At 40.4% G+C, this 288,358-nt stretch overlaps 2 protein-coding genes across 3 annotated transcripts; one reads left to right on the top strand and one right to left on the bottom strand.

Annotated features, from left to right (window-relative positions):
• Positions 1–33,488: 33,488 nt before the first annotated feature.
• On the bottom strand, positions 33,489–114,841 carry LOC126251951 (TNF receptor-associated factor 6-B). Of its 2 annotated transcripts, none has more exons than XM_049952715.1 (8): positions 114,733–114,841; positions 105,660–105,701; positions 86,767–86,897; positions 76,941–77,067; positions 55,913–56,020; positions 55,365–55,493; positions 39,643–39,923; positions 33,489–37,906 (listed from the first exon to the last, which is right to left on the bottom strand). In XM_049952715.1, the coding sequence occupies exons 1-8, from the start codon at positions 114,733–114,735 to the stop codon at positions 37,579–37,581; spliced, it is 1,149 nt and encodes a 382-aa protein (XP_049808672.1). In that variant the 5' UTR covers positions 114,736–114,841; the 3' UTR covers positions 33,489–37,578. The 2 variants fall into 2 exon arrangements, with proteins under 2 accessions (XP_049808672.1, XP_049808673.1); XM_049952716.1 differs by having other exon boundaries at positions 114,743–114,819.
• Positions 114,842–114,886: 45 nt separating this feature from the next.
• On the top strand, positions 114,887–233,677 carry LOC126251952 (dolichyl-phosphate beta-glucosyltransferase). Its single transcript, XM_049952718.1, has 7 exons — positions 114,887–115,111; positions 124,103–124,274; positions 156,923–157,122; positions 185,832–185,940; positions 200,495–200,738; positions 215,640–215,725; positions 233,333–233,677. The coding sequence occupies exons 1-7, from the start codon at positions 115,040–115,042 to the stop codon at positions 233,440–233,442; spliced, it is 993 nt and encodes a 330-aa protein (XP_049808675.1). The 5' UTR covers positions 114,887–115,039; the 3' UTR covers positions 233,443–233,677.
• The last annotated feature ends 54,681 nt before the right edge of the window (positions 233,678–288,358 follow it).

A 288,358-nucleotide genomic window follows, 5' to 3' on the forward strand; every position in this document is an offset into this window, starting at 1 on the left:
ACATATTCATACAACATGGCAGAAAAATATATGTCAATTGTTGATACCAACAGCGGAAACGCCATCAGCCAAGATGGCGTAGCATTGTGCAATCGAACAATTGAAGTTAGGGCGCCATGCATGCCTACTGCTGAAGGTGTAAGTAAGTCAGAGATGAGTGTCGCAGGTGTGACAAATGATAGCGACGCTCCACAGCAGAATAGCCTTGATGACACAATGTTTACAATTGACGAGACAGTGTCACGCATCTCCCAGAATGCATCTCACGAATGAAACATTTATGAAATTTGACAACACGTTACAACACCATTTGTTCTCAACACAAGCACTAACTTGGAAAGTACAGCTGACAGCAGCTGCAGTAGCACAACTGATGCACTGCTATGGCAGTTATTGTGGTGTCACCGCCAGACACCACACTTGCTAGGTGGTAGCCTTTAAATCGGCCGCGGTCCGCTAGTACACGGCGGACCCGCGTGTCGCCACTATCAGTGATTGCAAACCGAGCGCCGCCACACGGCAGGTCTAGAGAGACTTCCTAGCACTCGCCCCAGTTGTAAAGCCGACTTTGCTAGCGATTGTTCACTGACAAATTACGCTCTCAATTGCCGAGACGATAGTTAGCATAGCCTTCAGCTACGTCATTTGCTACGACCTAGCAAGGCGCCATTACCAGTCAATATTGATTCTGTAAAACATGTACCGTCAAGAGCGATGTTCACCAATTCTGGATTAAAGTTAAGTATTCCAGAAGCTACGTACCTTTTTTGCTAGTCTCAAGACCTTGTCCTGTTCCAGACCTCACGCCAGCCTGCGTGACCTTAAATGCGTGCCTTTCGGCTTCCCACCATAGTGGATTGGCTGTCTTGCCAGTCCACAACAGTTATCTAACATAAACACGAAATTAGATAGTATCAACACCAATTTCAGTGATATATACAAGATATAAACATGGTGACACAATACCTAAATACAATGAAACAAAAACAAAAACAAGTATTCAAGGATCTGCAAGACATGGTCTCACAGAAATTCGATGACTTAGACAAAAATTTTCGCATTGAAATCGACGAAAAATTGAATTATATGAAAGAACAAGTAAAGGATGAAGTACTTTCTGAAGTTAACGGTAACATTACGGAATTAAGACAGAAGGTAGATTCTTTTATGGCCATCATGATCTACTAAAGCAACAGATAAAGAAAATCACAGGCGCAAACACAAATATTAAAGCCACACATAATCAGTTGTGTTCGACAGTACAAAAGGTAACCACTGTCGTTAACAAACTAAATAAAGACTATGAAGGTGTACCTCTAACTGTAGAAGAGCTTATTTTAAGGGTAGCGACATTAGAAGTTGACTGAGCATGTGCTAAGAAGGAGAGAGAGAAGATCAATGAAAATCTGAATGATATCATTAGTCAAACTGAAGCAGGTACGTTAGATAAGGTAATACCATTGCAGAAAAGTTATTAACAGATTGTAGGTTATGCACAGATGTAGTACAAAAGGCTATTCAGAAAAAAGAAAATGAAATAGTGAACAAGGTAAACATTAACATACATAGGCTACAGTGAACAAACCACAACCATTTGGTATTTATCCACAAACTGTTACGAGCCCCATACCAGGTACCAGTGACAATTGTAGAGTGCAAAATGTAAACATACCCACAACTCCAATACCTGAGCAATTACCAACCGGAATTACAGGTAACAACAATAGCCATATAAATACGACCGAAAATGCCACGTGTCTATCAATCATTTTTGCAGACGAAGGTTTGCTGAGACATCGACAGTTGCCTACATTCACTGCGGAAGGTAAAGGAATGAATCCATTAGTATTTATCAGTGTTTTTCGTCATGTATTTCCACGCAAGTGGACAGAAGCACAGAAAATCAGATCTCTCGTGGGATGTACGCAAGGTGACGTTCTTTTATGGGTAACTGATGTGGCCGATCGTTTCAGCACTTACATCCAATCTGAACGAGCTTTCAACGACAAATACTGGTCAGAGGCAGCGCAGGAAAGACCCAACGTGAGGTTTTCAACCCCGCACCATTCAATGGCAAATTCGGTAGTCTACGTTGACACTTTGAAAAATACCTGAACAAGACACGCTACTGGACGAACCCAATATCACAGAGACGCGTTAAAAATTTTGAAAAATCGTTTTCCATCGCACATTAGAGAAAAATTAGTCACAACGCCAGAGCAAGACACTGAGTACTTTCTGTCAGTGCTTTATTCTATCGACTTAATCTATGAGGAAAGACCTGTACCCAATAGAGCAACAGAGAATCAGGCAATGATGGTACACACAATAGCAAAATCACATACCCGGAGGTAACGAGTACGGTAACGGGAAAGGAAAAAACAAACGATTTAAAAGAAATTTTCAAAACAACAGGTGTAATATGGTCATTTAAAAAGTTTGGATTTTTTTGTGGGGCAAGAATACGAAAGTTTACTGTGACCATCAGTCACTGTCATTTCTTTTAACATGTAAACTATTGCACCGTAGATTAGCTAGATGGTGTCTATATTTACAAGAATTCAGTTTCGAGATCATTTATATTAAAGGAAGTCAGAAAGTTATTGCAGATGCCTTGTCTAGGTTACCACAAGTTTTAGACGAATTTAGTGAATTAGCAGAGCAAGATGCAGTAGTCAAAACGTTATTAAAGCAAGGCACAACACAAAAGTCTGATTACCATAAGTTTTGTTAGCAAATGACAATTAGGCTCGATGCACACGGGCGAGAAACAGCCGCGCATGCTCGCAGCGAGGTAGCGGCGTCAGAACTATTCCAGTGCACACACGGCGGCATCGCAGCGATAATCGCGCAACGGGGAGTGAAATTTCAAGTCATCCGATTTGCGTTAAAAAAATTGTTTTATGTAGATGATGCAAAACTACATCCATATCTGTACTTAGTTTCTCAATAAAACTTTGACTTTTCTCCTAAAAAACACTGTTTTAGAATGACGTACGTTCTCTGATATACAGTCTTTCTCACTCGATTTTGAGAAAACTATTAGGTAAAACGAAATGATTTTTTCGTATGTTATAGCCAGAAATCTCAGCTTGACAATTAACTGGTTTTCTTTTCATTATTTCTCGTAGTTATTGTCATACTTCAAAGCAAAGTACAACCCGCGCATATTTTGAAAAGTTTGCAGTGAAAAATGTAGTCTGGTTGGTTGTTTTTGGGGAAGGAGACCAGACAGCGTAGTCATCGGTCTCATCGGATTAGGGAAGGATGGGGAAGAAAGTCGCCCGTGCCCTTTCAGAGGAACCATCCCCGCATTTGCCTGGAGTGATTTACGGAAATCACGGAAAACCTAAATCAGGACGGCCAGACGCGGGATTGAACCGTCGTCCTCCCGAATGCGAGTCCAGTGTCTAACCACTGCGCCACCTCGCTCGGTAAAAATGTAGTCTCTGGCCAGTTGGCGTTTGGTGCATTTTACAGCATATAATGCATATAACGCTGCAAGGAATGCCGTAACTGTTTCCAGTCTCGAGTCTTGTGGCCGTGACGAAATACGACGCGCCATACTCGAAGCTATGGCTGCGCGCTACACTATTCCGAAGCAGTACTAGATTGGGAGCCAACTAGTATGGTCGTATACAGAAGAAAGCAGGATTGTTTGTTTATTTCGTTTACAAATACATCAAGCAACGCAACAGGAGATTTTGCGTTCACCCGCTCGTTAGTTCACGACTGCTGAAAGGAGCTTTCGTGACTCTGTTTACAGATTTACGAGAAGATGAAAGTAAATTCTTTAGTTATTTTCGAATGACTGTACACTCGTTTGATGAATTAACAGTGAAACTGAAGTCATTCATCAGAAGCATAGACTCTCAGATGAGGCTTTCAGTTTCACCTCAAGAAATGTTGGCTGTGACTGTGAAGTAAGCAGAGAGTATTTAAATATTCACACCATGTTAATTATTTTCATCAAAAGCTAAAATATAGTGAACTGGATTATAACTGTAAATGGTATTCACATATCAACGATATTCTGTTATCGTATTACTGAATATGGGATTTTACTAATGTATTTTGATGTAAAGCATCATAACTGACATCAGTAGATTAGGAGCAGTCGAAATATTTTGCATATAGAGCTGTAAAGTAATTAAACAACGTTGTGCAGAAACTTCAATGCAGTACAAGAATATGTAAAGGGCAGTCGAACAACAGACACACATCTCAAAACAAAATATTTATTAGAAAAGTAATTACAAACACACTTAGAAATACCGTTCTTTTCTATACTTGTTGAGTACGGGTATCAAAAATGTCCACAGAATCCTCACTTTCTGTTGTCACACATGTACTGCTGTAGGACGAAGGGCTAGCCGTGGTGTAGTGGTGTTGCAGGGAACTGGCAAGTGCGTTGCGTGAGTCTGAGTAGGAGAATCACGAGACAACACACTCTCTTGATTGTTGCAGTGTGCAGAACGATCAATAGATTGCCTTCATTGAGGACATTGCGGAGCACTAAGATGGAAGCCTCATTCATGTTTCAGAACTTTTGCAATAATTTCATCACTTCGCATCTAAACTCCAATTTAACGTCCAAAGGCAACGTTTCAACTGCATGAACCAGTGACTCAAAAAATAATTTGTCATCATACGGTGCTTCGGGTGAAGCTGACGGTACTGGAGTATTCGTGAATCTTAATTAAAAAAATCTTCAATTATCCTGCGTCGTTTGGCAGCAGGTGCATTTTCCAAATTTTTCAAAGGCTGACTCTGGGCAGTTGATGATGTTTCTGCTGTCAATTCATCCACAGTTTCATCACCAGCCACTCCATCATCATCGACACTAGTTTGCGTGGGACCTGGATCTATTGGGTTTGCACGGAACGACAGTTCTCTACGAAATCGCTCCTTGCCCTGCTTTTGTGCGTTTCCTTTCACATTTAATGAAGGAATCTTTAATAACCTTCCGTCTTTTCATGAATTTTGAACCTGTATCAAAACACAAACTTCAGTGTACCGGGGTACTACTAAAGACACAGTATTATTATTATTATTAAGTTAATATTGATCTTTTGCAGATACCTGGGTAGTGACTGCAATCTAATTGACCAACATTATCAATACAGAATTGGTCACACAACACTGTGTAAAATAGTGAGGAAAGTTTGCAAAGCTCAGTGGGAAGTCTTGCGTGAAGAGTGTATACCAAAATTTACAGAAGAAAGGTGGCTGAAAAATGCCAAGAGATTTGAAAAGCATGCAGACTTCCTGAACTGCTTAGGTGTCTTAGATGGTAAGCACGTGAGAATAGTTAAACCATATTTAAGTGGTTCTCAGTTCTACAACTATAATAAATTCCATTCTGTAGTTCTGTTCGTAGTTGCAGATGCAAACTATTTCTTCAGCTATGTTGAAGTTGGATCTCGTGGTAGAGAATCGGACAGCACTATCTTCGAAAACTCTAAGCTGTATAAACTACTAGAAAGTGGCCAAGCAAGCCTACCAGGACAACCTCTACGTTATTGGGGGATGAAGCGTTTTCTCTGTTTAATTTCGTCATGAGACCGTACGCCGGAACTTTCCTCTCCTACAAGAAACGCATCTTTAACTGCCGTTTAAGTCGTGCTCGGAGATATGTGGAGTGCGCATTTGGTATTCTGAGGAATGAATGGCGAATATTTCACAGACCTATCAATGTTAAGCTGAACTTCACTGTTAGCATCATCAAATGTTGCTGTGTCCTTCACAACTATTGTCGTTCCAGAGATAGCTTTAACTTTGTAGACACTTTAAGTATACAGGGCCTATGTGATCTGGGCAATGAAGTTCCAACAACCCAAGGAAGAAGTTTACTTAATTCTAGAAGAAATGTTCTCGCGGATTACTTCATAAACGATGCTGGGAAAGTACCATGGTAAGACAAATGAATCGCTGATTGCAGAAACAACACTTGTCCAATGTAAGCGTAGGCTTCCGTGGCCGTTGTCTTCTTCAATAAAATTCTTCAGGGTATCAGACCGCATCGTCATAATTTTAAAATGCGCCAACGTTTCGGCCAGCGTTGCAGCTAGCCTTCATCAGGGCCTTACGTTAACGTAGCCTTCATCAGGGCCTTACGTTAACGTAAGGCCCTGATGAAGGCTAGCTGCAACGCTGTCCGAAACGTTGGCGCATTTTAAAATTATGACGATGCGGTCTGATACCCTGAAGAATTTTATTGAAGAACACTTGTCCACTTTTTGGTTAAACTGAGTTAAGAGCTGATTTCCATGTTATGGCGCTCCCTCTATGGAATGAATGCAGAAACAACATTTGTCCATCATTCTTAATTGGGCAAACAAGATCCCGACGTTAAGAGTGAGAGGAGAAAGAACACTTGTCCAGGACTAGTGCTATTTCTGCAGCCAACGTTGGCTAGCCTGTTGTGCAATATTATCTCTGTGTTCGCACGGTTTTTCTTTGCGAAGCACAGCAATGTTGAACAGGGAAGATATGGATGTACATGATGGTGATGAAAGTAGAAAGAGGAAAAAAAGGCGTAAAGAATGTTGAGTATCAGCATGAAATCATAAAAAGGTCGCGAATTAGAGGTTTAGAGCACAAAAACTACAGTGGAAAGTTAGTTTCAAAGAAAAGCATTGGTGTGGACTGCAAGTAAGTAATGTTCTAATACGGGATGTTATACGTCAGTAAAATAGTAAAATAATGATTTATTGTGTGACTGAAATATCTGTGTAATCTTGTAGATGTTGTAGAAACTGCTGTGGAAGAATTCCTGAAGACGCAAGAAATGAAGTATTTTCACTTTTCTACAATATGACATCAAAGGACGCACAAGATTCTTATCTCCAAGAGCTGATTACTTTAGGTAATATTTCCAGAAGACGAAAAAGACTACCAGAAGGAGGCAACTGCAAACCAAGATGCAAAAATTTTCAGTATTTTATTAATTCCAGCACTGGACGATCAGAGGTATGCAAGAAAGCCTTCTTAAGTATCCATGGTGCCACAAACCAAAGGGTAAGGAGGATAAGCAATCTGCTTGCTTGTGGAAAGTCGCCTAGTGACTAGAAGGGTTAAAAGCATCGGGAAATCAAATCGATGGTGCAGAAATAAGTTTGATTATTGGTCACATAAATTCCTATCCCCAAATAATTACTCACTATGGCAGGAGAGAACGGCGTTATTTAAATAGGCAACTTAATGTCAAAATCATGCATGAGCAGTTCAGATTCTGACATCTCCAAGCAAGTAATATTAAGTACGAATTTTATTTAAAAATATTCAAAGAACGTTTTTCACTTACATTTGGTCAACCACAAGTCGACACATGTGGTTCTTGTGAAGCGCTTCAAAATAAATTACGAAACAAAACACTGAATGAAAAGGCTAATGGTTGACACATGTGGTTCTTGTGAAGCGCTTCAAAATAAATTACGAAACAAAACACTGAATGAAAAGGCTGATGGTTCATAAACACAGGGCTGCAAAGTTTTCTGCTTGTATTCGTGAAGTCCAAGTATTGCGTCAAAAAGACGAGGATGTTGCAGATATTGCCATAGATTTTATGCAAAATCTGTCCCTTCCTACCTTCAGCAACTCAATGTTAATGTATTCAATATCCTCAACCTGAAGACAGGATATGCAACATTCTACATTTATCACGACGGTGTAGCAAAGAAGGGTCCCGATGAAGTCTGCACGTTTCTGCTGGATTACATACGAAACAAGTTGTCACCAAATATAAAATACCTGCATATATTTTCAGATGGCTGCCCAGGGCAGAATAAGAATGGTCAGGTTCCTCATGGCAGTTGCAGCATCTCGGCATTTACTCAGAATTTATTATTATTTCCCGGTCAGAGGCCATTCATTCTTACCCTATGACAGGAACTTTGCAGTGATTAAGAGGAAAATTCGAGCTATCGATAGGATTTATAGCATCATGCAGTTTGTAGAACTTATTGTTGCTGCAAGCACCTTTAACAAATACCAGGTTAAAGTTGTTTCAACAGAGTTTGTACTGGCTTTCAAACAATGGTGTCCTAAATTTTACAAACGCAATGCCTTCTCTTTGGAAACAATGAACAGCAAAGTGCTCACAAGGAATGAGAAACAATCCTTCACCGTTTCAGAATTCATGGAATTTGAATACAACAGTGAGTGTAGTGGGAAAGTCATTGCAAAACCATACATTGGAAGCATGTGATGCACACTTTTCGTTTACTTCTTGATTTAAAAACAACAGTAACTCTACCGACTGCTGCAGCATACGAAAAATGTGTACCACTAAGTGAGAAGAAAATAGCTGACTTCAAGAAATTGGAGCCGTATATCCCTGAAGAGCACCTATCCTTTTACAGAGCTCTCTACAACTGACCTTCAGTAGGCAGCAGCAGGGTGCGATTTGTGCTTTTACCAGTGGGGGGGATGTCTTAGGGGGTTAGTAAAATTATATATGTTACTAGCTTGGACCGTGGCATTACGCATGATTAAACAGCTATTTATAAATAGATGTTAATGCCGCAACTCACTATTCACGGGTATGCACTATCAGAAAAGCCATCCCTTGTTATATCTTTAAAAGTACATTATAGGTAAAGATTATTTACAAAATCATCTACATACAGGTATACGAGAGGAATTCAAAAAGTAGAGGCACATTTGTGAAAATCTGTACTTACTCTGATGTTAGAAAACTGAAACATATTAATAGTATTAATAGTAAGACTTACTAAAAACTTTCAGTGTTCGGCTCCACAAATTTAAATTATATGTAAAGTTTTACTCCAGTGCGTGGGAAATAAACATCCCAGGTTGGGATGCATAAACTAAAACCAGAGGAGGGGATGGTCTGATGTAGAGGGGGGGAAATCCCCCCCATCCCCCCCTGCAAATCGCACACTGCAGCAGAGGGCCAGACAGTGAATAATAGACATGGGTACAAGCAATATTTCACTAAGCTTGCTATTTACCTGATTGTAACTTGTAGTTAGAAGTAGTTGTTCAGAATCTGTTATGTACACATAAAATAAGAATGTTGGTAATCAGAAAATATAGTTGATCTTCAGAAACTGTTATGTAGCCTAATAATAACAATTTTTGTATTGAACATAATAAATTTACAAATAAACTGCTGAATAACACAGACTTACATTTCTGGCAACCAACTGATTTCAGAAACAGCACATGTTCACGAACTTTGCGTATTTAAATCATTATATAATCTAATCATTACATCATTGAAAATAGTGTCTGGACATCACCAGAAACTGTGCCGTTCAAAGTAAAATAGAGCTGTCAAAGAAAATAGATTTTTCTCAAAATCAACATGCATGGACTAATGCTGTTTTTGCAATCAGTGATTCAGATTTATTTAAATCTGGTCAGTATCAATAATAGCGAACAGTGAAGCAATGTATTGTCGAATGTGAAAGATTATCTCATTTATGTCACTATTGAAATGTGTGTAATTATATAGTTTGTGGCTGCAATACAATAAAGCTGAAGTAACAAAATTTATTTTAAACTTTCATTATTAACTGGAGATTTGTTCATTGAGATGATGGGCTCTCGCCAGGGAGCACAAAGCATTTGTTGCTTAACGCTATTTCAAGTTTTGAATGCTCACATTCGAACAAAAGCGCCACTAGAACACAAACACAAAATAGTTTAACGATTATGCTTACCTATATCATTTTTCTCCTGATCCGGTTTCGCAGCAAAACCCTCACAAAACTCTTCAAACACTTGAAACCAAGCGGCTCTCTCCTTAAGTCGATCGTGATACTCCTTGCGAGAAGTATCCCATATTTCTCGGTATTTTTTCACCTCTTCAATAAACAGTTCGACGTCGAAACCGATTGCATCCATGGCAGGCTGACTGCAGCTGTTGGTGTGGTTGCGAACACGTGTGTGCTGCACCATTCACATGCAACGACTGCTGCTCCGCGGCGATCGGCAGAATCGCTCCGACGCAGCCAGTGGCTGGCAAGCGCAATTCGCTCGCAGCGATATCGCTGTAGTGTGCGGCGCTCCATTGTTTCACATGCACTGCTGAAACGCGCAAGAAACTGACGCTGCGATCGCGCGATAATAAATCGCTCGTATGCATCGAGCCTTATACAACAACAATATCGCAGATGGAGTAAAGTCATACAAAACCTTAAGCAAGATGAAGGCAGAAAGGTAAGTAAATGGTTTCAGGAGTACAGGGAAGTTTTGTTTCATAGAAAACACGAAAAATCTGATCAGTAGTGTGTGTGTATTCCTGAAGACTAATATCGGCGAATTTATAAGACACACACATGAAGTTGGGGACATTATATAGTAGGCAAATCTACTAAAAAGTTGCAACACATTGTTACTTTCCAAATTTGAGAAGGCGAGTCCTAAAGGTATTAAGAAAGTGTGCAATATGTCAAAAATCAAAACAGTCCATTGTGTCAAAATATACTGAGCTACACCCAATACTCACAAAAAAAAACCTTTAGATATAGTAGTATCCCTGGACGTAGCTGGTCCATATCAAAGAAGTAAAGGTGGAGAAGATACATAGTAGCACAACACGATATTTTCTCGAAACATATCAAAATGTTGACGAAGATGCATGTATTCTTTTTTTATGTATATTCTTTACTCAAGAACTTCTAGTGTTTTTTTTTGTCGTGTGTTGTGTTATTTCCATTGTGTGCTTTCCCCTCGCACGAGAATTTGACTCTAAGCCAAGATGGCGACTCTAGAAGAACTATAAGGAACTATAGAAGACTTGCTTGTGCGCAACCAGAGGCTCGAGGGTGAATTACAGGCGCGCTTTGCACTTACAGATTCTGTGCACCTGCAGACAGCTTAGGAAAATTTTGGCACACCAAACCCTGCAAAACCGCCCCCTCCTACTGGTCCTGGAACGGCGACAAACACTACACGGGTGTAGGTCAGGCTGCCTCATTTTTAGCGTCACGACCTGGTCATATGGTTCAGCCAAGTGGAGGTGGTCTTCATGAGTAACAACGTAACTTGCGAGCTCGCGAAATTCGGGCACGTAGCGAGCCAGCTCGACCAAAACTACACGACCGAAGTATGGGACATAATTGCCGCCCTGCCAACGCAGGGCACACTGTGGGAAGGACTGATCCGACGGATCTTGTTCTGTAACAAACATCTAGTGCACTAATTGCTGTGTCAAGAGGAATGCGGCGACCAGAGACTTTCTAAGTTCCTGTGCCACTTGCGGAGCCTCACGCAGTTCGACTTGGCACCAGACTCACTGTTACATTACACACTATCTGGGTGCGCAGCCTCCCTGCTCAGGTGCAGGCAGTAACAGCTGTCCAGAGACGCAGCTGGATGCCATTGCAAACATGGCCGACCACGTGCATGAGCTGCTGGTAACCGTGCCTAGCACTGCAGCTGCTGTGACTTATGACACTGTTCCCCCACCTCCATGGCAGCACTTACCTCCCATAGCCTCCGCCAAGGACACCAGCTAGTTCACGACCTGACCACAGCGGTGGCAGCTCTCAACATGCAGATTGACCAGTTGATGCGTTCATGGGCAGAGGTCAGCAGGCACTGTAGCGGCAGCTGAATGAGGCACTGCTGAACTAGCCCACACAACTGGCAGTGCAGCACCAGTCATTCTAACGGTACTCCACTCACAGAAGAGCAGCTGCTGAGTAACATGTGCTGTTACCACATGCACTTCAGCATTGATGTGACACAGTATCATCTTCCATGCACCCAAACTCCAGCTGCAACTGGGCCTAGACACAACCGGCTGCAGTTCAGCACCCAGGTGTCTCTTCATAGCAGAATAGGTGGGTGGCGTGAGGTACCTCATTGACACGGGTTTGGACCTCTCGATATTCCCCCGTTCCGTGCTGAGAGACCACAGACTGGCCAAGGCTCTCTCTCTCTCACTGCAGAGAACAATTTGGCCATTAAAAAGTATGGCACACACAACCACAATATAGATCTCAAACTATGCCACACATTCTGATGGACATTTACTTTGACTGACACCAATGAGTTGATCTTGGGGGTGGACTTCCTTGGCCAGATGCTAGCTGACAAAGCGAACAGCTAGCTGATTGATGTGACAACAAATTTAAAAATATCAGGATAGTCTTGGCAGGCTGTAGTCTACAGTGTAAAACGCGTGATGTGCCCTGGACCTTATGATGATGTTCTGGAAGAACTTCCTGAACTCACCTGCCCAGTTGACCCACTGAAGGACATCAGTCATTCAATGGTGCACCACAGTCAATGTTATTGTTTTTACACACGGCCTATTGTGTAATACTTATTTCAAAGATGCATTGTTGTTTATCTAACCAACACAGGTTCCTCATGCCACATCATGCCACCCCTGTCAACTCATGCCTCAGAGCCTGGTGGTAGCAAAAACCGAGTTTGAGGCAAGGTATCGTTCAGCCATCAAGCAGCCCATGGTCATCTGTGTTGCAATTAGTTCCAAAACAACACAATTAGCGGTGCCGGTGTGGAGATTATCATGCTCATAATTCACAAATAGTGCTAGATCGATATCTGGTACAGCACCTTCAAGATTTTAGTAACCCCTCGGCAGGCTGCATCATATTTAGCAAGAGCGATTGCGCAAAAGTGTACATACAGATTACAATGGCGCCGAAGACGGCTATTATCACACCCTTTGGGCTTATCGAAACTCTGTTTACCATGTTCGGTCTTTAGAATGCTGCCCAGGCCAGGCAGCGCTTCCTGGTAGCGTCTTGCATGGCTTTCCATTTTTTTTTGGATATCTCGACAAACTCCTGGTGTTCTTGAAGTTGGCCGAGCTCCACCAACCAATCTAACAACTGCCTTTCAGCGCCTGAGTGAAGCCGGATCGTTATCAATCCAATATAGTGCGCATCCAGTGTGAGGGTAATCGAGTTCCTTGACCATTCAATTACCCCCACTACATCGACACCACTACCGGAGAAAGTACAAGTGATTCTGAACACGCTTCATCCACAGACACACAAAGAATTACTCCATTAGCTCAGCATGTTGAACTTGTATCGCCCCCATCTGCCCAACAATGCCAATGTGCAAGAACCTATGACTACTGTGCTACTTGGTCCCAGCGCAAAAGGGAAGACTCCTGTGAATTGGATGGACGCTCTCGATCAGAGTTTCAGGGAGCCAAAAGGAATCTGACAGAAGCAATGCTGCTCATGCACCTGGTACAAGGCACAGGCGTAGCCGTATCGGTGGACATCAGCCAGGTTGCTATTGGCTTGGCGCTGCAACAGCATGTTGATGGGACCTGGTAGTTAGTAGGTTTCTTCTTGCAGAGGATATAGGAATTGCAATGTGCTTGGAGTTCTTATCACCAGGAGTTGCTTGCAGTATATGCAGCAGTGAAGTACTCCTGCCCATTGATAGAAGCCTGACTGTCATTTTCATTGTCTGTATACCAGTAAGTCAGGCATTTTGAAACAGCCACTCCAAGTGTTCACTATGTCAACTCCAGCAATTTGAATATGTGTCACAATTTACAACAGAGATTCGCCATATTTCTGGGATAGACATTACATATTCTCTGACCCACAAGCTACTATCCTGTGTAGAAGGGCATGGTTGAATGGCTCCAAAGGACTCTGAAAGCTACCCTCATGTGCCACAACACTACCTTGATGAAGGCACTTCCTCTGGTGCTGCTGGGCCTGCAAGTAACTCTGGAGGAGGAGATCGATGTGTCACCTGCCAACCTCATTTACGGACAGGCTCTCGCAATTCCAGGTGATTTTGTAGAAATGGTTCAAATGGCTCTAAGCACTATGGGATATGGGACTTAACATCTGAGGTCTATACTTAGAACTATTTAAACCTAACTAACCGAAGGACATCACACACATCCATACCCAAGGCACGATTCGAACCTGCAATTGTAGCAGCAGCACGGTTCCAGACTGAAGTGCCTAGAACCGCTCTGCCAAAGTGGCTGGCTGATTTTGTAGAGGAAGGACCAGTCCCACATGACGCCACAGCACCCACCTTGACAGAACGTCTGCGCACTCACAAGGTTGAGCTCCGAGCACATGCACCAATGCAGCTTGGTATGAGGAAAGTATTCATGCATGCTGTTCTGTAGTGGAGCAGGCACTTGATGTTGTGTACTGACATGGAACAGCCATCTCTCCGGCTACCCTACACTGGACTGCACCACACGATAGCCCATAGAGAAAAAATGCAGCACACTGAGTGCATCTAGAGTCTCAATTGACTGCATCAAGCCAGCTTATGTTTTGCCCACTCCAGCAGCCACCCACTTCTTCAACCCGACAGAAGATCTGACAACAGACGACACTCACTCCAACAGTGGTCAGACAGATGACAGCTGCAGCCAGCTGTCATTGTGCCACCACAAGCATCTCCCACCACCTCACCAAGGCAACAGTGCTGCCACTCAGACTGTGACCACCACAGGTGCACGGTCACCCTCACCACAGCCACCAGCAGACTACGTCATGCACACCAGATACTGTGTCTGCTTCAGATGCAGGTGTAGGTCATCAGAACGCCATGCTGTGCAATGCAGCAAGATTGTGCCCCAACCACTGTATGTCACTAGAATTTGACACCACCCTGCCACTGTCTGCTGCAGAGACACTGTCCCCAGCTGGCCATGCCTGCAGCCAGTGTCTTCAGCTCAGGATACCAACTCCCATATCAACAGCGGCTTGTCCGTTATAGCTCATGGACTTGCATTCACATCCGTGTGCCTTTGCCGTGTTGGGCGTTAGGCCGGATCGTCATCCATGCCAGTTTCCATACTCACATTCCCATTGAGATTCAGAATCACCCTCTGTGCCATTGAGCTCGTCCGTCACAGCTCTGGGACCCACATTCAAGTCATGGCGATACCGGTTGAAATGGCTCTTTGAGAGGAGTATATTTATTTATTTATTTATTTATATTCTTCTCATTAATTTGGTGTCTTTAAAAACACATGTGAGTGTAATTGTGTGGTCCAATATGCAAAAATTGTTAAAATGATTTTTACTTGAAATCTATCATTCAAAGAGATTTAAATATACTCTCTGATTTATGACTGTTGAGTTATTTATCTATTTTAGAAAATTATTTCAAAATTGGTTTTACTTTTATGTAACTCGCAATTGAGCAGTCAAATATTGAAATTATTGTGGACCCACACAACACTTGAAGAAAACTCCTCTTACCAACACATTCAGACTGTGGTTGTCGAATTCTCGATCTCAGCGTAATCTGATACGTGAAATCTTAAAACTAGTGTTGTTCTCTGCTGTGGCTCATTGCTGTGAAAAGAAGGCAATCTCTGCATTTCTACTATGATTTTGCTATATGGGTCAATGCATAATGGTGTCCATTGAAGCAGTGGCCACTAAAATTGTGGAAGTGTAAACGTCATAAGAAAAATTAATTCAATGCAAGGAACATGACAGAGGGCTCACTGTACATTAAAATAACTCACACTCGAACTTAAATGTACTATATAACAACCACTAACCTTCGTGGTAGAGTATGTCGGCTTCCTATTACTAGAAACAAGCGAAGTGAGAGGGAGATAAGAACAATCTAAGAGCGTTCTACTCCCTTATTAACTGCATATAAGTTATTACATTTAAGGAGTTTACTCCTTGATGCTAAGATTAAATTTACTATAAAACAGGAAAATTTTACGCCATCTATGTGGTCAGTGAAACACACAAGGTTTGTGTACATTTATTTTATCGCGAGATACCTTCTCGTTTCAAGTTTTTTTTTAATGTCTTTATGACACAATTGTCGCTGAGAGGGCACACATACTTGTGCAAGTTTATATTTAGTGTGCAATCTCCATACCTCCGCTATCTCATGAACTTTGGATTTGCCATTCTGAATAATTCAGATAGTGAACTTCATTCTATTGTAGTGTATTAACTGTAGCACTAGTGAATGCTATGTGTCATTATTAAGCTATCAGTGCATCAGCCTTTGAAACATCGTTCCAAATGACTCACAGCCACATGCCTACATTGCCCATTGCTATGGACAGTTTGTTGACAGCCCTGGCTGCTGCTGTTGCTGTCACTAGCCAACTGTGCAAGAACATGCCCACCACATGCTCATCAGCCCCGCATGCTGACATCATGAGTCACAGCCCTTCCACCACTGACCAACCAGCTGCCCTTAGATTCATACTGATGTCGCCATACAGCACATGAACTCTGAACACATGTACACCACAGATTGATTACCATGCTTTCTCGCAGCTATGGACCTCCACTCTCCAAGGAGGGATCAGTGTGGTGGCTGTACCACAGAAATATGACAATGATGGAATTGCGGTCACAGCCAACATAAGCAAACAGAGCCTGGTATTCACTGGCCTGCATGTGCAGATTTACTGTTACACCAAATTTTTGCAATGGCGTGGTGCACACCAGCCCGCACAAGATGTGGCAGTCAGTCAGTGTGAGTTGGGCAAATCAATACGACACATGCCTCCGATCTTTCTAGCCGCAGACCATGTGGTTTGAATGAAAGTGACTCCCCAGAAATGTGTACACAAAAGTTTAGTTCATTCGTTTGCTTCACGGTGTCTTTCATCCACCTGTGCAAGACAAGACGCTCAGCAGGTCGCACCAGTTTTTAGCATGGATAGGGACTGTGACTGCTGTGTTCAGATGCGGGCTGAGTTGGCATCCCTTCGCTCCCAGCTTCAGGCAGTGTTGGCTTTGGTCACACAGCTTGAAGCTGTTGCCAATGGGCATCACTGTGGGGGTCCGGATGGGGGTTTGTCGGGGACGGCCAGCTCGTACCACGCATCCACTGATCGGACTACGGCTGTGGCTGCCCGGGATACTGCTCGCATTGAGGCTGACCCTTCACCCGTGGTAGAGTGGGAGGTCATCTCGAGGTGTGGCAGGGGGCGAAAGACATTCCGGAGGGCTGAATGGAAGGCCACTCCAGTTTGTCTGACGAACCGGTTTCAGGCTCTGTCTCCGGCTGATACGGATCTTCGGCCAGACATAGCTGCTTGTCCTGTTCCAGAGGTTGTCCCTCAGTCTGCAAGATCCGGGCGGTCGCAGAGAGTGGACTTACTGATAGTTGGGGGCTCCAACGTCAGGCGCGTAATGGGGCCCCTTAGGGTTATGGCAGCAAGAGAGGGGAAGAAAACCAATGTGCACTCCGTGTGCATACCAGGGGGAGTCATTCCAGATGTGGAAAGGGCCCTTCCGGATGCCATGAAGGGTACAGGGTGCACCCATCTGCAGGTGGTCGCTCATGTCGGCACCAATGATGTGTGTCACTATGGATTGGAGGAAATCCTCTCTGGCTTCTGGCGGCTATCTGATTTGGTGAAGACTGCCAGTCTCGCTAGTGGGGTGAAAGCAGAGCTCACCATCTGCAGCATCGTCGACAGGACTGACTGCGGAGCCGAGTGGTACAGAGCTGAGTGGAGGGTCTGAATCAGAGGCTGAGATAGTTCTGCGACTGTGCGGGCTGCAGATTCCTCGACTTGCGCCATAGGGTGGTGGGGTTTCGGGTTCCGCTGGATAGGTCAGGAGTCCACTACACACAGCAGGTGGCTACACGGGTAGCAGGGGTTGTGTGGCGTGGACTGGGCAGTTTTTTAGGTTAGATGGCCTTGGGCAAGTACAGAAAGGGCAACAGCCTCAAAGGGTGCGGGACAAACTCAGGACATGCGGGGACCAAGCAGCAATCGGTATTGTAACTGTAAACGGTTGAAGCTACATTGGTAAAGTACTGGAACTTCAAGTGCTGATAGAAAGCACCAAAGCTGAAATCGTTATAGGTACTGAAAGCTGGCCGAAGCCAGAGATAAATTCTGCCGAAATTTTTACAAAGGCACAGACGGTGTTTAGAAAGGATAGATTGCATGCTACCTGTGGTGGCGTGTTTGTAGCCATTAGGAGTAGTTTATCCTGTATGAAATAGAAGTGGATAGTTGCTGTGAATTATTATGGGTTATATTCACATAAATTTTCTCAGCATGTTATAGTCTTAGGTGGAGATTTCAATTTACCAGATGTAGACTGGGACACACAGATATTTAGGACGGGTGGTAGGGACAGAGCTTCGAGTGACATTATTCTGAGTGCACTATCCGAAAATTACCTCGAGCAATTAAACAGAAAACCGACTCGTGGAGATAACATGTTGGACCTACTGATAACAAACAGACCCAAACTTTTCGACTCTGTAAGCGCAGAACAGGGAATCAGTGATCATAAGGCCGTTGCAGCATCCGTGAATATGGAAGTAAACAGGAATATAAGAAAAGGGACGAAGATTTATCTGTTTAGCAAGAGTAATAGAAGGCAAATTTCAGACTACCTAACAGATCAAAACGAAAATTTCTGTTCTGACACTGAAAATGTTGACTGTTTATGGAAAAAGTTCAAGGCAGTCGTAAAATGCGTTTTAGAGAGATACGTGCCGAGTAAAACTGTGAGGGTCGGGAAAAACCCACTGTGGTTCAACAACAAAGTTAGGAAACTACTGCAAAAGCAAAGAGAGCTTCATTGCAAGTTTAAATGTGGCCAAAACCTCTCAGACAAACAGAAGCTAAATGATGTCAAAGTTAGCGTAAGGAGGGCTACGCGTGAAGCGTTCAGTGAATTTGAAAGTAAAATTCTATGTACCGAGTTGACAGAAAATCCTAGGAAGTTCTGGTCTTATGTTAAATCAACAAGTGGCTTGAAACAGCATATCCAGACACTCCGGGATGACGATGGCATTGAAACAGAGGATGACACGTGTAAAGCTGAAATACTAAACACCTTTATTCAAAGCTGTTTCACAGAGGAAGACCGCACTGCAGTTCCTTCTCTAAATCCTTGCACAAACAAAAAAATGGCTGACATCAAAATAAGTGTCCAATGAATAGAAAAGCAACTGGAATCACTCAACAGAGAAAAGTCCACTGGACCTGACGGGATACCAATTCGATTCTACACAGAGTACATGAAAGAGCTTGCCCCCCTTCTAATAGCCATTTACCACAAGTCTCTAGAGGAACGGAAGGTTCCAAATGATTGGAAAAGAGCACAGGTAGTCCCAGTCTTCAAGAAGGGTCATCGAGCAGATGCGCAAAACTATAGACCTATATCTCTGACGTCGATCTGTTGTAGAATTTTAGAACATGTTTTTTGCTCGAGTATCATGCCGTTTCTGGAAACCCAGAATCTACTCTGTAGGAATCAACATGGATTCCGGAAACAGCGATCGTGTGAGACCCAACTCGCTTTATTTGTTCATGAGACCCAGAAAATATTAGATACAGGCTCCCAGGTGGATGCCGTTTTCCTTGACTTCCGGAAGGTGTTCGATACAGTTCCACACTGTCGCCTGATAAACAAAGTAAGAGCCTACAGAATATCAGACCAGCTGTGTGGCTGGATTGAAGAGTTTTTAGCAAACAGAACACAGCATGTTGTTCTCAATCGAGAGACATCTACAGACGTTAAAGTAACCTCTGGCATGCCACAGGGGAGTGTTATGGGACCATTGCTTTTCACAATATATATAAATGACCTAGTAGATAGTGTCAGAAGTTCCATGCGGCTTTTCGCTGATGATGCTGTAGTATACAGAGAAGTTGCAGCATTAGAAAACTGCAGTGAAATGCAGGAAGATCTGCAGCGGATAGGCACTTGGTGCAGGGAGTGGCAACTGACCCTTAACATAGACAAATGTAATGCATTGCGAATACATAGAAAGAAAGATCCTTTATTGTATGATTATATGATAGCAGAACAAACACTGGTAGCAATTACTTCTGCAAAATATCTGGGAGTATGCGTGTGGAACGATTTGAAGTGGAATGATCATATAAAATTAATTGTTGGTAAGGCAGGTACCAGGTTGAGATTCATTGGGAGAGTCCTTAGAAAATGTAGTCCATCAACAAAGGAGGTGGCTTACAAAACACTCGTTCGACCTATACTTGAGTATTGCTCATCAGTGTAGGATCCGTACCAGGTCGGGTTGACGGAGGAGATAGTGAAGATCCAAAGAAGAGTGGCGCGTTTCGTCACAGGGTTATTTGGTAAGCGTGATAGTGTTACGGAGATGTTTAGCAAACTCAAGTGGCAGACTCTGCAAGAAAGGCGCTCTGCATCACGGTGTAGCTTGCTGTCCAGGTTTCGAGAGGGTGCGTTTCTGGATGAGGTATTGAATATATTGCTTCCCCCTACTTATACCTCCCGAGATCACGAATGTAAAATTAGAGACATTCGAGTGCGCATGGAGGCTTTCTGGCAGTCGTTCTTCCCGCGAACCATACACGACTGGAACAGGAAAGGGAGGTAATGACAGTGGCATGTAAAGTGCCCTCCGCCAGACACTGTTGGGTGGCTTGTGGAGTATAAATGTAGATGTAGATGTTGGCTGTTCAGAGACACAACCTTTGTTTAATGTGGTTCACATGCCTGTACAACGTGCTTAACACAAAAAAAAAAAAAAAAAAAAAAAAAAAAAAAAAAAAAAAAAAAAAAAAAAAAAAACCTCATCACTTCCTGTCAAGTTCCCATCACCATGTTTCTTCCCTGGACATAGTGCATGGGTGGGGCAGTAAAGTCAGTTTACTGCACGTCAGGGACCATTAAGGGTGATGACATACGCCCACACTTCATTCTCCTTCTCAAATTTGCAACGTTGTTGCTGCTTTGTATTTTTTTGTAGCTCTTTATTTAGACACTTCCTTACATATAGTCACTTTTGTGTTTTCTTTTTCTGTCACCTTTTCATCACAATAAACACAGCATAAGATCCCAAGCAATGAAGGGGATCCATAGCAGACTGCTAGCACAATGAGGAAATGTGTGGACACGAGAACACCCATGCGCACATGCATTCTTTCCACAAATTTTGTGCATGGCTTTTTATTCCTGTGTGTATGTAATTGCACAAGAGGCATTAGGGGTGATGAGTCCTGCAAGTGTACACCTTGTTTACCTCATGTGTCAGTACTACAGTAGTTGCACAAATGTACTGCAGTGTTGTTACATGTGCAGTCAAAACACTTTGTGTCAGTTTAGTGAAAATGCAAAAGGTCTTCACACATGTGGAGAATGGTGACATGGTCTTTATCTAGGTGTTCTGCAATGGGAGTTCCAAAGCTGGTGTTCATGAGTATGAATGACTGTTTTCTAATCACAAAGTTCCATATAGCAGAGTATTCAGCATGCTGCTTGACAGATTACGTGAGTGTGGCATACAAGAATGGAAATAATATGGGGTTTAGCAATATCCCCATCATTCCATCTGAGCTCTAACCAATTGACCAATGAAAAACTAGAACTGGATGGCCTATCAAAAAATGCAATGTTTCGCCTCCATGAAGGTTTATGTTATTAACACTGTTGTTCGTACATTGAATATTTGTCATAAACATGTAACCCTTTGTATGATTTCTTATACACTGAAGTGCAAAGAAACTGGTATAGGCATGGGTATTCAAATACAGAGATCTGTAAACAGGCAGAATATGGTGCTTGGTCGCCAACCCCTATATAAGACAACAAGTGTCTGGCACAACTGTTAGACTAGTTACTGCTGCTACAATGTTAAGTTATCAAGATTTAAGTGAGTTTGAACGTGGTGTTATAGTCGGTGCACGAGCAATGGGACACAACATCTCCGAGGTACTGGTGAAGTGGAGATTTTTCCATATGACCATTTCTCGAGTGAACCGTGAATATCAGGAATCTGGTAAAACATCAGATCTCTAACATCGCTGTGGCCAGAAAAATATCCTGCAAGACTGGGCCAATGACAACCAAAGAGAATCGTTCAGCATGACAGATGTGCAACCCTTCCGCAAATTGCTGCAGATTTCAATGCTGGGCCATCAACAAGAGTCAGTGTGTGAATCTTTCAATGGAACATCATCAATATTGGTTTTTGGAGCCGCAGATGCATTTGTGTACCCTCGATGACTGCATAACACAAAGCTTTGTACCTTTCCTGGGTCTATCAACACTGACATTGGACTGTTGATAACTGGAAACCTGTAGCCTGGTCAAACGAGTCTCATTTCAAGACCCTGCATGTCAGCAGGGGACTGTTCAAGCTGGTAGAGGCTCTGTAATGGTGTGGGGCGAGTGCAGTTGGAGTGATATGGGACTCCTGATATATCTAGGTATGACTCTGACAGGTGACACATACGTAAGCATCCTGTCTGATCACCTGCATCCATTCATGTCCATTGTGCATTCCGACAGCTTAGGCAATTCCAGCAGGACATTGTGACAAACAACACTTCCCAAATTGCTACAGAGTGGCTCCAGGAACACTCTTCTGGGTTTAAAGACTTCCGCTGGCTGCCAAACTCCCCAGACATGAACATTATTGAGCATATCTGAATGCCTTGCAATGTGCTGTTCAGAAGAGATCTACACCCCTTCATACTCTTATGGATTTATGGACAGCCCTGCAGGATTCATGGTGTCAATTTCCTCCTGCACTACTTCAGACATTGGTCGAGTCAATGTCATGTCGTGTTGTGGCACTTCTGCATACTCGCGGCGATATTAAGCAGGTGTACCACTTTCTTTGGCTCAACAGTGTCATTTGCTTCTTGCTCTATAGACAGACAGACAGACAGACACACACACACACACACACACACACACACACACACACACAAATGCAACTAACAAACACATGACCACAGTCTCTGGCAGCTGAAGCCAGACTGAGCAGCAGCACATGATCAGACAGGCAACCGAGTGGTGGGGGTACAGAGAGGGCGGGTGCGGGGAGTGGGAGGGACAGCAGGGTAGGGGTTGGGTACAGTAAAGTGCTGCTTGTGGGAGCTTACATGGACTAGGTGGATATATGGTAGGGCACCTAGATGCATTTGGGAGGTTAGACAGTGGTTGGGGGGGGGGGGGGTATCAGAAAAGGAAAGAAGTAAAAAGACTGAAGTAAGACGGAGGGTGTGTTGGTGGAATAAAGGGCTTTGTACTGCTGGAATGGGAACAGGAAAGGGGCTAGATGGGTTAGGGCAATGATTAATGAAGGTTGAGGCCAGAGGGGGTCACAGGAATGTAGGATATTTTGCAGGGTGAGTTCCCACCTGAGCAATTGTCAAAAGCTGGTGTTGGTGGGAATGATCCAGATGGCACAGGCTGTGAAGCAGCTGCTGAAATGAAGAACGTCATGCTGGGTGGCATGCTCAGCTGTTTCTTGGCGACAGTTTGTTGGTCACCATACATGCGGACAGTCAACTTCTTTGTTGTCATGTCCACATAGAATGCAGCACAGTGGTTGCACCTTAGCTTGTAGATTACACGAATGGTTTCACAGGTAGCTCTGCGTTTGATGGGATACGTGATGTTTGTGACCGGACTGGAGTAGGTGGTGGTGGTGGTGGGGGGGGGGGGGGGAGGGGGGAGGATGTATAGGACAGGTTTGCATCTAGGTCTCTTAAAGGGATATGAACCATGAAGCAAGGGGTTGGGAGCAGGGATTGTGTAGGAATGGATGAGGATATTGTGTAAGTTTGGTAGGCATTGGATTACCACTGTGGGAGGGATGGGAAGGATAGTGCGTAGGACACTTCTCATTTCAGGGCATGATGATAGGTAGTCAAAACCATGGCAGGGAATGTAATTCAGTTGCTCCAGTCCTGGGTGGTACTGAGTAATGATGGGAATGCTTCTCTGTGGCCAGACATTGGGAGGTGGGGGGTGACTGGAAAGATAAGACATGGGAGATAAGGTTGGGAAGATAGTTATGGTCTGTGGAGGATTCAGGGAGGCCCTCAGTCTATTTCGAAAGGGACTGCTCATCACTACAAATAGGAAGGCCACAGATGGCTAAAATGTATGAAAAAGATCTTGCTATGGAATGGATGGCAGCTGTCAAAGTAGAGGTATTGCTGGCAGTTGGTAGGCTTGGTACGGAAAGAGGTACTGATGTAGCAATCTTTGAGATGGAGGTCAATATCAAGAAAGGTGACTTGTTGGGTTAAGTAGGACCAGGTGAACTGAATGGGGAATGTGTCGAGATTCTGGAGAAATGTGGACAGGGTGTCCTCACTCTTGATCCAGATGATGAAGATGTCATCAGTGAATCTGAATCAGGTGATGAATTTTGGATTCTGGGTGTTTAGAAGGGATTCCTCTAGATGATCCATGAACAGGTTGGCTTAGGATGATGCCATATGGGTGTCCATAGCCATACCCCAGATTTGTTTGTAGGTAACGCCTTCAAAGGAAAAGTAATTGTGGTTGAGTATATAGTTGGTCATGGTGACCAGGAAGGAGGCTGTTGGCTTGGAATCCGTTGGGTGTTGTGTTCGGTAATGGTAAGGCAATGGGCATTAGGAATGTTAGTGTAAAGGTAGGTGGCATCAGTAGTGACAAGCAGAGCATCATGTGGTAAATGAACAGGAACTGTGAAGAGTCACTGCAAGATATGGTTGGTATCTTTTATATAGGAGGGTAGAGTGCTGGTAATAATCTGAAGGTATTGGTCCACGAGAGCGGAAATTCTCTCAGTGGGGGCACAGTATCCGGCCACAACGGGGCATCCTGCTGGTTGGATTTATGGACTTAAGGAAGTATGTAGAAGATAGGAGTTATATTGGTTAGGGAAGAGATATATGTAGTAATTATCAGTAAGCTGCACCAAAATTTCTGCCCAGAAACAAGCGCAGGGATGAGATAAATGTTTATCTCACAGTTTTTGTGGGCAGCTTGGTAATTTACCTTTTCTCCCCAACAATGTACAACAATGCTGGCATAGCTGTGGCGGCAATTCTGTCTTCATAAATAACGTCTATGAATGTGTTCATTTAAAAATGCAAGTTCTCATCGCATCAGGAGAAGGAAAGGAGGACATAACTCGGTAGTAGAAAGAAAACTTGCGACTTCTGCATATTTCAACTTCTACTTAACAAAGCACTCAGACTCAATTACATGCGTCTTTCTCACACCAACTCAGGAGACTGACAGAGACCAAGACTGGTGAAACAAGACAAATGAAGTACATAAAATAATGGCTATTTTTGTTCTTCAATTTTCTGTCAGCATAGATATAATCATACATCTCCATAATAGCCTCGCCATACGGAGACAGCATGAATATTTATTTATATGTATATACCATTTAAGGAACCTATACTACACAGAGTGTGGGGAATGGTGGCATTGAGGGGAGAGATGGACTCTAGGGAGATATTTTGGGAATGGCCTAAGTTTTTGAGGAGAGACTGGAGATCCTGCTGGATTTCTGGAATGTGGCATGGTTTTGTAGGTGGATGAATCTGACAGCTGGAGGAGTTGTTCTGCCAGGTAATCCTTGTGACTCAAAACAACAGTTATGGAGCCTTTGTCACCAGGTAGGATTATAAGGTCGGGATCAGTTTTTAGGTGGTGGATTGTGGTTCTTTCTGCAGATTGGGATTCTTGAGGGATTTGGGGAATGATGGTGAGGCAAGGTTTGAGGTTAAGAAATTCTGGAAAGTTAACAGGGGGTGGTTTGGAGGCAGTGGGCGTGGATCACGTTTGGATGGACGAGTGAAATGAGTAAGGCAGGGTTCAACATTGGTCTTTGGTTAAGTCTGATTGGTGGGGTTGGTAGAAAAAAAGTGTTTCCAATGTAGGGAACAGGAGAAGGAGAGAAGGTATTTAACAAGTCCTGCATGACTGATTTGGGTGTTGGACAAAAGATGAGGCCTTTGGAAAGGACCGATACTTCTGTGGGGCTAAGGATTTTGGAGGAAATGTTCTAGACTGCGTTTCAGGTCTGTTTAAGTTCTGGATTCTGTGTGGTAGTGGGAGGCAGTTTTTGAGGGCGGGGTAAGATAAGATACTTTATTGTCACATAACATGTTTTTATACAATCATTTGATTGAGAACATTGGTGACTCGTCAGTCTTTAACTTAAGTTGTTACAGTATTTTATATACTACAGGAAATACGTCATACGAGGTGTGGCTAGAAAAAAACCGGACTAGTACTGGTGAAACAATAAAACGAATGCAATAAGGCTGAAAGTCGCGTGGCCTGTCACGTGACTCTCGCTCCACCTACTGCTCGAGTTTCATCTGCCTCCTGCACTCAGTCTGCCTGTGGCGTCTGTTTTAAGTAGTTGATGTTTTGTCTGTGCGTCGGAAAATGTTGAGTGTACAGAAAGAACAGCGTGTTAACATCAAATTTTGTTTCAAACTAGGAAAATCTGCAAGTGAAACGTTTGTAATGTTACAACAAGTGTACGGCGATGATTGTTTATCGCGAACACAAGTGTTTGAGTGGTTTAAACGATTTAAAGATGGCCGCGAAGACACCAGTGATGACACTCGCACTGGCAGACCATTGTCAGCAAAAACTGTAGCAAACATTGAAAAAATCGGTAAACTTGTTCGACAAGATCGCCGTTTAACAATCAGAGCAGTGTCTGAGTTAACAGGAGTTGACAAGGAAAGTGTCGAACAAGTTTACCGATTTTTTCAATGTTTGCATCAGTTTTTGCTGACAATGGTCTGCCAGTGCGAGTGTCATCACTGGTGTCTTCGCGGCCATCTTTAAATCGTTTAAACCACTCAAACACTTGTGTTCGTGATAAACAATCATCGCCGTACACTTGTTGTAACATTACAAACGTTTCACTTGCAGATTTTCCTAGTTTGAAACAAAATTTGATGTTAACACGCTGTTCTTTCTGTACACTCAACATTTTCCGATGCACGGACAAAACATCAACTACTTAAAACAGACGCCACGGGCAGACTGAGTGCAGGAGGCAGATGAAACTCGAGCAGTAGGCGGAGCGAGAGTCACGTGACAGGCCACGCGACTTTCAGCCTTATTGCATTCGTTTTATTGTTTCACCAGTACTAGTCCGGTTTTTTTCTAGCCACACCTCGTACATGCATTGCTTATTATAATAAAAATACAACATTATATTTTAAATCTTTTCATAACTCATCGAATTATTATTATAGCCTTCACACACCTATATGAAGTATGGATGTACTGAACGGGATACAAACCGCCATATAATTCTATATATAAACATGTAGACATATTTTTCCCATGTGGAATGTTTCCCTCTATTATATATATATAAACATGAATATACAGTGAACGTGTATACTTTGTATCTATATGGCTTCGAAAGTATACCATTTGTACTTGCATCTTTACTCCCTATTCCTATTTATAAATTCTTCTAAACTATAAAATTGTTTTTTATTCATTTAGAAATTCTTCTAGACTATAATAACATTTGCTTTTTAGGTATGTGCCAATGGTCTCCAATGTGGATTCCCCAAATATTGACCTTATCTTATTTCGGATCTTCAGATCCATGTAATACGGAGTATTTTCATATACTGTGAGTCGGTGACAAGGTAGCATGTATTTCAATTTATGTCTAGTTTCATAGGCATGTGTGAATGTATTTCCTTCAAACAGATGTGAGTTTTTCTGTTCAAAGATAAGTATTTCATATATGAAGATGGAAGGGATTGCCATGAAGTCCAGGCTTTTGAATAGTGGTTTGCATGAATGTCTACTATTGGTTCCTGTCATTGCTCTGATTATTATTTTTTTTGTAGTTTGAAGATTCGAAGGAGGTTTGTCTTTTCAGCACCCCAAAATATTATTCCATATCTTATAAGTGTTATGAAATACGCGTGGTATACAGTTTTCTTCACTGTTAAATCCGTTACTTTGTGTAGCACCCTCATTGCATAAACTAAACTATTTAATCTCTTCAGTAAACTGTCCACATGGTTGGTTCATTGCAAGTTGCCGGCCGGTGTGGCCTTGCGGTTCTAGGCACTTCAGTCTGGAACCGCGTGACCACTACGGTCGCAGGTTCGAATCCTGCCTCGGGCATGGATGTGGTTAGGTTAGTTAGGTTTAAGTAGTTCTAAGTTCTAGGGGACTGATGACCACAGATGCTAAGTCCCATAGTGCTCAGAGCCATTTGAACCATTGCAAGTTTTTATTTAAAGTTATCCCAAGAAATTTTACAGAATCAACTGTGGTCAGTTCTTTACCTGAATATTCTATTTGTGATATACATTCAGTAGTTTGTTTAGTCCTGAAGTGTATGATTTGGGTTTTTTCAAGATTTAATTTCATAGCATTATCTTTTATCCATTGTTCAAGTTCTTGTAGAGTTTGTTTCGTGGTCCTTACTAATTCGTCCGTGTTTTTGCAGCAGACTACAGCAGTTGAGTCATCTGCGTAAAGTATTGTATCTGTATTTACTTTGCTAGGCATGTCATTTATGTAATATAAGAACAGAAGTGGTCCTAATATCGAGCCCATCTTATAGATTTTCCATGGAAGCCATAGGTACCCAATTTTTGGAGCAGTAGCTTATGGTTTACTGTGTCAAACGCCTTTGAGAGGTCACAAAAAATACCAGATACACTTTGTTTGTTGTCAAGGCATTTACTTACTTTGGAGATTAGTTCATTTACAGCTTGTAAAGTGTTTTGTCCCTTCTTAAACCCATATTGGTTATTGAGAATAATATTACCTTCCTTATTGTACTTTTCTAATTGATTACATACTATTCGTTCAACTATTTTAGAGAAAACTGGGAGTATAGACACTGGGCGGAAATTTACTAAATCATCTTGTTTTCCCTTTTTGTAGACCGGACAGACTTCAGCATATTTCAGTCTGTCTGGAAAGCAGCCCTCATCAAATGATTGGTTTATTATTTTACAGAGTTGAAGTGCAATGCTGTCACTTCCTGCCTTTATGATATTTGTTGGAATTTCATCTCAGCCCACAGATTTAAGATTTTTTAGGGATTGTATGATGTTAGCAACTTCATGACATGATACTGCAGTAAATTTAAACTCTCTTGATTCCTGCAGTACTGCATCAGGTCTCATTTGTGGAAGTAAGAAGTTATGAATTTTGTTTGTGGTTATGAAGTACTTATTAAATTATTCACAGATGTGCCGAGTGTTAGTAACAGTATTCCCACCAATTTCTAGTTTGTAATTAAAATATTTTGTTTCTTCAGTACCTGTTCCTTTCTTGACAACCTGCCATACTGCTTTTGATTTATTTGAGGCATTAGCTATATATTTACTGTTTGCCAATTGTTTTGCTTGTTTAACTACCCGATCAAATATTTTTTTGTATTTGATTTTGTACCTAATAAATTCAGCATCACGGCTGGTTTTCACTTCCTTATGCATTTCCCTCTTTCTAATACTAGAGATCCTGATACCTTCCGTAATCCATGTCTTACTTTTATTGTATTTATCATTTGTTGATATGAGGGGAAAGCATTCATTGAAAATGTTCTTGAATTCAGATATGAAAGTGTTGTAATTATTGTTTACTGAACACTGGTTGCTGAAGGTCCAATGGGTTTCCTTTAATTTCAAGATAAATGTGTTTATATTTGGCTGGCTGAAATTTCTGACCAATTTCACTGTGGGCCTATATGTTTTGTCTATGTATGGCAATGACATAAAAAGTGCTGAGTGATCAGATGTTCCTAAGTCTAATACATGTTTTTGTGTATTCCCATAATTTTTGCTGCTCACTATATTATCAATGCTTGTGGCAGAAGTGGCTGTTACCCTGGTGTACTCAGTAAAATTTAGTGTTAAGCCGTTTGTAGCCAACAAATCCTTCAGGGTGGTAACAAATCTGTTTTCGTCTCTCATATCTATATTAAAATCAGAACAAATCACAATCTTTTTATATGGTTTCCCTACCTGCAACCTACTTAGCAGAGTTTCAAATTTCTCTAGAAATTCCCTAGTAGCCCAATATTCTGGGACATGATTTATGCTGATGATTAGTAAACCATATTCAGACAGCTTAATGCAACTGCTTTCGAATACTTGTTCCTCATTTAAACAATCGAATGTCGTTTTGGCTTCGAAGTTTTGTGTCTGTTCAACTAATATACATGATCCCCCATACCCCTTTTTTCTGCAAAAACTCGATGCTAACTTGTATCCCGAGAGTGAATTTAGTAGCTTGACATTGTCCCATTTAAGCCAATGTTCATTCAAACATATGACTTTTAGAGAGTTAATTTGCCCTAAGAGTATTTCTAAGTCATATAGTTTGTTCATCATTTCTCCTGACACACCACCTATGTTTAAGTGCATTATGAAGCTATTTTTTCTGACTAAAGAATTTACAGTATCTATTAAACTGTCGGCAAAGTTTACACCAATGTGAGTTTTTACTGCAAATTTACGGTCCCTCGCTTTGTTAGTTCTTTCGGACCTAATTCCATAGGAATTGGTCCGCCATATTAGTTTCCCTGTGTCTGGGAGACAGGGTTTGTCAGCTATGAGGGGATACAGAGGAGGTTTGGAGGTTGTTGGATTGTGGTAGTCCAAAGACAGGAGTAGGACGTGAACAGGGTGGAGAGTTTTTTGAACTGGCATTGTGCATGTTGCCCTAGTTCCTGGAGGACAAGAGTTTCAATGTGTGTTATGGGATCCAGGAATTTCAGATTACATAGCAGAAGAATTTTGCAGATGGAGAGGAGGCATTGCAAGGAGGTTTGGGCCAGATTGGTGTGGTTTTGCAGGGTTATGTTGGTGAGGGTTAAAGATTGGTGGAATCTGAAGAGGTGGGGGTCACCCACCACCTCCCAAAGTCCCACCATCTAGCCACAAAGGAGCATTCCCCTCATGGCTCAGTACCACCCAGGACTGGAGCAACTGAATTACATTCTCTGCCAGGGTTTTGACTATCTCTCGTCATGCACTGAAATGAGAAATGTCTATCCCAGTACCCTTCCCACCCCTCCCACAATGGTATTCCACCACCCACTGAACCTACACAATATTCTCATCCATCCCTACAGAACCCCTGCTCCCAACACCTTGCTCCATGGCTCATATCCCTGTATTACACCTAGCTGCAAGACCTGTCCCATACATCCTCCCAACACCAGCTACTCTAGTCTGGTCACAAACATCATCTATCCCATCAAAGGCAAAGCTACCTGTGAAACCATTTGTGTGATCTACAAGCTATTCTGCAACCACTGTGCTGCATTCTATATAAGCATGACAAGAAACAAGTTGTCTGTCTGCATGAATGGCCAGCATCAAACTGTGGCCAAGAAACAACTGGGCCATCCTGTTGCTGCCACCCAAACTTCCATATGTCTGACACTCAGATCGGTATCAAATGTTGTGTGTCGATAGAGTATCAGTCAAAACACTGATGCAATTCATGCTGTGTGCTGTCACCCAGTACAACGTGTAAATGGTAATTAAAGTAACACCAGAACTATGGAGTACAGGAAAAGTGCATCTGTGAAGTGCAAATGTCAATGTCTCTGGTAGGTCGGCTGGTAAAGCATCAGATCGTCATATTAAGGTTTGAAACCTACTGATGCCTTTTTAAGCTTACGCTTGAAATTGTTATATGAGAGAACATTTTTGTGACTTGTAAAAAGGACTTTTTGGAGTTTGTAGCAATGTTGTTTTGGCAGTCTGTTTTTGTTTCGTTAGTTGGAAGTTGCTAACCTATAAAGTACATTTGTATAGATAGGTGTGATGTTGCCGATACAAATGTACTCTATAGGGTGCTACTTTCAGCTAATGAAGTGAAAACAGACTGCCAAAAGAACATTGCTACAAACTCCAAAAAGTCCTTTTTACAAGTCACAAAAATGTTCTCTCATATAACAATTTCAAGCATAAGTTGTTAAAAAAAAATTATATATATATGTCTGCTTGTGTCTGTGTATATGCGGATGTATATGTGTGTGTGTGCGAGTGTATACCCGTCCTTTTTCCCCCCTAAGGTAAGTCTTTCCGCTCCCGGGATTGGAATGACTCCTTACCCTCTCCCTTAAAACCCACTTCCTTTCATCTTTCCCTCTCCTTCTCTCTTACCTGACGAAGCAACCGTTTGTTGCGAAAGCTAGAATTTTGTGTGTATGTTTGTGTTTGTTTGTGTGTCTATCGACCTGCCAGCGCTTTTGTTTGGTAAGTCTCATCACTAGGTTTTGAACTCTGGACCCTTAATATGACGATCTGATGCTCTACTAACTCACCTACCAGAGACATTGATGTTTGCTCCTCACAGATGCACTTTTCCTATATTCATAATTCTGGTGTTACTTTTAATTACCATTTACACATGTTCTACTGGACGACAGCGTACAGCACACACTAAATCAATGTTTTGGTTGATACTCTATCGACACACAACATTTGGTACCGATCTGAGTGTCAAACATCTGGAGGTTCGGGTGTTATCACGCAACCCAACATGACATTCTTCATTTCAATGAATGCATCACAGTCTGTGCCATTTGGATCCTTCCTATCAGCTTTTTGGAATTGCACACGTGGGAAAACTCCCTGCAATATATCCTACATTCTGTAACACACCTGGCCTCAACCTTCGTTAGTCATTGTCCTTACCCATCTAGCCCTTCCCCCTTTCCCATTTCAGCACTACACAGCCCTCTATTTCACGAACACACCGTAAGTCTTTTTACTTCTCTCCTTTTCCGCTATCTCGGCCTCCACCTTGGTGCTCTACCCTCTCTCCACCTCATCCCTGTACGCCACTACAAGCAGCACTTTGCTGTGCCCAGTCCCTACCCCGATATCCCTCCCACTCCCTGCCCCAGCCTCCTCCTTACTCCAATCACTTGGCTGCCTGTCCCATCAAGCTGTGCTGCTTGCAGTCTGGCTTCAGCTGCCAGAGACTGTAGTCATGGGTGTGTGAGTTAATAATTATTATTAATAATTGTGGCGTATTGTATCCACCCCAAAAAAAGTACATGAAATGGATAACATTAGAGCACTTGATGTCCTTTTCCCCACAGTCATTCCAGGAAAATTCAGAAAGGTTCCTAACAGGGCTATTATTCATTATCATCATCATCATCATCATCATCATCTTGTAGCTTCCCACAACTAGCAAGGTCTGCTTGGAACACATGCCTCTCCATCTTCTCTGGTCCACCCATCTGTCGCTACTCTGGTTCGCTCTTCTCATCTTTTGTGGACTTTTTAACCACTTGTCACTTGGCTTTTCCCTTGGTCTTCTGCCCTCAATCATCTTGTGTATGCATAGTTATTGCTATTGTTGTTTTCAGATTTATGCTTACATTTCACTGTTTCTAGTATTCTTAAAGTTTCTTTCGATAAATTTTGTGTGTGTTATGATGTATTCTATTGGCACTGCCACAGATGTGTAATTCAATAAATGAATACAAATATAGGTGTATAAAAAAAGGAATGGTGGTGAAGCACATGCATGAAACAACTGTGATATCTATTCACTGCATTCTAAACATGTTTGCAAGTTCAATTTGTGTGATAATTGCTCTTTGTTAAAACTGTAAGTATCTTGCTCAGAGTTCGTAACTATTTCTTTTCCCAAGAAATGAACATACATGTAAGCAAAACATGCAGGAATCAGGTAAATGTGACAGACTTATATATTAATAGAATAACCACAAAAAATTAAGGATTTGAAAGTGCTTTAATTGGATAAACAATATACATTCAATATCTGCTATAACCCAACCACTTTCGTAATAAACTGGACGGCATAATAGTGATTAATACTGGTTAAAATGATGACACCAGTAATACATATATTCTAAAAACAATGCAGTAAAATGTACATTACAAAAGGATGTTGTTATTGCACTCTGGAAAAGATCCCACCCCACAAAATATAATACTGACATTTTAAAGTGTATATAACATACCTCATAATGCAAAAATATAGAATCTAACAATGTTTTCCTACTGATAAAATAGTCTCTCATTGCTTCAAGAATTTAGTTAATGGTTTTCCACAGTATGGTAGTTATTTGCACTTTTGAGTAATACTTTAAGAAACTTATGTAATTAAAAAGATAAATGATACCAACAACAATGTTTGCTGTTCTTAAGGACACAGACTGAATCTTCACAGTGCCTGTTGAGTTTCGCAGCATGTGGGAACTAATACCCTGAAAGGGGGGGAGGTCATGGGGATGGAACAGGAGAGATCTGAGGCATCAGTCAAAATTGTTAGGTCCTGCACTTAGGAACATAAAAGTATATGCTACTGTAACACTGTATTGGCCATGTATGACACCATATGTAAACCACTATGGGTGGTGACATTATCCAAATCTAAAATACAGTCAAAGAAAAACATCCCAGCACACCATTATAGGTTCCTCAGTGACATGATAATCAGATTATTAACTAAGTGCAAAACTTTTCACCCTAGTAATTATACAACAGACCATGTTACAGAAATCAATGGAAATGATATCACAAAATGGAAACACATGCACTACATTCTGTGGTAATGCTCATGCAACAGACAAATATACTACTATTGTATTTAGATAATAACAAGTACAAAAATGTTGTAAACAAAACATTAACAGACAAAATATTCAAACTAGTCATAAGTACGGGTTTGCATTCCGTCAAAACATGGCAATACACCACAGAACAACAATACACAGGTTTTGACAAGTTTTAACACAATCACTCAGCTCAAGTGGCAGCGGATTAGAACTTATGAGTTTGTATGCTTTGTGGAAGGCAAAAATGGTTGAACTCTTGTGCTGCTCCCAAGAATGTTTTGAGCAATGTCAGAATGACTGCAGCTATATACAGATTACAAGGGGATCCATTTTAAAGCAAGTATAACTAACTGAACATACCTAGTAAGAATACAAATTTACAACGTAAGTCTCATCTTTTTTGGTGTGACACATTGTGTATGATCTCTTCCGGTGGAGACCATGAACAAGTCTGTAGTAAACTGCTAGTCCAATGCCACAGAGCCGATTGATTTTGATGAAATTTATCACAGTGTATGAACACATTTCAACGTCAAAAACAATTGTACACTAATATGCAATGAAAAACAGCAAATGACAATATTTCTTGCAGTTGTTTTGAATTGAGTCAACAGTGGTGTATTAAAAATGACAAAATATAAGTTATGTTTCTACACTAAGTCAAAGAAATAATATTATGGACAGTGGTATATTTATACATAAAGTATGTCAAAAATAAATCAAATGTGGTATGTAAATACTTTAGGAGTAAAGGAAGGAATTCGTCGAATAGTTTGCGTTGAGCTGCTAACAGGCACACAAAATAGAATAAAAACTTGTTAGCTTTCAGATGAACCCTTTTTAACACGTTCAAGTACACACACACATACACACACACAAGTGCATACCTGTGCAGCTACATTGTGCCAACTGAATACCTATGCCACAACTGCAGCTTGGCAGGAGTGAGTGGTTATATCAGGTGGGGTGGGGTTGGGTTGGGTAGAGGGACAAAGAGGCGAGAATTGGAATGAGGGGTTGTGGAGATGTAACTTGTGGCTTGGAGGGTGCTGCAGATGTGCGGGATAGAAATGCGGGATGGGGAGGTGGCATGTCCATGGGCTCGGAATGCGACAACGGAAGCCGAAGCTGGTGAGTTTGTATGGTGCATGACAATGTCAAAGTGGAGGCATAGAATGGGAGGGGGTAACAGGACTGAGGAAGAGGAAAGTTCTGGGTAGAGGGTGCGCATGAAGTGGTTTAATGGTGATTGAGGCCATGAAGGAAGGAAGATAGACAGATTTAGTTTAGCATCCCATCAACATCAAGATCATTAGAGATGGAGCACAAGCCCAGACTGATTCCAGGATGGGGAAGGAGTTTGACTATGCCCTTTTGGAGGAATAATCCTGCCATTTGTCTACAGTTATTTTACAGAAATAATGAAAAAACTTAAATCTGGATGGCCCTTTGTAGATTTGAATCATTGCCCTCCCAAATGTGAGTCTAGTATTTGAGGATCTGAGGGTAGAAGGATTACGGGAGTGAAGGAAGTGTTGAAATGAAATGTTGTGTGACGAGGGCCTCCCGTCGGGTAGACCGTTCGCCTGGTGCAAGTCTTTCGATTTGACGCCACTTCGGCGACTTGCGCGTCGATGGGGATGAAATGATGATGATTAGGACAACACAACACCCAGTCCCTGAGCGGAAAAAATCTCCGACCCAGCCGGGAATCGAACCCGGGCCCTTTGGATTGACAGTCTGTCACGCTGACCACTCAGCTACGGGGGCGGACAAAGGAAGTGTTTTACATTGTAAAAAAAGGAGGTGCTGAAGGAAAATATCCAGATGGCATGGTTTGTAAAATAACCCCTGAGCTCCAGCATGTTGTGCTAATCAGCATGTTCTGCCTCTGGGTGGTCAACTTTGTTCTTGTCCACAGTTTGTCGGTGGCCATTCATTCTGGTGAACATCTGGTTGGTGGTCATATCCACATAAAATGCTCTGTAGAAATTACAGTAGAGCTGATGGCTGATTTAATAGGTGCCCTTGCCTCACACGAGACAGGAGAAGCCTGTGACAGAAGTAGAGTAGGATGTGCTAGGTGGTACATCCTACACATGATCTTTCCCATCCATCCTGAAGTGGTATTCCTTCGTCCAACCAACCTACACAACATCCCTGTCCATCCACATGTTACTCCAACTTCCAGTTTCTTGGCACAGATGTCATATCCCTGTGGAAGACCCTGAGAGCAAGACCTGCCTGATTTAACTACTTATCGATTTCAACTCTAATCTTGTCACAGGCTTCTCCTAGCTCATCAGAGACAGGGACACCTGTGAAAGTAGTCATGTCATATACAGGCTGTGCTCTAATTTCTGCAGAGCATTGCCACTGCGAAACTGTGGCCAAAAACAGAGCTGACCATCCAGTGGTGGAACATGCTACTGAGCACAGCATACTCTTCCACAACCCCTGCCTTCCCTCCAGCTCCAGCTTCCCTGAACTAGGCAGATGGGAGTTGTCCTTGCACTCCCATAACTGTCTTGGCCTCAATCTCTATTAATTCAGTGCATGCACACCCTCTACTCAATGGCTTCCCCTTTCCTCTATCCCGTTAAAACTATCAGTCCATGCCTCCATGTCATTTTCACTGTGCATCGCACTAACTCACTGACTCCAATGCCTATGTGTCGCATTCCTAGCCAGTGCACCTGCTGTCTCCCCCTCCTGAATTTCTATCCTGCACACCTGCTGCTACCATCTGAGGCACCAGCTACCTCTCAACAACCCCTCATCCCACTCCCACCTCTTTCTCACTCTACCCACCGCACCTGACACAACCGCTCACTCCGGTCCATCTCCTGGTATTGTGTGTTCAGCCAGCACGATGTAGCTCTCTCTCTCTCTCTCTCTCTATCTCTCTCTCCCTCTCTCTCTCTCTCTCTCTCTCTCTGTGTGTGTGTGTGTGTGTGTGTGTGTGTGTGTGTACTCCAGCTCATAAAAGTATTCGTCTGAGTTCCAGCAAGTTTTCTTTTCATTCTTCTTGTGTGCCTGCCAACAACTCAGTGTTTCTACTATTTTGTGAATGGTCTCATTTATGCATGAAGTATATAGATGCATCAGACAAGTACTAGGTGAATGGCCATATTATTGTGTTCCATGAGTGCACCTGATGACGGTCAGTCAGTAAACTGATGAAATATTGCACATGCCTATCCGGCTTCTTGTCCAAGGTCTCCTTAATGATCTACTACATTGAGGAAACCTGAAGAATCACATTAATTACACACTTTGCACTTTTATTTTGATGGTAAGTGTATCATTATGTATGAATCCAGCAGACATAAGCTCTGGTATTGAAATAAATTCTGTGTATCCAAACCCTCTAGGGTTAATGTTTTTTGTTGGCTGTTGAAATGCATCAATTTCAGGCCTAGACATCATGGTTTCTTGAATGTGTAACTGTGAATCTTTCATATTGACCAAGCGAAAACTGATTCTTCCAGTGAACGGCCAATCTAAGCAAACATCATGATCAGTCTTCATAAGATGAATCAACAATGATAAGTAATTGTGATCTTTTGGTGATATATTGAGCCGAGCACAAAACCTGAAACAAATAATTCTGAATTATAAGCTAAAAATGAGATGACAATCATTATTTGGTTCTGACATTTATCTATATCAAATGGAAAATTCACATGAGAAAATTAAATAATGTAAATAATGTACGAGACAGAATTGCTGGTCACCACATGCCTTCAGGAGATGAATAATTTATTACTGCCAATAGACACACAAGGTGTATGAGAAAAATGAGACTGACAACACTGTGAGCAATCTGGCAATGCTGTTTTGTTCTACTTGTGTAGACTGGTGTGTTTATCCCTTCCAGAAGCTCAGTCTGAGTTTCAGCTCCGCACAGCTAACATGTGATTCTTGAGAGTGCCATTAGTGAAGTTGTGTTTTGTTGTGTGCTATGAAAATGGAACAGTGGAATTTAGAGCAACCTTAAGCAATCAAGTTTTGTGTTAAATCCGGGGAAACTGTGGGTGCGACCTTTGAAAAGTTGAAACAGGCTTATAGGGAATATTCCTTATCAACAGCACGTTTTTTGCTGGCACAAATCATTTCTGAAAGGCCAAGAACATATTGAAGATGAAGCTTGCTCAGGGAGACCTTCAACATCAAAAAACGATTAAAACGTTGAACGTGTGTCTGCTCTTATGAGATCAGACTGATGTTTAACAATAAGTATGATGAGTGATCTGTTAAACTTAAATACTTTCAATGTACATCAAATTCTGACCAAAGATTTGCACATGCAAAATGTTTGCGATAAACTGGTGCTGAAAAATCTCACAGCTGAGCATAGGACAACTGAAGAAATGTATGTGTTGATCTTCTTGAAAGTACTGCCAATGACCACGAATGATTCAGTCATGCGATCACAGGCAATGAAGCCTGGATTTTTGAGTATGATCCTGAGACAAAGCAGCATAGTGAGGGGTGGGACACTGAGACGTCTCCCCAGGCAAAAACAGCTCAATAGAGCAAATCTAAGATTAAAAGAGTGCCAATTTGCATTTTTACAGTAGATGTATATGGCATAAAAAATTTGTTCCTCCAGGACAAACTGTCAACAAAGTGACTTATAAAGCTGTCCTCGAAAGGCTCATGAAAAGAGTGAATCGAGAGAGATTGGACATTGCAGACAAGTGGATGCTGTATCATGACAAACTTCATGTCACATGGATACTTCCATCTCAGAATTATTTACCTAAAATTGTATTCCTGTTGTTCCATAGCCCCCTATTCACTTGATCTGAGTCTTTGTGACCTTCTTTTACCAAAATTGAAAAGTGTATTAAAAGGATGTCATTTTCAAAGAGAACTTCAAAAGAATGAGACCGACGAATTAAAGGTCTCATCAGGTGAAGCTTTCTGGCACTGCTAGACAGGAAACAACAACTCTAGCAGTGTATAACTGCCAAAGGAAACTACTTTAAATGGGGACCACAATGTTACTTGAAAAATAAAATAAAAACTTTGGTAGATACAAAATCAGTTTCTCTACTTTTCTCACACACCTCATATATGAAAGTTCATGTACTATTCTACCTTTCGGGACTTTCGGTTCCTTCATCTTTGAGAAGAGAGGGATAGGTTTAAGGGATAAAAAGGAAAAGCATGGCACTTGGACATCAGGATGACAGGGGCCCACCTGTTGTAAGGATTAAGGAGACAAAAATTTATTATGTCTTAAGTAAGGCTTAAAGTGCAAAACAATACAAAGGAATTTCAAAAGGAAAAAAAATGCAGTGGGTGAACATAGTAATTTGTTACCTGTATCCATTGGATGAAGTGTAAAAGCTGGGGCTGTAAAGGAAATAATGTGCAGGTTCTCTTTCCATTGTGTTCAGCTCTTTACGAAACTCAGGGATAGCCCACAACATGACACCACCACAGTGTTTACGACAGATTTCTTCGAGGACAGCACTTGAATTGCTGACATGTTGCTGCAGCTGCTGCTTGATGTTAGACAGCTGTATTTCATGTTCATTGTACTTCTGTTCCAGGACCACAATTCTACCAAATAAGTCACGTGCCAGTGCTTGCCAGGTTTCCTAAAAATCATAAGTGCACTGCAGTCGACTTACATACATTTGCACATGATCTCCTGTATATTTTAAAGTCAATATTAAATGTGAACTGTAGTAACATACATGACTGATATGATTGTGTGAAAGTCATGATCAAACACAGAATTAACCTTTTAATACTCTGTACAGATATCACATAATATCTTGTACCAGTAAGTTTGAAAGTTGCTCTATTGAGGGAGATTCACAGGACTACCACCATTTTTTAACTGAGAGATGCATTTTTCTTGAAATAATTGTAAGGAAACTTATGCACTATTAATCAGTTGCAAAACAGACCACAACATTTTTGAAGGCTTGAAAAACATAATGCTTTTACAGACGTGGTCCTACAGAAGTTGACAAGCTATCACATTCTTCGGACCTAAAACTGGTTCCACATCTAGTTAACACGAGCCAGTTTAAATGAAATGTACGAGGTATATTTGGAAAGTAAGGTCTGATTTGGAGTGAAATGGAAACCAATGTGAAAATCTGATGGAACTTTGCAAACAACGTAGAGAATTGGTGGAGAGCACAGGCCGCTGCTTTCTGTGATGAGGATACTGGAAAGTTTGTACAACACTGCAACAAATGTCTAAGTCAGAGAAGTGACTATTCAGAGAGGTAGTTGGAAGGTGGGGGCTAACTGTTGTGAATAAAAAATATTTGATTTTCACTGTGGTTTCCATTTTGTGGCCGATCGGACCTTACTTTCCGAACAGCCCTCGTAAGTCATGGCACAACCTAAATTCTGAAATTTAAATCAGTTTAGTCAATCACACGTTCACTACATCATAACCATAGTATGATTTGGAATTTGTTCACTGAGCAAAATTTATACACACTTGCCAAAACACACATTCACATCACTACACGGTAGTGGTTTCCAGATTTTTACTGACTACTTAGCAATGCTGAAATATTCTTTTAAGGTATAAAAAGAGCTGCTAATGAGAAAAACTTTAATCTACATTTGACAATGTTTCTGCTGTCTGATATAAATTTTATTTCTGAGGGCACACTGACAGTTCTATAGCTGGGTATTTCATTGAGTCCTGTGCCAAATTTAGATTAACAATAGGAAACTCTAGATAATCAATTCTTCTATTACTATAATTTTTTGTATGTGTGAATATACTGTATTTGTTGTTTTCAGACCCAAATAGTTTGTTGGAGTGAAAAGCTGTGGTTAATATTCCCACTTAAATTGACATTTATAAGATGTAAATGTATGAATCTGGCAACTAATTCTATTACTTTGTCTTGTAAAATAAGTACTTTTCACCTAAGTGACAAGTTATCCACAAGTGTGTTAAGTTATAGATTTTTCTGCCCCATAGTTGGCAGTACTCTGATGGCAAAAGCAGTTGGACCTAAATGCCCTAGCAGGGCTGTTATATACAGTCTTTCCAGTTTAAGTTTTCTCTGGTACTCACACCCAAGAACTTGAAAATTTCTACCATGTTATTATTTCTTACTTGGTACACTACTTAACCCTGGAAGTCCCACCAATAAGGGGAAAAAATAATTTTAAAATTTTTCACATAATTAACCTTTATTACCACAGTAAGCAATGAATACAAGAAGAAACTGGCAAAAAGTAAACAAAAATTGTTTTATTGGCGTGGTTCCACTTTGGAACCACAAGGACATACAGTTTTCAAGCACCCATCATTTTGGGTAATATGTTTGAAAGCAAATTCACATTTCTCCTTGACACAATCCCATGTCTCAAAACTTCTATGAACTCATAAAGTCTAAAACAAATTATAGTCCCAAATAATAAGCAAAAATGGGCCTAAAACTTAATAAGTTTTGTATCAAAACCATATACTGCCCCAGTGATTCCAGTAGTAGAGCTCAAACTTACATTACCCTAACCGATACCCTTGCTTTCACTGACAGTGATCTCCTCAACACAGCCATTAAAAATACTAAGTCTGAAGAGAGAACAGTGTTCCCTTGGCAACCTAATCATAAACATCTGAGTGTATTTTCCTAAGCAATTTCTCTTGATTTCAATACTTTCTCAAATTTTTCTCAGCAGTTTACTTCCAGACTGTGCAATGTGGGCATGCCTTTATATATAGCTCTACTGTAATAAGTCCATCCTTGGTGAAGTGCAAGTGTTTATTGCATTCCAAGTTGGGTATATACACAGCTGTAGCTTATATAACATGTTCACTTTCTTGTTAACATTTAAGTTCTTTTATACACTATATTCAGTGTGTCTGTTACACTAAATGTGAATTGCCACATGGTCTAACTGCTACTATGTTGAAGAAGGTGAACAATCTCCTGCAGCCAGATTAAGTAGCAGCAATTGGATTAGCAGCCATGGTCACCTCCACAGAAATCATCATCAATGATGGTAGCCAACCAGTATGGATACCACCGGAACCACCATTCAACAGTAACAGAAACAAACACCCATTCCTTCATTCATTGTGTTCTGCAGATCTCGTACAGAAGGAGAATCTTCAGGGATGTGGAGCAAGTCAAGGTACACATTAACATGAGACAAAGGCATCATAGAAACTTAATTTGTTTACTGTATTACCATCAAAACTATCACTACTCTGATTAATGCTATTCACACTAATGCCTTCTAAATTTGGTGTTTTTATCTGTTAGTAGTAGCTAAATATTTGCTTGACTACAATGGTATTTTTCAAAGAAAATATTATTACATCTATAAATACTGAGTCCCATTCATAGTAAATTACTTGTTGTACAGATACCACTGCCGACAGAAATTTTAAATCCCTGAACCTGGATATTCCAATAATTTGTAGAAAGAGTGGCTAATGAGATAAGCTTTCAGTTTTCTTTTGAAGTGGTAAGGATTCCAAGTTTCTATCTTTATGTTGGGCAGGATCTTGTCGAATATCTCACACTGGACAAGGAAGCTTAATTTGAATGAAAGTCATTTTTGTGTCTTGTATTGTGACTTTGTTTCAAAGTTCAGTCAAAACTGATTTTTATTATCAGCAACAAAAACCACTAAAAGGTAAATATATTGGAAAGTGAGTGTAAGAATTCCAAGATCATCAAAAAGGCTTTTGTAAGTTGTATGACTACATACTTTACACAATATTATTACTGCTCGGTTCTGAACAAACACATTTACTTGAAGTGCACTGCCCAAAAGAAATTCCATAAGGCAATGGGGAGTGAATATATGCAAGCCAACAGTTCTTGTCTTCAGCTCAATACAGTGGGAGATGTATTTGAGGGCATAACACGTTGAATTGAGCTTCTTGATTACTTTATCCATATACTGACTTCTCCTTAACTTGTTATCTAACCAAGGAGACTGTGCTTCATTCAGTGTGTGAAGATTAATGTCTACTTCTGGCGTTAAAAGGTAATTATTGTTTGTCTGAAACTGCATATTATGAGTCTTTGTGCGGCTAAGACTTAAAAACAAACTGTTTGCTGTGAACCACTTGTTGGACTGTTCAGTTATCATATGAGCAGTGTCTGCTAGGGTTGAATTAGGACCCCTGATTAGTATTGATTAAAACAACAGTCAAGATTGCAATAACATTTGTTTATTACTACTGGTTTCAGCTTATGTTAAAGCTATCCTCAAATTTTTTGCACCCTCTATGGCTGGTGCTGATGGCTCCTTGGCTCTTCAAGCGACACCACGATTGTACACACGCGTTTCTTGTGTCATCAGCAAACACTACAGTTTTTGAACTGCCCTTTAAAGTCACTGGAAGAACATACACATGCCAGTCACATTAATGTGACCTCCACTTATGTCTGATGTCAACGTGCAATAATCACTCACAGATGGCAGGTGCTATCACTAGCAGTGGAAGGTATATACAGCATCTCGGAGGACGTGGAAAACAGTGCATTCATAGTAGTAATACAGAAATGGCGCAATTTATCTAATGTCCAGAAGGCCCGAATCTTTGGCTTTTGGGCCATTTCCAAAATAGGTAAGTTTGTAAACTGTCTGCATGCATTTTAAAGTATACTGTACATGGTAAAATGAGGCTATACAATCTCAGAGCTGAAGCAATGTGGTACATCGTGGGCCACAGATGACAGGGGGGAAATGATGGCTGCAGAGATGTGTACGGGTGAACAGACGAGCAACTGTTGAGCATCTAACCACCGAGATGAACCAAGGGGCTACCAACAGTGTCTCCTCAACGATCGTTCAGCAAACGTTGCTGCGTATGGGTGTCTGCAGCAAGTGTCTGGTTCATGCATCCATGCTGATTGATGTTCATTGCTGATGAAGGCTGGAATTTACTACCAGTACCGCAACTGGACTTCTGCTGAGTGGTGACAGGTGGCCTTTTGAGTTGCATCAAATTTTAGAATTGAAAGCAAACACCCTGCAACAATTGTCAGGGTCCAGGCTGAAGGAAGGAGCGTTATGGTCGGTGGAACCTCCATCAGAATGTTTGTACCATGGATCCTCAACCATAAAGCCTATCACAGCTGGGCACAGCACTGGGATCAGCAAGGCTCTACATCCCTATCAGTACCTTCTAGAACCTCACTGACTCTCTTCCTATATGTCACGGAGTGATCCGCACTGCATTCATTTATTCATTTAAACTGACTGGACAGTGTGTGTGGGTTAGAAACAAGAATGAGCTCAGTACCAATTCCTGTGACACTCCACGTTATGTTTCCCCACATTGAAGTTATTTTCACGCCCGAGACTGTTAATGTGACTCTGCTATTTTTAAGCCACACATTCAAAGGCTTTGGCAAGGTCACACAATATACCAACATTTTCTTGATTAACTCTGTCAGCAGTTCATTTGTGAGATCTTTTATTCCTTTCTTTGTGGAAAATACTTTGTGAAATCCAAACTGAGAGGTGGTTGACAAGTACTGGTTAGTCAAATGAGTCAATATTCTATCATAGACCACTTCCTTGAATTCCTTTGAAGACTGCAAGAAATGATGCATGTCTGCAATTAGAGGTGGTTTGCAGATGGGCCTGTTACAGAATATTTAAGTCTGTCAGGGTTGATTGATTACAAAGGTAGCTTAGAGGTAATCTTATCAAGTCAAGACAGCACAAAATTTTAATGTTCTACTAGAAACATCATTACAGCCAGCAAAATTACTAATTTTTACTCACCTGATGAATTGTATACTTTTTTTTTAAAGCTAGTGTCTGTTGGTGGTGCACCAAGTGTCTGGACAAGTAAATCTAATGTGTCTATATTTGAGTGTTTATTGCTGTGTGTAGTGTTTGCAGTGACTGTGAGGAAGTAATGATTGAATCTGATGGCCAAGATTTGAACGTGCAACCATTTCTGCCAGAGGTATTTTCTGAGGGCCTAATTTAATTTGGATTACTAGTGTTGTTTGTTTCTTGTTTTAGTAACGTTCCAAATAGGTTTTTTCTTATTCCTGGAATATTTCATTTTTTTTTGAGTGTAGTACATGAACTATTCTTTTTTTAATGACAGAGTGGAATATTCAACACTACATCCTAACTGATGGTAATGGAGTTCCAGATCTGGACAACTGCTTATTCTCTGAATTACATAGAGCTCCCTCTTCCAAGCACATGGCATTTTAATCCCAAGGTTTATCTATTGTTTATCCTTTCTTTTGTTCAATTTTGGCCTAACTTTTTTTTAGGGAATATGGTTAAGAAAGAGTTAAAACTGCCTGTTTTACAAACATCCTCTGAGCACAACAAGAAGAAACTGGAGATTCAAGTAGGTCAGGCAAATTACAGCATGAATTTGAAGAATGTGTTGAAAACAACAGAAACTTCCATATCAAACAGCATCACATTATTAAGTAGGAAATACTAACTTCTGTTAACTGTATGTTTGTAGACAGTAAAAATAAAAATGTTGGAAGACTCTACCCAAAGTCATCTGTCGAGTAGTTAAGACAGGGCGCAAACATGATTACTATTCAAAACCCAAAAAAGCCTGAGAAAGGGATATCCATTGAGTTTACAGTGCTGTGCACGTTTAAAATATGACAAAAATGACAGCAGTGTGGGATATAGTCAGTGTGCCGGTTTGTACAGCAGAGTGCAGTGCCCCACACAACACTGTGTACCCATGACAAAAGTCATGGGGTACTTCCTGATATTGTGTCAGACCTCATTTTGCCTGACACAGTGCTGAAACTCGATGTAGTATGGACCTGACAAGTCGTTGGAAGTCTCCCGCAGAAATAGTGAGCCATGCTGCCTCTACAACAACCCATAATTGCGAAAGTGTTGCCAGTGCAGGATTTTGTGCATGAACTGACCTTTCAATTACATTCCATAAATGTTTGATGGGATTCATGTCGGGTGATTTGGGTGGTCAAACCGCTCAAAATGCCCAGAATGTTCTGGCATAGTACATTGTCATCCATAAAAATTCCATCAACGTTTGGGAACATGAAATCAGTCTCCAAGTAGCTGAACACAACAATTTCCAGACAATGATTGGTCCAGTTGGATCAGATGACCCAGTCCATTCTATGTAGATGCTGCCACCCCCAGCTTGCACAGTACCTTGTTGACAACTTGGGTCCATGGCTTTGTGGAGTCTGTGCTACACTCAAACCCTACCATCAGCTTTTACCAACTGAAATAGGACTCATTTAATCAGGCCACCAATTTCATCGTCTAGGGTCCAATCAACATGGTCATGAGCCCAGGAGAGGCATTGCACGCAATGACGTGCTGTTAGCAATGGCGCTCGCATCAGTCGTCTGTTGCCATAGCCCATTAACATGAAATTTTGCTGCACTGTCCTAACGGGTACACTTGTTGCACGCCCCACTCTGATTTCTGCTGTTATTTCATGCAATGTTTCTTGCTTGTTAGCACTGACAACTCTATGCAAACAAGACTCATCTCGGTTGTTATGCGAAGGCCATCAGCCACTGAGTTATCCATGGCAAGGAGGTAATGCCAAACATTTGGCATTCTCAGCACTCTCTTGACACTGTGGCTCTCAAATACTGAATTCCCTACTGATTCTTGAACCGAATGTCACATGTCTCTAGCTCCAACTACCATTCTGCATTCAAAGTCTTTTAATTCCCATTGTGCGAACATAATCACTTTAGAAATCTTCTCACATGAATCACTTGAGTACAAACGACAGTTCCACCAATGCACTGCCTTTTTATACCTCGTGAACGCAATGCTACTGCCATTTGTATATGTGCATATCACTATCCCACGACTTTAGTCAACTCAATGTGTACTGACTTCACTATTCAGGTCATTATGAAGCTACCGACAGGTCATGTGGGGAATGTGCTCGACAAAAAGCTACTGACAGCACTAAGGCATAGTCCAACTTGAGTTATTGGAAAGCATCTGAAGCTTACTACAAAGCATGTGAAGCTTACCAGAAAGCATGTGAAGCTTACCAGAAAGCATGTGAAGCTTACCAGAAAGCATGTGAAGCTTACCAGAAAGCATGTGAAGCTTACCAGAAAGCATGTGAAGCTTCCAGAAGCTAAACATATGCAAATGATCTTGCTGTCTTATCATGCCCACATGAGGGAAGTTTTGTTTATCTTCAAGTATCTTTATTTATGCATCAACATAAACTATTTCCCCCTTCAAAGTAATCACCCTCAGATAACACACACTCCTGTCAGTACCTTCTCCAATCTTGGAAGGGCCGGCCATTGGTGGCTGAGCGGTTCTAGGTGCTTCAGTCTGGAACCGCGCGACCACTACGGTCGCAGGTTCGAATCCTGCCTCGGACATGGAAGTGTGTGATGTCCTTAGGTTAGTTAGGTTTAAGTAGTTCTAAGTTCTAGGGGACTGATGACCTCAGCAGTTAAGCCCCATAGTGCTCAGAGCCATTTTTGAACCAATCTTGGAAGCACATCTGGAACTCACTTTTGATTATGGTGTTCAGCTTCTTCAGCGATTCTGATTTTATCTCACCAATGGTGGCAAAACAACATCCTTTCATGGTTCTTTTCAGCCTCAGGAGTGCAAAGAAGTTGCAGAGGGCCATGCCTGGTGAATACAGCGGCTGTACCTTTTTTGCCAAAAAATCATGAACAAACATTGATGTGAGCAGCAGCATTATCAAGATGCAATTTCCACAAGTGATTGTACCACATTTTTGGTCATTTTCTTTGGATTGCTTCAAGCAAATCACAGAACTTCCAGGTAGTACTCCTTACTGACTGTATGACCATAAGGCAAGAACTCATAATGCACTATCCCATTGTAACTGAAGAAGGCAGTGAGAAGAACCTTCACCTGTGATTGAACGTGTCAAACTTTTTCGGTCTTGGCTCTTCAGGCAGTTTCCAAGTCATAATATACCCGTGTTTTCTCACGTGTTATAACCTTCTTTAAAAGTTCTGGATCATTGACAACTTCATTCAGCAATTCCTGAGTGATGTCTACATGACATTGTTTTTGGTCAATATTCAACAATTTCGGAAAAAAAAACTTTGCTGCTACATGTTTCATGCCCAGAACATCTGTTACACTTGTAACAGCCCTCAAACTTCTCCAAATACTAAACAGCAACATGCTGGTTTTAAATACAGGAACCAAGAGACTGGTCAATATTTGCATTATACAACCAGTGCTTTCACAACAACATATTGCAGGAGGGTATATATACAGGGTGTTACAAAAAGGTACAGCCAAACTTTCAGGAAACATTCCTCACACACAAATAAAGAAAAGATGTTATGTGGACATGTGTCCGAAAACGCTTAATTTCCATGTTAGAGCTCATTTTAGTTTCGTCAGTATGTACTGTACTTCCTCGATTCACCGCCATGATTTCATATGGGATACTCTACCTGTACTACTAGAACATGTGCCTTTACAAGTACGACACAACATGTGGTTCATGCACGATGGAGCTCCTGCACATCTCAGTCGAAGTGTTCATACGCTTCTCAACAACAGATTCGGTGACCGATGGATTGGTAGAGGTGGACCAACTCCATGGCCTCCACGCTCTCCTGGCCTCAACCCTATTGACTTTCATTTATGGGGGCATTTGAAAGCTCTTGTCTACACAACCCCAGTACCAAATGTAGAGACTCTTCGTGCTCGTATTGTGGACGGCTGTGATACAATACGCCATTCTCCAGGGCTGCATCAGCGCATCAGGGATTCCATGCGATGGAGGGTGGATGCATGTATCCTTGCTAATGGAGGACATTTTGAACATTTCCTGTAACAAAGTGTTTGAAGTCACGCTGGTACGTTCTGTTGCTGTGTGTTTCCATTCCATGATTAATGTGATTTGAAGAGAAGTAATAAAATGAACTCTAACATGGAAAGTAAGCGTTTCTGGGCAGATGTCCACATAACATATTTTCTTTCTTTGTGTGTGAGGAATGTTTCTTGAAAGTTTGGCCATACCTTTTTGTAACACCCTGTATAAAAAACACTGTCATAAAACCTCCAGTGAGAGGTTTACAACAAAACATAGCATGAAAGGGGATACAAGATAGACAACCAGAAATGTGTAGGCAGTTAAACAATATACAGCAATACCGAACATGACACCACCTCTTATCAGTCCAGTGTCACAAATTACAAAGAATCCATAACCACGACAATATCATCAGCAGAAAACTCACTCAAATCTTCATATGCAAACAGCAGCCTGCTTGAAAGAAATCATGAAGCAGCAAATTATAACTTTTTCCACATATGAAACACTGTAGTCATTTCATCACTTTAAATCACGAACCGTAGACAGTCTTTACAAAATCCATCTCGGTAATGGCAAACAGACCACTCAAACTCAGTTAGTGAAGTACAAGCTCCATTACATCCAATAAAGTGATAGTATCAAAATGTCTTACCAAATACCCGATATTCTGTGCCATATGCAAAAATATAGCTTAAGACAGGAGCACAGTTTTATCTTCCTGGTTAGAGCATAAGTAGAGTTAGTTATTTACATGTCCCCTGGATCATAATTGTGACCTCTTGCTATGATGTTCAAGTCTGTTTTACAGTTATAGTGTATATATTCAGCACAAAAAATGGCAATGTGCTGATCACTTACATGATTTCTTAAGTACATACAGTGTGTCGCCTTGGTAGCATTTATTACATTCAACTTAAAATCATAAATACTACATCAAATGAAAGGGCAACTCAAACAGTTTTTCTTTGAAGTGTCAATGTGAGCACCATTCATCACACATCTAGTGATCGGTGAGTTCATCCCAAAATTTTTCAAGGAACTCCTTGACAGAATAGGAGTGACCCATGAGGAAACTCTCCAGTTTCGATTTGAAAGTGCATGGATTACTGTTAAGATTTTTGAATTCGAGTGGCAGCTTATTGAAAATGAATACAGCAGAATACTGCTCACCTTTTTGCACCTTTGTCTTCCATATTTAGTGAGTTGAGCAGAAAATATATCAAAAATTTCCATATATGCAACCATGTTAAAGGTACTCTCAAAATATATTGGTCTAATGATGTGTGTTTCTGTTACACCACACAAAATGCCAATTTTTTCCATCATGGAGTGATTGCTGACACACAGTGTTAGGGCTCTCCATCATCCATTACCTCGTGTTCTGTGAATACACATGACCAGAAAGATAAAACCCTGCTTCATCACTCATGATGTAATGGAAAGGGTCTAACAAACCACTGTTGATGTTATTCAAAAGCAAAGTGCAGTAATCTGCATGTTTCTGACAGTCATCAACCTGTATTTGCTGCACAACTGCCACACAATACGGTTTCAAATTGGGACTTTCAATACCCATTGGCAACTCCTCCTATGTACATGCATCTCTTGGGCCAGTTTACGTGTTGAATTCTTTGGGCTCTCAATAATTCTTTGGTGAATGTCTACAACAGCTTCCGGTGTGCAAACTGAAGGAATTCTTTGTCATTTTACATTTTGCACAGATCCATAGCTACCCTAATTTTTGTAGTCTCCATACTGCCCTCATTTCAAGTAATCCTCTATCTGGATACTTGACCCCGGAAATTTTGTGTGTTTCCTTAATCAAACCTGTTTTCACATACGCTTCCACAATTTCAATTCTTTCTTCTACCAAGAAAGTAATTTTGCAGACAGCAAAGAGAAATGTCTAATCTCACTGATAAAATAAACTGAAATGTTGACTGAAGAATGGTAACAATCGATTATTGCATAAAACTGTCCATAATCATAGCCATTAATTCTATTTCAAATGCCGAAATATTGCACTTGCCTTAAAAGGGGAGGTGAGCTACTTTTCACTGTGCCACCGTGCATTATCTGTAATGCAGAAGCTGCAGAATTAAGACGTTTAAGAAGACATGTAACATGTGCATTCCAGTTCAAGTTCTTATCTATAAAAGCATCTAAGAATTTAGAAATATTCTGTTTCATTTATTGAGTTATTTTCATGCATTATTTCTACTGATATGGGCAGGCCCTGTGCATGTATTTTGTTCTAGCTAAACCCAGATCAGACGCAACAGATGGTTATAAAGGACTTGAGCCTTTTTTTATCCATCCCTTTCCAAACAAACTGAAAGCAATCACATTTTTGTCATGCTAGAATAATGATATAAAGTAGAACAGTTACATTCATATCGGTTTACAGAGCCCCAGATTAACATGTAACAAAAACAGATGTAAGCACATCAGGAGGTAGCAGTGGTAGGAGCCACGGGATAGGGAAATGATTGCAGAAGGAGCACAGCACCACCAGGATAGTTCTGAGTGACATTTTGCCCACCACACTTGGAATAACTTTCCAACCCCCCCCCCCCCCTCTCCACAATATCCTGCTCCTTTGGCAACCATTTCCTTGCCCTTGGCTCCTACCCTTGTGACCATCCCCACTGTAAGACCTGCCCTATCCACCCACCTGCCACCACCTATACTAGCCCTGTAACTGGCAAAACATATACTGTCAATGGGAGAGACATCTACGAAACAACACATCACGTACCAGCTGTTACGTAAACACTGTTCAGCTTTCTACCTGAGTATGACTAGCACCAAGTTATCAGTTAGCATGAATAGGCACAGATAGGTGTACACTGGTAATACAAAATAACATGTTGCAGAGTGTGCTCTACAAAATGACAGTCATGACCTTGCTGCTTGTTTCACCACATGTGCCATCTAGATTCTTCCCCAGACACCACTTTCTCAGAACTCTGCAGGCAGGAACTGGTGTTACAACATACCCTTGGTTCTTGCCATGCCTCTGGCCTTAAATTATGTTAATTTCTTCAGTCTCAGCATCTGTTCCCAGTAACTATTCCTTTCTTCACTTTTTTAGTTTTGTATATCTTTTATTTTCTGACCTGTCTGTTTTCCTCCGTCCCCACTTTCCACTCTTATTAACACTTGCACGATGTTTTTTCAGTAATCTCTGTCTTGCTTATTACTCTATCTTCCAACATAACCTCTCAGGTTTTCGAGTCTGATCTAGTGCAGTCGGCAACTGTCAGTCTTTTCTTCTCACCCTGTATTATGTCTCTGGGCAACTTTTCCATAATTATTCCCTTTTCTTAAATCTTGCCAGTCCTTTTCCTTTGTCCCTCTTCCTTCCCATTCAACTATTCTGCCAGAAGGAGCCACTGATTCCGAAAGCTTGCACATTTTGTTAATTTTTGTGTGTTTTCTCCTGCTGCTTCTTGGTGAAAAAATCACTTATGGAGGACATTCACAACTGACCTGTTTAACAGAATGCTATCTTTAGGTGCAAGTACTGCCCCAGACCCACATAACATCCATTACCAACCTACCAAACATAGGAAAAAAATTCTATTCAATATAATGAGAAGGTTATGGGTGTAGGTAGCGCAGGATACAATGGACAATGTGCAGTGGCCATTTTTCATCCAAAGCACTAGGCGAGTACATTTGTTTGTTCAGAATGGGAGGCTGACAAGCGTTTGCCACCTTTCAGCCAGTCATCGATGACAGAATTGGCACGCATGCCCTGCAATCTTGAGATTGCACCATGCAAGTGATAAAGCCTGAGTGAAACATCCACAACATTTCTCATACTTAATAAAAGGTTGGAGATATCGAAATAAGATTTTGGCAGATGATAGCGCACACAGAGGGGAGTATTTTGTCATATGGTCATTATGCAAAACTTCATTATCTACCAAGTTATTCTGCTAACTACAGAATTTTCAAATGAAAGAATATAATTTTTAGGAGCCATCGATAGCTGGCGAAATGAGAAATGCTATGGGTTTTGGAACAATGTAAATGAAGTCATTACACATATATTTTGTGCCAAGGATGTACTTTTCTGTAAGATTTTGAGCTTACTTTTCCTCAGTTCCTCACTTAATATTTACAAAAAATGTGAGTGTAGGCTTCAGTTTAGAACAGCACTTCCCCTCCAGCACTTGGCATTTCCCCTACAGCGTCTGCCCACAGCCCCCACCACAACGACTCTCCCCAAGTATCCCCTGCCATCTGCACAGCTACCGGCCATGGTATTCTGCACGCCTACACACAGGGCTGATGTACCTCAGCTGAATACAGCACGTATTTTTGCAGTAAGGAAACTCAATAAGGCTAAAAAGTGCAGGGAATTGTGCATCCCAGTAACTTTCATTTCCTGTCCTTTTAAGCTAACTGACAGAATGATAAAACAGAAACTTGAATGACGACATAAAACTAATTCCAACGTACATATAATGCAATTTTGTTACTGGAAAGGGAGGGTTGCTTGCTACAGTGTAATCTTCAACAGCTTCCTATAGAATAGTGATACCAAGAGTGGGAGAGAGAAATGACACTTCAGTAACTAGCAGTGCTGAAGAGATTATCATCGCCTGTACTCAGAATTCATAACAATTCTGAAATAAGAGAAAGAAAACTCTAAACTATTTTGCACTTGGGTCAGGTGGCAGCAGATCCTCCATTATTGTTCACTATATACATCAAACACTTCTAGATTCATAGAATCTGCGAGGAAAATTTTACAATTAATGAGATAATAGACTTGCAAGTTCATACGGTTCACCAAGACTTAAGAAGCAGCATATTTTATAACAATGGTTACTTCTACATTTCTCTGAAGGGGAATAACTGAGTAGTGTGTTTATCAACTCCAAACACAGCCCTAGAACAATTAGCTTTTGATCATTAGTTAGTGGCCACAGTATATGGAATACTGTAATTTCTCGCCTGTTGAGTGGTTTTCCCAAGTGGAAGATGCATGGACTATTTCACAATGTTTTAATGATTCTCTATAGCAAGTCCAGTTCATCCCCAGACATTGAATGAGGTTACAGTGCAGGAAAATTGTTTTCGCAGTTCTACAAAATTTTGTAGCTAAGTTTTAAAAAATATTCAATAATTATACAAAAGGTACACTAGCAATTAAAACTATACAATGCATTACGTAAAAGAATAGTCAATTGTTGTGTGTTGCTCAATTTTAACTACAGATAAAGTTGGTTCGGTTCTTATTTCTGAAGTCCAAGATGGCACGTCAGACAATATTGAGTGCATGGTATTTCTTGAGTGTGCAGGTGCAGAGAACAAAGAATACATTTTTGATTTCTGCAGACAGATAAATGTAAAATGAAATGATCTATACTATGGAAACAGATAATTGTTTCAGAACTATTTTGAAGTTAATAAACTTAAGAGATACGTTATTGAATCAAATTAATTTCTGTGTATAGTAGAAATGTTAGTTGCAGACAGGTACAACAAAAAGACTGCTCAACAAGTACTCTTTTGGCCAAAATGCTTCTTCTGACTTAGATAACCACCACACACACACACACACACACACACACACACACAATTGTGTGTGTGTGTGTGTGTGTGTGTGTGTGTGTGTGTGTGTGTGTGTGTGTTGTCTAAGTCAAAAAGCTTTTCGATTGAAAGCTTACTTGTTTAGCAGCCTTTTTGTTGTGCCTGTTTGTGACTCAACATTTCCACTATATGGTGAGTAGTAATCTGCTCTTTTATAATAGTCATTATTCCAGCCTGAATTTTCGACTGTTAAATTATTTTTTTCTGCCTCCTGTAAGTATGTCTTTTAATAGTTTAAGTGCAATCTCAGAATCGAATTTTGCATACATTAAATATGATTTTTCCCAAATTTACATGATTATCCACATATTTACTACTCTATCCCATATTTCCCAACTATTCCACTTCAACCTCCATGTACAACTTTTAAAAACTCTGTTAGGTGGTAAGGTTTTAGAAGAATAAGTTCAATTTGGAGATGCAACTGCAAAAGTAAATGGTATAATACCCAAACTTATGCTAAGAGTGCATAACTAAATGCACACTTAGCAGTACATGAGTGCTTCCTGAAAACAGTACTCTAATTATTTTTATTACCAGTAAATGAGGATGCATTCTATAATTTGAAACACACACACACACACACACATACACACGCACGCACACACACACACACACACACACACACACACACACACACAATTTCAAGATAAATAAATACCCCATTTTTCTCTGTGGATTCTCCTTTTGAATCTGGTGCCCAAAGAAGAGCTGCTTCCTGTGCTTTTCCTTTCAACTTCTCTTCAACAGAGTTTTGTCTTCGTGCTTTCATGTGTGCTTGTCTAAGCAGCTGAAAATATGGTACAATGTAATTAAATTAGTGTAAATATGTTTATCACTGTTGACAGTCATCTCAAAAAGAGTTCGCAAGAGGAAATCAATTTTAAATAGAACAGAAAACGTTTTAATTTCCAAAGTAATGAGAAACACAAGAAAGTAATTTTCACATGAATATTTTTCTCAACATATACAAACATTATCAATCAGTAATAACAACCATATTTTTTCATGTTACTGTAATGCTTATTAAAGCCTACTATTTTTAGCATAATAGCTCTCTTCAAGGCTAAATGTGATTTTTATTTGCATTTTTATCAGTGTCATCAGTCTCCTTATCACAGTACAAAGTTGAAACACAGATACACATTTACACAGTACTATTTTCTTTTATGCCTAAAGTACAGAAATTAAATCTGGCAAATAACTTACATCTAGATGCTGATGAACTTGTGATTTCAGATGCTCAGCCAAAGAATTCTTTGTAAGTATTTCTGTACATCCCACATCATGGAAGGTACACTGAACTTCTTCTCTCTTCTGCAAGAACAATAGATAGAAATAAATTAGGTATCTATCAAAACAGTCATTCACACAAAAGTTGGAGAATATTTCAAATGTTTTAACATAATGTTTAATATACTGTGATGCTCTTACGGTGAAACTTAATATAATGTGTATTGTTGAACTATTCATTACAGGCAACAGCTTCAGGGTGCTGAGCAGGCATCATGGCGACTGGCAATGACTGATGCCCAGTTCTTGGTACTCTGTCCTTAGCTCCAAGCACTGCAGCAGTTCATCCCATTACATTCCTCTACCCTAAGAAAAATCTGGCTGCTATGTTTCCGCTGAAATCTGGATGTAACATAAGCACTGATTCATTTAGAAGTAATTACACTTCATCTCCTTTATAATATTTACATTTCTTTCCTGACATTACTAACAGTTGCCTCATACACTAAGTTTTTGTTCACAACTGATTTGGTTCCTTGTCAGACTGTTTCTCATTGTTGCTGTTTTTATTGTTTTGAACACCTAGGATGAAAGGTGGCAAGGATGATCTCTGAGCAACTTTCTACTTGAACAGGCAAAAAGCAACACCTATTATAGCTAAAATTATTGAAGCAGCTGAGGCTGATGTTCTTGTAGTTATAAGCTGGGGATTTTTACATGCTCTAAAAGGTGTTCCATCAATAAGTGGCTATACAGGGTGTTACAAAAAGGTACGGCCAAACTTTCAGGAAACATTTCTCATACACAAAGAAAGAAAATATGTTATGTGGACATGTGTCCGGAAACGCTTACTTTCTATGTTAGAGCTCATTTTATTACTTCTCTTCAAATCACATTAATCATGGAATGGAAACACACAGCAACAGAACGCACCAGCGTGACTTCAAACACTTTGTTACAGGAAATGTTCAAAATGTCCTCCGTTAGCGCAATACGAGCACTAAGAGTCTCTACATTTGGTACTGGGGTTGCGTAGACAAGAGCTTTCAAATGCCCCCATAAATGAAAGTCAAGAGGGTTGAGGTCAGGAGAGCGTGGAGGCCATGGAATTGGTCCACCTCTACCAATCCATCGGTCACCGAATCTGTTGTTGAGAAGCATACGAACATTTCGACTGAAATGTGCAGGAGCTCCATCGTGCATGAACCACATGTTGTTTCGTACTTGTAAAGGCACATGTTCTAGCAGCACAGGTAGAGTATCCCGTACGAAATCATGATAACGTGCTCCATTGAGCGTAAGTGGAAGAACATGGGGCCCAATCAAGACATCACCAACAATGCCTGCCCAAACGTTCACAGAAAATCTGTGTTGGTGACGTGATTGCACAATTGCGTGCGGATTCTCGTCAGCCCACACATGTTGATTGTGAAAATTTACAATTTGATCACATTGGAATGAAGCCTCATCCGTAAAGAGAACATTTGCACAGAAATGAGGATTGACACATTGTTGGATGAACCATTTGCAGAAGTGTACCTGTGGAGGTCAATCAGCTGCTGATAGTGCCTGCACACACTGTACATGGTACGGAAACAAATGGTTCTCCCGTAGTACTCTCCATACAGTGACGTGGTCAACGCTACCTTGTACAGCAGCAACTTCTCTGACGCTGACATTAGGGTTATTGTCAACTGCACGAAGAATTGCCTCATCCATTGCAGGTGTCCTCGTCATTCTAGGTCTTCCCCAGTCGCGAGTCATAGGCTGGAATGTTCCGTGCTCCCTAAGGCGCCGATCAATCGCTTCGAACATCTTCCTGTCGGGACACCTTCGTTCTGGAAATCTGTCAGGATACAAACGTACCGTGCCACGGCTATTGCCCCGTGCTAATCCATACATCAAATGGGCATCTGCCAACTCCGCATTTGTAAACATTGCACTGACTGCAAAACCACGTTCGTGATGAACACTAACCTGTTGATGCTACGTACTGATGTGCTTGATGCTAGTACTGTAGAGCAATGAGTCGCATGTCAACACAAGCACCGAAGTCAACATTACCTTCCTTCAATTGGACCAACTGGCGGTGAATCGAGGAAGTACAGTACATACTGACGAAACTAAAATGAGCTCTAACATGGAAATTAAGCATTTCCGGACACATGTCCACATAACATCTTTTCTTTATTTGTGTGTGAGAAATGTTTCCTGAAAGTTTGGCCGTACCTTTTTGTAACACCCTGTATAGCGCAGCTAATGTCTGATCTAGGGAGGTGAGCAGAGTTGAATCTAAAGAGTTATTCAAGAAAGCCAGGTTTACAGTGGGTAAGAGTTCAAAGGTTAGGCTGGCTAGGTAAATTTATGTGCAGGTGATAATTTGGGTGATGGTTCCAGTGATGGTGACAGGTAGGTGGAAAGTTGGTCAGTAAAATTTTCAGCAGGTGCTTGGTGTTCTAAACTTTAGTATCCACTGGTTAACTATGGCTTGTAGCATGGTTTCTGCCTGCTGGTTAAGTATGGCTATCAATGATGACACAAAACATGAAAAATCATCAATTACCGTTAGCACAAAACTGCTAGCATCACAGAAAAGAAAAGTATATACTGCTTTTGGGTATCTGGAAAAGCAAGGACTGACTAAGAGGTCAATAAACCTTTTAGTTTTACAATGCTGTTTTGCAATATGGAGACCATTACAACTTAATTTCTTTTTTCAACGATTGTGTGAGGGGTCTTGCAATTTCAGCAAATTTTGGAATAAATTTTCTATAAATATTGGATAGGCCTAGATATGACTGCATTTCCTTTTCTGTAGTGGGTGTTGGGAAGTTTTTCATGGCATCAACAAGTTGCGGATTGGTGCACACACCATTCTGGCTGATAATGTGGCCCAAGTAATGGACTTCTAGTAAAACGAAATGGCATTTCTCCACATTGAGTGTTAACCCTGCTGCAAGTAAATACTCAAAGACTTCACGTAAAAGTAGTATATGCTCCTGGATATCCTTATGTTTTTATGTCATACTTTCTGGCATGTTCCACACCCCTGAGAATCATCTCATTTTTAGGGTCTATGGAACGAAAACTGAATCTAATCCAATCTAATCTTGGGGAACACAATGATATCGTCTTAATAAACCATTCATTTCTTTCATTTTAACGATGGCAATACACCAACTAACAGACTTCGGAAAGTTGGTGGTGCAGTTTTTAGCCCATAAGGCACGTGATGATGTCCAGACGGAGTTGGGGATGGTGTTTTCGGATGATCTTCAGGTGTTACCTCTAACTGATGGTGTCCACTTGGTTGTAAAATAACGTCATTGGCCTAATAAGATCTCATGTCAGGCCTAGGATATGCAACTGTAATTGTTTTACGCTTTAAATAATGGTAGTCTCAATGAAACCTTTATGCTTTACTGCCACCTGATGTTTTCTTAGGGGCAATGATGGCGAGTGTGGACCACGGCTCTTCTACCATCCCATCTTGAAGTTGTTGATCTATAAACTTTTTCATGACAGTTTGCAGATGATGTGGGACTTTGTACAGTTTCTTACAGACATGTGACTCGTTCCTAGTGGGCATATGATGCTGTGTTAGTGACATAGCAGGCAATGGTCCAAGAGGATCAAATAACTCAGCACAATCTTCTAGTAGTCTTGCCTGTTCTACTCATCCTGTCCCTCTAAACGTGATCCTTACATCCTCAATGTGGTTAAATGACATACCGTACCAGCATTGCACACACTGGTGTGAAATTCCTACCCAATTCACCTTCATACAATATTGTTGCAGAATAAACCGAGTAGCATAGTCGCCGTAGTGTAGTGGTTATGATACTAGATTGTTGCATGAGAGGGTCGTGAGTTCAAAACTCACCGGAACTGAAACATTTTAATTTCTATCTTTGGTTCGAGTACATTCTAGAAGTATCCACAAATGGCAAGAATCACTGTATTGGAATGATCTGTAGCTGTATATTTACCGTATGTGTTCTGGCCGGAGGCAGTTCGCTCCATGCTCTTGTATGTGCAGGTACCCTAATAAATCTTTGTTAAGTGAAGTTAGTGTTCCTCATTCAACTACTTATGCCTTCCTCTTCATGACATTATTCTGGTGGAGGTGCTGAGTATTGGAACTTGTGATAATGCACATTATCTACGATATAGTGGCTCCCATCATGCCACGACAGAGCTACCATTTAAGTGGTGAGAAACCTGAGTTTGAGCCATATTCTACAGATCACAATCTATCAGAGACAGATGAAGAAGAGGACCTCACAATGACAGCAACTGTGTGCCACCACATGAGAGATCCTTCCGGGTTCTCTGGTGACGATTGCCAAGATACAAACAAGTGGCTGAAGGTATATGAGCATATGGCCAAATTTAACAAATGAGATGACACCGTGTGTTTGGCTAACATATTTTTCTACTTGGAGGGCACTGCCAAGCAATGGTATGAGAACAACGAGGAGAAGTTCACATGCTGGGAAGTATTCCAGGTGGAACTGCACAAATATTTCAGTGACACAGAACAGAAGTGCAAGGCTGAAGATAAATTAAAAGTGGAGGACGAAGCGTCCAGGAGACACAACAGCATCCTACATTCAAGACGTCTTGGAGCTGTATAAAATAGTGGATCATCGAGTGAAGGAGGAAGATCAGGTAGCACATCTCATGAAGAGTGTTGTTGAGGACATGTATCAAGCCGTACTCCTGAAGGAGGTTTCAACAACAGACGACTTCATAAAGTGATGCCAATATATTGAGAAAATGTATTAAAAAAAAGAATTACAAGCGAGAAGTTTGAACGGCTTCCAAATGTCGTATCGATATCTGTGATGGAGGAAACTGATTTCACAAGTGTTCTTCGTCAGACAGTGAGAGAGGAAATTCAGAAGGCACTTGGATTGCATGGCGAGCAAAAAATCGAGACGCTTCAAGAGGTCATAAGGGAGGAAATAGAACAGACATTGAACCCAATCTCTCTCCTTCATTTCCCTTTAAAACAGTAAAAAAGTCGACAACCAGGCGAAGTTATGTTCCTAGAATTCCGCGTGAGGAACCTGTTTGGGCACCAAGGAAAACTGATGTCCGGAGGACCCAGGATAACCAACCAGTATGTTTCCACTGCGGACAACTGGGACATGTGGTGTGCTATTGTCGAGAAAGGAGCAGATACTTGACGATGCCTACGCCAAAAGACAGCAGACCGATTTTAGCCGACGCCAACTCCGGGACGACAAAGATGAACAAGAAGATGTGGATGCAGGACGACGTAGGTCTCCATCGCTGCAAGATAGCCGCTGGAGGGGACACTCCCCAACATGCCAATCAAGGTCCCCATTGCCGTTTAGAAGCTCCAGCTGATCACCTAGCCGCCGCAAACTGGAAAACTAAAGGGTGCGACCTTCCTTGGAGGTGAGGTCACCGAAGAGAAAAATCCTCCGCCATCGATCACTACAAAAATGATACGAAACTACATCAATATCCTCATGGATGGCTGACCAGCCCAAGCTCTTGTGGACTCTGGAGCATCATATTCAGTCATTTCGGAGAAGTATCATCACCAGTTTCATCGACAACAAAACATCTCTGTTGAAGGTGGCTAATGGGAAATATGTAAAAACTACAGGAAGAGGTGTCATTCATGTGGGTATAAGTGGCCATACACAGACCCAAGAATTCATCATCTTACAAGAGTGTAGTCATGACATCATTCTCAGATGGGACTTTTTGAAAGCTTCTCAAGCGATTATAGATTGCGGTCGCTCGAAATTATTCTAGATGAGATGAGATACAGTGGACAAGAAGATGCACATCCGAGTATGTGGAGACTATGTGTGGTGGATGAAGTGATTATTCCTGCAGTCACCAATAGAAAGGTAGCTGTCATGTGTCATGAAGAGAAGCATACCACTGAAGAATAACTTGGTCATCTCAGCCTCTGTCGTCTCGTTTAAGAACGGATTCGGTGAACTGTGGATGTTTAACTGTCGCCGAGAACCGCAGATCCTTCCAAGACGCATGTGCGTGGCAAACGCTGAGCCATTAATTGCAGAACAGCTGAGCATCACAGAAACGTCCCATGCCAAGTCTGTGGGCGAAATTAGCACTACCACAACGAGACAAGATCTTCTAGCTCGACTATCACCAGATCTCACTAAGCAATAACAGAAGAAGCTATTTGCCATTCTTCAAGAGTTCTCTGAACGCTTCAATTCGCAGGTGAAGAGCGAATTAGACAAACTGATGGTGAAGCACCGGATTAGCACTGGAGACCAGCAACCAATAAGCCAGAGAGCATACCATGTGTCAGCAACGGAATGTCGAATAATTCACGACATGGTAGAGAAAATGATGAAGAATGACGTCATTCAGCCTTCACAGAGCCCGTGGTCGTCACCAGTGGTTCTCGTCAGGAAGAAGGATGGCAGTTGGTGCTTTTGTGTTGATTACAGTAAGCTTAATAAGATAACTAAAAAGGATGTTTACCTTCTTCCACGAATTGATGATACACTAGATCGTCTGAAGGGGGCTAAGTTTTTCTCAACCAAGGACATGTACTCTGGTTACTGGCAAATCGAAGTAGATGAGGCTGATTGTGAGAAAACTGCATTCGTCACCCCTGAGGGCCTGTATGAGTTTAAGGTACTGTATTTACTCGAATCTAAGCCGCACTTTCATTCCATTTTTTTTAATCCAAAAAACCGCCTGCGGCTTAGAATCGAGTGCAAAGCAAGCGGAAGTTCTGAAAAATGTTGGTAGGTGCCACCACAACTAACTTCTGCCGTCGAATATATGTAGCGCGACACAGGCATGCTTTGTAGGCACAAAGATAAATACTGGCGCCAAAACCTCTGCTTCAGAAAATAAATTTAAAAAAGTGGAAGACGAGCTTTTTTCTCCACCCCAAGTTTCGACCACTGCATTTTCATACATTATCCAACGAAGTAAATACAAATTCCGTATTGTTCATCTTCGAATGTAGCAGAATTTCAATGTACTACGAAAATCCGTCTGGCACGACTGTTTGGGATGTTTGTCAATATGGCCAACTCTACGTTCTGAATTTTTTCCTACCCCTGAGAAGAGATGGTTGCTAATAGGAACCTGATGAAATGTGAATCACATGCAGTATTCTCTTCACCATAAGAATAATACGAATATAAACATTTTGCCATGTATTCTTTCGTGTTTGCTGCTATCTCATTTAAATCCTGTCTGTCTAATAAACTACGAAACTAGAGTGAGGCAACAGCAAACGCGGAAGAATATACGTATCGTGTCATGTTTATGTTCGTATTATTCTTATGCCTGATAGTGATGCAGTCAGAAATGAAGCACAGCAACTGACTAGATTTTTAAATCTAAGATGACTCTGATTTCTGCGCTGAATTTGATGTACTAAAGAAGTGGCCGCAAAGATTTTCAAACAAAGAAACATTTTCGCCTAACTCTCGTTCAGAACATGTTCTATCATACGCAGTTTATTATTTGGTTCTTGTTGATCATTATCAAAGAAAGCAGCAGTGTAAGTAACAACAAATACAAGTCTCTTGCCATTGTTTCGCTAATGAGACAATTCCTCTCTCTTTTTATTTATTGTAAGCGGTGTTAGCGCGCACAAAAGCAAGCCATGCCGCGAGCGGCGACAGACCGTAAACACGCACTATCAGAATGCGACGAACAGTACAGTAATGCATTTTCAGCTTAATAGTGACGTAAGCACTTATAACAAGGATAACAGCAGTTATCGGATCAAAGAAAAATAAGCAATCAATTCAAACTAGACGTAGCACGTGAAAAAGGAAGGGTACCCGTATAAATACGGACGGAGCACCTGACGCATAGCAATGGCTACCTGGTAAAGCTTAACTGCTAAGCTTACGACTCGAACCAAACTACTGTAGCTGTATGGTCATTCATTCGACCTACATTGTGCCTCATATTGCAATGGACCAACTTTGTTTCGATTTGGAGATGCGGCCTAAAACTTTTCTCTCCCCTTTAATTTCGAGTCTCAAATTTCAGGTGCGGCTTAGATTCGGGAATTTTTTTTTCCCCCTTTATTCGAGTCATTTTTCAGGTGCGGCTTAGATTCGAGTGCGGCTTAGATTCGAGTAAATACGGTAATGCCGTTTGGTTTGTGTAATGCACCAGCAACTTTTAAACGAATAATGGATAATCTTCTAAGGCACCTGAAGTGGATGATGTGTCTTTGTTATTTATATGACATTATAGTGTTCTCAGAGACATTTGATGAACACATAAAAAGACTGAGGGCCATTCTTAAGTGTCTCCAACAAGCCGGACTGAAACAATCCAAGAATGTGTCTCTCTGGAGCAAAAGAAATCAAAATACTTGGGCACCTTGTGTCAAATGTAGGTGTGCAGCCAGACCCAGAAAAGGTGAGAGCTATAACGGAATTTCCTATTCCTAAAAGTATTAGAGATGTGAGAAGCTTCCTCAGATTGTGTTCTTATTACCATTGTTTTATCAGTGACTTTTGTATCAAAGCCAGGCCACTCCAAGAGTTGTTAAAAGCCAATGCTAAATTTATCTGGGGTGGTGCTCAACAAGATTCCTTTGATGCGCTGTGAAAAGCTCTGATGACTGACCCTGTACTTGGTCTGTATGATGAGAGAGAGCACCTACAGAACTACATACAGATGCCAGTGTGTATGGGATCGGTGCTGTTCTGCTGCAGATTTCAGATGGAAAAGAGAAGGTTATAGCCTATGCTTCTAGGACACTTACAAAAGCCGAGAGAAACTACTCAACTACAGAAAGAGAATGTCTTGCTGTGAGTTGGGCCATGTGCAAATTTTGACAGTATCTCTATGGAAGGCCATTCACAGTTGTTACAGACCATCATTCACTTTGTTAGTTGACAGGTCTTAAGGATCCAACAGGACGACTTGCCAGGTGGGCACTACATCCTCACTGCACTCCACGATCTCTCTGCTGAGCAGGAGAATGACGCCAAGATATCTCAAATTATGCTTGCCTTAAATCGGTCAGAGGATGTGAAAGGACAATTTAAAGTAGTTAATGGATTACTGTGCAAGAAAAACTTTGATCTGTTTGGTCAGAGGCAGCAACCAGTGATTCCTAAACACATGCGCTTAGATGTTCTACAGAAATTCCATGACACACCTGAGGCCGGACATTTAGGATTTATTAAGACATATGACAGGATCTGCAAGAGATTTTTCTGGCCAGGTTTATTTAGGATTGTCCGTCACACTGTCGAGAGTGCCAGAGGAGAAAAGCAGTTCCTCAGAAACCACCTGGCTGACTCACAAATTCCACCAGCTGAAATGCCTTTCCAGCGTGTTGGGATTGACCTCCTCGCACAATTTCCAATGTCTGCAAGTGGCAATAGATGAATTATTGTTTGCACTGATTATCTGACGCGCTATGCCATTATAAAAGCAGTGAAAACAGCCGAAGCATCCGAGGTAGCCAAATTCATAGTGGAAGACATTGTATTAAAACACAGTGCCCCAAGGTTGTTAATTATGGATTGGAGGGAAAGTTTTTCAATCAAATCTTGTGACAGAGATAAACCGTCGGTGCAACATTACTCATCACATGACGACTGCCTACCATCCACAAACTAATGGGCTTACTGAATGCCTTAATAAGACCTTGACTGACATGCTATCAATGTTCATCTATGTTGAACAGAGTAACTGGGATGAGGTGCTACCTTTCGTGACATTTGCCTACAACACCACCAAACAAGACACCACAGAATTTATGCCATTTTTCCTGGTGCATGTTCATGAGGCGATGACGACGATGGACACTGCATTTCCGTTGCATCCTGATGACATGGACAACGACTACATCGGCCAGGTGTTAACCAGATCTGAGGAAGCTCGGCAGTTAGCTCGACTCCACACACTACAGGCTCTAGAAAACGATCACCGAAGGTATGACATGAGCCATTGCCCTGTTGTCTACCAGCCTGGTGACCTCATCTGGATCTTCACTCCTGTTCGGAAGGTTGGTCTCTCTGAGAAGATCCTTAGGTGCTACTTTGGACCTTATAAGGTTGTAAGACAGTTGTCTGAAGTTACTTACGAAGTTGAAGATTTAAAACCCGACACATGACGACGAAAGATCAGAGATACGGTCCACATCCTTCGAATGAAGCCCTATAAGGATCCCGCAACACAGGGTAAATTTGAAGCTCCAGCAACAGGCAACATGCGGAAAGGTAACGAAGAATGTAGCGGCAAAGGAAGTTCTAAGAAGATCACTGCCACAGCAAACATCAGTCATCGGGAGTCGGAGTATGCAGAACTGATGATTTGTTCCCGGACTAGGAGGACTTAACACCAAGACGCTGTTCTCTTAAGGAGGGAGTAATGTCAGAGAAAAATCTGAGTAGCACAGTCGCTGTAGTGTAGTGGTTATGATACTAGATTGTTGCATGGAGGGTCATGAGTTCAAAACTCGCCTGAATTGAAACATTTTAATTTCTATCTTCGGTTCGAGTACATTCTAGAAGTATCCACAAATGGCAAGACTCATTGTAGCAGAATGTTCTGTAGCTGTATATATATCGTATGAGTTCTGGCCAGAGGCAGTTCGCTCCGCACTCTTGTATGTGCAAGTGCTGAATAAACCTAAGTTAGTGTTCGTCATTCCTACTTTCACCTTCCACTATGTGACATTATTTATAAGCTGCCTATCAGAGTACCATGCGACAGCTTTACCATTTCGGAACTGAAATTATGAATGTTGACAGGCACAACTGTGCTTCCACCAATTTTCCATATGTAGGACAAACTAAGCTGTGTCAAACATTGTGCCTTATCTAAATCTTCATTTTCAGGCAAAGGCACAATTACACACAAAAAGTTAACCAGCAGATCTGATTCTACATCAACCCAGATTAATTTCCTAGTATTTTGGTACAGTATCCTGTAAGCTGACGTTAAGAGACCTTATATCCACACCCCCCCCCACCCCCCCCCCCCCAGGCTGGGGGTGATCTTTGTGGCAATAATGGTTCCACCCCCCCTACCCCTCCTCCGACTTCTATCATTACAGAACTGAGTGAGCCAACATGAGCCCCACCTGTACTGCTTGACTTCCAGTGTGGTGGGTTTAATTCTACTTTATAAAGTATTTGCCACAGATACTTAAAATCCTGTATCAAATAACAATCTGTGAAACTTTCTTGTCACATAACAGGTCAGAAAAAAAAAAGACTGTCACTGATTCCGCGCGCATGTTACCTGTGCTTACCTTCACAGTGGACACAGTGCCCCCTTCCCCATTTGCCTGAAGATGACGAGGTCCATCCTGTGACCACTTTCCCTGTCTCAGCAAACTTTTGTTTGTTCAATTCCATTCATCTTCAATCTCCAGAGCGGTGGATGGACACTGCTAGATTGTTTTAAATTTTAATTTTAACTACTTTTAAGATTGCTGACTATGTTTTCAGAAATTTCAAAAATCTTACTCTGGCTAAATCTGTGGAGTGTCTGCAATTGCGGATCATGTGCAAATGTTCTGGAATAGATGCAACAACCAAAGCAGCTGTTGTCACACAGAAGTTGGTCAAACCCGAGTGGCTAGCCCCTGGGGAATGACATGTGGAATGGTGACATGGAAGTGTCTTGCTGCTGCCGAGGGTGGTGAGCAGGCAGGTCGATGACGCCTGGTTCTTGGTGCTCTGTCCTTCGCCTCAAGTGATTCTACAGTTCTTCCCTTTACTTTAGCATGAAGCTCCATTTTGCTCAAATGAGGGCACTAGCTGCACAAAACATCAAAAGAGTTGAGGAATCACCCCAATTAACCACTACTAGACAACTCACAGCCTGACAGGAGCTGGCTCCATGGTGCACAAACTAACTTGATGGGATCTTAGCTGTGTTCAATAGGATTGAGATCAAAAGGGCTACACGAACACCTCATATTTGTTGAGTGTTCCTGAAACCAATCCGGTGCAGTTCAGGAGCAATGGTGTGATGCATTGTTTCAATGAAGATTTGTGTCAACTTCCGGGTGCCATAGGTTCAACACAATGAGACAACACAATGAGACAACAGGTTTCTGTATTGTGCCTCAGTAAAAAGCTATGACTAACATATCAGAAAGCCCATTTCTTCTCGCGTAAAAAATGCTCACACAAGAATGCCTCCAGTTGGATAGTTGAAAGCATACTTATATCCTGCCGTGATGTGTACCAAAATGTGCTGTAACTTATCATTCCATGTCATCTTTTTAGGTGTCATGGCTGGGCTCATAGTTATAAACATTACTTAAACAAAACTGTATACACTGAGATACCTGAGGGTAAACAGAGACAACTTTGTAGATACCTGTAAAAAACACTGAGGTACATAAAAAGTGTAAATGTGTGATTAAACAACTTAAAAATGTAGCACTGCATGATAAGCTTTTGCTATATTATAGACAGTGCTACACGGCTTATCATCGAGGTCATATGTGTCAAATGTAACAATAAAAGGTTCGTACGAGCCTGATCTAAAAAGATATATTATGTAAATGCACAGGATAAAGCAGGAAATTAGTAAATAAGTGATAGCATGCTTTGAGGTCTATCAAACTAAAAATCCTATGTACCACAAAACACACAAAGCATTAAAAAATAACATACTACTACTAAACACATTAAAATGAAATTTCCTGTTCTCTCTGACATCTAGATGACATTACATTGCTTCCACATGTGGATGACATGAAAGTAGTGTACACTGGTAGAGAATGACATGCAGCATTTTGGTGACTGTGCTGCCTCACTGATAAGTTTGATAGATGTATGCCAAAATATATTAATTTAAAAAAAAACTGGGTTATAGCAAAAAATTTATGTGAATTCTGATATTATATAGTATGTACACCTACCCCTTCTCTGTGTTTTTTTACTGATATGTAGAGGTAATTACGTAACAAAATGGCAATGAAAATTGTGTTTACATGGAAGCAAGAAGACAAAGTTTTTCAGCTAACCTCTTCATTCATGAAAAATATCTTCCCTTGGTAGTTTTCCTTCTAACAGACTGCCAACTAGTTAGCAGATGCAGTATCCAGATGAAATCACACATTTTTGAAGTTTAATCATGACTGCTTCTGCTTCAGATCACTGTACAAAGGGTTCAACAACATTGCTTAAAGGACCCACTAAGTTTTCACTTTTTCAAACAGCCTATCGTGAAAATAGTCCATGAGTGCCAAAAAACTATAATTTTTTCCATCAACAAAACAGGTTTTGCTGTTTCTTTTCTTTTCTTTTCTTTTTTTTTTTTTTTGGTGCATTTGCAGCTTTACTAATCAAGTGTTGTACTTACAGTTAGTGATGATGGATCTATGTTTTATTTTAAGTATCATGACAACACCAAAAAGCCTTCTGATAATGGTCCACAATTTTCAACTGTTCTTCCTTAACTGCTTTTGACCTGTGAGGGCTTAGGTGACACTGATGCTTCCTGGGCACTCAAATGGGTCTGAATGATGACGAACTTAGGGGCAGACCATGTCTCTGTGGAAAACTGGGATTGCAGTAGAAGTGAAGGCCCTAGTAGCTGAAGACTGGTCTATTACACAGGGGGTGACAGTGGGAAAATTGAAAATCAGTCATGGATCAGCTTTTAACATTTTGAACACAGCACAGGTTACCACTTGCTGGATTTTGTATCAGATCACATCCAATAAAAAAGCCTGCCAAAATGAGAGTGCAGAAAAAATTTGTAGATTCAGAAACTCTGAAAAAGGTAAAGCCCCAATCATCATTGAGAAAGGTGAGGTTAAATGTTTCTTTGGGACTACCATGTTGTGGTGCTAACAGATTATGTTCGTAAGCAGCAAACCATCAAAGATGCATGCTTCTGAAATCTCCTGATGTGGTTACAAGAGACTGTCAAGATGAAGAGTCATTTTGCCTTCCCCAACTCCCCCCCCCCCCCCCCCCCCCCTCCTATCTTCCTAACTTGGCATTGAGAGACTCATTTAATTTTTCTAGGATGAAGACATTATTGCATGGCAGGCATTTCCAAAACGACAACGAGTTAGTTTTCGAGATGACACTTTTCCTGAACAGCTAAAATGCAGATTTCTGCAACCAAGGTGTTCATCTAGTCATTCATCATTCTGAAAATGTTTTGCATTGAAGGGTTAGTATGTAGAAGAGGGTTACCACTGACTGCAAGTTTCATTATTGCAGTTGTCCATAGCTTGGGGTCTAGTAGTTAGCATTGCTGCCTCTATATCATGGGGACCCAGGTTTGATTCTGCTCGGGGACTGGGTGTCATGTTTTCATCATCAATATCATCATCATCAACATGCAAGTTGCTCAAGTGGGATCAAATAAAAAGACTTGTCTCTCAGTCAGTAATGCCATACGATCATTTCACTGTTTTATCATTGCAGCTTGATCTTTTCCTAGTTGACACTTAAAACCTTATCACTATCCATAATAAGGGGACTATTCACCTGCAATAGAATAGCCTGCCAAGTTTGTCAGTAAAGTAAATTGTGATTTATTCATCTTATCACATACAATATTCAAATAATTTAATTTGTTGTTTAGGAAAATTTCCAAATTTATAATGAAAACATTCTTAAGTGAAATATAAAAACTTTACATGGCATGAGCTTCGATGATGTGAGCTTTTTCAAGTAACAGTTTTCGACCATCTAACTTTTTAAAACGGAACCCCATACTTTTTAATACCACTTTAAGTGACGTTTTCCCCCTGAGAAAAGTTCACTTTCTTTTAAAAAAATTAGCAACTTCGCTATAGTGGGGTATTCTTTCCTTCTATAATATGCTTATGCAAGCCGACAAATTGCATCAGTTTAGAAAGAATCAATATCTGTAACTGGACGAAGCTGCCTTTTTTTCTTTCCAGAACTACATAAAAACACACTGTTTTTCCCACAGGGGCTGTTTTCCACACTGCTTACCTCAGTATCTATAAAGTGTTGAAGTAGCACCCCTTTCCTTATAACCGTTCTCTGACTGAGTCCAAGAGTTTTTGAGGTACGCTCTAAAAATGTATCGGCAGAAATCAACGCATGACCATGAACAGAAACAAATTCTTTTTATTCCTCATAAAACTCATGTGTCCTCCGTAGCAATTTCAAAGCCTGACCATTTAATGAAACTCCACGGATTGTCGCTTGGTGAATGACGTTGTTTTGGTGACATGTTTTAATAAACAGAAACTGTAGCTGTGGTGGTAACACAATGTAACGCAACACAACACAACACAAAAGCAGGCAGTCGGACACAAACATACAATTTTTACACGGGAGCCGCCAATGTCGTAGCATCAATGCCAGAACCGGTTTTTGTAGCAGTGCTATTATTGTTTCAGTAGACGCAGTGCCTCGTGTTCCTCACTTGTTTGTCAAAAAACAAAGATGATGTGACTCACCAAACGAAATCGCTGGCACGTCGATAGACACACAAACAAACACAAATGTGTGTATATTTGTGTTTGTTTGTGTGTCTATCGATGTGCCAGCGATTTCGTTTGATAAGTCACATCATCTTTGTTTTTAGATATATTTTTCCCACGTGGAATGTTTCCCTCTATTATATTCACTTGTTTGTCAGTTATACTGCCAACTTTACAGTGCTTGGGGAGTGACCTTGAAGTGAAATGTTTCAGCAGCCTGGGGATAAGGAGGCATCTACCTTTTTCATCACCCCATGGACAGCAATGACGCCCTGATCAGAGAAGTATGTTTGCATTTCGGCCTTGGTCAGATCGTCGAGCAGCCTATTGTAAATAACACCAGGGGAAGAATTCGGAGTTCTGTGGACCTCAACACGAACAGGATAGCCATGAAGAAGCGAAGCTGCAAGCAGTTTTTGTGCTTGAGAATCAGAAGTAGTCTCTAAAAGCAAAGTGTCATTCCGTAAACGAGAGCAGGATTTCACAGGGCTGGCAATTGCTGTCTTCAGTAAGTGAAACCACCAGGAACTATGGTGCAGGTGGGTGGGTCTTTGAATTGTTAGCCTCATTCCGTATACATTTTGTAGACAATGATTGTGTAGATGATTGGTTCACTGTGAGAACATCCCTCACAACTGCGGGCGTCTCTGATAGTGCGCTGCTTCCAACTGGGGGTTTCCTTCACAAGGGGGTGCATCCGCCTTAAGTAACTGATCACATCTGAGGTCACACCTCCTGAAACCTGACAGAGGGGTCAATCGGCATTTTGGAAAAGTAGCAGCACAGGCAATCACCCCACCCTGGGTCTGGCCTGTACCAGGTGGTACGTGTGAACCCTATCTCTTGACCTGGGGCTGGGAATTACATGTTACACAGTCACCTGTTATGCGTCATATGTGTTGGGCGGCCTTCACGATCGCACAGGGAGGAAGAAGAAAAAGGAGGAGTCTCAAGCACCTAAGTGGAGGAAGGATAGGAGAAAGTGAATGAAGAAAGGAAAGGGGAACAAAAAACAGTGGTGAGACTGTTCTTTTGTCCGTTACGGACAGTGCGGACCATTTCCAAAAACACATTAGACGTGTTCCCCAAGGGAAGAGAAAAAGAATAGCGAATAGCAAGAGGATAGATATGCAGTACAGAAGGGAAAAGATGCTGCAAAGTCTGGGGCCCCCCTTGAGCAGAAATCTTAAGTACTAACATCAGCGTCTTTTTTAATGAACTGTTTTTAGATGGAGAAAGGAAGGCAGATGGTATATGTGTTTCTTTAAGACCACTGTTGTTATTATATTTCAATAAATTGAAACACATTTGTGACAAAAATATGCATTTCCCTGAAGTCGCAAGACAGATTTAAAATACATTCACTGATTTCAGAAATAACCTCGGAAAAAAGTAGGCCTCTTGAAAGAAGTGTATAAGGCAGGGAAGAATTGTGTAAACCAACACTATAGGTGACCACCAATAAAATGTTGGTTCTACTATGTTCGTTATTGTCGGTTATTAGTCACTGTGTTATGTCTATTATTTTACAGGTATTGTGTGATTTTTCTTTCAAGAAATATATGAGTGCATAGTGTACAAACTGCCAGCGACTGACACAGTTTTGTTCTTCTTATCGTCTATACTTACTAATATAGAAATTATTTTCTAAGGGCCAAAATGTACTAGAAAAAATAAAGTGTCTGTAAAATGCTGCACTGTACAATGTACAGTCGCAATTTCTGAAATCCATCGCCCATGGTCTCTGGCCAGCTGAGGGGCATCGCAGTCCTGGGTCCTTGGATAAACCACGAAAATCTGATGCATCACACCACACACACACACACACACACACACACACACACACACACACACACACACCTGGACTCCAGGCAGATTGGTGAGATTAGATCCGATGGGCAGGGAATGCACATTAGTGGGAAATGATGGGCTTAAGATTGGCAGGTCTGATCTGTTAGAGACACCTACAGAAATGGCCTGTGGTTTTGGCCCGTTGTGGAAGTCCCTTCGTGTGGCCAGCTATTCACATGTCACAGACACCATGTTTAAATGAGGCCACATTAATCAATCCATGCAACAGATAACTTACGCAAATACTCTGAGAATCAATACTAATGAGGATAGGTAGCAACTCCCCATAAAGATGATCGCTGAGTCACAGACAGGCACGTAGAAAAGACAATCACACTCTCACAAATAAATTGTCAGCCATAGACTTTGTAAGAAAACAAGGTCATACACACATTCACATAGTCAAGTCAGACACAGCTCACGCACACATGACCACCATCTCTGGATGCTGCGTCAACAATCTCTGAGAATCAGATCCTAACAAACCACTCCTCCCGTCTCCCTGCCTCTCGTCAGTACGTGCTAGGTTAGTGACAAAAAGTGGTGGCAGCACTGACTGCAAGCTGTGGGGAGTGGTAGGGGGAGGAGAAGCAGTAAGAGTGCAGGAGTAGCGAAGTGGCGCACATACTCAGCTATGCCCAGCCAGTGACGACGCATGACATTTCAGTAAACAAACCATTTCATCTACTGAGACAAAAACAAGATTTTTCCAGTTTTTGTTTTTCAAATTTCCCTGATACTTCCCTGACATGTTTGAAATTTCCTGATATTCCTTGTTTTCCAGAACTTGTGGCAACCCTGGTCACTTATTGTAAGAATGTTTACATTTGTTTTATTGCAATCTTGTCAAATTCCAATACATTTGGGAAATTTCATTAATCCTCAGTAGACAAACATTTTGTTACACTGTACACGTGTATGTACATCTTATTTTATACTCTGTGACAATTCACTGTTATATAACTTACAAGAACTACATCTTGAGCATGGGTCTATCTCATAAATTACTGGAGGTAGCTTTATTAGATTGTAGCTAGTTTTGTGTGTCAAATGTGCCACTATCTGAGTTTCACATGATTGAAGTTTGTTAAGATGACTTCAATTGAACTTCACCATTTAATTCAAACTGACACCTGTTCTGCCAATTTAACACTCTAAGCGCCAAGCCCGTAAAATTTACGGGCCTGGGATCGCGCGAAAATCACCAAGCCCGTAAAATTTACGGGCCGCTACATTTAATTTCATTCAAAACACTGCAACGTTATTTCTACGGGTTTGGCCAGCGCTATACGTTTTTCAGATGTTTATTAACAAAATGCGTCCATAGATGTCACGGCAGCGCTGTAATTCATGTTAAAACTTATCTTTGCGTTCTCAGTCTGTATATCATTCAGTTGTTTGTCATCATGTTTCGGCGCGGTTTATCAGACGCAGAAATTGCGGATTTGATCAATCATAGCGACACTCTGGATAATGTAGAGAGTGATTCAGACGATTCTGAATGCAATGGTGTGTTTGAAGGTACGTATTTCCGAATTTTCCACGTAATTGTGCAGTACGCACATATCTGTTGAACATGTGTAAACGATGTATGTAGTTACACATAATGTGATATTCTTTTTAGAAGACGAGATTGATGACAGTTTGTCTTCAGATGAAGACGAGAATGATGTTGAAGGTGTTGCTTCAAATCCAGCAGCTGTGCCGTATCCGAAAGACAGTGAGTGGACTGCAGTTGACACCTACCGACCTCTGCCTGTCAACACGACACCCAGGCAGATACTAGTGGATATTGATGAGTCGAGTTCTGTACTGGATTGCAGTAAAGTGTTCCTTACTGACAGTGACGTAAATGAACTCAAGAGACAGACAAATTTGTATGCATCACAGACAATACAGAAGAAAAGAAGAGGAAATAATCTGAAGCCCCATTCAGTTTTGAGTTCGTGGAAGCCAGTGACTATAAGTGAGATGAGGCGTTTCTTGGGTATTATTTTCCACATGTGTGTTTCGAAAAAGCCAAAAATTGCGGACCATTGGAGCACTAATCCTGTTCTTAGTTGTAACTTTTGTCCCCATGTCATGAGCCGTTTGCGTTTCACTCAGATACTGTCATGCTTGCATCTTGTTGACAATTCAAATCAGAAAAAACCAGGCGAAGATGGATTTCATCCACTTTACAAAGTTTTGCCATATTATAATAATTTGAAGGAGCGATGTATCCAGGCATATCGTCCCTCAGAAAAAGTGACAATTGATGAAGGAATTTGCCCATTTCGAGGTCGTGTGAGTTTCCGTGTTTACATGCAAAATAAGCCTCATAAGTATGGACTGAAAGTATATGCTGTTGCTGAAGCCAGTAGTGGCTATGTTGTAAATTTTGAAGTTTATGCTGGTAAGCATATTGTTGACAATTCTTCGTCTGCGGTTATTTTGCGATTGTTGTCTGACAGCAGCTTGCTGAACAAAGGCCACACTGTGTATTTAGATCGATTTTATTCCAGTCCAGAGCTATTTCAGCAACTGGCAGAGAAAGGCACTGGAGCTGTTGGTACTGTGAACAAATCCAGGAAAGGATTGCCTAAAGATTTAGTATCTGCTAAGCTGAAAAAGGGCGAAATGTCTTTTCGGCGTAAAGATAATGTATTGGCAATGAAGTGGAAAGATAAGAGAGATGTGTATACATTGTCTACAAGGCATCAAGCAACATTTGGTACGCATACTAAGAGAAATGGGTCTGTAGTATTGAAACCACTTCAGGTACTTGATTACAACCTCAATAAAATTGGAGTGGATATTGGAGACCAACGCCTGCAGTACAATCCGTTCCAGCACAGAACTGTGAAATGGTGGCGAAAATTATATTTCCATTTGCTGCTTATGGGAGTATCAAATGCATTTTGGCTGTACAATGCAGTGCACAGGAAGAATATTACAATAACAGACTTTATAACAGTGCTTGCAGTTCAGCTTGTTGAAGACGACACACTTGAATTCATTCCAAGAAATGAAGGAACTGTAGGTCGGCTAACAAAGAGACATTTTTTGCAGCACATACCTGCAACTACTAAGAAGTATGCTGCTCGTGTGTGTCACGTGTGCAGTTCCAGGAGCAAGAAACAGAGTGGCAAGGCTTCTCGCAAAGAGACACGATACGAATGTGAACAGTGTGGCGTTGCACTCTGCCTGGAACCTTGCTTTAAAATTTTCCACACTAAAAAACAATATGATTCTGTGTGAAATTTATATGTAATACTGTATACTATCAGAAACATGTAATGTAGTGCCACAATTTTGGTTAAAAATAAATCACAATTGTATTCCCTTATTCGTATGACTTTTTCTAAATTCTTAAAACATCTAAGTGATTTCTATAACTGTACCTTAAAGCTGTGCATTGTAAAGTAGTTTCTTTCACTCAGAATTAAAGTAGAAATGTGCAGCTTCAAGATGGTACCAAATTTGCCACAATCCAAACAGTAGATTTGATGCAGTAATTTTTTTAATATTGGTAAAATTGCCCGGTTTCTAGGGACGGGTGCATAAAATAGGCCTGGTACAGAGAGTGTTAAACTTCTGGGAAATATTCAGTGACACATTCATCAGAAATCTGGCAATTAGTATATTTAAATTTCAAACAAGGGAAATGTCAAGTTTCTGTTAAAATTAAAACATAGTGTTTTGTGTTACTGCTCATACCTCATAACTACAAGACGAAGAATGGAGATCAAGTTCCTGAATCTCACGACGGGTGAAGTTGTCAGGAAACAGATCTGTCTCCTGATTGATAGGAAGGCTATCAATAGGACAACTCTGGTCTTTTTGCCTGGGAAACAAAGTAAATGATTAGATGTGTATGAATAAAGGTTCTAAATAAATTGTTACAATTGCTTTCTCATACACAAATCTTGTACAATTATTATTAAAAATTATGAAATTCTCCAGATCACAAAACTGTATGTTTAGTTGTGGATATAAATACTTCTGTTCTGGTGTTCTTATAATCAGTGAACTGCAAAATATAGAACTAAATGAATCTGACTATGCTTCAGGGTTATGTCTTTAATAGCTACAAATACTTACAGAGATGTAGTCGGAAGAATAGCAAGGATAAACTCCCCTAAGCACATATAAGAGGTAGGTATTAACTGTCAGAAGTATAGGTGAGATACCACTGCAATGCATGGTGCGAAGACATAATAGGTGATAGCTTGTACACAGCAGGTAAGAATTACCTGACTTCCTGAGACAAAAGAAATCAACTTTTTGTAAGGTAGATAGTGTTGTAGCTTGAATCTGACAGGAACTCGGAAAGATTTAACCCCAAATTAGGAAACAGGAATCAAAATCAATGAAATCATTTGAAAGACAATACCAGTAACCAGAATATTATTCAGTTGAATGTTTATATAAAAAAAATTCCATTCCATTGTGGTAGGGTGCTACAGCACCCAGTTTTGAATTGCTCCAGAGTAAAAACAGTCATGGTTGCAAAGTTATTTAATATCGATGACTCATTTCTCCCTTTGGGGCATCTTCAGATGGTCTATAAAAACAATAAACCTTGAGCGTGCCAGCTGACTCCACCACAGTGGCAAAAAATCAGGCCACACATACAAAATAAATGTGGTATGAGTCACACATCTACATGACTACTCTGCAATTCACATTTAAGTGCTTGGCAGAGGGTTCGTCGAACCACAATCATACTATCTCTCTACCATTCCACTCCCGAACAGCGCGCGGGAAAAATGAACACCTAAACCTTTCTGTCCAAGCTCTGATTTCTCTTATTTTATTTTGATGATCATTCCTACCTATGTAGGTTGGGCTCAACAAAATATTTTCGCATTCGGAAGAGAAAGTTGGTGACTGAAATTTCGTAAATAGATTTCGCCGCGACGAAAAACGTCTTTGCTGTTATGACTTCCATCCCAATTCGCGTATCATATCTGCCACACTCTCTCCCCTACTATGTGATAATACAAAACGAGCTGCCCTTTTTTGCACCCTTTCGATGTCCTCCGTCAATCCCACCTGGTAAGGATCCCACACCACGCAGCAATATTCTAACAGGGGACGAACGAGTGTAATGTAAGCTGTCTCTTTAGTGGACTTGTTGCATCTTCTAAGTGTCCTGCCAATGAAACGCAACCTTTGGCTCGCCATCCCCACAATATTATCTACGTGGTTTTTCCAACTGAAGTTGTTCGTAATTTTAACACCCAGGTACTTAGTTGAATTGACAGCCTTGAGAATTGTACTATTTATCGAGTAATCGAATTCCAACGGATTTCTTTTGGAACTCATGTGGATCACCTCACACTTTTCGTTATTTAGCGTCAACTGCCACCTGCCACACCATACAGCAATGTTTTCTAAATTGCTTTGCAACTGATACTGGTCTTCGGATGACCTTACTAGACGGTAAATTACAGCATCATCTGCGAACAACCTAAGAGAACTGCTCAGATTATCACCCAGGTCATTTATATAGATCAGGAACAGCAGAGGTCCCAGGACGCTTCGCTGGGGAACACCTGATATCACTTCAGTTTTACTCGATGATTTGCCGTCTATTACTACGAACTGCGACCTTCCTGACAGGAAATCACGAATCCAGTCGCACAACTGAGACGATACCCCAGAGGCCAGCAGCTTGATTAGAAGTCGCTTGTGAGGAATGGTGTCAAAAGCTTTCCGGAAATCTAGAAATACGGAATCAACTTGAGATCCCCTGTCGATAGCGGCCATTACTTCGTGCGAATAAACAGCTAGCTGCGTTGCACAAGAACGATGTTTTCTGAAACCATGCTGATTATGTATCAATAGATTGTTCCCTTCGAGGTGATTCATATTGTTTGAATACAGTATATGCTCCAAAACCCTACTGCAAACCGACGTCAGTGATATAGGTCTTTAGTTAGATGGATTACTCCTACTACCCTTCTTAAATACTGGTGCGACCTGGGCAATTTTCCAATCTGTAGGTACAGATCTATCGGTGAGCGAGCGGTTGTATATGAGTGCTAAGTAGGGAGCTATTGTATCAGCGTAATCTGAAAGGAACCTAATCGGTATACAATCTGGACCTGAAGACTTGCCCATATCAATCGATTTGAGTTGCTTCGCAACCCCTAAGGTATCTACTTCTAAGAAACTCATGCTAGCAGCTGTTCGTGTTTCAAATTCTGGAATATTCCATTCATCTTCCCTGGTGAAGGAATTTCGGAAAACTGCGTTCAATAACTCCGCTTTAGTGGCACAGTCGTCGGTAACAGTACCATCGGCACTGCGCAGCGAAGGTATTGACTGCGTCTTGCCGCTTGTGTACTTTACATATGACCAGAATTTCTTCGGATTTTCTACCAAATGTCGAGACAATGTTTCATTGTGGAACCTATTAAAGGCATCTCGCATTGAAGTCCGTGCCAAATTTCGCGCGTCTGTAAATTTTAGCCAATCTTCGGGATTTTGCGTTCTTCTGAACTTCGCATGCTTTTTCCGTTGCCTCTGCAACAGTTCGGACCTGTTTTGTGTACCACGGGGGATCAATTCCATCTCTTACCAATTTATGAGGTATGAATCTCTCAATTGCTGTTGCTACTATATCTTTGAATTTGAGCCACATCTCGTCTACATTTGCATAGTCAGTTCGGAAGGAATGGAGATTGTCTCTTAGGAAGGCTTCTAGTGACACTTTATCCGCTTTTTTAAATAAAATTATCTTGCGTTTGTTTCTGGTGGGTTTGGAAGAAATGGTATTGAGCCTAGCCACAACGACCTGATGCTCTGGATTGTTTGTGGCTAAGAGGTCAAGTGTGTTTTCGCAACCATTTACAATTCGCGTGGGTTCGTGGACTAACTGCTCGAAATAATTTTCGGAGAAAGCATTTAGAACAATCTCGGAAGATGTTTTCTGCCTACCGCCGGTTTTGAACAAGTATTTTTGCCAACATATCGAGGGAAGGTTGAAGTCCCCACCAACTATAACCGTATGAGTGGGGTATTTATTTGTTACGAGACTCAAATTTTCTCTGAACTGTTCCGCAACTATATCATCGGAGTCTGGGGGTCGGTAGAAGGAGCCAATTATTAACTTAGTTCGGTTGTTAAGTATAACCTCCACCCATACCAATTCGCACGGAGTATCTACTTCGACTTCGCTACAAGATAAACCACTACTGACAGACACAAACACTCCACCACCAATCCTGCCTAATCTATCTTTCCTGAACACCGTCTGAGACTTCGTAAAAATTTCTGCAGAACTTATTTCAGGCTTTAGCCAGCTTTCTGTACCTATAACGATTTCAGCTTCTGTGCTTTCTATTAGCGCTTGAAGCTCAGGGACTTTCCCAGCACAACTACAACAATTTACAACTACAATTCCGACTGTTCCTTGATCCAAGCATGTCCTATATTTGCCATGCACCCTTTGAGATTGCAGCCCACCCCGTACTTTCCCGAGGCCTTCTAACCTAAAAAACCACCCAGTCCACGCCACACAGCCTCCGCTACCCGTGTAGCCGCCAGCTGAGTGTAGTGAACTCCTGACCTATTCAGCGGAACCCGAAACCCCACCACCCTATGGCGCAAGTCAAGGAATCTGCAGCCAACACGGTCGCAAAACCGTCTGAGCCTCTGATTCAGACCCTCCACCCGGCTCTGCACCAAAGGTCCGCAGTCGGTTCTGTCAACGATGCTGCAGATGGTGAGCTCTGCCTTCATCTCGTAAGCAAGACCGGCAGCCTTCACCAAATCAGATAGCCGCTGGAATCCAGAGAGAATTTCCTCAGATCCAAAGCGACACACGTCATTAGTGCCGACATGTGCCACCACCTGCAGCTGGCTGCACCCTGTGCTCTTCATGGCATCCGGAAGGACCCTTTCCACATCAGGAATGACTCCACCCGGAATGCACACTGGATTTCTTCCCCTCCTTAGCCGCCATATCGCTAAGGGGCCCCATTACGCGCCTAACATTGGAGCTCCCAACTACCAATAAGCCCAACCGCTGTGATTGACCGGACCTTGAAGACTGAGAATCATCCTCTGAAACAGGGCAGGCAGCTGCATCTGGCTCAGCCAGAGACAGTGCCTGAAACCTGTTTGTCAGACGCACCGGGGAGGCTTTCTGATCAGCCTCCGGGGACGTCTTTCGCTGCCTGCCACGCTTTGGAATGACCTCCCAATCAACCACAGGCGAGGGCTCAGCCTCACTGCGGACAGCAACCGGGGCAACCACAGCGGCAGACCGATCTGGGGACAGACGGGACGAGGTTGATATCCCCGTGATACCCAAGTCCGGCTCCCCACAGTGGTGCCGATTGGCAACAGCCTCAAGCTGCGCGACCGAAGTCAGCGCCGCTTGCAGCTGTGAGCGAAGGGTTGCCAATGCATATAATGCAGCAATATGTGGATAGGAGGCATGCACGACTGGCAAAAGGCACATCTGCGAAATACAAAAACTACATAAAACTAATAAATTATGATGCATATGTGCAATCCATTGCAATCACAAGAAACCAAAAGTACATTAAGATACCCCTACACAAATTGGTAAAATGAAGACATGAAAAATGGAGAGTCATCATGTCATTAAATTGTAATGCAGAGTACAATAGCTAAATTTTAAAAAATATGCGCAATGTATGCATACAGGATCAACAACCCAAACATCAAGGCATCAGGATAAGTGGCAGTCATAAGCATTGAAAACTAGAGAAAAGGCCTAGTTTTAGTCATTAATATAAAGAAATGTAAGGCACAGAATATAAAAAGGCTAAGTCAATTGTGATAATATAAGGTCATCAATAACCTGGCCTAGCTCCCCCAACTTCATTCACAAGAAAACAAATAAGTTAAAAATAATGACGTTGACATAAAATAAAAGGTATCATTGTAGCAACATTCTAAACATTGTATCATAATATACTTGATTTCTGTTAATTATTTGATTGTTCAGCAACTTTTTTTATCAACATAAAGATGTTTAACTAATTCCAGCTCCTTGAGTAGATTCAGCTTTTTACTCTTCTGAGCAAGGCATAATATTCTAAAGTTTTCTAGTGTGTGTGAAAGGTTTCGAGTGTGGGAGACTGGTGCCTGCTTGACTTAGATGCTCAGCAAATGCGGACTTCAGTTTAACCCAGCCTTTACCAGCAGGTGTTCACAGAATCTGGTCATAAAACATTCTGCGAGTCTGGCCTATATATGACATTTCACAATCACTAACTCTAATTTGTATACACCCGACACTGCATATTTATCCTTATAGGGTTGTGCATTGTGAATGTAATAGCTTCACTGAGTATCCACTGTAGTAGAATTACATGAAACAATTACTGCGATAATTTGTGACATGATATACAGGGGCATTTGAAAAGTGTGTGCAAAAATAAAAACTACTTACGTATTTGGGGTAAATCTTTTTTATTTTTCAACATAGTCTCCTTTTAGACTTATACACTTTGTCAAACACTGTTCTAATTTGTTGATCCCTTCTGAATAATAGGAATTGTCCAAGTCTGCAAAATAGCTATTAGTTGCTGCAATCACCTCCTCTTTTGAATAAAATCTTTGTCCCACCAGCCATTTCTTCAAATTGGGGAACAAATAGTACTCAGAGGGAGCCAAGTCTGGAGAATACGGTGGAAGTGGAATGAGGTGGAATACTATTTCCATTAATTTTGTGACCACAGCTGCTGAGGTGCATGCTGGTGCATTGTCGGGATGGAAAAGGACTTTTTTGCGGTTCAATCGCCAATGTTTTTCTCGCAGCTCGGTTTTCAAACGGTCCAATAACGATGAATAATATGCACCTGTAATAGTTTTACCCTTTTCCAGATAGTCAATGAGGATTATCCCTTGCGAATCCCAAAAGACAGTCGCCATAACCTTTCCGGCCGAAGGAATGGTCTTCGCCTTTTTTGGTGCAGATTCTTCCTTGGTAACCCATTGTTTAGATTATTGTCAGTCTCAGGAGTATAGTAATGTATCCATGTTTCATCTACAGTGACGTAAGGATGCTTAAAGTCCTGCGGATTCTTCCTGAACAGCTGCAAACCATCCTTGCAACACTTCACACGATTCCGTTTTTGGTCAAGCATGAGCAATCGCGGAACCCATCATGCTGATAGCTTTCTTATGCCCAAATGTTTATGCAAAATATTAAGTACCCATTTATTCAAGATGGCCACAACACTGGCAATCTCACACACCTTAACTCTTCTGTCATCCATCACCATAGCATGGATTTCATCAATGATTTCTGGAGTTGTAACCTCCACAGGGCATCCAGAACGTTCAGCATTGTTTGTGCCCATATGGCCACTCCAAAAATTTTGAAACCAGTTATAAACTGTTCTAATCAAAGGTGCAGAGTCACCATAATGTTTATCAAGCTTCTCTTTAGTCTCCTGAGGCATTTTGCCTTTCATAAAATAATGTTTAATCACCACATGAAGTTCTTTTTCGTCCATTTTTTGACAATCACTTAACTTCCTTGATTCACACGAATGCCAAACACAAAGAAATAAACCAATGTGTCTGAAACTTGGTGTGCGTTATTTCCAAAGATGCTACTAACTAAATGTGACCTTGATATGTGCCGGTTGTGCCATCTCTTGGACTTTGCACACACTTTTCAAACGCCCCTCATACTTCATGGCACAGATGTATTTTTGATCAACTGATGTATATTATCACCTCCTGTGAAGATGGACGCCAAAACCTGAACAGAATAAATAAAACTGCACAACTGTTGCCACAGGAAACGATTTTTTCCAAATATTTATTGGGTGTAATTAACCACTTGAAGAAAGGTCTATGTACTGATAATTTTTTAGCTAATTATGTAGATTCAGATTCTTTATTTGCTGTTGATCACATACAGTAGAATATGCATTTTTAGTGACAGAATGTAATATTTACAATCAAAATATTGAAATTAATATTCACATTACATGTACAAATTATATAACTTAACAAAACAGTGCAGCTATAGGTTTAAATATTAAATTGAACAAGGCACACTTCAAGTGAAAGAGTACAGTTATAATCTTAAACATTAAAATCAACGCTGTCTACATAACAGAATTCTTTTACATTGTAACATGGGTTTTTTGTTAGCCAATCACAAATTCATGCAAATGGCAGACAGTGTTTGTTGGTAATGAGGATCACCCTGTGGCTAAACATGCCTTGGTGCATGGCCAGCACATCTTGGCACAGTGTTACACCGTCCGGGTTATCTGGATACTTCCCACTAACACCAACCTGTCAGAACTCCGGAGATGGGAACTTGCCCTTCAGTATATCCTCTCTTCTCTTTACCCACCAGGCCTCAACCTCCGCTAATTTCAAGTTGCCGCCGCTCATACCTCACCTGTCATTCAACATCTTTGCCTCTGTACTTCCGCCTCAACTGACATCTCTGCCCAAACTCTTTGCCTTTACAAATGTCTGCTTGAGTCTGTGTATATGCGGATGGATGTGTGTGTGTGTGTGTGTGTGTGTGTGTGTGTGTGTGTGTGTGTGTGTGTGTGTGTGTGTGTGCGCGCACGCGCGCGCGAGTGTATACCTGTCCTTTTTTCCCCCCTAAGGTAAGTCCGCTCCCGGGATTGGAATGACTCCTTACCCTCTCCCTTAAAACCCACATCCTTTTGTCTTTCCCTCTCCTTCCCTCTTTCCTGAAGAAGCAACCGCTGGTTGCGAAAGCTTGAATTTTGTGTGTATGTTTGTGTTTGTTTGTGTGTCTATCAACATGGCAGCGCTTTCGTTTGGTAAGTCACATCATCTTTGTTTTTAGATAAATGAATTATATAAGTACACAATCAGTCGAAGTATATAGTATGATCTTCAGTAGATGTCTGACATACAGGCCAAAGTTCATATACTCATATCAGCGATCATGGATCCTGAAAATCATGCATAGACCTTACAATGTTCTTCCATAGGTGGCAGTCTTATGCATTAGTCCTCATGCACATCCAACTGCTGAAGGTCCTTCTGCAGTTCATCCTCCCATTGCTTCTTTGGTCTTCCAACTGAGCGTGTACCATTTAGGTTTCCCTTCAAGCACAGCTTTGGCCCAGACAGTGTCTGGCCTCATAGCAAAGTGCGCTTCCACACTTGTTCCCCATGCTTTTATTTTCTGCAAAATGTTTTGTTTTTCACCAGGCCGTACAGTTCTCAATTCTTCTTATGTCTCCAAATGTTCTCTTTACAGATTGGTCCAAAGAACTTTGTCATGGTTTTCTTTCAAAGTTCAACAAGTTCTCTCTGTTCATGGAGGTATGTTCTGTCTATGGAACTAAATGAAAGGCTGTTTATTTATTGCCATACGCGTTTTGATTCTTTTATTTGTGAAGCATCTTCAGAAGCCTGTAATACATGTTTCTTTTTACACATATAATAAGTGTATTATATAGTAGCCACAATATGTTACTATGTTACATTTTGACAGGTTTTTCTCTTGTTTTTCAGATTAGAATCAACTTTTGTAGCACAAAATTCTGTGAGGTGAAATTATCTTTCAGTGTTACGATTTCCAGAGCTGTTAACCCATATGTGTGATGATGGAGATGTGTTCATTAGTCCCCATGCTCTTGCTGGCCAATTTCCGGCATTTTTTTCACCCACATTTGTTACAACACATCACTTGCACCTTTCACTGCAACCTCGCAATATTAATATTGGTTATCAAACTGAAGCAAAGCCAAGATTCATTAAAAGGCTTGAGACATCTATACTCATAATGCAGGATATTATGATCACCGATTCACATTTTTTCATGTCAGAAGAAATGCTTGTAAAAGCTCATTATGTGGAAAAGTCTCACCCCTTAAAATTCTCCTTCTTAATGGGTCTCCGGAATACAATGAATGAACACATGAATGAGTGAATGCACGAGTCATGTTGCACCACTAGGAGACATTCGGGGAACAGTTGGAAATTTCTTTTATGGTCTCTTCCTCTGCTGAGTGACCATGTTCTCCATATGTGCAAGCCAATATAGGTAATTACTTGATCTGTCTGAAAATGTGTTCACTTTTTGTTTGGACAGATACACCCAACTTTCACAGTGTGCTAAAGGTAGCAATCAATTTCTAGTATAACACACAAATCTATGCTTTTACGGCAAAGAAATGCAGCTCATCAGAGATCCCTCTGTCTTTGATGTCCTAGTGGCAGCCAGAAACTTGTTACTGAGCATTTCCTCTTGAATTATGACTTTGTAGCAGAGTTTATGGTGTCTAGAAATTACTCGCACTGTAATAATTTTTCTTGCTGAAACAGCTATGACATCTCCATGATCTATTACGTCAACAATGTGGCAATGAAGGCCACAGAACTTCCTATGATGATGCCACAGGGAATGGATTGAAAGAATTTGTGGGGGTAAAATGATACAGTGTTTGTTATATTTCCCAAAGGAAATACTACAGAATGAAAAGAACACAAAATTAAACAATTTTAAAAATAAATGCAATTGTGATTCAAAGTATTAATAATTACAAACCTCAGCCAGTCTGTAATGCAGTCACTGCAAAATCGATGCCCACATGCTGTCAAGATGGGATTTCTCATGCACTGAAGACAGATTGGGCACTCAAATCTGGCTTCAAGATGTGGCTGTCCATTGAAACATGGCTGCAACATTAAACTGATTATGTATTAAGCAGCAACAGGCCATTATTCCAGCACAAAAAATTCAAGACTTTACTTCCTTAGCCTTTGCAGACAATGTCTATTTTTCCTATAAATATAACGGTGAATGTACAGTGTGTTTCACAATTTCTGTTACAGGCTTCTGGAGGTTGTAGAGAAAAGTATGGATAAGAGAGAAGTATGGATAAGGGGGATTTCTGAAGAATGGGATACAACCTGTTGTCTTTGACCAATGATGTTACAAGTTACCAGAGACAATGTATTGCACAGATTTAACAGCAAAGACGAATGTTGAGAAGCAAAGGAATGCAGGACAGAGGTAACAGATGGTGGACATATAACAGATGGTGAACATAATGTTAAGTATCTCACTTCCTTGAGTCCTAGTATCCTATTCTGCAACTGACCTACATAACTCAACTGAAGAATGGGATGCTAGTGCAAAAAAGAAAGGAAAAAAAGGCACAGAAATAATGTTAGTATGTAATACCTCAGTTGACAAATTGAGTTAATCTATATAGATTAACTGCAGTATGGGATACAAATTTAACATGTGTTGACTTTTTTGCCTTCGCTAGCACAAGTATCCTATTTTTCAGTTGACCTGTGTAGGTCAACTGTAGTATGGGATACAAATTTTACAGGTGCTTTTTTTGTCTCTGTTACTACTAGCATCCTGTTCTTCAGCTCATACTAGTAATAGCAAAGGTGAAAAGAGTGAGACATCCATAAAATTTGTATCCCATACTTCAGCTGACAAATCCTGCTTCAAGTCTTCCATATTCATCAGAATAGGGGGAAAAAAAAAAAAAAAAAAACCTCTCTAAGAATGGAAATAAGTACTGAATGAATTGGAATGAACAAATGATTTAAATTAATGTGAGTGACAAAAATTGTACGCAATGTCTAGCCCTGTCTTTTGAAAACACATTCATTTATTCCAATTTACAATGATGACGCCTCACTAGAGAACATAACCAATTTATTATCTATGGTTAAAAAATAAAAATATTAATATCTATGAATACACTATGACGTCACTGGTCACAGCCAACTGGTTGCATCCCAGTCTTCAGTTGACCCATATAAGGAAGCTATGTCCGGAAATGTGCCATTTGGATATAAAAAAAAAGTTTGGCACAGATACTTTCAGTTTCTGTTATAATTATGACATCACATATCATTTTGATCCGATTACAACAATGGCTGTGAGAAACTGATATGTTAGCTACTATGAGAGCTGACAGTGGTTCTCCATGGGTGCCTGAAGCATTAGTGACCTGGATTTGATCTCAGAAGTCGCGTAGCTTTTCTTTGTTTACGCCTTCCTCAGATCATTGACTTGGTGACTACTCATTAAACAACAAACACAACATTGTAGAAATTAATTCGTGATCTCATATCTATTGACAAGTAATACTGCCATGACCAGTTTGTATTCACGAATTTAGACATTTAATTTATCACAAGTCAGTACTTCTACTAAACTAAGATTGTTCTGAAAGAGTGGCAATATAATTACTGTACACTTTAATTATCAAGTTCTGAATGACAAACAACATAATGTTTTCTTGGTAGTCATGGCACACTTTCACTTTTTAATATGGACATTGATTGGCATAGTAACCTAAATGAGTCACATCGACAATTACATTCTGATAGCTTCACGCAGACTGACTAATAGCGATGAAAAGATGCTGGTAATTTGATTTCTCAGCAGAGACTAACTGACACAAATGGCTACATGATATGTAAGTTGTTTCCCAGGGCAATAACTCACTTATACATAGTACCTGTGCAATTTGGATTCTCACTACAGACTCTTTCAAACTGAATACATGTTGACTTCTTGATATCTAACCACTGACTGACTGGATCTTTGTACAACAGGTCTACTTTAGAAGCATATAACATTAAAAATCAAAATTTGTTATTACATGTTGAACATCAACATAGATATCAGAAATATTAAAAGATACAATTGGCAAAGAAGCTTATCAGTTTAACTGTTGTTGCTCTGGTCTTCAGCCTAGAGACCGATTTCAGGCAGCTCTCCATGCTGCTCTATCCTGTGCAAGTCTCTTTACCTCCAAATAATTACTGCAACATACATCCTTTTGAACCTGCATATCATACTCGTCTCTTGGTCTCACTCCACAATTTTACTTCCCACACTTCCCTTCAATACTAAATTGCTGATCCTTTGAGGTCTCAGAAGCTGTCCCATCAACAGATCTCTTCTCTAAGTCAAGCACAAATTTCTTTTCTCCTCAGTTCTATTCAGTACCTTCTCATTGAAATTAATGAAAAATAGTCTACATTGTGAGGGTTATTTTATTTAAAATGACTGGTTTCAGCCTAGTCTTAGGATATGTTCAGAATAGCACCATTAGCTGAAGTAGATGATGTCCAGATCAATCAGTAGACCTCAGTCGCTGAAACTTCAGCTGACGGTGCTATTCTGAAAAGGGCCTAAGACTATGCCAAAACCAGTGATTTTAAATAAAATAACCCTTGCGATCTACAATGTTTTTTCACTAATTTTATACAGCTTAAAAGATGGCTGTTTCCCACAAATGTTACCAAAAAATTTCACCTTCTCACTGGTTACGTGATCTACCCATCTAACCTTCAGCATTCTTCTGTGGCACCACAGTTTAAAAGTTTATATTCTCTTCTTTTCTGAACTGCTTATCATCTGCATTTCACTTCTGTACAAGACTACACTACAGACAAATACTTTCAGAAAAGATTTCCTAACACATAAATCTAAATTCGATGTTAACAAATTCCTCTTCTTCAAAAACACTTTTATTGCCATTGACAGTCTACATTTTATATTCTCTCTACTTTGGAAATTATCAGTAATTTTACTGCACTTATAACAATACTCACCTACTACTTTTAGTGTCTTGTATCTTAAGCTAACTCTCTCTACATTGGCTGATTTAATTTGACTACACTCCATTAGCTTTATTTTGCTTTTGTTATGTTCATCTTATACTGTCCTTTCAAGACAGTGTCCATTCTGTTCAACTATTCTTCCAAGACTTATGACCTTTCCTGTCTTTGACGGCAAACTTCAAAGTTTTTATTTCTTTTTCCTGAGCATTCCTTCTCCACATTTTTCTTTGGTATCTTTTAATGTATAACATGAAAAACATTGGGTATAGGCTACAATCCTGCCAACTCCATTCCCAAATCCTGCTTCCCTTTCATACCCCTTGACTCTTATAATTGCCTTCTGATTTCTGTATAAGTTGTACATAACATTTTTATTCTTGTATTTTATCCCAGCTTTTTTTTGGAATTTTAAGGAGTATATTCCACTTCACACTGTCAAAAGCCTTCTCCAAATCTACAAAAGCTATAAATGTGGGTTTGCCTTTCCGTATCCAGCTTTCTCAGATAACTTGTAGGGTCAGTACTGCCTCATGTGTTCCTACATTTCTCCAGAATCAAAACTGATCTTCCCTGAGGTTGGTTTTTCCATTCTTATGTAAATAATATATGTTTGCATTTTGCAACCACGACTTATTAAACTGATAATTTAGTTTAAATATGAGCTGGTTAACTAGACAATGACAAAGTTAGAAATACTATTTTATGAAGATGATTTCTAAGTAAAAGGAAATTTCCAAAGAATGCTAAAAAGTTTGGAGAAGCTGAAATTTTTCAAACTGAATAATTAACAAATTAGTAAGATCTTTTTTTATGAAAGCAAATTTTTTTGGGTTCAGAAAAATCAGGGCTACAGAACTATGGTACTGGGAAATAATCACAAGCTAAGATTGGAATGTTCTGGCATACAAACATACTGAATATGAAAAACTTTTGAAATGTGATGTTTTTGGAAAAAGTAAGATGTTCATTGAGAAGAGGAGAATAAGGTCTATCAAATTGACTACCTCAATTCAGAAACAAACAACAATTTGCTCACTGAAAATTTCACCTCCACATGGTTTGCATATGTTGATGATCACTAATAATTCTTTAAAGATGAATTAATTATATTATTTTTATCAGTAATTAAGAAAGTACACAGAGAATAATAAAGTTTTGATAATCTCTCATTAAATAAGAAATCATATATTTTGCACTGCACATAAAATGTAAAAAATGGAGAAAAAAGGTTTTTTAAGGAGTAGAATTGTAACAACTAGCTCTATGTCTCAATGTACCATACTCTCAACTTTGAAGAGGATGTCTTTCATCATCCACAAGACAACATGACAGTGGGTATCTGAAACACTGTCCATGCAGCTTTGAAAGTGATCTGATCTTCAAACTTACTGTACATTCGCAGACTTGGCACCCTTACCAAAACTTTATCTAATAAGTTCTCTCTGCAACATCTTTTTTTTCTTCTTCTTCTTTTTCTTCTTGCTCTTGAGGTGCCATGTCTCTCTGGTGAGATTTGTTATCATGAGGGCTAATATTTTTCTTGACTTTCCTGATCCAAACAGTTGTGGGGAAGTGCATCTGAACCACTCTCTCAGATTCTCTACCCACAATGTTGTCTCCATCCAACAGATCTTTTTCCTACGACTTTTCCATCCATTACAAGTTTCAGGACACTGTACCCTTCTCCTCTAATCATAGAGCCAAATTATTCTAGTTTTTTGGTTTTTATTATGTACTCAATTCCTTATTCTTCTTGATTCACATCAGAACTTCTTCACTGATAATACTTTGTGTCCAGGATATTTTTAATTAACACTTGTCCATATAGCTACATTTCGAATGCCTTAATTTTCCTCACTGTTGTCTTATAAGTGTCCATGTCTCCATTGCACACAAGAGTACTGAGATTACATTACATTTAACCATTCGAAGTCTTAGTTGTAAGTTTAAATTACAGTTGATAAAATACGATCTTATCTTTCAAACAAATGCAGTGATAGCTGGTTCAAAAGCTTGTTATAAATACTGCAACACTCAACACATCTGTCACCAATGTATCATTTACTCTTCATGCTATTTGTCCCTCTTCGTTTCTAGTTTTACTGGTCTCCTCCTTCACTATATTCCATATTGTCTTTATTTTGTTATCTGATATGACTATCTTTTCCTTGTAATATATTTTCTTTGATGTCCGTATTACAGTCTTTAATATTTTGCAGTATTTCTTGTAATGTGCTATAGAATCAACATCAGAACTGTTTCGGATTGACAGATACAGTTTTCTTTTTGTTTCACAAGATACCTTTATTCCTTGAGTAATTTGTGACTTCTTTACAGAGGGAATTAAGTTGAATGATAGTGTTACTAACTCAAATAAGTTCTTATTGGGAGAATATTTAAGAAAATCTACACTGAAGTCACCAGCAACCACTATTTCTTTGTTTTTGGTTGTTAAATAGGCCAGTACAGCTTCAAAGTGGTTTATGAACAGATTAAAGTTACCTGTAGGTGCTCGATATACACTTAATATTATGAAAGAATTTTTTAATGAAATTTTACTTCTGTTGCACATGCTTTCATATACTGTTCTAGGCAAAATTATGAATGTCTATGTTCTTAAATTTATGACAGTTCCTGATGAATGAGGCAACTCCTCCTTTCTCCATTTCTGCTCTACAATAGTGAAATGCTAATCCAAGTCTTGTAATACTTAAAAGTTCTATGCCAGTGGTGACATGATATTCAGAGAGACAGATTATATGTCAGCTGGGTTTGAGGACTCTAATTCGTCTATGCAGATAATTAATTCATTAATTTTATTTCTCAGTCCTCGAATATTTTGATGCAATAAAGACAGCTGACGTTTCATACTGACTGAGTTAAAATTGGTTAGAGTTGTCAGGTTCTCTAGATGCCACCATGGGATACCTCAGCAACTTCCATAATATGAATTTGACCTTCACTACCCCAGCAGAAGTAATGTTCATCATAAAATCTTTAAAATCAAAAACATCTAGTGGGTATGATGAAATACCAACAAAGTTAATTAAAGAATGTGATTCTGAATTAAGTAACATATTAAGCTGTCTGTGTTACCAGTTGTTTATCAGTGGAGTATTTCCTCAATCATTAAAATATGCTGTGTAAAGTCACTGTTTAAGAAGGGAGATAAAGAAATAGCATCAAATTTCTGTCCAGTTTCACTTTCGCCAGCATTCTCAAAATTTTTAGAAAAGATAATGTACAATCAGCTTTATAACCATCTTATCACAAATAACATACTGTCAAAGTTTCAATTCGGATTTCTAAAGGGTTCTGATAATGAGAAGGCTATCTACACTTACAGTGACAATGTACTTAATTCATTAGACAAAAAATTGCAGCAACTGGTATATTTTGTGATCTGTCAAAGGCATTTGAGTGTGTAAATCACAATATTCTTTTAAGTAAATTAGAATATCATGTTGTAACAGAAAATGCTGCAAAATGGTTCAATCATATACCTCTGGCAGGAAACAAATGGTGTTATTAGGAAAGAGACATGTATTAAGCTATCAGGCATCATCCAACTGGGAACTAATTACATGTGGGGTCCCACAAGGTTCCATCTTAGGCCCCTTACCTTTTCTTGTGTATATCAACGACCTTTCATCAGTAACATTACCAGATGCCAAGATTGTTTTGTTTGTCAATGATACAAACATTGCAATACATAGCAAATCAAGTATAGTCTAAGAAAGATCGGCTAATAAAATATTTGTGGACATTAATAACTGGTTCCTAGCCAATTCTTTGTCACTAAACTTTGAAAAACACACTACATGCAGTTCAGAACTTGTAAGGGGTGTTCCACGAGTATATGCCTAACATATGATGATAAGCAGATAGAAGGACAGCATTAAGTTCTTGGGATTACAGCTTGGTAATAAATTGAACTGGGAGGAACACACCACAGAACTTCTGAAGCATCTATACAAATCTCTATTTGCAATGTGAATTGTGTCAAACATAGGGGATACAAAAGTGAAAAACCTGGCATACTATGTTTACTTTCACTCTGTAATGTCATATGGGATTATTTTTTGGGCACAAAAACGTGCAATAAAAGTTATATGTGGTGTGAACTCAATAACATCCTTCAGTGGCCTGTTCAGGGAACTACGGATACTAACAACTGCTTCCGAATATATTTATTCCTTAATGAAATTTGTCATTAAAAATATATCACTTTTTCAAACCAACAGCTCGGCTCATGGAATCAGTGTTAGAAATAGGAATAATCTCCACAAGGCTTGAAAGTCACTTACTCTTATACAAAAAGGTGTGCGTTATTCAGGAACACACATTTTCCATAACTTACAAGCAACCATAGAAAGCTTAACAACCAATGAAATTCAGTTTAAGAGAAGCCTAAAGGATTTATTGGTGGCCAACTCCTTCTACTCCATTGATGAATTTCTCAGTAGAAGCAACTGATTTGTGTGTGTGTGTGTGTGTGTGTGTGTGTGTGTGAAGTACAATCTAACTTCTGTACCATTTCAGTGCAGTAATGTGTTCATTGTAAATAAGTATTGTAGCAGTTCTATTATATGTTTATTACCTTATAAATACGAAAACAATTTTTTTATTTTAATTTCAGTGCATTAATGTGATCTTAGTACATGAGTGTTGTAAAATAATCCTTTCATATAGTGTTAATATAAAAAAATGACTATCATTCCACTTGGGACCTGTGGAAGGTACATTAGCTAGTTTGTTTTAGTTGTAAATATTTGTCATGTATTATTGTTTTCTGACACGTTCTACATCCTGGAGGACCTCCTCACTACGGATCAATTGGAATGAAAGTAAATCTAATCCAATCCAATCAATTCTGCTACTGATTTCCTAGGTATGATTGAATTTACCCTTGATCCAAGTACTGAGATATTTATAGTTTGCTACTCTTCTAATATGTACACTATTAATAGTAATACCTGATGAGATCTTTGGGGTTTTGGTAACAATCATGTATCTGGTTCTACTAAAATTCATTCTTAAGCCAAAATCATTGCTGAATATTAATTTCTTCAAATAGTGTCTGTAGCAGTGTTACATTTTCTTTCAGAACTAGTCTGTCATCAGCATAGCGAGCTGTAACAGTAAATGGATGTTTCACATTTATACAGCTTGCACCGAAGCCATGATTTTACATATAATATTCATTTACTGCTCAAAATATAATCACATTATGTTTAAGGTAAATTCAGCAACTAAATCAGCTTTATTACAATGTTTTCCATTCAGATGGTTCCAAACACAACAAATAAATGAATTATTTAAATGGACACTTATAACAAAAATACCTACTTAGTGAAGGAAGAAAGATTAGGTTTATTATCCAGTCGATATCGAAGTCTCTAGAGCTGGAGCACAAGCTTGGAATGTTTTAATGATTGGGAAGGAAGTTGGACATGCTCTTTCCAAGGAACCATATTGGCATTTGCCTGGAGTGATTGAGGGAAATAGCAATAAACCTGTATTACTGGAAAAAAATTAAGAAGACGGTAACATCAAAAACGAACTGCACCCAAATGAAGATCAGTTTGATGACTACAATTTTTATGACAAGATAAGACTTCAGTTAAGAAGTGTAAGACACATAATGAAGATAATAACAGACAACAGATGTTAATGCTGGTGTTCTTTACTCCACAGTAAAAATGATATTTTTCTAGCATGGAGTTAAAATAAAGAAATAGCTTGCATTTGGGCAACTGGTGGAAGGCAAGGAATAGAAGAAGCATGTATCAATTGTATCAAGGGAAAATTTAACCAAGAAAACTAATACATTATAATATGGAATTTCTGGCCAGTACTTATCCTCAACAGGCAAAATGCGCAGTAATATCAATAGATAAGTATGAACTTAAAAGTAACACACTACCTAGCTTTTGGAACTAACAGTTCTTACATTGAGGAGGAGAAATGGGCAGGTGGGGTTAGGGGGAAAAGGAGGGCAGGTTACTTAACCACAGGATGAGAAAGACCTATCTTACCACAGATGGGTCCCCTGATGAAAGAACTGTTAGTTCTCACCATATAGCGGAGATGCTGAGTCACGATAGGCACAACAAAAAGATTCACACAATTAAAGCTTTTGACCATTAAGGCCTTTGTCAGCAGTAAAAACACACACACACACACACACACACACACACACACACACACACACACACACACACACGCAAACGCAACTTGCACACACGTCTGCAGTCTCAGAGAGCTGAAACCACACTGCGAGCAGCAGCACCAGTGCATGATGGGAGTGGCCACTGGGTGGGGGTAAGGAGGAGGCTGGGGCGGGCAGGGGGAGGGATAGTATGGTGGGACCAGCACACAGTGAAGTGTTGCAGTTTAACGGAGGGCAGGAGAGAAGGTGCGGAGAGAGTAAGTAGCGGAAAGGAGAGAAATAAAAAGAAGAAACAAAAAAAAAAATTTAAAGACTTGGTGTGGTAGTCAAATCATGGCTGTGTAGTGTTGGAACGGGAACAAGGAGGGGGCTGGAAGGGTGAGGACAGTGACTAATGAAGGTTGAGGCCAGGAGGATTACGGGAACGTAGGATGTATTGCAGGGAAAGTTCCCAACTGCACAATTCAGAAAAGATGGTGTTGCTGGGAAGGATCCAAATGGCACACATTGTGAAGCAGTCATTGAGATGAGGGGTATCATGTCTGGCAGCGTGTTCAGCAACAGGGTGGTCCACTTGTTTTTTGGCCACAGTTTGTCGTGTTCATGCGGACTGACAGCTTGTTGGTTGTCATGCCTACATAGAATGCAGCACTGTGGTTGCAACTTAGCTTGTAAACCACATGACTGGTTTCACAGGCAGCCCTGCCTTTGATGGGGATAGGTGATGTTAGTGACTGGACTGGAGTAGGTGGTGGTAGGAGGATTTATGGGACAGGTCTTGCATTTAGGTCTATTACAGGGGTATGAGCCATGAGGTAAGGGATTGGGAGCAGGGGTTGTGTAAGAATGGAAGAGTATATTGTGTAGGTTTGGTGGACGGCAGAATACCATGGTAGGAGGGGAGGGAAGGATAGTGGGCAGGACATTTCTCATTTCAAGGTACGATGAGAGGTAATCGAGAGAGAGGCGGAGAATGTATTTCAGTTGCTCCAGTCCCGGATGGTACTGAGTTACGATGGGAATGCTCCTCTGTGGTCCTGTGGCCAGACTGTGGGACTCTGGGAGGTAGCGGGAGACTGGAATGATAAGGCACGGGAGATTTGTTTTTGTACAAGGTTGGGAGGGTAATTTTGGTCAATGAAGGCTTCAGTGAGACTCTCAGTATATTTTGAGAGGGACTACTCGTCACTGCAAATGTGAAGACCATGGGTGGTTTCAAAATATACCGAGGGTCTCACTGAAGCCTTCACTGACCATAATTATCCTCCCATCCTTGTACAAAAACAAATCTCCTGTGCCCTATGTTTCCAGTCTCCCACCACCTCCCAAAGTCCCACAGTCCGGCCGCAGAGGAGCATTCCCCTCGTAACTCAGTACCATCCGGGAGTGGAGCAACTGAATTACATTGTCCACCTCTCTCTCTCTCTCGATTACCTCTCATTGTGCCTTGAAATGAAAAATGTCCTGCCCACTATCCTTCCCACCCCTCCTACCGTGGTATTCCGCCATCCACCGAACCTAAACAATATACTCGTCCATCCTTACACTACCCATGCTCCCAATCCCTTACCTCATGGCTCATACCCCTGTAATAAACCTAGATGCAAGACCTGTCCCATACATCCTCCTACCACCACCTACTGCAGTCCGGTCACTAACATCACCTATCCTATCAAAGGCAGGGCTACCTGCGAAACCAGTCATGTGACTTACAAGCTAAGTTGTAACCACTGTGCTGCATTCTATGTAGGCATGACAACCAACAAGCTGTCTGTCCGCATGAATGGCCACACCGCCAAACATATCCCGCATGTCAATGACTGCTTCACAGCCTGTGCGATATGGATCCTTCCTGGCAACACCAACTTTTCTGAACTGTGCAGGTGGGAACTTTCCCTGCAGTACATCCTACATTCCCGCAACCCTCCTGGCCTCAACCTTTGTTAGTCACTGTCCTCACCCATCCAGCCCCCTCCCTGTTCCCATTCCAGCACTACACACCCGTCATTTCATCGCCACACCCAGTCTTTTAATTTCTTCGTTTTATTTCTCTCCTTTCCGCTACTTACACTCCCCCCCCCCCCCCCCCCCCCCCCCGCCCCCGGCCTCTGCGCACATTCTCTCCTGCCCTTCATCTAAACTGCAACACTTTACTGTCCGCCACTCCCACCATACCATCCCACCCCCTCCCTGCCCCAGCCTCCTCTTTACCCCCACCAAGTCACCACTCCAATCGTGAACTGGTGCCGCTGCTCGCAGTGAAGTTTCAGCTCTCTGAGACTGCAGATGTGTGTGCAAGTTGTGCACGTGTGTGTGTGTGTGTGTGTGTGTGTGTGTCTACTGCTGACAAAGGCCTTAATGGCAGAAAACTTTAATTGTGTGAATCTTTTTGTTGTGCCTATCGCGACTTAGCACCTCTGTTATATAGTGAGTAGCAACTTTCCTTCTCTGGTATTGTTACATTCCGTCCTGGATTTTCCATTGTTTGATTTAACCTTTCAGTTCTGAAAGTTAAGTAGATTGTAACTTTTACTTTTAAAAGCATATATCAATATATTTCATAGACTATTAAGGGGTAGTATGGATCAACTTTTCACTGTCACATTCTTAAAATGTCAAAAAATGTCAATATATTTTTTGGAATGTTGTTGTACAACATAGGGGACAAGGGAGAGGGGGAGGTAGGTGTGTGTGTGTGTGTGTGTGTGTGTGTGTGTGTGTGTGTGTGTGTGTGTGTGTGTGTGTGAGAGAGAGAGAGAGAGAGAGAGAGAGAGGGGGGGGGGGGGGAATACTGAATGGAATATTCACGCTGTGTTGTTTCAAAATGAGATCCTTTCATTCATTCGTTGAGTCATTCATTATGCACTGATCCCATACGAAAGAGAGCCTGTTGAGATGCGAAATGAGTCAAAGTACAGTACGAATGAACAAATTTTAACAGTTGTTAGAATGGCATTAATTACACTGCCCGACAAAAAAGTGAAGCACTCAAAAGACACGATCAGACGTCAATATAACTACGTACACATACACACCACAGACAGGCATGTAATGGCCACCAGAGTGAAGCAGTGTTGTTCACATCTAGTGTTTTCATCAGGCCTTCTAGATTATATAAAGGTCGTAAATAGTTTCAGATGCTGAGTGATCACTGAAGGATACAGAGATGTGCCACACTCATGAGAGGCAGAGTTTGAAGCTTCATTGCTGATCTCAATTTGGCCAGCTGGCTGAATTGTGCAATATCCAGGTTTGTGGGGCATTTGGATGTGATAGTGCCCTGATGTCGGACTGTAGGGAAACATGAGGGAAGACAAACTCACTGTCGAGGTTCTGGTCGAGTACATCTCAATGACCACTGTGAACTATGCACATCATAATCCCCTCGTGTCTGTGTCTGCTATCTGAGAGCTAGTAATGGACCCACTCCAACATTCTGTGTCATCTTGCACCACTCATCACAGAGTAGCAGCAGCTGAGCTATGGAATTACCACCCCACAAGCAGGCTGTTATTAACACCATTACACAAACAGCTGTGTCTGTAGTGGTGCCACGACCGAGAAGTGTGCATTGCTGATGAATGGCATAAAATTGTATTCCGTGATGAATCATGGTTCTGCACTACCCTGCATGACAATTACTGGCAAGTATGATGGTGACAGGTAACGTTCTTTCAATGTTTTAGAGAAGCACAGTGGTGTTACTCATGGCCCCATGATGCAGGGGGCAATCAGGTATGAATTCAGGTCATGGCGACTACGGGAACTCTGATGGCACAACAGTAAATCACGACATTCTGCATCCTCATGCATTACCTTTCATGCAAAAGAATCACTGTGCCCTTTTTTGAAAAGACAATGCTCGTCCACACATGGCACGTGTCTCTATGAACTGTCTGCATGGTGGTGAGGTATTCCCATGATTAGTAAGATCCACAGACCTGTTCTTGATAGAACACGTAAAGAACCAGCTCAGATGTCAACAGCAATTGTGGGCCAGCTGGCCTTGGGAGAGGATACAATGGCTTTCTGATTTACTTCTCAACCGAATCAGTGCATGCATCCAGGGTAGAGAGGGTGCACTATCATACTGACAACAGATCCTACACTGCCAAATTTGGCCTGTGAGCCTCTTAGTCTAATGCCACCTCCACTGACTGTTTGTCCTAGCAGCCCTAAGAGATATAAAGGATGTACATTAAGTCTGAGAACACTTTCAATTATTTATTGCACAAGGACCAAACATTGTACAGATATCATACATATATCATTTTGAAGAGAATCCCTGAAAGTGTGGGTTTCCCCCCCCCTCCCATGTATACCGCCATAGTGTAGTTTGATAATTTGCCGATAGTCAGCGCTAAAACAGAAACGTGGTGAGTTCAGGTGCGGAGCAATCTTTCTGCGTGTTGGAGTTCGACAAAAACAAGTGTGCTACAGCTGTTCAACGGATGCTTAAAACCAAGTACGGTAAGAAGCCGCCAACAAGGAAAGGTAAATGTTTGTTTTTTGTGCCTTGCCACATCGAAAACTGTACAGGCTATTCTTCTTCGCCGAGAGCACTGTCACTGGATATTCCTCCTTGGACATGTTTGCAGCAATGGCTGATGCCTCAAATGCGGACTCTCCATTCATTTTTCAGCAGGATGCGGCTCCACCTCATTTTCATCAAGAAGTTCGTGGGTACCTGAACATGGAGCTGCTGCATCGATGGATCGGCCGTGCTACAGAAGGGGACAGCTGTTTCATGAAATGGCCTCCCCAATCACTAGAACTCACTCCGTGTGACTTTTTTCTGTGGGGACACATCAAAGATCTGGTGTATGTACTGCCTCTACCACGTGATGTAGCAGAGCTCCGGGAGAGAATACGGGAAATGAGTTAACGATGCCATTCTGGGACGGGTATGGTGAGAATTTGATTACTGTATTGACGTCTGCCAGGTCACTCATGGTTCGCATACTGAATGTTTGTAAAAAACACTTTCAGTTTCTCTTCAAAATGCACTATGTATGATATCTGTACAATGTTTAGTTCTTGTGCAATAAATAATTGAAAGTGTTCCCTGACTTTATGTACACCCTGTATATGGGTGATATGCCATACAGCCATAATTTTAATGACAATTATTAGCTTTATTTCAATTCCAATGTCTGAAATTTTATATGGTTTAAATATTATCTACTTATGAAGTATTTTATATGATGAGAGGATTTTGCTCTTAAATCTGTTCATCTGTTACTACAATTAATTGTTTGGATTTTCTGATGAAGACACACTCAGTTGGTGTCGAAACCAAGTTAAATTAAAATCTTGTTGTAACTATATGGCTGACCTGATTTTATGATCACTGAAACATCACATACTCCCTCAACTTGTGAAGTTTCATTTTGTTTCCTGCTAACATTCAGTGCCTCACTTTTTTGTCAGGCTGTGCATAATCATTAAATAACTACAACAAATTGTGCTCCTCAAACTACTTTTAATGTAGTAAAAGTAACAGAAAAGCTAGTACTTTGTTAAAACATGTTGCTTGCCATACCTATTTTGGAAAAAGATGCAGCTGCTGTTTTTCTTCTATTGCTAACTTGACATCTATGCAAGTACACAAATCAAATGGCTCTGAGCACTATGGGACTTAACTTCTGAGGTCGTCAGTCCCCTAGAACTTAGAACTACTTGAACCTAACTAACCTAAGGACATCACACGCATCCATGCCCGAGGCAGGATTCGAACCTGTGACCGTAGCGGTCGCGTGGTTCCAGACTGTAGCGCCTAGAACCGCTCGGCCACTCCGGATGGCACTAGTACACAACTATTTATTGTAGAACAATAGTTAAATGTATGACATAAGAAAAGAGGTATGTTTACCATTTGTCAAACAGCTGACAGGTATCTTCAGTTCCTCAATTTCCACAATAGAATTTGTAGATGTGGCTACCAGAGCACGTTTTAAATTTCTACTGATATTACAGGAATTCACAATTTTGTGTTTTATCTCAGAGGAAACTTAGCTGAACTTAAACAGAGCCCCAAATTTGACAATGGACAAAGAGGCAACCTCAACAAGGAAATAATTTTTCTGTTATTACTGGAGTAATGGACCTTTGAAGAGCCAATGGCAAAGTTTTCGATTATCTCCTGCACACAGTATTCTTATTCGTTGCTTCTGTTTAATAAATCTTTTGATTACTTTAGCTCCAGTGTCCCAAAATATAATACAGCAAGAGAACAGGGAACAGAATTATAGATAAAAAGCCAGCTCCCTAGTTTTCAGGCAAACTTTTAAGTGCAAAGATACTGAACCATGTTTGAGTTCAGCCCATCTTTGGTGTGAGTGGCTTCATTGCGTCTGTCCTAGAGTATGCCCATCTCAGCAAGCCTCTTTATGTACTGTAGATCTCTCTGTATATTTCTGACCCATCTTTTACTTCTTCCTTTCTTCTCTTATAACATTGTGCCAAAGCACATTATTCTATATGTACTAGCTATGATTAGATTAGATTTACTTTCATTCCAATTGATCCGTCCAGGATGTAGAACATGTCAGATAAACAATAAAACATGACAAATATTTACAACTGAAACAAATAGGCTAATGTACCTTCTGCAGGTCCCACGTGGAATGATAGTCATTTTTTTTTTAAGGAACACTATATGAAAGAATCATTTTACAAACACTCATTTACTAAGATAACATTAATGCACTGAATTTAAAATTAAAAAAAAAGTGTTATTATTTGTAAGGTAGTAAAAATATAATAGAACTACTACAATACTTATTTACAATGAACACATTACTGCACTGAAATGGTGCAGAAGTTAGATTGTACTTCACACACACACACACACACACACACACACACACACACACACACACACACACACACACACGCGCGCAAATTGGTACAACTGAGAATTTCATTGGTTGTTAAGCTTTTTATGGTTGCAGGCAAGCTATTGAAACTGAGTGTCCCTGAATAGTTCACACCTTTTTGTACAAGAGAAAGTGACTTAAAAGCCTTGTGAAATGGTGCAAATTGCTCTGAGCACTATGGGACTCAATATCTGTGGTCATTTAAGTCCCCTAGAACTTAGAACTACTTAAACCTACCTAACCTAAGGACATCACACACATCCATGCCCGAGGCAGGATTCGAACCTGCGACCGTAGCAGTCGCGCGGTTCCTACTGAGCGCCTAGAACTGCTAGACCACCGCGGCCGGCTAAAGCCTTGTGAAGATAATTCTTATTTCTAGAACTGATTCCATGAATTGAGCTATTGGTTTGAAAAATTGATACATTTTAATGACAAATTTCATTAAGGAATAAATATATTGGGAAGCAGTGGTTAGTATCCCTAGTTCCCCAAACAGGCTTCTGCAGGATGTTCTTGAGTTCACACCACATATAACTTTTATTGCACGTTTTTGTGCCCAAAAAACTTTAGCTTGGCTTGATGAATTACCCCAAAAAATAATCCCATATGACATTACAGAGTGAAAGTAAACATAGTATGCCAGGTTTTTCACTTTTGTATCCCCTATGTCTGACACAATTCACATTGCAAATAGAGATTTGTATAGATGCTTCAGAAGTTCTGTGGTGTGTTCCTCCCAGTTGAATTTATTACCAAGCTGTAATCCCACGAATCTATCTGCTTGTCATCATATCTTAGGCATATACTCGTGGAACACCCCTCACAAGTTATGAACTGCATGTAGTGTGTTTTTCAAAGTTCAGTGACAAAGAATTGGCTAGGAACCAGTTATTAATGTCCACAAATATTTTATTAGCCGATCTTTCTAAGACTACACTTGATTTGCTATGTATTGCAATGTTTGTATCATTGACAAACAAAACAATCTTGGCATCTGGTAATGTTACTGATGAAAGGTCGTTGATATACACAAGAAAAGGTAAGGGGCCTAAGATGGAACCTTGTGGGACCCCACATGTAATTAGTTCCCAGTTGGATGATGCCTGATAGCTTAATACATGTCTCTTTCCTAATAACACCATTTGTTTCCTGCCAGAGGTATATGATTGAACCATTTTGCAGCATTTTCTGTTACAACATGATATTCTAATTTACTTAAAAGAATATTGTGATTTACACACTCAAATGCCTTTGACAGATCACAAAATATACCAGTTGCTGCAATTTTTTGTCTAATGAATTAAGTACATTGTCACTGTAAGTGCAGATAGCCTTCTCATTATCAGAACCCTTTAGAAATCCGAATTGAAACTTTGACAGTATGTTATTTGTGATAAGATGGTTATAACGCTGATTGTACATTATCTTTTCTAAAAATTTTGAGAATGCTGGCGAAAGTGAAACTGGACAGAAATTTGATGCTATTTCTTTATCTCCCTTCTTAAACAGTGGCTTTACACAGCATATTTTAATGATTGAGGAAATACTCCACTGATAAACAACTGGTTACACAGATAGCTTAATATGTTACTTAACTCAGAATCACATTCTTTAATTAACTTTGTTGATATTTCATCATACCCACTAGATGTTTTTGATTTTAAAGATTTTATGATGGACATTGCTTCTGCTGGGGTAGTGAGGGTTACTTGAAATGTCTGGCCTGAGGTATTCCATAGCAGCATCTACAGAACCTGACAACCCCATCTTTTCTGTAGCAGTTATAAAATGTCTGTTAAAAAGTTCTGCAACACTATACACATCTGTCACCAATGTATCATATACTCTTAATGCTATTTGTCCCTCTTCATGTCTGGTTCTACGGGTCTCCTCCTTCACTATATCCCATATTGTCTTTATTTTGTTATCCGATATGACTATCTTTTCCTTGTAATAATTTTGCTTTGATGTCCGTATTACAGTCTTTAATATTTTGGAGTTTTTCTTGTAACGTGCTATAGCATCAACATCAGAACTGTTTCGGATTGACAGATACAGTTTCTTTTTGTTTTACAAGATACCTCTATTCCTTGAGTAATCCATGGCTTCTTTGTAGACTTTGTTCTAACCTTGGTTAGTTTTTTGGGGAAAACAGTGTTCAAATAAGGTAAGCACTTTATCAGCAAAAGTGTTATATTTTTCATTCATGCCATGAGCACTGTAAACATCACTCCAGTGAATGTATCTGAGGAGTGTCCTAAAATAATCAATTTTTGGCTTATTGATTATCCTCTTGAGCTCAGATTTAACAGATATAGCACTGAAGGAATACCATAAATCAGCATAGTTGATAGTGTAATACATAAAAATATGTTTACAAAAGAATGAATGCTATTATTCAAGACTAACTGAATGATGAGATAAGATTATATGGGTGAGAGTTCCACTGCTTTAGGAGTATGATGGTTTGAACATGCATTTTGAATCTCAGGCCTCTTGATGTACAGTATGCACTTCAACATACTTCTAATTATCTGTATGACTTCCTTTCTTATCTTTGGTCTATGATCTAAAAGCTAACCAGACTGAGTGTATTGTTCAAACTTACAGTTACAATTTTTTAATATACCATGAGCCTACAACAATACTTGTTTTTTCTTGTGGAACACATGACCTTTGCATCTGGTTTTTTCCTTGTGTGTGAATTATTTATTCACTGTGATAATTCTACACTATAAAATGTTGCATAAAAGATTATACACACTTTCATAGCTGGGATATACTCACAATTTCACTTTCTTGAGCACAACTTCCTCTGTTGTGAGTCATCTGTAAAATTACAAATAATTTGGTTAGATACTGGCATGTGTGTATTGTGCACACTACATCAAATAGCTCTCAATTGGGGGGGGGGGGGGGGGACATACAAGCAGCAAATGGAAGTCAGGAACATAATCGCAGAGAATATTATACACAGGTGACAATGGTAGCTGTGATGACAGCTATGCATTTGATGACAGCTATGTATTTGCTAATATGATAGATAACTATGATAGATAACTTTTCCAAATCTAAGTACTGAGTAATACACTGGGCATCTGAGGGTGAAAACAGGCATTTAGGATGTGGCATGAAAGAATGTTCACAGAAAATGAAAAAGTAGTGAGCAGGTACGGACAGGTACTTTATGACTGTAAGGCTAACAAAAAGAATAATTCAGAACAAAAATTAAATACATAACTGAATGAACAAGAAACTAGATTCTTTACAAGTAAACAGAGTAGTACTGGTGATATACCAATCAACAATCAAGAATGTAAGGGTGAGAGGCACTTTGCCTTGTGTTTTATTGCCTTCACTACATTTGTCATTCACATGTTCAGTATCTCAGTTTCCTTAATAACATCTTATTTCCTCCAAATCATCTTCCACATCATTCCATGTTACAAAATTATGTCCTGTTATTGTTCTTTTTACTCCTTGTTATAACAACAGCTCATAACAGCATTGTCACTGGTATATCAAAATGCTAACAGTTAAACTTTCACAAAAATGAATTACATAAAAAATCAGCTCATCAAAATAACACAGTAGTAATAAAAATGTAAAATAATTGCACAAAAAGTGTTCACAAATATAGAGCCAGAAAAAATTTAACACTTGTGTGTTACAGCAACCTTGAGTATATATTAGATGTTCCTTACCAAAATATTTGGTAAATGCAAGAAGAGAGACACATTTGCAATCTAATCACTCAAAATACAGAGCATCAGCAAAATGGAAGCATCTTTCAACAAGTGGTATACTGATTTCATATCATAGGCATCACTGGTGGATTCTCTTGGCAAAAGGGAACCGCACTTCAATGGGCAGTGCCAAACGATCAATTACGAAGGACTACATTAAACTGTAGTTGCTACATGGAGCTTCACCATGGCCAGGCAGCTGACTTTACTGCCTCCAACTTCTTTTCTCACATTTCCAGCCACCTCTCCTTCCAATAGTGCATGGTCCTATGCCTCAACAGTGAGGCAACTACATAAAGACGTACTTCACAACTCATCCCTGTAGGTACTGTAGAAGCCGTCTTGGCTACTGCACCTGCCAGTTAGTTGCTCTCATTGTAACACACAGTGGTACCTAGCACATTATCACCTACTTCTATAAATACTGCAGATGAAGGAGGATTTCCTGGATGGACTGGACTGATTAATCTGTTAGATCTGAATGGTTTAAAGTGCTCTCAGGGTATTGGAACAAAGAGGAATTTCATAACTCGAATAAAGTTAATCTGCTTCTATGTTCACTAGACTGCATGCATCTCAGTGTCACAGACAATAATATCCTGTGAAATGCAGTGTACAGCAGATCATAGTACCAAGGGAATGTAAAATAACCTTTGACCTCTTAAGAATCCAGAGTGATATCTACCTCCATTCCTGAGCAATAACTGGAATCTGAACCATACTGAACACCATTAATTCAGCTTTCATGCAAATGTAAAAAAGCCTTTTTCATTATATGTGACTTACGTATATCAATTTCCATAGTTCATACAGGTGGAATATTGGTGACTGTGGATCAGACAAGAACTTACATGTCTGTAACAGTGCGAGAAGTTGTTGCAATATGGATTGTGGTGGCTTGCTGTCAGCAAAATATAACAGTAATGCTTACCAGAAATAAAACTGATTCAAGCATCTTACCTTGCCATGTGGAAAGCAATATAAATGAGACATTCAGAACACTAACAAAAAAGTTGAAGCAAGTTCGGGAGATGTATCTCAAAAGTGGAATAGTGTATAGGATGTAGGCAGAGCACTAATTATGCATTAAACAATGATCTAATAAATAACTCTCTTCAAAACCATGAATGGGAAAATAAGGAAGACGCTGGGTATGAGCATAATGCTCTAGGTACTCCTGAGCTGTATCAGCCAATCATGGTGGATCATAAACATCAGCCATTTGATATCCACATCTGGATAAAATGTCTCACCAAACTATCTCATAAACTACAATCTTCAATTATCCATGTACTTCTACACCCAGTTTGTTTCTTTGCCTGCATAATACACAAGTATATTTTCTTTCTTTAATAAATGATGATAGCTTTAGTGGAATTTTAGGGGAATTGTCTTCCTTTACAAACAGTCAGTTTTTGTGGTGCACTAATTGAAATCAAGACTAACTCAGTAACAAGTGAAGTAATGTGACTACTGCCACTAGCCATTACATAACATCCACACTTATAAAATCTTTCTATGTATTGTATTGTGTAATTTTTTCTTCAACTTTAGCCATTACTTCTGAATCACTGTCATCTCCATCCCCCCCCCCCCTACCCTTCATATTTTATTTATTTTTATGAAATTTTCAAAATAGTTTTATTTGAATATTCTACCATGTTCCTGTTATAATTTGCTGAAATGTTCATCTTCTCTTCAGTATCTGGCTCATTGACTGAAATATTTTCTGTTCATTTGCTTCTATGTATCTGCAACAAATTTAAACATTTTCCTAAGTAGCTTTATTAAATAACTGTCCCTATCATGAAAGACACACGATCCTGGGGCTGCAGTGAAGGTGGATAAGTTGCAAGGACAGCTTCAATTCACATAAGGTATTGTTGGGGGGGGGGGGGGGGGGAGAGAGAGATCCAGATCATAATTTTCACTAAATTTGAATAGTTAACTTTTGTATATTTCTCGTCAAATGTGGTACACTAATTGACTTCAAGGCTAACTCCATATAAACTGGTGTAACATGGCTGGTCCTTACATAACATTCAACAATCACAAAATCTTTCTATGTATTGTTTATAAACCCAATACAATTGAAATAAACACTCTTATAAAACTGGTTACAGAATTTAGCTTGACAAAGGGTGGCAGTTAGCCTGATAAAATTAGCATGTTTAAACAACTTGATTTTTACATTACAAATTCACAAACGATTCGCTGATAACAATATGCTGATAACTTTCTTTAATTACTTCATAATCACACCATGACTTTTGATGCTAAAATGATACCAGTGTCTGTACATTGAGTTCTATTGTTATTACAACTGCTGTTTTGTGTACTATTCTTTCAAAGAATGATCTCAGGGTGTGTTTACATTTGGCTAAACATATTTTGTGTTTGCAGTACAATCCTCCTACAATTTTTTAGGGATTGTGTATTATACACTTAATTTCACTAGAAACTTATTAGCTTTCATAGGTATAGTAAGTGTATAGCAATACAACTAAAGCTTCTGCATGTACTGGGTTGTTAAAATGAAACTGACTATGTTTCAAGTGCCGCAGTCTAGTAAGAATGTGGTGTGGGTGCAGGAAAAGGGGAGAAATTGTCAAACACACGACAAGGGTGGTTCTAGTACATTTACTAGGATATAGTCACAAGTTATAACATATGTTCAATATGGTTTCCGGACTCGACAACATGCTCCATCCGTAACACGGCATGATCGACAGCTTGTTGCAGCATATCCGGTGTAATCAGAGTGATACATTGTTGTATGCTATCCTTCAGATCAAGGACTCCAGATACATCCTGACAGGCACAATCTTTCATATATCCCCACAACCAGAAGTCACATGAATTCCGGTCAGAGGATCTGGAAGGCCACACATGCACCTTTATAATGTGCAGATCTCACAGTAAACCTAATAGGCCCTTGACGTGTCATCTCTTCGAAGAAGCAAGGAAAGAAGATTGGATTTAACATCCTGTCGACATCGAGGTCATTACAGACTGAGCACAAGTGCAGACTGTGTCAAGGATAGGGAAGGAAATCGGCCATGCCCTTTCAACGGAACCACTCCAGCATTTGCCTGGAGCAATTTAGACAAATCACGAAAAACCTAAATCTGGATGGCCAGATGCAGGTTTGAACCATCATCCTCCCAAATGCAAGCCCAGTATTTGAAGAAAAATGGACAGACAATGGAGGAGCTCGTGAAACCACACCACACAGTCACACAAGCTGAGTGCAGTGGTCATTCCTGCACAACATGTGGAGGAGTAGAACACCCCCACCCCCTCCCATGCAACAGTTCTGTGCACTTGCTGCACCGATCATAGAAAAATATGCCTTGTCTGTCCAAAGCACATTCCAGGGCTCTATTTCCATGCGTGCCAAAAATGTAGGGCAAAGTCATGCCATTGTAGCCTATCTTGGGGCTTCATTTGGTGCACATTCTGAATCTTGCATGGATACCAGTGTCAAAAGCACTGCAAAAGTTTTCAAATTGTTCTCCAATGGAGAGGCAATTCCCATGACACAGCTCGAGCACTGGCTGCAACATTTGAGCCATGCACAGCATGGTTGGCTATAGCTACAGCAACTTCATCAACAACTGCCATTGGAATGAGCAGCTTCCCTGTCCCTGCTGCGCCAGCTGATTCACCTGTTTCTTCAAATTTCTTGATCGTACTCTTTAGCCAATTTATTGACACATGAGTGCTTTGCAACTATTTCTGTTGGTGATATTCCTGCTGTGCAGCACTGCTATTGCTGCCAATCTGATAAAACAATCTTACCAGCAGTTCACAGTCTTCCTTCTCAATAACTGTGTTTCGTATGAAAAATTTCAACATTCTTCACACTATACTATTGACAGTCACTTCTCAAAAAAGAAATCAGCATGCATTGGCATATGAAAGACAGCATACTAACACTGAAGTAGGAAACATTACACATTCTGACAAATTACTGTGCCATATTTTCACCAAGTGACAGTAAGTGGAACTATTATTTTTTCAGCATACTCTGTGAGCACACCAATTAATAAACATACCTACGATGTTTCATTGTCCTGCAACATATACAGACCACACTGCAGCACTCCAAAAATTGGCAGTTTAATTATACCCACCCATTATATGACTCCACCTGAAGAATGTGTGATAATATCACAGTCTTGTTAACACATGACATTCTTCTCTTTGTTTTATACTGTCCCATTCTGCTACATTACGAGGTGCCATGAGCTGTGCAGCAGCCACTGGGTGATCAGCGGTGCTCTAGGCCATAGTCTAGTAAGTAGACAGTTGGCTGGTGGTCATGCTCACATAAAATGCTGTTCAAAAATTGCAGCATTGCTGGTCTAGGTCATGAATGCTTACACAGCATACACAGCTTATTCCATACTCTGACAGTATGGAATAAGCATATGATGGGATTGGACTCAGTTGCTTTGAGTGGGTGTGTTGGACTGTTCTTACACATGGATCTTCTACAGTACAGGATGTTCGAAGTGTTTGTGGTGTGTGGATGGTGATATAAGATATTATGAAGATTGGGTGGGTGGCGGAATACCAATTTTAGAAGAGTGGGAAGAATTGTGGGAAGGATGTTTATTTCCTATACCCAGTGAACCACTTCATCATCCCTCACAGCATCCAGGTCCTGTCTTTTCTGGCATTTTCCATCTAACACATGCCCTAGAATAGATTACCAACATCCCGGAAAATCTAAAACCTAAACAAATCCAAAACACTGTTGTCATGTGGAAGTTCCAGTCCTATCCAAAGGCCTCATGCTCAGCCCCACACCCAGGGTAAACCATGGGGGACGCTCTACAGGGGAAACACTTTATTTTCCGCCAATCACTCCGACCAAATCATAACACTGAATCTTTCCTGTACCAATTAAAGCTGTCATCCAACCGTGTATCTTCCCACTCCACAAAACCAGCTTTAGTTACCTTCCGGGAAGTCGTTATTTTCAACTTTGAGATATATAGTGCACCAAATATCACCAACAAATTGTTTTTTTCCCACACCTTTGGAAGTTGTAGGAGACAGCATTTAACAATTATTATGAAATTTCTTATGCAAAATATCAAACCATAAAGCCTTATAATTGCTACACTATGCTCAAAAACTGTTATGGAGATATGGAGAAATACCATAAACCATGATCAGTAAGCAAAATCTTTTTATATACTATAGTTAAAAAATAAATAACGAAGACTAGTCTTTAGCAATCTTGACAATTAAAACTTAGATTCCGCTAGGGTACAAAACAAGCACCTACAAGTAAACATGTAGCAATGTTTCTCATGCAGTTCAGGTAGCCAGGTATTGTGTGATGCCCAATCCTTCACTGAATTGGGCAGTGTTGGCATCTTAGGTATATATTGCTGAATTAATTGCACACACCTGTTGGTACTTTTCACATGATGCAATAACTTGGAAAGTGATGACAGGTAACTGATTGTTATATTGTACAATGAATTACTGAGCTTATGAAGGCTGAAGGTTCAACCAACACAGCTAAATTTCCTAAGAGAACCCATGATCCAGTAAAATTGGTGGCTGGTAGCTTATCCATTTCTAAATTAAATTGTATCGCAATTGTATGAAAAAGCTTTTACCAATACCCATACAATATTAATTTTAATTATTTTCAGCTACATTGAGATTAGGTTGTTTTAGTATCATAAATTTTACGTTTGACAGATTTTTATGGGACAACTAATCCTCTGAAGTTGGTAGCATTTAATAAAAGCCGTTGTGGTAGGTGTAGAATTTTACTTAGCCTACTGAAATTTATGACTGCTACAGACAAATCACAAATGGATATGCTCATATTACCTGTAATTGCCACATCGCTTTTTCAGAGTTGGGGGAACAAACTCATCCAAGCATAATGGATGCCGTACTGACCTCTTAATAGCAGATGTAATACCATTTGTGACTACAGAAAAATAGCAACACTGAGTGCACTGCTTTAAAGGACATGATTATCCTGTTCAAACCCATCTGGCAAGACTTTTACAACATGATACCAGAAGAAATAATGTGAATAAGGACTGTATGAACATAGGTAGATATCTTACCCCGTTAACTAAGGTATTTGAGGATATTGTGCCTCCAAGTGGTATCATAAGCCTTCTCAGGATAGAAACAGAAACCAATATTGTGTTATCTGCTTTGGAAAGCCTGTTGGATAGTCACTTACAGTAGGGTAAGGTCATCATAAAATTATATCTTCTGAACCAAAATTGTATAGCAGTTCCTAAGTAGCTGGTGAGAACTATACTATGAAAGCCACAGGGGCATGTATGGTCCATCCCAAATGCCACTAGGGTTGTTAAAATTACATCCTCCCATTAGTCAGGAAAGCTTCATGTGTCCAAGACTGGACTGAGCACGGAAAGAATGATTTCTTCAGCTTCCCTCAAAGGATACCACAACATGGGAAACTGAATTTTGCCTTGACCAGGTGCTGTATATTATGATGGAAAATGCTAAGATGTTCAGCAATTTATACCATGATCTCTTCCTGTTCTCCTCAATAATTCAGCAGTATTTTGTCATTGCTGCCCAAATTGCTATGAGATTATTTGCAGTTGGTGGGCATTTGATCTGCTGCAGAGATTTACACCTGCCCTGATTGAAGAGCAGCACTCTTCATTCCAATGAGAGGTAGGTAGTCATTATAGGTGGCCTGGAGATTTTGGGTGGATGCATTATTGGCTTGGCAGATCCTGTTGGTAATGTGATCCCCCTACATCTAGTGTATGCTCAATGTTTAAATAGTTATTTGAGTGTGAAGTGTCAAATTGTCCTTCTTGAGATCTAGTTTGGCAACTTCCTCTCATGCTGCTAAATCTCAGTCAGGAAGTAGGTAGTCACTTGAGGGAAAATTGTTTAGCACTTCCAGTGAGCATTGTCTGCGGGTCAACAGGGCAGCATATCAAGATATCAGTGGCAGAATTCATTTCAGTGTTTCTAAAGACATGAAACTCACAACAGCGTAGCCCCAGAGTGTTGGGGATGGTAGAATCAACATTGCAAGTTAGTGTGTTGAAGTGCCCACAAAGGCTGAATGGATAGGAGAGCTCAGTAAATACATTAAAATGTAAATATGGCTACATGCTGTGAGTGTCTTCTGGTCAGAACCCTCATTAGGGGTCAGATACAGGAGCATGTAATTGTTCTTTGTGGCATGTAGACTACTGCAGCAACTGCTTGTAAAGGTGTATTAAGGGTGGGGGTTTAGGGGGGGGGGCGGGGAGATGCTAAGTTATTTGTGAATGATAAGTATGGACACAGTACCTTAAGCCCTACTCCAAGTGAGAAGATAGTCCTGTCTGCAAGGGCAACAAGTGTTTTACACACAGGTAACAGTGTATCTGAAATGTACCTTTTGGCTACATAAACACATTATCATCTGTGATAGGAATTCCAGTTTCTCCACATGAACACTAATCTCATAGCCATTACCTTGCCTAGAAGCCATCAAGTCATTCAAAATCTGGATCATGCTTTCGCCCCAGCTGTTTTTTTACAGCTCTAGAACTTTGGCAATGCACTCATTTCACAAATGCAAGGATGATTTCTCTCTGACGAGAATGCAACGGCTGACTTGAGAATTGCCTTAAACGAAGGGTAAGTTACGTTTCATTTTCTAAATTTCTCCAGTGAAATTTATGAAGTTAGGCGCTGATTATGTATTATTTCAATGATTATGCTACACAATATGCCTACATTCACCAATCTCATAAAATTATAGCAATACTAATAAACAGGAACGACATAGGTAAGCTGTTTGTTGAAGCAGTTCTGTTAGTGCGAACTTGCTTTTCAGTTGGCGTCACCTGTAACTCTACAATTCGTCCATTTATACAAAATATGCAAAAATAACAGATTATTCGCAACCAATAGCTCACACTTGCTAATCTGTCTTGCTTCAAAACCGCGAGGTGAATGCGGGAGAAAGCTCGCAATGAAAAAGGGAAAAAATACGGATATTCGTTGCCAGAAAATGAAACGGACGCAAATCTCAATACTAGGAATTCTTTGAATATTTACAAAGAAGTGGTATGATAAAAAATGTTCTTTACCATTACATACCGTCTGCACACTTTCTCCAATCCATACGCCCACTGTGTAGTTTACATGTCAACCTGTTACACACAAATAAATACAAAGATCTTTAAAGGAGAAGACGCTATGATTCGTTTTCACGCTCACGCTGTTGCCGACAGAGTTTGTTGCTTTCGGTGTTCATCATCGCGTCATATGTTTATCCACACTGTGCCAGCTGTGCAATGTCAACAACATGCTTTGAAAGAATAAGTTTTGACGTGGCATAGCGTATTTGAAAAATCAGTCCATAATGTGCAGAGAAGGACCATTATAACCTGGAACATGGAACTGCTGTCTCATTTATGGTGTGCACTTAGTGCTGCAGTTTTGGCCGGAATTATTTTAGTATTGTTGGTAAGTTGTTTTGCCGCTTTATTTTGAGTTTTAACTTCAGACTTAAATGTTATTAAATAAAACTATTAAGTGACGGGTCTTGTTATAAATATTTCATTGTAACAATACGTCTTCCCATGATGTAGGGTGGTTTTTGATGAAGAAGTGTGATTTCAAAGACTGCAAAAATCAGACCTAACTGCTTGTTAGAAACGCAAGTATAAAAAAGAACAGCAGGAAAATAGTGTGGAAAATTAAATTTTGCAGTTTGATCAACCTGGCGGTAATTATGTACCTCAATGACTGCCCTGTCAACTAACTGTAAGCAATATGTGACCTGCAAAAGTGTTTCGGTTGCAATGGCCTAACGTAAAACAAAAAGGAAGAGAAGAACAGTACGTTCATTTTCATAGGTCTCAGTGCAGGAGGACATAAGATTAAATTATAATAATCAAGACATACACCAAGTATACTCTCCAAATACTTGGGCCCTTATATTGACAATTAATGAAATTAGTCTTGCCATGTTCTTGATTTAACCAACAGAGCTAGTTCAGCAACTTATGCACTCCATATTACAGTGTCAACAGTTAATACTGGTGCTGTTAATGTTGTGGTTATTTTCATTCGTTGTAGTCCAGCGGCATTATGTTTTGGGGGTAACCAACAAATGGTGAAGAAGGTATTCATTGCTCATAAAATATCCACATTTTAAGGAGAGTTAAAAGAAATCATATACATACAGAAATGTTTTTAAAAAAACATAAAATATTAATGACCTCACAGTATATTTTGTCTCTTATGTGCATTGTGATTAATAACCACTCTGTGTACAAAAGAAATAGTGCATATCATGACGATGATACAAGATCAAAACACAACTTGCATACAGACATGACTCTTGTTTAAAAAGGTGTGCATTACTCAAGCACAAAGGTGTTCGGTTCACTCCCATCTGACAGTTAAGAGTCTTACTAGTGTAATGCAACAGTGTAAGAATAAGTTTAAGGAACATATCTGAAAACCCTTTCTTCTCTCTTGATGAATTTTGTAATGTGAATATTTCTCTATTGTACATTAGGTATGACACACTGCATGTGTAATATTTGGTATTACCACTTTGTGAATTCCTAAATGAAGCCTTAAATGCAGTAGACATTAAAGAACATATCTCAGTCATATTTCTAGATCTCTCTAAACCATTTGATGTCATCAATCACAACATCTTGCTTCAGAAACTTGAACCTGTAGGTATTAGGGGCCCAGCCTATGAATGGATAAAATCAAACAATGGAAAATCGTGGATGGAATGTAACAATACCAGAGAAGGAAAGCTGCCACTCACCATATAGCGGAGATGCTGAATCGCAATAGGCACAATAAAAAGATTCACATAGTCAAACCTTTCGGCCATTAAGGCCTTTGTCAGCAGTTGACGCACATACACACTCGCACACACACACACTCACACAAACGCAACTTGCACACACATCTGTAGTCTGAGAGAGCTGAGTAGTTTCAGCTCTTGCACACACGTCTGCAGTCTCAGAGAGCTGAGTAGTTTCAGCTCTCTGAGACTGCAGACGTGTGTGTGTGTGTGTGTGTGTGTGTGTGTGTGTGTGTGTGTACTGCTGACAAAGGCCTTAATGGCCGAAAGCTTTAATTGTGTGAATCTTTTTATTGCGCCCAATGGATAAAATCATATCTCCAAAACAGAGAGCAATTAGTTGATCTTACTAGCCAAGAAGGGAACAAGATAAAGTCCTACTGCTCAGAAAATCAGAGCATCAAGTATGGTGTACCACAAGGCTCCATTCTAGGACCAGTTCCGTTTCTACTCTTATTAGTGACTTGGAACTGACTAGCCGATGCCATAATTACACAAAATTTGCAGATGACACAAATGTGATAATAAAAGGAAGGACCAAAGAAGAATTACTACATGAGATTAAAAATTGTACCACCCACATTACAGACTGGTTTTCTGGAAACAAATCTGTAATAAATACAGGAAAAACCGTTACAATACATATACACACAGTGCAAAATAAATGTCCACTAGCACCAGACGTAGAGTTGTTTACTAGAACCTTCGAAAATGTAAGCTCTACAAAATTTCTTGGGATAGGAATCCAAGAAGATCAAAGATGTTTCCAACATTCAAAATATATTACAAATAAATTAAATACTATTTGCTATACTGACAAAATTTTTTCTGATTGAACATCAAAAGAGACACTAAAAGATGTATACTTTGCCCAGGCAGAATCCTTACTGCGATATGGCATAATCTTTTGGGGAAACATACCTGCTAGCAAAGTTGTTTTACTACTGGCCATTAAAATTCCTACACCACGAAGATGACATGCTACAGACGCGAACTTTAACTTACAGGAAGAACATACTGTGATATTCAAATGATTAGCTTTTCAGAGCATTCACACAAGGTTGGCGCTGGTGGAAACTCCTACAACGTACTGACATGAGGAAAGTTTCCAACTGATTTCTCATAAACAAACAGCAGTTGACCGGCATTGCCTGGTGAAATGTTATTGTGATGCCTGGTGTAAAGAGGAGAAATGTGTACCATCACATTTCCGACTTTGATAAAGGTCGGATTGTAGCCTATCGTGATTGCGGTTTATTGTATTGCAACATTGCTGCTCGTGTTGGTCAAGAGCCAATGACTGTTAGCAGAATATGGAATCCCTGGGTTCAGGAGGGTAATACGGAACGCCGTGCTGGATCCCAGAGGCCTCGTGTCACTAGCAGTCGAGATGACAGGCATCTTATCCGCATGGCTGTAACGAATCTTGCAGCCACGTCTCAATCCCTGAGTCAACAGATGGGGACGTTTGCAAGGCAACAACCATCTGCATGAACAGTTCGACGATGTTTGCAGCAGCATGGACTATCAGCTCAGAGACCATGGCTGTGGTTACCCTTGACGCTGAATCACAGACACGAGCGCCTGCGATGGTGTACTCAACGACGAACCTGGGTGCACGAATGGCAAAATGTCATTTTTTCGGATGAATCCAGGATCTGTTTACAGCATCATGATGGTCGCATCCGTGTTTGGCGACATCGCGGTGAATGCACATTGGAAGCATGTATTCGACATCGCCATACTGGCGTATCACCCGGCGTGATGCTATGGGGTGCCATTGGTTACACGTCTCGGTCACCTCTTGTTCGCATTGACGGCACCTTGAACAGCGGACGCTACATTTCAGATGTGTTACGACCCGTGGCTCTACCCTTCATTCGATCCCTGTGAAACCCTACATTTCAACAGGATAATGCACGACCGCATGTTGCAGGTCCTGTACAGGCCTTTCTGGATACAGAAAATGTTCGACTGCTGCCCTGGCCAGCACATTCTCCAGATCTCTCACCAATTGAAAACGTCTGGTGAATGGTGGCCGAGCAGCTGACTCGTCACAATACGCCAGTTACTACTCTTGATGAACTGTGGTATTGTTTGAAGCTGCATGGGCAGCTGTACCTGTACACGCCATCCAAGCTCTGTTTAACTCAATGCCCAGGTGTATCAAGGCCATTATTACGGCCAGAGGTGGTTGTTCTGGGTACTGATTTCTCAGGATCTATGCACCCAAATTGCGTGAAAATGTAATCACATGTCAGTTCTAGTATAATATATTTGTCTAATGAATACCCATTTATCATCTGCATTTATTGTTGGTGTAGCAATTTTAATGACCAGTAGTGTATATGCCAAAAGAGAGTTGTAAGAGCCATAGAAAATGCTGCATCAAGAAGCTCATGTAAGCCCTTATTCAAGAAATTACAAATCCTTCCACTACAATGTCTGTACATTTTACAAGTAATCATATTTGTAAGGAAAATCTTAGAAAATAGCAACAATCTTGTGTCAACTAACCAGAGTATCCACCTGTATAATACAAGGAGAAAGCAGGACATAAATGTTCGACATGCACACACAAGACTAAAACAGAATGGACCACTGCAAACATGAAACAGACTATACAATAAGCTATAAGTTCGTTTTGGTTACATTTGGCTGTTTAGGCCTAATTTTTGATTGTGCATATTTAGCGTTATACTACAAATTTAAGCGCATTTGGTAATAGTTTACTTACATATTAGTTTCCGAAACATATTTAGTGTCCTTTTGCATCTGTATTTAGTATATTATCGTTATCACTTAGTAAATCTCTTAGGCTAACTAATTTCCAAACTACCATGGATACTAAGTCTGTGAGCTGGAGTAGGAAAGTTAGTTCAGGGTTTTGTGCAGCTGTTGTGACAGGTGGTTTCATTGGGGAAATTGTAGCAGCGTGGAAATTGGAAAGCAAACGAGACTCTTCCATTATTTTGCAGGGTTTGCGCGAGAGATAGGATTATAGCTGAACACGAGGAGAAAATTAGAGCCTTTCAGGCTGATTTGGATAGAGCAAGGGAGGAACTGAAGAGGTTAAGGGGGGAGGAGGGTAAACAGCAGTGGGAAGTGGTAGCTGGGAACAGGGGCCACAGAAAGAGGACAGTGTCTGACAGTTTCCAAATTGGCACAACCAATAGATTTGCCTTGCTACCACAGTTAAGTAAGGAAGAGGCTCCAGGAGAAGTAGATGTAGTTAAGATGCAACAGAATCTCACTAGGAAACCAACTGTTAAAAAAATAGAAAGTAAGAGGAAAGTTCTGTTGCTAGGCAGCAGCCATGGAAGAGGTGTGGGCCAGATTTTGCTGGAAAAATTAGGTGACAGGTACCAGGTCACAAACTTTTTCAAGCCAAGTGCAAGTCTTAGTCAGTTGGTAGAAGATATAGGTTCCTTGTGCAAGGGTTTCTCAAAGCAGGATTATGTGACGGTAGTGGGTGGAGTGGTAAACAGTGTTGATAGGGATCAGGGCTACAGTATTGAGTGTGATCTGGTGAAAATAGCCTAGGCAACGACCCATACCAATGTTGGGCTGGTGCCTGCTTTCGTGCGGCATGATCAGCCCCAGTTGAACCACTCTGTCAGGAGGGTAAATATGGAGTTGGATCAGTTGCGTAGGGCGCCCACTCTGTCAGACGTTGGATTGGTTACTATCAAGGCTATTGATAGGGGGGATTTCACAAGGCATGGCCTACACCTCAATAGTGAAGGGAAGGGTAAACTGGCAGGGTTGTTAGCGAAATCCATAAGGGGGGACACTAATACTCATGGATGTATCTCTTTTTTGGGCTAATATCAGTGTCCAATGAGAAGTTCAGGCAGGCAGGTGCTAAAGAGGTCCAAAACTCACAAAATTCTCACAACAGGAAAGTAAACAATAATGTTACCATATTTAATCAAAATATTGGTGGATTAAAGAAAAAAGTAGATTCTCACAAAAGTAAAGTAAAAAATAATGTTACCATTTTTCACCAAAATATTCCGGGATTGAAGAATAAAGTAGATAAGCTCCTGGTTTGTTTAGATGACGTTGAATCTGATAATGTAATAGATATACTATGTCTGTCTGAGCTTCACATTGTGTCTGATACGGAAAAGGTAAATATCAGTGGTTATAAACTAGCTGCACACATGAGTAGAGAGAATAAGGTGAGAGGAGGAGTTGCCATATATGTCAAAAGTTAACACTGTGTAGAAAGCTTAGATACAAAAAAGTTTTGTCTAGAGCAACATATAGAAGCATGTGCCTGTCAACTTAAACTGAAGGAGGGCTCTTTCATAATTGTAACAGTATATAGCTATCACACCCAACAGACAAGAATTAAATGGTGAAATTGTAAACGATGTTTTTCAGAAAATCATTAAGTGGTTCTTTGCAAATGGGCTCTCATTAAACTTTGACAAAACACAGTATATACAGTTCCACACAGGAAATGGAATGACACCATTAATAAATATAGACTTCGATCAGAAATCGGTAGCTAAGGTAGAATATTCAAAATTTCTAGGCGTATGCATTGATGAGGGGTTGAACTGGAAAAAACACACTGAGGATCTACTGAAACGTTCGAGTTCAGCTACTTATGCTATTAGGGTCATTGCAAATTTTGGCGATATACATCTCAGTAAATTAGCTTACACCTATTTTCATTCTCTGCTTTCGTATGGCATCATATTCTGGTGTAACTCATCATTGAGTAAAAGAGTGTTCATTGCACAAAAGCGTGTAATCAGAATAATTGCTGGAGCTCATCCAAGACCATCCTGCAGACACTTATTTAAAGAGCTGGAGATCTTCACTGTAGCCTCACTATAAATATGTTGTTGTTGTGGTCTTCAGTCCTGAGACTGGTTTGATGCAGCTCTCCATGCTACTCTATCCTGTGCAAGCTTCTTCATCTCCCAGTACCTACTGCAACCTACATCCTTCTGAATCTGCTTAGTGTATTGATCTCTTGGTCTCCCTCTACGATTTTTACCCTCCACGCTGCCCTCCAATGCTAAATTTGTGATCCCTTGATGCCTCAAAACATGTCCTACCAACCGATCCCTTCTTCTGGTCAAGTTGTGCCACAAACTTCTCTTCTCCCCAATCCTATTCAATACCTCCTCATTAGTTACGTGATCTACCCACCTTATCTTCAGCATTCTTCTGTAGCACCACATTTCGAAAGCTTCTATTCTCTTCTTGTCCAAACTAGTTATCGTCCATGTCTCACTTCCATACATGGCTACACTCCATACAAATACTTTAAGAAACGACTTCCTGACACCTAAATCTATACTCGATGTTAACAAATTTCTCATCTTGAGAAACGCTTTCCTTGCCATTGCCAGTCTACATTTTATATCCTCTCTACTTCGACCATCATCGGTTATTTTACTCCCTAAATAGCAACCTACATCCTTCTGAATCTGCTTAGTGTATTGATCTCTTGGTCTCCCTCTACGATTTTTACCCTCCACGCTGCCCTCCAATGCTAAATTTGTGATCCCTTGATGCCTCAAAACATGTCCTACCAACCGATCCCTTCTTCTGGTCAAGTTGTGCCACAAACTTCTCTTCTCCCCAATCCTATTCAATACCTCCTCATTAGTTACGTGATCTACCCACCTTATCTTCAGCATTCTTCTGTAGCACCACATTTCGAAAGCTTCTATTCTCTTCTTGTCCAAACTAGTTATCGTCCATGTCTCACTTCCATACATGGCTACACTCCATACAAATACTTTAAGAAACGACTTCCTGACACCTATATATATATATATATATATATATATATATATATATATATATATATATATATATATATATAACAGAGGGAAACATTCCACGTGGAAAAAATATATCTAAAAAGAAAGATGATGAGACTTACCAAACAAAAGCGCTGGCAGGTCGATAGACACACAAACAAACACAAATATACACACAAAATTCAAGCTTTCGCAACAAACTGTTGCCTCATCAGGAAAGAGGGAAGGAGAGGGAAAGACGAAAGGATGTGGGTTTTAAGGGAGAGGGTAAGGAGTCATTCCAATCCCGGGAGCGGAAAGACTTACCTTCGGGGGAAAAAAGGACAGGTATACACTCGCACACACACACATATCCATCCACACATACAGACACAAGCAGACATATTTCCGAACGAATTCAAAAGTAATAGCAATGTACATGGCTACAACACTAGGAGAAAGGATGATCTTTACTACTCAAGGTTAAATCTAACTTTGGCTCGGAAGGGGGTAAATTATGCTGCCACAAAAGTCTTTGGTCACTTACCTAATAGCATCAAAAAAGTCTGACAGATAGCCATATAGCATTTAAAAAGAAATTAAAAGAATTTCTTAATGGCAACTCCTTCTACTCATTAGATGAAGTTTTGGATATAGTAAGTGGGTAATTTCCCCAACTGGAAAAAAAAAAAAAAAAAAATTGAGTGTCATGTAATATTTTGTGTAATGTAATATCTTGTATAGACACCTTTTATTAACCTGACATGTTCCACATCATTACGAAGTGTCGTATTCATGATCTATGGAACAAGTACTAATCTAAGCTACATGCAAACATTAAAACAACAAAAGACACTTCAAAATTTAAAACTGCTGTCCATAAATATTTATTGAGAAAATGTTGTTATAGTATAGATGAATATCTTGAAACATAAAAATTTATTGCCAAAAAAAAAAAAAAAAAGAAACAAATAGACATTGAATTACTTGGGTTAAATGTAATGTATGGAAGCTGAACCTTCAATTGTGATAGTATTAAGCCTAAATCAATGTAATTATTCTTGTATGATTTAAAAACATGTATTATAAATCACGATGACTTGTCCAATATTATATTGTATACCTTGTACAACAAACGATCAAAAGGACCAATAAAAAGTAATGTAATGTGATGTAATACTGTAGCGTTCAGTATTACTGTAATTTTTTTATGCTCAGCTTAATTAGGAACTTTTTATAATTTGGAATAACTACTACGTATGATTTTATTGTTTCATACTTCAGTTTCACTGTAGTAAATGCTGAAGTCAGTAATTATAACTATATTTTATTCCCATACTCATATTATATTGCAATTTGTAATAAATATGTTTAGTTACTGTTCACATGAATGGCTACAATATCTCAATTTTTTAATTTTTGTTTTACTTGTTAAATATGACTCGTTCCATATCCATGCAATTATTTTACCTACTGGATCAACCGGCCATGAATAAATAAATAACCCCTTATATGGACTGTCAACCTTCACAGAAGTAGTGGTTGTGTCTATAATTATGCATTACAATCTTTAACACAATCATTTCTGAATCTGGGAATTGTCAAGTTATATTTAGTTTGATTACTGTATGTGTAAGTGATGAAGAGAAAAATAACTAAATATTTTACTCAACTGTTCTCATATGTGTTGTGATAAACCTGGTAGCTATTCTGTGCTTGTCTGTTGTCACAGCTGACCAAAGTATTATACAGTACCAAAATGCTTCAACTGTTCCCATGAATAAATTTATTCCTGCAAATAATCATTAAATAATCCTGTGCATATTGGAGCTTTGCAGATATTTTTGTGTGTTCTAGCTCTCTGTGATACTAAAAGTGGTATCCTTTCCTTACCCCATCATTGATTGGTCTTCAGAAGAGAAGACTTTTTGTGATGAAAATTCAGTACAGCAGAATTTTCCTGGTCTTGAAGATACATGGAATATTCATCTTAGTGTTGTAGTGCCAGCCTACAATGAAGAAACACGACGTAAGTGTTGTAAACTAATTTTCTGTTTGATCAGGTGTAGCTACAATAGCCTAGGAATTGTAAAATGCATTTTAGGTTACTGACCTCTACATATTTTCTGGAAACTTTATTATCTCTTAAATTAAAGTGTGTTTAATTTTTTTTAAACGTGTTCCACACCCATGAGGATCATTTCACTTAGGATTTGTGGAAAGAACATTAGCATATTTTTGTTGGCATATATGACACATTCTACGTCATTAAGTATCTGCTCAGTATGGACGTCTACAACAAAAAGTAAATCTCATCCAGCTGTTGGAAACATTTACATTCTGCAGTGATACAAGAACCATTACTGCAATTGTGATTTGATTACAATGTAAACTAATATTATGACAATTCAACTACGAAGTGTGTAACAGGTGATGACAGCATTGCTATACTGTGTTGTGGCCGGAGCAAAATATAGTTACTCACATTTCTCTCAAAACAAAGGAAGAAAGAGACAAGATATGTTGTGCATATTACCCTTGAAGTGCTTTCATGATGCAGTACTGTCCTTCCAGCAATGTGCTAGCTAATCATCAGCCACTTGGCATACACTGCTATATAAATGCCTCTTATGCACTTTTCTGTGCTGTATACCCTTCAGCTATATGCAACTATGATGCTCTTGTTTATTTTCTGTGGTGTATTTACCATTCAGTCTCCTCGTTACATATCTTCTGTATGCTCATTTTATTTATGTAGCAGTGTAAGGAGGCTGTGGTGGAGGCGGGGGGGGGGGGGGGGGGGGGTAAAGGAGAGGAGGTGAGAAGCGAAAAAGACCTGTGGGTGCATTGCCAGAGAGTGGTACACAATGAGGGTGAGGGCATGCGCATCTCAATTGGTTCTTTTGATTTGACTGTTTACCATCACTTGATGAATAGTCTTTGCATTAAAAGTCCATGTCTCACAGCTCTAAGTGAAAAATAGTAATAAATACTGTCTGTTTATTCTAAACTTCCTGTTTCAGATAAGTCAAAATCTTAAATTTTATAAGTTCTGTTTAGCTTTTCAAGGTCAAACCAGCCTTGTTAGTGTTCTATTTATTTATTTTGCTGACCTTTCAGTCACTTTCTTCTGCTGCAATGCATACAAAAGCTCATTAACCCTTTTAGACATTTGTGTTTCATTTTTTCAAACACAGCACATAAGGTGCATTGTTACACTCATGCTCATAAATTAAGGATAATGCTGATATATGGTGAAACAATGCTCTGGTGGGCAGTTTGCGGGTTTAAATTACCTTGGGGTATGACCATGCAGTACTGACTTGCGGTCGTCGCACGGTGGCGCTGGCAGCAGTCCACATACGCAGAGATGTGTTGGTGCATGTCAGAGTATGGTGCAGCGAGTCAGTGTGTGCAAATGTTTTCAGATGTGATAATGGTGACTGTGTGTTGAAAATGGCTCAAAGAACACATATTGATGACGTTATGAGGGGTAGAATAGTAGGGCGACTGGAGGCTGGTCAAACACAGCAGGTCATAGCACAGGCCCTCCGTGTGCCACAAATTGTGATCTCAAGATTATCGCAACAATTCCAGCAGACAGGAAACGTGTCCAGGTGCTACAGTACGGGACGTCCACAGTGTACAACACAACATGAAAACCGATATCTCACCATCAGTGCCCGCAGACGGCCACGGAGTACTGCAGGTAGCCTTGCTTGGGACCTTACCGCAGCCACTGGAACAGTTGTCTCCAGACACACAGTCTACAGATGACTGAACAGACATGGTTTAATTGCCCGGAGACCTGCAAGGTGCTCTCCACTGATCCCTGGTCAGATGAGAGTCCGTAAAGCCTGGTGTCAAGAACACTGTACATGGTCATTGGAACAGTGGTCTCAGGTTATGTTCACAGATGAGTCCAGGTATAGTCTGAACAGTGATTCTCACCGGGTTTTCATCTGGTGTGGACCAGGAATCAGATACCAACCCCTTAATGTCTTTGAAAGGAACCTGTATGGAGGTCTTGGTTTGATAGTGTGGGGTGGGATTATGATTAGTGCACGTACGCCCCTGCATGTCTTTGACAGAGGAACTGTAACAGATCAGGTGTATCATGACTTATTTTGCACCAGTATGTCTGCCTTTTTAGGGGTGCAGTGGGTCTCACCTTCCTCCTGATGGATGATAATGCATGGCCCCACGGAACTACGTCATGGAAGAGTACCTTGAAACAGAAGCTATCAGGCAAATGGAGTGGCCTGCCTGTTCTCCAGACCAAAACCCCATTGAGCACGTCTGGGATGCTCTCGGTCAACGTATCGCTGCATGTCTTCAAACCCCTACGACACTTCAGGAGTTCCGACAGGCACTGGTGCAAGAATGGGAGGCTTACCCCAGCAGCTGCTTGACCACATGATCCAGAGTATGCCAACCCGTTGTGTGGCCTGTGTACGTGTGCATGGTGATCATATCTCATATTGATGTCGGGGTACATGCGTAGGAAACATTGGCGTTTTGTAGCCCGTGTTTCGGGACGGTTTTCCCAACTTGTCACCAATACTGTGGCCTTACAGATCTTGTCATGTGTGTTCCCTATGTGCTTATGCTACATCTACATCTACATCTATACTCCGCGAGCCACCTTACGGTGTGTGGCGGAGGGTACTTATTGTACCACTATCTGATGCCCCCTTCCCTGTTCCATTCACGAATTGTGCGTGGGAAGAACGACTGCTTGTAAGTCTCCGTATTTGCTCTAATTTCTCGGATCTTTTCGTTGTGATCATTACGCGAGATATATGTGGGCGGTAGTAATATGTTGCCCATCTCTTCCCGGAATGTGCTCTCTCGTAATTTCGATAATAAACCTCTCCGTATTGCGTAACGCCTTTCTTGAAGTGTCCGCCACTGGAGCTTGTTCAGCATCTCCGTAACGCTCTCGCGCTGACTAAATGTCCCCATGACGAATCGCGCTGCTTTTCGCTGGATCATGTCTATCTCTTCTATTAATCCAACCTGGTAAGGGTCCCATACTGATGAGCAATACTCAAGAATCGGACGAACAAGCGTTTTGTAAGCTACTTCTTTCGTCGATGAGTCACATTTTCTTAGAATTCTTCCTATGAATCTCAACCTGGCGCCTGCTTTTCCCACTATTTGTTTTATGTGATCATTCCACTTCAGTCGCTCCGGATAGTAACTCCTAAGTATTTTACGGTCGTTACCGCTTCCAATGATTTACCACCTATGGCATAATCGTACTGGAATGGATTTCTGCCCCTATGTATGCGCATTATATTACATTTATCTACGTTTAGGGAAAGCTGCCAGCTGTCGCACCATTCATTAATCCTCTGCAGGTCTTCCTGGAGTACGTACGAGTCTTCTGATGTTGCTACTTTCTTGTAGACAACCGTGTCATCTGCAAATAGCCTCACGGAGCTACCGATGTTGTCAACTAAGTCATTTATGTATATTGTAAACAATAAAGGTCCTATCACGCTTCCTTGCGGTACTCCCGAAATTACCTCTACATCTGCAGATTTTGAACAGTTAAGAATGACATGTTGTGTTCTTTCTTCTAGGAAATCCTGAATCCAATCACAAACCTGGTCCGATATTCCGTAAGCTCGTATTTTTTTCACTAAACGTAAGTGCGGAACCGTATCAAATGCCTTCCTGAAGTCCAGGAATACGGCATCAATCTGCTCGCCAGTGTCTACGGCACTGTGAATTTCTTGGACAAATAGGGCGAGCTGAGTTTCACATTAGTGTCAGTTTTGTGTAGCGCCACATTGTGTGGCACCACATTCTGCAATTATCCTTAATTTATGAGCGTGAGTGTAGGTAATTAGTTAGTTGTTCCATAAATTGTATTTGTGATAAACTTCATGATGTGGAACATGTGAGCTGAACAAAAATAGTGCATGTGTGCACAACCCCACCCCCTCCCTCCCACACTCACACACAGGCACAACCAAAAGACTGTTACGCATTGATCTTTTGCTCAAAGCCTTCCTTAGAAAAGATAACACACATTCCCATGAGCAAGCATAACTCATGCTCACATGACTGCTATTTTCAAGCAGCTGTGGCCAGAATGCAGCTGTTGCAGTCAACAAAAGCATCAATCTGGAGTAGGACGGGTAATGCGCTTGGGTAGCAGAGTGTGGTTGGGGGAAGAGAAGAGCACTGTCTGGCAGAGTATGCAGGGACTAGATGATGGCAGGACAAGGCTGTCAGTGAAGCAAGAGGAGGCTATGGGGGAGGACCATGGGTGGGGGGTGGGGGGGGGGGCTGAAAAGGGGAAAAGGTCAGTGGATACATTGGCAGAAGTGAAACACAATGAAGGTAAGTGTACATGAATTGGAAGGAGGTGGTATGACAGCGGGGGTGGAAACTGTTGGGTGGAGAGTGTGGGGACAGTAGGTTACTGTAGGTTGAGGCCACATTGATTTCGGGAGTGGAAAATATTTTGTAAGGGATACTGCTACCTGCACCGCAGTTCCGAAAATTTGGTAGTGGAGGGGAGAAGCCGGGTGGCCTGGGTTGTGAAGCATTCATTGAAATAAAGTTGCATGTTGTGTGACAGGATAGGCCACTTTGCTCTTGGTCACAGTTTGACTGTGTCCATACATCTTGGGGGACAGCTGGTTGGTAGTCGTACATATGTAAAAAACTGTGTAATGATTGCAGCAGAACTTTTATATGACATGGCTGCTTTCATAGGTGCCCTGCCTCTGATGGAATAGTGTAAGGCCATGAGAGGACTGGAATAGGAAGTGCTGGATGGGTTAGTTCGGCAGGTCTTGCACTTGCACCTTTCTCAAGAATGTGATGTGTATGGCAAATGGTTGGGATTTGGAGTGGCACAGGAATGGACTAAGGTGTTATGGAAGTTGGAGAAGGGGGGAGGGGAGGGTGACGGAACACCACAGGAGGGGAGGGGGGTGGGAAGGATCTTGGGCTGGATGTCCCTCATTTCAGGGCATAAGGTAATCAAATCCCTGTTGCAGAATGTGGTTCAGCTGTTCTAGCCACGAATGGTGCTGTGTAACATAAGGGGCACACCTTTGTGGCAGGTTTGTGGGAGGTGACATGGCATGGGAAATCTGTATGTGAACTAAGTTTGGGGGATAGTGCCTGTGTATGATTGCCCTTCCTTCTGCTGAAAGGTTGGTGTTCTTAGTAAGGGACCTGGGGAAGGATGGGGAGTCAGAGTTGGTGATAATTAACTTCTGGAAGGTGGGCAGATTGGGGTTTCTGTTGATCACATTTCCTCCCTCATCCTATTGTATTTTCATGTTTTATTTTCCACACCTACAAGTGCCACAAAACTTGTGAATCTTGACCTAACCAATGCCCCTTTCTCCTCATTCTCTTTACATACCAGACAGGTTAAAAAGCTCAATAGTTAAACCACTTCATAAGATAGATGACAAAACAGACTTAAACAATTATCATCCTGTTTCCTTATTGACACCTTTTTCGAAAATATTCAAGACAGTAATGTACTCAAGAGTAGCCGCACTCTTAAGTGGAAACAGTTTACTTTGCATATTACTGTTTGGCTTCCAGAAGGGTTGCTTGACTGAGAATGCTATTTACACATTCACAGATCAAACAGTACAAGCCTTAAATGGTAAAGTAACTTCAGTTTGTAGTTTTTGTTATCTTTCCAAGGTGTTCGATTGTGTAGGTCATTTTGTCTCTTAGAAAGACTCAGGTTTTTATGGAATTGATGGCTGTTTGCACAGTTAGTTTGAATCATACTTAACAAATAGAATGCAAAAGGTTGTTTGAAAAATCAGACAATGTTGCAAAGGTGGATTTTTTTTTGGCGGGGGGGGGGGGGGGGTGTGTGTGTGTAAAATCACAAAGAGAGTCCCACAGAATGCAATTTTAGGACATCTCCTATTCCTCATGTATGTGAATTCAACTAGCAAAATAGGTACTTTTTGGTGATGATACTGGTGTTACAATATTTCCCATGAAAGAGAAAGCAACAGAAAAGTTGGTAAATGAAATTTTCAAAGAATTGTTAAATGGTTCTCTGAAAAGGGATTCTCCTTAAATTTTGAAAAAAGAAAGGAAACACTACATTCAGTTCTGTACAACAAAAGTGATCAGTCATACAAATATTTGAGGTAGCACATGAGAAGGAATCAGTAAATAAGGTAGAATGCTCCAAATTTGTGCAGGTGCATATTGATGAAAACTTGAATTGGTGGCTGCATATTACTGAGCTTCTCAGACACTTACGTTCAGCTACTTTTGCTCTTTACATAATTACTAATCTTGGAAACAAATGAATGAACATCAGGACATATTTTCCATATTTCCACTGTATTATCCCCTACAGAATAAGTTTCTGGGGTAACCCATCTCTTAGAAAGAAAGTATTTATTGCAAAAAAAGCAAGCAGTAAGAATACTATGTGCTCTTCACCCACAAATGTCATGTAGGTACTTCTTCAAGGAGCTAGGCATTTTAACTGTGCTGTCACAATACACATATTCTCTAATGAAATTCATCATAAATAATCCGTCACAGATTGAGAAGAACTGTGATGTCCATATCTACAACCCTAGAGGGAAAAATGATGTTTATTACCCATTATTAAATCTGTAAGTGGCTCAGAAAGGAGTTCAGTAACCAACAACAAAAATTGTTGGACATTTGCCCAACGACATGAAATGTCCAACAAGTAACAAGCAGGTTTTAAATTTAATTTGAAATCATTTCTCCGGGATAGATCCTTCTGTTCCAGTGACAGCTGTCTGTATAAGTGTAGTTGCATGGGAAACTGCATTTATGTGTTTCTCAGCTCTACGTTTTTCGCACTTGTATGTTGTATACTGTATAATTTTTCAGTTTTGCGTGCAAAATTACCCCACTTTCATGTTTTCCATTTATACATATTCGCACTTTTATGCTATTATTTTTACTCCTCCACAGTCATTTTTGTCATGCATATACATTGTAAAGACCAAGAAATTGTCTTGAAACGTTTTGTATATGATGTGGTCAGTGATCGTTGGTTTGCTGTCTGCATGCAAAGTCACAGTTATTATTGCGGGCTTTAGCTACGGTACACGTTGTGACACTGTTGCTGTTGACCTTGTGGCAGTCGGTTTCAGATCATATAACTTGGCGGAACATTGCTCCCAATAGCGGCCTTCCCACATTGCCACTTGGGGGTGCTGCTGACTGGCCAAGCAGCGGGTAGCCACTTGTGAACAGTTGGCACAAGATGTCAATGAAAACAGCATCAGTAGTGGCAGCATAAAAGTTGTTCACAGCTACAGCTTCACCTTTGTGAATGGCAGCTTGATGCGCCATGGCGTGTGAATACATGAGTGCTGCAGAGTGGTGCTTCTTGATGGCATCGTGTAATGGGCCCCTAAGGTCGGGGAAGTCCTAGTGAACCTCAAGTGAACATCCCAAAGTGTCTCAAAATCCCATGGTCTATCTTAACTACCATACTGGCCAATCAATCGCAAGATGTAGTGCTTTGAAAGCTGGACCAAGTGGTGAGAAACGCTCACATATCTTGGGTATAAAGTTTGCAGATGTGGAAAAATGCCTACAGATTTGGTTTCAGCAACAGTGTGTAGGTAATGTACCTAGTTCATGTGCAATACTGAAAGAAAAGGCTTTAGAATCCGTAAAAAAACTTAAATGTTGAAAACTTTCGTGCTTCTTCTGGTTAGTTACACCGATTCAACATAAGATGTGACATTACTGGGCGCATTGTTTATAGGGAGGCCAACAGTGTGGGTAATGTCACCATACAATGTTGGAAAGAGCGTAATCTCCCAACTATAATCGCAAAATGCAGTCTGAAACACATTTGAAACACAGGCGAGATAGGACTATTTAAAACTTGTTCCGGACAAAACCTTTGCATTTAAGGTTGATCACTGCTTTGGGGGAAAGAGAAGCAAGCAGAGAGTGACAATGATCCTTACCATAAACACAGATGCTCTGATAAGAAGGATGGATGACTCCAAACCTCAGTAAGCTTAATGCCCGAATCTGTTGTGAGAAGAGGAAAATATGTTTGGTTCATTCTCTGGTGCTACAGTTCAGCAGCATAGAACTGGCATTTTTTCCAGCGAACTGCATGAGCCATTTTCAAACTCTGGATTGGGGCATCATTGCTGCCACAAAAGCAAAGTACAGGAAATTTCTGGTTCAATGTGTCATCACACATCTCGACAATACGAAGGGTGATCCTCAGCTAGACGTGTTGCAGGTAAACCAAAGAATTGCATTGTAGGTTAGGATACACTTTACACATACACTGTGTATGTATAGCATTCCCTGTCAGTTCCCCCTGAACTTCACTAAAAATTTTTAGAATGGATGTATAAATGAAATTAAATTCACCACAGATACTTATATGTAGCTTTTTAATTTATTTTTCTTATCTAGGCAATGCAGTCCATAAGAACTGCTTGGGATCAATTGAAGCCAAACAAAATCACAAGTGCTTTCGAGAAGCTGATATCACAAAAGATGAAATTCAAGCTGACCCCAAAAATGTTGAACATTTTGATGTAGATTTCAATATACCAGATGACAATGACTGGGCTTGTATTTCAAGTGAAACTAATTTTGATGATTTTGTTGTTTGTGATGCTGATACTGCCATGTGTTGTGTACAAAGTGAGGATGAAATAATTAAAGAAGTATGCCAGTATCAGCTGAAATAAATAGTTCTGAGGAATCTGAAGAATTGGATGGAGAATCTGTGAACCCTCCCAGTCTGTCAGAAGCATTTACTGCATTGGAAGTAACACAACGTTACATAAGATCAAAAAAAAATTGGTGATGACAAGATGGTCACAGTGATTGAATATGAAAACTTGATTTATGAATGCAGTATTGCTTCCAAAAAACAAACGACTGTTGATTCATTCTTTAGGCCTAAATAACTTTAATTGTCCATAGCTTAGGCATAAGCCTACTTAAACTGCTGTACCTATTACTGTACAGTGTAAGTATCATCTGTTTGTACGCACTTGAGTGTAATTGAAATATATTTAAAAATTCCAATTTAACATTAATCTCACTTGTACATTTATTTTATCACCTCCCTTCAAAAATGTATAAATGAGGGTTTACTGTCATGTGTTCGTTAATGCTAACACTAATCAACAATATTATGAAAAGGATTGTTGCTACTCACCATATAACGGAGATGCTGAGTCACAGATAGGCACAACATAAAGACTATCAGAGAGTGATGTTTTGGCCATCAAGGCTTTTGTTGGAGATAAGATTGGTTGGTTGGTTTTGGGGAAGGAGACCAGACAGCGAGGTCATTGGTCTCATCGGATTACGGAAGGACGGGGAAGGAAGTCGGCAGTGCCCTTCGAAAGGAACCATCCCGGCATTTGCCTGGAGCGATTTAGGGAAATCACGGAAAACCTAAATCAGGATGGCCGGACGTGGGATTGAACCGTCGTCCTCCCGAATGCGAGTCCAGTGTCTAACCACTGCGCCACCTCACTCGGTTTGGAGATAAGACAACATACATACACTCCTACATATGCAACTCACACACACATGACTGCAGTCTCTGGTTGTTGAGGCCACACTACGAGGAGATAGGAGAAGTACCTGGATAGTGGGGGTATGGAGCAGGCTGGGGCTGGGAGGGGGGGGGGGATAGTGGGTTATGGGTGGTGGATGGTAAAGTGCTGCTTTTGAGACCATACAGGGACGAGGTGGAGAGATGGTAGGGCACCTAGGTGCAGTCGGGAGGTTAGACGGAGGCCGAGGGGTGGGGGGTTAGTGGAAAAGGAGAGAAGTAAAAAGACTGCTTGTGTGTTGGTGGAATAGAGGGCTGTGTAGTGCTGGATTGGGAACAGGGAAGGGGCTAGATGGGTGAGGACAATGACCAATGAAGGTTGAGGCCTGGAGTGTTACAGGAACATAGGGTATATTGGAAGGAGAGTTCCCACCTGTGCAGTCCAGAAAAGTAGGTGTTGGTGGGAAGGATCCAGATGGCACAGGCTGTGAGGCAGTCATTGAAATGAAGAACACTGCATCATTTTGATAACATCTGGAACATGTAACTAACTAACTATCCAACCACATGCGTACTCCTATACTTCAATTGTTACTTCCTTTTCTCCTATGTTTTTTGCACTTTTTATGTAGTTTTGGATAATTTTACATATATTCACATATTTGTGCACATTGTTGCGTATTTTTATGTATCTGTGTGTATTTTTATGTGTTTGCTGTCGTTTTACGTGTATTTTTCTGTTACCCATCTCCCCTACAAGCACCTAACACTTTCCGTTGCCCATTTTCTGCATCATTCCCTGTTTCCCCAATTCCATCCCTGTCACAATGGACCCATGCTTCATATTTCTGCATCAGTTCAGAGAAGTATCCATTTTCCTGGCTAAAACCCAGACCCACATCCTGTTCCTCAAGTGCTGCCAAAATCTTGGAATCACTCACCCCATCGCTCCAGACAGTGACCTCACCTATTCAGATTCTGCCAATCCATGCCCTCACAAACTTAGTACTGCAAAAACATATCTCCATGGCACGACATCCCAGAACCACCTTTGCTACCACTGCAAGATACTGCTACTGTGCAACCCCTATTACATACATCACATCTCTGAAATTGAATCCCTTGCTCTACATCACCTGGAAGAGCATTCCAAACACCATCTCCATAAGTATCCAACCTGCTGACATCTCACTGCCCCATCCTGTATCCTATCCATAGTGTTTCTTCTTGTCAACACCTCGTAGCACCCAGACTGTGCCTAGCTGGCCTTATCAACTTGCCACATCTCCAAAAACTTCTTACCAGAGCCAAAAAAATCCCAGAACATTATTGTTAATCTTTCAACCAAAATCTTGAGCCCCACAGAAGTTAGTCCTATCCAAAGGCCTCACCTTCAGCTCTGCACCCAAATTTAACCATGTTGAACTTGTCAAAAACCTACTCTCTTTCTTTTGATACCTGCAATGTAAACAGTTCTTTGCCACAAATCACTCCAATCAAAACCGAACTATTCCCAACAATGAACTTTGCCTGTCCCAGTTGCTACCACCATCAAACCATGACCTCCCCCCCCCCCCCCCTTTGCTCTTAACCACCCTCTATTCACCTTTCAGGAATTCCTTATCTCCAACACCATCTGTTCCCTAATCCCTTCATCCCTTCCCAATAATGCCAACCTTTCAGCAGAAGAAGAAAATCCATACACAGCCTCAAAAAACATCCTGACATAATCATTCTACCAGCAGACAAAGGTTTCACCACTTTTACTATGAATTCCAGTGACTACCTGACAGAAGGCCTCTGCAAATTGGCTGACTTCTATAACTATAAATTCTGCCAGAATGATCCTATCCCAGAAGTCCAACATAACCTCCAATCCCTGCTTAAAGCCTTGGGCCCTCCCCAGAACCTCTCCACTGAATGCATTTCCCTCCCCATCCGTATGACACTCCACACAACCACGTTTTACATGCTTCCCAATATCCACAAACCCAACAATCCTAGATACCCCATTATAGCTGGTTATTGTGTCCCGACTGAAAGAATTTTGACCCTCATTGACCAAGACCTGCAATGAATTGCCCAAAATCTAGCCTCCCACGTCAATGATACCAACCAATTCCTTCACTGACTCTCCACCATCCCCATCCCTTATCCTCCTGGATCCCTACTCATCACTGTTGACGCCACCTCCCTGTACACCAACATCGCTCATGCCCGTTGTCTTGCTGCTGTTGAACACTGCCTTTCCCAACATCCTTCAGACTCCAGACCCACTACATCATTTCTCATACACCTTACTAACTTTATTGTATCACACAACTACTTCTCCTTGAAGGGAAGGTCTACAAAAAAATCCATGGCACTGCTATGGGCTTCCGCATGGTGCCCTCCTATGCCAACCTGCTTCACTTGGTCCTCTTCAGCCCAGTGTGCCACCTTTTGGATGTTGACCTTCTTCTCGCTGATGGCTCTGTCCACACTTCTGTCCACATTAAACTCAACAATCACCAACAGTAGCTGCATTTCAATAGCTGCCATCCTTTGCACAGCAAAAATCCCAGACCACCTAGGGTCGGCATATCTTCAGTCACAAGAATACCCTGGCCCACTATGCTGCAGATCTCACAAAGGCTTTCAAAGACCGAGTTTGCAAACATATTTCCCATGCCATATCCATACACATCTTTAATTCTCCCACCATCCCCAAGAAACAGTTACAAAGGAGTGCCCCCTTCATCACTCAATACCACCTCAGACTGCAACAGCTGAACCACATTTTCAACAGTGCTTTGATTATTTATCGTAATGCCATGAAATAAGGTACATTCTACCCACAAAGTTTCTCACCTCCGTAAAGTGGTATGCCATCACCCACCCACCTCCACAATATTGTAGTCTAGCCCCATACCACTCCCAGTCCCAATCTCTTGCCACAGCTTTTTATATAAGTATGACTATGAACTAGTTGCCCACAAGTATGAATGGCCACTGCCAAACTGTGGCCAGAGCAAAGTAGACTACTCTCTTGCACAACATGCAGCTGAACATAAAATGCATGATTTTAATGGCTGCTTCACAACCCTGGCCATCTGGATCCTCCCCTCCACCACCAGCTTTTCTGAACTGCGCAGGGGGAAGTTAACCTTAAAACACATTTTTTTGCTCATGAAATTATCTCGACCTCAACCTACAGTAACCTACAACCCCCATACTCTCCACCCAAAAGTTTTCACCCTTTCTGTCCTATTAACTCCTCTCAGTTCGCTTCTCCTCACCCTCACTGTGTCCTACTCTCTGCCAACACACCCACTGTTCTTTTGCTCTTCTCTGTTCCTCTCCATTTCTGTTCCCCATTCTGCCCGCTCTACCCTTACTCCCTCACAGCCTCCTGGTGCTGTGCCTGACAGCCTTGTCCTGTCCCACCATCAAGTCCCTATATGCTCCACTAGATAGTACTCTTCTCTTACCCCCCTCCCCTTCCACTGTACCCTGCTATTCCTTCCACTTCCCACCCCACTGCAGATTGCTGTGCTTTTTACGTTGCTTGTCTGCAACTCAGTGTGTCATCTTTACAGTGAGTAGCAATCTATCCTTTTCATAATATTGTTAAAAAATATTTCATATGGCTATGTGCTGGCCATTTACAGTTTTTTTCTGTAAAATTGACAAATTATTTCTATTCAAGGGTTCCTCTGTGGTGTGGAAGGAGTTATTAAGGAAAAACATCTGTAATATACATTTGAGCACCTACAACAAAAAGAGCGTGTCAGTAGCAACAAAATTAAAACACTACATAACATCAGTCAACCAGAAATAACATACGCAAGTGAAACCATCTTCAAAACAAGTAACACTGCACAGATAGACAAAATACTCAAAATAGAGAGAAGAATCATCAGAACGTGCATCAACAAATCGTACCAGAAAGATGGACACTGGAGACTAGCTACAAATGAAACAGTCTACAAGGAAATAGAACCGTTAATGAGTACAATCAGGAAGAAACGCATTTCATTTTTTGCACATCTAATCAGAACACCAGAAAACAGGATCATTAGGAGAATAATAGAAAATTTGAGGAATAGTAAGTGCAACATTAAGTGGATTACAGAAATCAAGGAAGATATGGATGAGCTACAGATTACATTGGAAGACCTAAGAAACAAAACTGACAAAATCAGGAAACTCACAGACAAACCAGACTGCAAACGAGAATCAACAGACAGACAGTAGGAAGGGTGATTTCTGATGAAGAAAGAAGGTTGAGATCCGAGAGAATGAAGGAGTATTGGGCTGACAGGAAACTGAAAAATTCTTTGTATAAAGTTGACTGGAGTGGTCCAATGAAGGCCATAAAATGTAAATAATAATAATAGATTTGAAAACTCTTCTGCTAGCTCTCTGCATTTTATTTTCATGGGTACATTTCTCAAACAGTTTTGTAGCTGCATGTTTCATGCATTTCTGAGCCAAAGTTAAATTCATTAATTGCTAATGATACAGATCATTTTTCCTTCTAGTGTTGTACATGTGAAGATCACTGTTCCTTTCAAACTCAGATGGATTGCTGATAACAAATTTCATAAGGGAATAAATGTACTGTGAGGCTGCAGTTAATATTCTCAGCTTCTTAAAGAAGTGTGTGGAGGATGTGTGTGTGTGAACCTCAAACATAAATCTAATTATTTTCTTTTGTGCAGTGAGTAATTTTTATTGGAGTGAGGAGTTACCCATATTATTAACCTATAAGACATTAGTGAATGAAAATATGCAAAATATGTTAACTTATTGACTGCTGTATGCCTCAAGTTGGAATTATTCTTATTGCAAAAGTAACCAACCTAAACTTTTTATCAGGTCTATTATATGGTTTTCCCCAGTTTAGCAAAGCTCTGCATTCTGTTCCTGGCAAAGCTCTGCATTCTGTTCCTAATGGGCTAATTGTGACCGACCAACCACTACAAATGACGCCACTGGATGTGGTATAGAGGGGTGTGGTGTTCGCACACTGCTCTGATTTCTTCAACTTGAATCCACTAGTTCTCACTCAAGTTGCTCCTCAATTGGCATCACGAGGCTGAGTGCACCCAATTCTAGTCCTCCAATGAAGAAAACATGCATAGCAGCATTGGAATTCGAACCTGGATCTCCTATGCAGCAGCCAGACATGCTGATAACTGAACTGCGGAGTTGAATGTTTGTCTAGTTTGTTTCCATCAACAAGCACAGCAAAGAACTTTATAATTTTTTGTTGGTATGCCATCTTAGTAGGAAGTGGGATGTTTTTGACAGTACAGATTCAATTGAGCTGTGTTTCTCAAATTCAAAGCTAGCCCATTTTTGCAAATCCAGTCAGTAATTTTAACAAAACCATCATTTACTACCATTTTCTCTGTTGTTGCTTTTTTGTTTGGTTTCACACCTATGCTTGTACCACCAGCAAACGGTACTAACTATGCTTCCTAATTCAAATGAAATGAAAGCTCAATAAGCTAAAACAAGAACAGTAGTGGGTCAAATATTGAAAACTGTGGGAATCTCATTGTAATTTCTCTACATGCAAATTATGCGTCATTCCTCTTTGTCTCATTGATTTGCTGTCAGATTTAGTCCCTGTGATTGTAACACCTTAGAGGGAATGTGTCGTGCAGTTCTCCAACTCCTCAGCAGATCTTCTACACTCAGCCAAAATTTATGCGAAAAACAAAACGGTGTTCTGAAAGGATAGGCTAAACACAGTTTGCGATGCCTTGTTTGTTGCTGTTAGAAGTAGTTTATACTGTCGCGAAATTGAAGTAGACAGTTCCTGTGAGTTAGTGTGGCCAGAGGTCATTGTTGACAACTGGAATAAAATAATAATTGGATCCTTTTACTGACTCCCCTCAATTTAGATGATACAGTTGCTGAAAGGTTCAAAGAAAACTTGAATTTGATTTCAAACATGTACCCGACTCATATGATTATAGTTGATGGTGACTTTAATTTACCCTCAATATGTTGGTAAAAACACATTTAATTCCGGAGGCATGCATAAAACATCATCCGAAACTGCCCTAAACGCATTTTCTGAAAATTATTTCGAGCAGTTAGTTCATGAGCCCATGCAAATATTAAATGGTTGTGAAAACACACTTGACCTCTTAGCAACAAATAATTCTGAGTTAATAATGAGCATCAAAATTGATAGAGGGATTAGTGGACAGTGTTGTTGTAGCGAGATTGAATATTGTAACACTGAAATGCTCCAAAAATAAACGAAAAATATACCTATTCAAAAAATCAGATAAAAATTCAGTTGACACCTTCCTGAGAGACCATCTCCACTCCTTCCAGATTAATGATGTAAATGTAGACCAGATGTGGCTTGAATTCAGATAAGTAGTATCGGCACCAATTGAGAGATTTATTCCAAATAAATTAAGAAACAACATAGCTGAACCTCCTTGGTACACAAAATGGGTCAGAACACTGTTGCACAGACAACGATACAAACATGCCAAATTTAAGCATACGCAAAATCCCCAAGACTAGCAATCTTTTACAGGAGCTCAAAATTTAACACAGACTTAAATTTGAGATGTGTATAATAGTTTCCATAATGAAACTGTCTTGAAACCTTGCAGTAAAACCAAAGAGATTCTGGTCGTACGTAAAGCATGCTAGTGGCAAGACACAATCAATACTTTCTCCGCGCGATAGCAGTGGAGCTATTATTGAAGACAGTGCTGCCAAAACAGCGTTACTAAACACAGCTTTCCAAAATGCCTTCACAAAGGAAAACGGAGTAAATATTCCAGAATTCAAATCAAGAACAGCTGCCAATATGAGTAACGTAGAAATAAATATCCTCGGAGTTGTGAAGCAACTTAAATCATTTAATAAAAGCAAGTCTTCTGGTCCAGATTGTATACCAATTAGGTTCCTTCCAGAGTAGCTGATGCAATAGCTCCATACTTAACAATCATATATAACCATTTGCTCGACGAAAGATTTGTCCCCGTCCGTCTGTGGAAAGTTGCACAGATCACACCAATATTCAAGAAAGGTAGCAGGAGTAATCCACTAAATTATACGCCCATATCATTAGTGTCAGTATGCAGTAGGATTTTGGAACATATATGTGCTTGAGCATTATTAATTACCTCAAGGAAAACGGTCTATTGACACACAATCAGTACAAATTTAGAAAACATCATTCTTGTGAAACACAACTAGCTCTTTATTCACATGAAGTGTTGAGTGCTATTGACAAGAGATTTCTGATTGATTCTGTATTTCTTGATTTCTGGAAGGCTTTTGACACTGAACCACATAAGAGACTTGTAGTGTATTGTGTACTTACGGAATATCGTCTCACTTATGTGACTGGATTCGTGATTTCCTGTCAGAGAGGTCACAGTTTATAGTAATTGACGGAAAGTCATTGAGTAAAACAGAAGTGATTTCTGGCATTCCCCAAGGTAGTGTCATTGGTCCTTTGGTGTTCCTTAACTATATAAATGATTTGGGAGACAATTTGAGCAATCCGTCTCAGGTTGTTTGCAGATGATGCTGTCATTTATTGACTAATAAAGTCATCAGAAGATGAAAACAAATTGCAAAATGATTTAGAAAAGATATCTGTATGGTGCGAAAATTGGCAGTTGACTCTAAATAACGAAAAGTGTGAGGTCGTCCGCATGAGTGCTAAAAAGAATCCGTTAAACTTCAGTTACATGATAAGTCAGTCAAATCTAAAGGCCGTAAATTCAACTAAATACTTAGGAATTACAATTATTAACAACTTAAATTGGAAGGAACACACAGAAAATGTTGTAGGGGAGGCTAACCAAAGACTGCGTGTTATTGGCAGGCCACTTAGAAAATGTAACAGATCTACTAAGGAGGCTGCCTACACTACGCTTGTCCGTCATCTTTTAGAATACTGCTGTGCGGTGTGGGATCCTTACCAGACAGGACTGACGGAGTACATCGAAAAAGTTCAAAGAAGGGCAGCACGTTTTGTATTATCGCGAAGTAGGGGAGAGAGTGTCACTGAAATGATACAAGATTTGGAGTGGTCATCATTAAAACAAAGACGTTTTTTGTTACGGCGGAATCTTCTCACGAAATTCCAATCACCTACTTTCTCCTCCGAATATAAAAATATTTTGTTGACACCGACCTGGGTGTTCATTCTTCCCGCGCTATACGAGACTGGGATAATGGAGACTTGTGAAGGTGGTTTGATGAACCCTCTGCCAGGCACTTAAATGTGATTTGCAGAGTATCCATATAGATGTAGATGTAGATTTGCGGCAATACTTGGTTGAAAACCTGCATCCCTTTTAGTAATAAAATCAAAACAATTTGGAGTATTGGTAAAAGGAAAACAGGGCAACCGAGAGCATAGGAAGACTGTATTTCTAACAACACAATCCTAGAATAATGATGTTCAGGCTAAAACTTCAGTCTTCTTGTGAAACATGTGATGCCCCATGTTCAGGAACTGCTCTGATACAACTGATTTATCAGGTTGCCCCAGCTGCGTATGGTGATGGTGTTCAAACTGTTGCATCCTTGAGCCCCCGTTTCGCGATGTACATCTAGCGGTTACAGAGGTCAAGGATCACACTTTATCATTAATTATACCACAAACTAATATCTCCAATTACAGTAACATTTTCAGCAAGTACACCAAGTCCTTTCATCCATACATGAATTTTTTCATCATTACTAACTTTTCTACAAGAGCGTGTGTACAATGTAAATGGCATATGACTATAAACATAACTAGTGCTACTTCGGGTCTTCGGGTCAATTCCACAATGCCAAGTCTTGTAGGCTATGACATCTCGATCGGCGAACGATTCAAGTTCAGGAAGAGAGGCGTTCTCACAACGAATAATAGCTAGGGTAAACCAACCACTATCAGAATTTCCAGTAGTGACATCCAGTGTAAAGTTAACCCTGCAGCCGCAGAAGAATATAGGTCCATTTAAGATTACTGCTTGAGCCGATCGAGATGTCATGGCCTACAAGACTTGCATTGTGGAATTGACCTGAAGACCCGATGTAGCCCTAGTTATGTTTATAGTAATATGCCATTTACATTGTATACACGTTCTTGTAGAAAAGTTAGTAATGATGAAAAAATACATGTATGGATGAAAGGACTTGGTGTACTGGCTGAAAATGTAACTGTAACTGGTGATATTACTCTGTGCTATAGTCATTAATAAAGTGTGATCCTTGACCTTTGTAACCGCTAGATGTACATCGCAAGCCAGGGGTTCAAGGATGCAACAGTTTGAAAAAATTCGAAAACATAGTGCCGCACTGCCCGCTGAGCGCCTAGTGAGTCGGTGACGCAACCCGACTTGGCTCGGCACAGTAGGATACGCATGCTACTAGTTTTACTACAGCATGTGTACGGGATAACTCTCTCCCTCTGGTGCCCTCGGAGTCTAAGTCCATTGTCAGCGCGTTACGTAATGAAGTTCACTGCTCCCTATGTAAGTGGATAGTGCATGCCAGTGGAACCATTCCCCCCTGAAGAAAAAGTTATCTTTGCCCCTGAGGTGCAAAGTGATATCTGTTTTGAGATGTGTGTTTCAACATATCAGCCTAATATAAGATTTCACAAATTGCCATGGGACCTTATATATGCCGTGGAATGGTGTCCCACAGGGTTCAGTCTTGGGTCCCTTATTGTTATTAATATATATATTAATGACTTGCCACTCTGTATTCATGAAGTTGATCTGAACACATCAAATTCTTCAATTTTGCTGATATATATGAGACATTTAATGTTGTGACTTGTGATGATTCTTTCTTTTCTTGGAGACATGCTGCCAAAATATGGCAAGAAGGCCATTGCAGTGGTGCCTCTGCATCTTCATTTACTTCCCTACATTAAACTTGCTTTGATCAGAATGCCATGGTGTACTAAAGATATAAAAAATATCTTGTGAACAGAAAAGGGAAATGTATCTTGTAGCTAGGAAGAGTAATGATCCAGAAACAGTACACCATTGTAAAAACTAGTGCACTATAATAAGATTTAAAAAAAAAAATTCCACAAGTGTGTACATGATATCTGAGATTAGCATATCTGATAATAAAACTAAAACAATTAAGAGTATTGTTAAAAGGGAAACAGGGCAACCGAGAGTGCAGGAAGACTGTATTTCTAACAATCTCAATGAAAAGAACAAACTCAATGACAAGAAGTCAGAAGTAGAAAACCAATTTTAATAATCATTTATTAAGTGTTGTAGAGAAAATAGGATCCAGCTATTCATTAGAAAATGCTAGGCAGTATATAGAGGAGGCAATACCTGTGCAATTTGATAAAATTGAAATACAACCCACCTGTACTACTGAAATCAGGATAATAATAAACTCACTCAAAAGTAAAAGCTGACATCGAATTGATGGCATTTCCAACATAGTACTAAAAGATTGTTCCCAGCAGATAAGTAGGATTCTCATCCACATATGTATAGCTCACTGAAACAGGGCACTTTTCCAGATAGACTGGAATACGCTATTGTTAAACCATTGCGTAAAAAAATGGGACAGATTTAATGCTAACAACTACTGCCCAGTGTCACTTCTGACAGTTTTATTAAAAATTCTTGAAAAAGTAATGTATTCAAGAGCAGCAATACATATCTGTAAAAATCAAGTACTAACAAAATGTCAATTTGGTTTTCAAAATGGGTTTCCAACAGAAAATGCTACGCATGCTTTCACTGATCAAATATTAAATGCGTTGAATAACTGTGATCTCTCAAAGGCTTTTGACTGTGTGAATCATGTAATTCTTCTAGATAAGCTTATGTATTGTGGTATGAGTGGGACAGTGCACAAATGGTTTAATTCGTATTTAATTGGAACAACACAGAAGGTTGAAATTAATAGTACAGATAGTCTGCAAAAATCAGCAGAGTCCTCTCACTGGGGAAAGTATCAAGAATGGTGTCCCACAGGGTTCAGTCTTGGGTCCCTTATTGTTCTTAATATATATATTAATGACTTGCCACTCTGTATTCATGAAGATCCAAAGCTAGTTCTTTTTGCTGACGATACAAGTATAGAATCACATCCAACAAACAAGAATCAGCGGAGGAAATTGTAAATAGTGTCTTTCAGAAAATTATTAAGTGGTTCTCTGCAAATAGACTCGCACTAAATTTTGAGAAAACACTGTCGATTCAATTCTGTACAGCAAATGACATACCACTATTGATAAATATAGACTATAAACAGAAGTCTGTTGCTAAGGCCGAATTTTCAAAATTTCTGGGTGTGTGCGTTGATGACAAATTGAATTGGAAGAAACACATTGATGATGTTGTTGCAAATTTTGGTGATAAACATATCAGTCAATTAGCCTACTATGCCTATTTTCATTCATTGCTTTCATATGGCATTATATTTTGGGGTAATTCATCATTAGGAGAAAAAGTATTCATTGCGCAAAAGTGTTTAATCAGAATAATAGCTGGAGCCCACCCAAGATCACCTTGCAGACATTTATTTAAGGAACTCAGGATATTGACAGTACCTTTGCAATACATACATTCACTTATGAAATTAGTTGTTAATAACCCATCCTAATTCAAAAATAACAGTGAGGTGCGTAACTACAACACTAGAAGAAAGTATGATCTTCATTATTCTGGGTTAGATCTGTCTTTGGCACAGAAAGGGATCAACCACGCTGCCGTAAAAATCTTTGGTCATTTGCCAAATAGCGTTAAACATCTGACATTTAGCCAACCAACATTAAAAAACAAATTAAAAGAATTTCTGAATGACAACTTCTTTTACTCAATATATGAATTTTTAAATATGATGTAGTAGCCGTAAATAATAACAACAACAATAATAACAATAATAATAATAATTATTATTATTATTATTTTGTGTAAAGAAAACTTACATTAAAGTGACATGTTCCACATCATTATGAAATGTCGTATTCATGATCTGTGGAATAAGTATTAATGTATGTATGTATATGTGTGTATGTATGTAATGCATTGTGTATCTGACTGACAGAATGACCGCTTTGTTGGAACACTTTTCTTTGAGGTATGCAGCTCACTCGGCAGACTTGTTATCAGAGACCATATGTGCTCCACATACCAGAGAGTGTAGACATTTCCACATAGTACTTAGTGATGACAGGTTCTGGCCTGTAAATAGTAGGTTGGTGCTTAAATTCCTAGAATTTTTGCTTTTCATGTTGGTATTTTAGTTGCTATGTGTTTGTTTATCGATTGTCATTTTTTATTTGTAGTTCATTGGTGCTAATTGAGATTACATTTTATCATTTGGAGAAAGTGAGTGGAGCTGCGGATGCTAGAAAATGGAGTTCCAAGTGGAGAATTAGAACAGTTCCAACTTATTCTTCTGTTTGAGTTTAATAGATGAGTGACAGCAGCAGAGGCAGCCAGAAACATTTGCACTGTTTATGGAGATAATGCCATTTGACAGAGTATGGCAAGAAAATGGTTTTCTGATTTTAAGGAGGATCATTTTGACACTAGTGACTCTCCACGTTCGGGAAGACCTTCAGGATTTGAAAATCGTTTTAAACACTTTAATCATCAATGATCCACATCAGTGTAATCGAGCACTGGCAAATGTGATGAAATGTGATCATTCTACCATCATGCGACAATCGCATGCAATGGGGAAGGTACAAAAATCGACTGCATGGGCACTGTATGTCCCTAAGCCAAACTCACAAAAATCAGCCTTCGGTCATATTATGTGCATCTCTGCTTGCTCGTCCTCAATTGGCTCATGAACAACTCCAACTGTTCCCTTCCTGTATCACTGCTGGTGACAAGAAACGGAGTCTATATGCTAACATGTAGGAAAAGAAAGAAATGAATGAGTCCAAACAAAGCAGCAATTCCACATACAAAGATCTACATGCATGCATGAAAGGTAACGTTATGCATATCATGGAAAAGCGACAATGTGTGGTGTACTATGACTTGATTCCCCACATGTAACCTTTACTGCTGACATTTATTGTTTACAAATGAGACGTCTTGTGGATGCAATCCAAGAACAACAACGAGGAAGACTGTGTGAAATGATGCAACTCCATGGTAACACTCGCATGCATTCTGCAAAAACACTATACAGAAGTTGGGTTGGGAGTCATTTGCACCCACTTTATTCACCTGACCTTACACCATCAGATTTTCACATTTTCTGATCTCTACCAAGCAACAGTCAAGGAATTTCCTATCTGCATGAAAATTTACTCCAAATGTGGTGACAAGTTCTTCATCTCAAAATCAAGAGATTTCTGCAATCACAGAATCAAAAAGTTACCACAACATTGCCAGACTGTTGTAAATAGTGAAGGAGAATATATTATTGATGACTAAAGTCTCAATTATGTGTATCCGTTGTGTTTATTAAACTTACGGAAAACTGCTAAGAACTTGTGCACCCCAGTACAACTCTGTGTTAGTCAGTTTCTGGTAGACACTATGTTCCAGGGTATTGTGGCACCCAGGAATGGTAAGCTGCCATCTATTTTTTCACTTCCATAGTGAACTGAATATTCAGATGGATTGGGTTCAAATGCTGGAGAAATATAGGTAATGTCTCTGTTCTGTGTGGCCACACCACAAATGAATTGTCTACATGCCGTCAGAAACAGGAAGGTTGGAGACTTTCTGACTACAGTCTTCCATAAAGTAGTTGCCACCATGGGAGACAAGGTCTTCTCCTGGTGAAATTGTCCACTTCTTCAGAATAATGATTATTGACTAGGAAATAGAATGAAGTAAGCACATGTTTAAACAGTGCCACAATATCTTTCTCAAACTTGCTGCTGATGGTAAGCTCCAGTTCTGTAGAGGTACTTTCATAAATGAAGAGACTACTTGAAAGCTAACCAAAAGATCCAATGGTTGTAGTTGGAATGTCTTCAGGTGTCCTATGAAGTCCTCTGAATTCTGGATATGTCATTATTTGTTGGTGAACTTGAGAAGTGTATTTGCAACAAGTTCATTGGGAAAGCCTGAAAAGTCAGATCTGGCACCTCTACTGGGAGGAGATGGCCAGTGACAGACGTGAATTTGACAATGTCTTTGCGACTGCTGTTATAATTAAGCGATGGGCAAGTGCAGTCCTAGTGGAAGAGAGGGTACCTTATATGTGATGGGAACTGCACATGGTGTCCATTACTATCACTGTATCTGAAGATCTCTTTGAATGTCTCTGCTGTATTCTGGGATTGGGTAGGTAGCGGTACCTGGAACTAAACAGCATGCTAAGGTTCACCAAATGGCAAAGTACACTCTTCTTGAGACCCAAATGCAAAGAAGAAAATGCATCACATTGGTTTTGTTGGTCGAGAAAGGTCTGAACTTTGCACCAACATCTGGGCAACTCCAATCCAACTTGTGAAAAGCTAGTGTAGAGCAGGAAATTTCAAAACTTCCCAGTGACATTGCAGAATAGATTTGGAGGGATACCTGCTGGATTTGAACCTGAGCCCCATATAAAAACTTTAATATCGTTTCAGTCGTAAGGAAAGCTCTGGAAGACTTGAGAGCAGACCAAGACCTCGTGTCTTTTATCTACTGATGAAGGGAAAGCCACTGCCCTTCTCTCACGGATGACTACAACAGCAAGATAGAGGCTTTGCTCGATGACCCTGCATATCGCTAGCTAAGAGAGAATCCGATTGGCAAGCTTCAGAGAAAATCTTTAGACCTTCTCAAGAAGAGTTCTGTTCCAACAAATGTAATCGAGGGCCTGCGCCAACATGCTGCAGTTTCCTCTAAACTGTATGGCCTGCCAGAGATTCATAAGGAAGGGTCTCCTCTTTAGCCTAGTAGTAAGCAACATTATAATGCCTACCTGTTTCCTGGCTAAACGTCTTACTTCACTGATGGGACCTCTCATTGACAAATGTGACAATTACATCTGGAATTCAGAGGACTTCATAGCATGACCAAAGACCCTCAGACTACAACTGTCAGATCATTTGGTTAGATTTGATGTTGTATCTTTATATTTGAAAGTATCTCTGTAGGACTCATTAGAGCTTATGAGCAGCAAGTTTGAGAGAGACAGTGTGCCATTGTTTAAACACATTCTTACCTCAATCTACTTCTTACTCAATATCCTGTACTTTGAACAAATGTTCGGTGACACTGTAACAAGTCCCCTGTCTCCCATGGTGGCTAACTATTTTATGGAAGACCTTGAGGTAAAACCTTTGCAGTTGGTGAGTCTCTAACTGTTCTGATGGTGTGTAGGCAATATATTTGTGGTTTGCCCCCCCTGGAATGGAGACATTACCTGTGTCTCTTCAGCATTTGTACTCTCTTCACATGAATATTCAGTTCACAATGGAAGTGAAAACAGATCATAGCTCTCGTGGTTAGAAGAAAAGCTATCACTACAGTGGTACTTAGCGTCTACCACAAACCAACTCAAACAGAGTAATATTTGCAGGTCACAAGATGTCATCACCCTGCACAGGGTGCTAGTACCTCATTCTCTCTGGTACATAAAGCACATGTGGTCTCAGATACCAACAGTCTGCTAGGTGAGTTGCGTCTCCCAAAGAACAATGTTACATTACAGCAGTTATTCTGTATTACAGTGAGTGCCAATTATATTATAAAATAACCCAAAGCATTAACATTGTGGGCTTCTATGAAGACACTTTACTGTAGTATAGAAAGAGTTGCCTAAACATCATACGAGTGCTATCCAGAAAGTAACAGACATTTTTGTGTATTGCAGCAATGGGCGGAGCTACAGCTGCCATCTTGGTGCCATAACATTCCTACACTAAGTACACATCCAGCACTGGTAGTGAGTGGTCTGTGTCCCTGCTACTGTGCTTTCTGTGATGTGTTAAAATGTGCACTGCAATTGAAAATACTGCCACTTGTGAGGTGCATTCTGCAATTAGGTTTTTGTTTGCAAAAAACTGCAAACCAGTTGAAATTTATTGTGACTTTTGATTACAGAAGTTTCACGACATTTTCTCCAAAATTGACAGAGATTTAGTGCATGAAACTGTGCTGGAGAGTCTTGGTTACCAAATATTTTCTGCTCGGTGAGTTTCCAAAATCCTAATGGAAGACCACAAAAAATAGTGTGTGTTGCAGCAATGACCTTCCTTGAAGATTATGAGAAAATTGTCAGAGAATTGTTGATCATATCGTAACTGGGGATGAGACTTGGGTGAAGCATCTCAGTTGTTAAAGGAAAAGGCAGTCGATGGAATGAAATGCACAAATTCTCCCAGAAACCAAGGCTGTGTTCGCAATTTCTGTCAGCTAGAAAGATCATGGCCACTGTATTTGGGACTCAAATGGAGTGATTCTCATTGATTTCCTTGGATGTGGCACAACAATTAACTTAGTTAGGTATTGTCAAACACTAACAAAGTTAAAGCAGGTGATATAAAACAAGCGTCGCGGAAAACTTACTCACACAAAAGTTTAGTTGTTTTCATGACAATGTGTGTCCACAATGGCCAATTGTACCGAAGATATCCTAATGGTTTTTGGCTAAGAGGTGTTTGATCATCCACAATACTGCTCGGATTTGGCATTGAGCAACCGCCACCTCTTCCCAGCAGTGAAGACATGACTCACTACACAATGATTTGGTAGTGATGCTGAACTGCATGCCGGTATAAACCAGTGGTTGCAATTGCAGATTTCTGTAATAATGAAATTTGGTTTTTTCGTATTGCTAATTTTTTATTTCAAATTACCTGTCTCATTCTGGATGGCCCTCATGTTTTAAGTTGATCTGGTAAGTTGTTGAATATACGTGTACTGTGTACCCTATCTGAATCCGTTTTGCACTAACGTTAATCCCATGATGATTTTGTAGAGGCTGTTTTGTCCTGGTACTATATTCTTGCTTCTCTCTGTTTTTGAGAAAAGAAAAATATTGATAATCACACATTCTAACCACAGCAGCTGCAGAGAGGGGTCATGTATGTGTAAGGTGTGCTTGCTTGTGTGACTGTGTTTGTTCTCTTTTCTTTTCCGAAGAAGGCTTTGGCTAAAAGCTAAGTGTGTAACACTCTTTTAGTTATACCTGTCTGCAATTCAGTATATATCTATTGTGAAATGGTTGCCAAAGTATGTTTTCTTGAGAACTCTCTGCAAGATGTTCTAGAACTAACACCAGACAGAATTATTATAAATTGCTTCTGTAGTCTACAAAATATTGTCCTTGAGAATCAAGTTTCCTCCAAAAATTTATCTACCGTAACTCATTAGTGAGAGGAAATATGTGGAATAAACTAGTTTCTTCAGTTTTAGATCTCCTAAAGCAGTGATGATGCGATATTGTAAATGCAGGTAAACTAAAGTGCTTAATTAATTGTGATTTTTCCATTTAGGGTTGTGACTTATATCTAGTAACAAAAACTTGGGAAAAAATTGCATAATATCAACAATATGCTTGCAAATACACTTCTAGATTAGATTAGATTCAGTTTTCGTTCTGGAGACCAAAAATGAGATGATTCTCATGGGTGTGGAACTTGTCTGAAAGTATAACATACAAACATTAAACATTTGAATATAACACTGACTACCCTGATCATTTGTTAAGAGATTGTCGAAATAGGTGAATACAATGCGTTAAACTGGAACAGCTGATATTTACAGAAGTAACACGGTGTCAGAATGAAACATTGTAATGCACTATTAATAAACTTATCATACACAAAATACCTAATCTTGACTGTTGTGACCAACTGCTGTCAAAACTGAAATCTAAGAGCTATTTTTACTTAAGCTGGGTTAACAATCTCTGTGAAGATATTCATCTGTGGAGTTTGCCACTGGATAACATTGTGTAAGTCTCACAATATTCCACCCGTACAACTGTTCAGCAACTTCACTTTATGGTATTTGCTGTCGTCACTGTTGCAAGACATGACTGATGTTAATCGCACAGCAATGTCGAAATTTATCAGGCCAGGAGCAGTAAATACAATTGCGCGTTGAAGTGCTCACAGTTGGATGAAAGCGGTGCTTCTGTGATGAAAGTTGAAAGAAATTTGTACAGTGTGCTGTGTCTGGTCATGAATCCGGAAGTTCTTGTTTCCCTTTTTTAATTTAACAGCAACCAGTGCTGGATTCCAGGCAGTGCTTGATTGAAACACTGCACCCCTGTTGACCAGATTGTCTGCCATACAGATATGTATGACCTCCTTAAAAGTGCAATCTCAGAATGACAAAGCTGAGCATAAAACCTCAGCCATCTTGTAAAACGTGATGCCCCACGGTCAGACAGGGTTCTGCAGTCACTTATTTATAGGATTGGTCCAAGCATATATGATGGCATTCAAATACAACATTCTTGCATGGTTCAACATGTCTATCCAATATAAGATTTCCCACATTGCCGTGGGTGAAGTAACACTGTTCACGTGTACGTCGCACTTCACATGGCGTAGACCGGGACCGTGCCCTAGGCATGCTCGAGGTTAACTGACTGGGCACGGCCCGTGCTGCCTGAGTTGTTGTTGTTGTTACGCTGGCAGAGGTCGCGTCCGAATTCTCGCGTGCCCTCTGGTGGACGGGACTCTACTTGCGGCAACTACCGTCCGTGATGCGCCGTGCTGATGTGCACCTCCCGCGATCTTTCTGGTGGCTACTGCACTCCTCCTCCTTCGGGGGGCGAAGCCACTGTGATCCACTGCATCGGAAGGTGGAGCGTCGGGCAGGAGCGATGACCTCCACATCCATTGGAAGGCCGGAGTCGAGGGGATCTGCCAACCCTCGAGCCGGAACCTTCGAATACGGCTGGAAGTGACCCCACACGAAGAGACCCCCGTCGTCCCACCACCGGAGCCCGGGACAGAATGGGCGACAAGCTGTCGAACTCCGGATCCCGTTCCACCTCGGGAGTGGCAAGACCCAGTGGCGGGGACGATGGGGAAGGGGCGACCAAAGGTGAACCAGCCTCCTGAGAAACCGGGCCTGCGACGGGGGCCGGCTCTCGCTGGGGCATCTCGAACTATGGCGATGCTGGTGCTGGAGCGACTGGAGGCTGCCAAGGTGGAGAACCATCGCAGTGCGGCAGAGTCACAGCGGGGAGAGGCGGTAACGTCCCCTGAGAATCCAACACGGGTGCCGGCAATGGGGAAGCCGGTGTCCGAGAGGTCGGAGGGTGGGTGCCCAAACGTGGATGTAGCTGATTTTGGTGACGACGTACCACCCGGTCCCCTGCCTGCAAGGTATAGAGGCGGCGGCCATTTCGGCGCAGGACCACCGCCGGTATCCAATGTGGATTGCAACCAAACCCACGTGCCCAGACCGACATACCCAGTGGAAAGCCAGGTACCCCGTTTTGCGAAGACTGGCGAGGACCAGGCCGGAGAAGGTGCAGCAGAGTCCTAGGTTGGCGCCCATGGAGGAGCTCTGCGGGGCTGCGTTCGCCCATTGGTGTGGTCCGGTATGCCGTCAGGAAAAACGTCAATGCCTCCTCCGCAGGAAATTCGTGCACATACTTTTTCATCTGCGTCTTAAATGTGCGCACCATGCACTCGGCTTCCCCATTCGATTGTGGATGGAAGGGGGGAGAGCAAACGTGCCGAATACTGAAGCGCCTACAAAAATCCTGGAAGGTCTGCGAAATAAACTGCGGTCCATTGTCCGAGACCAGGGTGATTAGCAGACCTTCCACAGAAAAGATTTTTGCTAGTGCCTTGATTGCAACTTCTGAAGTGGTTGAGGAGCAGCGAACCACATATGGGAATCGGGAATAAGCACCAATGACAATGAGCCAAAAGCCATTGAGAAACGGGCCCGCAAAATCGATGTGAACACGTTCCCTTGCTTGGGTTGCCGGCGGCCAGGAAGAGAACGCTGCCCTGGGAGATGCCTGTTGGCTCGCACACTGGGAACAGGCGGCCACCAAGTGCTCAATTTCTCTGTCAATACCGGGCCAGTGCACATGTCTGCGAGCCAAGGTTTTAGTACGGGAAACACCCCAGTGCCCCGCATGTAATAACGTGAGGACCTCCCTTCGTAAACTTGCTGGAACAACCACGCGAGGAGCTATGTCATCGGTAGCCAGAAGGAGAACTCCTTCCAAGACCGAGAGGCGGTCTCATAGAATAAAATAATTACGAAGAGGGTCCGAGGCCCGGCCTGGAGGGCGGGATGACCACCCCTGCTGAATGAGGCGAACTACTTGCCGGAGAACCGGGTCAGCTGCCGTTTCCCTGGCGACGCGCGAACTAGTGATCGGGAAGCCATCAACCGCTTGGCGGGACGCCACATCCAAATGAAAACACATAATTTCTTCTCGATCGAACTTAGGATCTGGGCCCACCGGAAGACGGGAAAGAGCGTTGGCATTGGCATGCTGTCCGGTAGGGTGAAAATGAATGTCATAATGGTACTTAGAGAGGAACAAGGCCCAGCGCTGTAGTCTGTGAGCCGCCCTATCCGGAATTTGAGAGGCGGGGCCAAATAACGATATTAACGGCTTATGGTCAGTGATTAACTGAAACTTCGTGCCATACAAGAAAGGGTGAAACTTGGTAACAGCGTAGACAATGGCCAAAGCCTCTTTTTCCACCTGGGAGTAATGGGCCTGCGCGGGACTAAGAGTTTTAGACGCAAGCGCCAGTGGTTGCTTGGAACCATCTGTGTTGCGATGGGCCAGGACCGCCCCCACCCCATACTGCGAAGCATCGGTAGCCAGGACCAACGGCTTATGAGGGTCAAAAGTAGCCAAACAAGGCGCTGACGTGAGGAGGCCCTTCAACGGGGTGAACGCTCGGTCGCATGCATGCGACCAATCAAAAGGAACACCCTTGCGCCCTGGGAATTAACCGGTGGTAATAGGCTATCTTGCCTAAAAAAGCTTGTAACTCTTTCAGCGAAGCGGGCCGAGGAAGGTCGACGATACCTTGGACCAAACTTCCTAGTGGCTGGACGCCGTGCTGAGAGATGGTGTAGCCCACATACTCAATGGACGGTTGGAAGAAGTTTGACTTATGCAGGTTGCAACACAAGCCCACAGACCTGAATTTGAGAAAGAGGGTGCGAAGGTTGTGCAAGTGTTCCTTCGTGCTGCGGCCTGTGACAATTATGTCATCCAGGTAATTAATACAATGAGGGATTGTCGACGTGACGTGCTCAAGATAATGCTGGAAGATCGCCGGGGCACTGGATATTCCGAAGGCCAACCGCTGATATTGGTAAAGGCCAAACGGGATGTTGATGACCGCCAGCCGTTTGGAGTCCTCATCAAGTGGTATCTGATGATAAGCCTCTGAAAGATCGATTTTTGAAAAATATTGGCCTCCCGCCACGGCGGAGAACAATTCATCAGCACGAGGCAAAGGATAGGTGTCCACCACCAATTGGGAATTAATGGTGGCCTTGAAATAGCCACAAAGACGTAATTTTCCCGAGGGCTTCCTTACAATAATGAGGGGCGAAGCCCACTCACTAGAAGAAATGGGAAGAACGACCCCTAGGGCTGTCAGTCGGTCTAGCTCTTCCTTTACCTGAGGGCGTGGCTACTGCAGTGGGATCTTATATGAACCAAATTTTCTAAGGCCAAGATTGTCTGACCAAACATAACAAATTCCTAACTTTTTCTGGTGGATAAAATCATAGTTGATGGCATGTCTCTAGAGAATTCTTTCTAATCTTGAAGCTATACCACCACAATACAGCAAAAAGGTAATTGCAGTGGGTGCCTCCGCATCTTCATTTACTTCCCTACACTGCTTATGTGTCTATTCTCTGTGGGATGCATGGAATATGATTAATGTATTTTAATGTTATTCTTCTCTTGGGGTTTTGATACAGATTTTATTGAAACAAAGTCAAAAGCATTCTCAATATTTATGAATCCCTAATTCGGTGATAATTGATACTCATTGCTCCACTATATGAGTTCATGACTTCCAAGTTGGCCATTGAGCAATATCTGTTCCTTAAGCTAATTTATTATAGACTGATTAAAATCCAATGTTTTTTTATGCGGTTGGTGATAATTTTACTAAATATCAAGTTCTTTATGGAAAGGAGGTTGATAGGTGTTTAATTTTTGTTTTGTCTTATCTGTATTCTTTTTGGCGAATATAATCATCACAGTTTAGTTCAATTTCTGATCTCTTTGTTATAAGAATTACTTATGAGAACTGACATGGAATTTGGCTCTGAACAGCACCAAGTTATCACCCCCCGCCCCCACACCACCACCACCACCACTGCTGACATGCTTTATAAGATTTTAACAATGCAAAAAATGCAAGGTACTTTGTTACGATAGTCAGATAAATATATGTATAATTAAAATTATATTTTTACAGAAACATAATTACATCAATACATCTTACTAGTTGCCTGGAAATGTCTGGCATAGTTACAGTCTTCAAAGATAAATATAAAATGTATACATTTAATAATAGTTCTTCTTTAAACTTAAAGTATATTTTAAATACTTCAAGATGGAATTTGCAAACATATTTAGATAGTCTGTGTTGATCATACAGAGATAGAATTTTAGCATAAAAATATGTGTAAGTTACGATATATGAGATTTTATACATCAGATAACAAATTATAAGGTATTGACAGTAGATACAAGAAGTTATATTATTCACAATACTGTATCAACTATTACATTAAAAGTGTGGATCGAGTAGTAAACTAAAAGTGTCTTGATTCCATACATTACAACCTCCTTGAAATGTTTTAAGGTATGAAAAGTGTAGTACAGAATGCACATATTTTACATGATACGAATCACAATACTTGTTACTTTGTAACATTAACTGAATTTTTCACCGGTGCTTGACACCACATGACAACAATATTAATTAGGAAACACTTTCCTGATGAGGGTTGAATAACACTGAGGCAGTTTTTTGTTCTACTAATTTTTATTTGTATGTACTAGTTTTCAGCTTATTAGGCCATCTTCAGATAACTTTCCTGATGGTCTGCAAAACGTTACTTATTTTATCGTGAACTTGCTTTTCTATTTAATATTGAACAACTTTAATCAAAGAGATTAGTAACAGACGTGACACTATGATAAAATATGGTATGTTATTATTTAGTTGTAATTTTATTCTTTTCCTGTTCCAGTTCCACCAATGCTTGATGAATGTTTGGACTTCCTTGAAAAACGAAACGGAAATTTCAAGTATGAAATTATAGTTGTTAGTGATGGAAGTACTGATGACACTGTTTCTGTTGCATCGCAATACACTAAAAAATTTGGATCAGAGAAAGTCCGAGTATTAAAGCTTGTTAAAAATAGGGGTAAAGGAGGTGCAGTACGGTTGGTAAGGAAGTTCATTTATGGCATATTGCATTTAGTATTATTGTTTCATAAGGGCCCATCTTTACTGTATTAACTACCAATTGTATTACACAAGAGAGAAACAAATCATTTGCATAAAAAGAGTAGAAAATATGGACAGTTGAAACAGAACTCTAAATTACATACTGATAAGCGAGGCCTTGCTGTGCTGGTACTGCGAACGGCTGAAAGCAAGGGGAACTACAGCCGTAATTTTTCCCGAGGGCATGCAGCTTTACTGTATGGTTAAATGATGATGGCGTCCTCTTGGGTAAAATATTCCGGAGGTAAAATAGTCCCCCATTCGGATCTCCGGGCGGGGACTACTCAAGAGGACGTTGTTATCAGGAGAAAGAAAACTGGCGTTCTACGGATCGGAGCGTGGAATGTCAGATCCCTTAATCGAGCAGGTAGGTTAGAAAATTTAAAAAGGGAAATGGATAGGTTAAAGTTAGATATAGTGGGAATTAGTGAAGTTCGGTGGCAGGAGGAACAAGACTTTTGGTCAGGTGAATACAGGGTTATAAATACAAAATCGAATAGAGGTAATGCAGGAGTAGGTATAATAATTAATAAAAAAATAGGCGTGCGGGTAAGCTACTACAAACAACATAGTGAACGCGTTATTGTGGCCAAGATAGACACGAAGCCCACGCCTACTACAGTAGTACAAGTTTATATGCCAACTAGCTCTGCAGATGATGAAGAAATTGATGAAATGTATGATGAGATAAAAGAAATTATTCAGATAGTGAAGGGAGACGAAAATTTAATAGTCATGGGTGACTGGAATTTGAGTGTAGGAAAAGGGAGAGAAGGAAACATAGTAGGTGAATATGGATTGGGGCTAAGAAATGAAAGAGGAAGCCGTCTGGTAGAATTTTGCACAGAGCATAACTTAATCATAGCTAACACTTGGTTCAAGAATCATAAAAGAAGGTTGTATACATGGAAGAATCTCGGAGATACTAAAAGGTATCAGATAGATTATATAATGGTAAGACAGAGATTTAGGAACCAGGTTTTAAATTGTAAGACATTTCCAGGGGCAGATGTGGACTCTGACCACAATCTATTGGTTATGAACTGCAGATTAAAATTGAAGAAACTGCAAAAAGGTGGGAATTTAAGGAGATCGTGACCTGGATAAGCTGACTAAACCAGAGGTTGTACAGAGTTTCAGGGAAAGCATAAGGGAACAATTGACAGTAGTGGGGGAAAGAAGTACAGTAGAAGAAGAATGGGTAGCTCTGAGGGATGAAATAGTGAAGGCAGCAGAGGATCATGTAGGTAAAGAGACGAGGGCTAGTAGAAATCCTTGGGTAACCGGAGAGATATTGAATTTAATTGATGAAAGGAGAAAATATAAAAGTGCAGTAAATGAAGCAGGCAAAAAGGAATACAAACGTCTCAAAAATGAGATCGACAGGAAGTGTAAAACGGCTAAGCAGGGATGGCTAGAGGACAAATGTAAGGATGTAGAGGCTTGTCTCACTAGGGGTAAGATAGATACTGCCTACAGGAAAATTAAAGAGACCTTTGGAGAAAAGAGAACCACTTGTATGAATATCATGAGCTCAGATGGAAACCCAGTTCTAACCAAAGAAGGGAAGGCATAAAGATGGAAGTAGTATATAGAGGGTCTATACAAGGGCGATGTACTTGAGGACAATATTATAGAAATGGAAGAGCATGTAAATGAAGATGAAATGGGAGATGCGATACTGCGTGAAGAGTTTGACAGAGCATTGAAAGACCTGAACCGAAACAAGGCCCCGGGAGTAGACAACATTCCACTAGAACTACTGACTGCCTTGGGAGAGCCAGTCCTGACAAAACTCTACCATCTGGTGAGCAAGATGTATGAGACAGGTAAAATACCCTCAGACTTCAAGAAGAATATAATAATTACAATCCCAAAGAAAGCAGGTGTTGGGACAGATGTGAAAATTACCGAACTATCAGTTTAATAAGCCACAGCTGCAATATACTAACACGAATTCTTTACAGACGAATGGAAAAACTGGTAGAAGCGGACCTCGGGGAAGATCAGTTTGGATTCTGTAGAAATATTGGAACACGTGAGGCAATACTGACCTTAAGACTTATCTTAGAAGAAAGATTAAGGAAAGGCAAACCTACGTTTCTAGCATTTGTAGACTTAGAGAAAGCTTTTGACAATGTTTACTGGAATACTCTCTTCCAAATTCTAAAGGTGGCAGGGGTAAAATACAGGGAGCGAAAGGCTATTTACAATTTGTACAGAAACCAGATGGCAGTTATAAGAGTCGAGGGGCATGAAAGGGAAGCAGTGGTTGGGAAGGGAGTGAGACAGGGTTGTAGCCTCTCCCCGATGTTATTCAATCTGTATATTGAGCAAGCAGTAAAGGAAACAAAAGAAAAATTCGGAGTAGGTATTAAAATCCATGGAGAAGAAATAAAAACTTTGCGGTTCGCCGATGACATTGTAATTCTGTCAGAGACAGCAAATGACTTGGAAGAGCAGTTGAACGGAATGGACATTGTCTTGAAAGGAGAATATAAGATGAACATCAACAAAAGCAAAACGAGGATCATGGAATGTAGTCGAATTAAGTCTGGTGATGCTGAGGGAATTAGATTAGGAAATGAGACACTTAAAGTAGTAAAGGAGTTTTGCTATTTGGAGAGCAAAATAACTGATGATGGTCGAAGTAGAGAGGATATAAAATGTAGACTGGCAATGGGAAGGAAAGCGTTTCTGAAGAAGAGAAATTTGTTAACATCGAGTATAGATTTAAGTGTCAGGAAGTCGTTTCTGAAAGTATTTGTATGGAGTGTAGCCATGTATGGAAGTGAAACATGGACGATAAATAGTTTGGACAAGAAGAGAATAGAAGCTTTCGAAATGTGGTGCTACAGAAGAATGCTGAAGATAGATGGGTAGATCACATAACTAATGAGGAGGTATTGAATAGAATTGGGGAGAAGAGGAGTTTGTGGCACAACTTGACTACAAGAAGGGATTGGTAGGTAGGACATGTTCTGAGGCATCAAGGGATCACAAATTTAGCATTGGAGGGCAGCGTGGAGAGTAAAAATCGTAGAGGGAGACCAAGAGATGAATACACTAAACAGATTCAGAAGGATGTAGATTGCAGTAGGTACTGGGAGATGAAGAAACTTGCACAGGATAGGGTAGCATGGAGAGCTGCATCAAACCAGTCTCAGGACTGATGACCACAACAACAACAACAACAAAGCAAGGTCCAGCATGGAATAATGACAGTATTATGAGAAGCATTGATTGCAATTTACCATATAGTGGAGACGTTGGGTGACAGACAGGCATAACAAAAGGACTACTAACCAAATGAGCTTTCGGCCAAAAGGCCTTCTTCTGAACGAGACAACATACAAACACGTTCATGCAAATGCAACTCACATGCACATGACAACTGTCTCTTGCTGCCAGTCTAGTGTGAATGGGTGTGTGTATGTTGTCTAATTCAGAAGAAAGCCTCTTGACCAAAAGCTCACTTGTTTAGTTGTCATTTTCTTGTGCCTATCTGCAACTCATCATCTCCACTTTGTGGTGATTAGCCATCTATTCTTTTCGTATTATTGTCATAATTATAAGAAATGTTGATGACAATCACTATAGTGTCTTTATGTAATATTGATGACACCTTCAGCTATATTTATAGGCTATATTTTATTTGTAATCAGTTTCGGTGCTATGTTACATTTTTTCAGGCCTCTCTATGATACTGAGTAATCATATGGATATTGAGTAGCCATTGTTAATGTCTCATAGGGTGGGCTTTTCAAGCTCACATTCCCACCCAGGAGGCAGCACGATTGGGCATGGCCACAGGTGGGTAGGGCGAGCAAACAGTTGATGTACGAGCATTCTTGCAGGTGGTCCATAGCCCGCACAACCTAAGTGCAGTGGCCATGCGCATGTGGGGAGGGGTGGCCAGGCAGCTTGTCTATACTTGGAACACATGCACTAGGGCCATCTGGCATGTAGCTTACAGTACCGCTCCTGCCCAAGGGTGTGATGAGAGGCATCCTGTGCCTGTGGGGCAGCATCTGAGCAGCCTGTGATGAAGGGTACAAAAAATCGATAACTGCTATGTTGAATCTCTTTTGATGCTGTGATGTGAACTATGTAGCACATCAACAGCATATAAATACAGCTGAATGTACCATCCCTACTACACAAAAATATAGTCCCGAGACATACTGTAAATGGATGTGTGGAGATCACTTTAGCAATCTGATCCACAAGCACAATCAGATTACTGAGTAATTGAAAGTTCTTGTTGTACATGCATGGAACTTAGAGTATTGGAGCTAAAAGCATATATTCTTACTAAAATCACTATTACGATGAACTTCCAATAATTCTTATCTGTTTATTCCACTGTAGGAAACACACGTGACTATGTTTCACAAAGCTCATTCAATAGTTCACATTGATTATTTGCTTACAGCTCTTGTTTAGAGTGGCAACAAAATGCTCCTTGTACCACGTGTGGTGAAATGGGAAATGAGCTCTGATGGCTTAGATGCTTTCAGTTAATTTCACTGTGTTCTGAAAAATGTTATACTCAGAATGTGGACTGCAAATGGTAGGTTCAGTCACTGGAATGCTCGCTGACTCTGTAACTTTCCTTCATCTGCTGTGTAAAATCACAGGAGGTAATCATTACAGCACGGAAACTCTGTAACCAGTGGCAACTGTTGTATAAGAGCACAAGAGCATGTGAACACCCCAACTTTTGACGCCTTGTGGATTTATTGATTGTTTTTCTTTGAATGCTGTTAAACATAATATAGATGTGGTAATCTAAAATCCATGGCATAACTCTGCCGTGCTATGCTACATTGCTACTCCTCAAGGTTCCATGAAATTTGGCATCAGAGTCACGAACACACCATTAGTTGTGCAAGTTTTAAGGAGCTTTTATGTATGCACAATTGGTGTGATGTAATTGCCTTATGGACCAGATACATATGGATTTGATAACTGATGTGCACAGCTTATGACAAGCACAGGTAGCCCTTACCACTCAACTACAAGTTTGTGTCAATGCCATCAGGTGGTATCACATTGCAGTAGACTTTGCCTCTGTTTGTTTGGTATAAATCCTGTTAGGAAGTAGCACACTCCTCAGATGTGTCAATTCACTCACTATATAATGAAATTAGATTGGACATCAGTATATGTTAGAGTTATACTGATAGAAAAACCTATTTTGTGGGATTCTGAATGAGATATAGTGTATTAAGTTTTGGATTTTATAATGCAGTGATTCATTTGAGGTGCTGTGAACCATTATGCACGCCATCGTTAATTGTGAGACTGTAGCATTTATTCATGCTTCCGACATCTGTTGGTATTACGGTGGATTAGGTCTATCTGTGCTACAAGCCAACAGTGTATAAGATAAGCATGACTACAAGCAAACACATAATGAAGAAGTGCATAATAAGCATAAGATGTGTGGGTGCAATGTTCGAATGTCTAATTTTCAACCCGGAAGTTAATTTGTCAACTAATACATACACATGTGTTAGGGATCTTGTACATTTGTCTGAGAAAATAAAAAGTATGAAAACTCCCACTTTCACAAAAATGTGAACGGGAGATTAGCGAAGGCTTAAACATTATTTTGTTCGTGCCCTAAACTGTATTTAATTGTGTACCAAACAACAAAATTAAAAAAAATGCTTTCTTTTTTTTCAGACAAGTTACATATATTATTATTATTATTATTATTATTGTAGGCAGTGGCTCTAGTTGTATAAATTTCTTGATAAGCTCTTGGTGCTCAGTTCCTTCTTGAGCTAAGAACATGGGGAAGTTCTTGGTTTAGCCGAGACCAGTGGCCATTTGTACAGCCGTTCAAACATACTGTAGCTATGTCACAGTATATTAAGCAGGGTTTGAACAACCTGGAGCTGGCACCCAAGCAGATTTTTTAAATTGACTAATTCCTCTTGCAAAAGAACTTAATTGGGCTGAAATTAACGCTCAACTAATAGCACCATGTGTATGTGCACCTTTTGCATTTTACATGCAAAAACAGTCACTCGTAACTACCTCCGGACTGGAGCGAGATTGGTGGTTCAAATTTTTTCCACTGGTCTGTCGGACCTTGGTCTAATGTAAATTTTAACCATTTAAAAAAATCTTCTATTGTGTGGATTTTATGTGGGAAAAAAAAACACTTTTTTCTGGAAGATTTTTGAAGTGCACCACTTCTTTACTTTAAATGTGTATGAATTGGTTCAAACGTTACACAGAGGTAGATAAATGGATAAAGTCATTTTTTTTAAATCCAGTAATCTTTATCTGTTGTTGAGATATGATGGCTTAAAGTCAAGCTAAATGTAGCACCTAAAGTTCTGCCTTGGGCAGAGTTAGGGGTGTAAAACAAAGAAAATATCTTTTTGATTTATCTATCAGCTGTAAAGGTGTTTAAATCAAACCATTTTGATATATTCACTCTTTTTTATGTGTGAATGGTTTAAAATAAATAAAAAATGCATTCTTATTATGAAATTGAATACTTACTTTCAAAAATCTAGCTCCATTTGGATTTTACATGTAAAAAAACACTTTTGTGAGGTTTTTTTATGTGTGCCACTTCTGTGTTTCAGACTTATGCGAATTTGTTCAAATTGTGTAACAAGGTAGGCAAATACTTGTAGTTAATGGTCATCCAGTTGTTTTGTGATAGCCTTATTCATTGCCACGATATAAGCAACATGGTTTGGAAGACAATAAAAATACCTGTACTGGAGCAGTTGTTGCCTGAGTGAACAAATGTCTACATTGGTTGCCAATCTGTGGCAGTCTAATGTCAAAATTATGGTAGAGTAAAAGTTGGGAACGAGAATGAAAAATGCTCCCCCCAAAAAGGCGAATATGCCTTGGGCAGAGTTGGGGGTGTAAAACAAAGAAACTATCTTTTTGATTTATCTATCAGCTGTAAAGGTGTTTAAATCAAACCATTTTGATATATTCACTCTTTTTTATATGTGAACTCTATTTCCTCAGTGCAGTGAGCTCTATTAGACCTACCCCCTGTTACCTGTATGATGAGGGCTGTGACAGCAAATAGACAGAAATTTATGTACTTTTAGAGAGAGGGATGCATTCACAGTAAGAAGTATCCGAGAGTGGTGGTGCGTCTGTAATAGGAAGTATTCTAGATTAGGAATACTAAACTTTAACGACATGTTGTGTCATGTTACATGATATGACTAACGCCATGTTAGAAGACACGATGGTATATGGTGTCATGTATATGGTTCATGACATCATGTCTCATGTTAACGATGTAGTAAAAGATAGATTGCTGTTTACTGTAAAGAATACACATAAAGCTGCAGACAGGCACAATTAAAAGACACTTACATAAAGCTTTCATCCACAGCCTTCATCGGTAAAACACACACACACACACACACGCACACAAACACACAAGGAAAAAAAAGGAGCAAGAAAGGAGAGGAACAGGGAAGTGTAGGCGGGTGCATCGGCTGAGGGCTGAAAATAAACAAGGTGGGGGATGAGGTTGGGAGGAGATGATAGGACATAAGGGATATGAACTGTTGGCTGGAGAATGTGGAGACAGTATTTTACCATAGATTGTGGCCAGTATAGTTACAAGAGCAGAGAATGTGTTGTAAGGGTAACTGCCATATGTGCATTGGTGGTGGAGAGAAGGATGTCGATGGCTCGGGTAGTGAAGCAACTATTGAAATCAAGTGTGTTAAGTTCAGCTGCATGCTGTGTTCACAGGGTGGTCTACTTCGCTCTTGGCTTCAGTTTGGTGCTGGCTGTTCATCCTGGTGGGTAGCTGGTTATTAGTCATGCCAATATAAAAAGCTGTTCAGTGATTGCAGCAGAACTGGTAAATGATATGGCTGCTTTCACAGGTGACCTGGCTCCTGGTGGGGTAGGACAAACCTGTGACAGGACTGGAATAGGAAGTGCTGGGTGGGTGGATTGGGTAGGTTTTGCGCCTGGATATTCCACAGGGATATGATCTTTGTGTCAAGGGGTTGGGATTGGGAGTGACATAGGGATAGACTAGGATATTGTGGAGGTTGGTTGAGTGACAGAACACCACTTGGGAAGTATCTCAGGTGGGATGAACCTCATTTCAGGGCATGATGATAGATAATCAAAGCCCTGGTGAAGGATTTGGTTCAGTTGTTCCAGTCCAGGGTTATGAAGGGGAGACTCCTTTGTGGCTGGTTCTTGGGGTGATGGGAGAATTGGGGGTGCGAAGGGAAATGGCACAGTAGATCTGTTTGCGGATTATGTCTGAGTAATAGTGCCTGTCTGTGAAGGCCTTGGTGAGACCCTCAGCATATTCAGCAAGGGAGTTTTTTTCACTGCAGATATACTGTCCCCAGGTGGCCAGGCTGTGAAAGAGGTTTTTTTTTGTGTGAATGGGATGACAGCTGTCAAAATGAAGGTACTGTTGGTGAGTGGTGGTTTTAATGTGGACAGAGATGTGGAATGAGTCATCAGATAAGTGAACAGACAGATTCAGACACAACCTCCATAAGTTATATCCAACCTGCTGACTTCCTACTGCTGTCTCAGGGCATCACTGTCCAACCTCTATTGTATCCACAGTGTTCCCCTTCGTCCACACTACACGTCAACTAAACCATGCATAGCTGACTTCTTCAATTTGCCACATTCCCCAAAACTCTCTACCAACTGTCCACCAAATCCAGAGCCAAAACATTCCCATAGCACTGTTGTTAACCGTTCCACCAAAACCCTCAGCTCCACAGAAGTTTCAGTCCTATCCAAAGGCCTCACCTTTAGGCCTACAACCAAATTTAACCATGCTGGACTTGTCAATGACGTACTCTCTATAAAATGACTTTTATCTTAATAATATGAATATTCATATATGTGTTTGGAGAGAGAGAGAGAGAGAGAGAGAGAGAGAGAGAGAGAGAGAGAGAGATTGATTTTTGATTGAGATTTTTACTTTAAGTCGTAACTGGTACCTGAATTTTGGTTGCTGCCTCCTTGAATGATCTTCTGCACCAGTTGGTGACGTATTACAATTTGGAGGAAGTTATTGTTCTTTAAGGTTTAAAATACAACTCTGTTAGTTACTTGGCTGTATTGCGGACAGCTTTGAGCCCAAGTTTTTGTAGCTTTTCATACCTAAGGGACCACTGTTGTAAGTAAATAAGAACAAACAGCAATCTGCTTTTCGAGAGAAAAGGAGATTGCTTGGTACACAAACTTCCTTCAAACTACACGTCCTGCTACATCAAAATTGGTCAGTGGAGTTCAGCACCATACTATTGTTCAAGAAAATAATCCAGTTACTGTAATTAAGAAATTATGAGAGGTTGTTACTTGTTGAATGAAAACTATAGAGAATGCATTTCTTTTCGTGTATTTTAGTGAACTTTGTACACTTACAATTCTGCCGATTGATAGATGGCAATGACAATGAAGTTCACCACCTTTTCCAAAAACAAGATATTTCTGTTCTTCACTTCCAGAAAATTTGTATACATAAATGTTTGGAAACTTTTACACATACTTTACTTGGTTTTATCACTAAAATATCAATTTTCATTAAATGTAACAATACGTTCTGAGCGACGACCTAGCAACATGGCCTCTTTCCACAAGATACAGATTAACAGTTCTCTCTTTTTTAATAAATCAAATGTTTTTTTTTAAGAGTCCATACTCAAAGATTCACAACTACTATTGTTGTGGGGATTGTGCGCCAAAGAGTTTGTTGCTGTCCAGCTGCACTTCACTTCACTTCAAGTACTTTTTGAATCACATTTACGTTTATGGTATTTGCATACATCACTGAGCTTCTCAGAATAAAATCAAACACAAATTAGTAAAAAAAAAAAAAAAAAACAGTGAGGCACACATAACATTACATCTCCTTCTCCCAATCCCTGCAATGGAAGCACTCCTTTGCTGCCAATTCCTCCAGCCAAAACCACCCTAATTCCAACATTGAACCCTGCCTCTTCTAGTTCATACCAACTGTGATCCTTCCCCCACCCCCACCCCATTCCCACCTAACCACGCACTGGTCACCTTCCAGAAATTCCTTGCCTCCAAACTCCAACCTTTAAGTAGAAGAAAGAACAGCCATACACAACTTCCAAACAAATCGTGACCTAATCATCCTACCTGCAAACAAAGGTTCTGCCACTGTTATTATGAATCACAGCGACTACCTGGCAGAAGGCCTCTGCCAGTTGTCTGACTCCTCCACCAATAAACTCTGCCAGAGTGATCCCATCCCAGAAGTCCAACACAAACTCCAGTCCCTGCTTAAAGCCTTAGGCCCTTCCCAGAACATTGCCCCTGAATCCATTTCTCTCCTCACCCCTATGATACCCCGCACACGCACCTTCTACATGCTCCACTAAATCCACAAACCTGAACAATCCTGGACACACCATTGTGGCTGTTATCGTGCCCCCACTGAAAGAATTTCGGCCCTCATTGACCAAAACTTCCAACCAATTGCCCATTATCCATCCTACCACATCAAACACACCAATCTCTCCCTTCACTAACTTTCCACCATCCCCACCCCTTTACCTCCTGGGTCCCTACTTGTCACTATTGATGCCATCTTCCTATACACTAACATCCCTCATGCCCATGGTCTTATCACTACTGAACACCGCCTTTCCCAGAGTCCTTCAGATTCCAAACTCACCACCTCATTCCTCATACACCTCACTAACTTTGTCCTAACCCACAACTACTTCTCATTTGAAGACAAGGTATATAAACAAATCTGCAGCACAGCCATGGGCACCAACATGGCACCCTCTTATGCCAATCTTTTTATGGGCCATCTAGAGAAGACTTCCTAGCCTCCCAAAACACCAAACCCCTAGTCTGGTTCAGGTTCATTGATGATATCTTCATGATCTAGACTAAGGGCCAAAACACCCTATCTTCATTCCTTCGCAAACGCAACACCTTCTTTCCCATGTGCTTCAAGTGGTCCTCTTCAACCTAGCATGCCACATTCCTACATGTTGACCTCCTCCTCTCTGATGGCTCCATCTGCACCTCTGTCCACATTGAACCCACCGACCACGACAATACTTTCATTTTGACAGCTGTCATCCCATTCACACCGAAAAACCCCTCTCACACAGCCTGACCACACTTGATTTCAATCGTTGCTTCACTACATGAGCCATCTACCACCAGCTTTTCTGAACTGCACGGATGGCAGTTATCCTTACAACACATTCTCCATTCCCGTAACTATCCTGACCACAACCTTTGGTAAAATACTGTCCCCACACCATTCACCCAATGCTTTCTACCCTCTCTGTCCTGTCTTCTCCCCCCACAAGCTCATGTCCCATCCGGTTTACTTGCAGCCCTCTGCCAACGCATCTGCCCGTCTTTCCTTGCTGCTCTCCTTTTTTGTTCCTTTTTTTCCCCAGCTCTCTGCACCAGAACCTCCTGACACTGCAGTTGTTGCCAGTCTAGTCCGTGCACACTCCACCAGACAGTGTTTGTTTATCTCCCAACCCATACACCATCCCTGCCCCTTCCCCGCCCCGTACAGATTACTGCTTGCATTCCACGTGATAGTTGCATTCTGGCCTAAGATCTGGAGTTGGCAGCCATGTGTGCATGAAGGGTGCTTGTGTGTGTGAATGGAGTGTGTCTCTCTTTTACTGATGAAGGCTGTGGCCGAAAACTGTATGTAAGTGTCTTTTAATTGTGCCAATGTGCAGCTTGACATGTCTTCTCTGTGGCAAGTAGCAATCTACCTTTTCCCACATTGCTGATATTCCTACCTGGAGTTTCCATGTCTCATGTTAGTTTACTGGACACGATGCATTATATTACATGACATAGGTAGGTAACCAACAAGTAAAAAAGCATGAATATGTCAAGATGTTTTGATTTAAATATCTTCAAAGCCGCCAGATAAGTTGAAAAGCTACTTCCCTTCTTTTATGTCGCTAACTCTTCCTAGAACATTTTGGTGCTATGAATGGAGCATTGTTCACTATGGCATGTATGTGAAAATAATAGTGAAAACATGCAGTATAGTTCATCCATGGCAAGAAGCAACGATGCTATACTTAATTAAGTGTTACATATGCTTGTATATGGATGCCTTGCATTTGTCGTGGACATTCATGTGAAGTGAACATCGAAAATAACAGTGAGAGATGAAAAGTGTCTGTGTTAGATATGTTTGAAAGATGTTCTATTGTGGCTTAATAATTGGACAGTATTTAAAGGGAGTAGCAAGATTTATACTGGCAGCACATCACTACAATTTTTTCCTTCCTTGTCTTGAAATTTCAATAATTACAGTGAATGTTGGATGGACACAAACATAAAACTAATAGATTGCATTTAGCAGAATATCTCAGCATACTTTTTCTATTATTCCAAACATCAGTTGTGCAGTTTGTAGTTATGTACTTCCATATTGTGTATGGGCAAAATTGGGGGGGAGGGGGGGGGGGGGGAGTGAGGTGGTAGTGGAGCACCCCAATTTAGTGTGTGAGGGCATGATGTTAATTATTTGCATAGCACTGTTGCATAACTAACATATGATAATATGAATGTAACAAGGAAAATAATCAATTATTGATAATATAATATAAGCGGATAGATAAGAAACCTACTCACCAGCGGGGAACACACACACAATAGGATTTAACTGTAAAGCTTGTAAAAGTTAAATCCTTTTGTGTGGGTGTTCCCCTGCCGCCACTTGGTAAGAAGACGTTTTATCTATCCATTTATATGATAAGGTCAGTATTTTCTTAACCACTGTGTTGTGATGCTTGATTAGGTTCACAGTGATGAATTAATAATGTTAGAAACTCACCATATAGCGGAGATGCTGAGTCGCAGATAGGCACTACAAAAAGATTTTCACACTTAAAGCTTTCAGCCAATGGCCTTTTTCAACAATACACACACACACACACACACACACACACACACACACACACACACACACGACTGCAGTCTCAGGCAACTGAAACCACACTCAGTTGTTGTGCCTATCTGCGACTCAGCATCTCTGCTATATGGTAAGAAGCAACTTTCCTTCTCATGATATTGTTGCATTCCATGTCAATGTCATTGAACATCACACGAAGGTCCCTAGACAAAAGCCAACAGACAAACATCAATAGTCACTATGACTATTGCGAAAAATATACTGGTAGATTATGCAGACATAAGGTAACAAGGGTGTATTAGGGTGTCCTCGTTTCAAGCATTTCAGCACGTGCGTACCTTCTTCAGTAGTGAGTATCACTAACTACAGTGAGTGCCCTAGTATCGCAACCAATAAATTTTTGTATTTTCCTCCAATGCAGAAGCACAATTCAACTTTTTGGCTAAAAGCAACTTATTCTTCAGTTTTGACTATCCATAAGTTGAGACTGGCCACTTGCTTACAGTAGGAGACTTTAGGATATTCTTTGCCTATCACACTGCCTGGCACTACAGAGAGGGAGAGGGAGAGAGAGAAAGAAAAAGAAAAAGAAAAAGAAAGAAAGGGGGAAAAGGAGATGCGTGCTTTAGTTAGTCTTTTACCCACATCTTAACTGATCTAACATTACAGATTGCATACAGAAACTACAAAAATTATAAGGAGACACAACATCTGCTCAGTACTTATCTTTAGGAGATGAAACTACAGTCTGTTAGTAGACTCATGTAAAAGTAAGAAAACTATCCTAGAGTTTGAAACTGTTAGTTCCTTTCTCAGGGAGAAATAAGGGATAGATTGCTGACATCTGGGAAAGAATGATAGGCCACTCAGATCACAAATTGACTCACCTCATGGGAAGAAGGTCAACAAGGGGTTTGGGTGACCTGTCCCACTCTAACGGCAACACTGGTTGCCTTAAACGGCAATTGTTGTTAACGTTATACCTCTGTGAGGAATTTTTGACATGTGACTGTGAGATAACCTAATGGAAACAGAACAATCAAACTGAGATTCGTTTCCGAAACACTCCAGCAAAGTATAACCAATAATAAACGGTGGGTCAAGAACAGACGTTCTCCCAGCACAAATGCAAGTTGTAGCATTACATATTAAAACCGGTCGCCCACCTAATTAGGCATTCTTGGGTCAAGCAAAATCATAAAGCAGAAGGCAGTGCTAAGGCTAACCTAACCTCCCTTGACACACAGTAAACTCTTTCCTTATATCTGTTCATACTGCAACACAGTAACCTAATCTTGCAGATAAATGTGCTACTAACAAACAAATGGCCAATGAGATTGTAAACAGTAACGTATGCCTCTCAACAACATGTACCTTAAATGAACTAGGTGCAACAGTTTGTAAAACCAATTACTGACACACATGAAACTAGTTGCAATACTGAACAGGGGAAAGCCTGAAATGATTCTGAATTTAAATCAGGGGTCTGCTAATGATCACAATCTATAACTTCATTGCCTAATACAGGGTATCTATGCGTGTGCATTAACCATCTTTCACTAGAATAGATAACACAGTAAATAGTTCTTTCTTAAACTCAGTTTTACGCAACTTAACAGAAAGCAAATTCAATTACACTGGCTCTGAAGGAGCTTTTGCATTGCCTGATTAACTAACTAGCCTAGTACATGAGGACCCTTAAACTTTCATGGTTTGAACAAAACTACACCAGTTTGTGTGAGAAACGGTAAGTATTCTTATCATTAATTATTAATTAAGTAAAGCACAACAAACTATAGCTCTTTAAATAACAAATGTCAGTTGGACCATCAGTGACAGAGCACCTCGAGTTCCTGCAGCTAATAAAGCGAGTACACCATTCGTTTGTTAATATTTTTACAAGCTTCAAACAGGAGCGACTTATTTTCAGTTATCTGTGTAGTTACTAGCTTATTTTTGTAATTTATTGCATGTTTGAGTGATTACTAGACACAATCTTTTATTTTAAAAACAGTGTATTGTACAGTACCGCTGTTGTTATCAATCCTTGTATCGACCATCGTATCATACAGGCTTTTGTTTGTTTTGTTTAGAAGAGCTCAGTGTCTGTTAGACCGTCAGTGACAGAGCACCTCGAGTTCCTACTGCTAATAAGCCGAATACACCGTTCGCTTGTTGCATATTTTTACGAGCTTCAAACAGGAGCGACTTCAGTAATAGATAGGAACTGTGATTGCTGTTTGCAGATGTGAGCTGAGTTGGTGACGCTTCACATACAACTCCAGGCTGTGTTGGCTTCTGTCACACAGCTTGAGGCTGTTGCCAAGGGGCATCACTGTCAGGAGTCGGACGCGGGGATGTGAGGGATGTCGAGCATGTCCCAAGTGTCCACCGATCAGTCCACTGCTGTAGCTGCCCTGGGTACTGTTTGCACTGAGGTTGACCCCACACCCGTAGTCGAGTGGGAGATCATTCCAAAGTCTGGCAGGCAGCAAAAGACTTTCCAATTGGCCGATTGCAGGGCCTCCCCGGTTCGTTTGACAAACAGGTTTTGGGCATTATCTGTGGCTGATGATGTCTCTGAGCCGGATGAAGTCGTTCACCCTGTTCCAGAGGAAGCTTCTTGGCCCGCAAGATCTGGGCATTCACAGAGGGTGGGTTTGCTGCTAGTTGGGAACTCCAACGTTAGGCACGTAATAGGGCCCCTTAGGAACATGGCTGCCAAGGAGGGGAAGGAAGCCAGCGTATACTCTGTGTGCATACCAGGGGGAGTCATTCTGGATGTGGAAAGGATGCTTCCGGATGCCATGAAGAGTACGGGGTGCAGCCAACTGCAGGTGGTGGCTCATGTCGTTACCAGTGATGTGTCACTTTGGATCTGAGGAGATTCTCTCTGGTTTCAGGCGGCTAGTGGAAATGGTAAAGACTGCTTGTCTTGCTTGTGAGATTAAGGTGGAGCTCACCATATGCAACATCATTGATAGAACCAAATGTCCTCTTTTGGTGCAGAGTTGAGTGGACGGTCTGAATCAGAGACCCAGATGGTTCTGTGACCATGTTGGCTGCAAATTCCTTGACTTGCACCATTGGGTGGTGGGTTTCTGAGTTCCGCTTAATAGGTCAGGAGTCCACTACACACAGGAAGCGGCAACACAGGTAGCGGGGGTCTGGGCGGATTTTTAGGTTAGAGGGTCTCAGGTAACCACAGAAAGGGCATCCGTCTAAAAGGGAGCAGGTAAAACACAGTATGGTAGTTGTAGAAACAATCATTATTGTAGTTGTAAATTGTTGTAGCTGTGTTGGGAAAGAACCAGAGCTCCAAGCCCTAATAGTAGAAAGCACTGAAGCTCAAATAGTTATAGGTATGGAAAGCTGGCTAAAGCCGGAAATAAGTTCAGCTGAAATTTTTTCAAACGACCTAACAGTGTTTAGAAAAGATAGTTGGTGGAGTAGTATTTATTACTGTCAGAAGTAGTTTACCTTGTAGTGAAATTGAAGTACATAGTTTCCTGTGAAATAGTATGCATGGAGGTTATACTTGACAATTGGGCTAAACTATTAATTGGATTGTTTTGTGGACCTCCTGAGTCAGAAGATATAGTTGCTGAAAAACTCAAAGAAAACTTGAGTCTTATTTCAAATAGGTACCCCAGTCATACAATTATAGTCAGTGGTGACTTCAATCTACCCTTGATATGCTGGAAAAATTATACATTTAAAGACGGCAGCAGGCATAAAATGTCATCCGAAAGTGTACTGAATGCTTTCTCAGGAAATTATTTCGAACAAATAGTACCCGAGCCCTCTCTAAGCGTAAATGGTTGCGAAAGCATACTTGACCTCTTAGCAACAAATAAACCTGAACAAATAGGGAGTAACATGATGGTTACAGGGATTAGCGACCACAAGGCAGTTGCTGCTGGGTTGAATACCGTAACACTCTCAACTATCAAAAAGAATCACAAAGTACATCTATTTAAAAATGCTGATAAAAATGCTGTTAATGCCTTTGTAAGAGACAGTCTCCACTCCTTCCGTTCTGATCATGTAAGCATAGAAAATATGAGAGATAGTATCGACGGCAATTGAGGGTTATATACCACATAAATTAATAAGTGATGGTACTGATCTCCCATGGTACACAAAATGGGTCAGACCGCAGTTGCAGAAGCAACAAAAAAAGCTTGCCAAATTTAAAAGAATGCAACATCCCTAAGACTGGCAAAATTTTGCAGAAGTTCAAAAGATAGCGCATACTTCAATGCGAGATGCTTATAATAATTTCCACAAATGAAACGCTGTCTCAGAATCTAGCAGAAAACCTAAAGAGATTCTGGTCATACATAAAGCACACCAGTGGCAAGATGCAATCAATAACTTCACTGCACAGTAACAACGGTGAAGTCACTGATGACAGTGCCACAAAAGCAGAGCTATTAAATACGGTTTTCTGAAACTACTTCACCAAAGAAAATGAAGTAAATATTCCTGAATTCCAATCAAGAACAACTGCCAAGATGAGAAACATAAAAGTAGATATCCTCAGTGTAGCAAAGCAGCTTAAATCGCTCAATAAAGCTAAGGCCTCTGGTCCAGATTGTATACCAGTCAGGCTCCTTTCAGAGTATGCTGGTACAATAGTTCCACATTTAGCAATTACATGCAACTGCTTGCTCACAGAAAAATCCGCACCTAAAGACTGGAAAAAGGGAAATAGTGATACGCTGAGTTACAGGCCACTATCACTAACATTGATTTGCAGTATGGTTGTGGAACATATACTGTGTTCGAACATTATGAATTACCTCGAAGAAAATGATTTATTGACACATAGTCATCACGGATTCAGAAAATATCATTCTTGTGAAACACAAACACTCAGGAAGTAATGAGTGCTATCGACCAGCAAAGTCAAATTGATTCCATATTTTTAGATTTCCAGAAGGCTTTCGACACCATTCTCACAAGTGTCTTTTAACCAGACTGCGTGCTTATGGAATATTGCCTCAGCTGTGTGACTGAATTCACGATTTCCTGTCAGAAAGGTCACAGTTCGTAGTAATAGACGGAAATTCATTGCATAAAACAGAAGTAATTTCGGCTTTCCCAAAGGAAGTGTTATAGGCCCTCTATTGTTCCTGATCTATATTAACGACATAGGAGACAATCTGAGTAGCCCTCTTAGATTGTTTGCACATGGTGCTGTCATTTACCGTCTTGTAAAGTCATCAGATGACCAAAACAAATTGCAAAATGATTTAGATATGATATTTGTATGGTGCAAAATGTGGCAGTTGGCCCTGAATAAAGAAAAGTGTGAAGTTATTCACATGAGTACTAAAAGAAATCCGCTAAATTTCAATGACGCGATAAGTCACACAAACCTGAAGGCTGGAAATTCAACTAAATATTTAGGGATTACAGTTACAAATAAGCTAAACTGGAACGATCACATAGAACTGGAACGATCACATAGATAGTGTTGTGAGTAGAACAAACCAAAGACTGCGATCATTGGCAGAACAGTTAAAAGGTGCAACAGGACTACTAAAGAGATTGCTTACACCATGCTTGTCTGCTCTATTCTGGAGTACTGCTGTGTGGTATGGGATCCGCATCAGGTGGGACCGACGAATGACATCGAAAAAGTTCAAAGGAGGACAGCTCGTTTTGTATTATTGCGAAATAGGGGAGATTATGCCACAAACATAATATGTGAATTGGAGTGGCAATCATTAAAACAAAGGTGTTTTTCGTTGCAATGGGATCTTTTCATGAAATTTCTATCACCAGTTTTCTCCTCCAATTGCAAAAACATTCTGTTGGCACCCACCTACATAAGGAGAAATGATCATCACAATAAAATAAGAGAAATCAGGGCTCACACAGAAAACTTTAAGTGCTTGTTTTTCCTGCACACCATTCGAGAGTGGAACGGGAGAGAGACAGCTTGAAGGTGGTTCATTGAACCCTCTGCCAGGCACTTTATTGTGAATAGCAGAGTAATCACGTAGATGTAGATGTAATAAGCAGTCCTTTGACTTATTCAAAAATATAATTGTCTGTGCAAATGACAACACGACATTAGATTCAACCACTTCCTCATAATAGATTAGGACACTCAGAATGAAATTCACTAGGTTATGATTCCTGTCCAGGTTTGTGATTTGGGATGATCACTGGTGTAAGATAGAATCACTGGTGTAAGATAGAGTTTTTAGCAACACCACAATTATTATTTTAAAATCAACCAAATTTCACAAATACCTGGTCCATTTACAGAGTGCCAAAAATAAACAATTTAGTGGAAGGCTAGTGGTGCTGGTGGCATAATGTGCAGTGGCTATTAACCTGGCGGCAATGCAGTCATAGCAGTACTGTTGGCCTCACCCTGTTACATATCTTCTTGGTGTCGGAATGATATTTATAGGGCTAAAAACCATGCCATGATAATGGTATCACCAAATGCAGCATCTGAGGCCCATAAATACTGCCCTTAAGCTCTTCTGGCCTCAAAACTCTGGGAATATGAGCCACAATGATCTGCTACTCATAGCGAGGTGTTACCACAACTGTGCTTGGCCCAGACTCCTTACCCGTCACAAAGGACGAGTTGCCACTTGCGTGCCAACCACACCTTTTCCTCTCTGCCAGGCTACTTCCATGGCTGCGGGGCTTCCCCACATCTCTTACATTTAACCCTATGTTCCCTAACTGTGGACCAAGTCCTTTACAGTACATTACATAACAATCACTTAAATAGTTATTTAAGTTCACAATCATAATTTAAACAACATCGTTCAAAAACTCACATAACTGAAACATGTATGCATAAACAAAGAATTTCCATGACAGATACAACATTAGACATAAGCTAACTACAAAATGGCACACAAATATTGATTCAGATACAAAATAGGGCCAAAGTAAGTGTTATAGCTCCTTTTGCCAACCTGCTCCAGTATATCCTCCTTTCTTCCATGAGGAAGGAACTAACAGTTTGAAAGCTAGGATAATTAATAACTCTGCACGCAGTTTTTCTAAATATGCATGCTATTCATCCCACAAAATTCTCTTTGCTTCCGTATGCGACCTCTTTGTTTGTATGTGCCCCACAAGTAGCCTCCTTTCTCTCTAATATACTTCTGAGCCCATTTGCTGCAGTTGTGTTCCACTTCATACATATATTCATTGAATTTTTTTCTCCATTTAACAGAAAATGATAATTTCCAATGTATTTCTCACTTACTCCTAAAAACACCAAAATGGTCCCTGGTATGCTCATTTACTTAAAAACATATAATCCAGGTATAGTACATTTCTTTTTTTTAAATGCTGGTTCCTCTCTTGATATCATGCCAAAATAGGAGGGAGTTTTGTGAATATTCCAAGCAAAATACTAGTCCTGACTTTATTACCTACTTCCGAAGATACAAATGAATATTAAAACAAGTGTTTTCAAAAGCAAAAAAACGAGAAAATAACAAATTAATGTGTAATTTCAAGAATAAAACTGCAGCAACCTGGCAAGTTATAAGAAGAGAAATAGGTGCAGGGCCAGTTAATGACAGTACTACAGACATCATTATTAATAACAGTGGCTAGTGCTTTCAACCATTATTTCTCCAACATAGCACAGCATTTGATAAAAACTCGCCACAAAAAAACAGCCATTCAATAAGAGTGTACAATCAGATCAAAAAATTCATGCAAATACATTATTCATGCATCCAGCAACACCCAAGGAACTGTAAAATTTTAAAGAGATTACCTAATAAATATTTATTGGGTGCTGGTAAGAACAGATACTATCATCACAACTTGTATAACATTTCTTGTGGCACCACTAGTAGACATAGTAAATCATCATTCGAGAAAGTGTATATCCAAATAGAGTAATACTGACAAAGTAACACCTCTGTATAAGAAGGGTGCAAAAGATGAAACCAAGCAAGGTTGTTGTGGTGTAACAGACGACAAGTGGTCTGTTGCATGCACCATCTATCGCCCCTGGCCTTGCACAAATTCTAATTAAATGATAAAATTGAGTTGCGGGTTAGGATTTGTTAGTTATGTGCATAAATACTGCGGAAGTATTTGGTTTTTATATGTGCAGATAATTCAAACACCGAGCCAGCAACCGGCGCGGACTTTTGTTGACATGGCAAGTAGCGGGCCGCCATGGAGCAAACACAGTGAGGCTGATGACATCGCTCCATGGAGGTCCAGAGTCGCGGTGGCGGGATACTCCGAGGCGGTTGTTGGACTTCGGAGGAAAGAAATGAAGAATGTATAATGAGGAACTTTGTGTATAACAGCGAAAGTAGGAAGAAGTAATTTAATGGCCGGTAACGCAGTAGGCGGTACCTCAAGAGCTGACTGTACATAGGTATCAGAAATAAATCGCTGTAACTATTGTAAAAAAGTAGTTCTGAATAAGAGATATTACGAGAAGCAGTTAGACAGCATCAGTTACTGTTGAATGATCGCCATAGGCGACATTTTCTTCATCAGCTGCGCCGTCCCCTCTTTCACTCGACGAATTTAGTCAACATTAAGACAGACCCGAACTACGCAAATAATAAAACTCATCAGTGAGGCGGGGACAGCGCATCGTGAAGTGGTTAGCGCACTGGGCTCGCGTGCGGGAGGACAATGGTCCAAAACCGCAGCTGGCCATCCTGATTTATGTTTTGCATGATTTCACTAAACCGCTTCAGGCAAATGCAGGGATGGTTCCTTTGCGAGGGCATGGCTCATTTCGTTTCTCATCTTTCCCTAATCCATTGGGGCCAGTGACCTCACTGTTTACTGGCCTCCCCCAGACAAACCAACCAACCAAAATGTGAAATTGCTAATTATAGACAATTTTGACTCATAAAGGACTCACAAGATTGGTCCAGAGCTAGAAAGTCAACATAGTCAGCAGTTCTTACATTTTTAAATGAAATACTAATGCAGTGCATGATAAGCAACATACACTGAAGAACCAAAGAAACTTGTACACCTACCTAATACCGTGCAGGGCCCCCGTGAGCACACAGTGCTGCTGCATCACGACATGGCATGGACTTGACTAATGTCTGAAGTAGTGCTGGAGGGAATTAACACCCTGAATTCCACAGGGTTGTCCATAAATCTGTAAGAGTATGAGGGGGTGGAGATCTCTTCTGACCAGCACGTTGCAAGGCATCCCAGATGTGCTCAATAATGTTCATGTTTGTTGAGTTTGGTAGCCAGCGGAAGTGTTTAAACTCAGAAGAGTGTTCCTGGAGCTACTGTGTAACAATTCTGAACGTGTGGGTTGTCATATTGTCCTTCTGGAAATGCCCAAGTCCATCGGAATGCACAATGGGCATGAATGGATGCAGGTGATCAGACAGGATGCTTACGCACATGTCACCTGTCTGAATCATATCTAGATGCATCAGGGGTCCCATATCACTCCAATTGCATATGCCCACACCATTACAGAGCCTCCACCAGCTTGAACAGTCCACTGCTGACATGCAGAGTTAATGGATTCATGAGGTTTGTCTCTATACCCGTACACGTCCGTCTTCTCAGTATAATTTGAAATGAGACTCATCTGACAAGGAAACATCGGCTATACATGTATGTTAGGTTGTGGACACAAGTAAATAAATAAAAAGTTCCAAAGAAAGTATGTGCTGATAGGAGTGAATATTACCGAATTATCAGTTTAATAAGTTGTGGTTGCAACATACTAACACAAATTCTTTACAGAAGAATAGAGACAGTGGTAGAAGCTGACCATGGGGAAGATCATTTTGGACACATGAGGCACTACTGAACCTATGACTTCTCATAGAAGATAAATTAAGGAAGGCAAACCTACATTTATAGCATTTGCATACTCGGAGAAAGTTTTGACATTGTTGACTGGAATACTCTTCTTTTAAATCTTGAAGGTAGCAGGGGTAAAATACAGAGAGCAAAGGCTATTTACAATGTTTACAAAAACCAGACTGCAGTTATAAGAGTCAAGGGTCATGAAAGGGAAGCAGTGGTTGAGAAGGGGGTGGGATGGGGTTGTAGCCTATGACCGATGTTATTCAGTCTGTTCACTGAGCAAGCAGGAAAGGAAACAAAAGAAAAATTTGTAGTAGGAATTAAAGTTTAGGGAGAAGAAATAAAAACTTTGAAGTTTGCTGATAACGATTTAATTCTGTCAGAGACAGCAAAGGACTTGGAAGAGCAGTTAGACAGAATGAACAGTGTCTTGAAAGGAGGATATAAGATGAATGTCAGCAAAAGCAAAACAAGGGTAATGGAATGTAGTAGAATTAAATCAGGCAATGTGAGGGAATTAGGTTGGGAAATGAGACACTAAAAGAAGCAGGTCAGTTTTGTTATTTGGGCAGCAAAGTAACTGATGGTGGATGAATCAGAGAAGATATAAAATATGGACTGACAATGACGAAAAGTGTTTCTGAAGAAGAGAACTCTCTTAACATTGGATATAGATTTAAGTGTCAGGAAGTCTTTTCTGAAAGTATCTTTATGTAGTGTAGCCATGTGTGAAAGTAAAATATGGACAATAAACAGTTTAGACAAGAAGAGAATAGAAACTTTTGAAATGTGGTTCTACAGAAGAATGCTGAAGATTGGGTGGGTAGATCACGTAAATAATGATGAGGTACTGAGTAGAATTAGGGAGAACAGAAATTTGTGCACAACATGACTAGAAGAAGGGATCGGTTGATAGGTCACTTTATGAGACATAGAGGGAACACCACTTTAGTATTGGAGGAAATTGTGGGGGTAAAAATTGTAGAGGGAGATCGGGAGATGAATACAGTAAGCAAATTCAGAAGAATTTAACTTGCAGTAGTTATTTGGGGAGGAAGAGGCCAGCACAGGATAGAGTAACATGGAGTACTGCATCAAACCAGTTTTTGGACTTAAGGCCACATCAACTGTCTTATGGCATCATATTCCAGGGCTAACCTGTCATTGAGGAAAGAACAATGTTTTCTGCACGTATCCACCCTAGAACATTTTGTAGACAGCTCTTCAACCAGCTGAGCATAGTGACAACAGCGTCACAGTACACTATGTCCCTTACATTGTTTGTTGCCAACAATCAGTCATAGTTTTGAAACAACAGTAACTTTCATAAATGTAATACTGGTAGGAGAAATGATTTACACTATCCATAACTCAGGTTTAGTATGGCGCAGAAAGAAGTGAGGTTTCAGCCATAAAAATCTTTGACCACCTGTCCATTGAAGTAAAGATTTTAATAGAGAATAAAATTAATTTCAAGTACAAACTATCTGCTTGACAACTTCTTCTACTCCAAAGAATAATTTCTGAATGTGTAGTACGATGGTGTGTGTGTGTGTGTGTGTGAGAGAGAGAGAGAGAGAGAGAGAGAGAGAGAGAGAGAGAGCGCACAGTGCGTGCATCTGTGATACAAATTTTTGGCTCAGAATAATTCTATTCATTCTTACTGCCACTGGCTGGTAACACATGATCTTGCCTAAATTGTATGATTTCTTAATCTTTGCAGGTAAGTTATAGGCTTCATAGGATGCTCTTAACTGTTTCCCATTGATCAATGTGTGGGATTCAGTAATTCTTTTTCTGTATAAGATGATTCCAATAGTCATTAAAAACTGTGCAGGTCTTTTGGATTAGGAAGCAAGTTTCATAAGTGGGTGACTTTCTAATTATGTAAGTTCCTGACTTTCAATTGCTAAGCATTCTTTCTAAATTGGTTACATATTTCATTCTTCAGTATTTGCAGAAATGAAAGCAAATCCATATTGCTGAAATATTTTACTGTAGTTTTGCTTTTTTACATGCATGTCTACAATTCTCTCTCTCTGCACTTACCTGTCATAGCTGAAAGGTCCTGTTGCTGCAGGATCTGTGGTCTCATTATTATGTGGTGACTTGGTCTTTGAAAGATGTAACTACTTATCCATTGCTATGCTATTTTGAATTATGTGTGTCGAGAAACAATGCCAGCCCCTAACTTGACAAAATCTACCTGCTTGTTTCTGACCTTGTATGCCAAAGCATAGTAGAAACACTGGATTACTTTATACAATATTCTATCAGTTTTACACTAAACAGATAAACACTGTCACTCAAACTGAGAAGTTTGGTGGATCTCTCAACACAACAGATCATAAACTTTTACTATCCATGCCCACTCATTCAGCAACACAGCTAGTTCTTGGGTGTGATTGTGGGAACCTGACAGGAGTTCCCTACACTTCAGTAGTTACACATTGGTCAAAGTAGAGGCAACAGATGACCTAAATCTATTATTAGTGACAGCTATGAATGATTGCAATAAAATACGAAAAACTGAAACCAATGGTTGTAAGCGGTGAGTGGTTGCAGTTGATCATTTTTTACTATGCAACAAACTATATGAACACTGTTGTGAAAGTGAAGGATAAGATTAAGAGTCACAAAACATTTTTTTCCGGATTACTATATGAGTCCCAGTTTGAGAAGCCCTGCAACACTGATTTGTTTGTGCTGATATGGAACCTATGTAAAGCATTTGGGTGGGAAATAAAGTAGGCAAGTAGAGGCCAGTGGTTGTGTTCATCCACAGAGATTACTTCACTGTTATTATTTGACTGGGACACTTTCTGGAATTTTATGCTAGAATAGAGTGTATGTTACTGAGTTGTGCATGTTTGACGATGATCAAGCATTGTGTCAAGAGAAGTGACCTATGGAGAACAACGTTCACAGACATCAGTGAGATGAATACAGTAAGCAAATTCAGAAGAATTTAACTTGCAGTAGTTATTTCGGGAGGAAGAGGCTAGCACAGTTCTTGCAACATTCAGAAGCATAAGGCCCTTGTCCAGACTCCCAGTTTTTTTCTTAGGTCTGTGATGAAACTTCATAGGAAAATTTCTAAACATGTTGTTTCTGAAGGAATGTCCCATAGTGCTCACTCACAAATCATAAGATTTAACATTGCATTGAACTATACAGACACAGCCCTACTGTATTTTATGCCAAAGGAAGGCAATCTGCCAAGTCAAACAATGTCCCTCACTGTGTGTGAAACATACAATTTGTTTATGAATACTATGGGATGTAAGACACTAGGAGATATGAAAGTTTGTGTTTGTCCTCAATGCATGCTTGGTGGCCGAGGCGTTTAAGGTGACAGCTTGCTTAAAGTCAGAAATCTGGGTCCGAATCATGGTCCAGCACAAATTTTCAAAAGTTATTATAAATCATATAGCCGTTGTACAATCACATTCACAATTTCACATTTCATAATTTAATGTGGCTGTCAATCGTCAGCAGTGTCATGTATGTATGTCCGAAGGAACATTACATTGGACTATACAGACACTGTGCTGCTGTATTTTATACCAAAGCAAGGAAATCTGATGAGCAAAACAATGTCTCTCCCTCAACAGGAATCAGGCAATTTGTATGTTAGCATTATGGAATGTAAGACACCAGGACATATGGAAGTTTGGGTCGGTCCTAGAGGTGTACTCAGATGGCAAGGGAAGTTATGGTGATTGCTTGTGTAAAGTGGGAAATCTGGATTTGAGTGCTGGTCCAGTGCAAATGTTTGAATGTTACTAGTAAATGCGTGTCCGAAGGAACATTGCATTGGACTATACAGTCACTGTAAAATACAGAGACAGCCGTACTGTGGTTTTCTATTTGTGATGTACTGTACTTGCCTCATTTCCTTGACTCCTGCGAGACTTTTCTGTGTAATTTACCTGAAGTCATTTGTCATTGTTGTGTTCACAGAATTCTTCTACTACAATTGCATTTTTTCCGATTCCCCTATTTTCCTTGCCTGGCACAAATATTCATGTTGTGTCACAACATATTCATTGCAAGAAGGTCTATTCATTCACACTTTTTGTCATGTTTATGGCCTACTGTGAGCTAGCTGCCTACACAATACGCTTACTGTGATTTTACTGCAGTGTAGAAACATGTGTTGAAATGTATACTGGGCCTAATCTGTGGGCACTGGGAGTTGTGCAGTTGTTTTATGATTGATGTGATAAGATGCTGCATTATCTACGAGGGCGGTTCAGAAAGTAACCTCCGATTGGTCACAGTGCGGGTTGTGGGGGGAGTAGCGACGCCATCTGTGCGTTAACGCACTCAACAGGTCAGTCGGCATCAAGCCGTGGTCGAGTGAACGTCGTACCTGCGCTAGTTTAGTTTTTGTGGCAGTTTGAAATGTGTGCTGCAATAGAAAACCCCGCCAAATGTGAAGTGCGTGCTGTCATAAGGTTTTTTACAGCCAAAGGATATTCTGCAGCAGCTATTCATCGTGAGCTTTGTGCCGTGTACGGACCAAGAGTTATGAGTGAAGGAGTTGTCCGTGAATGGGTACATTTATTTAAAAGTGGATGAGAAAACGTTCATGATGAAGAGAGGAGTGGTAGACCATCACTGGTGACTGACGAACTCGTTCAGACAGTTGATGCAAAAGTTCGTGAAAATCGACGTTTCTCAATGTCGGAGTTGTCTACTGGTTTTGCACAGATTTCTAAGACTCTCTTGTACGAGATAGTGACAGCAAGATTGGGTTACCGTAAGTTCTGTGCACGATGGGTGCCCAAAATTCTTACCGACCACCACAAAACTCAAAGAATGGCCTCTGCATTAGACTTTCTGTCACGTTATGAGGACGAAGGAGAACCATTGTTAAACAGAATCATGAGCGGTGACGAAACCTGGATTAAGTACGTGAACCCTGAGACAAAAGAACAATCAAAGATGTGGGCACATTCAAATTCGCCTACCAAACCAAGAAAAGCCTCGCAAGATTTTTCTGCCAGAAAACTGATGGCAACGGTGTTTTGGGATGCCAAAGGGGTGTTGTTGGTTGAATTCATGGAACGTGGTACGACCATTAATCAAGACGTGTACTGTGAAACAATAAAAAAGTTACGACGGGCTATACAGAACAAACGCCGTGGTATGCTGACTTCCGGTATCGTTTTTTTGCACGATAACGCCCGTCCTCACTCTGCTCGCAGAACAACGGCCCTTCTTGAGTCCTTCAAGTGGGACGTTATCAACCATCCACCTTACAGCCCAGACCTGGCGCCAAGTGATTATCACCTCTTCATGCATTTGAAGAAATGGCTCGGGTCACAGCGGTTTGATGACGACGAAGAGCTCAAAGATGCGGTCACAGGCTGGCTCCAGGCACAAGCGGGTGATTTTTATGCAGAAGGAATTTCAAAGCTTGTGAAGAGATACGATAAGTGCCTCAATCACTATGGAGACTATGTAGAAAAATAGTGCAAAGATGTAGTTGTATGATGTATATATTAAAATATTTTTATTTAAGTTGGTGTATTTTTTTAAATCAACTGGAGGTTACTTTCTGAACGGCCCTCGTATTACTGTCCTGTCAAAAACTTACTTTAGTCAATACTGATATTTCTATCCTGTTTCTTTTGCATATATAGGTTTTGTAACAGTCAGTTACTTAAATCCAGGTAATGCTCAGTTAGTTAACATAACCTGTTCTGTTCCACAACTAGTTTGCAGCATCCCCAAAGTGGGTGGCTCATTTGCCATTTTATTGTTTTCTCAAGTACATTTTCTTTTAATGCAGTACATGAATTTTTACTGTTAAATTAAGTTCAACCACTTTATCTGTTTTTGATAGTGTATGTGTGCTTTTGCTCACATTATGAGTTTTCTTTGTCTTTATTTTCAGGGTGTTCTAAGCTCCCGAGGAGCTGTTATACTTTTTGCTGATGCTGATGGTGCTACAAAGTTTTCAGAACTTGAAAAACTTGAAACGAGCCTCCAGAAGTTGACTGGAGGTACAAAGTCTCATTATTACATGTATTTCTTTTTAATTATACTTTGCACTGCTGTGGTTCAAAATGCATGAGACCTTCATCCTTCTGATATATGTATTATTATCAATACTTTATTAAAATTTAAAACATATCTTATTTGTGAAGAGACAGTAGTCATATTCTAATCTGAATCCTCTTCCCTAACTGCCATTTTATACAGTCTTCACTTCATGAGAAATGTCTCAGATTTTATGAAATCCATGTCTGATTTTACATTTACTGTTGATAGTGCTGATGTTATGAGTTGATGCACTGTTCCTCAGGAACATTGCTGACAGATAGCGTAATTCCAAGTGTACATAAATGGTTCCCTTTGACACTTAGTTGAAGTGAACATAGTCGTTTGCACAAATATGTGTATCATAATCATTTTAGTCTGCAGCAAACTATCTCAGTCACACTATGTGTCACTTTTAATTCCAATAACTGTGTAAACATGTAATATTTAATCCCACTATGGCTGCTGGTCTAACTTGTTAATTTTTGTTGGCAGTTGGACTAGTACAAGCAAGATGAACTGAAGATAGACTGGACAGTCATTTTTTTCATTGTGCAGTAAACAGTAAAACAAATTACTCCTTTAATTTTGAATGTGATCAACAGTTATAGAACAGCAGTGACCAAGCTTTCTAACAAGGTTGCTGAGCAGTATATTGCTACAGTTCAGAGCACGTCCCATGAACAAATTACAGCTATGTCTGCATCTTCATGACTACTCTAGAAATCACACTTAAGTGTATGGCAGAGGGTTCATTGAACCACTGTCAGGCTACCGTATTTACTCTAATCTAAGCCGCACTCGAATCTAAACCGCACCTGAAAAATGAGACTCGAAATCAAGGAAAAAAATTTTTCCTGAATCTAAGCCGCACCTGAAATTTGAGACTCGAAATTCAAGGGGGGAGAAAAGTTTTAGACCGCACCTCCAAATCAAAACAGAGTTGGTCCATTGTAACATGAGACACAATTTAGGTCAAATGGATGAAGACACAGCTACAGTGATTTGGTTCGAGTCATAAGCTTGACAGTTAAGCTTTACCAAGTAGCCATTGCTATGTGTCTAGGTGCTCCGTCCTTATTTGTACGGGTACCCTTCCTTTTTCACGTGCTTCGTGAATCGATTGCTTATTTTGCATTGATCTGATAAGTGCTGTTTTCTTTGTTATAGGTGTTTACGTTACTCTAAGCTGAAACTGCATTATTTTAATGTGTCATGCATTGTTTGTCGCATTCTGATAATGAGTGTTTACGATCTGTTGCCGCTCACGGCATGGCTTGCTTTTGTGCGCGCTACCGCGGCTTACAATAAAAACAAAAAGAGAGGCATTGTCTCATAAGCGAAACAATGGCAAGAGACTGCTATTTGTTGTTACTTACACTGCTACTTTCTTTGATAATGATCAACAAGAACCAAATAATAGACTGCGTATGATAGAAGATGTTGGGAACGAGAGTTTAGCAAAAATTTTTCTCCGTTTGAAAATCTTTGCAAACGCCTCTTTAGTACATTACATTCTGCACAGAAATTAGAGTCACCTTAGATTTAAAAATCTAGTCAGTTGCCGTGCTTTATTTCCTACGGTATCACTATTCAGCATAAGAATAATACAAATATAAACATGACATGATATGTATATTCTTCCGTGTTTGCTGTTGTCGCAATCTAGTTTCGTAGTTTATTAGGCAGACAGGATTCAAATGAGATAGCAGCAAACATGAAGGAATACATGGCATAATGTTTACATTCTTCTACCTTTTCTTTTAATTTATTTACTGACGCAGAGGTTTTGGGCCAGTATTGATTTTTGTGCCTGCAAAGCATGCCTGTGTAGTGCTACATATATTCAAAATGATTCAAATGGCTCTGAGGACTGTGGGACTTAACTTCTAAGGTCACCAGTCCCCTAGAACTTAGAACTACTTAAACCTAACTAACCTAAGGACATCACACACATCCATGCCCGATGCAGGATTCGAACCTGCGACCGTAGCGATCGCGGTTCCAGATTGTAGCGCCTAGAAGCGCTCGGCCACCCTGGCCAGCTACATATATTCGATGGCAGAAGTTAGTTGTGGCAGCACCTACCAACATTTTTCAGAACTTCTGCTTACTTTGCACTCGATTCTAAGGCGCAATCGGTTTTTGGGATTACAAAAACCAGAAAAAAAGTGCAGCTTGGATTCGAGTAAATACGGTATTTTTCTACCATTCCACTCTCAAAACAGCATGCAGGAAAACCAACAGTTAAAATTTTCTTTATGAGCTCTGATTTCTCGTATTTTATTATGATGATAATTTCTACCTATGTAGTTGATGTCAAGAAAATATTTTTGCACTTGGAGGAGAAAGTTGGCAATTGAAATTTCATGAAAAGATCTTGCCGCTGTGAAAAACACCTTTATTTTAGTGATTGCCATCCCAACTTGTGTCTCATATCCATGACACTCTCACCTGTACTTCATAATAATACAAAATGAGTTGCCGTTATTTGAATGTTATCGATGTCCTCTGTCAGTTCTGTCGGGTATGGATACTCCAGCAGAGCATGAACAAATGTAGTGTAGGCTTTAGTAGATCAGTTGCATCTTCTAAGTTTTCTGTCAATAAAACTCAGTCTGGCTTGCCATCCCCACATTTTCTATATGTGAAATGGAAGGACTGAACCAGAGACATCAAAGGTTCTGTGACAAGGTAAGCTGTGCCATAGAGTTGAGAACTGGAGACATTTTCTATGTGAAATGGAAGGACTGAACCAGAGACTTCAAAGGTTCTGTGACAAGATAAGCTGTGCCATAGAGTTGAGAACTGTAGAGTCCCCCTAAATGGATCAGGTGTACACCACACATCAGAGGCTCCTACTTACGTAGCTGACTGTGTATAGGGTGGATACAAGGATTTTTTTTTATATTAGCTGTGATAGCTTTAGGAAACACAAAAACGTCAGTGGAAGGCCGAAAGAAATGCCTGCCACAAATGAGAGTATTAAAATCCTAATGGTAAATTGCCAAAGCATTTGCAACAAAGTGCGAGAGTTTGAAGTGCTCCTGAAAAGCAGTGGAGCTCACATAATACTAGTTGCAGAAAGCTGGTTGAAACCTGATATTTGTAGCAGTTAGATTTGGGGGGGGGGGGGGGGGATGTAAGTGCATATTGAAAGGATAGGCAAATGGGAACTGGAGGTGGTGTATTTGTCACAACAGACAATAAACTCAAATCGACTGAGATAGAAACTGAAGCTGCAGAGACACTATTTGGGCAAGATTCAGAATCAGCAATTGGCATAAAATGATAATTGGGTCCTCCTATAGCCCACCAGATTCGTCTCCAGATTACAGTTTCATTAGGGTGTTATCACTAGGGATATGATAGATACTGCCTACAGGAAAATTAAAGAGACCATTAGAGAAAAGAGAGCTCAGATGGAAAACCAGTTCTAAGCAAAGAAAGGAAAGCAAAAAGGTGGAAGGAGTATCTAGACGGTCTATACAAGGGCAGTGTACTTGAGGGCGGTATTATGGAAATGGAAGAGGACATAGATGAAGATGAAATGGGAGATATGATACTGTATGAAAAGTTTGACAGAGCACTGAAAGACCTAAGCTGAAACAAAGCCTCAGTAGTAGAAAACGTTCCATTGTAACTACTGATAGCCTTGGGAGAGCCAGCCCTGACAAAACTCTACCATCTGGTGAGCAAGATGTATGGGACAGGTGAAGTACCCTCAGACTTCAAGAAGAATATAATAATTCCAATTCCAAAGAAAACAGATGTTGACAAGTGTGAAAATTACCGAACTATCAGTTTAATAAGTCACGGTTGCAAAATACTATCACAAATTGTTTACACACAACTGGAAATACTGGTAGAGGATCAGTTTGGGTTCTGTAGAAATGTTGGAACACGTGAGGCAGTACTGACCCTATGACTTACGTTGAATGAAATGAAGTCCCATGCATCTTTACAGAGCGTAGGGGAACAATGCGGGAGGCCCGCACCGCTTTACTAGGCAAGGTCCTAGTGGAGGTGGTTTGCCATTGCCTTCCTCCGACCGTGATGGGGATGAATGATGATGACAAACACGACACAACACCCAGTCATCTCGAGGCAGGAAAAATCCCTGACCCCGCCGGGAATCGAACCCGGAACCCCGTGCTCGGGAAGCGAGAACGCTACCGCGAGACCACGAGCAGCGGACTTATGTTAGAAGATGGATTAAGGAAAGGCAAACCTATGTTCTAGCATTTGTAGACTTTTGACAATGTTGATTGGAATACTCTCTATCAAATTCTGAAGGTTTCAGGAGTCAAATACAGGGAGTGAAAGGCTATCTACAATTTGTACAGAAACCAGATGGCAGTCATAAGAGTTAAGGGGTATGAAAGGGAAGAACTGATTGAGAAGGGAATGAGGCAGGGTTGTAGCCTATCCCCGATGTTATTCAATCTGTATATTCAGCAAGCAGTAAAGGAAACAAAAGAAAAATTCAGAGTAGGAATTAAAATCCATGGAGAAGAAATAAAAACTTTGCAATTTGCCGATGACATTGTAATTCTGTCACAGACAGCACAGGACCTGGAAGAGCAGTTGAACGGAATTGACATTATCTTTAAAGAAGGATATGAGATGAACATCAACAAAAGCAAAATGAGGATAATGGAATGTAGTCGAATTAAATCAGGTGATGCTGAGGGAATTAGATTTGGATTAGTAGATGAGTTTTCCTTTTTGGGGAGCAAAAGAACTATGATGGTCAAAGTAGAGAGGATACAAAATGCAGACTGGCAATGGCAAAGAAAGCATTTTTGAAGAGGAGAATTTTTTTAACATTGAGTATAGATTTATGTGTCAGAAAGTTTTTTCTGAAAGTATTTGTATGGAGTGTAGCCATGTATGGAAGTGAAACATGGACAGTAACTAGTTAGACAAGGAGAGAATAGAAGCTTTTAAAATGTGGTGCTACAGAAGAATGCTGAAGATAAGATGGGTAGATCATGTAACTAATGAGGAGGTACTGAATAGAATTGGGGAGAAGAGGAATTTGTGGCACAACTTGACTAGAAGAAAGGATCGGTTGGTAGGACATGTTTCTGTGGCATCGAGGGATGACGAAATTAGTATTGGAGGGCAGTGTGGAGGGTAAAATCTGTAGAGGGAGACTAAGAGATGAATACACTAACCAGATTCAGAAGTATGTAGGTTGCAGTAGTTACTTGGAAATGAATAAACTTGCACAGGATAGAGTAGCATGGAGTGCTGCATCAAACCAGTCTCTGCACTGAAGTCCACAACAACAACAAGGCATCCTGTGAAGCATTACTAAATGCCTTCTCAGAAAACTACCTAGAACAGATAGTTAGGAACCCCACTCATGTTGGAACTACAGTGTATTGGATGTAATGGCAACAAATGGGCCTGACGTCTTTGAGGATGTCAGAATCGAAACTGGTATCAGTAACTACACTCGTTTGTGGCAACAGTGATTACTTAAGTACCAAGGACAACTAAAACAAGCAGAGAGATATTAACTGCAGTAAAGTAATAAAAAGTCAGCAGTGTCATATCTCAGTGAAGAACGTGAAACTTCCAGTGCAGGGCAGAAACAAAAAGAGGAACTATGGTCCAAGTATAAAAGAATAATTGATTATGCACTGTACAGATGTACACCCAGGAGTACAGTTAATAATGGGAAGGAAACTTCATGGTATACAATCACTGTAAAGAAATTTATAAAAAGACAGAAATTACTGCATAATTTGTGTGAAACAAAGCATAGGGGTACAGATAGAGAGGTGCTGAATGAAATGCGTTTGGCTGTCAAGCAGTGCGTGATGGCTTCAAGTAACTACTGTAGCAGAATATTGTCAAATAATATTTCACAAAACCCATAGAAATTCTGCTCATATGTAAAGGCTTTTAGTGGAACCAAAGTTTGTCTCCAGTCCCTACTGAATCAGACAGGAACTGCAATTGAGGAAAGCATAGAAAAAGCTGAAATACTTAAAACTCCATTTTCAAACGTTACTTTACAAAGGAAAACCCAGGAGAATTGCTCAAATTTAATTCTCATACCACTGAAAAGATGAATGAAATAAATATTAGTGTCAGTGGTGTTGAGAACCATCTGAAATTGTTAAAACTGAATAAAGCTCCAGGGCCCAATGGAATCATTGTCAAATTCTGTACTGCATTTTCCCCTCTTCTAACTATAATCTATTGTAGACCCTTGAACAAAAGAACATATCCAGTTCTTGGAAAAAACCACAGGTCACATCCGTTTACAAGAAGGATAGTAGAAGTGATCAACAAAACTACTGTGTAATATCCTTTATACCTTGAACAGGATGACCCTCCGTTTTAAGTAGCATGGATTCCAAAAACATCGAACATGTGAAACACAATTTGCACTTTTCTCACATACTGTCCTTGCAGAGTGGAACTGATAAACCTTTACCAGGTTTGGGCAGCATTTTGTATTCCAAACATCATAAATCTGCTTTCAACACGCCCAAATGGGGTAATCATCACGGTCTTGGGAATGTCTTCCTCCACCATGGATATTTGCTTGTATAATTGGGCACAGTCCAAAACACTGAGTACTGTTGTGCCATGCAGCATGTAATTGTAGGCCCGCAACATCTGCATGAGAAAGTGATCAGGTATAGTTCTGGAGTTGAGTGCATGGATGCCAGCATCTTCGTTTCTTCAGGATGAGGTGCAGTGCAGGTAACTATGGGCTACATGATGGTCAGATTATTCCTTTTTTAAGCATCTTGTCAAATTCTGCGATGGCCAAATGATCAGGTGCCAAATGCATGGATCTACAAGATACCAGAGGACCATCTGTAGTTTCAGTTCTATGCACCGTATTATATGATACATGTGTAGGTGTGCATGGAGGTCTGCTCAAAGTTGGAAACTGTCTTAGAAGAGAGGCATACTTCACTACAGATGCCTGAATCAGCTGAACACTGTGCACTGATGTATTGTGTTGAAGGCCTGCTGTCATCAGTCCAGTAATGTGCCAGCAGGTCGGCTCTTATAATCGGCTCCGTAATGTTGGTGACAGTGAAGTCTCAGTTGAACGGGTGGTGCAGTCACAAATTCAACTTGATCCATGGTGTTCCATGTGTTGAAGTGGATGAGTTATTAGCGACAGATAAACGGAATGCCATAGGCAGTCTACAGCTGTGCACTGAAGTTCTTGGTAGGATGTTTAAATCTGAGCTGGTCTCTGTCAGATACATCTGGCTGGGACCTTGTGTCACTAATGAACAGGCACCATAACTTTGTGGGGCAGTCGGGTCTGCCTACTACTGACTACTGCTTTCATTTGAGTATGAACATGGTGCTGTACATTTTTGTACTTGTTCACTGAATCTATGGTGTTACCAGCACATAGATTGTTCCATGCTCGATGACACAGCATTGATTGACGATCAGCTTGTTTTTATCTTCGGTGATAACATCCTCTACCTTTCAAAGCACAACTGTAATTGAGGAAGTGTTTAGTGCTTTGTATTGTTTTGTAACAATGAAAATAGTCAATTTTTGACAATATAATGTAATGGATAGATAAAAAATCTACTCACCAGGTGACAGCAGGAGGACACACATATAAAAAAGTGTTTAACATATGCCAGCTTTGGAGCCAGTGGCTCCTTCTTCTGGCAGAAGGGTTGAAGGGGAAGGAAAAGGGGTGAAGGAAAAGGACTGGAGGAGTTTAGGAAGGAGGGTAGAGTTTGGAAAAAGAGTCTCAGAACCCCGAGTCAGGGGGGACTTACTGGTTGGGATGAGAAGGAAAGACTTTGCTTCTCATTCCATCCTATAAGTCTCCCCTGACCCGAGGTTCTGGGTCACTTTTCCAAACTCTACCCCTTTCCCTAAACCTTTGCGATAGCATCGTACTGAACTGTGTGCTGCCAATGAGTCAAACTATTTGCACTCAACTGTTGCTGTCACTGTTGTTCTAGTGCCCGGCTCTGCCACTGTATTAACCTGTGGAAGTGCAATGGCCTCTTGAATTTGATTGGCGAGCTCCATTACGGTGCCCAACAACATTTCCATTTGTGACCCCATGATCGCTTTGACTTGTGATGGCAGCCTGCTGCTCCACAGTGTTTGTAGTAGATTGTCAGGAACAGTAACTGTATATACCTTGCTCCACAAATGATGCTAATATTGCTGACCGCTTGCAATTGCATATGTCTTCTTGTGTCAGCACATGATGGATTCGCTTCCTGTGCGATGCTGCGACTCTTTGGATTAATCCAATGTGAGCCTTTTGTATGAATCTCTTGAGATGGTGCAGTAATCACATCTTGTACTTCTGCGGCATAGTGGTGGTCAAGTTGACTCACAATGAGGGCGAATTTCATCGAGAGCCATTCATGCGCTCCTGTGTGCACTTCCCAGCTACTGCTAAAGTGCTCAATGTCATTTTCTAACCGTACCACAACCAATCTCTGGTTGAGTGGTAATGTGCGAGTCAGTTTGCTCAGTCATATTATGTGTCTATTCTGACACCGCGCACCACATGCAAACAGTGTGGAAACATTTATTACCTGCAAGCATAAAATATGAAAACAATGAATTAAACATTTCTTGGCCAATGCCTTTACCTCTGTGTTAAGGTTGAGTGGGTAAGAAATGTAGCTACATCTTGCTGGTGCCCAGATAGTGTGGTAATGGACCTCCACTTAAACCCACTTACCTTGGCGCTCCATATCATTCCACTGACTGAAGTTTCTACGTACATCTCATTTTCAAAAAGCACAAGCACACAATGTGATCTCTCTATAGCATAGTTAAAGCAGTAAGAAACCCTTGCTTTCTCGAGGAAAGGTTTTGATTCATGCAACAGTCAGAATAAATTTGACTTTTGGAAGGAAACTATTTACCTTGAAGTGCAGTGACTACCCAAAAAAAAAAATACAAACAAAGCAGCAGCACGAGAATACACATATAAAAAAAGATTTTACACTTGCAAGCATTTGGAGCTCGTGGCTCCCTCTTCCGGCTGGAGGGTTGAAAGGGAAGGAAGAGGGGTGAATGAGAAGGGGTAGAGTTTGGAAAAGTCACCCAGGACCATGGGTCAGGGGAGTCGTACCGGACAGGATGAGAATACCTCTTCCTTCCCTTTCAACCCTTGTGTCAGCAGAAGGAGCCATTGGCACAGAAAGCTTGCATACATAAAGCACTTTTTTATATGTGTGTTCTCCTGCTGCCACCTGGTGAGTAGATTTTTTATCTATCCAATTACATTATATTGTCAAAAATTGGTTATTTTCATTTTTATGAAACAATACAAAGTGTTGTTGTTGTTGTGGTCATCAGTCCTGAGACTGGTTTGATGCAGCTCTCCATGCTACTCTATCCTGTGCAAGCTTCTTCATCTCCCAGTACCTACTGCAGCCTACATCCTTCTGAATCTGCTTAGTGTATTCATCTCTTGGTCTCCCTCTACGATTTTTACCCTCCACGTAGCCCTCCAATACTAAATTGGTGATCCCTCGATGTCTCAGGACATGTCCTACCTACCGATCCCTTCTTCTAGTCAAGTTGTGCTACAAGCTCCTCTTCTCCCCAATTCTATTCAATACCACCTCATTAGTTATGTGATCTACCCATCTAATCTTCAGCATTCTTCTATAGCACCACATTTCGAAAGCTTCTATTCTCTTCTTGTCTAAGCTATTTATCGTCCACGTTTCACTTCCATACATGGCTACACTCCATACAAATACTTTCTGAAATGACTTTCTGACATTTAAATCTATACTCGATGTTAACAAGTTTTTCTTCTTCAGAAACGCTTTCCTTGCCATTGCCAGTCTACATTTTATATCCTCTCTACTTCGACCATCATCAGTTATTTTGCTCCCCAAATATCAAAACTCCTTTACTACTTTAAGTGTCTCATTTCCTAATCTAATTCCCCCAGCATCACCAGACTTAATTCGACTACATTCCATGATCCTCGTTTTGCTTTTGTTGATGTTCATCTTATACCCTCCTTTCAAGACACTGTCCATTCCGTTCAACTGCTCTTCCAAGTCCTTTGCTGTCTCTGGCAGAATTACAATGTCATCGTCGAACCTCAAAGTTTTTATTTCTTCTCCATAGATTTTAATACCTACTCCGAATTTTTTATTTTTTATTTTTTGTTTCCTTTATTGCTTGCTCAATATACAGATTGAGTAACATTGGGGAGAGGCTACAACCCTGTCTCACTCCCTTCCCAACCACTGCCTCCCTTTCATGCCCCTCGACTCTTATAACTGCCGTCTGCTTTCTGTACAAATTGTAAATAGCTTTTCGCTCTCTGTATTTTACCCCTGCCACCTTCAGAATTTGAAAGAGAGTATTCCAATCAACATTGTCAAAAGCTTTCTCTAAGTCTACAAATGCTAGAAACATAGGTTTGCCTTTCCTTAATCTTTCTTCTAAGATTAGTCGTAGGGTCGGTATTGCCTCACGGGTTCAAACATTTCTACGGAATCCAAACCGATCTTCCCTGAGGTCGGCTTCTATCAGTTTTTCCGTTCGTCTGTAAAGAATTCGCGTTAGTATTTTGCAGCTGTGACTTATTAAACTGATGGATCGGTAATTTTCACATCTGTCAACACCTGCTTTCTTTGGGATTGGAATTATTATATTCTTCTTGAAGTCCGAGGGTATTTCACCTGTCTCATACATCTTGCTCACCAGATGGTAAATTTTTGTCAGGACTGGCTCTCCCAAGGCTGCAAGTAGTTCTAATGGAATATTGTCTACTCCGGGGGCCTTGTTTCGACTCAGGTCTTTCAGTGTTCTGTCAAACTCTTCACGCAATATCGTATCTCCCATTTCATCTTCATCTACATCCTCTTCCATTTCCATAATATTGTCCTTAGGTACATCGCCCTTGTATAGACCCTCTATATACTCCTTCCACCTTTCTGCTTCCCCTTCTTTACTTAGAACTGGATTTCCATCAAAGCTCTTGATATTCATGCAAGTGGTTCTCCTTTCTCCAAAAGTCTCTTTAATTTTCCTGTAGGCAGTATCTATCTTACCCCTAGTGAGACAAGCCACTATATCCTTACATTTGTCCTCTAGCCATCCCTGCTTAGCCATTTTGCACTTCCTGTTGATATCATTTCATAAATTGTTGGTTTTATCAGCTTCCCTTGAGTGCGTGCTCCTGAGGCATGCCTCCAAAAAAGAAGATTTCTCCTAGGTTTAGTTGGGAGAAACCGCTATTTTGTGTAAATCTTTTCCCTTAAGTACTTGGGAGGCTTAATAAGGTTAATCCTTCACCTTGTCTCACATTCTGCTCTGAAACTCTAGGAAGATTGCGTGTCAGAAATTAAGTAGCTTCACACTACTTTGCATTCTTCTCCCACTCGTGTGAAAGGGTTGGTCCTGTAATTGCAGGGAAATGATGTCCCTGCAGGGAAACTGCATTTTAACTTGGGGAGTCTGTGGCAGTATTATTCTATCAATGATCTGAAATCTTCCTGATGGCCATGTACCCCTTTCAAGTGAAAATAAACTGTAAAATCTGCTATGTTGGCTCTGATTGCTTCCACGCATACACCCTCCTCTGGTACAGAATTTGAGCTCACATTATGTAATGAAATTAATTATGTACAAAGCAAATATATGTTCCATATCACTACTCCTTTTTTGTGTTTCATTAAATCTCACTCACAGTAGCTCACAAATCAATCACATGCAACCAAAATATTCAGTAACCATCACTGAGGTGGAATGATGCGGAATGGAATGTGGACCTCATAGAGCCGCCACACTACAAGTGCAAATGAGCTTAGAAAAGTATTTAGTTTACAGAAATGCGACGTGTAAATATTTCATGAAGAGTGTAACTCAACATTTTGCCTAATTGTATCTCTGGTTAATAACAAGGGTGGCTTTGGGTTGACATATGCAATGCACAACCCCAAAACTAGGACAAAATGATTTCCATACAGACTATGCCCCCTTATCTAGAGTTCATAATGGAGTTTTGTACTGTGGCACAGAATTCAGTAACAAGTTGGCAGTAAATATCAGGCAGGAAATTGAAAGCTCTCAATTATTCAAAAACAAAGGAAAAGAATATAGTCACTCTTTGTATATAATATTTGGACCCAGGGATGTAAATTCTGCATAATTGTAGTCCTTGTATTCAACAGTGCTTGGCACAGCCAGTATATGAAGAGCTGATAGTTGTTTGTGTAAAATTATGTAAATACTTCGTTTGATGTATTAGATAAAAACAGTAGATGATTAGTATAACAGCTGTTATTTTTAAGTGGCTGTTTTCTTCCCAGTTACTTTAGGATTAAAGGAGACCTCTCACCAAAAAACAGAAGTGTTAAGTTATTGATAGGCATACACAAAGGAAAGAAAACTTGCTAACTTGCACTCTCCACCCAACAGTTTCCCCTTCCTCTGTCCTGTCACCCCCAGCCATTCGTGTCCACACATTGCCTTCATCGTGTGCTGCTTCTGCTGCATCGTACAATTGTGCAGGCCCATATAACTGCCACTCCTCCCTCCTGCATTCCTAGCTGGCAAACTCCAAGCTGTTAGCCAAAAACCCCTGTCCCTCTCCCTGCCTCTCGCCACCCTCTCCCCCTATACATCCCACCCGACACTACCCTCTCCACAATTAGCCTACCTGCTGCAACAAAATAGCATTGGCATTATTAGTCTAGCCAGCACAGTGTAAGGGGCATATATATATAAAACATTCCTCGTGGGAAAAATATATCTAAAAACAAAGATGCTGTAACTTACCAAACGAAAGCGTTGGTATGTTGATAGAGACAAAAAACACACAAACACACACACAAATTTCAAACTTTCGCAACCCCAGGTTGCTTCATTAGGAAAGAGGGAAGGAGAGGGAAAGATGAAAGGATGTGGTTTTAAGGGAGAGGGTAAGGAGTCATTCCAATCCCGGGAGCGGAAAGACTTACCTTAGGGGGAAAAAAGGACAGGTATACACTCGCACACACACACATACATATCCATCCACACATATGTTTTTTTATTGGTGACACACTAAATCAAAGCTCTCGTGTTCAGTTTGTGAACGGTGTGTGTGGAAGTGTGGACTTTCTGCGAGAAGGAGAGCCAGAACTCAAAAGCTAGTTAATACTGTGTTCTGTTATTTGTGTCTGGTTGCCAAACGTCAGTCTGCTAAAGGTGAGTGCTTCTTCTTCTTCTTCTTCTTCTTCTTACACAAGTCATCCACAGAGCCTCTTCCAATCTTCTCATTTCGTGCAAAGACTGTTGTTCACATTTCCTCCCATTGTAATCATCTTTGGTTCAAATCTTCCCTCACCTGATCTCTCCATCTTGTTCTTGGTCTTCTTCCAGTTTCTGTCCATTTGAGAACTCTTCGTGGAAGAGTGATCACCTTTCCTTTATTTAATGAGCAAACTACTCATTTCATAATGCTACAACATTTAAATAAACTTTTTATGAGTCCTGCTTTTACTTTGGACTGTGGTCTAGATGATGAAATTAATTCTCATTCCTGTAATTTCAAGAATAATTCAGTGTGAGTACACATCCTAATATGTGCCCATGACTACTGACAGAAATGAACTCTCAGGGTCGTCTGCACTCCATCACTAAGTGTGAAAAACCCACTGTTGAGTCAAGAGAGACAGTTTTACTTGTCTTTGAAACTTACTGATGTTATTGTGTAATGAAGCTTGTATGCATAAAACTGCATACAACTGCAACAGCTATTACCTTCAATGTATCTAGTTTTCAGAGGATTAACCAGTTGAAAGGACTACGAGAATAAGACAGGGGGAAAAACAAATCAGTTTGGCATGGGTTGTACTTACAAGCATCTCTTGCTATGCTACTGTGTGCACAAAATCCAGTCTTATTTCATATATTACCATTCACCATATTGTTTTATGCGATTATTTTCTGGTTTTAATGCAGCTGAAGTCATTCACAGATTTATTGTGCAAAAATGAGAAATAAGAATATTATGTTAAATGAATAACAGTGCATTCTGCAGAAATCTATGCACATCAAATGCCACACTATAAGATACCGAGATAGTTGTTATGTTTGATTGTTTCTGGAACTATGTTTCAGAGTGTGTTCTGTATTCTGGTTTTCTGACACACATGTCCTCACCAAATTATGCTCAGACATGACTGGAAATTAGAAATTCATGTAGATTCAAAAGGAGAGAAAACAAACATGTCTTATTAATCAAACTTCATATAATATTTATATATTTTATATATTTAGATATATTTTAAACTTCATATAAGTTATTTTAATATCTAGTAGCAAAAAAAATGAGTCTTTTCAATTTCGCCATTCTCTCTCTGTGCATTTTCTTAGATTTTTGTGGTCATATCTGTGATTGTTATCATAGCAGTGAGGGAGATTAGGAAGATTATGATGTTGTGTAGTAGTAGTAGTAGTAGTAATAGTTATTTTTGTATTGTTCTTTGGAAAAAACAGTATTTGAGTTTTATTGTTTGTTTCTAGGTGACTACACAAAGGAACCAGCTGGTGTTGAAGGTAGAATAGCTGTAGTATGTGGATCACGTGCACACTTGGAGGAGGAGGCCATTGCTACCCGGTCCATGTTTCGCACGTTACTGATGCATGGATTTCATTTTCTTGTCTGGCTGTTTGCTGTGAGAGGGATTCGTGATACACAATGTGGATTTAAACTGTTTACCCGTGAAACTGCCAGAGTGTGTTTTCACAACATGCATGTTGAGCGTTGGTGAGTGGTATTAAGCTTAATCAGATAATCAGTTTTTATCTTTTTGTGTTTCTGTAAGATCACTACAGTCTGCATAGTGATGAACAGTAACAAAGAATTTTGACCTAGATTTATTCCACCTGACTCGTGGATTACCTCTTGTTATTTGCACTTTCCTGAAATAATTAAAGTAAACAAAATAAGTTTTAGCAAACCTTGTTAAGTTACCTACATTTTACATTGCTTTGTGTTTTTAGGTAATCTGTAGGTACATTTACAGTAAACAGTGACTTAATATCATAACATAATCAAGTTTAACTTTAAATAGATGATGATCAACTTTTACTCAGGTGAATTGATATTTAAAGTGGTTCTTATTTTTTCTTCAGTCTCATTTACGTATTTTTAATTATATGATGTGGTTTGATCACTCTGGATCATCTTCAGATCTGAAACAAAATGAAACTAAATATTTATCATTTAATATTGTACAGTAAGTAGAAAAATGTACATGAATTTTGCAACAGCAATCTGGCTTGTCTGTTCAGAAACTCATCTCAGGGTACTGTGGTTTGCAGATGTGGTCAGTGTTTTAAATAGGTATCTGGTGGTGGCAGGGGAGTAGGGAGGGCGAAACAGGAGGAAAAGGAAAAATTAAGCAAGGGTGATTGAGAGAGGCGAGAGGAAGCAGGAGGGAGAGTGGTAGGGATGTCACGAGTTTAGCAAAAACAGTCATGCTAAAATTATAAAAAAGTATAATTATGTAAAAATACTCATTAAAATGTTAATAGTGTAGAGTAATGAGTACATAAACTTTTAGCAGCATACAATCATAAAATAGAGCAAGAGGGAATGAGAGTGGTAAAAGAAGGCAGGGAGTAGGGGATGGGGGATGAGGTCTAGTGGTAGGGATGTTACAGGTTTAACAATAGAGGGTCTTACACTAAAATTGCAGAAATGCATTATGTATAAATATTTCATTAAAATATTAAAAGCATAGACCAAGGGCTGCATAAAAATTGTAAAAGGTATAAAACAGTGCCTAAATTATAAAAGTGGAAATAAAGTAACTAAAACTTAAATAACATCTTAAAATGTTTAGTGTGAAACACTGAAAGTGTAAAACCTTAAAGTCTTGCTCTGAAAGTATAAAAAGTAAAATTTTATAAAAATTCTCATTAAAATATTAAAATTATAGAACAGTGGATGCATAAATAGTAAAAGACATAAAGATTGTAAAATTATGGAAGTGAAATTATGTATCATACCAAGAACTGACTTAAGTGTCATTAAATATTAAAATTAAAAAGGAAAGAGGTATAAAATGATGAAAAGTGTAAAACAATAAATTATAAAAGCGAAACTGTTCAGCAACTAAAGTTAACAGAGAACAGAATGTAACAGTTATGGGTAATTGCATTTGATTCTGCGTGGTAGCCTATGGCACAGAATTGTACAGTATTTACAGAAACCAGTGTGCATACCGATGTGCTGCTGCCAGGATGGTGTATGAAGCAAAGTGCTACTTGCTGTCTCTTATTAGTGAGTGGGGTTGTTACTCATATGTGTCATGCGTCGAGACGGACAATTGAAAGAGGCCTTAGAGTTTCTAATAAAAGTACTATTGATAAAATCATTCTGCTGATTTAATGTGCTGTGCCAGGCTCTTGCAGGTCATGTGTAAAAATCTCATTTTCTTCCGACATTGCGAGGAGGTGTCCCTTAGGTTCATTCTGCAGTACTTCCAAATGCATATCAACGGTTCCAACAGCATGCTTTGATGTTAGAAGATGTTCATCAAATGCTGTTTTATTATTGTGAATTAAAGCATGCTCTTTAAACATGTTTCAGACTTCAAACATTGTGCCTGTTTGACCTATGTAAACTCTTGGACTTTAGTTTATCTATGCCTGCTGCCATGAATTGTGAGGCTTTTCTGTTCAGACGGTACTTCAGTCTGAAATGGATAATGTCATTATTTTTAAACCCTATACACAAATTGCTATTGCAAAGATGTCTAGCAGTAATGTCTGAAACCCATCCTTCATAACATATGGAGAAGTTCATAACTTTCTTGTCTCCCTTTTCATCTGTTAGTGCACTGGCACTGATTTTACACTGTTGTTTACTTTTAATTTTCTATAGTAACTTAGTTATTGTTGGGACTGGATAACTGGTGCTCACTGAAACTTGCGTTATAATAGTGATTTCTTGATTCATCTCATGCTCGCTTAGTGGCAGTTTTAATAACCTATTAATCAAGAACTGAAAATATGGTATCTTGATTCTTTCTGGGTGTCAAGACTTTGAGTTCATTATAATGTCTGCACAGGTTGGTTTTCTGTACACTCTAACACAGTGTTTACCCACGTCTCTTGTAACTGTAATGTTGAGATAGTTGATGACTCCTTTATTTTCATGCTCTGCTGTAGCACTCAGGCTCTCCACTGTATCATTAGCACTACTTTGATCTCCTTTAACTAACAAAATGGCATCATCCACTTAGCGGTAATAATAGAGAACTTTCCTGGCTACTGCAGGGTTGCCAGTGAAAAATTGATGTCCCAAATGATTATGGAAAATCTCAGCCATAATGCTGAGAATTTCCCATGGCTAGCCCTTCTAATTGGTGATCTATCTTACCATGAAACATGAAACAGTTGTAGGCTAATGTAAGTTCTAGAAGCTCCATTGATTCAGCTATTACTGCTGTAGCCTTTTTGTAGTGTTTTATAATTTTGTTCTTAATGATTTGTAATGTCTCATGGACAGACGTAATTAGTGTATAAATTCACCACATCTGGGGTTGCAAAGATGGAATCAGCTGGTATGACTATATCCTTAATTTTGTCGACAAACTCGATCATATTTTTTGAACAATACTGCTTGTAAAATGTGTGTAGTATTTAAAACGTTTGTGCTAGTGCAGCATTTATCAGGTCATTAGCACTCTGTGTCTTATTTGATACAGGACTCATGTTTTTGTCGTTTTTATGTAGCTTTACCTGTGCATGTGTGTCTGGCATTTGAGGGTTGATGACTATATATGTCTTATTTTCCCTCCTCGTACTAGGGAGTAGAAAATCAGTCTTGAATTTTGCATATTAGTAGTGCATGGAACTTTTTTTTGGAAATGCATTCACTTCATTTCTCCATTTTCCAGAGAAAAATTTTTCTGTTTCATTGACATAATCATCACCACCTAAAGTGACCACAGTGCTGTCCTTATCTGCCCTCATGATTAATGCTTTATACCTCTTTAACTTCTTATTTAAGTTATCTATAGTCCTGCTATCATTATTATGATTACTTTCTGACTGAAACTGTGTTTTTAACGTGTTGATGACTTTGGCTGTCAAGTCATAGTGTCTATGAATAGGAAGTCCTAATATTGGTCTGGAGCTAAAATTTAAACCTTTTGTTAGAAGAGATATCTCTTCAACTATAAGAGGAATGTTTGTAAGATTAACAAACTTTATTATGTCCTGAGAGGGAGGTAGAAGGACAACTTATAAGACAAGGGTTCTTACCTCAATCAACGAGAGAAATTAGCATGGGATGCTTGTAGTACTCTGACAGCAGCTCAGCTACAAGCTGAAAGTATTTCAAAGTATGGAACTTGGTGTAAATCCCAAGGAAGCAGAAGGGAAATAAAAATCAGACTGTATTTATGATAATGGAATTCTACTTCAGGTACTTTTCTATGACCAACACTTCCTTAGCTAATTCTGTGTCCAACTCTGAATTCATATTGATATAAAGCAGCTAGCTATTCCTCAGAACAAATGACTCCACCCAGCAGATAGAAGTGTCAGTCTGTGGCCCTCATTGCCAATAGCACAGTATCAGCCCAACTCCGTTCTCCACAAACCATCAAAAACTTCCCAAATTTTCCTATGTACTAACTATCTTAACCTATGAACATCTTTCATTGGCCAGTGAAGATTAAGGATGTGGAACATCTCATTCTACAAATGACATGTTACATCTCAGCATATTATTTTTAGGTCAAGACTCCAATCTTCTCACTCACTTATAACAACGCAATAGAAGGTGAGTCACCTAACATTACAACTGGAAATATCTCCCAAACCACAACAAACATTGAATAACCTATTCCATACACCAAAAGTGAGGAGAGGGGTTGATGGAGTTGGTTAACACAAACCATTGAGAAATATACGGAAGTTTGATTTTCAATACATACTTATGCTTTTTTTAAATGGAAGCCTGTTATTATTTTTAGCACAACTGAAAATAGAAACAAATACTTAATCAATGCTATTTGTTACATTGTAAAATGTTAAGTACATCTGGAGTAATTTGTAATGTAAAGTTGATGCTTGAAACCTCAGACATTCAGCTGCATGTTGTAACAAACAAGATCTGTAGGGGTATGTTTACGAAGACTACAATGTTTACGAGTTTGTCTGTCTCAGTGTCTGCACGCTGCACTTGCTGAATTAGTCCTTGTACTCAGAATAACTGTAGTACACTGTGTGATAGTGTACTGTACACAAGTAAGAAGAAAAATATGCACAGTAGGAACGTGAGAAGGTCGCAAGTACAACATTGTGTACAGTGTTGTCAGAACTGTGAAAATGGTTTATTCTAACTCTGAAAGGGCAGAGGTGATACTCATCTATGGTGAGTGTAGACAAAATGCAGCTGCAGCCTGCAGTTTGTATGCAGAAAGGTACCCGGACAGAGATCATCCAATGCGCCGCGCAGTTGAAAACATCTACAAACAATTGTGTGCAACAGGTATGGTCACAACACGCAAATGGGTCCATAACAAATCTATCACAGGAGAAGCAGGTGCAGTTGGTATGTTAGCTGTTGTTGCTATGGACTCACACGTGAGTTCACGCGACATTGCTAGAGGCAGTGCAATGAGTCAAAGTAGTGTAATGCGCATACTTCATCATCACAAATTTCACCCGTATCATGTGTTACTGCATCAGCAATTACATGGAGATAACCTTAATAACCGAGTTAATTTCTGTCAATGGGCATTAACAGTGGAGGCGTTGCAGTTCAAACTGTTTACCGATGAAGCGTGTTTCCAAACCATGGTGCAGTGAATTTACGAAACATGCATTATTGGTCCATGGTCAATCCTCACCGGCTTTGACAAGTAGAGTGACATCGACCGTGGAATGTAAATGTATGATGCGGAGTAATTGGCCACCATCTCATTGGTCCTCACTTCATTGAAGGCACCCAGACAGCTGCAAAATACATCGAGTCTCTACGAAATGATCTGCCTACATTGCTAGTAAATGTCCCACCGGAAACATGTAGACGAGTGTGGTATCAGCATGATGGTGCTCCTGCACATTGTGCAGTGAACACTAAGCTGACCCTTGACAGAATGTTCAACGGGTGTTTCATAGGATTTGTGAGATGCATAAATTGGCCAGCCTGTTCTCCTGATCTTACACCTTTAGACATCTTTCTGTGGAGTACGTTAAAGGAGAATGTGTACCGTGATACGCCTACAACCCCAGAGGATATGAAACGTATTGAGGCAGCCTGTGGCAACATTACACCAGATGTACTGCATCATGTAAGACATTCATTACACAGTAGATTGCAAATGTGTGCGGCAAATGATGAGCACCACTTTAAACAGTTGCTGTTGTTGTCGTGGTCTTCAGTCCGGAGACTGGTTTGATGCAGCTCTCCATGCTACTCTATCTTGTGCAAACTTCTTCATCTCCAAGTATCTACTGCAACCTACATCCGTCTGAATCTGCTTAGTGTATTCATCTTTTGCTCTCCCTCTATGATTTTTACCTTCCACACGGCCCTCCAATATTAAATTGGTGATCCCTTGATGCCTCAGAACATGTCCTATCAACCGATCCCTTCTTGTAGTCAAATTGTGCCACACATTTCTCTTCTCCCCAATTCTATTCAGTACCTCCTCATTAGTTTCGTGATCTACCCATCGAATCTTCAGCATTCTTCTGTAGCACCACATTTCGAAGGCTTCATTCCATACAGGCCTACACTCCATACAACTACTTTCAGAAAATACTTCCTGACACTCCTGATACTCGATGTTAACAAAACTCTCTTCTTCAGAAATGCTTTCCTCACCATTACCATTCTACATTTTATATCCTCTCTACTTCAACCACATCAGTTATTTTTCTCTCCAAATAGCAAACTCATCTACTACTTTAAGTGTCTCATTTCCTAATCTAATTCACACAGTGTCATCTGATTTAATTCTACTACCTTCCATGATCCTCATTTTGCTTTTGTTGATGTTCATCTTATATTCTCCTTTCAAGACACTGTCCATTGTGTTTCACTCCTCTTCCAGATCCTTTGCTGTCTCTGACAGAATTACAATGTCATCGGCAAACCTCAAAGTTTTTATTTATTCACCATGAATTTTAATTCCTACTCCAAATTTTTCTTCTGTTTCCTTTACTGCTTGCTCAATATACAGATTGAACAACATCGGGGATAGGCTACAACCCTGTCTCACTCCATTCCCAACTACTGCTTCTCTTTCATGTCCCTCGACTCTTATAACTGCCATCTGCTTTCTGTACAAATTGTAAATAGCCATTCGCTCCCTGTATTTGACCCCTGCCACCTTCAGAATTTGAAAGAGAGCATTCCAGTCAACAGTGTCAAAAACTTTCTCTAAATCTACAAATGCTAGAAACGTAGGTTTGCCCTTCCTTAATCTATCACCTGAGATAAGTCGTAGGGTCAGTATTGCCTCACGTGTTTCAACATTTCTACGAAATCCAAACTGATCTTCCCTGAGATCGACTTCTATCAGTTTTTTTTAGTATTTTGCAACCGTGACTTATTAAACTGATAGTTCGGTAATTTTCACACTTGGAAACACCTGCTTTCTTTGGGTTTGGAATAATTAAATTCTTCTTGAAGTCTGAGGACATTTCGTCTGTCTCATACATCTTGCACACCAGATGGAAGAGTTTTGTCATGACTGGCTCTTCCAAAACTATCAGTAGCTCTAATGGAATGTTTTCTACTACTGGGGCCTTGTTTCGGCTTAGGTCTTTCAGTGCTCTGTCAAATTCTTCATGCAGTATCATATCTCCCATTTCATCTTCATCTATGTCCTCTTCCATTTCCATAATATCGCGCTCAAGTACATTGCCCTTGTATAGACCGTCCAGATACTCCTTCCACCTTTCTGCTTTCCCTTCTTTGCTTAGAACTGGTTTTCCACCTGAGCTCTCGTTTCTCTAATGGTCTCTTTCATTTTCCTGTAGGCAGTATCTACCTTACCCCTAGTGATATATGCCTCTACATCTTTACATTTGTCCTCTAGCCATCCGCCCTGCTTAGCCCCTTTGCATTTCCTGTCACTCTCATTTTTTAGACATTTGTACTCCTTTTTACCTGTTTCATTTACTGCATTTTTATATTTTCTCCTTACATCAGTTAAATTCAATATCTCTTCTATTATCCAAGGATTTCTACTAGACCTCGTCCTTTAACCTACTTCATCCTCTGTTGCCTTAACTATCTCATCTCTCAAAGCTACCCATTCTTCTTCTACTATATTTTTCCCCCCGTATTTGTCAGTTGTTCCCTAATGCTCTCTCTGAAACTCTGTACAACCTCTAGTTCTTTCAGTTTATCCAGTTTCCATCACCTTAAATTCCCACCATTTTGCAGTTTCTGCAGTTTTAATCTACAGCTCATAACCAACAGATTGTGGTCAGAGTCCACATCTGCCCTTGGAAATGTCTTACAATTTAAAACCTGTTTCCTAAATCTCTGTCTTACCGTTATATAATCTATCTGAAACCTTTCAGTGTCTCCAGGCTTCTTCTATGTATATAACCTTCTTTCATGATTCTTAAAGCAAGTGTTAGCTATTATTAAGTTATGCTCTGTGCAAAATTCTACCTGACAGCTTCCTCTTTCATTCCTTACCCCCATTCCATATTCACCCACTACTTTTCCTTCTCTTCCTTTTCCACTATCGAATTTCAGTCCCCCATGACTATTAAATTTTCATCTCCCTTCAGTATCTGAATAATTTCTTTTATCTCATTGTACGTTTATTCAATCTCTTTGTAATCTGCAGCGCTATTTGGCATATAAACTTGTACTATTGTGGTAGGTGTGGGCTTCATATCTATCTTGGCTACAATAATGTATTCACGATGCTGTTTGTAGTTGCTTACCCACATTCCTAATGTCACAGAAAAAGCTGAGTAGCACTGTGGTATAATGGTTATGATACTAAACTGTTGCATGGAGAGTCATGAGTTCAAAACTCACCTGGGCTGTACAATTTTAATTTCTATATTTGGTTTGACTACATTCTAGAAGTATCCACAAATGCAAAGAATCATTGTACTGGAATGTTCTGTAGCTGCATATATACTGTATGTGTTCTGGTCGGAGGCTGTTCGCTCCATGCTCTTGTGTGTGCAAGTGCTGAATAAACCTCTGTTAAGTGAAGTTAGTGTTCGTCATTCATCTAATTACACCATCTTCTACGTGACATTATTCTGGTGGAGGTACCGAGTATTGGAACTTGTAATTGCGCACATAATCGACGACACAGTGGCTCCCATCAGGCCATGACAGAGCCACTGTTTACGTGGCAAGAAACCCGAGTTTGAGCTATATTCAACAGATCACAATCTATTGGAGACAGAAGAAGAAGAGGACGTTACGATGACAGCAATTATTGCCACCACATGAGACATCCTTCCGTGTTCTTTGGTGACAATGGCCAAGATCCAACCAAATGGCTGAAGGTATATGAGCATATGGCCAAATTTAACAAATGGGATGACACCGTGTGTTTGGCTAACGTATTTTTCTACTTGGAGGGCACTGCTAAGCAATGGTATGAGAACAACGAGGGAAGTTCACATGCTGGGAAGTATTCCAGGCGGAACTGCGTAAGTATTTCAGCAACACACAACAACAGAAATGCAAGGCTGAAGATAAATTAAAGTGGAGGACACAGCGTCCAGGAGAAACTACAGTATCGTACATTCAAGATGTCTTGAGTGAAGGAGGAAGATAAGGTTGCACATCTCATGAAGTGTGTTGCTGAGGACATGTATCAAGCCCTACTCCTGAAGGAGGTTTCGACAACAGACGACTTTATAAAATGGTGCCAGTATATCGAGACAATGCATCAAAAAAAGAATTACAAGCAAGAAGTTGGAACGGCTTCCAAATGTCGTATCGATCTCTGTGATGGAGGAAGCAACTGATTTCACAGGTGTTCTTCGTCAGATAGTGAGAGAGGAAGTTCAGAAGGCACTTGGATTGCATGGCGAGCAACAAACCGAGATGCTTCAAGAGGTCATAAGGGAGGAAATGGAACAGACATTGAACCCAATCTCTTGTCCTTTATTTCCCTTTAAAACGGTGAAAAAGTCGAGACCCAGGAGGAGTTATGTTTCTACAGTGCTGCATGAGGAACCTTTTTGGGCACCAAGAAAAACTGATGTCTGGAGGACCCAGGATAACCAACCAATATGTTTCCACTGTGGACGACCGGGACATGTGGTGCGCTATTGTTGAGAAAGGCGGCAGATATTTGATGACGCCCGCACCAGAAGACAGCAGACCGATCTTAGCCGACGCCAACTCCGGTACAATGAAAATAAACAAGATGTGGGTGCAGGACGATGTAGGTCACCGTTGCCGCAAGCTAGCCGCTGCAGAGGATGCTTCCCAACAGGCAGATCCAGGTCTCCATTGCTGTTTATAAACTCCAGCTGATCACCTAGCTGTCGCAACCTAGAAAACTACAGGGTGCGACCTACCTTGGAGGTGAGGCTGCCGAAGAGAAAAATCCTCTGCCTTTGATCACTACAAAAATGATAGGAAACTACCTCAATATCCTCATGGATGGCCGACCAGCCCAACCTCTTGTGGAATCTGGAGCATCATATTCAGTCATTTCGGAGAAGTATCATCACCAGTTGCAGAAAACCGTATTCGTCGACAACAAAACATCTCTGCTAAAGGTGGCTAATGGGAAATATGTAAAACCTACAGGAAGATGTACCATTCGTGTGGGTATAAGTGGCCATACACAGCCCTTAGAATTCATCGTCTTACAAGAGTGTAGTCATGATGTCATTCTCGGATGGGACTTTTTGAAAGCTTCTCAGGCAATTATAGATTGTGGTTGCTCGAAGATTATGCTAGATGAGATACGATACTGTGGACAGGAAGATGCGCATTCGAGTGTGTGGAGACTGTGTTTGCTGGATGAAGTGATCATTCCTGCAGTCAGTGCTAGAAAGGTAACGGTCGCGTGTCATGCCATGCATCAACCCGTGGATCTTGTAGTGGAATGTAAGGGAAGCATACCCTTGAAGAATAACTTCGTCATCCCAGCCTCTGTCGTCTCATTTAAGAATGGATTCAGTGAATTGCGTGTAGTTAACTGTCGCTGAGAACTGCAAATCCTTCCAAGACGTATGTGTGTAGCAAACGCTGAGTCGTTAATTGAAGAAAAGCTGAGTGTCATAGAAACCTCCCATGCCAAGTCTGTGGGCGAAATTAGCGCTACCACTATGAGACAAAATCTTCTAGCTCAACTATCCCCTGATCTCACTAAGGAACAACAGAACAAGCTACTTGCCATTCTTCAAGAGTTCTCTGAATGCTTCAATCCACAGGTGAAGAGCAAATTAGACAAATCGATGGTGAAGCACCGGATTAGCGCTGGAGACCATCAACCAATAAGCCAGAGAGCATACCATGTGTCAGCAGTGGAACATCGAATAATTCGCGATGAGGTAGAGAAAATGATGAAGAACGACATCATTCAGCCTTCACAGAGCCCATGGTCGTCACCAGTGGTCCTCGTCAGGAAGAAGGATGGCAGTTGACACTTTTGTGTTGATTACAGGAAGCTTAATAAGATAACTAAAAAGGGTGTTTACCTTCTTCCACGAATTGATGATACACTAGATTGTCTGAAGGGGGCTAAGGTTTTCTCAACCGTGGACGTGTACTCGGGATATTGGCAAATCGAAGTAGATGAGGCTGATCGTTAGACAAACTGCATTCATCACCCCTGAGGGCCTGTATGAGTTTAAGATGATGCCGTTTGGTTTGTATAATGCACCAGCAACTTTTGAATGGATGATGGATAATCTTCTGAGGCACCTGAATTGGACGATGTGTCTTTGTTATTTGGATGACATTATAGTGTTGTCAGAGACATTTGATGAACATATAAAAAGACTGAAGGCCGTTCTTAAGTGTCTCCAACAAGGTGGACTGAAACTTAATCCAAGAAAGAGTCTCTTTGGAGCAAAAAAATCAAAATACCTGGACACCTTTTGTCAAACGAAGGTGTGCGGCCAGACCCAGAAAAAGAGAGATCTGTAACGGAATTTCCTATTCCTAAAAGTATTGGAGTTGTGATAAGCTTCCTCGGATTATGTTCTTATTACCATCATTTTATCAAAGAATTTTGTATCAAAGCCAGGCCAATCCAAGAGTTGTTAAAAGCTGATGCTAAATTTATCGGGGGTGGTGCTCAACAAGATTCTTTCGATGTGCTGTGAAAAACTCTGACGACTGACCCTGTACTTGCTCTGTATGATGAGAGAGCACCTACAAAACTACACACAGATGCCAGTGGATATGGGATTGGTGCTGTTCTGGTGCAAATTTCGGATGGAAAAGAGAAGGTTATAGCCTATGCTTCTAGGACACTTACAAAAGCGAGAGAAACTACTCAACAACAGAAAGAGAATGTCTTGCTGTGATCTGGGCCACGTGCTGTGAAAACAGCTGGAGCATCCAAGGTTGCCAAATTGAGAGTGGAAGACATTGTATTAAAACACAGTGCCCCAAGGTCATTAATTACGGATTGAGGAAAAGTTTTTTAATCGAATCTTGTGACAGAGATAAACCGTCGGTGCAACATTACTCATCACATGGCGATTGCCTACCATCTGCAAACTAAGGGGCTTACTGAACACCTTATTAAGACATTGGCCGACATCCTATCAATGTTCGTCGATGTTGAACAGAGCAACTGGGATGAGGTGCTACCTTTTGTAATGTTTGCCTAAAACACCACCAAACAAGACACCACAGGATTTACACCATTTTTCCTGTTGTGTGGGTGTAGATGACTACGACGATGGACGTTGTGTTTCCGTTACATCCTGATGACGCGGACGACGACTACATCGGCCAGGTGTTAACCAGAGCTGAGGAAGCTCGGCAGTTAGCTCGACTCTGCACACTGCAGACTCAAGAAAACGAACGCTGAAGGTATGATGTGAGCCTCCGCCCTGTTCTCTACCAGCCTGGTGAACTTGTCTGGATCTTCACGCCTGTTCGGAAGGTTGGTCTCTCTGAGAAGTTCCTCAGACACTACTTTGGACCTTATAAGGTTGTAAGACAGTTGTCTGATGTTACATATGAAGTTTAAGATTTTGACCCTGATACAAGACAACGAAAGATCTGAGATACGGTCCACGTCCTTCGCATGAAGCCCTATAAAGATCTTGCAACCCGGGGTAAATTCAAAGCTCCAGTGACAGGCAACATGCAGAAAGGTGACGAAGAGCGTAGAGGCAAAAGAAGTTCTAAGAAGATCACCGCCAGGGCGAGAATCAATCATCGAGAGTCGGAGTATGCAGGACTGATGACTTGTTCCCGGACTAGGAGGACGTAACACCGAAACGGAGGGAGCAATGTCACAGAAAAAGCTGAGTAGCACCGTGGTGTAGTGGTTATGATACTAAACTGTTGCATGCAGGGTCATGAGTTCAAAACCCACGTGGACTGTACAATTTTAATTTCTATATTTGGTTCGACTACATTCTAGAAGTATCCACAAATGTAAAGAATCATTGTACTGGAATGTTCTGTAGCAGTATATATACTGTATGTGTTCTGGCCAGAGGCAGTTCGCTCCGCGATCTTGTATGTGCAAGTGCTGAATAAACCTTCGTTAAGTGAAGTTAGTGTTTGTCATTCATCTAATTACACTGTCTTCTACATGACACTATTTTTTTATTCATTATTAAACCTACTCCTGCCTCTTCAGGAACCATATGCTTGTCTGGCCTCTCAGCAGATACCTCTCCGTTGTGGTCACACCTTTTGTACAGCTATCTGCATCGCTGAGGCACGCAAGCCTCCCCACCAACGACGAGGTCCATGGTTCAGTCCATGGTTCATGGAGGGGGCAGGGGGGGGGGGTTGAATAGTTATTGGCCTGAAATGTCAGGACACACTCCTTTACATTCTGTAATTGAAAACAAAAAACAAATTTGTGATTGTAACTACATTCTCATGTTAATGTACATTTTCTTCTAACAAATCAGTGCCATACAGTATTCTTCAGAGAAGAAAAACTAATAAAATGTTAGCATTTGGACGTAACATGCTGTTCATTTCTCTTCTGTAGTTATGTTACACCACTGTTCTTTTTGTACTCCTAATTAATTCGGTTCTCTCTGATACACACAGTTGAACTGCTGAGGAGTTACTCAAGCATCAGCTTTGCATTACAAATTACTCTGGATGTATTTAACATTTTACAATGTAACAAACAGAATTGATTAAGTATTAGTTTCTATTGTCAGTTGTGCTAAAAATAACAACAGTTTTCCATAAAAAAATAAAAAATAAAAACCGTAAGTATGTGTTGAAAATCATACTTCTATGTATTTCTCAATGGTTTGTATTAACCAATTACACCAGCCCCTCTCCTCACTTTCGGTCTATTGAATTGGTAATTCAGTGTTTGTTGTGGTTTGAGAGGTGTTTCCAGTGGTAATGTTACACGACTCACCCTGGATACTTTTTAAGAGGTAAATGAATTCTTGTGTGTGGATTGTTACAAATTTTGTGCTACCATTTGATGACAAGCCTTCTGGAATTTTTAAACTGGTGTATATGGAAAAAAAGTTGATGAGATTAATAAGTCATTATGATTATGGTAGAATTATCCTCTATTGATAAAATAGTCTATCGTTAGCAGGAGCAACTGTAAAACTGTGATTGTGGTGTTTGGTAGTTGCAAGAGTAATGTTTGCAGTGTATTTGTTATTTTGTTTTTGAAGATGAAAATGAATTTGGTCATCTCTAAACATTCAATGTGTTATAAGGCATGTACACACACACACACACACACACACACACACACACACACACACACACACACACACACACACAACCGAGCGAGGTGGCGCAGTGGTTAGACACTGGACTCGCATTCGGGAGGACGACGGTTCAATCCCGCGTCCGGCCATCCTAATTTAGGTTTTCCGTGATTTCCCTAAATCACTCCAGGCAAATGCCGGGATGGTTCCTCTGAAAGGGCACGGCCGACTTCCTTCCCCATCCTTCCCTAATCCGATGAGACCGATGACCACGCTGTCTGGTCTCCTTCCCCAAAACCAACCAACCAACACACACACACACACACACACACCTCTCTCTCTCTCTCTCTCTCTCTCTCTCTCTCTCTCTCTCTCTGTTACGGCATAATGTCTCATCTGCTGTGAATCATCAATGACCATGCAACTTCTTAAGTTTGACAAAAAATTTGGGAAGAAAAGAAAGTTACATTTGCTTTATATATGTTCCGTTACTCAGCATTATCCAGGAAGACTATGGTCAAGTTAAATCAGAATGGAAAAATGTTTGCCCACAGAGAATGTTCAGTGTGTTTTGAGTTACTGAGTAATAATGACTGAAATGGAAGATAGTAGTTACCTGTTTCTCTATCAGTACTTGACAAATTTTCTTCTACCAAAGTTAGTATGTTAGTCATATGCAGGGGAAAGTGGGCTCTGGTAGCAAAACAGACAGATGATTTCATATTTAAGAAGAACGTAATATGCTTTAAATGCATATTAAATAGTACTCAGTGCTTCTTGTGGATAATATGTACATTTCTTCCAGGGCATTTGACGTGGAGCTTTTGTACATTGCCCAGAAGCTGAAAATTCCTATTGCAGAAGTAGCAGTTGACTGGACTGAGATTGAAGGTAGGCATATCATTTACATATATTTTAACAAGAAGTGTAAAAGTATTAAATATGAATAGTGATAGATAAACAGAGATCATGTTTGTCTTCAATTGGAGATGGAGAGCATTAGTAATACAATCGTAAGACTGTGTTATAATTTTTCAAGCATTTCAGACTTCATACAACTCTCTCAAAACCAAAAGAAAAAGTAAGATAGAAGGAATGAAACACATGAGAGTATTGTAAATAACAGACTATACTTATGATATGAATATAATAGAGGGAAACATTCCACATGGGAAAAATATATCTAAAAACAAAGATGCTGTAACTTACCAAACGAAAGCGTTGGTATGTTGATAGAGACAAAAAACACACAAACACACACACAAATTTCAAGCTTTCGCAAGCCAAGGTTGCTTCATCAGGAAGGAGGGAAGGAGAGAGAAAGACGAAAGGATGTGGATTTTAAAGAAGATGGTAAGGAGTCATTCCAATCCTGGGAGCAGAAAGACTTACCTTAGGAGGAAAAAAGGACAGGTATACGCTTGCACACACATATCCATCCGCACATATACAGACACAGACATGTCTATGTGTTTTTTGTCTCTATTAACACACCAACACTTTCATTTGGTAAGTTACAGTATCTTTGTTTTTAGATATACAGACTATACCTATGTTGATGTAAAATCAGTAGAACAAGGCTGTGTGTAAAAGAGATTGCAATAATGCAAAAGACCATGAATAAGTGAGAACCAACTGAACCCAGTTTGTTGTTTGACACTTGTTCGTTTATTTTGTGTCCATCCTAGAATTCTTTGATTTATCACTAGCTTAAACATTTATTCTTTCTCTCCTTCTTTTCTATATTTGAAAGGACTTTGAATTGATCAAAAAGCAACAATTAATTTTGAAATATTTTATGAAATATTTTATCTGTTTTCCTTGCGCTGGTGCGACTCATAGTTAAGGGTTCTAGCTGATGCTGCCCTAATATGTATAAGGTGTTCAGAAATTCCCATTACAGACTTCTAGGACTTGTAGAGGGGACCGAATAGATAATTCAGTAAAACCCCTATTTCATCTTTTTGTTTGTTCCAGACATAAAAAATGCAAAACTGAGGAAAATGCAGAATCAAAGAAAATGATAAAACCACCAAAATATGAACAAAAATGTGTGTAATTGGCATATATGATTAAAAATCGTAATCCTCTCCTATACAATGTTTATACAATAATTTGTGACAGTGAATTTCGTTGGTTCTTAAAAAATCACAATATGTAACAGTAAGTAAAAGCTTAGTATCTAAATACAAAGTAATCAAGCTATTTTCTGACATTCTATAACCTCAATTTATAGATCAAAACATGTGTCTTTGAGAGAACTTTCCTTTGTGTTCACCCAGAAAATAGCAAAAATTGTTGAACATGGTGAATTAAAACGAAAACTGTGAAGTGTGCTGAAAGGCATCAGAATCTAACATGTGGGCTGCGTGTTTTTCTTCTCTTGCTGAGAGAAATAGGCACGTGAGAAAATGGGTGTACTTCTCCAATTGATACAAGCTTATTAGAAGTCAGCCCTATGAACTTCGGTATGATGTGTAAAATGTAAATTTAAAAGAGAGCTCAAGTGCTACAGTTTCATTTGATGCCTTGTATCACTGCTGCCAAACTTAACAGTCTGCAGTGTGTGGTGCAGAGTACATACATGAATAGTGTATGTAGACGTTGCAACTCTATTGTGTCAGATTTGTGCATGAAAGTCTTTAAAATGAGCTATCGCAAAACCCTTGTTGTACTTCTGTGTGACACCTCTGCCATAGCACATGATTTGCATGAAAAGCATACATTCAGCACTTTATAAAATGCTTTCGTCCTTACCTGCACTCCCGTCATTGAGAAGCCTCTCCTCTTCTCCACACACCCAGCAGGTGAGCTCATTTTACTTGTGTTAGTGTGATGCAGTGGCTGCACTGGCTGTTGGGTGGCATAACAAGTCGCCAACCAGTAAGATTTCACTAGCTGGAAATGGCCGACGTTTCCTTGTTTCTGACCAAGCATATTCTTCGAAACTCAGTGTTTGAATTTAAAATGTTGATGATCGATATTGTTGCTGAGTACAGTATATTGGAAATATTTGCAAAAAGACGAGACTGAGTTATAAGTGCCACAAGAAAAGGTGGTGGCTGGGCCCCATTGCTATGTATTGCCTTGGTCTGGTACACTTTGCTGAGACTGTCCTGTTTTCCCAATGCTGCCACAATCTAGCAGTAGTTGTATCATTATTGCATAGTGAAGCTAAATGTTGCAAGCTGTCGTGGTGACACCAATCGTGGATTATGTTAGCATATCCTCTACCCCTCTTTGCAGCAGCCCGAAATATTCCCTTAATTCCCCTACCACCCATGGTGCGAACCGTCTATCTTTTGTGCCATCAAATTTCAATAGGAAGAAAATGGGACAGAATCAAGTTAGACATCAAAAGAGAATGTAGAATCGAACCTTACAAGGAATAAATGTAAAATTGGGGAATTTTTAGCATTGATCTTACAGGTTTTTCACAGGGGCTATGAATTTATGGCATAGAATCACAAAAAATGTAAAATTGGAGAACGTAAAATTGAAGTCCCACTGTATTTTGAATTGAAACCCGTGTCTGGAAACATATTATTTCCTTGCTACAGCCATTTGAAAACATTTACTAGGTAGGTATGCAACAGGGTAGTCAGGGAGGGGGTGCTTATGTCATATTGATGTCATTTGCCATCTATCCTGCCTCTCTGACCTGATTTGAGCCTCATCCACATGTCTGACTTATAGAACTACATGATTGAGTCAGATTTGCAGAATATACCAACACGGTCCTTCTTTACGGCAAAGTTCACAGTAAGAGCTCCTCGTTGCCTTTATCAAGATTGTTAACCACAATTTATGATTCCATTGCATACACCTTTCACCACAGTTATGCAATGGCTTTGAGAAAGGGCTACCGTCACCGTCAGCAGGAATGACTGTTGTCCTCCAAGGAGATATCAAATTCCCAAAGTGCAAGAAACTGTACTGCATCACGTTGAAGAGAACCCGTCAGTGAGTACACAAGCCATTTCTTTGGTTATTAATGAGTGGAACCATAAAACAAATGATGTACTGGGTCACACACAATAAATTTCTCATAAAAGTTGTCACATTACCAACATGTTTTCAAATAGTTGTAGCACGGAAAAGGTACCTTTCCGCACATGAATTCCTATACGAAACATTATGTACTTGCTCCCATTTACAAGTTGTAGAAGTTTGTAGGGGGAATTTCCAAATGTAGCTGCTGGTAAACCTTTCGGGATGTGAAGTAATGATCCAAGTAACAGTTCTGTTCCTGACATTTTGTCCAGGAATGCGCTGGACATCCTCAGAGGCACTCCTCTGCTGAGTCTTGCCAACTGACTCAGCGGAGTAGCACCTCTGAAGATGTCCAGCGCAGTCCTGGACAAAATGTCAGGAACAGAACTGTTTCTTGGATCACGACCTCGCATCCCGAAAGGTTTACCAGCAGCTATGTCATCTGGTTGTGAAAGCCTTCATTCTATAATTTCCAAACACCCTGTATATTAAACTATATTTCTTAATAATGTGTTACGGAATTTAAGTTGTCGAGATGAACTTTGCATACTTCCCACACGGATTTAAATAATGACAGCAACACTTTTGAAACTGTGGAAACTGAGTGATTTTTATTGACCAAATAGTAACTAATGTTGTGCTTCCAGATCTGCTGCCAACTTATTGTTTTCATTTTATGTACAATATTTCGATGTCTGACCCAGCTGTCTTCTAGAGGTGCTATGAGTTTCACTGTTATGTGTATTTGTTGCCTGGGCTCTTATGTCTGGACTCCTGATGGTGAATACACATAATAGCAAAACTTGTATCACCTGAAGAAGATAGCTGGGTCAGTCACTGAAGTATTGTGCAGCCGTCCACTCAGCCCCAGGACCAGAATGCTGAAGTGGGCTCTCCCTATACCTGCTCTCCAGCTATTGTCTAACGACATACAGTGCACAAATGGACTCCTGAATAGTGCAGATCTCTATCTCCCCCTTGCATCTCCAACAGGACATGTAAACAGTGTCTCCCCCAGCCAGCGAACCCAACATCATTCACCCTTCGCTGACAATTTCCGCTCACAAATCTTAAACACTCGCATATATAAAACCATATTCACTCCTGCCAAAACTCACTTAATAATAAAAAAGCACTCTCCCTTTCTAAGCATAGATGAGTATGCATTTATCTTCACCCATCTGATCTCTGCAATTTAAGTCAGAGAAAGACATATCTATTACCTTCTGCAACCTGTCTATAAACAGAACAATCTCAGTTACTACAACAGGACCTTGTTTTGACCATTCGCCGGAAATGGGCGCAATGTTGTACACCTCAAACTAGGTACAAGTACAACAGATCCTCAACACCCTATCATCTTTATCCTCTACCATCAAACAGTGAAAAAGTCACGAAGGCACCAATGCGATCCACCTCCAGTGCGGGCAAACGGAATTCACAATACTCTCCCTGAATAACTCAGAGTGGGACTATCCAAGAATTCCTAACAGCTCGCCAAGTCCGACACCTCAAACTACAGATGCCTATATGAACAAGATCATATTAAATATACACACGCTGCAGAGACCCCTTTAAAGTTTGTTCACCCTTACTCTAAGCGAATGAGAAGCTGCCTCTGGCCCTTGTTCAAACAGTGTTTTGTAACAAGCTTTTGCACACTGCCGATCATTTCGTCTTTCTGCCGCGACTTCGAAGTCAGTGTCTGATTCTAAACAGACATTAACACGGACTGGTGCACGGCCTCTCACAGGAAACTATACCTTGCACCTTGTAAGTCATATTCTTACAGTCGATAGCATAACATTGAATGATTTTAAATAAAGGACAGCCACAACACAAGGAAACTAGAAGAGCCTGGTGGCATTGTAGCAACTTCCCTCGAAAGTGATTGACCACCTCAACCCCACAACTCATATGTTGCAGTGACCGAATAGTTTATAACTCTGCGTCCCATTTGTAGTGATTGGTCATTTTTGCACACATGTACGGTATCACCATTTTCGGTGCTAACAACCCTGGAAGTTGTGGTCCATCAACCAAAATTTGTCCCCCAACTCAAGCAAGCATTGTCAGTCAATCATTATGTTGTACCCAATGCACAGATGCGATGGATAAGACACCACCGATCTACTGTAATATTATCCATCACAGCTGATATTGCGAAAAATTTTACAGTAAGTCCAACACTGGCCAATCATGTGACAGCTTGTTTTCTTAATTTCAGTATCATAGCTAAACCATACATCCTCTACTTTGCAAGTATCATTGCGAACATTCATAGATGACTGCTCAGCACGTCCATTCACACTTAATTCTTGAACACATAAAGACGATCAAATTGTACCAGACAACGCTATACATATTTCTAAGACCTCGCGCATAGTACTCGATCAATCTCTCTGCGTATGGCGGTCACAGAGCTATCTAGTCCTCTTACGTTAAAAGACCATCCTCACCTCAGCATTGACCAAGCAGATGCCATTGGATGAATCCTAAGGAAGTGCAATCAGAAAACAAAGGAAGTAGGTTACAGTACGCTTGTTCGCCCAATACTGCTTAGCAGTGTGGGATCCATACCAGATAGGGTTGATAGAAGAGATAGAGAAGATCCAACGGAGAGCAGTGCACTTCGTTACAGGATCATTTAGTAATCGCAAAAGCGTTAAGGAGATGATAGATAAACTCCAGTGGAAGACTCTGCAGGAGAGACGCTCAGTAGCTCGGTATGGGCTTTTGTTGAAGTTTCGAGAACATACCTTCACCGAGGAGTCAAGCAGTATATTGCTCCCTCCTACGTATATCTCGCGAAGAGACCATGAGGACAAAATCAGAGAGATTAGAGCCCACACAGAGGCATATCGACAATCCTTCTTCCCACGAACAATACGAGACTGGAATAGAAGGGAGAACCGATAGAGGTACTCAAGGTACCCTCCGCCACACACCGCCAGGTGGCTTGCGGAATATGGATGTAGATGTAGATGTAGAAAGTGAAAACAGCAACTCAGCAATGTATCTGGAAGCACACCATTAATCAATGATGCTGAAAAAACTTGAGAGATCACAGGTAGTACCTAGCATTTTAAGGCTACATCTTGAAATTCAAATGGCTCTGAGCACTATGGGACTTAACTTCTGGGGTCATCAGTCCCCTTGAACTTAGAACTACTTAAACCTAACTAACCTAAGGACATCACACACATCCATGCCCGAAGCAGGATTCGAACCTGCGACCGTAGCAGTTGCGCGGTTCCAGACTGAAGCGCCTAGAACCGCTCGGCCACTCTGGCCAGCCTACATCTTGAAATGTTTGTTAGATTTGTGTAGTAGACTATATCTCTATTATGTTTTGATTAACCAGTGATTAGTATTAATGTTTTGACGGTGTTTGAAATAGTTTTTCTGTGTGTCGCATTGGTAGTTTTATCTGCTGCAGGAGTAAGTTTACAAATGTCTCACTAAAGTTCATCAGTTTCTTGGTACTTGAGCAGTTGTGTACAGGAGTGGAACAGCGACAGGGTCAACCTGCGAATTTTCAGTGCTTTGTGATTGGAGGCAGCGCAGAATGACTAGGATGTTAGGCTAAGGATGCGGATGTGGTGATGATAATCAAATACCAGAACAAATGGCTGCCCTGGCCTGTAACAATTTTAAGATTCGGGTACAAAGTAGCATATGCTACTACAGACCACAAACCATGGAAGTGCCAGATGCTATTGCTCTAATCAAACCCTCAGGTTCAAGTACTCGTCACAGTGAAAGTGACAAATAGACTTAGAAACATAGAGACAAATGTGTGATGGAAACCAATAACCCTAGTCCAGATGTAGGCAGAAGCAAGCTTTGCATATCCTTCTTTGTGTACAAATTTAACTAAGTGTAATGCTCAAACTCACCAGTAAGCTATCAGTCATCCAAAGCTGGAACTATTCTCTGTCTGGAACTCAGAAACTTGCTGGAACCTGCCTTACTTGGTGTTTGAGGTTCTCTATATATGGCATTTGGGGCTCTCTGCTTACATGTGGGATGTTCTGTGTTGCTTTTTAGCTCCAGTTTGCAATCAGTGAGTATGAGATAAACCGTATCTCAATGCATATGACCTCTTAACAGACTGACAAAAGCGGCTTGCACTGTGCATCTCTACATGATTTTGATGATTTTTCTTTCTTTTTCTGGCAACCTTGTATGATTTGCTCTTAACATCTCCCCTACCAGGAGGCGATTTGTCCTCAAATCTTAGATACTAACTTTATGCTTCTTTGTTATATAAGTTACATTTTTGTGTAATATATGTACATAAATACCTGGGTCCTTTTTTCTTTTAACTTATAAACACACATACATAGATTTTCCCCTTGATAGAATTAATACATCCCTGTGACACAAATATGTACAATAAGTAATCACATCCTTTTTTATCCTCATCTGTGATCCTGTGTATCCAGTGACAAAACACTGTGGTTAGGAATAACTTCACTGTGGGGAGGTGCACTTATGAGATTTTCACATAAGCTGGATCACAATTCACATACACATGGTTTAGATTTTAGATTAGATTAGATTTACTTTCATTCCAATTGATCCGTAGTGAGGAGGTCCTCCAGGATGTGGAACATGTCAGAAAAACAACAATACATGACAAATATTTACAATTAAAACAAATAAGCTAATGTACCATTCCACAGGTCCCAAGTGGAATGATCGTCATTTTTTAATGAACACTAAGAGTAATTTTACAAACACTAATGCACTGAATTTAAAATAAAAAAGTTTTTTATTTATTTATAAGGTAATACAACTACTGTAATACTTATTTACAATGAACACATTACTGCACTGAAATGGTGCAGAAGTTAGATTATACTAACACACACACACACAAATTTTCAATGAACACATTACTGCACTGAAATTGTGCAGAAGTTATGTTGTACTTATATACAAATCAGTTGGTTTTACTAAGAAATTCATCAATGGAGTAGAAGGAGTTGGCCACCAATAAATCCTTTAGGCTTCTCTTAAACTGAATTTCATTGGTTGTTAAGATTTTTATGGCTGCTGGCAAGTTATTGAAAATGTGTGTTCCTGAATAATGCACACCTTTTTGTACAAGACGAAGTGACTTTAAATCCTTGTGAAGATTATTCTTATTTCTAGTATTGATTCCATGAATTGAGCTGTTGGTTTGAAAAAGTGATATATTTTTAATGACAAATTTCATTAACGAATAAATATATTGGGAAGCAGTAGTTAGTATCCCTAGTTCCCTAAACAGGCTTCTGCAGGATGTTCTTGAGTTCACACCACATATAACTCTCACTGCACGTTTTTGTGCCCGGAAAACTTTAGCTTGGCTTGATGAATTACCCCAAAAAATAATCCCATTTGACATTATGGAATGAAAGTAAGCGTAGTATGCCAGCTTTTTCATTTTTATATCCCCTATGTCTGACAAAATTCGCATTGCAAACAGAGATTTGTTAAGACGCTTCAGCAGTTCTGTGGTGTGCTCCTCCCAGTTGAATTTATTATCAAGCTGTAATCCCAAGAATTTAACACTGTCCACTTCTTCTATCTTCTTGTCATCGTATGTTAGACATATACTCTTGGGACACCCCTTACAAGTTCTGAACTGCATGTAGTGTGTTTTTTCAAAGTTTAGTGACAAAGAATTGGCTAGGAACCAGTGATTAATGTCCACAAATATTTTATTGGCTGATATTTCTAAGACTACATTTGACTTGCTATTTATTGCAATGTTTGTATCATCGGCAAACAAAACAAACTTGGCATCTGGTAATGTTACTGATGAAAGGTCATTGATATACACAAGAAAAAGTAAGGGCCCCAAAATGGAACCTTGTGGGACCCCACATGTAATTAGTTCCCAGTTGGGTGAGGCCTGATAGCTTGATACATGTCTCTTTCCTAATAACACCCTTTGTTTCCTGCCAGAGATATAAGATTTGAACCATTTTGCAGCATTTCCTGTTATACTATAATATTCTAGTTTACTTAAAAGGATATTGTGATTTACACAGTCAAATGCCTTTGACAGATCACAAAATATACCAGTTGCCTGCAATTTTTTGTCTAATGAATTAAGCACATTTTCACTGTAAGTGTAGATAGCCTTCTCAATATCAGAACCTTTTAGAAATCCAAACTGTGACTTTGACAGTATGTTATTTGAGATAAGATGGTTATAAAGACGACTGTACATTACTTTTTCGAAAATTTTTGAGAATGCTGGCAACAGTGAAATTGGACGGAAATTTGATGCTATTTCTTTATCTCCCTTCTTAAACAGTGGCTTAACTTCAGCATATTTCAGCCATTCAGGAAATATTCCACTAATAAACGACTGGTTACACAGATAGCTTAATATGTTACTTAGCTCAGAATCACATTCTTTAATTAACTTTGTTGATATTTCATCATACCCACTAGATGTTTTTGATTTTAAAGATTTTATGATGGACATTATTTCTGTTGGGGTAGTGAGGGTCAAATTCATATTAAGGAAGTTACTTGAAATGTCTGGTCTAAGGTAATCCATAGCAGCATCTACCGAACCTGACAACCCCATCTTGTCAGTAACAGTTATAAAATGTTTGTTAAAAAGTTCTGCAACACTATACACATCTGTCACCGATGTATCATTTACTCTTAATGCTATTTGTTCCTCTTCATGCCTGGTTCTACCGGTCTCCTCCTTCACTATATCCCATATTGTCTTTATTTTGTTATCTGATATGACTATCTTTTCCTTGTAATATATTTGCTTTGACATCCGTATTACAGTCTTTAATATTTTGCAGTATTTCTTATAATGTGCTATAGCATCAACATTGGAAATGTTTCGGAGTGACAGATACAGTTTTCTTTTTGTTTTACAAGATACCCCTATTCCTCGAGTAATCCATGGCTTCTTTGTAGACTTTGCTCTAACCTTGGTAAGTTTTGGGGGAAAGCAGTGTTCGAATAAGGTAAGCACTTTATTAGCAAAAATGTGATATTTTTCATTCATGCCATGAATGCTGTAAACATCAGTCCAGTGAATGTCTCTGAGGAGTGTCCTAAAATAATCAATTTTTGGCTTACTGATTACCCTTTTGAGCTCAGATTCTCTTCGTTCAACTTTCTGCACTGGATGTTGCATCTGAGATGCCCTAGTATCACTGCTATGGTTACAGGATGGTAGTGGTGGTGACTAAAGCATAGATGGGAATGCATATTTTCCAGTTGGATCTCTTCTCAGTCTCTGCTATTGTGTGTAATCCTAACTTATTTTCTAATTCATGCAGACGCTGCTCTATCCATTTTAGGTCCTGAAAATGACTTATTCTCTTAGGTCTAGGCAAAGTTTCCTGACATCATTACTATCTGCTTGTATTTTAGCTTTGGACTGGACCTCCTTTATGTATATGTTAACACCGGGTAGTAAGCTCCGGATGACTCATTCTGTATTGTCTGCTGGGTATGCAGTATAGTCTATTTGCCGTATACTGTACACTTTATGAAGAATTTCAGTGTACCTGTTTCTTTGTGATTATATGTCTGTTGGTTCACGACTATCATATAACAGTGTTTATGTTTCATCTTTGGGGGCTACATAGAGCCCAGTGGGGTCCAAATGCTATGGTTATCAACACAATTTTGTTGATGCAGTTATTTGGAAACTCTTGCAGCTGCTTCAATAGGTCTTTCTCACAGGGGTTGTGCTATTGTGTTGTTTTAATTCCAAATGTGTGCTCGAATATCTTTTGGGATTGTGCTACGTCTTTACAGTCTAGTTGATCCTGTAATAAAGTAGCATTTTGTTGCTTGGCATCATCCATTAGTAGAAAGTCTGTTTCTGAATCCAAATATACATACCAATCCTCCTCTCTCCTTATGGGTAGTGGCAATACCCTGCATAAATTGAAAACCTGGTTCTCTCCTAGGGGTACTTTCAATACATGTGCTAAGTACACGTGTCAATTAGGAACGCATTGGTTTCTATTATTAGGAGGAACCTATATCCATAGTTCTTTAAGGTCTAGTGGGAACTTATTGTTACCAGAGTCATACCTGATTAACTGGAGGTATTCTGTCATCTGCACTGGGTTAATGATATATGGTGGTAATATTCCCTTCTGTGCATTTATGATGTCTGGCAATAACTGTTCATATTCTTCTCGTAATCCTTGGAACATTACTTTCAACTGTTTCATCTGCTCATTAAAAGCTGTCTCTAAGGTTAACCGTTGCAACTTCTGGTCTGTTTGGTTCTGAATTTAGAGAGTTTTTTTCTTAATTTTCTCTGTACTGGTCCACTGGATAACTGTGCACCAGTGCCAATTCCCCATGCAGTTAAAATTGTTTTTTGTAGATTTCACTATCATTTATTCCTCCTGGCTTAGGTGCAATAGCTGCTTTTGTTCCTGTTCCATTTGCTTATTCTGATATCAATGTACTCATTGTCCTACTTGTTTAAAGTACCAAATAAAAGTTTACTGCCTGATACTACAAACTTTGTGAGTCCTTGCTTGGGCTGTGGTTCATGAAGAGCCATAGCATGTCTTTCTGCCATTCCACCATTTTCTCTGTGGGGTTTCCATCTATAGCATCCAGCCCTGTTATCTGGGACCACTTGTCCCAGTAATCTTTGTGCCATGCTTATCTTCTTGTCATCTTTTTCTTCTAACTTGTGTGAACTGATGTATGTCACAATTTTCCATGTGGTACTGGTGATCTCTACTTTTTCTTCCAAGTTCTTATATACCTCTGGGGTGGCATGGAACTCCTCCATCTGGTAGGTATCTAGCTTATACTGGATTGAAGTTGCTGTTATTCACCCACGTATCAAAAAGGCTCCTAGCAACATTGTCGTTGGGGCCATCAGCAAAATAAAAGAGGTTTCTCTTAATATCTGGACATCTAAACTTCTAATTTTATGTTTCTCATGGACATATTCCATCGCTGTCCCTTCTTCCTGTTTGCTACTGCTGCCAGGGTTAGGATAATAGAGATGAAGTGACCAAGGATCAGCCTATCTTCGAGGATCAACCACAAAGTCTCTCTCACATAAACCTTTTGAATTCCTAAATGTAAGTACCCCTTTAATCAGTTGTAAGATAGAATGTACCTTGTTCTTTCTCTTTCTTACTTCAGAAAAAATTAACTCGCTTTCAATCTCACATTCTTAATGTTAGATGAATTCCTTTAATCTGTTTGTGTTACCATTATGAAATTCTTATTTGTTAATTGGAGTACTACATTTGGTCCATGAATCTTTGACATGAGAAGATCCTCTCCATGGGCCCATTAATTTGTTTATCTGCCTATTCTCAAAGTTTCGTCTGTAATAGTAACTTGTCTCCTGCCTTGAATTCCATCCTGTTTTGAATGCTTCATGAAATCGGGATACTATGCAATTGGTGGATAACTATGTTCTCTTTAAATATATAATATTCCTTATTTGCCAACTGATTCATCTTTAGTTCTGTTATGTAATCAGCGTAGTTGTATTGTGCTTTGGCTGCATCCTGCTGTAGGATCCCAGGAATGTTGCATATTGTCCCAAAAATAGCTCAAATGAAGTGAACCCAGTTAATGAATATGGTGTGGCGTTATATACAGAAGAGGTAAAATGCATCCATTCACCCAGTTTTCCTGCTTCATTCTCACATGGCATAGATATTCTGTTAGTGATTGATGCATTCTTTCGAGTGCTTTGTTCACTTGCAGATGGTATGTGCAAGACTGAATCTTCTTGAACTTCGGTAAGCAACAAACCCTCTTTAGGATATCACTTTGGAAGTCTGTGCCTTGGTCACTTTCTCTGTTATCTGGAGTGGTCCGACTATGTTGACATCACAACAGGTGAATATCTTGTTAGGTATTTTGATCAGCACTAAGTACATCTTAACCTTATTGAGGATAATCTTGTTCTTCTGACAACTCTTGCAACTTTTAATGTACTCTTCTACGTCTTTCTTCATACTTTTTAACACAGTCATACATTTGACTGACTCCTTGGTGTCCACCTATTGGCGAATGATGAATTTGCTTGAGAATAGCTCGTTTCTCCTCATCACTAATAGCTGCTTGCTGGTCGTCTTGTTCTTCATCATTGGCCTCCTCCACATTCCTAACAATTGCAGCTGGGTGTTCTGATAATGCCTGACAGTCCATCTGCTACTGTGTTTTGCTATCTCTTTTTCTACATTATCTCCAAGTCATATTCTGCCAGTTTAATTATGAATTTCATTAATCTTGATGATGGATCACTTACATGCGCCAACCATTTCAAGTGTTTCTGATTGGTATATAAAATGAATTATCTTTTGTACATGTAAGGTCGGTAGTGGTCCACTGCCTACACTGTGGTTAAGAGTTCTTGCTTGATCACACTATATCCTCTCTCAGCATTGTTCAGTGTCCTGGATGTAAAGGCTTCTGGTAAATCTTGTCCTAATTCTCCTTGACTCAATAGGGCACAAATCGACTGTTTTGTAGTGACCATTGTGATTAAAAACTGCTTCGTAAAATTAGGATACTGTAAGATTGGGAGGCTAACTATTTTCTCTTTTAATTCCTGGAAAATTGCTTCCTTCTGAGTTGACCACTTGTAGTTTCCTCATTTATTGAGTGGTTCATGTAATAGTCTTGCTATCCCACTGAAGTCCATGATAAAACGGTGATAAAATGACACAACTCCTAGAAAGCTCTTTAACTGATTCATGTTACTGGCTCTTGGGTACGCTTATTGCACTCATGTTCTGTTGGTGGGGTTTTAATCCTTCTGTTGTAATTACATTTCTATAGTAAGGAACTTCTCTGTAGTAACTCACACTTGTCAACTAGCAATTTTAAATTGTAAGGCCAAAAAGTCACACTGTAGATGATGTAAGTATAGCTGTTATCAGTGACCTAGACAAAACGAAGTAAATGAAACACTTGAAGCACTGGTAGCGCTGTGTTATGACATAGCTCCTATTATGAGTACCTGGAAAACTAGAGATAAAATTAGAACTGAAGGGTATATGAAAATGCTGACTTTGTTCTCTGCTATGGATGTAAGGCCAAAAAGTTACACTGTAGATGATGTAAGTATAGCTGTTATCAGTGACCTAGACAAAACGAAGTAAATGAAACACTTGAAGCACTGGTAGCGCTGTGTTATGACATAGCTCCTATTATGAGTACCTGGAAAACTAGAGATAAAATTAGAACTGAAGGGTATATGAAAATGCTGACTTTGTTCTCTGCTATGGACATCATTTAAATTCAGTTGTGAAGGTTGTGTGATGCAATAAGAGTGTAGATCTTAACTTGGAATGAATTTCCACCTTTTTCTCCCAGTTTCCTAAATGCACAGCAATTCTTGATGAGATAATGAAGAAACATATTCCCTTCTGTCCTCAGTCCTTGACATGGAAACTCAACTTGTGGAACATAGCTGCTTTATAAAAATGCCAAAATTAGATTCTTAAGTGCATGGGGAAAATGACTGAAAATGATACTAATGATTACAGAACAGTAAACCAGGTTATCAGACTGAAGGGTTTCCTGCTAGATGATGATTTTCTCTCCTGGTTGCATTTATTTTAATTAAGTCATGCTTCATTGTGACATTCTGTTCAGTGAAATGTGCCGAAAGAATACTGATGCAGTGAAACCTCTTGAGTATGTATGAGGCATTTTGGACATATCTTAAATTATTTTTCTGCTTAATTGCCATTGACATTTGTCAACTTTTCCATGCCCTCATCACAGAAAGATGCTGCCAATGAAGACAGCCACTGCTGAACATCATTTTTTGCATTATCATTGCTGTCAAAGTGCCTTCCTCCCTAATCATGCTTCAAGTTCAAGAACAAGGTGGTGGTCAGAAGGTGGCAAATCGGGGCTGTATGCTGGATGATTGAACTGCTCCCAGTCGAATTATTGAATAAGGTTTTGAGGGACACCTGTAGAATGGAGACGTGCAATGTTATTTCAATAAACGAAGAACGAAGTAGCAATAATGTAAATTGTTCATTAATGTCAAACACTGTCTTGGGTAATCAATGAGATAAAATGCTGAGAATGTGTAAAACTTACTGTAAGTGCTGTATAGTATAATAGTAATGAATGACACAGCTTCGTTCCCGTTAGTGTATTACAGAAATTAATGAACGGTGCAAAAATGAAAGAAAGTATTCTATATATAAATTACTTTAACTTTAAAATACAATACAGTAATGTATTCTGCAGTACACTGTCTTACTTAAGGTAATCAGTTCTCTCTGTTTGCTTTCTGTATCTAAGATGTATGTATGCATTTTGCATTTGACAGTGCATTCATTTGAACACCTCACTATTGTGATTTGTATTAAACTCTTCTTTGAAAACAAGAACTTTTGGGAAAGTTTTCCTGCACTGAGAGCTTTGTTAAGTGATGGCACAACAAACTCTGCTTCTTGTTCATTTTCATGTTTGTCAGTCACATGTTGGCTTTGGATAGGAGCTACAATTTCTTGTTCATTCCCTGAGGTGTACACGGTAAGATTGGCGTCTACATGGGTGAAGTCCTCTATTTCATAGTTTGACAAAGATGGACAAAATTATTCCACCAGTTCCACCAGAGGAATGTCAGCCTCATCTTCATCATGAGCTGTTGCTGAAAATGTCTCCCCCTCACCGTGGGATGATGAAGAAAGATCTCTGAATCCTGCATGTTTAAAACAAGTGTCAATTGTATTTTGAGGGACATTTTCCAAAGTATTACTCTTTATTTTTTATATGCAGTAATCATAATTTTGATTCTTGTCTTAGACTGTTCACCTTTAAATTTCAGTATCTTATCTCAGGTCATGTTGTAAAATAAGCCAGTTTCATCTGCACTGAATGCATCAGACTTGTAACCTTCACACGAAACAAGCCACTTCTTAGACAGCCACTTGTCCATTACACCATCAAGTACAGTGGCAGCTTTGTCACAAATTTTCCTGGCAGTAATATCATAGGTAGCTTGGAAATATTGTATCCGAGACGAAGAACAATTTAAATTCAGATTTCCCAACAGATGGGCAAAATCTTTGACTTTTGCCTAAAGAATTGGTCCATGGATTGGCACTTTATTTGACCTTTGTTGGTTAAACCAAGTAAGTTAAGATTCTTCAATACCTTTGTGCGCAGACTATCTCACCCACTTGTTTTTAAAAAATTGTGTTCAAAAAGAGACTATTTTCTCTCTGTCCTTCCAGATTGCAGAAATCGTTGAATGTGAGACACCCAATTTCTTCACGATACTGAAGTTTGTTTCCTCATTTTCTAGTCGCTGTATTATGTGTGACTTTTCTTCAATATTACATACTTTCATTTTTTGTGATGTATTTAAAGCAATGTTTGCATTGACTTCTTAACAGTCATATTGATTTGAAACCAACAATTTACAGGAAACAAGAGTTTGAAAATAAGTCTTACATTGTTGTTAGTAACCCGCAAATATGTAACAAACAGAAATGAATAATGGATGTTATAGCCAATATATTCCTCTACAAATGTAATAAAAATACGTTAGTTTATATGCTAAGTCACAATAAGCGATGTCGTACTAAGCGATTTTTTAAATATAGCATTTTCATAGGATTTAAATGGGACCAATAGAAATCGCTGTTATAGCCAATAAATTGTTAAAAGCAATGTTACTGTAAATGGTATTGATTGTATTATAGCTGAATTTTCTACATATAAGTCAGTACATACATGAAATCTTAACTGCTACATTGATTAAAATTTTGTTACCTTTGATGATAAGCTGAGCGTATGTGTGTTTAATGAAGCTTTGATTCATTTGTAGTGATAAATATGTTGATTAGTTACATAATTTTATATATGGTTTGCATTTTCTGTTTTATTTTTTTCAGAAAGCAGCTATATTTTCATAAAGTTGTAATAGAAATGAGTATTAGTTCTGAATCAGGAAAAATAAAGAGAAAGCAAGTAATAAAATGAAACTTCCTGGCAAATTAAGACTATGTGCTGGACTAGGATCGAACCCAGGACCTTTGCTTTTCCAGGGAAGTGCTCTAGCATCTGAGCTAACCAAGCACGACTCACGACCCACTCTCACAGCTTTATTTCTCCCAGCTCCTCATTTGCAACCTTCCAAACTTCATGGAAGTTCTCCTGTGTGACTAGCACTCCTGGAAGGAAAGGTACTTCAGGGACAGGGCATAGCCACAGCCAACCAAGGCAGAAATAAAGTTGTGAGGCCAGGTCATAAGTTGTGTTTGGGTAACTCATTTGGTTGAGCACTTGCCCGCAAAAGGCAAAGGTCCTGGGTTCGAGTCCCAGTTTGGCACACAGTTTTAATGTGCCAGTGCACACTCTGCTGCAGAGTGAAAATTCATTCTGGAACATAAAATGAAGTTTAACCATCCAGAACATTTTCCTCAAGTGAGGAATGGTTCGTGTTCAATATTTCTCCTTAAATTGAAATTTATGTTTCCCTGTTTGTCATTTTTGCAGGCTCAAAGATTGTTCCAGTTTGGAGCTGGCTGCAGATGGGAAAGGATTTAATCCTTATCTGGTTTCGATACCATATAGGAGCATGGAAGCTGAGGAACAAATCTGCTTAGCAGTGTGATTTAATGGCTGTACCATGTAGGTACCTGGTGCTGTGTGAAAAGATTGATTCATTTGTTCGCTGTAGAAACCAAAGCAAACATTCCATGGGAAATATCTCAGTGGTATTTTGTACTGATATTTTTTGTAAGAAGCTGATATTTGTGACGTACATGTTGTTAATGCTTTTATTTTTTGTTTCACACGTACATTTCAACAGATAGAAATAAAAGATAAATTTTTCAACTATGGCATGGCCACTCATTTTTATCTACTGCTGTAAATATCCAGTGAAGTTTTGTTTGTAGCATTTATTTCTCACTCCACTTCCCCCCCCCCCCAAAAAAAAAAGAAAAAAGAAAAAAGAAAAAAAAAAACGTTCTTCTCTCTTAAAGAAAGAATCAAATTTTCAGTTCTTCTTATCCAGTGTCTATATGCACCCATTCCTATTGATTATACTAATGCAGACAGATGACAACTAAACTGCCTGTCACTGTTGCGTAAGAATTGTAATTTCTGGGACTCAGAACAGGTGCACATTCCTGTCACCAGTGGCATCATATATGTACTTGTTTCATAGCACATGCCAAAGATATTCCTTTCCTGATAATATTCATATATTTATCTAATTATATGACAGTTTTAATCAGTGGTCTATATTGGTAAATTGGTAGGCCAATTGGTTCTATAGGATTAAAGGACCAAACTGATATGATCGATTCCCCATATGCAAAACAAGTCCATGGGGAACAGCATTGCTCTGTTAATGATGCTGTTCTCCATAGACTTCTTTTGTATGAAGGGATTGATGATGTTGTAGTTTGGTCCCGTAATCCCAGAGAACCAATTGGCCTACCATTTTACTGATAGAGACCACTGATTTAAACTGTAAAGGCCACCTTGTAGTTTTACCATGTCATGGAAAATAGTAAACAGAGACATCCAGACTATTGACAATGTTAAGAATTAAAATAAATTTCAAAGAGACATGAAAACAGGCACAAAACTGGACCAGCATGAAGGCCAGAGGCAGATGAGGGTGCTTCGGGGTTCATCTCTGATGAGAGGACCCCTCCATACACAGCTCTCAGCAGATACATGACAGGTGTAAAACAATGCTATAATAAATTAAAAATATTATGACAGTAGTTACTAACAGCTTTAATTTAATGACAGATATTCTGGAACCATAGGCAGTATACATAGAATTCATTTATTTCATTGGAGTGCAACCAGTTTCAACCTTCTTGGTTGTTATCAAGTGCGGAGTAAAGGGAAGTTACATTACAAACTGACAACTGCATTCCATGTAGTCAAATATCTTAACAATTGTCATTATCAGTTAACTCAAATCAGTACACCTTAACAGTATTGAATGGCACATGAACTGGCAATATAACTGCCATTTACTGTGTGCATGGTAATGACCAATAAGAATGTGGAAACTGGTTGTACTCCATTGAAATATAGGAGAATTGATATATACAGCTTACAGTTTCTTTGCGTGGCCATCCTCCGCAGCAAACACAGAAATATTTGTTTTGTAAATAAAAAAGTTTTTATTTACAAAAAAAATACAGCTTATAGTGTTTTTCCAGAATGTCTGTTATTAAATAATCTAATAAGTAACACATGTCTAAACAGACAAGAGGAAAATTAAGTGATGCCATGAGTTAAAAGCAATTTCAGGAGATGTAAGAAGAAGTGTGAAATGGCTGTGGTACAAAGAAAAGAGGCAAACAGGAGCACTTACATGTGATGAGAACCTCCTATCCTCTTATTATGCCTGACCTCCAGCCAACACACGATTTTGTAAGACAATGATACGATAAACAATTCCTCCACACAGGAGTGGTCTCCTCAGTGATGTGAAGATTATTGGAGGGAACAGTAGCCCACCATTCAAATGAGTTGTTCTGATAGCTTACAAGCCTCATATGTACTCTTAAATCAGTGCCTGGTCTCTCCATTACCAGTGTTAGCCATGCAATCATTTCTGTGGCTAAGTGATCAGCTAAATTGTTCCCCAGATTTCCCATATGACTTGGGATACAGTGAAAAACCTCTGAGGCTGCTGTACAACTCAAATCATAAAGCTGGTTATGGATAGTAGACACTATTGGGTGGTGAAGAATCGACCAATGGCCTGCGGGCTGTTTGTAGAATCACTACATACCTAAACTTGGTTGTGAGTTTTGTACTTTATGAAACTCTAGCAATATCCCAGTTTCACCACGAAGACCATACAGGCCTCTGGTAAGGAGTGTTGTTCATGGCATTCTTCATACACTGATCAGCCATAACATTGTGACCACCTATCTAATAACCAGTACATGTATCTTTGGCATGGATAACAGCGGTGATGCTTCGTGGCATGGAAGCAATGACGCCTTGGTAGGTCGCTGGAGGGAGTTGGTAAGACATCTGCACATACAAATCACCATAAATTCCGGGGAGGAGGCAAATCACCTCTGGTGACAAGTTCCATCGCATGCCAGATGTGTTTGATCAGGTTCAGATCTGGTGAGTTAGAGGGGCAGCACATCTATTGGAACCTGCCACTGTGTTCCTAAAGCCACTCCATCACACTTGTGGCCTTGTAACAAGGAGCATTATCTTGTTGAAAAATGCCATTGCCGTTGGGAAACATGGTCATCATGAAGGGGTGTACGTGTTTGCAACCAGTATACGATACTCATTGGCCATCATGGTGACAGATTCGTGCCCTCCCGTTGGCATGATGAAGAAGGTAACAGGATTCATCAGACCATCCAACACTCTGCCACTGTCATAACGTACAGTACCGATGGCCACATGTCCATTTCAGTCATAGTTGCTGATGTGGTAGTGTTAACAATTGGCAAAAGCATGTGTTGTCAGCTGTGAAGGCCCATTGTTAGTTGTGTTCGGTGCACTGTGTGTTGAGATACACTTGTACTTTGCCCAGGATTAAAGTCTGATGTTTAGTTCCGCCACAGTTCGCCACTTGTTGTGTTTTACCAGTCTGCCCAGTCTACGACATTCAACATCTGTAAGACAGATGGCTGGCCAACCTCACGATGTCTGGACATTGTTTTACCTTGATTTCGCCATGTGTTGAAGTCACACATCACAGCACTCCTTGAACACGTGAAGAGTCGTGCAGTTTTTGAAATGCTCATGCCAAGACTCCAGGCCATCACAATCAGCCCTCACTCAAACTCAGATAGAGTGTGTGCCTTTTCCATTCTACACACACTGAGCTCGCTCTCTGGTGCTATAAGCACCGTGCATGTGCCTGACTAGCAGTCATTTCTCACCAGGTGACACTGCTATTGCCTGGACGGGTTTTATATCGACAGTAGATCAGCAGTCATAATGTTCTGGCTGATTAGTGTATGTGAAAGTATATCCTGTCTTTTCTGCATCTTTGGAGCCATAGTATAAATGATGTCAGCACCTTGGTATTTGCAGAGGACTGAGGACAGAGATTTGCCTATTGTAAAATGATAGGAGCAACAGAGATTTTAGTCCTTAGAAATAGGACTAACTAAACACCAGGGGAAAGGAGGGCAGGGGGTAGAGCATCTGTGCCGCCCCCCCCCCCCCCCAATGGCTACATTTGAGGGGAGGCAGGTAAAGGTCCATATGAAGAATTTCAATCATTACAGTTTGAAAGCCCGTCTTGCGTCAGTTGTCAGGAAAGTGGCACTCGTCAGAGGGAAAAAGGGTGATGATTTGCTTCTGTCATGAAGTGTCTGCCAGTTCAGGTTTTTCAGAACTTCAGTGATGCTCCTTCATGATTCAAACAAACGTGTGACTATTCTCACTCCCCTTTTTTTTATTGTTGTTGTTGTTGTTGTTGTGGTCTTCAGTCCTGAGACTGGTTTGATGCAGCTCTCCATGCTACTCTATCCTGTGCAAGCTTCTTCATCTCCCAGTACCTACTGCAACCTACATCCTTCTGAATCTGCTTAGTGTATGCATCTCTTGGTCTCCCCCTACGATTTTTACCCTCCACGCTGCCCTCCAATACTAAATTGGTGATCCCTTGATGCCTCAGAACATGTCCTACCAACCGATCCCTTCTTCTGGTCAAGTTGTGCCACAAACTCCTCTTCTCCCCAATCCGATTCAGTACCTCCTCATTAGTTATGTGATCTACCCATCTAATCTTCAGCATTCTTCTGTAGCACCACATTTCGAAAGCTTCTATTCTCTTCTTGTCCAAACTATTTATCGTCCATGTTTCACTTCCATACATGGCTACACTCCATACAAATACTTTCAGAAAAGACTTCCTGACACTTAAATCTATACTCGATGTTAACAAGTTTTTCTTCTTCAGAAACGCTTTCCTTGCCATTGCCAGTCTACATTTTATATCCTCTCTACTTCGACCATCATCGGTTATTTTGCTCCCCAAATAGCAAAACTCCTTTACTACTTTAAGTGTCTCATTTCCTAATCTAATACCCTCAACATCACCCGACTTACTTCGACTACATTCCATTATCCTCGTTTTGCTTTTGTTGATGTTCATCTTATATCCTCCCTTCAAGACACCATCCATTCCGTTCAACTGCTCTTCCAAGTCCTTTGCTGTCTCTGACAGAATTACAATGCCATCGGCGAACCTCAAAGTTTTTATTTCTTCTCCATGGATTTTAATACCTACTCCGAATTTTTCTTTTGTTTCCTTCACTGCTTGTTCAATATACAGATTGAATAACATCGGGGAGAGGCTACAACCCTGTCTTACTCCCTTCCCAACCACTGCTTCCCTTTCGTGTCCCTCGACTCTTATAACTGCCATCTGGTTTCTGTACAAATTGTAAATTTTTTTTATAAGTTCAATATTCCCTGTTATTCATATCTGATATTGGTCCCACATGCTACAGCAATATTCGACTAAGAGTGACTACAATTTGCAAGTATCCTGCCGACGAACTGAAGTCTGCCACCTGTTTATGGCAGAACCTGTAGGATCACTCCATTTTATATCCCACCCTACCTGCAAAGTTTCAATAAGCCACTATTAAGTGGAAAATCTAAGAGTATGTTACAACTCCCAATATACAGAGTGATTCAAAAAGAATACCACAACTTTAGGAATTTAAAACTCTGCAACGACAAAAAGCAGAGCTAAGCACTATCTGTCGGCGAATTAAGGGAGCTATAAAGTTTCATTTAGTTGTACATTTGTTCGCTTGAGGCGCTGTTGACTAGGCGTCAGCGTCAGTTGATGCTAAGATGGCGACCGCTCAACAGAAAGCTTTTTGTGTTATTGAGTACGGCAGAAGTGAATCAATGACAGTTGTTCAGCGTGCATTTCGAACGAAGTATGGTGTTAAACCTCCTGATAGGTGGTGTATTAAACGTTGGTATAAACAGTTTACAGAGAATGGGTGTTTGTGCAAAGGGAAAAGTTCTGGATGGCTGAGAACGAGTGATGAAAATGTAGCACGCATCCAGCAAGCATTTGTTCGCAGCCCAGGAAAATCGACTCGCAGAGCTAGCAGAGAGCTGCAAATTCCACAATCAACTGTATGGAGAGTCCTACGAAAAAGGTTAGTTATGAAACCTTATCGTCTGAAATTGGTTCAAGCAGTGTCTGCAGCTGATAAGATTAAAAGAATCGATTTCTGTGATTTTATCCTTGCTCAAATGGAAACACATGAATCTTTCATTTCAAAGATTGTGTTTAGTGATGAAGCAACTTTCCACACTAACGGGAAAGTCAACCGTCACAATGTCTGTATATGGGGCACTGAGAATCCGCGGGAAACAACTCAGTATGAACGTGACTCGCCTAAGGTGAACGTTTTCTGTGCCATTTCAGCCAATAAAGTTTTTGGTCCCTTTTTCTTCGAAGGTGCTACTGTAACTGGACTACAGTATCTGGAGATGTTAGAGAATTGGCTGTTCTCTCAGCTTGAACAAGAAGCACAACAATTCATATTTCAGCAGGATGGAGCGCCACCACATTGGCACTTATCTGTCCGTAACTACCTGAACGTCAACTACCCGAGGCGATGGATCGGCCGCCGGGCAGCCCGTGACAGAGCACTTCATCACTGGCCTCCAAGAAGCCCTGATCTTACCCCCTGCGATTTTTTCTTATGGGGGTATGTTAAGGATATGGTGTTTCGGCCACCTCTCCCAGCCACCATTGATGATTTGAAACGAGAAATAACAGCAGCTATCCAAACTGTTACGCCTGATATGCTACAGAGAGTGTGGAACGAGTTGGAGTATCGGGTTGATATTGCTCGTGTGTCTGGAGGGGGCCATATTGAACATCTCTGAACTTGTTTTTGAGTGAAAAAAAACCTTTTTAAATACTCTTTGTAATGATGTATAACAGAAGGTTATATTATGTTTCTTTCATTAAATACACATTTTTAAAGTTGTGGTATTCTTTTTGAATCACCCTGCATTACTCCCATAGGGTCCACAAAAGCAAGATTAGACTAATTATGCACACAGAGTCATTTAAACAGTCGTTTCCCCCACCACTCTGTAGCTGCCAAGAAATAAAACTGTAGTAGCTGCAAAGAAATAAAACTGTAACGTGACAGGAAAAGATTACTAAAATTGGGGAAGAACAGTGGCAAATCGAGAAACAAATACTTGACAAATAGGAAAGAAAAATTGTGTTATAGAAAGAGAGTTAATCGTTCAAAAAGGAGAGAAAATTGCTAAACAATGAAGGTAGATCCACAGAAAAAAGAATGGCAAATAAAGAGGAATGATCTCCAACAAAGGAAAAAGATTATGAAATAAAGAAATAAAATTGAGGGACACAGAAAAAATATTGCTGAGCACAGAGAAAAGGTTGCCAGATGAAGAAAAACAGTTTCCGAAGAGAGAAAAGAGATTGACAAATAGAGAAAAATGATAATTAAAGACAAAAAATGAGAACTGAGCTCAGGAAGAAAAAGATTGTCAGGAATGTGCTTAACTGTGTCATTTTTGTGAATTTTGTTATCAACAATCAATCACAGTTTGAAAAAAAGGGTATCATTCATAAAGAGAAATGACTTTCACTATCCCTCACTCAGCCTTGGTGTAGTGCAGAATTGACTGAGGTTTTCAGCCAAAAAATCTTTGATCATATATCCAGTAATGTGAGGAACCTTGTAGATACTGATAATCATATTAATTTCAAACAGAAACTGCAATCATACCTGCTTAACAATCCATTTTCCTCCTCTAGAGTGTGCAATATTATAAAATAATTTTTTGTGTGGATGCAGATGGAGTTAGACATTAATCATTGCATTGCATACAATGAAAGTAAGAGAGAGTCATGTGAATGATTAACATGTTGTCATATTTTCCACTGAGAAAGAATATTAAATGAATTGTTGTAAACTAACTTGCTTATTCTACATCACAATGAGAGATCAGAACTGTGATCAATGTAACATGCAAATAAATAACTGACTGACTAAATAACTAACTGATTACCTAATTCCACCATGAATGTAAAAAATACTAATGTTATTTTATTCTGGATAATACATCCTACTTAGAAAATCCAGTAAAACATGCCGTTTTGTGTCTGCTGAGGATATGTAATAAGTATTGTTTGATCCCTGAAATAACATAGAAAACTATGCCATGTACAACACCCTTTTGGTCAGATCCATGAAAGAGGACACGCTTTTTTAAAAGCAGCAACTTACTGTCTTATTCGTGGATTATTTTAGCTGGCATAAGCATAAGTAGCATTAAGCAGTATGGTGAAAGTTTATTGTTGATATTGTACAATTAAGTTTCTATGATTTACACATCTTTTGTTATGCCTTAACTCATTCAAAATCCATGAAAGCTCTCTTCCTTGATGAGATCTATGAAAATCAATGAGTGAATATACACTGGTTTGCCTCCAGTTCAAATGCACTACGTGTGTGTTATATTTTCACCATAGTACGCGTCCAGGTGGTTGTTCCGTTTTCAGCAAACTCTATCAAGCAAGGCTAGCTTGTGTGATTTTCTTATTGGCTGTGCTAATGAGCTTTCTCAATTCCAGCAGCACTGCTAGATGTGTACAAATGTAAACTTTTTCCTCGACAAAAAAATCAGTAGGAAATACTCATACACTGAGACAGCTGGTAAGTGCAGTGGCCTTCTGCAAAAATTATGTTCTGTGGCTATTTTTGGAGAGTAATGTGTCAGCCTGGCTTGTATAAAAACAGGTATTCCAGAGGTACATGGACTAATGTTGTTTTATTAAAAACATTGTCTAACAAGTAGAGAATATTGCAGATATGGCACAGGTACTTAGTTACTTATACCATAGATCATATTCAGTGTTATGACATGGAACATGTCATCAGGAAACACACACACACACACACACACACACACACACAGAGTCTTTGCATCAGATGCCTGTGGTTTGTAGATCATATCTTGGTGAACAACTTTTGTTAGAGATGTTATATATTGTACAGTCATCTGCCCCATGAAATGGGGTAGGCTGAACAAAATTAACATTTCTGATTCACTTCTGAAATATGTTTCTCCACTTAGTCATTCATTCGGTTTCTTGTCGAAAACCATTCTGTCAATTTGTTAGGGTCAGCACTATGCGTATGCAGCACACCTGGTTAGAAGACCCTTCTGGTTCTGTGAAGTCTTGTTGTCCAAGGGCCGGCAAATCAAATAAAAGGATGCGTAGCATCTCCAAGAAGTGTTAGCAAACATTATGTCTGTAACAAAAGCTTTTCCCCATAATGTGATCTATCTCCCCTGGACATTTGATGCAAAGACTTTGAAACACCCTGTTTATATACAGGCTGTCCATAATTAAAATTTCAGTTTCAAAACACTATAGAAAGAGAAGAGCATGTTATTGACACAAGAGGAAACATCATAGGGAAAAAATTAATGATAATTTTACCAATAGATGATGCTGTAAGCATTTTAACGTAAATTGGGTCAGCTCCGAATGAATTGCAGATGAATTGCAATACAATGGGTATGGTCTGAGTTGCACATTACACCATTCCTACAGTTCAATGTGCATGACTGCACACTTTTAGCAGTCAGCACTGTTAGTTAGGTAAGCCCATATACCACGGCAAAGTAATACTATATTGGATGGGAAAAATCAATTTTTAATTGTACTGAGGCCAAAAACCACATTAAAAGCAAAATGATATAGGATTTTAATTTTGTAAACTGGTACAAGACATGTTCAGTATGCTGTCCATCATTTACTGCCACAAGTTGAAATTGAGAAATAGCATGTTGTACCACAGACTGGAGTGTCTTGGGGGGTCATGTTTAGTATGTGTTACACAATGCATGTCTTCAGTTCAGCTGTGTTCATAATTGGAACACTGAACACAGCATCTTTCAGATAACCCCTCTGCCACAAGGCACATAGATTCGGACCAGGTGATCTAGACGGCCAAACTGTAAATAAATGATGGTTAATAATTCTAGCATTTCCGAAACACCTCTGCAGCAGCCACTTCACCAGCTGTGCATTGCGTGGAGGAGCACCATCTTATGTAAAATGATCCCACACATCCATGCCAGCAAAAGTTTGGGGCATGTTGGTATGCAAAAGTCTCTCGAAACATTTATCAGTGATGATACAGGTAACAGATTCCACAGGACTCATCTCCTCCAAAAAATATGGCCCTGTGATAAACATGCCATCAACCTGCACCATACAGTCAACTTTGCAAAATGAAGTCGTACCTGTTGATATGCAAGCAGATTTTCTGTTGCTCATATTCTGCAGTTCTGCATATTGAAATGTCCTTGCAGACAGAAGTAGACTTTCTCTGTCTATACAATGTTCCATGGCCATTCATTGTTCACTTCCATGTGAAAAAGAAATTCCAGAGTGAATGTTTGTGTTGCTGGTAAGTCAGCAGGAAGTGACTTCTGAAAATGGGTGATACTGTATGGGTAGCAATGCAGGATGTTTCATAGGATTTTATGTACTTTGCTCGCAGACATATCTAACTTTTGTGCAGTTCTTCGTGCACTGCATGTTTGCGTGTCACCACTAAACCCCTCCTGAGTGCTGTGGCCACATCTTCAATAGATGTCAGATCAACTGCTTTCCTCCACTGTGTTTTCGAGTTTTGTAATCATTTTCTCCAGATCTTCAGCAGACATTGGGCCAGTGCCTCTTTTCACACCCTTGAGTGTCCAGAACTTCTGCAGGGCTAGTGGCAAACAGTCACCGTTCTTATGAGAGAGACCTGCCAGCTGCATGCGATCCTTTATAGAGACAATCATGTTGGGCACCTCGGGTGCAAACTGAGGAACAGCCATGTGCTGTGCATCTGTTGGTGTGCATATTCTGATGCTTACTGCACCATCTATTGATCAAATTTTTATAAAAATTTTTTGTTCCATAATGTTTCCCCCTGTGTCAATAAGACACTGTTCAATTCTGATGTCATTCTGAGCAGTGTTTTAAAACTGTAGCTTAAATTATGGACACCCTGTATATAGCTGAAAATACAAAACTTTTTATATGGCTACATGTTGCTTATTTACAAATTTAGCTTTTGTAAAAATGACTAATTATTTCTTGTCCAGAATTCCTGTATGGTATGCAAGGAATTGTTAAGGAGAAACATCTTTTATCTACTTTTGAAAAAACTTCTGCTATCTGTCAGAATTTTATATCCATGGGCAAATTTCAGCCCTTTCTGTGCCAAAGTTAGATTTATTAAAGGTTAATGTAGATAATGTTTCCTTCTATTGTTGTACTTGTCAATTTTTCTGTTACTCTCTAACTCAGATGGATTGTTATTAGGAAGTTTTGTAAGTGAATAAATGTACTGCTAGGCTGTGGTTATTATTGCCAACTGCTTCAAGAGATGCCTGCAAGATGTGTGTGTGTGTGTGTGTGTGAGAGAGAGAGAGAGAGAGAAAGAGAGAGAGAGAGAGAGAGAGAGAGAGAGAGAGAGAACCCCACACGTTGTTAAGATTTTCTTGTTGCGATGAATACTTTTTGCCAAAGTGAGGGGTTAACCCAGGATATTCTCCCAAAAGACGTCAGTGAATGATAATATGCAAAGGTCCCAATTGGTGATATTTTATCATTTAAAAATTGTGTAAATAGCTTTCTCAGTAGACTAGCCCTTTATAAATCCAAACTGCATTTGGCTAAGCATCCCATTGCTACTAGCCCTTTATAAATCCAAACTGTATTTGGCTAAGCATCCCATTGCTACACAATTGGGTGACAACCATCGAGCTCGTTACCTTCTCAATGTATTTGGAAAATGATGTAAGGAGCAACCATGTGCAGTAGTTATTGACATCTGTGGAGTCACTATTCTTTTAGAGAGGCCTAATAATAGGATATTTTAATCTTTCTGGGAAAACATCTGAATTAATCATGCATTGCAGAAGTGACTGTGAACATTGCCTTTTATAGGGCCACAACATGTTAATGTCATGTTGGAGATATTATGCACCCTACATGAACTTTTAATTTTTAGATGGGGATGTGAGATTAATTTTTATTTCACTAATTGTCCTGTGTATTTCTTCTTCAGTGTGCTATTGGCTCTCTCTTCTAAACTATTTGCAACAATTTTCTCACCTGTTTTAAAAAACTAATAATTAAACAAATCTGCTACACGTAAAATGTCTTATACAATGCTCCCATTTTCTTTAACAGAAAAATAACTTTTGGTTCTTCTATCACCATTTTTCTCTGTATCTCTTTCAACAGTACCATATTGATTTGATGTTTAATCTGTCAATTTCAGACAGGATGTGCATACACCAGGATATTTTTGTTCTTTATGTGTTACAGTACTGTTTATAATTAAAAGAATTTGGTTAAAACGATATCGACAACTGATCTTCATGGTAGAAATAAATAATTAATCACTACAGTTTTAAATAGTTTATTGGTTCAAAATCAAAATTTTATGTTCTTCTATCACCTTTTTTCCCTGTATCTCTTTCAACAGTACCGTATTGATTTGATGTTGTCCAATCTGTCAATTTCAAACAGGATGTGCATACACCAGGATGTTTTTGTTCTTTATATGTTAAAGTACTGTTTATAATTAAAAGAATTTGGTTTAAAGGACATCCACAACTGATCTTCATGGTAGAAACAAATAATTAATCACTACAGTTGTAAATAGTTTATTGGTTCAAAATCATGATAGGTTTCATACGAATATAAGCGCATCTTCAGGTCTACAAGAACCGAATCTGTCAGTCTGTTTACCACAAGATAGGCATGTATTTCTTTAAAATCTTCTTGTACAAATTTATTATCTGTAATGGTACTACTATGTTGAGTAACTCGGGTTGTAGGGTAAGGAAATTTATGACTGGAAATAAATTATAAATGGCCAACAGCAGCTCTAGATCACTTTTCCTGTCAAATTCCTCCAGTAAAATTATGGCACAATCACCACGTATTAGTAAGTCCTTCTTTCTGTATGACAGGCAGCGCAATAAAGCATCAACTTTTTTCATGAAAATTTCCCATTTCCCAGTGGATAATCTATACAAAATTCACCTATTTCCGCATTTTTGTATTATATTCTTAACTGTTAACATTAATTTAAACAATTGATGGTATAAGGCAGTTGTAATTGAAGTAATACTTGTAGATCCCAGTAACTTAAATGAAATTACTATTTTTGCAGTAATTTAATTGTTTTTCCATTTACAGACGTAGTGAATAGCATGAATTATTTGAACAAATAGAAAAAATAATGTTTTAAGTGGTACGTTTTGGATTCTCACTGACAACAGTTTTTGCAATTTTTCTGCAGGTACACAGGGGGGGAGGGGGGGGGGGGGAAAGAAACTGGAAGAGAATAGTCGTTACAGGTAATATTAATTGATCTTCATGTGCCAATTATGGGCTACATTTAAATTACAAAGGGACATTTTTATGAGCGAACAGTTTAACAAAATAATTGAGAAAAGGCTTGAAACAAATAGAAGAATGTGTTTAACAAATTGTAGGAGAATCCAGTCTCTTTATTAGAGAAAATTTGAAAGTTTAGCCCCAGAGTCATCACAGAGTACAAATACATCATGTAAAAACAGATCCCCAATTGTTTACATATATAGAGAGAGATGTGATGTATTTTGTGTCTCAGAACACTGGCGCTTACAGAAAACCAAGTACATTTTTTCATACCCAATGAGTAGGTACATTCAGGCAGCTATAACGTGTAGTAGTGGGACAAAAAATAGTTGGGTGCAATATTTTATCAGACAATATATAAAATTTTCTAAAATAGATGTAAGCTTATACGTCTCTGAATTAAATAAAGGACTTAGTTGCATAAGACTGATCGAGCAGAAAATCATAATTGTCAGTTTGTGAGATCTCCAAATGGTGACGTTAATCTATTTTTTCAGAAATCTGAATGATGAAAAAAATTTAAAACTCAAAAGAAATGTTGCATTATGTGATGATTTCAACATAGAGTGGTCCGACTCAGATGTGCCTGACTCAGAAACATTTTTAAACCTACTCAGATCATTAAATTTATGTTGTACTAACAATAGCTCAACACATGGGAATGTGTGTTTGGACAATATTATAGCTAATTTCTCAAGAGACCTGTGATCCACTATTACTCACATACTATTATGCACAGTCAGATAATGACTGACTGCAAATAAGAAGCCAAGAATTCCATGGGTCAGAGGTCAGAAAGAGGATTGTATTAAGTTATTCACAGTCTTCCTTAGAAATACAAACTGAGACTTTATGTATGAATATGATAGAGATAAATCAACTCTTGAAAATCTCTTTAATAATTTCTTTAAAACAGACATAGATTTATGGTGCTCTTGCTCACTACTGAAAAGAATAAGTTCTAAACCAAACAAAAAAAAGTAAAAAGCTTAAATTGTACACTGGTTACCTACTGGTGTCAGGGAAGAGATGCTTTCATTGTACAGGATGTATAAAAATAATTGCAAATATGACATAGAGCAATATAACATTTTTTATAAAGCTTATCTGGAAAAAAATTATAAAGCCAAATTTAAAATTGTGAAACAAGTTGCCTGTAAAAATTACATAGAAGGAGCTCCGAACAAATTTAAGGCTGCCTGGGATATTATAACACAAGACTCCACCTCTACACATACTAAAGACATTCTGCTTGAGCCAGAAGAGCTCACTAAATACTTTATTGCTATAATAAATGAATGGAAGATTTTAAATTCCTAGAGGACATGAATTTTGTTGGGATTTTGTCACACACATAAAAATAGTGATTTGTGTTTAAAAATTTTCTAACTCTAAAAGCATGGACTATTTAACTATGCAATAACAACAATGTAGGAAAAGATGATTGCTACTTACTGTAAGGAAGATATGTTAAGTTGCAGACAGGCACAGTTAAAAGGCACTTACTTAAAGCTTTCAGCCATAACCTTCATCAGTAAAGGAGAGACACACACAAGCAAGCGCACCTCATGCACACATGGGCACCAACTCCAGCATCTCGAGCCAGAATGCAATTATAATGTGGTATGCAAGCAGCAATCTGGACGGGGCACGGAAGGGGAAGGGATAGTGTATGGGTGGGGAGAGAGAAATGAACGTTTTCTGGTGGAGTGTGCAGGGATTAGACTGTAAGCAGGCACAGTGTCAGGAGGTTGTGGGGCAGGGAGGTGGGGAAAAAAGGAGCGAAAATGGAGAGGAACAGGGAAAGAGGGCGGGTGTGTTGGCAGAGAGTGGCAAACAAAAAGGTGGGAAATGAGAATGGGGAGGAGATGGAAACTGTTGGGCGATGGGTGTGGGTACAGTATGTTACCGTAGGTTGAGGCCAGGATAATTATAGGATCAGAGAATGTGTTGTAAGGATAATTCCCATCTGCACAGTTCAAAAAAGGTGGTGGTGGAGGTGAGGATCCAGATGGCTCAGGTAGTGAAGCAGGTATTGAAACCAACCATGTTATGTGCCAATGCATGTTGTTCTACTTTGCTCTTGACAACAGTGTGGCTGTTCGGCCTGGTGGACAGCTGGGTGGTAGTCATACCAATATAAAAAGCTATGCAATGATTGCAGCAGAGCTTGTAAATGACATTGAGCAATGGAACTCCATTTTAGGAGGAATGGATAGTACCTCAGGTAAGATGTCACTCATTTCAGAACATGATGGTAGGCAATGAAATCCTTGCTGAAGGATGTGGTTCAGTTGTTCCATTCTGGGGTAGTACTGGGTGATGAAGAGGACACTGCTTTGTGGCTGTTTCTTGGGGGCATTGAGAGGATTGGGGTGTTAGAGGAAATGGCACCATAGATCTGTTTGCGGACTATGTCTGGGGGGGGGGGGGGGGGGGGGTAGTGCCTGTCGGTGAAGGCCTTGGTGAGACCCTCGGCATACTGAGTAAGGGAATTCTTGTCACTGCAGATATGCCATCCCTGGGTGGCCAGGTTGTGTGGTATGAATGTTTTGGTGGGAAAGGGATGAAAACTGTTGAAATGCAGGCACTGTTGGTGGTTGGTGGGTTTAATGTGGACAGAGGTGTGGATGGAGACATCAGAGAGGAGGAGGTCAACATTTAGGAAGGTGGCAAGCTGGTGTGAGGAGGACCATGTGAAACGTATGGGAAAAATGGTGTTGAGGATGTGAAGGAATGAAGATAGGGTGTCTTGGGCTGCATTCTAGTCCCTGAGAGAATGTGTTGAGGTTGTGGAGGAGAAGATGGGGTTTCTTGGGGGGCATTTTAGTTCCTGCACATTCTGCCAGACAGCAAAAAACTGCAAACCATTTACATTTATTATGAACAAATGACTAGAATTTGGAGTTTTCCTGACCAGCTTGGAATGTCAAAAGTTACACCTATGTACAAAAAGGGGGCAAAATCATCTCCCTGAGAACTAAAGGCCAGTGTCTATTGTCACAATCTTTAAAAATACGTATAGTTTAGTAACTTCTTTGAAACACATAACCATCTTTGTAGTAGATAGCATGGTTTTACCACTTCTGCAGCCCTTGAAATTGTTAATCAGAATTTAACTGCATTTGAAAATAAGAATACAGTCTCTCCTGAGATATGCAATTTGTGTAAGACTTTTGACTGTAATCCCTATGACATCTTGCTAGCCAAACTACAGTATTATGGAATAAATAACACAGCATTAGAAATAATTAATTCTTATCTAAATAACAGGAGGCTATTTGTGTCAATTCAAAATAGGCTTTCTTCCCTGAAGAAAGTCACATCTGGCACCTCAGGGCTCTATCCTTGGACCGTTCTTCTTCATTGTTGCAATTAACGATTTGCCACATTATGGTGTGCTTCAGTCAGTTACATGCTATGTGGACGACACAAATTTAATCACCACAGATCAAGATATGTCAAGGTTATGCCAGAAATCACAGGGCACTCTCACCTTGACAATAAACTTGTTCTCATCTAATAAACTACTACGCAGACCAGAGAAAACACTTGCTACTGGTGCTAGCTAAAGACATAGAAGTAAAATCTGTAAATCTGCTTGGAATACATACTGATTCCAAACTAAACTGGCAGGCCCGTATTAATCATATTTGCTGAAAGATATTAATCTCATACGGAAATTATCTGAGCTAGTGAGAAATGAATATCTTAGGATAGCTTACTTTATTCTGTATCAGTCCCACATATCTTGTGGGCTGCTGTAATGGGGTCACTCATGTCATGTCAGTGATGTATTACTGATTCAGAAAAAGGTGCTACAGGTATGTGTAAGATATGTCCAAGGAAACGCTGCTGCCCTTATTTCACTAATACCAAAATAATTGTAGTCTCCATATTTATATCTATGCATTGTTGATATATGTGAAAAACAACATTGCAGAATTTGACACAAGAGAGAACATACACTGTCACCAGAAAAAAGAAGAGCATTGATGTTCCTGGGCATAGGGTGACAAAAACAGAAACTTCTCACAAAGTGAACTGTTTGAAAGTTTTTGATAAATTGCCACATTCTACAAGCAGTACACCCTTCAATAATTTTAAAAGTAAGTTGTAAAAATTTTTAATAAACAATCCATTCTACAGTTGAAGAGAATTCTTGGATACTAGTAGTGTAGAAAATGAGTTTTAGGATTATTATTACATTTCTGTACAACAGGTTTATATAGGATCAACTATTTGTACATTAAATGTGAACAGTAACAAATATAGTGATTGCTACTGTACATCAATGTAAAGCCCATCCACAGCATGTCGTCAATGGCTAATAAAGAATCTGAATCTGAATCGCTCCTCAAATATTGCTCCATTTCTGACACGCAAGCGCATACGTGATGCTGATACTACATTCACACATTCTGTTGGAATGTGGGCTATGGAACAAAATGCAGATGTCAAATTAATAAAATTAATTGTAAGTAGACATGCCTCTATTCAAAAATGTTTCTTTCTATAGATATTAAAGAAATCAATTGGTCCCATTCCTTATCCAGTTGAAATCTGTCATCAATACTAATAATATCTTCCACAAAATGTATTTCCACTGGTTCCTTAACAAATGAATTCCAGAAAGATATCATCATGTTAAAGATGACTGTGGCAGATTATCCATTGAATGTCCTGAAATACAGTGCTAGGCTATGGCCTAGGTGAGTGTGGCTGTCACGTTTAATGCACCTTTCACTTACTGTGTATGCTGTCTGACCAATGTAGGCTTTGCCACACTGGCAAGGTAAGTTTTCTTAAGATTCTGGCTAATTCTGATGAAATGTTGCCAACATTGTGAGGAACACACTGGACTTGAACTGCTCCTTCTCCTACGCCACTTGGGTGTGGTCACATTTTTTTCTCCTTAATGCAGTGCTTATGTGATGCTGAGAATATTTACAAAGATATTCCACTACAGCCTATTGCGGGCAATATCTGTACTGCGACATATGACTTAGCTAAATATTTTGCTTCTTTACTGAGACCTTTTATGGGGAAGTGCTCACAGCATATTCACAACTCTGGTGATTCGTAATAGACTGAAGTCACTTCGACTCAATGAATCAGACTTATTTGTAAGCTTTGAAGCCATCTCACTCTTCACAAGGGTTCCTCTCACGGATTCATTGTCACTCATCAGTAATGAGTTAAAAGCCGATATAACAGTGCTGTTTCATCATGCCCTTTCCTCAGCCTACTTCTTATTCAATGGTGAATATTTTGAGCAAATTGATAGTGTTGCCATGGGTAGTCCTCTCTCCCCTCTGGTAGCAAACTTTTTTATGGAAAACTTTGAGGAGAGGGCACTTGATTCGACAGAACTTAAATCGAAAGCTTTCTGGCAATATGTTGATGATACTTATGTAGTGTGGTCCTACAGTGAACAAGAATTGTCACACTTTTTGTAGCATCTGAATTCAATCCATGAAAACATCCAATTTATGATGGAAGCAGAGAAAGGTGGCTGTGTTTTCTTTTTTGCATGTCTTGGCAATCTGAAAGTGGTTAGAACATTGGGGTATTCTGTCTACCACAAACCTACATACCTGTATTTGTGGGCATCTAGCTGCCACCACCTATCACAAACTATGGTTGTCCTTCAAATGTTGATGCATTGAGCACATGTTGTGTCTGATAGAGACAGTCTTCCAAAGAAGCTGGAACACCTACAATCTGTGTTCAGAGATAATGGATATTGTAATCTTTCAGCCACCTGCAAAGACTTGTGTTCTTCTCAATGCAGTAGTGTACAATTTGGGATTCGGGAGGGCTGGAATCTACAGACTACTTAGCCATTGTGGCAAAGCCTACATGGTCAGACAACACACACAGTACATAAAGGGCATATTGAACATGTTCACCATGCTCACCTTTCACAGCCCGGTAAGTCAGCCATAGCCAGTCAGTGTCTCTCCACAGAACATTCTATGGATTATTCTGCCACAGAAATCTTGACCTCGATGAGATCTTTCTGGAATTCAGTTATTAAGGAACTGATGGAATTACATTTGCAGGAAGACCTTATTAATCGTGAAGCAGCTTTCAACTGTATAAGGTATGGGATCCAGTGAGTTCTTTAATATTTACTAAAAGAAAACAGTTTGTGAGTAGTGACATGTCTAGTGACTATTAATTTTATTAATTTGATATCTGAATTTTAATTCCGTAGCTCCCATTCCAACAGAGAGTATGCATATATTATCAGCATTACGCGATGTGCCTGCGCACTATAGGTGGAGCAGTATTCAGAGAGAGTGCTAAACTCGACAGAGGTTGCTCGTGTTAGTGGCTGCCTTTGTGCATGCATCTCCATGCCAATTTTCGTTATAAAGCTAGTGAACTACAATTTCCAGTGCAAAACACACACCTAAAGATTGCTGAATCCATTGCGAAACACTCACTATAAGATGGCTGAATCCAGTGCAAAACACTCTCCAGAAGATGGCTGAATCCAGTGCAAAACACTCACATGAAGGTCAGCTAAAATATCATGGCAATAAGTTGATATCATCCAGATACAATCCCGAAATTTCATGGACTCATGAGAAAATTTCAAGAATCAGTCTCAGTTTTATTGAAAAGTCCACAATCTATCACTGGACAAGGATGACCACCTATATTTTTCTAAGGTTAATGGAAAGTACAAGTTGTCAAGAGAGAACTGCAGTTTTGTTTTAACCAATAAATTTATTGTAAATATCATTACAAACATTTAATATTCTTCAAATCAGTTTTCTTGGGCATCTACACACATTTTCTAGTAGCTCTGCAATGCATGGTACACATCCTGAAGGCATGAACAGAGACCTCTGGAAGGGCCCTCGCCATGGTGCCTTACATGGCTTCAGTCAACCCAAGGGTGCCTTAATCCTCAGGAAGAGAAAGAAGTCGGCCAGAGCCATGTCCAGATGGTGGGGAGGTTGCGGTACCCATTTCAAGTTGTGTTTCACCAGATACTCAAGGATATGCAAAGCAGTGTGGCTTGTAGAGTTCTCGTGGTTGAACTCCCACATTGTGGTAATCTTCTTTCTCACTCTGATGACTTTTTCTCACAATTTTTCCATAAGCGTAATTCACAGTTTGGCTGCAAGGTATGAACTCAGTGGACCACTCCTATGGCATTGAAAAAGGCAATCAACATCAAAACATCGTTTTCACTTTGATCTTGCTCATGCTTGCTTCTTTCAGTTTTGTGGATTCTGAGTTGTGCCACTCGCAACTTTGATGTTTTCTTTCTGGGTCATACTCGAAACAACATGTTTCATCCCTGGTAATGATACAGCCTAAAAAAGGATGTTCAATTTCCACATATTTGAGAAGTTCAGTCATGACAGTCACCTGGTGATTCTTCTGGTCATCTGTCAAAATCTTGAGAACCAACTTGGCACACACCTTCCTTATGTGCAATTTATCAGTCACCAGTTGGTGTACAATTGTTTTGGGAAGGCTGAGAGTTTGTGTGACACTCAACTGATGGTCAAAATTTAACAGATTGTGCACACGAAGCAAGTTGACATTAGTTGTGATGTAAATGCTTTCTCTTGCACCCATCAGTTGTAGTTATCATACGCGTATATCACCAACTATAACAAACCATATTGTGCCAGTTTACCTTTCAGATCAAACTGAGGTGCATATAGTTGCTTCATGCTCCTTCTGTCTCCCTCACTCTAAGACTTAACCTGTATCTATGTTTACAAGAGCCAACACAGTATATTGTCTTATAGACTCTCCAGGTTGTCTGACTGAATGAATCAATGGATAGTATTGAGTGAGTTTGAACAGGGCAAGACAGTAGAGGCGCACAATATTGGGTATTGCATCACAAAGGTTTTAAGTGAGTTGCTTATGGTAATAGTGATGCTGTTGGTAGTAAGCATCAGGAAAGCACTAAATCCAACCTTGGCTGTGTTAGGCATAAGAAATTAACTGATAAGTGAAGGTCTGTGTGTACACTGATACATTCGAGCATATGTGCAGTAATAGCTACTTTACAGATAAAAATCTACATCAGTGCAGATATCTGTGTGCATCTGTGCAGATATTGACAATAGTAACTAGTATGTCATTAAAAGTTAAAGGACAGTGGGGGCATAACAATTTTTGTATATTTGCATGAAATAGGATCAATAATAATGATTATTACTCTTGTAGGTCAGTATTATTTACCATCTGTAATGGAGTGCCACTATATTGGCTTCAATGTGCAGTGTCATAGAGTAGACCTACATCTACATACTGAAGTGGTATGGGGTAATGAGAGTCCAGAGGGCACTGTGGGGCACCAGACAAACAGCCAGACATTGCCCAAATATCTTTACTACAAGTCGCTGCTGTGGTTCTTTACAGGAAGCAGTGGCATTAGCTCAGGCATCCAGTGACCTTTGTGTGTTCTCATACAGTAAAGCTGACAGAGTGCAGTGCGGGCCAAGCGATTGCACATTGCGCAACTGCCTCTGTCAGTGATGAGTCTGTCGTGATGGCCTCCCAGCTACACTTGCAATTGCTGTGGCACAGCTCGCACCCCCAGTGCTATCCAGCAGGTGGCTGCAGGTGATGTTTCGACTGTGACCACTGCCCTGCACTGATAGCCGGCAAACTGCTTCCCGGGGTCGGTGCTGGTCCGATGTGGCTGCGGCTCCAGCTCCTCTGGATTCGGGGCAGACTTCTCTGTCACATAGTCGAACTGCAGTTTCAAATGGCACTCCAGATGGTGCCCTGAGTGTCACAGTTCCATGGCATTATCGCTACAATACTAACACACGTAACTTTAGTACGAAATGTCTAGGTATTTATACACTTTCAGGCTATGCTTTCTTGGACTTTTCTGTGCCTTGTAGCACACACATTAAACAGTTGCCCAGCTGCTGGTGTGGAAAGGCTTCCACCTTTTTCCACTTTTATGCTGCTGTGTCAACTGTTTCCGCACCTTGCTAGGCAGGCTTGCCTCGCAATAACATTCGTCCTTGCCTGTGGCTGCCACTGCTGCAATCTACTCCCTACTCTGTGCATTTCTGACCAAATATGATCAGTGTGCTACAATATATCTATATACATATTCTGCAAAACACTGCAAAGCCCGTGGCAGAGGGTACTTAGCACTGTACTGTTGCAATCTGCAAGGCTCTTCTTCCTGTTTCCATACAATTACACAAACATCCTATTTCCGTCATATCAACCGCTGTCTCATGTGACTCATTCATGTCCTGTTTACAGTAATAAAGCTACCTGAGAAGTCTTGTAGAATACTCCATCCACTGGACTCTTCACTTCTTGGTCTGACTCATGTTTGTGTATCAAGTAATGTTTGGAATAAAATCAGTATCTTTCAACATTCCTCTTAAATATATTTACAAGTGCACATTGCAGTGCTCATTATATGGAGAAGTGTAGCAGTTAATCTAATTTAACATTATGCTGAAGTAATGGAGTATATGACTTATTTTAAACAGTGCCAGTATGCAATACGTGGTGTCAGCTTGTAGCGTGAAACTATACTATCTGATCAAAAGCATCTGGGCACACCTTTGTTATGCAGAACTGAGCACTAGATGTCATGAAAGGTGGACCTGCCCATATAAAAGAAAGTGGGGACTATTGTGTTATCTGCAGAGAAGCAATAACAGCAGAGTGGGTCATTCAGGAGAGATCAGTGACTTTGAACTAGGGCTAGTCATTGCATGTCACCTGAGGAATATTTCAACTCTTTTAGAAAAGCTGCTCAAGTCACCCATACTGTTGGTGATGTGATTTTGAAGTGGAAACACAGAGAAACAACCACAGCTAAAGAAAAACCAGGTGGATCACATGTACTGCCAGACGGGACGTTCGAGCATTGCTGGGGGGGACTGAAAAAATCACATGAAATCAGCAGAAGGAATCACTTGTTCAGTACTAGAGATGGGCAAAATCGTTCATCCTTGGGAACTAGTTCACTGATGATCGCTCTTTTTTGAGAACCGTTCTTATATACTTGTTCACCGTTCATTTGTGCTTGGTATATGGTTCTTATGAAAAATTGAAAATTAGTAGCATAGGTGACTGAAGATGGAAGGCGTCAAGAGAGGGGGCACTTGCCTCCGCCCTGGAGTTTTTATTCATAACAGAATTCTCACAAAGTTGTAATTTTCGTGGTACTGCAAAACCTTTCGTTTAGCCAACTGTAGCGTTATGTGGCTGATCGCAGTGAAGTAATATAAGGTGGCGCACGAAAAACCGGCCCCGGGTACAGACAGCTCGCCAATTACACAGGATTTCTTGACCGCTCCGAGCAGAATAGATAAACATGTAATAATTAGGCAGTGAAGAAATAACAAATAAGCTAATACAAACAACAACTTCTAAACAATAGATGACGACTGGTAGGCGACAATGAGCAGTCTAGTACTCGGGGCCGATTTTTCGTGCGCCACCCTGTAGCACTGAAATAATATTGTAGAAGCTACCATATTCTCTTTACAAAATGTGACACCAGGCACTCGATTATGGAGCGCAGACTTAAGTTGTAAGTCGGTCTGCCTTCCATAACAATGAATGTGCTCTTTTACCTCGGATCAAAAAAGACGGAAAATGGCCTCTCGTGTGTGCCGTGCCAACTTCCTTTGCATGTGTAATCACAAAAAAAATCTTGCCTTTTTACAAATATTTTTTCTGCTGTTTATCGAAATAGTGGAGTAAGCTGATATGCCGTTTTGACACCTGAAAAGTTGTATGTATTACATACCACGTAATTTTAAGTGATTTACGTAATTATAAAATACATTTTAATTACCGGTCGTGGACGCTGAATAGAATACCACGAAAAGAACCAGGAGTCCAGAGTTCAAAAAAGGTTTGAAACAGATCTAGAATGGGCGTGCGCAGCGAACGAAACGAACAACTCGGTACTGAACTATGAGCAGTCGGCAGTGGAACTGCGACGAGCGGCCACGTGAAGGATGAGTCCGGCCGAGCGACACCGAGACCGAGACCGACACGGGACCGGGATCGAGGCTGGAACGAGACCGGCCGACGTGCCGTTGCGGGAACGAGACCGACTGTTTCCCGTTCCCGGGGATTGTAGGTAGAACGCCGCTACCGAGACCGAGGGTAACGGGACCAAGGCTGGAACGAGACCGGCCGACGTGCCGTTGCGGGAACGAGACCGACCGTCTCCCGTTCCGGGAAATAGAAGTAGAAAGCCGCGGCCGAAGTGAACTATGAAAGAGCGTTCCTTAGAATTCGTTCCTCGATCGTTCCGTTCATCTTGATGAACCGTTCGTCTGGACCCGTTAGTTCGCGAGCGTCACATCTCTATTAAGTACCAGAGGCAAACGAGGAGTTCAGCTAGCACATATACTGGTTAGGGAGTTAAAAAGAATGGGTTACAGTGGTTAAGCATCTCCACATAAATCACACATTTCTGTAGTCAGTATTAAATGACACTTGATGTCCTGTAAAGAGCCTAACAACTGGAGAGTGGATGATTGAAATCGACCGATTTGGAGTGATGAATCATTCTGTATCCTGTATCAGTCCAGTGGAAGGGTTTGCCTAGAAAACATTACCTGCCATCATGTGTAGTGTAACAGTGAAGTATGGAAAGGTGCAATTACGGTGTGAAAGTGTTTTTGGCGGTTAGGTTGTGTGCCCCTGTGTCCGCTTAAGAAAACGTTAGATACAAGAGGATGTTAACATATTTTATGTCATTGCTTACTGTGTACAGGAGATGAACATTTCGAAGACGACGACTGTTTCTCTCAGCATTGCAGTGCACCTTCTCATAAAGCAGCATATGTGAGGCAATGGTTTGTGGACAGTAACATTCCCGAAGTGAAATCGTCTCCCAAGGGTCCCGACCTGAACCCAATGGACCACTGTAAGTATGAGTTAAAACACTGAATTGCTCCAGGCCCCAGTGTCCAACATCACTACCTTTTCTGGTTTCGAATCTTGAGGAAGAATTGTCTGCCATTCCTCCACAAACATTCCATTATAAGTGTCCCCAGCAGAATACAAGCCATCATACAGGTGAAGGTTGGACACAAACCGTATTAATATCCACTAATAGATGACTGCATATTTTTGATCAGATAGTGTAGTTGACTTCCGTATATTGCAGAAGTGTTCTGCAGGAAATTTCACAAACTGTGTCATTAATTACGGCAGAAAGTTGTGACTTGCAGAACATGTCAAGAATGTGAAAAGCTGCTGTGTTAAAGTATTGTCATCGCGAATGAGCTAGTGAACACTGTAAATATCGCACTAAAATTACGCCTTTTCTAGTCGAATACAAACCGGAAATCGTACTAAAATTAGGTCGTTTCTCTTCGAATGCGAGCAGGGAATCTCAGAAAAATTACTCCATTTCTCTTCGAACGCTCGCTGGTATGCAAATAAAATGGACGAAAACATGTTTCGTAGTCCACTCTCTGCGATTACTAGAAACGAGAGTCGATTGCTGAAATGCTGGTCAGCTGCGCTATGATCAGCTAAGGGAGAGGACACAGCTGTCTCTTTTCTACTGCACATGGTCTGATGTGCTGTCAGTGCTGGCACTGAGTGTCCTATGTTGCTCACAACATCAGGTCAGTATTTTTATTTGAAAATGTGTGTCAAGCATTGTCAATTAACATGGTGAATTCTGTAGATTATCGGATAAAGAGGCCCTTTTCTCGTAGATCTTTGAAGGAGAAAGTGAGAGTTTCATGTTTTTAGACTAATTTCACCTGAGTGGGCTGTAGGAAAAGATAAATGCCGTCTAAAGATAAGACTTTTTTAGTAAACTGTTAATTACAAAATTGGAATAAATTTAAACAGTCCAATTTATATGCATAAAATAAATATATTCAACTTGTGGTAGGTACGATTACTACCCTTTTGAGTCAAATGATCATATGTGATGTAAAACAGACAAAAAAGGCGAGTATTCGAAGAAATTTAGTATGAAAATGTACGAAAAGAGTTGGATCTGCTGATGTGAGGCTCGTAATGCACTTTTTTGCATTTTATGTTTGTTGTTAGAGAACTGTGATGCGAGGGATGCAGGAGGAGTGAAAGACGTAAGAAATATTTATGCATTAATAAAAAAATAGCGAAACTAACAATATACTTGATAATACTGCGTTAGGTAAAGCTAATATCGCAACAATAGTAAGTCGCGCCTGTCATGACGACACAGTGAAATACAACCTATTTACAGGGTGTTTAAAAAATAACCAGTATATTTGAAACGGCAATAAAAACTAAACGAGCAGCGATAGAAATACACCGTTTGTTGCAATATGCTTGGGACAACAGTACATTTTCAGGCAGACAAACTTTCGAAATTACAGTAGTTACAATTTTCAACAACAGATGGCGCTGCGGTCTGGGAAACTCTATAGTACGATATTTTCCACATATCCACCATGCGTAGCAATAATATGGCGTAGTCTCTGAATGAAATTACCCGAAACCTTTGACAACGTGTCTGGCGGAATGGCTTCACATGCAGATGAGATGTACTGCTTCAGCTGTTCAATTGTTTCTGGATTCTGGCGGTACACCTGGTCTTTCAAGTGTCCCCACAGAAAGAAGTCACAGGGGTTCATGTCTGGCGAATAGGGAGGCCAATCCACGCCGCCTCCTGTATGTTTCGGATAGCCCAAAGCAATCACGTGATCATCGAAATATTCATTCAGGAAATTAAAGACGTCGGCCGTGCGATGTGGCTGGGCACCATCTTGCATAAACCAAGAGGTGTTCGCAGTGTCGTCTAAGGCAGTTTGTACCGCCACAAATTCATGAAGAATGTCCAGATAGCGTGATGCAGTAATCGTTTCGGATCTGAAAAATGGGCCAATGATTCCTTTGGAAGAAATGGCGGCCCAGACCAGTACTTTTTGAGGATGCAGGGACGATGGGACTGCAACATGGGGCTTTTCGGTTCCCCATATGCGCCAGTTCTGTTTATTGACGAAGCCGTCCAGGTAAAAATAAGCTTCGTCAGTAAACCAAATGCTGCCCACATGCATATCGCCGTCATCAATCCTGTGCACTATATCGTTAGCGAATGTCTCTCGTGCAGCAATGGTAGCGGCGCTGAGGGGTTGCCGCGTTTGAATTTTGTATGGATAGAGGTATAAACTCTGGTGCATGAGACGATACGTGGACGTTGGCGTCATTTGGACCGCAGCTGCAACACGGCGAACGGAAACCCGAGGCCGCTGTTGGATCACCTGCTGCACTAGCTGCGCGTTGCCCTCTGTGGTTGCCGTACACGGTCGCCCTACCTTTCCAGCACGTTCATCCGTCACGTTCCCAGTCTGTTGAAATTTTTCAAACAGATCCTTTATTGTATCGCTTTTCGGTCCTTTGGTTACATTAAACCTCCGTTGAAAACTTCGTCTTGTTGCAACAACACTGTGTTCTAGGCGGTGGAATTCCAACACCAGAAAAATCCTCTGTTCTAAGGAATAAACCATGTTGTCTACAGCACACTTGCACGTTGTGAACAGCACACGCTTACAGCAGAAAGACGACGTACAGAATGGCGCACCCACAGACTGCGTTGTCTTCTATATCTTTCACATCACTTGCAGCGCCATCTGTTGTTGAAAATTGTAACTACTGTAATTTCGAAAGTTTGTCCGCTTGAAAATGTACTGTTGTCCCAAGCATATTGCAACAAACGGTGTATTTCTATCGCTGGTCGTTTAGTTTTTATTGCCGTTTCAAATATACCGGTCATTTTTGAAACACCCTGTATTTTTATAATGTTGTACCCATCGGCAAAATTTTGCACAAGCCGCCACAGAGTATGATCATGGTCGGCTTCAACAGACAATAATGTTGGCCAGGGGCAATCCCATCGTTTGAGCTCCGGCTTTACCGAATGAATTAACTTCGTTGGCAGAATTTTAATATAACTGATGCGATTTAAAGACTTACGGACGTGAGCGTGGATCTCATTTCTCTTATCCAAGCAGATCTCTGCTTGTAAGAATCTGGACTGTACCGCACATAATAATTGCTAGGTCAGAAATATGTTTCGATAACCGATGACATGGCGCTGTTCGTGATGTCACTCTATGGGATTTAGCACACGTTTTGTGATACTGATGGGTGTTTACGCAGATGAGTATTGCCAATAATGAAATTCAACAGTGGATTGATCTGACACTGTTTTTCCTGGTTGGGCCCGAATTGTTAGTTTTAGACAGTTGCGAAATGAATGCAGGCGTGTGTGTGTGTGTGTGTGTGTGTAAACATCTTTGTTGTCAACACGTTGGAATCATAATTATCTGGTATTAGCATGGTGCGTTAATGAAGGCAAAATTTACACCTGCCTGGGGTGGTCAGCTCAAAACGCCATCTTAAGCTGCATCTGTGGTTAAACGAGAACCATATTCCTAAAATCTCAGCTGCAGCTGTTTACCAAACTGTGGTAGGATTGTAACAAATTCTACCCTCAGTTAACCAGGTTGAATATCTGTGTGTCTTTGACTGAATCATTATTGTGAAACTGAATCAAGGTGTCTTCAGCAAGCGACATGAAATTCGAAATTCGTTAGCTATTACGATTGGAGGAATAAAGAAGACACATGCGGGTTAATATGTTGATTAACGAAAATGCAAGATATTTTGTTGACGACAGCCCTGAAAATACGGAATACCGATATTTAAATAAGTCGAATTTGCATCAGTATATTACCAAGTACCCTAATGTTGATTGTCCACTGTTCTTTGTTGATGATTCAACCCCAGTCTCAGGAAACGGGAAGGCGATTTTGTCATGTAACTAGAGCAGCGTAGGAGTTTGAAGTGTTGTTATAATATCCTTTTGTATTGTTACATTCCTGTTGATAATTGAAATTGTGATCTTAACTCAGTAGTGCTGGCATAGCTGCTGATTGAAGAAACTTTGATAAAAAAAGACAAGTACGCATTAAGAGTTCATTCCACAGTGCCCATATGATACAGATCTGCTCTATATTAGGGCATGTAGATATAAACAAAAGTGTGACAGTAAATATTGTTCATATATTTTATCTGTACTGTACTGAAAGAATAATAGTTGTTGGCTAAGTTAGCTTTAAACTTAATGTTATCGAGTAACAGATATTGCTTATCATCTAGTTACTCAGTTCTGAACAGGATACTGAACATTTTAATGTTAATCTACTAAATCTAAATCGATACAATATAACGGACAGTTTCATGATGGATACCGCTCCATATGTAGGCCTGCTAAGAACATTCATGCGTTAATATAAAAAGGAGATCAAAATTATGGGTATTTTATCTCTCTCCCCCCCCCCCCCCCCCCACTGGCTACAACTTATTCTGCGAATATAACAAGATACAGATAAATTAAGTGCAGTCGTGTATTGTGTTATCTGTAGACGGGCACTGAAGCTATCGGCAACTGTTCGGCATAATTTTTCGTGTTTAAGTAACTTGTTTATTTGTACGGAACTGAAAGATTAATAGTAGCTGAGCGATTTGTTTACGTTACCGGTACGATCGATTTTTTTTTTTTTGCTGTTACCAAGTAATAGCTGTTTCTTATTTAAGTTCCACCGATAGAAATGGAAGACGACTGGAAAATTGACGACTTTTTAACGGTGTACAGACATGACTTCACGCCCAAGACGGGGAAAAGGTGAGTTACAATTTTTCAATTGTAAATGTCGTCTATATGAGTAGCAAATGCCTGGCAAAACAATATGTATGAAGAGTAATGCTGAAAGAGATACAAAAATCAAACTAAGTTATAGGAACACCATACAAATTAAACATACAAATGAACAGCTACACGATGCCAGTGTCTTATGAAATGATCGGCAGATGATGTTTTCGCTGAGAACCGGTAATTTCTATTCACAGTCATTTGCAGACTGGGTTATCAGAACTTTTACCAGGGCTTGTTTAAGACCCAAGCGGCAGAATCCCCACTTGAGAAGCGAAGCTGACTGGGGCGCGCTGAGACGCCACAACTGTACGATTTCTGTACGCGACATATCATAGCCAATAGCATTACCTTAGGGGACAATGCTAAGAGGGGCGTCAAAGTGCAAGACTTGTACACAGTGCGTATTACAATTAACAGCGAAAACTGGAAATATCTTCTCGAAAGGGGCACTGTGTATCATCAGCATATGCGATGAAGGCTCTAAGCTGTAGAGACTGAAGAGAATTATGAACTGAGACCTGGGGTAACGCTCATTTAATCTGTAAGATCTGTTGATATTTTCATTTAGGTGAACTTTAATTAATATGTTGCTTTGCGTGTTGTTAAGCAACGGTTATTTTTCAGAAGTGTTAGGATCATTCATTTCCATCCAAATGATAAGATTCGTATTATTTTCGGCCCCGTTCGTACTAGTAAAATTGCAGTTACGGAGTAGGCGGTTTTTGCGTGGTGTGTAGATGACAGCGCTGTGAGACGGCCAGTCATGAGTCGGAAGCGGATAGTCGGTGAGAATGTCGTTTATCTTTTTTTTTGTTTCTTAAATATATTTAGCTGTTTTTTTTTGTCTGATCGGAATTTAGAATTTGTGTTCTGTACAATTAGCGATGTGGTATTAGGTTTCATACTAGCGATTTTTTTTAGGTGCATACATATTTGTGGTTTAATCTGATGTAATAATCAAAAGGAGGTAATGATAATCGGTTATCGCCTTTTTGCGGAAGATCTTAGTTTATTAAAGTTTTCATTCGAGATGAAAGATTTGAACATTACGTACGCTCATTTGGTTGTTATGGATTTTAAGATTGTTTAGTTATTTACGTATTTGACCATGTATTCTTTATTTGTGGGGATATTTTAGGAATTGTCGTGATTGATGGTACTAATCCATTTAATTTGCCCGCTGAAGTCGTACAGCGGCCTTTTAAGGAGGAACTCTTTCGTTTGCTGTGAGTAGATACTCTACAGATGACATTTTGAGGAAGACATTTCTGTGGATCAGCAAATGTTCAAATACTCTTATCTCATCGGAATTATATTTGGTGAGACACTGCTGTCGACTTGGGGCGCTTCTGAAGAGAAGTTTTTGTTTTGGATTGCGTTCGCAGTTTATATCTTCACGATAGCATATGAAAACTAATACACACAGATGAATCGAAAATCGGGAAGTGATAATTTCATAAGGGCAACGTGCAGACGACAGGTGGGTTTTTGATGGAGTACAAAGAGCTGGTTTATTAAAGTATTACCCAGAAGGGCAATGCGTATCCTTCTGACAGTTCTGAAAAAGTACGTACTTCCAGGAAGTACTGTTATTTCAGACTGCTTCTCTTCGTACGTCTACCTCAACGAAGGTTTTGTTCAGATCCCTGTTACTCGTAGTCAACATTTTAAACACATAGATACAGGTGCCCTTACCAACGGCATTGATGGCACTTGGTCTGCCATAAAACAGTCATTTCGGAGGCCTAATAAATTCAAAGACACTTTCGATTCATACTTGTTTGAATATATGCGGAGAAGTCGGTGGAGTTGCGAGAAATATTTGTTTTTGAGTTTCTTCAAAGAGTCAAAAGGATGTATAAACCACTGTGAATTTATGTGCTTTTTTAATTTTTTTATTTTACATATATTTCACTTAGAAGACAGGCACGTTCTTCAGTTCCTTTCAAAGAGTATTAAAGAATTACCAGTATTAATAAATTTCTGTTCTTTATTCGATTTCCCTTTTCCTAATTTTTTTACTTAATTTAATGAAGTACTATTGTTTTATATTTTGTAGGAGGTTATTAAGCACGAACCTAACAGCACAGCTTTAATTTACACTGTTGCTTGTCAAAAATACTTTGCTGTTTTTTACAAATATGCCACGATTTGCGAGTATGTGGCTAGGAGCCTAATAGCACAGCTTCAATTGCGGCGACTGAAACGAGCAGCAGTTTCTACTGAAGTCCAAGTGCGCTTAATAGTGTCTCATATTACTATATCGCGGAAAGCAGGTGCACAACGCAGATTTTTTTTCAAAGGGAAACAAATGAAGTAGCCAATGACATTGGCTATCTCCATCTGACTGATGACTGGACGCCTCCATTTCCCGTGATACTTTACGCAAAAACCGGCGAGACCGTAACTGCACTTTTACCGTTTGTATTTTCCATAAGTGATGCACGTTTTATGTATCACATTCTGATGCCATATCCACAAACGTAGCAAACTCTTTTCTTTTTTGATATGACGGGTTAGTATCGCTAACTAACCGCAGCATCTTCTGTTCAATCTCTTCGACTAGAAGGTGCTGGAGATGCGTTGTTTCTCCTCTAGACGTTTATAGCAGATGCTCAACAGGACGATAGATTATTTGTATGCATCATTATAGTCGGCTTTCACATACTTTACTATGGCAGCAAAGTAAATGCTTTTGAGAAGATGCAGGAGTACACCTTTTGTTAAGAGGTTGCAAAAAATTTAACAAAGACTTTCAAGGGCTTTAGACCACAATGTCTCAGAATTTTAGGGTAAGCACTAATTTCCTTGATTTTGTTTCCTTGAAGGCGGTGGTACCGACTACAGGGGTATAAGGGAAATCCATTCTTTTATTCTTAGTGGACTATAATAGCCAGCAATGATACTGACACCTAAGGTCTAAAACAGGAAAAGTGTGAAACTGAATTACCCTCTGATATTTATTTTGTGTATCTAAGAGGTAATGTGGAAACTAAAGGAATTTTATTGTCGTAGTGATTTGTCATACACAAAAAATCAGCATGATTCGGTTCACTGACGGAGGGGTAGCATTAATAGCCGACAGTGAACAGGCATAGGGGTGTGGCCCCAGCCAATGGCGCATGATCAGAGGGTACGCGAAAACTGACTGAGAAAAAAAAAAAAATCTGTGTGCAAGGTTCGGGTCTGCGCCGTAGATTTTTCATGAAAATATTGGGATTAAATCATAACAAATGTTTTATAAACTAATATGTAATTTAACTATCAGTTTCTCTTGGTTGCAGGATACATAAATCAACAACATATTGAACATATCGGGATAAACTCATAACAGGTTTTTCGTATTGATATGTAATTTAACTATCAATTTCTCTTGGTTGTGGAATAGATAAATCAAGTTTGATTGTCGCTGGCTGTTGTATACCCGATGGGCCACCTATGAGATCGCTTTGCGCCATTTTTTCGTTCCTTTTCGACGCTGCCTTAGCAGTTGCATTCGCTCCGACGCGATCTTTCCTCTTACTTTCGTTTTCTATAATTCTGAGTGTATGTATGAGTCATACGAGACGTCTTCCATTATTTTGTAATTTTCAGTTAACACCGATTTTCACTTGTACTCTGGCGAATATTTTTCTTGGCACACTTTGGGTCCTAGTAGTGCTCCGCAAGCTTTTCAGGATATCTCAGTCAATGTCCTAATTAAACGCGTTTCCACGCTACACCAATTTATAGCTTAACATCAGGTATGTACAGACGGCGGCCCGCGAGCCGAATACGGCCAGCCATTGATCTGATGGTGGCTCGCCCCTCACGTCCGTTCTTGCAGTTTTTTCGTCTTTTTACCCATCTTTCATTTCCTCCCGAAATGGAGAGATCGGACCTTGTAGAACTTACAAGGGGAGGCCACGACGCACGCATCACGAATTTATTTCAAACTTTGTACACTTTTAATAATCCATTATGGATACTTAATGAGCAAGTAGTAAGGTGTACTACTTTGGAGATTTCGAGAAAATCGCAAGAGAAGTTTTCCACGTCAGTGATGTACCGGTGCGTTGCGACTCTTCAGCACGAGATTGCGGCGGTCACGTGGTTAGCATTCAAGCTCCCTAATCGGTGGATTGAGTACCACTGTTTTTTACATTTTTTTTAAATTCAACACTAGTTGTATTATTTCGTACATATTACATTTCAAAGGTAATATGATGAAAAGACGCCTTTTTTGCATGAACTTTTATAGAGTTTCCAAACTTATTTCGTTGATTACGAATGTTTGTTATTACAGCAAATATTATGCGACTTTTATGTCTATAGGCAAGTTGAAAACTTCATCAGGTGCCTACCAACTTGTTCAGATTTGATTGACAACGAACGAGAAATTGCTCCTCGCGAAGATGCTATTAAAATACTTTCAGGCGTACATCACCAATTTTCGGCTCCGATTTTTACGAACATGCGTTACGCACGATTTGCATCCAGATTGTCGGAAGAAGAAAAATTTTTCAAAATACCGGCGAGTTTTGTTTTTTTACTTAGAAACTCTAAAGATACCTTGTACACGCGGGAAAATTGCATTTAATTGACATAGTAGATGCCGTTTTTATTTATGTTTTTCGCGCCTGTATGAATAATAAGATTCTGCAACTTGTAATTTCGGACACTTTCGACGATTAATCATACGTTACCCTCATATTCTGGTATATTGTAACTGAAACCTCTATTTATTTATGTTGGACTTGGGCTTTCCAAACCATCCCTCGTTCTTGAACGTGTGCCTGCAAATCGAAGCGTACAGGGGCAAAGCATTTGTTGCCACCTTGCCGATTGCAAGCATATGCAATTTGGAAATCATGACAGGCATACATTTTCAAGAAAGTTTTGTGTGCTAGGGCCTTTACTTGCCTATATTTATTAATTACACAAGCGGCGACATGGTTGCGAATTGAACAGTGACCCGAATATAGAATAACTTTTTGTTTTGTTTTTGTCTTCAGACTACCGGTTTCGGTCTATAATGACCATCTGCAGACCTTTTTTAAAAGAACATGTCCTAATATACTGAGGCATAATGGCATCGTCAAATGTTAAACGCAAAATCAGCACCAGCATCGTCAAATATATATAAATAACAGTATGTGCAAGAGTCATCTTGAAACTTCCTGGCAGATTAAATCTATGTGCCGAACCGATACTCGAACTCGGGACTTTTGCCTTTCGCGGGCAAGTGCTCTACCAACTGGGCTACTCAAGCACGACTCAGGAACACACCCTCACAGCTTCAATTCTGCCAGCACCTCGTCTCCTTTTGGAAGAGTCATCTTGTCAGCAGCACTGATAAAACAGATCTGAAGATAATCATTATAGATCGAAACCGGTAGTCTGAGGACAAAAAATTTGTGACCGTAGACGTGAAGTAAAGGAAATTTATGATATTTATTAATGTAATATTTTTGTTGTGATAGTAAAAATAAACAGACAACCAAATAACATCGGAAATTCAATAAAATTGACCCAAATACACGTGTCTTTCCGTCATGTTCACTTTGACATATAATACGTATGAAATAATATGAGTAGTGTGGGAAATAAAAAAAAAAAAAAAAAACATGAGCGTGACCCTAGCGAGCGATCCGCCAACTTTCGGAGCTTTAACGCTAACCACATGAGTGCCGCCCTCTAGTGCTCACGCCTGCCACGCACCGGTACATCATTGACGCGTAAAATTTCACTTGCGATATTCTCGAAATTGACTAAGTATTACGCCTTATTAGTTGCTCGTTGCGGTGTTCTAATGGACTACTAAAGTCTACAAAGTTTGAAGGGAATCAGTGATCCGATCGTCGCGGCCTCCCCTTCTTTTGAGCCAGTCTACTTGGGCATTGGGGTAGGAAGATCCCAGTTCGGAATAGTAACTTGACTTACGGCACGATATTTTTGAACTTGAGGCCGTTACGTAATGACAGTAAGGGATTTGTGGCTCGCGGTATAGCAAGTCTGTACAAATCCTTGATTTACATAAAGCTTAGTCGTAGCGTGCCCCTACACTGGTGCGATAATGTTCCAGGTGAAACAAATACTGCGCGATAAACAAGTGCAAATATGATCTTTATGGGCTCAACGATTGTTTAGGCATTACTAGTTCTGTAGTTGTTAGCGGTTCAAATCTGACGGTTTTTTGTGACACAAGAAAGACAAATGTGAGGCTTAGGAATAACCGGGTGAGGTACGAATGTTCTCATAACTTTCTTGTTCCTATTTTCTGCCTACGAGAAGAAGCTGTTCCCTCATCCCAAGACTGTAAACGTACACTATTGTCACACTCGCACTTCTATAGTGTAATTTCGTCCAAGTAACATCATTAAGAAAGAACAAAGAGTGATCAGAAGTCTATCGCTAAAGTGTTTTATGTGGCAACAGCGCGGTTGGTTCAGAAAGCTACTGCCTAGATAGTTGGCTCAGCCTAGATAGTTGGCTCATTGTCCAACAGTGGAGCTGTTGCTGCTACTTCGTTACAGTACTTTAAGATGCGAAAAGTTCAATATAAAATATCAACACAAAAGAAAAATAATAATAACTAAAAAAAAATGTCTGCATGCTACCATTTGGTCATCTGTTCTCCCAGAATCCAGAGGGCACGCGCTACTGGTCTATTACCAAAAATGGTTCAAATGGCTCTGAGCACTATGGGACTTAACATCTGAGGTCATCAGTCCCCTAGAACTTAGAACTACTTAAATCTAACTAACCTAAGGACATCACACACATCCATGCCCGAGGCAGGATTCGTAACTGTGACCGTAGCAGCAGCGGTCTATTACCCTATCCTGGACTACGCTGCTATACAACACTACACTACACAGCACTATACTACAAACGCTACACTACACTACTGTACTTGGTATCAGAACCAATCTGGATTTCTCATTTGTCTGGATGGTTATCCAGCGCTGCACTGCTGTTCTACTCTAGGTGAAGGGATTGGGAGATGGCTATCATGGTCTTAGGAAATCCTTCCTGGTCCTCCCTGAGGCTCATCTCCTCACTGCTTCCAGAAGCTATTGCAGGTGAATGCTCTGTCGTGGTGTGTCTCGTTCTCATGATGTATGGTCTCTCCTTGGTTGCCTCCCAGCCATGTAGGCTCGCAGTTCATTGGCTGATATTGTAGCTGTCAGCGAGTTCAGCTTATATTACAGTTTCTCATTTCTTATTATACCATAGACAGTTGCATTTCCAAACGCGTTCCCGTCCCATAGACAGTTGCATTTCCAAATGCGTTCCTGTCCTGGTCTGTAATATCTTGCCTAATGGTACATTCCCAGACGGGGTGCCGATTGCTCTACATTCACAAGTGTCTGTGGTGCACTGTTGTATTTTTACCAAGCAGCTGTGATACGGACCACGTCCCGACAGGTAAGTGTATAGCTCCCTTGGTCCGAAGAAAGTATGTCATTCTTGTTCTTTGCAGGAAGGTTGCCATTATTATTCTTTTTTATGTTAGGGAGGAACTGGTAGATTCTCCTTCCTGTTTGTGCCAGATCCCAGATATCTTTCCATTGTCTATCAGTGCATGCCTTTATTTCCTTATTCGGTACGGCTCTTGTGCCCAGTATCTTCTGTACCTTGTCCTATTCCCGCTTTTTGTGTCAGTATTGTGCCACTCTCTTTCTTACTGCTGGGTCTAGAGGTATCAAACAAGCCTAATATCACCAGCAACTCCTCAGTCGGTGTTGTTCTATAAGCACCTGTCTGGCGCAGAAGTGCATTTCTCTATGCTCGCCGCCGGCCTGTGCTGTCTTTACCTTTCTTACTCTGTGAGCCGAAACTCTCAACCCACAGCCTAAAATAGCAAGTAAGATTACGTTGTGGTATGTTCTTATTGCGCTTAGTGGCAGCTGAAACTTCGTTGGCCAATTGTTGCTATTTTATTAAGGATTTTAACACCTCTCTGAAAGACAATTTCTATATGTGCATGAAAGTTTCGTCGATATTAATTCCAAGGTATCTATATATTGCTTTTCTTTCATAGGTTGGTCATTTACTCTGATTTTGGAATTTCTCATTCTTGATAATGTTCCTTTTGGTAACTCATAAACTGTTTTCTGCGCTGCTATCGTTAGTTCGCTTTCTACGCGCCAGTTACTTAGTCTTTCAAGAACTACCCTACTTTCCTCTAATTTAGTCCTAGTCTTACCAGATACTATGATTAGCAGATCGTCTGCATAAGCGATGCAGCCCCTAGTGTTTGCTTTAGTCTGCAAATGGTTCAGTAATGAGTCTATGCCAACATCCCAGAACTCTGGACCACATACACAACCTTGTGGGTAGACTTTTGTGATGTCTTTCACCATTTTCTTTCCAGGACATTCTATCTGTGCAATAATTTCGTAGACTGTTATAGTGGTACCTGGGACAGTACATCCGTTTCAGTCTTTCGAACAGGGCAGGCCACCAATAATTATCAAACGCCCTATCTATATCAATCTTTATGCCTGTAATATACTTGTCATCTGATGTGTTCAAAATATTCATTGCATGATTTATCGTATCGTCGGTAGATTTGCCTTTCCTGAAATCGTACTGCAGGGGGCTCAAGCCTGCTATCTGTCTGTGGTCCCTCAGGTGGCAGCACAGAAGCTTTTCCTGTGCTCTGGCTAGAATATTTACCAAACAAATTGGTCTGTAAGCTTTCGGTTCTCTTGGGTCTTTGTCTTCCGCAAAAAAATGGCTCTGAGCACTATGGGACTCAACTGCTGTGGTCATTAGTCCCCTAGAACTTAGAACTACTTAAACCTAACTAACCTAAGGACATCACAAACATCCATGCCCGAGGCAGGACTCGAACCTGCGACCGTAGCAGTCGCACGGTTCCGGACTGCGGGCCTAGAACCGCGAGACCACCGCGGCCGGCTTTGTCTTCCGCCTTGTTTAGTATAATCTTATTCACGATTTTCCAAACTCTGGGCTCCTGAATCTGTAAAAGTCATTTTTTTAATAACTCTGTCATACAGAGAGATTTTTTCCGCCGTGTACAAACTCTAGGGATTGATCGATGAGAGGCTGTGGAACAAAAATGTTCTAATGCATGCATGGTTTCCAGGCTAGAGACCATTTATTCAATCACATCTTGTTACAGAGATTGAGGTTTAATATGCGTTGTGCCATGCAGTCACAGTTACAGTATTCGTGGTTTCCTCCTAGAGGGTGGTGCTGTTCCTTATACGTCATGCTCAAGCGTCCTCTCCCGCCATGGTAATTGGTAATCTAGTGTCTGATTCACTTCTCTTGCTGACTCTCCTTGTAGCGGATGTGGTACAGCATTGTACACAATGGTTCCATATTCGAACAGAGAGCTCGCTGACATGGTGTTTACTTACAAAAAATGGTTCAAATGGCTCTGAGCACTATGGGACTTAACATCTATGGTCATCAGTCCCCTAGAACTTAGAACTACTTAAACCTAACTAACCTAAGGATATCACACAACACCCAGTCATCACGAGGCAGAGAAAATCCCTGACCCCGCCGGGAATCGAACCCGGGAACCCGGGCGTAGGAAGCGAGAACGCTACCGCACTACCACGAGCTGCGGACACTTACAAAAAGACAAATGCCAACGGGTGGCGAGGAGCAATATTATATCAGGAGACCTGTCCCCGCTGACAACAACCACGGCATTCAATGTTTGCAACAGTATATCGCCGTTTGTCTGAGGCAGGGTCGCCGGCCGAAGTGGCCGTGCGGTTAAAGGCGCTGCAGTCTGGAACCGCAAGACCGCTACGGTCGCAGGTTCGAATCCTGTCTAGGGCATGGATGTTTGTGATGTCCTTAGGTTAGTTAGGTTTAACTAGCTCTAAGTTCTAGGGGACTAATGACCTCAGCAGTTGAGTCCCATAGTGCTCAGAGCCATTTGAACCATTTGAGGCAGGGTCGTTTCAGGAAACAGGAAACCATGAAGAACTTAACAGAGAAGTTCCGACTTTGAGGAAAATGTGATTAACGCTATGGGGTACCAGACAATTAGCCGGCCAGTACAGTGTAAGCCAGACGACCGTGTCGAACTTTCTCCATGACAATTGTTACTACCTGTATCACTAAGAGCGTGTGCAGGGCTTACTAGCGACAGACTTTCCACATTGGGAGCATTTTTGCCACAGGTTTATTCACCATTCAACAACGATCCCAGGATTTGTGTCATCCATCCTATTCACAGATGAGGCCACCTTTAAGCAGAATGGTATCTTCAACTTTCATAACAGTCACCTGTGGGAAAATATGCAGAACCCCTGTGGTATGCTGACAGGGAGTCATCAGCATCGGTGCAGCCAGAATGTGTGGCACGGGATAATTGGCGACCGTATTTTGGGCTTAGTCTTCCTTCCACGTCACCTAACAGGCCGGAACTATCGGCGTTTCTTGCGAGTGGCTATTCCTCCCCTGCTGGAAGAAGTGCTGCAGATGATTCAAAGGGGTATGTGGTTTCTAAATGATGGTGCTCCAGCCCAATTCGCTGTTAATGTCCAGACTCATTTCAATCGTGTCTTGTCCAGTTGCATGGCCTGCTCAATCACCGGATCTCAACCCGTGCGATTTCTGGTTTTGGTGCCATCTCCAAAGTATCGTGTATGCAGAGCCCATTCCAGATTTGGAGACACTGGAACAGCGTTTCGTGCCGCCTTTGACACTGTTCGGATGCCGCCTGGTCGATGTGGAAGTGTGAGACAGAACATGCTACGGCGCATACATGAACGCGTTGAGGCACGAGGAAATCATTTGCAACACACACTGTAACTGTAGCTCCTTGGTACAGCACATATTGTACCGCAGTCTCTGTAACAATGTGGGATTGAGTAAATCACCTCTAGCATGGAAACCATGCATTTCCGCACTTAAGTTCGGTAGACCTTTTCTGTTCCGTGTCCTCTCATCGATCAATCCGTAGAGTTTGTACACAGTGGAATAGATTGCTCTGTATATGGCACAATTTTGTCGACTAGCTGATGCAACTCACATTCAGTCAGGTCTTGGTGCTTTCGTCTTCTGTAATTTCATTATTGCCAGTCTCACTTCCTCCTGAGCACTTTAAAACACATCACTTATTCGCATGCTGCTCTAATAATTCAGAACGAAAATGCTAATGGTAGTCTGTCTCTTCCATCTTTGTATCGTCTGGAAACGAAGTTCTGAGTAGTTAGTGCACTGATGTCTCCCAGTCTGTCGTTGTCGTGCCGTCTGGCCGTTTCAGGGCTGATAATAAAATGGGTGATCGAACCTTGTTTGTTGCAAGTATGTATGGGAATCGTTAAACATCTGTTACCAATTGCTCCTTAAGGTACGCGTCTCATTTTTCTACTTTAGTTTGCTGTAGTAGTTCACTCTATTGTTGTTTGACTTCGATAGAAACTCAGCCTTCGGCTGATGTGGCCGAGCGGCTCTAGACGCTTCAGTCCGGAACCGCGCTGCTGCTACGGTCGCAGGTTCGAATTCTGCCTCGGGCATGGATGTGTGTGATGTACTTAGGTTAGTTAGGTTTAAGTAGTTCAAAGTCTAGGGGACTGACGACCTCAGATGTTAAGTCCCATGGTGCTTAGAGCCATTTGAGCCAAACTCAGCCTTTTTTGTGGTTCTGTGTCTTAGTAGTGTTTCCTCGCATGCCTTTCTCTGCCTCTTAAGGACTGTAGGGCAGGACTCCAGGGAATTTTAAACCATTGTGACTTCCTAACAAACATCGGAATTGCCTTGTCTTGCGCCGTCCACAATTCTCGCACCAATTCGTCTGCTTTGGCGTTAACATCAAATCCGTTCCCTTGCAGTGCTTTAACTTCAGTTCCGCCCTTAAAAGTTCCCAATTCGCTTTGCGTAGATTGTATAGTCTCTCGGGCTGGATGTTAGTGACTAAGTCATTATATGCGTTTGTATTTGCGAAGTAAATGGGACTGTGGTCACTTGTTGTAAGTCCATCACATACCTTCCAATTAGCAATTTGGTTACTGACTTTCGAGTTTGCTAGCGTATTATCTGTTTTTGTTACCGCACCTGCGCGATTTTGGAAAGTAGGTGGGTTGAGAGGTTTATTCACGACATGAAGGCCAACTTCTTGTATAGCGTCCTGAAGGCAGAGTCCTCTCTCATCCGTTACTGTACTATGCCATAATGCTGATTTCGCGTTTGCATCCATTACAAAAATATGACTGTAGTGCTGCTGGTTTTATGTTTGTTATGTAATTTTTTTCTCCTGCCTGTATTGAAAATATTGACTAGTTATGTAAAATTTTCCTAAGGCATCATTGTTTCAATTATCAACGCGTGTTTGTCACAGAGCTGTTGTATCTTTGTCACTGTTATGTCTTTATGTGGCACCACAAGCGTAGCCATTTGATGATGACCTGATTTTATGATCTGTGGGGTAACTGGCATGTGGGGCAGTGCCCCTTTCTGGAATATAACTCCTGTGTGCATAGTATGTTTAGGTCCAGCCGTTCTAACACTTTCACGAGTTCCTGCACCACCATGGCACTGCGCATTGCCTTTATCTGGCCGATTTCAATCATTTGTTTCTGTTTCATAGCCGCTGCCGAACGATTGGACTGTAAGTGAATGCTATGGGAACCTAGTGAGTACATAGCTACGGGACCCGTCTTACCTGTAATCATATACAATTCGGCCACATGTCATTACTAATTTCCTGTACAGATGCTCAATATAAATTGTCTTCTATCTCCTCTTAAAGACCACGTCTAGTAGAGTCTACAGTTCCGTTGTATTTTTAGGCAAGTTGTTGACACTGAGCTGAATATGATCAACTTGCAGTATACGAAACCTCAAAGGTCGGCGAAACAGTCCTGGAGAAAATATGCTATTTGGCTGAAAGCTTCGGCTTTCTACCGACTGGAACGAGGCCGACGGTGGAGGAGGCTGTTGAAGATAGTTGGGTTAGCCCTAACTATTATGGAGAAATTATTGTTGCACTACTGGTAAAGTGGCGTCATCACAACCCCAGTTCCTTACTTCAAAATTAGAGGATGAAATTAAAACGAACTCTTACTGTCAATTTAATCTTAACAGTTATTAGTATTATAAGGTGAACATACAGGGTGTACATAAAGTCCGGGAACACTTTCAATTATTCATTGCACAAAAACTAAACTTCGTACAGATGTCATACATATTGCATTTTGAAGAGAAACATTGCAAGTTTTTTTTACAGACATTCGATATGCGAATCATGAGTGACCCAGAAGACGTCATAACGATAATCGAATTCTTGCCATACCCATCCCAGCATGACGTCGTCGACTGTGGCAGTCGCTTTCCGGTACTCTCGCCCGCAGCTCTGCTACATCTTGTGGTAGAGGCGGTACATACACCAGAGCTTTAATGTGTCCCAACAGAAAAAGTCACAGGGAGTGAGATTTGGTGATCGGGGAGGCCGTTTCATGAAACAGCTGTCCCCTTCTGTAGTGCGGCCGATCCATCGATGCTGCAGCTCCGTGTTCAGGTACGCACGAATTTCACTATGAAAACTGTGTGGAGCCCCATCCTGCTGAAAGATGAATGGAGAGTCCGATTGCATTTGAGGCATTGTTGCAACATGTCCAAGTAGGAATATCCAGTGACAGGGCTCTTGGCGAAGAAGAATGGCCCATGACAAGCCACACAAAACATTTACCTTTGGGAAATGACGCTCAAATTCAATGCATTCGTGTGGATGCTTTGTACACCAGATTCGACAATTATGCCTGTTCACTTTCCCATTAGTGTGAAAAGTGGCTTCGTCGCTAAAAATTAAGCGATCAACAATGCCATCCCCATCCTCATTCAATTGTTGCAACTGCGAACAAAACTCAAAACGCTTATCTTTGTCATTGTCATTGAGCTTCTGCACTAGCTCCAATTTGAATGGTTTCATAGACAGCTTCTGTCGCAGGCTTTCCACACTGTCACTGGAGCCATTTAGAGTTCATGGGATGCACGACGCACCGATTTCTTTGGACTCCTTACGAATGTCTCTCGTACGTGCTCCACATTCACTTCACTCACACGGGGACGTCCGCTTCTCTTTGCCGGGCACAAGCAACCCATCGTAACGAATTTGTTGTGCCAGTGGTAAATGGCCTTCCTTGTTGGTGGCTTCTTACCGTACTTGGTTCTAAACATCCGTTGAACAGCTGTAGCACACTTGCTTTTTGTGGAACTCCAACATACAGAAAGCTCGCTCCGCAACCTGAACTCACCATGTTTGTGACTAGCGCTGACTATTGGCAAATTACCAAACTACGCTGTTATGGTATACATGAAAACAAACTTTCAGGGTTGCTCTTCAAAATGACATATGTATGATATCTGCACAATGTTTGGTTCGTGCATAATAAATAATTGAAAGTGTTCCCAGACTTAATGTACACCCTGTAGTTTAAAAGTACGAATTACAATGATTTTTCAAGCATTTTCTTGTTAAATAAATATTTTAAAGTAACAAAAGTTCAGTGTACAAATAATTGGTGTGTTTCACCATCACAGAATTGTTGGTATCTAGAAATTATAAATGAACCGTAACATTGAAATAATGTAACTGATGAACTACTCGAACCAGGAAGAAAAAAAAACTACATTTAGTTTTATATGCCTCCTGCAAACACTTTTTGCACTATCATCGCATAATGGAATGCTACAATTAAACCAGCAAACTTTAGTTTTGTAGGCTTTTGATATAGCTGCTTCTAACACCTCTTCATTTTCCACCTCGGTTTCATTTCCCCTTCCTCACCTAACTCTAAATCACTGTCGTGCTTGCTTCTATAATCTGGATCAAGCTCAGAGTCATCGTTGCAGCTGAACTCACTCTCTGCTTCATCAAGTATCGACTGTAGTCATTTATCGAATTTAGCGTCATTTCCTTTCATTTCATTATGAAGAGGTAACGTCATCCAATCTAGAAAAGCAGCAAATACTTTGTTATAAAAACCTCTTACTCGTGAAGTTGACCCGGCGTGTAGGGCCACTTCTGCCCAGAGTTGGGTAGCAACATTGAATCGTGTCAGGGATGCTGGCCTGTGGCAGCTCAGAGAAACATCAGAGGTCAAATATTTGATTAGAACTTGTGATACTACACTTGTAGCAGTTCCGCAACGCAGCAAGGCCCACTCTACGCACGTGCCAAAGATGGTGTGTGGTATGTCGAGGCAGCCGGTTGGTGGCTGGTGGCTCACTGACGTCGACCCCAGAAATGCTGATGCACGGAAATCCCTCGCCAATGTGTGCACCAATTAGCACAGCTTCACTGTTCACAGTAGGTGCCAGCAGCAAGGAAGACTGGCAGCGCACTTGTAAGGTACAACAGTCTCCAGTAGTGGATCTTGCCCCTGCAAGTGTTGGTGGATGGCGCCAGAGTGCCTGCGCCAGCATATGAGGGCGAGTGGCTGTGCCACACAGGTCTCAATCTGCTGTCCCTCAAGGCAGGGGAGGGGTTGCTGCTGGAGTGCACCTGGAGCAGTCCATCAGTGGAGAGACAGAGTGAACTTGGTGCTTAAGTATGTTGTGGTGGAGGGAGTGATGGAAGGCCACACCTGCAGTAGCTGTCTGCTGTACGATACTGCTCTGGCGTCTACATCTACATCTACATACATACTCCGCAATCCACCATACGGTGCGTGGCGGAGGGTACCTCGTGCCACAACTAGCATCTTCTCTCCCTGTTCCACTCCCAAACAGAACGAGGGAAAAATGACTGCCTATATGCCTCCATACGAGCCCTAATCTCTCTTATCTTATCTTTGTGGTCTTTCCGCGAAATGTAAGTTGGTGGCAGTCAGCCTCAAATGCTGGTTCTCTAAATTTCCTCAGTAGCGATTCACGAATAGAACACCTCCCTTCCTCTAGAGCCCCCACCCGAGCTCCTGAAGAATTTCCGTAACACTCGCGTGATGATCAAACCTACCAGTAACAAATCTAGCAGCTCGCCTCTGAATTGCTTCTATGTCCTCCCTCAATCCGACCTGATAGGGATCCCAAACGCTCGAGCAGTACTCAAGAATAGGTCGTATTAGTGTTTTATAAGCGGTCTCCTTTACAGATGAACCACATCTTCCCAAAATTCTACCAATGAACCGAAGACGACTATCCGCCTTCCCCACAGCTGCCATTAGATGCTTGTCCCATTTCATATCGCTCTGCAATGTTACGCCCAAATATTTAATCTGACTGTGTCATATGGTTCAAATGGCTCTGAGCACTACGGGACTTAACATCTGTGGTCATCAGCCCCCTAGTACTTAGAACTACTTAAACCTAACTAACCTAAGGACATCACACACATCCATGCCCGAGGCTGGATTCAAACCTGCGACCGTAGCGGTCACGCGGTTGCAGACTGAAGCGCCTAGAACCGCACGGTCACACCAGCCGGCGTGACTGTGTCAAGCGCTACACTACTAATGGAGTATTCAAACATTACGGGATTCTTTTTCCTATTCATCTGCGTTAATTTACATTTATCTATATTTAGAGTTAGCTGCCATTCTTTACACCAATCACAAATCCTGTCCAAGTCATCTTGTATCCTCCTACAGTCACTCAACGACGACACCTTCCCGTACACCACAGCATCATCAGCAAACAGCCGCACATTGTTATCCACCCTATCCAAAAGATCATTTATGTAGATAGAAAACAGCAGCGGACCTACCACACTTCTCTGGGGCACTCCAAATAATACTCTCACCTCCGATGAACACTCACCATCGAGGACAACGTACTGGGTTCTATTACTTAAGAAGTCTTCGAGCCACTCACATACTTGGGAACCAATCCCATATGCTCGTACCTTAGTTAGGAGTCTGCAGTGGGGCACCGAGTCAAACGCCAGGCATATCCATCTCATTTAGGTAGGTGCTGCTGAACTGCTGATTCTATGCTAAAGTCAGTTGTTTACATGGGTTGGCAGATAGTTTGTTGTGCCGATGCATGGTTCCTACCTATGTCTGAAATAACAATTCTGTGGCGCGCTCTGCAGGAACTCTTCTTTCTGCTGCATCTTCAGGATTTTATTTCTTGTCCTGGCCCATGTTGCAGTGTATAGACAGCCATACTGTTGCATATTTCATGCCAGCACCCTCAGTGAAATCGGCAGTGTATGGTTTCTGTAACAGCTGTGGCTGAGCTGCTGGTTTTTGCAGTGACGCCCAAAAAATAGTGAAGTGCTACGGTGGCTCCCTTCTTTGAAAGACCCAGTCCCCCATTTCTACCCTGGACTCGTCTGCAACAGACCTCAGTATACATGGACTTTGATGTACAATATTTACAATTTTCCTTCTTAAGTAGCAGGCAGGTTGGACCACAAGGTTCACAGGTTGCAAATTTACTCTATAGGTTATAGCCCTCTGGATCTGAAATTCTTCCAAGTCTTCCTCTACAACTAGTATGTCATATTTCTTTCTCTCTCTTTCAACTGGCTGCCAGTTCCTCATAAAATTTTACAACACAACTTACAACTGCTACCATCATCTTCGCTAGACATGCCTCCATGGAATCTCTCCATGTGTCACTTAATATCTCCGCATCTCTCAAGATCTCCTTGCACCACTCTTCAGTGTTTTACATCAATTTATGTACTAGGAAAAATCAAACAATGGAAAATCCTTGACGAAATAATGACAATATAATGAAAAGGATAGATTGCTACTCACCATATAGTGGAAATGCTGAGTCGCAGACAGGCACAACAAAAAGACTGCTCAGAAGCTAAGCTTACGGCCAAAAGGCGTTCTTCTACACTCACATGACCACTGTTTCTGGCGGCTGAGGCTTAAATTGTGAGCTGTCTGTCTGCGACTAAGCATTTCCACTGTATGGTAAGTACCAGTCTACCCTTTTCACAATATTGTCATTATATGCCAGGAAAAGTATTTCTTATCACTGCTCATATTACTATAGTATGTACGTGCCCACAACAATTTCTCACTTTCCTCCTCGTTCTAAGTGTCTTATACTCGACTGGTAATCCATTCCAATGGGATCCGCACTACTATGAGAGGTCACACAGGCAAGCGACTGCCTACCTAAGGTTGATAAAGGCTGCTCAGAACAGAGTCAGAGATATTGTGTTGTCAGGTATGGCACACGAGATCGCAACTGTACGAACACGTTTTTCCTGATTCTGCTGCACATGCTGGAGCATCTGCTCCGCTGAAATACGCCCTTCTTGGGTCACCAGGAGTTGGTTTAGCGAGCGAGATGATTAGGTCCAGTTTTTTACGTATTCTTGAGTTAGATCAAATTTTAGACTGGGAGCACTCTGAGTGGTTTGTCTGGCCAGAACAGTTATGGCTATGTTATGTTTAACCTGGTAATTCCTATAACAGTGGCGATGCGTGAAATGTTGGTCCTGTTATGTTGCATGCCGTCCCATTCATTTATAGCACACTGCCCTGCAATTTGAATCGCTTCACCCCTGCGAGTCTCCCGTGCTTGCAGTAATTTGCTACCATCACTATGGTGCTGTACAGAGTTGATCCAGTGTAGCATTGTTTGCTGGAACTAGTATGTCATGTGGACAACACTGGCCGTCTGTTTTGCCTAGGAACAACTGAACCTTGATGTGTCTGTGTCAGTCTGAATCACTTGGGTCTGGCACAATGTTATCCTTCTCTGACAGTGCCCGAGTTCCTCCACTGTCGTTACCACACGCCTATCACCATCCTCTGCGTTCTTAGCAGTGTGAATTTCGCTTAGGTTCCCCACATTAACGGATAAGGGTGGATGGTGTAACACCTAAACCATGTGTGCTCGTTCACATTCGGGAGCAGAACCAGCGTATGTAGTCGTGCTCGGTTTGTCCTGTCCACTACTATTACTATATGACAGTACAGCAGTAGTTTCTGCCTGCTCGGCTCTGTGATGAGTGCCGACTCCGGTGGTAACTCTTGCACCTTTCACAAACCAGTCAGATGCTGCTCTGGCACTAGCAGTGCTTGGATTAGCTATCCTTGTACTGCATGGCGAAAGGCTTCCCACAAACTTGTTGTTATCAGTCGTGGATCCTAAATGTTGTTGGCTAATGATTGCTATAGCCTTATCACGTCCAACACATCCACTTGAATCTTTATAATTCCTTGATCTCATTTCATGGTATCAGTCAATGAAATTCCTCTCTCCATGACCTCAGTCATCAGCTTTGATAATACGCTCATATTATTCAACACCTCCTGTTCCAAATAGGTCAACTGCATGGGTTGGCACTCAGCAACTGCCTGGTTATCTTTTGCCACCTCTCTCACTCTTCCCAAGGTACTATTTGGCTCCATGATGTGCAAGCTTTTATTTTCAAACTCCAAATGTAGCCGGCATTCCTTTGACAACTCTAACCTCAGGTCTTTTTCAGTAGTTGTGTGAATAGCTATGCAATGTCTATGAATTCCTTTATAAATTTCCTGTGATAATTTGCCAACCCTGAAACGATTGTAGATCTTTACTAATGGTAGGAACTGTAAAATCTTGTACTAGTTGCAAAACCTCAGGTCTGTCTTCACCCCGCCTTGCTAATTATCTACCCCAAGTGTCTCATATCCTCCAAGAAAAAATAACACTTCCTCATTTTCAAGGTAAGGTGTGCCGCATGTAACCTTTTAAAGGTCTCTCAAGCTTTGTATTCGCTTGTCCATATCCCTGAAGTAGACAGTTATATCATAGAGGTATACCAAAGTTTCCAAGGTTTTGACCCTTTCAGTACCGTACCGAGCAACTACGAAATGGTTTGTGGTTTGTTCTTCAATCTGATCAGCATCATCCAGTATTGGTAATGACACTAGGTAACCGAAAATGCTGTCTTCGACCAGTCCTAAGAAACCATTTCGCTCTGATGGTACCCTCTCCTTAGATCCATGGTAGAAAAATACTTGCACTGCCCCAAGTTATCAGTTGTCTTCATGACGTGGGGTATTGCGTGTGTAACTGGTATCGTTTTACTATTGAGTTGTTAGTAGTCATAGCAGAATCTGTAATCCTTGGGAACCATCTGCCGATTTTTTGGGCACGATTACAATGGCAGTGCCCTTTCTACTTGTGCTCTTCTTTGATGTTGCATTGGCTAGTTGTTGGTCAATGAAATATTCCATAATTAGCTGTAAATACTGGGATATATGATATGGTTTCTGATATACTCGTGCTTCATTCCCTGTTGGAATTTGATGATGAATTACGGGCATTGCTGGCAATAGACCCCGAGGACAAAACAAATTCTCAAATTCTAATGGCAGTTTCTCCATCTCCACTCTCTCTGTTCCTTCCAAATTCTCTACATTATGTAATGAAGTCTTATTGACGGCCTGTGTCTCACCATGTTTCATACTCAATTTGTCTCTGTCATCTTCCTCCATGGTGTCGAAATCCTCTTCTAACAGTCCCTTTGTTAGTTTTACTTCATCAGTTCCAAAATCATCCAAATTCATGGGTACCACTCTCCTGCCATTTCGCTCTTGTATGCGTACAGTGCTTCTTGCTGCAAAGCAACATGATGCGACCAATATGTCTCCTCTAATGGCTCTATTGCATACAACGTATCAACAAGTAATTCAGGTTCGACAGTCATACAAAAGAACTTCCTGGTGCTCTCTTGCCAATACCTTGTGAATCAAGCATTAGCGTTTTTGTATGCAGTTTAATCGATTTGCCCCTTAAGTTAGACGAACCTTGCGACAGTACTTCACTGGCGATAGTTTCCCCTAACTGGAATGTCTCCCTTCTAGGTTCCACCATACGTCACCAGAGGTCAGTTTTGACATAATGTTCTGTCATGAAGTCCAACACAAGTGTCGTACATAGCTTTTGCTGACATGAGGCACTACCTCCACACCTTGTTCAAACTGAACAGCCCCAACCTGAAAATTTAATAACGATGACCCTAATGACTTCACCCCACACAGCTTATAGAATAACAGGTTTAATCATTTGCGACCTAAGAGGTCCCGAGTTGCCACTGACACATGCACCCAGGTCCAACAAAAACTTACGTTTCCTCCCTTTCACAACTGCCGCTGTACCATGTTCCTCCTTTGCATACGTATCTGCAGCATCTTAACGGGAACGCCACTCGGCATACCTGAGGTTCTATTTTGCATTTAACCTGCGTCTGCTGGCCCCTTGCCTGTCCCCTCCTATAATCCTACAATTCACACCTTTCTTATCCCTTTGGGGCTGCTTACACTGGCTCTGGATATGCCCCAATCATCCACACCTATAACATTTCACATTAATGGAAAACACTCACCTTGTCCCACACCCTGTTGCTATATCAATTTCTTCAAAGTCTATGTAGCCAACCTGACAGTGGTGTTTGGGTCTTTTGGGGAATCTGCCCGTACCCATATTGACATATTGGTAACAAGCTCCTATGCCTGGCTTCCTGGCATATAACCTTATTTGCCTCATAATTTGCCTTCAATTAGCGCATTTGCACATTAATCTTGCGTATTCTATTTGTGAAACTCTCCAGTGTTTCATTATGCCTATTCGTCACACTAGTTAAATGTTCGCGGAAAAATCTCGCACTATTTTGCTTTTTATACTGCTGTAGGAGGCATTCCATCAACTGCTAAAATGTCCGTGCATTTCTCAACCCTCTTTATACCTGACAAATTTTTTTTTGCCTCCCCAACCAACTGTAATTTCGTTATTTGCAACAACTGATCATCTGGCCAACCTCTCATCTCTGCCGTTGATGCCAGGCATCCAAGAAAGACAATTACGTCCTCAGCTGATTGACCAGAAAAAGGAATAATTAATGTTTAAGCACTTGGACCTATATGAGTATCAGCCAGTCCGATTAACACTAACTGCTTACCTTTAACCACAAGTCACCCCAACAACTCTGTCTTGTCTGCTCAACTGAGCTATCTCATTAAGTAAATACTGCATCATATCCTGCTGGACGTTACCCTGCACCTTGGACTCTGTCACTATACAGCCTTTATCCCTGATACACAAGTAATTGCAGCATAATGCTAATCAACAACAGCTCACAAATTTACGGTTATAATACAACAATTTAAACTCTACATCTCATTATGAGCTATCTTGATCATAAACATTGTCTAGCCATACAAGTAAAACACACTACTGCCATTGACTCAGCACACAGTGCTGTATGCCCAAGCAAATTAAACTGAGAGCGTCTTATGGATTGCAAATACTGTACTCTCGCATTACCCCATAAACTGAGGCATGTCAGCCAGTTCTAAAGGCTTTATTAATGTGATACCATCTCCTCTGTACGTGTAGGTAGAAACAAACGGTTTAGTCACTCACCCCACTGTGATGAAACTTCGAGCTGTGGTTGTGACCTGCTGCATGAAGGTCGACTTTTCAGATGCTAGCTGAAGTATCAAAAGACTTATGACATCAATTGAAGTGAACTTGGGAAAAGGGCCAATTCTGTACAGGGTTGGATGTCAGTGGTGGGTCGTGTCAGGGATGCAGGCCTATGGCAGCTTAGAGAAACAACATCAACAGTCAAATATTTCATTAGAACTTTCGCTCGCTACTACACTCATTGTAGTTCTGCGAGTCAGCCAGCCACCAACCCAGCACATGACAAGTTCAGTGCATGGTACGCTGAGCTGGCCAGCTGGCAGCCAATAGGCCGACAGTGACATTGGCTGCCAGAAGTGCTGACACACAGAAATCCACTCAGCAATGCGTGTGCTAATTAATGCGGCGTCGCTATTCACAGTGTTGGAGGGCAAGCTGCTATAATATTTGGATCTTGATCTGCTGCCCCACAAAGCAGGAGACAGGCTGCTGCTGGAGCGCGTCAGAGCAACCTACCAGTGGAGAGGCACCGAGTTCAGAGAGGCGACTTGGTGCTAGAGGACTGTGTGGTGAAGGCGGATGCCAACCCCCACGGTGGCTACTTGCTGTCCCATATTGCCTGGTATAGCAGTCTTGTCGTGATATCGCTGCCGAAATACTGATACTCTGCTAAAATTGGCAGTTGTTTTTACAGGTTTGCAGCTTGTTTGTTGTGGCAGTTCACGGTTTCAGTCATGTTCAGAATGACAGTTCCATGGCCCAGTGATGTTGGAACTACCTAGCCCACGTTGCAAGAGCCCCTTCCTTCTGCTGTATCATCAGACTTGCAGTTCTCAGTGTGGCCCTCGTCAGTGTGAAAGAGTTCCTAATTAAGAAAATAATGAAACGAAGAGATAGAATGATAGCTATAGTTGATGGGATGGTGAAGGACAGAACCAAATGGCAGGCCTAGATATGACTTTATAAACCAGATTGTTGGCCATGTAGGGGCGTTGGGGTTGTGCTAAAATTCTTAGCCTGTGTGCGAAAGGAACTGAGAACTGCGTCAAATCAACATTATGTTCGATGAACGTGAGTAACAACGAAGCCTGTTTGAAGCGAGCTCACAGTGTCCGAATCTGTTTGAATACAATACATACGCAGTGACACTGCAGCGATGATCATGCAGCAGTAGGAGATTGGAATGCAACCAGTATGGACGAAGGCAGAAGAAAGCAGACAGTGTGGCTGCTATGTATTGAAGCTGTGATTACACTGAACTGGCTGAGATAACAGAACGTTTTAAATTGTTATTGTTGACTGAAATTTGTGCGTTCTATTGAAAGTGCTGTCGTCATGAAGCAAATATCTTGCTGGTTAGAGATATTTCAAGGTTTGAATGGCCACATTCAATAAAAAACGCCACTTCTAGGACACAAACAATAAATAGTTTAACAGTGATTCTTGCCTGTATAATTTCTCTGCTGATCCGGTTTCGCAGCACAAACCTCATGATACTTTCCACACATTTGAAATCATGTAGCTCTCTTCTTAATCTTTTCATGATACTTCTTGTGAGACGCATCTCATATTTCAGGATATTTTTTCACCTCTTCAACAAATAATTCCACTTCCAGACCGGCTACATCCATGGCAAGCTTGACAGAAATTGTTGCTAAGGTTATGAACACGGGTACACTGCCCAGTTCTCCCACAATTGCTGCTTCGCAGGAATTGGTGACACAACTGACGAGTACAATTCTCCAGCTTCACTGGCGAAGTGTGCCTGCTAAATCACGCAAGGAAATGACTCTGTGAATTCGCGATAATAAATCGCTCATGTACATCGTGCTTTAGCATTGATGACGGCAAAACAACGAAAGTGACTGTGATCTCTGTGACAGAACAGTATTCTGTGATCCGAAACTATGCAGCTATTAAATTACTGTGGAGTTTCAGTATATGAATGATGACCCACTGTACAAGGGATGCAAATTTATAAACGTTGCAAATTCCTAGGCCAAGCTGACATTAACAGAAGATATGACTGGATATTCTAACAGTTTCCTCCAGATCAGGTTGTCATTGATAACTACAGGAGATTGTAAAAATTCTGAATTTACTGTTAGCAGTACACCAATTCGTCAGTACTGTGACCGGTAGAGACCTTTTTCCCAGAGTCATACCTAATATTACTTCTGAATCTGTTACTCACTACATATCTGGGCTCAAGTTTCCATTCCGCGCATTAAGTTATCGTCAGCCCAGTCACAGTCTACATAAGCATTCCTTCCATATGAACCTGGCGTTATTAGTTGTCGTCGGTTTTGTATGTGATGTCATACTGCTCCTGGCAGGACAGAACATTTTTTAAATCACATATTTCAGCCTCAGGTCACAGACGTTTAATCATTAATGGTTCCGAGTTATTACACTGTCATCATCAGGTAATCTGAATACGCTACACAGAAAACCGCCAACTGCAGATTTCTGAAGATGCACAGCATACTCGTCATGGTAATGTACAAGAAAGAGCAACATTTGGTCATTGAGTATGTTGCAATCAAGATTCAAGTTAATGCTCACGGTAACTGGTACCACGTCATCGTATAAAAAACACTCGTGGAACATCAGAGATACACTATAAGACCAATAGTATCCGTACACCTGGCTGAAAATGAACAAGTTCGTGGCGCCATCCATCGGTAATGCTGGAATTCAGTATGGTGTTGGCCCACCCTTAGCCTTGATGACAGCTACCACTCTCGCAGGCATACGTTAAATCAAGTGCTGGAAGATTTCTTGGGGAATGGCAGCCCATTCTTCACGAAGTGCTGCACTGAGGAGAGGTATCGATGTCGGTCGGAGAGGCCTGGCACGAAATCGGCGTTCCAAAACATCCCAAAGGTGTTCTATAGGACTCAGGTCAGGTCTCTGTGCAGGCCAGTCCAATACAGGGATGTTATTATAGTGTAACCACTTCGCCACAGGCCGTGCATTATGAAAAGGTGCTCGATCATGTTGAAAGATGCAATCGTCATCCCCGAATTACTCTTCAACATTGGGAAGCAAGAAGGTG

The sequence above is a fragment of the Schistocerca nitens genome, chromosome 4 (assembly GCF_023898315.1).
Source record: "Schistocerca nitens isolate TAMUIC-IGC-003100 chromosome 4, iqSchNite1.1, whole genome shotgun sequence".
NCBI lineage: Eukaryota > Metazoa > Arthropoda > Insecta > Orthoptera > Acrididae > Schistocerca > Schistocerca nitens.

Bases quoted from the DNA above. Each gene is read 5' to 3' on its own strand.
- LOC126251951 (XM_049952715.1), bottom strand. The intron at 86,898-105,659 runs GTGAGTATATCC...TTAATGTTGCAG, and splicing joins GTGCTCAAGAAAGTGAAATT to CCATGTTTCAATGGACAGCC. The intron at 37,907-39,642 runs GTAACAAATTAC...TATTTGTTTCAG, and splicing joins ACTTCATCCAATGGATACAG to GTTTTGTGCTCGGCTCAATA.
- LOC126251952 (XM_049952718.1), top strand. From the start codon at position 115,040: ATGGAACTGCTGTCTCATTTATGGTGTGCACTTAGTGCTGCAGTTTTG. The intron at 124,275-156,922 runs GTAAGTGTTGTA...TTCCTGTTCCAG, and splicing joins CTACAATGAAGAAACACGAC to TTCCACCAATGCTTGATGAA. The intron at 185,941-200,494 runs GTACAAAGTCTC...GTTTGTTTCTAG, and splicing joins CCTCCAGAAGTTGACTGGAG to GTGACTACACAAAGGAACCA.